The sequence below is a fragment of the Aptenodytes patagonicus genome, chromosome 1 (genome assembly GCF_965638725.1).
Source record: "Aptenodytes patagonicus chromosome 1, bAptPat1.pri.cur, whole genome shotgun sequence".
Classification (NCBI taxonomy): Eukaryota; Metazoa; Chordata; class Aves; order Sphenisciformes; family Spheniscidae; genus Aptenodytes; species Aptenodytes patagonicus.
In genome coordinates, this window is record NC_134949.1 from 76182210 (window position 1) to 76470567 (window position 288358).

At 42.0% G+C, this 288358-nt stretch overlaps 7 protein-coding genes across 16 annotated transcripts; 4 read left to right on the plus strand and 3 right to left on the minus strand.

The window, feature by feature from the left end:
* The first annotated feature begins 40082 nt into the window (after positions 1-40082).
* LDHB (lactate dehydrogenase B) lies at positions 40083-51396 on the plus strand. Its single transcript, XM_076343298.1, has 8 exons — positions 40083-40170; positions 41188-41319; positions 44704-44821; positions 45333-45506; positions 47680-47853; positions 49134-49251; positions 50160-50283; positions 51053-51396. Exons 2-8 carry the CDS (start codon positions 41194-41196, stop codon positions 51218-51220), a joined length of 1002 nt encoding a protein of 333 aa, XP_076199413.1. The 5' UTR covers positions 40083-40170; positions 41188-41193; the 3' UTR covers positions 51221-51396.
* Positions 51397-64727: 13331 nt separating this feature from the next.
* On the plus strand, positions 64728-114718 carry GYS2 (glycogen synthase 2). 3 transcript variants are annotated; one of them, XR_012994474.1, is made up of 17 exons: positions 64728-65226; positions 74676-74857; positions 77692-77883; positions 78703-78888; positions 89160-89304; positions 97166-97283; positions 97691-97811; positions 100275-100381; positions 104214-104273; positions 104925-105003; positions 105647-105760; positions 107916-108042; positions 109670-109765; positions 111291-111454; positions 112627-112707; positions 113803-114077; positions 114573-114718. XR_012994474.1 is itself a non-coding variant. In XM_076328769.1 (17 exons), the coding sequence occupies exons 1-17, from the start codon at positions 65106-65108 to the stop codon at positions 114599-114601; spliced, it is 2007 nt and encodes a 668-aa protein (XP_076184884.1). In that variant the 5' UTR covers positions 64728-65105; the 3' UTR covers positions 114602-114718. The 3 variants fall into 3 exon arrangements, 2 of the variants coding, with proteins under 2 accessions (XP_076184884.1, XP_076184883.1); XM_076328769.1 differs by having other exon boundaries at positions 113803-113887; XM_076328768.1 differs by having other exon boundaries at positions 113803-114718.
* Positions 114719-118404: 3686 nt separating this feature from the next.
* Positions 118405-123701, minus strand: SPX (spexin hormone). Its single transcript, XM_076343301.1, is given in 6 exon segments — positions 118405-118463; positions 120783-120869; positions 121521-121583; positions 123015-123072; positions 123202-123282; positions 123654-123701. Coding segments are annotated over 6 exon segments (396 nt in total).
* An 8516-nt stretch (positions 123702-132217) lies between these two features.
* Positions 132218-175651, plus strand: IRAG2 (inositol 1,4,5-triphosphate receptor associated 2). The gene is made up of 40 exons (XM_076343299.1): positions 132218-132256; positions 134979-135597; positions 136439-136549; positions 137298-137478; positions 137699-137775; positions 137855-137933; positions 138905-139063; positions 140257-140374; positions 141824-141874; positions 143057-143134; positions 143664-143720; positions 145830-145889; positions 145998-146062; positions 146146-146245; positions 147820-147966; positions 148272-148373; positions 151816-151979; positions 153594-153708; positions 154149-154311; positions 157142-157203; positions 158119-158184; positions 159170-159278; positions 160429-160576; positions 161387-161468; positions 164987-165033; positions 165117-165181; positions 165308-165424; positions 167555-167637; positions 167775-167847; positions 168649-168703; positions 168790-168817; positions 169377-169517; positions 169956-170090; positions 170934-171081; positions 171965-172008; positions 172657-172734; positions 172840-172904; positions 173376-173477; positions 173652-173756; positions 174862-175651. Exons 2-40 carry the CDS (start codon positions 135006-135008, stop codon positions 175103-175105), a joined length of 4416 nt encoding a protein of 1471 aa, XP_076199414.1. The 5' UTR covers positions 132218-132256; positions 134979-135005; the 3' UTR covers positions 175106-175651.
* Positions 175268-203268, minus strand: DNAI7 (dynein axonemal intermediate chain 7). The gene is made up of 16 exons (XM_076343300.1): positions 203222-203268; positions 201940-201960; positions 198455-198536; positions 196832-196923; positions 195513-195614; positions 191238-191375; positions 189146-189292; positions 187864-187967; positions 186108-186387; positions 184190-184292; positions 180186-180352; positions 179070-179214; positions 178064-178278; positions 177194-177361; positions 176847-176960; positions 175268-175854 (listed from the first exon to the last, which is right to left on the minus strand). The coding sequence occupies exons 1-16, from the start codon at positions 203222-203224 to the stop codon at positions 175579-175581; spliced, it is 2157 nt and encodes a 718-aa protein (XP_076199415.1). The 5' UTR covers positions 203225-203268; the 3' UTR covers positions 175268-175578.
* A 676-nt stretch (positions 203269-203944) lies between these two features.
* ETFRF1 (electron transfer flavoprotein regulatory factor 1) lies at positions 203945-205187 on the plus strand. Its single transcript, XM_076343337.1, has 2 exons — positions 203945-204404; positions 204506-205187. The coding sequence occupies exons 1-2, from the start codon at positions 204360-204362 to the stop codon at positions 204719-204721; spliced, it is 261 nt and encodes an 86-aa protein (XP_076199452.1). The 5' UTR covers positions 203945-204359; the 3' UTR covers positions 204722-205187.
* Positions 205188-206444: 1257 nt separating this feature from the next.
* KRAS (KRAS proto-oncogene, GTPase) lies at positions 206445-232024 on the minus strand. Of its 8 annotated transcripts, none has more exons than XM_076343325.1 (7): positions 231880-232017; positions 230608-230851; positions 224145-224323; positions 221622-221781; positions 214849-214964; position 214797; positions 206445-210122 (listed from the first exon to the last, which is right to left on the minus strand). In XM_076343325.1, the coding sequence occupies exons 2-7, from the start codon at positions 230716-230718 to the stop codon at positions 210006-210008; spliced, it is 684 nt and encodes a 227-aa protein (XP_076199440.1). In that variant the 5' UTR covers positions 230719-230851; positions 231880-232017; the 3' UTR covers positions 206445-210005. The 8 variants fall into 8 exon arrangements, with proteins under 8 accessions (XP_076199440.1, XP_076199425.1, XP_076199432.1 ...); XM_076343307.1 differs by lacking the exon at position 214797 and having other exon boundaries at positions 210067-210122; positions 214841-214964; positions 230608-230730; positions 230834-230847; positions 231880-232024; XM_076343304.1 differs by lacking the exon at position 214797 and having other exon boundaries at positions 210067-210122; positions 214841-214964; positions 230608-230730; positions 230834-230851; positions 231880-232024.
* Between the last annotated feature and the right edge of the window lie 56334 nt (positions 232025-288358).

A 288358-nucleotide genomic window follows, 5' to 3' on the forward strand; every position in this document is an offset into this window, starting at 1 on the left:
ATCAGGATCTTTGCTGTTAGTAAAATAGACCCATCAAATTGAAAGGCACGGCTTTTTTTCTCCCCCCAAACTATTTGACTCCTGCAGTGCTTTACCTTTATGATTAATGTTGCATTTACCTGATGCAGCTAAATGCAGCAGCAATTAATCCAAACCTTTTGTCCTTAACTCTGTTTGTAAGCTAGCTAACTTTGTAAGCATGCTGATAGTACCATACCAGTGGTATATATACTTCAGCTTTTTTTTTTTTTTTACAACATTTACCCTTTGGTATTTATGCTGTGCAATCAGCCACGTGGGTAATGAATTTTGTTTTCTTTCTGCATGTGGGTGACTGAATTGTTATAAAGCATGTGCATTGCTCAGGCCCAAGCACCTAAATTTGGTGTGAATGCCCCAGTCCATTTGTGATTATGATATTCAAACCAAGCAGAGCCATGCCCCATGTTCACAGGAACCATTACCTGGTCATGTGAAGGACTGAGGGATGGAACAGAGGCCAATCCAAAGCAGTTTAGAAATATTATGTTATCTTCTGTGGTGTTTTGTTGGGTTTTCCCCCCCCAAAAAAATGCAGAATGAGCTGACAGAGAAAAAAATCTGCAGCTTATCTCTTTCTTAGCAGGTAAATATCTTGCCATCTGGGAGATGGAGATTGTGACAGTGAGAAGAACGATGCTTTGCCAAATCCTCATCTGAATATTGTATTGCAAAGCCTTATGCCATCTTCCAAAATTACCACCTTCGAAGTCAGAGTTGGTAGCAGTCAGTTTCAACTGATGGCTGCCTCTGGGCTAGATTTTTCTTGTGTTCGCTACAAAGGAGATAGGGCTGCAAACAGTTGGACTTGCGCTTATCCAATATACCTCTCCACACTCCAGGGTACAGCAGAACATCTCCAGGCACTGCAGTTGTAAGCTGTAAGCCTCTAAGATGCTGTGTGAGGCAAAACTGGTTCAAACGTTTCTGGGGGGAGAGCGTTGCTTAAGACATTTGCTGAACCCTTCTTGCAGTATGTGCATAGCTGCAGGAGGAAGGGGATGACCCACTAGGGTATGGAAAGGAGGATGCTGAAAGGACAGGAGCCTCTGGTATGACCACGGGTGAGGTTGCCCTCCCTGGGGAAGCAATTTGTCCTGCTCCATCCAGGCCCACAAAACCTGCTCTAAACAAGACTCCCAGACACTAACCCCGTCACGAAATGGCATCAAGGTAAAATGACCCTGCTGGAGTCCAGGTAGATGGAAACATCAAATCCTGCTGTAAATATCATGAGATGAAGGTTGTCCAGCTTTGGTTTACATATAATTCTCCATGTAACTATGGAAATAACCTTGTGTTCACTCACTTCATTGTTCATACCAGTTTCCAGACAAGTTTTCAGCCCATTACCTTTCTCATCTGAGCCCTTCCTTATCTATTGCTGTCACCTGAAATCTTAACAAAAAAATTCCTGTAAAAGGATGTAAGTTATATGCATCTTATTCTCTTTTGACAGTCATCCTAAAAGTTTAAGAGAGAGATGGTTTTTTCCTTTTTCTTGTTTGCTGGAAATTGCCCCAGCTTTGTTGCTACAGAAATAGATTGTAACAGATGTCTCAGCACCCACATGGAGCTACAAGTACATCACAACCAGGCACAGTCCAGAAGCTCAGTGGAGGCTGGGAGCTGAGCAAGGGCTTTGGGCTTTTTTTTCAGCGGGTAATTGACTTTAGGTAGAACGAGGCGAGACCCCTAGCTCTTGCAGAAACAGCTGCTTATTTGTGGTGCCTCTGTTTGGGGACACTGTAGATGTGGTGAGCAGCCCCAACCCAAACAAATTCAGCACAGCAGTGAAAACCAGACTTTTCCTACTCTGGTTGGGCAGCTAATAGCACCAGCTAATTTTTTTTCCTGTTTGTGTCATTGCTTATCTGGCAATAGGTAATAAGTGCCTCAGGAGGTACTGTGAGGCACAAGCAATCTCTGTTTGTGAAGCACTCCAAGGCACTTGACTGAAAGCCGGTAGGAAAGTGTCACCCCTGGCTACCAGCAGAGCTAGGATCTACACAACAGCTTGTAATTTCTGTATAATGACATGTCAATAATTGCTTATTATATCTCAGAGCAGCTAGCTTTATAAGGCGCATGCCCTCTTTGGAGTGGCAATCTGACACGTGTTTGTGCACGGAGGCTTTATCAGCCGTAATGGGCCGTACGTAGCAGCAGGTGTCTGAATGAGAGAGTAACCTTCCACTCTGAAAACGTCAGAAGTGGCCACTCTGACTGCTCACCTGGCCCAAAGTGGATCTTAAATATCCCCACTGTTATTTCCATGTATGCCCAGAGCATCTACAAGCCCCCACATGGATCAGGACCCCATTGCATCAGGAACAGTCCGCGGGCAGAACAAAGACGGCAGTGGCCCAGGCAGCTTCTTATCTCAGACAGGAGGCAACAGATGGATGCAGGTCAAACGGAAAATAGAAGGAAACAAGGAGACAGTATCAGACAGTGCAAGTTATGTCACCCTGTGGTCTTAACCATTTTCCAAACTTTTGCTGGCATCCCTGCAAGAAAGTGCTGCCGAGGTCAGATACAACAGGGGAATGGGAAGGGGGGGAATGCTATGTTTCTCTGAATGCTCCTCCGTGAGTTGGGTATCTCGCATTGAAGCTAGGGGGCATAATACATGGCTGTTCAGGGTGAGTGAAACTACAAGCAGCTAGACAGCCTTTGACCAACAGAGGGGAAACAATAGAAAAGCCACAGAAGACAGCAAAAATACAAGGCGGACACCTGCTGGATGACCCTGGGAGACTTTTAAACTAAGGTTCAAAACAATGAGGGGAAAAAATGATACCTTTCTCCCCAGTTTCTCCCATGCCCAGGCAAACAGCCCTTTCCTATATGGTCTCTATAAATTAACTGAACTGTATCAAAGAAATATTTGACTCTGTCATCTGTTTTTCCCTCAAAAGGAGACAGCGTGCAGTTGCTGAATACTGGCTGCCTGCTTGACCTGCAGAACAGTGTATGCTCCGGTAGAGGCAGGGTGCACAGGGGATGCTCATCAACACGAGCTGGGTAGAGCTGATATCATTAACCTTTCCTTAGATGTTTGACACTTTCTGGGAGGATTAAAAAAAAAACCCACAATTTTTCTGCTTTCTCACTCTTGGTCTGAGCTTGGGCATTTTTGGAAGCAGATGCAAAATTAAGTTTGCTTAAGTTTTGAATGAAAACATGTATTTGTGTCCTATTGAGCAGTCCCCTGAGAACAGCAGCATGCTTTTAAAAAGTACCACACATCGCATCAGAATGACTCAACAGAAAGAGCTCTTCAGTTTATCCCAGCATTTAGTGTCTCTTCCCCCCCCCCCCCCCCAAATGAGATCTTAAAGTAGGCACAAAGCCCACCTAAATCCACACCAAGACTCTTCAAGGAAGCAAACTCCCTGCCCTTGGCTTTGTTGTGAGTGCCTGGCCAACTGGCTCCCCCTTGCCCTGTGTCAGACTGATGACAGAAATCAGGGACTTGTCTCAAAGGTCCTGAGTGCAAGGCTGTGCTCAGCGAGCAGTGCCTCGGTCAGGCAGAGCCTCCTTCGCATATCAAAATGTCATTCTAATAACACCAAGAGACTGCAGAAGGTTAACTTGTTATTTAATTTAGCATACCTTTATTGTAAGTAGCTGGCATACAGAAGATCAGAATTAGCCTTTCTTTGTATGATAAAATGATGATAAAATTCACTAGGACTGAAATGAGTTTCTGCAACAGACTAAAACACAACGGATATAAGTAAATGTGCCACGTTTCTGTGCGTACACTATTCTCTGTGCTCTTTAAATTTGTTGTATGTGTAAAAACACTTAATAGTTTAAAAGGAAAATATACATACTCACACACATATATATACTGGTGGATGGGGGAAGTAAACTCTTAACATTTCACAAAATACTCTTTTTGGGTAATTATGCAAAGCCATTCACTGCTTAGTAGGTTGGTTTCGTAACAGACCAGTTCGACTGTAGTGGGTTAGAACATGCCAATTAAGAAGACAAAGAAACATAATTCTGCTTCATAAATTGGCTAATTACCATGAAGACTTTGCAACTTGGAAAGTCTGAACTGTTCTACAACGGACAGTATGTAAGAAAAGCAATGCTCTGATTTAAATTGAAGCCTCCCATGCCCCCAGCAGGAAAGTGTATATTAACTGCAGCTCTGAGTTTGTTACAAATGCCAGCTATATGTTTACCAAATTTTTTAACGTAGTGAGCACGAGTTGTGTTCTGAAAGTTTGAATGAAATTTGAGTTATGCTGTGTCTCCAGTATTTTAGAGAGAGAGAGAAGGGAGGGAGGGAGAAAGACCAGTGGACTGCTGATTAGGGCACTCGCTGGACATAGGAAGGAGGAAGCAAGATTAGAGTGCCTGCACCAAAACACGTGCTAGTATTTTATCTTAAAAGTTCACTGAAAAAATGTTTGGCATCTTCATATTCCACAACTTACAGAGGGATTTGAACTCTTGCATGAAGACCAAAATTTGCATTGAGGCTGAGAGCCCTGCATGAAAGCAGGGGTCCCCTGAGCAAGCCTGAGAAGTCCCAAGGAGCAGGGGGATTTGGCACACCCCAGAGCTACTCCCATGGACTTCCCATCCTGATTGTTGGCACTCAAGGATCCACTTAACTGTTCCTGAAAGTTTTACAGGCAGTCCCAGAGCCGAGCCTAAGGCTGTCGATTCTGTTACCAGACCAGGTCTGAAATCCACAGGCACTGTCACACTGAGCCTGCTAGCAGTCAAATCACATGCTTTTGAAAACGTCACTCTCTTGTTTGTATCCACAGTCCATTCTCTGGCTGTCCTTGCTATCTAACTTGTCACGCTGCCCCTGCAGCCTGCTTCTCGGCTCCTGCATGATTACCCTCCCCTCAGTTCCCACCTTATCCACAAATCCAGGCAGAGCTGAATTCACTCCACAAACTGAAGATACCAAAGCCGCTGGCGGCACTGCTGGAAATCCCCTCCCGTGTACACAAGAGCTCCTTGAGGACCAAGAATATACTTCTGAAGCATTTCCTTTTTCTTAAATCTTGTCTGCACATGAGGAGGATGCAGCTGCCAGCTTGACAAGCAGGAAGGAACCACTGCGAGGTGCAAGGTGCCTCTGCCAGCCTGGGGGTACCTGGAGCAATAGCAAATAGAGATACCAAAAGCAATAGCCCCCTCAGCTATTAGCTGCCTACATGGCAGCTATTTCCACTACTGCATCCCAGGATGAAAGTTTGGGTGGGTTGCTCCATTCTCACTCTGCTGGAAAAAAATCATAGTAAGTCTTTGTCTCTCAATTTTAAACGTTGAACTGCTATTTGCCTTCCAGCTTGGCTTCTTTAAGAGTACAATGGGATCATTTTCTTTCCTCAAACTTTAAGTTAGAAGAGATTATTTTCTCATACAGTCACACAATCCCAAGTGTCATGGACTTTAAGAAAAATTATATATATACATGTTTCTATTTATACCCTGAAACTTGTGGTAAAATCACAAGAGTTGGCATCATTGGCTCTTGGAGTACCTGGACTCTTTTTCATGTGAGGACAAAGCTTTATGCACCTCATCTTTGATTTCACTCCAGATACAATTACTCCTTTGTTGGTCACGGAAGTGAATAATCATAGCTCCATAGAGTTCAGCGTGTCCTTTTTTTTAATTGAATGGAGCTGAGTCAGTTCACAAATGAGACCTTGGCTCTTAGAATCAGTTCACCAAAAGCTTAAATGCAGTCTGTGCCATGGGGAAAATACTGGAAAAGATTGGGGACCTCTGCCCTGGTTATATCTAGATACCTGCTGTCAGATCTTATCATCCTTGGGATAGCAGCATAACAGGAAAGCTAAGCATGTATTTTCCATCACAAATGCTATTAGGAGCATCGGAATAGAGCCTCTGATAACAAACTCAATAGCAATAGCTCACATGAGTCACAAACAGCTAAAAAGAAAAGACTACTAGAGAGAGTTAACCAGAAAAGCACTTACTTAAGAGCTAAAAGTGCCTACTGCTCCCTTAGGAGAATCAAAGAGTACCTTGTTGGGGACAGATTATCAAGGAACATCAAAGATTAGAAGACAGGTAGTTATTGAGGGCAAAAAGACACAGATTTGTGCCCCCACAACTGAGATGCCCAATTAGGAGCACAGGCAATAGAGACAGAGAAGCTCCTCCAAGGAACAAATCATAACTCAGATGGGATGAGCTGGGGCCAACATCCTCGTAAGGGATACATTCCTAGTGTCTGCACCCTCCAGCTCAGTGTGTGAACTTCACATAAGGCCCTAGTTAATCTGTTTTAGTTAGAGATACCACTCAGTTAAAGGCATTGCAGTCACACCTGTAAAGAGGTGCTTGCCGTGGTATGCTTCAGTCTTCTTTGCATCTCACAAACTCAGCTAATACAAGATAGTTTTATACTACAACATCTGCTCTCCCATTTTGAGTAGTACCAATGGAATTATGTGTCTCTGTATGTACATCATGCCACAGAAATGAATGATGTATTAGATGATGATAAAAGGAGACAAAACCAGTGTAAACTGGCTGGTTAAAATAAAAGTGTTCCTCTTTCAATCTTCTAAATTCTTACCACTTGCCCCATTGTACTTTACCGGCATGGGTAACGCTGTGCTGGTATTTTGATAATGACTCTTGGTGCAGATCTTTCATGGACCTAATTTCATAGCTCATGGCTGGAGCTAAAGCAGTTTGTAGAACCAAAAACGCTTTGCTGAGTGCTTGTAAAACTCCTGCAGAACTGAGGATGGTGACATCCAAAACGGTTCTTACTGAGCCAGAAAGGCCAAGCTTGCGCCTGCCCCGCTCCAGCGGCTCACGGGAGGAGATGAAGACATCCCCACAGTAGCCGGCAGCAGCAGCAGGCCCACGGCTGACATGTCTCCTGAATCTGCTTGCAAAGCGCTGATAAGGAAACGCACAGCGCCCTGGCAGAAGGCTCAGGCTGGGTTGGTTTTGACAGGCCACTGGAGTTACTTCCTTGTGATTTATAGACTAACACGTCATGGAGGAGGAAACTCAAAGACAAGCTTCCAAGGACAAGGTCACTGTGCTTGCCAGTAGCAAAGGCGGAAATAGGAACAACACTCCCTTCTGTCCCAACACCGTAATTATTCTGAATAACTTTAACATAAGGACACTGGTGGGCAAAAGTGATGACAATAAAAAAACAAGAAGTACTGGAATATAAAGTGGAGAAGTTGTGGAATAAAGTTTTCAGAAAATGACAAGGAAATGACAAGGTTGTTTAACGGTGGGTGAAAGAGGAGCCTGGGCAGGAACTGATCATACTTCTGAGACCAGCATCAATATGAAAGAAAAATCTGCAAGAAAGGAAATTTTAGATGAATGACTCATTTGGTACTCATTTCAGGCAGGGGAAACGACAGTCTGCACTGAGAACTGGTCGGTCACTTCTCCAGCTCCACAAGCAGCCTGAAATGTGAATGCCACGACTGCAGCTCATCAGGAGAGCCTAGGCCTCCGGAAAGATGTGGTTGTCCTGCAGCTCTGAAGGTGTAACTCCTGCACTTGAAGGACTCTGAATGAAGGATTTCCTGCTGCCATGCACAACAGAGCCCAAAACGCTCAGCATAACCTATGGTGTCTGTCTGAGTATTGTGAAGTGAAAGTCAAAGTCAAGAGTGATTAGTATGCACAGACACGAATGCACAACTGAAATAAGCCAACCAGCGGCAATAAAACTGCATTGAATAAAAGAAACAGAGCCAAGAGACAGGGAAAGGGGTACCCCTCTCCTCCCCTTCCCTCAAGAGGAGGCCAAAGGCTGGTGCAAGTCTTTTTGAGGTTAAGGGGAACAGCTGTGTGTTGTTAGCAAGCCCCTCTGACTCCTTTATTTCTAACTCAGCTCTTAATAACATAGTAGCAGTGCAATTTAAGGGAGAACAGAAGGCATGCAAGGAAACCAAAGGAGGACTTTTCAGGGGCTTTTTTTTTTTTTTTTTTTTTTTGGTCATCCAGGATGCTTCAAAGACTGTTCATGTAAGTGCAGAAGGTAGCAGAAAGGTAACCACTCACAGAGAATGAAAATGGTAGTGGCAGCAGAAAATTGTTTTAATGAATGCAAACTGTCCATTGGACTGGAAAGCCCTTAAGTGTAAAGCGTTAGTAATTACCAGCAAATAAGTAATAAGAGGAAAAATCTCTGTGGTGAATGTTCAGCTCAATCCTCTCATCCATCCTTCATGTATTTAAAACTAAATTGACCAATTGCTATTTTGTCTGTTAGGAAACTGGGAGTAAGGGAAGAGGCAGGGTAGGGCATAACCTTTCAAGTCAGTGGAAAATGAACCTGGTCAGGCGCAAGTGATGGTGGGGTGAAATGGTCACCAGAATTCTCCTTGGCTGCCAGGGGAGAGAGGGAAGGTTCAAGGGGGACAAGAGTTTGGATCAAGGATTGCTGGCCTAGACAGTCACTCTTTCCTATCTGTAGTTTAGATAATATTCAACCCTTGAATAAACAAAGCCATGCGACTGGTACGGTCTTTTATTTGGTGGGGGAATCATTAGCAAGTGTATGTCTTTCCAAGGCCTCTCTTACCTGCAAAGCCACTTTGAGATTGTGAGAAGGATGCATTTGTGTATCTTGGTTAATAAAATGTCTCCCACACCTCTTGGGTAGTCAAGGGTACTAAACAGCCCCCAGGTTAGCGGTGCTTTAATAATCTGCTTCCGAAGGGCAAAACAATCTACCACTAGCAGATACAAGAGGTTTTGATAAACAGCCTATTTCCCTTTCTTTTAACCTTTTCAGGAGGACATACAGAAAGATGTTAGGTTTCTGTTTGGTGCATTGATAGAAAAACACAGTCTGGTTTTGTAAAGGCTTCATTCTCTGATGTGCTCCCTATTGCTTTGCTAATACCCTTTTGCCTTCAAAAAGCAGGAAAGGGAGCTTCACCATCAGTATTTTACAAAAGACCTGGGGTTAACAGGCATTAATACAAGTCATGACCAACTATTGAATTGCTCTGTGTGGTATTAGACAGCTTATATGAGATAAAACTCTCTTTATTTTCTTTAAAATACACATTGTTTCACACGTGCACAAAGTATGATTTAAATTTCAGTTTATAATTAACACACAAAACCCTTCCTAAATTACAAACAAAACATAAAACTAATGGAGGACATTGTACAACCGAGTAAAGGACTCTTGGGGTTCTTCACCCTTGCAGTTCTTATTGATTTCCTTTCTTATTACTTCTTCTTCTTCCAAACTAAGTCAAAATTTTTGTATGTTGTGTGGTCTTATGTCCAATGCCGTTGCCTCTGGCTGCTTCCACTGGGTGTGCAGCTCGCAGCAAAGGAAAGGGTTAAGGACGCTGTCCCAGAAAGCAGCACTGCCACCACTCCCCATTAATTGAGGACAGACAGGAGAGGGGATTTCTGGGGCAAGAGATAAGGCAGATTCCTGCCTGCAGACACCCACCCCCCAGGAGCAGAGGAGAGCGAGGGGCTGGCAGAGGGACTGAAGAGCTGAGAGCACTTCTGGGCAGGGCTATCCCACCCTGCCACTGAACTGATCTTGTATCGTGATGGCCCTAGGCTTGAAAAGCCTCAAAATCAGTCATTATGCCACAGTGTCCACATAAAACCACCCTCCTGCTTATGAAGCGACTTACCCCTTTCTTTTCCCGCTGAAGCCTGGCCTGCCTCCTGGTGCTCTCCAACAGCCTGGTTTCCTACTCCAGAATCTGAAATTTTTTACCAGCCCCTTAACCTGAAATTTCCTTTCTTGCGGTTTTCTTGTCTTTGTGCGTGGAAGCCAACAACCAAACACTCTTTGTCTTAACTAAGGTACAAAAGTTCCCAGTAACAATTAGGATATTTTTCAACTTGCAACGGCCTTCCAGGAATACTAAGTTAAACACAGGGACGTGTTTATCACTCTCCAATAGCATATAAACTATTTAAAGTGACATAATGCTTCACAGAAGTCAGCAACTGTTGCTAATATACTGGGGGGGAGGGGGGGCTTTAAGCAGGAGGCTCCCATGGATTTTCTCCCAACTCGGAGAGTTTCTCTTAGTTCCAACCAATAAATGCCAACTATTAAAACCACCAGAGCAACAGCTTAGTCTACATTTCATTGTCTGTGCTTTGAGCAAAGGTTCTGTGTAGTCTATAATCGAAGTAAGCTTCATCCTCTATCAAATACTTATGGTCACGAGCAGAATTTTCAGGAACGTTTTCTAAGATATATTCTAAGGCAAGTAAAACATATGGCTATTTTATGGGTAAACTATTAATTTATGATGGCACAATTAGAAAGTTGCAGCAATAGGAATCAAAATAACACACTACGAACACAAATTATCTCTGAGAAACTTCAGCGAGGTATCTGTGCTGTAGGCAAGGACTGCCTTTACCGTTTACTTGCCACTCTGGTTCTCAAACTATCACATCACATCTTCCCATTTGGACAATAGGAATAGAATGCTAATCTGTTCCTTTGATAAGAACCTAATTCTGCACTGGCTGCCCAGTAGGCAAATATTCCAGGAACTTAGTCCAAAACCCACTGAAATCAAAATACATGATTTAAGTGGTAATTTATCAAGGTCTTGGTGTAAGCTACAACATGGTATGAATTAGGATAACAGAGTTAAATCTTAAGTGAAGGCTATAGAAATGCAAGACTTCATTAAGGCTAAAGAACAAAAAGATGAGAGAAAATAGGATCTTTGCGTTTGGAAACTGAAAGTTAAAAAATACTCCATAAAGCTTAAAAACATATGGAAAAATATTAGCACTTTACACCGTACTCTAACATGCATTTTTTTCCCTGAAATAACAAAGTAAATTGAGTGTTTTCAGTAAAGAGTAAGAACCATTCACGATCTCCTACAATTCCTTTTTGCACCCTCTGTGCTTCCAGCCTTCATAATGCATGAATAGGAGATCGAAGTGCTCAACTAATTCTTCACCAAGAAAAAAGAAGCATGTTAGCCTAAACAAGGCTCTTTTCCTATTTAACATATACATCCCAATTATCTGTAAAATAGGACTTTCACTCTGTTAATTACACGTGCAGTTACAATTCAGGTTATTGACATGAAAGAGTATATAATAATTGCCCAGCAAACTCAAGTGGGTGCTTTCTAACCTTCTCCCTAAAAAGTTACAGGTTTCTAAACTTCATACATCTCTACTGTGAAAGTTATACACTTCCATTATAAAAATATGCCTGGGTTTTTTTTTCATTTTACTTGCCTGGTGTGTGCATCTTGGTATGGAAATGTTACATTTCTTGTAGGAGTCTGCAAAACACAAGTACTGGTTCTGCTTCTCAGAACAGCCTGCTTTTGTTCCCCGGTAACACTACCGCTCTTTTTTAGCTCAGATACTAGATACCAGAGGGTGAGAAAAGAAATCCTCAGACATCCTACCAAAGACTCTGCTGTACTTTGATTCTGCACAGCATCAGAGCACAAAAACACGTAGTAGAATGAGGATCTACAGCCGCTTCAGTGCCTGGGATGAAACATTTTTTAAATGCCAGGAATATAGCTTCTGCAGCTATTGTCATTTCAGCTTCTGACATACCGTTGCACACCACTACAAAGCCGAATTAAAATTTGAGGTTCGTCTCCCAAGGTTCAGCCTAGCGTTAGCTCTGTGATTTGAAATAGCCACAACTCATACAGCAACAAAGCTGAAGTGGAAGCTGCAGAAGGTAAATCTTTCCTATGGGATTTCTACCACAGCTTTTCTCAGCCCGGAACTGCCCTTTGGCTGAGTGCAAGCAGGACAATGAGACTATTAAGCAGTTCGGCTTTGTTTTGCACGCTATGGAAACCCTAATTCCCTCCTGGGAGAGGATCTCTGTAAGAGGAGAAGCTGCTATTAGCATCTGCAATCAAGCAGTACAACCAGAGAAACAGGCCACCTCTTCAAGGAAGAGCCTTGCATCCTGCGTTTTACACCGCTCAGCCCAGGCAGCTCCTCGTCCTTAAATTAAGTTTGGCTGAGTTAAATGGAGCAAAGCCCACTCTGCATGCACAGAAAATATTCTACCTACTAACAGAACCAGTCGTACTTTCCGTATTCTTTTTATTCTTCCAGCCCTCACTGTGTTAAATCTAACAAAAATTATTGTGAAATACATTTTAAGTGAAAAGCTAATCAAAAAGGCTAGAATATGAAAAACACGCCCTGCTGTGAAATCAGAGGACATTACTCGCAGAGTGTATAACAAATGTTTTGAAAAGCACCGAGTCAGGCTTAGTGGCCAAACGTAAACAAGGTCTGGGCAATACATCCAGCATTGCTCCATCTGGCATTCAAACCCCATGCTGTTCCCAGCCCAGCTCTGACTTCAGGCACGGTACCGATCCACTGCCTGCCAGGGACTAACAAAAAATATTCTTTCCCAAAATGTCTGGCTTCAGTAATATTGGATATTAAGTGGTTTCTTTGGGGTTTTTTTTATGCCATAACATCAAACATTGTCTACTAAGTAATGCTGGACAACAGCCCGGTGGGAATAATGTGATTTAGAGGGTCGAATCCTGCAGTCTCAGAGGAGAAGCATCCCTTTTGCATGAGCATTTGAAAGCCCACAGGGAAACAACAGAGAGGCTGCGAAGGGGGATAGCCCTGCCACATAATACACAGGCAAGCTCAAGCCACAGCAACAGGCTATCAGTAACCACCGCCTGATTATGGAACTTTTCATTCATCACCGCGTCTGATTGCATCTCCGGGGCTTGCCTTGTATCATCTTGTTTACTGCCCCCTTATTTGGACAAAAGCTGGCTCCCAACCCCATACTCTTCCTCCTGTATTAAAGGCGTGTGTCACACGGCTGATGGTGCGACAGTTCATACAGGGAGGTTTTCTGGCCCTGACTCATAAGCCGCTCTGTATGTGGGTCTGATCACAGGCGTAGGCTGTCCCCCGGGGCAGCTCAGATGGTTTGCCGAGCCAAGTGGGTGCAAGGGCTTTGCTGAGTTCATCTTTGTTATCTCCAGGCTCTGTCAGGTACAGAGCCTTATACAGCCCTTACTCTCAAATCTAGCCTGAGTTGTAACTAAAGAGCTACCCACCTTCAGATGCTGTGAAGAGGGAACTGAGGGAGGGTATCAACATGATCCAGACTATAAATTTGTCATCATAGACCAAAGCAAATCTGCCTCACTGGTCAGCTGCACGGGAATCCCAGATCTACACCTCCCGTAGCACTGCCCACATCTGAACTTACAGCTTTGCCGTTCACCTTAGCCCACATCTGCCTCCGAAACAGGTTCTCACTCATTCCTCCTGCCACAGGTGCTGGTACCGGGCTGGTGTCTAAAATCATCTCCCCTAGTGGAAGGCAAGTCTGTTATTCCTAACAATGCTAAGTGGGTTGCTCGGAAGGTATCATCTGTTGCTGCTGTGATGCAAACCAGGTTGCTATGGCGTTGATCCTCCCGATTCTTTTTTTACACTTGTCAGTCTTTAAACCATCTACCTGGAATTGGCACAGTAACGTCAAAATCAAAGGGGGTAAAGATAAAACCATTAAGGAACAAATATAAACTATTAATAAGCTTTTCGCAATGCCAGCATGTGCCAGCCAGACATATTAAATAAAAAGCTCAAGTTGCTTCAGCTTAAAACCAGTGAGGTTTTGGGTTGGATTTTTTTTGCCAGTGTTATTACAAGCATCATAGCATAAACAACAAAGTACTGGAAAATAAGCCCTAAAATGCTAATTGGAGTATACAGCTTTAAATCCCACTGAAATGGCTTATCAGCTTGTTTCCTCAGGGAAGGAAGGCTAAGGAGGACCATGCTGTTTATCCCATCCTGTCTAAATCTTTTCCTTCCTCCTCCTCCCATAAATGTTGAGCCGCTTGACCGTTTTCAACCAACTTGACAGAAGACAGAGAGATGATGTTCCCAGAAGTTTCATGAAATAGGGACTGGGTAGAGGAGAGACACCCTGTAATGCCCTGAGCGACGGAAAGGCTGATTAACTCACCCTGTACTAGACCTCAGAGAATCTACAGATGATAGAGCTGTTAGAAGTGAAACCTATTACTTCTCCCATTTGTGGAACAACTTGGTTTTTCTTGTAGCTGTCCTGGTTTTGTCTGGGATAAAATTTTCTTCCTAGTAGCTGGTACAGTGCTGTGTTTTGGATTTAGCATGAGAATAATGTGATAACACACCGATGTTTTAGTTGTTGCTAAGCAGTGCTTATATGAAGTCAAGGACTTTTCAGCTGCCCATGCTCTACCGACTGAGAAGGCTGGAGGTGCACAAGAAGCTGGGAGGGGGCACAGCCAGGACAGCTGACCCAAACTGGCCAAAGGGATATTCCATACCATGTGACGTCATGCTCAGTATATAAGCTGGGAGGAGTTGGCCAGGGGGCAGTGACCGCTGCTCGGGGACTGGCTGGGTGTCAGTCAGTGGGTGGTAAGGGCTTCCATCACTTGTTTTTCCTGGGTTTTGTTCCTCTCTCCCTCTCGTTGTTTTCCTTTTCATTACAGTTTATTATTTTTATTTTATTTTATTTTATTTCAATTATTAAACTGTTCTTATCTCAACCCCCGAGTTTTCTTACTTTTGCTCTTTGGATCCTCTGCCCCATCCCACCACGGCGGGGGGAGGGTGAGCGAGTAGCTGTGTGGTATTTAGCTGCTGGCTGGGGTTAAACCACGACAGTCCTTTTTGGCGCCCAACGCGGGGCTTGAAGGGTTCGAGATAACGATAGATCTGACCACAGCGCGTTAAAATAAATTTGTTATAAGCATTCACTATGTTAGTTTAATAGTCGCTGGTCACAATGTTGTTTTATTTGTTCACATGGTTGTATTATGTAAATCCTCACTTGCAGTACGTATTCCCTGCGGTGCTGTTTATCACTTCTGGGAGATGGGTCAGGATTATCATTTTGCTGTACTGTGTAACATCAGCTTATGATACGATAATATTACTAGTAAAAAGATTAATTTGGTATTTGTAGTTGGTATTGCTGTCATCTCCGTACCTCGGGCGCCATCTCTCGGAAACTATTAATAATTATACTCTTCACCCTTTCTCCTTGGAGAACAAATCTACAGAGAAGACAGGGGGGCATGACTTCCCCCATTCTTTCACCCTCCCTTTCTCCTTCAGGCTAGTTACACCAGTTCTCGAGAATTTTGAATATCCTTGGGATGTTCAAGCCAGCATGCTCCTATTGCTATGTCTCCTGAATGTGTTTCAGGTCTTGTTTAGGGTTAAACAGCTATTTAAAAAATCACCCAGAGATCTGCCCCAAGGCTGGATGGTCATGGGTGGCATGACACATGGGAGAATACCAGCAGGTACTTAGAGAATGTCCAATGGTCTGGAACTTCACTCCCAGACAACTACAGGATCCTGATGAAGTGATAGAATGCTTGGGGGAAAAAAAAAAAAGCCATGGTTATGCAAAAGAGGCACCACTTACTGCACTGTGCTGGGCCCTGGCTGGTATCTACCAAACACTGCTTGGTATTATGCAGCACCCTCAGGGAGAAGAGAGGGGAAAAAAACCGATAGGCACTGCAGCTACTCCAACCCCCGTGACAGGTACTGCAGCTGAACCAGAGAACCAACCCATGCCAGTATCAGTCGCCCCTATACACAAGAAGAAATGTTGGAAGCGAAAGTCAGCTCATTTAGTAAGGGATGATGAAAAAGCAGGGCCATCACGAGGAGAGGAGGAGGAAGAGGAAGAACTCATAAACGAGGCGGTAACCACCTGATCCCTATCCTGGAGTGAGCTGCGAGATATACAAAAAGCCTTCAGCCGTTGTCCAGGCGAGCACATTGTCACCTGGCTGCTCCAATGCTGGGGGCCAGTAGCCTGGAATTAGAGGGTAGGGAAGCCAAACAGCTGGGATCCCTTTCTAGGGAAGGGGGCATTGACAAAGCAATTGGAAAAGGGACACAAGCCCTCAGCCTCTGGAGGCGACGATTGTCAGGTAGGAACGTAAGGTATCCCTTCAAGGAAGATGTTATATATCGCCCAGGCAAATGGACCACCATGGAGGGAGGTATCCAGTACCTGAGGGAATTAGCTATGCTGGAGGTGATTTATGGTGACCTGAACAATGAGCAGCTATCCAAAGATCTGGATGAAGTCAAGTGCACACGACCCACGTGGCGGAAGTTGATACTGAGCACACCATCATCATATGCCAACTCATTTGCAATACTGACCTGGAAAGATGGAGAAGGACCAACGGTGGATGAATTGACTGGCCAACTCCAGCAGTACGAAGAAAGTCTCTCTTCATCCCTCATCTTGGCTGTGGAGAAACTGTCCTGGGAGGTCCAGCAACTCAAAGAGGATAGGTCCTACTCCCCACCTGTACGGACCAGCATCTCAGCTATTAGGAGTCAGCATCCCTCTGCGCAAGAGAGAGGATATAAAGGGTACACACCACAGGGCACCCTATGGTTTTACCTGCATGACCACAGAGAGGACATGAGGAAGTGGGATGGAAAATCTACCTCGATCCTAGAGGCACGGGTATGCGACTTGCAACGAAAAACAATCACACAGGGGGGTTCTTCCAGGAAAATTGCTGCTCTGGTTTCCAGTGGGCAGTTCCCCAGACAGAGTAGAAGGGCTGATCTTACTCCTGATTTTAATGAAGGAACTCCTGACTCGTATTTACAAGAAGTGAGTAATGAATACTATGACCAGAACTAGAGGGCCCTGCCTCCAGCCAGGTGGAGGAAAGGGACAACCAGGTTTACTGGACTGTGTGGATTTGGTGGCCTGGCATGTCAGACCCACAGGAGTATAAGGCTCTAGCAGACACCAGTGCACAGTGTACCCTAATGCCATCAAGCTATACAGGGGCAGAACCCATCTGTATTTCTGGAGTGACGGGGGATCCCAACAGCTAACTATATTGGAGGACAAAGTGAGCCTAACTGGGAATGAGTGGCAGAAGCACCCCATTGTGACTGGCCCAGAGGCTCCGTGCATCCTTGGCATAGACTATCTCAGGAGAGGGTATTTTAAGGACCCAAAAGGGTACCGCTGGGCTTTTGGTATAGCTGCCTTGGAGACGGAGGAAATTAAACAGCTGTGTACCTTGCTTGGTCTTTCAGAGGACCCTTCTGTTGTGGGGTTGCTGAGGGTCAAAGAACAACAGGTGCCGATTGCTACCACAACAGTATACCCGCTCACCCTTTAACAGTCCCATATGTTCAGTACAAAAGTCTAATGGAGAGCGGAGACTAACACTAGACTATCGTGGCCTGAATGAAGTTACGCCACCGCTGAGTGCTGCTGTGCCGGACATGCTAGAACTTCAATATGAATTGGAGTCAAAGGCAGCCAAGTGGTATGCCACAACTGATACCGCTAATGCGTTCTTCTCAATCCCTTTGGCAGCAGAGTGCAGGCCGCAGTTTGCTTTCACTTGGAGGCGCATCCAGTACACTTGGAATCAAGTGCCCCAGGGGTGAAAACACAGTCCTACCATTTGCCATGGACTCCTCCAGGCTGCACTGGAACACCGTGGAACTCCTGAACATCTGCAATATATTGATGACATCATTGTGTGGGGCAACACAGCAGAAGAAGTTTTTGAGAAAGGGAAGGAAATAGTCCAAATCCTTCTGAAAGCTGGTTTTGCCATAAAACAAAGTAAGGTCAAGGGACCTGCACAGGAGATCCAGTTTTTAGGAATAAAATGGCAAGATGGACGTCGTCAGATCCCAATGGATGTGATCAACAAAAGAACAGCTGTGTCTCCACCAACTAGCAAAAAGGAAACACAAGCTTTGTTAGGCGTTGTGGGTTTTTGGAGAATGCATATTCCAAATTACAGTCTGATCGTAAACCCTCTCTATCAAGTGACCTGGAAGAAGAACGATTCAAATGGGGCCCTGAGCAACGACAAGCCTTTGAACAAATTAAACAGGAGTTTAATGCATAGTTCATGCAGTAGCCCTTGGGCCAGTCTGGGCAGCGCAAGACATAAAAAAATGTGCTCTACACCGCAGCTGGAGAGAATGGCCCTACCTGGAGCCTCTGGCAGGAAGCACCAGGGGAGACTCGAGGTCGACCCCTAGGGTTTTGGAGTCGGGGATACAGAGGATCTGAGGCCCGCTATACTACAACTGAAAAAGAGATATTGGCAGCATATGAAGGGGTTCGAGCTGCTTCAGAAGTGATCAGCGCTGAAGCACAGCTCCTCTTGGCACCCCGACTGCTGGTGCTAGGCTGGATGTTCAAAGGGAGGATCCCCTGTACACATCATGCAACTGATGCTACGTGGAGTAAGTGGGTCGCACTGATCACACAACGGGCTTGAATAGGAAACCCCAGTCGCCCAGGAATCTTGGAATTGATCATGGTCTGGCCAGAAGGCAAAGATTTCGGAATATTGCCAGAGGAGGAGGTGACATGTGCTGAGAAGGCCCCACTGTATAATAAACTATCAGAAAGTGAGAAGCAATATGCTCTGTTCATTGATGGGTCCTGTTGTATTGTAGGAAAGCATCGGAGGTGGAAGGCTGCTGTGTGGAATCCCATGCGACAAGTTGTAGAAACTGCTGAAGGAGAAGGTGAATCGAGTCAGTTTGCAGAGGTGAAAGCCATCCAGCTGGCTTTAGATATTGCTGAACGAGAAAAGTGGCCAGTGCTCTATCTCTATACTGACTCATGGATGGTGGCAAATGCCCTGTGGGGGTGGTTGCAGCAATGGAAGCAGAGCAACTGGCAGCGCAGAGGCAAACCCATCTGGGCTGCTGCATTGTGGCAAGATATTGCTGCCCGGGTGGAGAACTGGTTGTAAAAGTCCGTCACGTAGATGCTCACGTACCCAAGAGTCGGGCTACTGAAGAACATCAAAACAACCGGCAGGTGGATCAGGCTGCTCAGATTGAAGTGGCTTAGGTGGATCTGGACTGGCAACATAAAGGTGAATTACTTATAGCTCGGTGGGCCCACGATACCTCAGGCCATCAAGGAAGAGATGCAACATATAGATGGGCTCGTGATCGAGGGGTGGACTTGACCATGGACACTATAGCACAGGTTATCCATGAATGCGAAACATGCGCTGCAACCAAACAAGCCAAGTGGTTAAAGCCTCTCTGGTATGGAGGACGATGGCTGAAATGCAAATATGGGGAGGCCTGGCAGATCGATTATATCACACTCCCACAAACCCGCCAAGGCAAGCGCCACGTGCTTACAATGGTGAAAGCAACCGCTGGATGGCTGGAAACATATCCCGTGCCCCATGCCACTGCCCGGAACACTATCCCAGGCCTTGAAAAGCAAGTCCTATCGCGACATGGCACCCCAGAAAGAATTGAGTCAGACAATGGGACTCATTTCCGAAACAACCTCACCTGAGCCAAAGAGCACGGCATTGAGTGGGTGTATCACATCCCCTATCATGCACCAGCCTCCGGGAAAATTGAACAATACAATGGACTGTTAGAGACTACGCTGAGATCAATGGGTGGTGGGAGATTTAAACATGGGGATACACATTTAGCAAAAGCCACCTGGCTAGTCAACACTCGGGGATCTGCCAATCGAGCTGGCCCTGCCCAGCCAAAACTTTTACATTCTGTAGAGCGGGATAAAGTCCCTGTAGTGCACATAAAAAATATGCTGGGGAAGACAATCTGGGTTATTCCTGTCTCAGGCAAAAGCAAACCCTTTTGCCGTTTGCTTAAGGACCTGGGTGCATTTGGGGGGTAATATGAAAGGATGGGGAAGTTCGATGTGTACCTCAAGGGGATTTGATTTTGGGTGAGAATAGCCAATGATTTGAACTGTATGTTAATTGCTACGTAATACTGTATGTCATTACTACTATAGTTGTTATATGCCATATCAATGGTATTACAGTAAGAATCACCCAGGTTAACGAAGCATGAACTTTGATGAAACTGAGCAAAGTGCAGCAGTCATAGATCAGCATGCAACAATCCAACACCACACACTATCTCTCCTGCCCTGAAAGACTATTATGACAGATGGAACCCAAAGTCATGGACTAAATGAACCCAACGGACATCTTAGAGGGATGGCCCATAGACCAAGGGAATGTTACTTGTGTGTGTATATTAAGACAGGAAAAGCGGTGGTGATTAATTGTGATGTATTGGAAAGTATGGGACCTGGGCATGACGGAGATGGTATAGAATAAGGGGTGGATACTGTCCTGGTTTTGGCTGGGATAGAGTTAATTTTCTTCCTCGTAGCTGGTACAGTGCTGTGTTTTGGATTTAGCATGAGAATAATGTTGATAACACACCGATGTTTTAGTTGTTGCTGAGCAGTGTTTATACTAAGTCAAGGACTTTTCAGCTTCCCATGCTCTACCGACTGAGAAGGCTGGAGGTGCACAAGAAGCTGGGAGGGGGCACAGCCAGGACAGCTGACCCAAACTGGCCAAAGGGGTATTCCATACCATGTGACGTCATGCTCAGTATATAAACTGGGGGAGCTGGCCAGGGGGCGGTGACCGCTGCTCGGGGACTGGCTGGGTGTCAGTCAGTGGGTGGTGAGGGGCTGTATCACTTGTTTTTCCTGGGTTTTGTTCCTCTCTCTTTCTCTTTTGTTGTTTTCCTTTTCATTACAGTTTATTATTATTATTTATTTTATTTCAATTATTAAACTGTTCTTATCTCAACCCCTGAGTTTTCTTGCTTTTGCTCTTCAGATCCTCTGCCCCATCCCACCAGGGCGGGGGAAGGGTGAGTGAGCGGCTGTGTGGTGCTTGGTTGCCGACTGGGGTTAAACCACGACAGAAGCACAGTCCCCATCACGTGGATCTTGATAAAAGCCTTTATTAACATATTTTAACCGGAGCTGTCAAGCAGCTACAGATTTCTAAGCTGTTCATCCCTGTGCAGTATAGCCATCTCAGCATGCAGTAGTCCACCCTTATGGCTGATCCCAGAAATCACTTAAAAATTATTTTTCTAAGCCTTTACCACTACGTAAGTGAAACACATGTGATGTGATGATACTGAGAGGTGGAATTAATTCTGTTTCTTGCTACTTAGAGTTTATTCTGCTTTCCCATGTTAGCTTCTTTATTATCTCTGCACACTGCACAAATCAGAACAAGCCCCTAACAGCTGAACACTGAACTCTAGTTTGGTAACTTGGGCAGGGACCACCTATTCTTATGGAAAAGAACAGCCATAGATGTGGGATGGTAACTAACTGAATTCGGCCATTTGCAACCAAAGGAGGATTCAAGCTGATTTAAAGATAAAAGACTCTGTATCTCATTTACCAGCCTCTCCAGGCCATCTGGCTTTCTGATCAGGAACCGAGCCACAGAAATAAAGAGCCAAAAATTAAAATACACTCTCACACTATTAGCTTTTTCATTTCATCTGCATTAAGATAAAGAATAATTCATTTTGAAAATCCATAATGCAAAACCTCACGCAGTATTCCCTTGTGAGATGCAGATGTCTGAAAAAAAAGACTTTCTAATTAAAGTGCTCAAATAACAAAGGCCATCTTTCATATTTGGTTTGTACATCCATCATAGATGCACAGTTACTGAACATGAAGTTGATGGGTGAAAAATTATGTCTACCACCAACGACTTGCATTTGCATATTAGCAGTATCAGAAATTTTCCAGCGTCTCCATCATGACACGCTGATTCACTGGAATTCACATACTCCAAGGAAAGACACTGATTTTGTGGAAAGGTGTTACTACACCCAGAGGACCAAGCAGTCTTGGTCTACTACAACCCTACCGCTCCCAGCAAGCACGAGATGCAGTGTGTACAAATTAAGTGTCTATATCCAATACCATTCAACTGTTATTATGCCCCATATCTTGCAAAATCTTTCATCTTCTGTGTAACCTGCATGGACACATCCTGACTGTGGATGTGTTTTGCCACTTCTTCTTGGTCCTTCCTCTGCTCTGCCACTTAGCTATTTCCTCCAGCCATGAGCAGTCAGGGACGTGATTCCACCTCACTAAACCCCAACATGCCCAAGGGCAGAAGCTATTTTTTTCCAATTTACTTCCAGAAGGCAATCCATCTCAGAGCTGAATGAGGGATAGCAAATCTGCTTATCCACTGCACGCAGACGGATGGTATATCAGTGTGAAAACAGGAAGCAAGGATGCTGGTCCAAATTCACCTTGCTAAATATATGTTCATGCTGGAGGCCATCACATTCAGGCTTAGGTGCCTCAGACAGCCCAGTTGTTTTAGGATCTCTACGTCCTAAATGGGATTAGGTCGTCTAAACATTAAAAAGCTCCAAGCGCTGTCTCCTCCATACAGTAAACCGCAGTGCACTGCAAGCACTAATTCTCCATATGAGGTTATCTCACACAGGCTGCTGTCATAGCCTGTACCCCACTATGTGACAACCTGCCTCCATCCATACCTGCACATACACAGCCTGTGTGGAAAAGACTAGCTGCTCTGGCACAAGGAGCCACAGAAAAGCTGACATTGCTGCTGTGGCTGGGGTCGCGCTGCAAGGGACTTGGTCCTGGCTCTGTTAGACAACTCCAGGAGCCAGATGTGCACCCCAGCACGTCCCCCCCCGGCACAGCCCTCTCTCACACGCTGAGAAAGAAGATGCTTGAGAGGGCTCAGTGAAATGCAAATTTAGCTGGTTCAAAAAGAAAATGAAAGTCAGAGGGTTTGCACAGGAAACAGTCTGGGGGCGGGGAAAGGAAACTGAATGCCTTTCATTGAAATGCAAAGTAGAAATTTTCCTTCTCAGGAAAAGCAAAAACCCCCTCAGGGTGATGATTTTTTTTAAGGGAGCAGGAGAGTAATTGGTAGCAAAACCTATGCTAGGCTGGTCCTGAGAAACAGTGTGAGTTAAATCATCCCTTGTGTATTCTTGCAAATGCAGTCCTGCTGCATGATACTTTCTGGTTTTGTCATCACTGCTGGTTTTGAATACATGGGGGAAGAAAAAGCTTATCGAGATTTAACGAGAGTAGAAATGATGCAAACAGGAATCCATCCAAACTGATACCAGCATGTCCGAAGCACATCTAGTAATTACCATCTGCCCATGTTCCCCATTAGCTTTAGTCATTCATCTCTTCAGCTGCCTCCGCCGTGCTGCTTCTCGGTAGCTGAAACTCTTGCATACAAAACTGACAAATGCAGAGGTCCCTACTGCAGAACGCGTGGGTGGCTGCTTCACAGACGACCACTTTGCCATCCTTAGAAGCTTTTTTAGCTTTGTCAGTGTCCTGGTTTCGGCAGGGATAGAGTTAATTTCCTTCCTAGTGGCTGGTTCAGTGCTGTATTTTGGACTTAGGATGAGAACAAAGTTGATAACGCACCGATGTTTTAGTTGTTGCTAGGTAGTGCTTACACTAGCCAAGGACTTTTTAGTTTTCCATGCTCTACCGACTGAGAAGGCTGGAGGTGCACAAGAAGCTGGGAGGGGGCACAGCCAAACTGGCCCAAGGGACATTCCATACCATGTGACGTCATGCTCAGTACATAAACTGGGGAAAGCTGGCCGGGGGGGGGCCGCTGCTCGGGGACCAGCTGGGCATCGGTCGGCGGGTGGTGAGCAATTGCACTGTGCATCACTTGCTTTGTGTATTATTATTATTATCATATTATTATTATTATCATTTTATTTCAATTATTAAACTGTTCTTATCTCAACCCACGAGTTTTTCTCACTTGTGCTCTTCCAATTCTCTCCCCCATCCCACCGGGGTGGGGGAGTGAGCGAGTGGCAGTGTGGTGCTCAGTTGCCGACTGCGGTTAAACCACGACAGTCAGGCTGTTTTGAGTGGATTCACCTTATCCAGCAGATGAGAAAAAAATGGGAGTGGGTTTGACAGGCAGAAAGAAAAGATGATTTGGCTTAGTCTGAAAAAGAGAGACATGCTGGTTCAACCAGCGGAGAGCGTTAGCTGGCAGAGGGGGCAGCTAAGAGGAAGGTGTCTTGGAGGGGGCATTGCATTCAGCAGGAACCGAGCCCAGTGAGCAATGGTCTGTATCGGCACGTGTGCCAGCGATGGAGGGACAACCCCTATTGCTGGCTCTTTCGGCATCATTTCTCATAGAGCACTTGTACTTCTCTTTCAGACTCACGTGGTCTCCAGCCACCGCTGCCAGTGCACTAATTGGTGATACGTCTTCACAAATCAGCCTTACGTCCTGGTTCTTGTCCTCAGGGTTTTGTTTTACCATTGCCCCGACCACCCTTCTGTGCAGCACTGACATTACACAATTGCCTGTCCTGTTTCATCAGAGTCCTGCCCCGGCTAAAGAACAAAGAAAACAAGCTGTGTGGGCAATGCTTTTTTGACTAATTAACAAACTAGTATTTTTTTTTTTCACAGTCTCCTTTGTATTTCCAAGTCACCCAGTTTCTGCTTCCACTGCATGCTTTTGCCTGCGTGTGCGTGCTGGCTCACACCTACTGTTTGTCCCATTCCTGTGATGGCACCGCTGCTGTCCTGAGGTGACATGAGTGACAAAATCTGCTAATTCTTTCATTCCAGCTTGTTCTGTTGGCCGTGCATGTTAAACAATGCTACAAGCTCAGAAGGAATGAAGTCTGTTTTCCAAAATGTCTCTATCATATGGATTCTTTAATGCCTATGAAAAAAGCAAGCTCATTAACTTTCCATTTAGCAAGAAAGCAAGAAAAATTCTCTCCTCTCCTGCTCCTCTTTCACTGAGTGTATAGAAAGTTAGTGGTTTGGAGAACCCAACTCCTCTCTCATGTGTTACTGAAATTGCCCAGGAGTTACTCAGTAGTTCTCAGGAGAGAACACAGCAGCAGTCGCACACAGGCAAGGCCTGTAAAAATGATCAGGTTTGGTGCTGTGTTACCTTTTAGGAGACAGAGCAGGAAAAAAAAAAAAAAAACAAATACCCTAGGAGAGGAGGAAGAAAGTACTGGAGCTTTGTGTCTCCCCAGCTCTAGTCCAGAGGGCTGACGGGAGGAGGTTGGTACCCTGCCCTCTTCGCTGGAGGAGAGAGGGCTTTGGGCAAACAGCTTCAGCACTTGTTTCAGTTGACTCCAGTAAGTATAGCAGTTACAGCCGTCCTCTTAAGCACTGGAGATACAGATTATCTCCAGTATGACTGGAGTCAACAAGCATAAAGAGTGCTGATGTTTCTGGGTAGGAGCCCTCGTTCACAAAGCAGAGAGGAACAGCCAAGCAAACTCACTACAGACTTTGGGGAAACACAAAGGCACTTCAGATTTTATGTGCTGAGTTAAGGCCTCTGGTAAAATTTTAACCTAACCTTTCTCCAACTGTTTGCTTTCATAGAAAGATCTATGTATAACTATGTGAAGAAGAAAACGGAAATTTAAAGAAGAAAATTTAAAATATATATAATTTTTTTTACCCAATTTTCACTTTTTACAGGGGAAGAAACAAATCCGACTCCAGCAGGTCTAACTGGGAGATGGTTTATATGTACTGGGAAACAAACCTGATCAAATTCCATGCTTTATCTTTTTTCCTCTACTACTGTCTTTCATGTATATTTTAGGCTATCATTCTGCCCTGAAAAAGATGCAGTTACAAAAGGCTGAGTCTATGTAAGGTTCCTGTGTGGCTGTGTATGTGGAACAACCTATTAAAAAGAAATTTCAATTGTAAGCACTTAATAATTGGGGTTACATATTTCTGGATTACTAAAACTTTGTGGATACTCTGTTTTACTAACACAATACATGAATAGACAGTGCTCTCTTCTAAACACTGATAATCATTTCTATTCCTTCTTGGGATGCTGCTTTGAAATCCTTTCACTGGATTCTGTGAATCCAGACTCTGAAGAGAAAGCGCACTGCTTTGTGCAGTTGCTTTTTCTTTTGAATTTCCTTGCTTAAATGCCTCGGAGCTTACTTCTGCCTGACTGGCAGAATACCTAAATGAATGGCCCCTGGCAAAATGTAAATACCTGACATTCTGCTCGGAGGGGGGAGGGCACAAGTTATTTTAACAGTGAAAACAAGCAAATACGTGTCTAAACAATACTGTAACTGCTTTAAAGAAGTAAATGTAAGTGTGACTAGATATGAAATGTTTTTTATCTGTTAAAGAAATTTCTTTGTATTCATTCCAAGGAAAAACTATAATAAGCACTGCCAACATTAGTATTTCCTCTCCGCATTGTCAGCTCCCATGGGTGGTCAAAAGACTCTCTTGTTTCAGCCAGCTTACGATGCCGGTATCAGCCCTGACTACTTTGCAAGCAATCCCTTTGAGGTAAATGGAACTAAATATGGAGCAAGACGCTACCCAAGATAAAGACGTTTACAAGCCCTTGAGACAACAAGGTTGCAGAAGGGGGACCTTTGTCTTTGTGAGGGGTCGTGTGAGCCAAGGAAGACGGATTTACCTTCCAGAAGGGCTAGGTTACACAGGCGGTGGTATCACTCGCTTGTGTTAGTAAGCAGTTTAAAATGCCTGAGATGATCACCTTCCTTCAGTCATAGTACCACAGCGGGGCTTTTGGTTTTGCCTAATAGTTACTTCCAAATGTGCATTACTGGAGATGACTTGTTAAGAAAATTTAAAACAAGCATGTTTTATACAACTCTCTTTACCTGTAATGTAAAATTACTACAAAGCAGACATAGCCATGAGCTGAAAAATTTTCTACTGAGGGATAAGCTTGGATTGAATGTCCCAGGCACTTTCCATGCTGGAACTCCAGAACTGAAGTGCTCTGAACGTGGCTGGTTTAGATCTGGGTTTTTGTACCAGAACTCATTCTGAAACAACTGTGGCCAGATGTCCCCAAGGTTTAACCACTGTCCCCTCCTACCGCTGGTGTCACTCCGGGGGCTCCTTGCCAGGGTGTTGTTAGGACTTTACCATTGTGAATTCCAACAAATGACAGATTTAGCAGCAAACTCCATCACTAAACCACTGGTTGCTGGAAGTTAGGAGGACATACCAGAAGTACCTTCTCTCAGTATTTGTCATGCTTCTTGTATTCCTTTTTTGCTACAATGGGGGTCAGGATACTGGACTAAATGACCCATTGGTCTGACCCAATATGGCAGTCCTTAAAAATCCATTCAGTGCAGCAGTCTCCTTGTTTTCTGCAAGTCTCAAAGTGCTTTACAAGGAGCGCAGACGCATAAGGGTGTCTCAGTGAAGTGAAGGGATTTGCCAGCAACCTCTGAGCAGACTGACTCCTAGCACTCAGGAAAAGCGCACAGATCTCCTTAGTCCATTTGTGGCATTTCTCTTTCTCTTCTGTGACTATTCCTAATTTGGCTCTCATAAATCCCCCAGTTTATGATTTTATTGGTGCTGTCTGCAAGCTGCTGTCTCAGTTGTTCTGGTAAGTTCGACACCCATACGATCTCTAGCATGCTCTCTCAGCTTTATCTGTGCTCTGATTCTATGATTACCACCCTTCCCTTCCCTTATTTATTTGTCTGTCTTGCTATAACATGAAATGCAGTGGAAATAATAACAGAGGCTGTCACTCACAGTACTAATTATGCATAAAGTTCTTCAGAGGTCCTAATTTTTTGCTTCATGATAGCAGTCTCACTTTCCTCCTCATTTGGCAGCAAAACCAATTACATATAAAATATAAACCCCTGGGCCTTGACACAACCTTTACAGCCCTTTTTAAATTGTCTCTTGATACTGCTGTCTCCCAGATGGCTAACCCTACCTGGAGCCGTCTATTTGCTGTTGGCTTACATGTTTGCTGTAAAATGCTGTATTCCCTCCGTAAGAGATCTCAAGCTCCAACTGTAAGTTTGTGCTTTTGGACCACAGAGTCTGTAAAACAATTTGTTTCTGGGTTTATGTTCTTCCGCACCTAGTGGATGGACACAATTTAAAAAAAAAAAAAAAAAAGGCATTTTCAGAGAGTACCTGTATATGCTAAGAAAAATATTTGGAGCCAAGAGGAAAATGAAAGATCAGTCAGCGCTTGGATAAGGTGTCCTAAGGTTTCTCAGGCTGAGAAGCGATGACCTTGAAGACAGGACCAAAGGGAGCTTAAGTCTGGATACTACAGGTATCATTAAAGACAATGGAGCTTTCATATAGATTACTGACACCGTGATTGAAAGAAAAATCTGCTCCATGTTCAAAAGAGTAACTGGATAATAAAGACGACCATGAAAAGAAATTATCAGCTGAGATGTGATCATTACAAATATTTTGGAGCTGGGTATACACAGCACACAAATATTACCCTGACATGGAATTCAGGACAGAGTAGATTGGCCACTGAGAATAGGGCTGAAACATAACTTTGGAGGAGGCAAGGGTGCTGAAACAAATGGGCAGCCAAGATAGGCAGGGTACAGATAGATGCAACGTGCTGTGAGACACCATGACAGAATATTGCTTGTGCTATGATTGTGCCTGGAAACCTGAATCAGATTGTGTGATCCCAGAGCATAAAATACCACACCAACTACTCAAACGCATTCGCTCAAAAAACCTTTAACCTCCATAAAAGCAGTAACACTTTTTGTTCCAGTTGGAGTTCCCACTGACTTTTAGGCTGAAGCTCCCATAGAGTATAGAGCAAAAGATACCAATCAGGAGAATAAACATTACCCTGGCACTCCCTGAGCTGGCTAGCTAACAAATTTATCCCTCCAGAGTACAAACCAGAAAGTTGTCATCAAAGATAGATGCCAAGAAAGCCACACAACTGTATGGCTCTGATCTTCATTTTCCCCCTGAAAGAAACCATAGATCAGTACAAGCTGGGCCACCTCCACTGTGTTTTGAAATCTTCAGACCAGTTGGAAAGGGATCAGAGTAATTGGGAGGCTCTGCACACCCAGAGTGGGAGTGGCAGCAATAAAGGGCTTATAAGAAACTCAGTTAGTAGGAAAGCACCCTTTATTTCCTGACCCAGATAATCTGAAATAGGTGAGGGTTATACTAGCGTCAGTGAGGACAGCGTAATGTAAACATCAGAGATACAGACATAATTAGTTACATAATTAGACAGCCTCAGTGGCTCCTGACACATGTACTTCACAACTGCTTATTTAAGAGATGTTGCTATTACCTTGCCGTTTGAGATAGAAATACCCATAACCTTTTGCAATACCAAATGCTACCTTAGAAGATATTTTATCAGTGAAGAAGCACACTGGTCTAAATAGCATAAAACTCCCAGAACCAGTACCTCTGAGGCACTTAGATTTTCTCTTTTTCTGTTTCTGTGATGATAGCACTAGTGTCATTTTGCATCCTGAAGTGCCATCAGTTCCCTAAGGACTGGCCAACCCCAGTTTTACAGAGCACTCTTTGCAGGAGTCCATTGTGTCTCATTCCTACAGTAACCCAATCTGATTTCATATTTTTATATCTGATAACGAGATCATGCCAGAATTCGTTATAGCTGTAAACCAGACTTCCAGCATACGAGCAGCAGAGGGAACCTGAACCTGATGGCATTCCTAGACCTGCTCATTTTCCTTTGTCAGTTTGGGCATTGAACGCTGCTTAATGGCACTGCCCTGCTACTATAAATACACAGGCAGTCACTTGACCTTGGCAGTTGCTAAAATAATTCTCCTTTGAAACTGGCAGGGGCACAATAGGAGCACATACCCACCATCCCCTGCAGCCCAGCGCTCAGCTGGAATGAATGACCTTCGCCTTGCTCTGAAGGTGCAGCTTCATGACTGGCTTATGCTGAGCTAAGAAGGGTCAGTACTGAGAGCAGTGACCCCACCTCCTCCTTTTCCCCTGCACTACATGTCCCTGCCCGCTTTTCTTCTGTCACTGACCACACTGAAAATTAATCTCTTTTTTTCCCCCCAATGATTCAGCTCACTTTTAGAGTGAAGCGAAGCAAAAATGCACTTCTAGGATTCAATGCATTTGTCCCCATAACATCTAGATTAGAACAGATGAATCAAAATAGCTTCTCTTTTTTCCTTTCATTGTAAGGTGACTAGACAGATAGAAGTCTATGCTCTATTTATCTAAAGGTAGATGAGAGAAATCCCATCATTCAAGTGTGTCTTCATCTCTCCCACATTTCCCCATTGAGAAGTTTTCTAAGCCAGCTGACCAGAACCCTTTACAATCCTAGTGAAAGGTACGCACCTCTACAGGCACTTCATCCTCTTAGCCTGTATTTGAGGATTAGTCAAAATGCCCTCAGGATCAAGTGTCAGGTGTTGATATTCTGCCATTAATGTCTGTAAGGATCAGTGTTTTCTCCAGTTAAGTTCCCTAGGTCAACAGTTCACTACTGAGCAAGCCCAGGATGGCCTGTCACATCAGATTTCAGAATCACGGTGTCAGCCTCATGCCAGTCAGATTGTTCAATGAGCTGCTTTCCCTCACCTATCAGCCATCCATGGAAGCAAAGGTTGCCCAAGCCCAATGCCTACAGGCATTTTTCATGGCAAAAACAAGTGGAAGAGGGCTTGGCTCTTTCTGCATATTTTTTCTGCATTCCTTTAATAGCTAACATCTTATAATTGATACTTAGATAATAATATAGTTCACAAATGATACATTAAAAGGCAACTGGGAAGTTGTCCAGAAAGTCACAACTGTATTTTTTTGTCATTGACTACACCAAAAATAAAGCAGAGCCCTGGTCTATTCTTAGAAGTGTTGCTGCTACAGTAACATCAATTTGAAGCTTGTCAGAAGACTACACTGTACCAGTAGAACTTACTATATAGAATAATGCAATTATGCTATAGTATAACTATTCTCTAACCACACATACCCACGCATACGCTGGGTATCAAAGGTGTTTTGGTTGATACAGCTTGTTTTATATGCAGAGGTGACAAAGTGTCCAAGGAACAGGACCTTGCTCCACAAGATGAGCCTCCATCAGAAGAACTGGCTGGCATACTTTCACAGTCTAACTGCACTGCCAAATTCTTTCTAGTACTGATGAAGTCTTAGCATTGGTGGAACTAGAAGAAAAGAGTTAGTGCAAAGAGTAACAGCAATAAGCAATGGATGAAGATAATCATCCATGCTCACGCAGCTTGTTCAGTTGCTATTTAGAACTCACGACAGCAATTACCTTGTACAAACAGGGACAGATGTCGAGTTCCTTTATTACATGAAGCAACAATCAGGGACGTGGGGCTGCAAATGTCCTCATAATATACTTCCTATCATATGGCAAGACAATTTAATTGTTTTGTACAATGATGAAACAACTAAAGAGAAAGTGGAATGTAATCACTTTTGTGTATGTATTTGATTTGAAGGGTGTGCACCACATCCCCAAGTAGATACAAGAGCTGCAATGATATTGAACATCATTTGTATAATGAGACAGGTAAATACAATACAATTTGAAATGCATTAAGCAGCATCATATATTCAATAATTTCAAATGGGAATAAGTTTGCAAAAGTGAGTGACTGCAAGGTGCATCAGCTGTACTGAGGAAAAGTAAACGGGAATTTTAGGGCATCACGTAGTTTTAAGGGTTTTTAATCTACTCACTGATGTAGAAATAAATAAATATGACAATCACTAAAGACAGCAATGAGTAGAGTGCCAATCTGTAACTAAAGGGATGACTTGGAAAAAATGCGAGGGTTGATACCTATCACATAATGGTCATTCATTTTTTGTCTTCAGTTCTATGAACTTTTCAAAATAGCTAGGGTAAGGACCTCCATCGTTCAGGCATAGAACCAGCCCAAGCAGGCAGAGCAGTCACAGTCAAGTTATAAAAGGATAAGACAACTCATGGTCACACAAAATACAGTTTTTACCTGCTTTCAGAATGGCTTTCATGCAAAATGCTTCCCTATTTTTTTAAACTTTCACAATAAACCACTTCTAGTTGCACTTTTGTAAGCCAAAAGCCCCTGCCATCTAACATGCACCCTTTTAAATCTATTCATTTTAATTACTATTCCAAGTCCTGATCAGTAAAACTAAAATCCAGGCAGGGTAGAGTAAAACTCCAGACCCTCTGAAAGTGGTGCTAAAAAGCCAATCAACTCAGGGTTGATTTTCCTAGGGTGCTAAAAAGCAAATCAACAAATTACAGGCAGCTTGTGACTTTCTGAACCTATCAAAGCTCCTGCTGCCCACATGCATATGTCTCAGCATTAGCTAGGAAGTTTACAACGACATGGAGATTTCAGGAGTACAAGCTAAATGCGCACAGTAAATCTCTGGCACGTGCCAAGGAAAAAAATGTAGTGCTTATCTAGCCGGTGTTAGCTGATATCACTGCTGGGGCTGACCACGCTACTCAAGACAACTTACAATAGTTTATGTACATGAGTTATTATTAAGAAGTGTTGGAATTACACCACCAGGTACAGGGAGAGGTATTTACATAGACTAAATTTAGCTGAGTGAAGCTAATCCCCATCCCCAGCTCCTTCTGTAGTGTGGGGAAGTGTAAGCTTCTCTAGAAGGCAGCTCAGAGCACAAGCTTAATTTAGGCTGAAGTTGCAGGAGAGGCAGAAAGCTAATTTAATGTTTCTCAGCCACAACCAAGGGAAGGGACTCTCCTCGTGCCTGCTCATCCTGGCCCTTCTTGAGCTGTCTCTGGCGTTTGCTGGGCACTTCACTAAACCCAGTCAGTTGGCTAATGAAGAGAAAACTACTTCAAGGAAAGAAAAGTGATAGCCTTCAGCTGATTTAATGAGCTGAACTGGCTCAGGAAGAGATTAGAGAAGCGTCAAAGCTGGTGGGTATGAGGGATGAGCAGGTGTGGAGGGCAGCGCTTTGAGACTTGCCCGTTCCCGCAGCGCTGAGCTGATCCTTTGACTTAGCTCTGCTGGGTAACTTCACCCTTGACTGCTCTGTAAGTGGAGAGCTTTAATGGTGGAAGTGGCTTAAAGGAGTCCTTACACCCACACTGTAATTTCTCACTCCCGTTCTCATGTTGCTGTCACTGCCGTGGGGCCGGATAACAAACTGGTAGAAATGATCTCCCGGACAACAGGGATTTGCTTTCGAGGCAGTCCCCAGTGCAATTGCGGCAATACAGATAAGACAGCAGTAAACAGCGATGCAGGACTGGAAACTGCCAACATGGGGCAAAAACATCTGAAGCTGGCTTAGCTTCTGAAGCCAGCATCTCTTACTATGCCTTAAATCACTTCTGGAGGAGCTTCTGCTGACTGTGGTGGGGGGATCAAAATAGCTTCCCAGGCAAGAACTAGCATTTGGAAATACCCCCCCTAGAAGGCTCCATTTATTCACTCACCATAACAGGATGGGTTCAAGTCCCCTCTTCAGCAGGCATCTCATAGAATCATAGAATCATAGAATCATTAAGGTTGGAAAAGACCTCTAAGATCATCAAGTCCAACCGTCAACCCAACACCACCATGCCCACTAAACCATGTCCCTAAGCGCCTCATCTACACGTCTTTTAAATACTTCCAGGGATGGGGACTCCACCACTTCCCTGGGCAGCCTGGTCCAATGTTTAACCACTCTTTCAGTAAACACATTTTTCCTCATGTCCAAAATCTCGCTTAGGTGCAAGTCAGAAGGTCAAAGCTGGGAGTCTGTGTTACATGCAGACAGCAGTGTGTGTCTGTGGTGAGTGAGGGGTGCCTGCAGGAGGTGGCCTGAGCAATGAGGACATGAGCTTTTCCTCCTACATCTTAAATTTGCTTTGGGGCTGACTTGCAGAACTGACAGTTTCTGTGTCTTGGGTTTTTTACTTAGAAGAGAGGGGTACCAATATCCAAAATAATGGTACTTAGATGGAGCCAGACAGTCAGAAAGCAACGTCTTCTGATCTCTGCTGGTTTGACCCAGCTTTGGAGCAATGAGTTTGCATTGAAATCCTCCAGGTCACATTACCAAATTCCAGCCATGAAGCATTTCACTGGCTCTTCTTTCAGTATATTGTAATGGTGTGTGCTAAAGGAAACAACGGTTCCCCACAATAATTCAAAAGAGTCATAGAAATTATAAGTGGGCATCTGTTAATCCAAATCAAAGATATTTGTTACAGTCCTCCTAAAGCTCGTGGCTCACTTTGCTTTGCCTACAGCATTACAAACCAAAGTGGGAGCTTGATTGGTTGTATAACTGGGGTATGTTTTACAGTTTGAAGAAGATTCAAAATGTGTCCATGGATGTCTTTCTTAGCTGATCTTTGTGTGCTACCCTATAGGACCGCTACTGGAAAATGTAACACCAGTCGTTTAGTGTGGGACTTGCATCTGTCCCCACTTTCAGCAAGGATTTTTTTCCCCTGCAAAACCCTCTAACCACAGGAACAGATTAGCAGAGTCAAGGGGCACTCTGGACTTACAGCATAGCCTTTCTTCTGAGCATGCCACCGTGTATGATTTTAAAGGCAATGAGTTTTACTTTCAGATTTTGAAAACTCCTTAGTTTGAAATACAGAGAATGTTTCAATGAGATCAACCTGGCATAGATACTTGCATACCTTCATGACCAAATCCCCCCAGGCTGACAGAGTGCTCAGCTATCATGCCTTCTCCGAGGAGCAGCCCCTGTGTTGCTGCCACTTGCTACCTCTCAGGACACATACTGGTCAGGTGAAATAAGCTGTGACTGAGGAGACTCCCGAACATTCAGATACACACTGACTCACTGCATCTGCCAACAGTCCTCTTCCCCCTCCCCGTGAAGCCAACACCATTAAGGGTAGGATGCTCCCCCACATCGCCTGATTGCCTTCTGCCAACTTCGATCAACAAATCTGTACCACCATGCGTCCGCAGTGGGCTCAGCGCAGTGTGCCCTTCCTAGCCTTCACACGGGACTTGGCTGTAGCGATGGAGCCAAACTCCTCAGTACTGGGAAATGTGTTAAATAATGCTCACTGGAAGCTCAGTGGTGTTCACAGTATTTTCCACAAAGCTTGCTCTGTGAACTGCAGAGCAGTATGGGTCCAGAGTGCAATATGGCAAAGGTTAGTCAAGATATCAGTGGACACTTCCCGAAAAGAAGGGTGGTCGATCAACCTTGACCCTTACATCAACAATCTGCTCCAAAAGCAGTGGCTGGAAGCCTGTGACTGTACTAGAGAGTATGGGTAGAAGTGTGTTTCTGTAAAACAGGCAAAAATGCATTCGGTCTGTCTTCTGAATTATGATAATTTTTAACAAGTTAAATTGTGGGATCATGTAAGTGAATGTCTAGGTGGAAGGGAGTGTGAGAGATGAATCTGTTCTTCAGCAAAATTCAGTGTAAGCAATGTCCAGACATGGGGGATTCAAATACCTTCTCCAAGTAGCACATGCATATGAGGAAACCTGGAATCGACTCCTAAAGAGGTAATAAGTCCTGCGATTGTGGAACTACTTCAGAAGTCATTAAAGAGATTATATGTGTTTCTACATGAAGCACTACTGAAAAACCTACTGTAATATAATACATTATACTATACAGCACTACTATAAAAATCTTTGTACCAAGATAAATTGCAGTGGCACACGTCACTCTTCAGGCAGAAATGCTACAATATGTCATTACAGGGGGTGATTCCACTAATGTAAAAAACTCTTCAACATGAACATGGCCTTGCACTCGTGTCTGGAGAGGTGTTAGGTTGACAAAGCCATATTCACTTATTCAGACGTACAATGAATAAAATCCATACACAAAAATCTCAGGACTACTAAATTTTCTGAACAGTTAACCAGTTCAGAGAAAAGAAAACGTCCTTATTGTATGGAAATTCATCTACTGATAAAAATCACTGTCCGTATGTCATACGAACTTTGAATTCTATATATTTTTGCTTGCATTTGGAAGGCATTGGCTGAATGGTCCTTGTGGAAGACAGATTTCTATTTATCCACTCACAGTGTACAAACTGGATTGTAACAGAATAGGAAATGTTTCAAAATATTTCTTTGATAATTTAAGAATGAAACTAGAAAGGATCTTTGACAAAAATGGTTTAGGATGTTCTTTCCTTTTTTCTTTAAGATTATATTTCACCAAGATGATGACAGAGATCCTACGAGGCCTTCCCAAAAGTTACACTGGCACAGCAGGGAGAAGAGAGAACCATAGTGCAAGGATATGAAGAGGGCACAGGAGGGAGGGAAGGTCCTTCCCAAGCCAGGTCCTTCGCCAGAGCCAGATGTGCGTATCATGTAAGTACTGTATTGCCCCATTTCTGTCTTTTCACTTTATTTAGCAGCTGTTGTTTCTCCTGAACTTTTTAATGAGCCAGAGCTATCAATTCAGTTTAGTTGCTACAAACCGAGTGCTATTACTTACCTAATTGCAAAATTTTATAACCATTTGTTTCCTCTGACATCAAAGAAATTCATTAAATGAGGTCATCACATTTCACCATGGTGCCAAACACTGAAACGCAGACCCAACTCCACCATGATGCAGATTTGCAGGAAGAAGTCTCATTTGTTCACTTGCCACGGCTCCCAGATACGCTTTCTTCCTCAGCTTCTCCATGCCTGTGCAAGCAGCTGGAGATATTGGGGGTACCTACTCACACAAGTGCCCCAAAATAGAGGGTAAATCAAGATTATTTTGAAAATGCGGGCTATTATGATGAGTTAATAGGAAAGTTTCATTTAAAGAGGAACAGGTTTCCATCCCGTTACCTCTTCCACCAGCACTAGGAACTTCACCTGCTGGTGATCACTGTGCAAACTTGTGCACACATGCACGTGATGTATATTTGGGTTTTTTTATTAACTACAGTATAAAGCACTTAGCTATTATGAATGTGTTATCTGTATAACACTGTATAATCTTTAAGCAAAAATTAAACAGAAACTAGGCCCAATGCCAAAAATAAGGAATCATTCCTTCAAATGAAACTGGGGTAAAAGAAGCTTGCAGAACTGTCACTCCAAGATCATTTTTCTTTGTTGCGTTATGTATTTTCCCTTCAAATAGAAATTCCAGATGAATAAGCACAGAATTAAAATATAGGTGGACCAGAATTTTAACTCAGCATCTGCAAGCACTGTGCGTGCATCAGCACTTCGTGATTTCCAGCAGATTAATTAAGCTCTCTGTATTTTGCAAAACTGGGCAACTAATTCTTTTTTCTCCATTACAGCCATGTGAAATAATGAGCATATCCATCCTGCAGTCTGATGACCTGATCCTCCGGGTCTAACAAAGTGACAGAAGATCACCTTTTACCTTACGTTCTCCTGCCACCAGGCCTATATCCCATGTTCTTGCGGTGTAATGGGCTCCTTCCCTTCCTAGGTTATATTCTTCTTGGTGTTTACTACCTTAGGACTACGGCCACCATCAGACCATGGCCATCAGACCATCAACATTTTGCTGTGAGAAGGGGTTCCATTAGTAGAGTTTTGCAAGCGAGAGCTCTGTTTCTAATCAGGTTTAACTGCAGTTTTGAAAAAAAAGAAACAGCAGGGAAATCCTATCTACTTTCACATGTTTTGGGAAGATGATGGGACAGATGCAAGTAGTGGAGTATCTCAGACTTATCTAATTACAGACTTTGTATACAAACCAAAAGTTAAATGTGATTAAAATGTACACACAAAAAAATGTTGTAATTGTATGAAGGTTACCAGGCAAATTTATTTAGACTGTGTCCCTTAACACTAGGGTTTGTTTTTCTGGAAAGCTGCACTTCATCAAAAATGCCAACGTTGCCAAACGAGAGTTGAACTTTGAAACTGTGACCTGTCACCAAGAGACTTCCCGTGTGACCTTGGGGAGATCTTTTCACCTCTCTGTGCCTCAGTCCTCCATCGTCTGGAACAAGAAATAAGTAAATAACTAAGAGCAGGAAAAGGGAATAATCATCTTTCTTCTGCCATCCTGCACCTGCCTTGTCTAGATCAGAAGAGCTTCAGGGAGGGGATTAAATACCCTGTGCTTTTAACACTGTGAGCAAAACAAGGCCTGATCTAAAGGAGGGCCTAGGAGAGCTCTTGTAAGATGTGGTACATGGTCTGCCTTTAACAGCTTAAGATCTTGCAAATAGGAAAGTAGCATTTTCCTCTATATTTAATTACAAATGCTACTATGATAATTGATTGTTGAATGCTCCTAAGGAGAGAGAAGACACAATTCAGTGGCGACCGCTTCTCACAACAGGTGCTGGCGGGACAAGCACAGCCCCTTGGTTCTGGTTCAAGAATGAAAAAACCTTGCTCTGATCCTTCCCTAACCTCTCCTGCGCCTTTTCTTCTCCCTTCTCCCTTATTTTCTTAAAGTTCAGATGTACATGCCCCCATTTTGATTATACAGGATAGACTTTCTTACTCTTACATTTCATTGTGTAATTATTATTTACCTCCAGCTCCCATTTCACCTGTAGTTACCAAAGTCTTGAATTTATTTGCTTATAGCAAGTCCCTACCTGAAGTGCCATGTGGATGGCTTAACTCATTCCTTTCCCTCCAGGGAACCCTTTGCAATGTCAAACAAGGTAAAGAAGCAAAGTAGGTCATGATTAGATAGTCACTTAAAGCCAGCATGAATCTGTACTGCTGCTCAGCAAAGCATGTTTCACCCTCTCCTCACCACTCTTGCTCGCCACCTCTCTCGTGCTGGCACCAGCGCTTGTTTGGCTGCTTGGTGAGCCAGAGGGAATTAATCCAGTTATTACTAACCTGGCAAAATAGCTGGCAAAAAAATCAATAAAACCTTAAACTGCCCACAACAGAAAAAAAGTAACCATAGTCTTAGATGGGAAGGGCTAGGCTCTCTGCCTAGTCACATTTAACCCAGTCTGACTTGGGAGGACTCTGGAATCTACCGTTCTGCTTTCCCTCTTGTGAGAGAGTGTTAATCACGTGTGACGAGGAACCTGAAGCTTTCTTTTTTCCCCCAGTGAAACTGGAAATGTATACAATTCAGTGTTTTGCCTCTACTTTCTCCATTGACAGCTAGAAAGAAGTGATGTTACAGCATTAGGAGAAAATATTCTTGGCTATTCTTTCCTATTTCACATGCATTGGCCCTGCAGGAATTTCAACAAATCACTTCCTCCCTGTTCAGCAACAGTGGCAAATCGTATGCCCCAAATTTCAGCTGATCTATTCCATAGGTCAGAGGAAAGGCTTGTCGTATCATCTGATTTTTACAGTTACTTACAGTGATGGATGTGCTTATTACTTTAACAAGGCACAAAACTCCATTCATGCTCCAGGGGCTCATTCCATAGGCCCCACATACTACGATTTTAAAGTGATGCTCTCCTGGGATATGGCGAAATAGTCGGAGAGAGTGTGATATGGGTAAGGCCGAACCAGACGGAGGGGGAGGAGGAGCGGTTGTGGCACTGCATCAGGTTACATTCCTTGTTCCTGCCAAAGCATTTGTGTGTGACTGCAGGCATGCCATTGTCCCGTCGGGATTTGTTCAACCACAAAAAATTCAACCGAAGTCAGCTGCAGGGCAAAAAGCAGATGCCACAACTTGAGCAGCTCTGCCCCGGAAGAAGATCACGTAAAAATTCTTTTCGCACAACTTCTCGCTTGCAGTGATTCCTCTGCACGTTCCTTCTCGCCAAGCCTATGGCCCTGTGAAACACAGATAACGCTTCCCCACCTCGTTAGCCAATTCTGGAGATAAACTCAGAGGCGCTTGCGAGACCGTGCGTCTCGGTGACAGCCACCACGAGAGCAGCGCCCGGCTCACAACGTGGATGCCTACAGCGCCGATCCACCCCCACTCAACCGGCCCCCGGTCAGGGCTGCACGGCCGCTGCCGGCCTCGCCGGCCTCGCCCGGACCGGCTCCCAGCAGCATGTCTTCACCCGTCTGCGCGCCCTCCCGCCGTCAGCACAAAAGAAGGGACGAGCCAGCGTCTCCCTCCCCCGTCAGGCGGCCGTGCAGCCGCAGCGAAGCGATGCTTAAGGGTCAGCGATGGCGGCCCCGCGACGCCCCGGCCCGCCGGCGGGAGCAGCCGCCCGGCCACGCCGCGGGGGACCGGGGGGGAGCGGGGGAAGGGAGGGACGGGGAGAGGGGAGCCGGGGGCGGGGCGGTGGCACCCTTGAGCCTCCGTCCTTGGCGGGGATTGAGCGCGGCGGCCACCGCCTCCCCAGTGGCGCCGGGAAACGCCCAGGAGGGCGCGGCGGGGGCGGCCCGGCCCTGCCCGCGAGGCCCGCCCCTTCCGCTGCGGAGCCCTCATTGCCCGAACCCCGGACAGCAGCGATCTTCTCCTCGCACTGAGCCTTGCTGGTAGGTGTGTGGAGAGTGGAGCTGGCGGGGTCCCCGATGCGGGATGCTGGAGGGTCGCCCGGCCCGGCCGCCCTTCCTCCTCCTCCTCCTCCTCCTTCTTCTCCTTCTTCTTCCCCCCCCCCTTCTTTCCTTTCCCCGGGCGGTTCGGTCCCGCCGAGGCCGGGCGCCTTCCCCCGGGGCCGAGCATTCCTGCGTGGCGGCTGGATAGTGGTCTGGGGCGGGGGGCGTTGGCGGTCGGTCCCAGCACCGGTGGGATGCGCAGGCCGGCGGCCGGAGCCAAGCTGAGGGTTTGGGTGGGATGGCGGCTCCTGGCTCGGCCCCAGGCCGTGCGCAGAAACCCGCTGGGTGACCTCGTGTGCCGGCCCGAGTACCAGCCCCGGCCCCTTGCGGGTCTGCGGCTGCCGGTGCGGGGGCGGTACCCCCGGCTAGGCGAGGGAGGGATGCGCGGGAAGGGGAAGGTCGGAGGCACCGCGCAGGGCTCCGTGGGTTGAGCGAAGGGAGCCTCGGGGCCGAATGGAAACGAGCTGGGGAAATCCCAGCAGGCTTACTGCTCCCAAACTGGTTCGTGGTTTTGTTACCAGTCCCACAGCCCGGAGCCCTGATGGGCGCTTTGAAGGGAGGTGAACGCCAAAGAGCCATTAACGCAGAAGGTATTTCTGCCTTCTGGGGGGAGGCTCTGGAAACGCTGCGAACAGAAGGATGTTCTGTTATGTGCTGCCAAAATAACCTCTGCCCCCCTTCAGCCCTTTCTGGGCACCAGCGAATGCAGGGAGGGATGGGAGCCAGAGCCCTGCGGCCGGGGGGGGTGGGTGGGCTGGTAACTCAGGTGGAAGGAGCCCTGTGAACAAGGGCAGCGTGCTCGTGTGCAGCCTTACGTAAAACTGCTGTCAGCAGCGACACTTGCAGCACTTACATTGGCGAGTTTCCAGCTGTGGCAGATGACCTCCTCAATTCAGAGCGTGCATTTTGGTTCTCTTTGGCTTGCTTTGAGCAAAATCTCTTCGTCTTTCCTTGCAGAACACCATGGCTACTCTCAAGGAGAAGCTGATGACCCCCATTGCTGCGGCAAGCACGGTCCCGAACAACAAGATAACCGTTGTGGGAGTTGGACAGGTTGGGATGGCCTGTGCTATCAGCATCCTTGGAAAGGTATGGCTCAAGGACGTGGCGTTCAAGTTCCCACTGCTGTAATGTTCTGCACTGCCTGTTTGTCTTAGCAAATGGTGGGAAATTTGGTAGGTTAATACAGGAATGAATCATAAGCAAGCAGTGACCTACACTGTTCGTGCAAGGCTGACCTCCCCATTCAGTTTCTCCTTGTTCTCTCACCTTTCCATCTGTGCTTAGCAATAAATCTCTCATTAGGCAGAGTTGTTTTGCAGGCTGCTGGGAAAATGTAGTGAGCAATAGCTCTGAAGCCCCTGCCAAACTTTTCTTTCTCTTTTTAATTTTCTTATTCTTCCACAACAAAGCTGGAGTTTGCTTGGTGGGAGAGCTCCTCTGGGCAAAGAATGCAGACAGAGCAGAAATCCATGTGAAATAGGGGATAGGAGTCAGAACGATGCATGTTTTGCTTTTTATTCTTTTAATGCATATGTGCTGCAATAACTGAAAACACTGCTGTCCCCTTCAGTAAGATTCTTTATTTCTCTTAAGACCTTAGTTATGACTTCATTGTTTCCAGAGAGGTTTTAGCTAGTTTTCCAAAAACTAAAAACAGAGGGCTTGACTTAGAGGTTATTCTGTCTTTTCCTGTTTCCGGGCTTTTCTAGGCAAATCTCATGTTGCGGTCTTTGAGCAAAGCAAAGGCTTATTATGCAATAAGGATCTCTTGTACTTTGCCCTTTATTTTTAGAGAGTATTGTGAATGTGTTAAATTTGATACCTCTTATGCTGTTTTTTTAAAAGACAAATGGGAGCTGCAGATCTCTTTTTAAAAGAAGGCATAAGCAGATATGCCCTACCCACTTGCAGGCGCAGATCTTAAATCAAGTAGCTCACAGATCAAAAATCTTGCATGTACTACCAAACTAGCTGTATCTTATTTGGAGATGTTCCTTCCTCTACCTGTTACCTTGAGGATGCATGTTTTAAAGTACTGTGGTTTTAATCATCAAAAAAATTTTTAAGACTTGCTGATATTCATGAGCCTTGTGAGCAAGAAAAACTGATGGTAAGAAAAGGCCACAGTGAAACTAAAGTACTGATGTGAAAGTAACAAATAGTTTTAAACTATTTAACTAACGGAAAAATTTAATGGAAAAAACAATGACAGTTCATTTTGGGTTTTTATATTTATATTTTTTTAAGCAAATGTTTGCCTCTTGTGATCTGAACTCACTTGTTTTTGAAGGAGTACTGTAACCTGTAAGGTTGGCAGTGAGGGAGTTGGGTGAAGTTACTGTGAACTTCACTACAATCCAGCATTCATCTGTGTTTAATATGCTGCTCTAAGCAGGATCAAATTGTGCTTTCAGAAATCTAGGCACAAAGTTTTACTGTTAATGAGTTGTATGCACCAAACCCAGAGTAAAAACTGGTTTTAAATTTTTCAAGCTTGGATTATGGCATGAAGCTTATTGCAGCCAGGTTTCTGCTCTCTCTTACTATCTCATAAGTATAAGCTGCAGTATAAAACACTTTTATAACAAAACTATCTGATTCTTGTCACTGAATTAGATGTGGCTTTGACTTGTACAAGATGGTTGGCTCCCCAGGGTGTCTCTTTCTTAAATCATGGCATAAAATTTTGTACTTAGTTTTCTATACTTTAATAGATTACTTTGAATTTTATAAAATTAAACAGTGTGATAATACTAATTTCAGTTTACTGGTGTTATATTTAATATAAATTTGAATGACACTAAAATGTCCATGTTGGTTATTTTTAGCTCCCTCTCAATTAGAAACAAGTCACTGATGTTGCCATACTGTTTTAGAAGTGGAAATGTCTCCACAATCACAAGTCAGCTGTTTCCAATGAGAATATTTTAAGCTGCATTTGGTGATTGTGTAGACCTCATTCCTGTGAGTGCTAATAAGGAGCTGAATTCTTCTCTAGGCAACACTAATGCAAATTAATGAAATTAGTCATTGGAGTTATTCCAGGTGCTGCTCTTCTGTTTCAGTGAGAACTGGCTCCTTGAAGCTGCTGAGTCTGGTGAATATTGGTTGCAAGGTCTAGACTGAAAGTCCCATATTGTGATTATGGATAGATTTATACACAGTCTAACATGTGCACACATTCTTCTTTCAAACACTGATTACACGAACTTCTTGGTTTAACACCAGTGACTTCAGTTAGGGATACTTTTTCATAATGTTTAAATAACTGAGACTTTAATTTTACCCTGCAGACTATTTTGAGAACAGAGCAAGTGCAGATATAGATTCTTATGGTTTTCCTTCAGCAGTTGATCAAATTAGTTGTGAAAGGAAACAATGCAGAAAAGCAGTAAACTCTAACATGATTTTAAAGTATGAAATAAAAAACTTAAATATGCCTGCTGTTAAATAGATTTTTTCCACAGGAAAAATAGTGCATATTGTTGCTGCATGTTTAAAGTAGTTTAGTTGATGCTAATAATATTTGCATGTGAAGTAATGAGTTATCTTTTTATATAAAAAGTAAACAAAGAAGCTTACTTGCAGTAATATTTTTCAATAGCATAAAAATGGCTTAACTGCTTTCAAGTAGGGTGTAGATACCTAGGAAAATAGAGAGTAGTAATTTGAATTGCAGTGTAACTTACTGAATGATAAGCCTACTATACTTAAAGTATAGTAGAATTTACAAGGGTAGTAAACACTTCTGTCAAAAGGCAGTAAGACTTTGCATTATAGTAGAATGCCTTTTTCTTCCACCCCCATATTTCACTGTTCTCCTGTTCTGAGACTATATGACATTATCTCCCAACTTAACCTGTCTGGACAACAAGCATATGTGGCTAAATCTGTTCTGCAAAGTAAATATAATGTAGTAGCTCTAGTAGAGAAAAATCAGGTAAAGAATCTGTTTCTTCTTGATACATTTTTAGTATTGAGGGAAATAAGTCTGTTCCCATTCTGGTTTTTGTGAAATGAATTGGGTGAAGGAATCTTATAAGAGAATACTTACCTGATAATTATGTGGTGTGTTGTATTAGGTATTTAAATATTTAAAATAGGCCTATTTGCTGGATAGATTTAGAGGGTTTGTTATGACTCTGAAAAATGCAACTTTTTTCCTAAGATAAATAAATCATGAAGTGCCTTACTAGCAAAGGGTTAGCTGCGCACTCAAACTTCCCACAAATAATACCTTTTCTGAAAAGTCTGAATGAGTTTTATGAACCTGTGCTGTAATAGCCTCTGACTTTGTTACTGAGATACATCAGAACACCAAGATAGTGCTGTCCTACTGGTTTACCTTTGGAGAAGAGATGCTTTCAGATAAGTAACATGTTACTTTAAAATGTAATATAACTCAACTCGGGTAACTGTAAAATGCAAGTTAACTGCTTCATTGACTCCTTCAAATTTTGTTGTTTTCAGGGTCTTTGTGATGAGCTTGCTCTGGTTGATGTTTTGGAAGACAAACTAAAAGGAGAAATGATGGATCTGCAGCATGGGAGCTTGTTCCTTCACACTCACAAGATTGTGGCAGACAAAGGTGAACATTGGCTTTTATTTAATACTGATATTCTGTGAATCTGCTTAATAGTGGAGCATTAGTTGTGTAATCGTAAAGATCTCTAAGGATTTGACATTGAAAAGTTAAAGTATATGAATTGGCGTGAGAGTTCAAGACGAACACCATAACAATGGGAGTTGCTTTTAATCTGGGCTTTCTCTTTCATCTCTAATGGCCCCTCTACAGTTTTGGGCTTGTTGAGTAGAACAGATTTTAATGAAACTCTAGTACCTCTTTGATGTAGAAGATATAGTATTGTTATTTGGATAGTGGAAATGAGATTCAGAGGGGTTGAATGTACTTTCAAGACCCATGTGTTGATATATCAGGACAATGTAAGAGATGGTGCTGGCTTTAATATTGATGTCTTGTGTTTTTTGTGTTTGAATGTATGCACAGTGGAGAAACTACCTGTATGAACACAATGCTATTGAAACTAGTGATAAGTCTATTTAACATTCTATATCTTCTTCCCCATGCTCTGTTGTAGACTATGCTGTCACAGCCAACTCCAAGATTGTGGTAGTAACTGCAGGAGTTCGTCAGCAAGAGGGGGAGAGTCGTCTCAACCTGGTTCAGAGGAATGTGAACGTCTTCAAATTCATCATTCCTCAGATCATCAAATACAGCCCCAACTGTACCATCCTGGTGGTTTCCAACCCAGGTAAGGCAATCTTTTCCTGAACACTTACAAATTCCATTTGTCAGTGAACTAGTGTTTTATTTTATCAATCTCTTCAACTACAAATTGAATGTTGAAAATTAATAGCTTTGTGTGGACATCTGCCATGTAGTTGGTAACAGCAGAATACAAACAAATACTCTGTACTTTCTGATGCTTTCTTTATTCAGAACTTCTCATGGTGTCCGCATTTTAAAAGCATGCCTCATGGTAAATACTTCAGTTCTTTACATACTTTGGCTTAAGTAGTAGGTAGTTTTAAATTTTAATCTCTAAAGGAGACATCTATTTTGCTTTTAAATTGTTTGTAAATCATAACTTTCTCCTGTGTCGGGATATGATATGGCTATTTTTCAGGATGAAGAACTTAGGCTATAGTCTTGGCTATACTTTCAGGAAAAAGAATTTGCATGCTGAAGCCTATGGTGTGGGAAAGGCTAACTACTACATAGTTCAGTTAGATTAGAAAAGACTTAGGTTACAACTGATTACACTTGTGTGCTCACTTGCAAGCATCTCATTGCACTGGGACAGCTTGGATATTTGAATGTCTAAAGCTAACTGTAAACATTCTGATATGTTTTGTAGGGTGTCTCTGCCTTTGCTTGATTCAACATCTGAGTGAAGCCATTACTACAGAGCCCTGGCAATGAAGTGACACTGTTTTGACTCTGCCAAGTTATCTTTAAAAGCAGTGCATGTAAAGCTAGCAACTCAGCTGGTGGCTGAGGAACTAGCTGGTGTACAATTAGTATTACTGAATACTAGTGTACTGAGCAAGTGGCTACTGTGCAAGTACAATAACTTACGGCAATTTTAAACACTTATCTAAAAATCTAACTGAGTCAAAGTTCAAATTGTTCTTGTTCTAGCAAGGCTGAATTCAAACTATAGGCTTCTCTCCAGCAGAGCAGCTGCAGGAGGAGAACTTCATGTTGCTTTTTCAGAATTATTTTTATAATGCTCTGTTTTCTCAATGTGTGGAATTTTGTCCACTAGTCTTAATAATGGAAGCTGTTGTGAGCCCATTAGAAGGGACTTCAGGGTTGCTGGAGCTTCAGGGGTGTCTGCTGCATATGTGTTGGCGTGTGACCTTGATGTCCTTCCCTGTTTAACTTACCCAGATCTGTCTGGGCTCTAACTCGGATAGCACTGTCCACAGCCTGTCCTGGGTGGATGTACTGTAGGCAAATGATGAGATTACAAAGCAGCACTCAAAGTCTGGGTGCATGTCTCAGCACCTGACTTGAAAGGCACTGTCCAGAGCAAATGTAGCTGTTTGATAGGGAGGTGCGCTCTAGTCTGTACAGATTACTGTGATCCTGGCAGAAACTGCCTCAACTGAAGCTGTAGGGAAACTATGCCTGATGAGCATGTCACTTGTAACAGCAAGGTGTGAACTGTGCTGAGATGACATGCTTTTGGTGCCTGAGCAGAGCAAATGATGTATTTCAGATCTATAGACACAAATACATTCCCTCCTGAGAACTGGCTGGCTTTTGGGAGTTTTGGAGCCATAATTATCGCAGCATGTTTATTATTGTTCTGTTGGATTAGAGTTTTTCTCTCTACTCAACATACTTCTCTCTGCCCCAACTTAGGTTTGTTTTTTTTCTAAAACTGTATTTTTATAGCCATGTGCAGCCAAAGCATAGAGCTCATCTGGCTTTTCATGCTGCAGAGGTAATAGTGCAGAAACTGCTTAATGCACAAATCTCCTTGAGAAAGGAACCTGAAGTAGTTACAACCTAGAAACAGTATGTAAGTCTCAAACGTGTTTAATTTTCAATTGCTTTACCTCTTACTGTGATGAAGTGGAAGGTAATGTTACTTCAGGAAACTGCTTGAATGTTTTAGCCATATGAAGAGTTCAGTCCCAATTCTGGATGCTCTAGGGGTTTAGCTGTGACAAAAGTGCCTCCAACTTTAGCTGGTAGGGTACTAATCTCCAAAGACCTTCCTCAATTTTTTTGAACAGTAGCTAGATGGGTCCTAAATGTCAAGCAGTCAGACCCCAGATAGACCTAAAATACTGTGACCAATGAGCCCAACTGTGTTTTGAGTCCTCCTGGTTGCCTACAGCAAAGTAATTGTTGGAGCATTCTTCTTGGTGTATGTGAATGGTTTCATTTACTATGCATGTTCTTCTTTTCAGTGGATATATTAACCTATGTCACGTGGAAGCTGAGTGGCCTGCCAAGACACCGTGTGATTGGAAGTGGCTGCAATCTAGACACAGCTAGATTCCGCTATCTGATGGCTGAGAGACTTGGTATCCACCCAGCCAGCTGCCATGGCTGGATCTTGGGAGAACATGGTGATTCTAGTGGTAAGGAGCAGTTCTGACCTCCTTGGGAATAAGCAATACAGTGTTAGAGGTTGAGGCCTAAGAGGTGTTACAAAAATCTGAAAGAACAGATGCAGCTGAGCTGGAGTAACTAGCAGTTTGCTGTATTTCTATGAAGATTAGAGTTGAGACAAGTCCAGGAAATCTAGCTATACATTTTTAATAAAAGTGACTGGCTGTATGATTAAACCCTGAACTGAAAAGGCCAATTTTGTTAGCTAAAGTTGTGTCCTAAAGGCTACAGCTTACTACTTCTGTTTATCCTCAGTTTTTGGAGTATCATAACATAGTCTGTAGCATGGTTCTATGAAAGCAATATTGGCTCTTGTTAGGTCAATGGCAGAGCTTGTTGCAAGTGCTAGAAAAAGCTAGCAATCCAGATTCAGGCTAACAAAATTATCCCTTACCTTATTTTGTGACTTTTCTCCATGCTATTTGAAAGAGAAGATGGCTTTAAAAACATGTAAAATCAAAGAAGCTTATTTGTCTTAATTCAGTTCATGTATTTCAAATCTGAAATGATGCAGCAGAACATAAAACATTATATTTTAGTGCTGTGTATTTCTAAGGGAGCCACCTCTTCAGACACTGAACTTTGATCAAATGCAATGGGACATTGATCAACAACAGTATTTACTGAAGCCAGCCCTACACTGTAATGAAAGCAGGGCTTGGCTGAGCATACACAGAGCTCATTTTGCTTCAGTGTTACAGCTGCTTTTGCTTTGAAGTAACTAAAATTTCCTAGTTACTTCACAGGAACAGAGAATGAATCTACCTGTAAGCTTCCAGTACGAAGGGAGATGCGCAAACTGCTCTTGATATTCTAAGTTTGCATATTGCTACCCTGTTATTCAGGGAAATAGAGTTCTTGAAGGCTAACCCTAATACTGACTAGTGGGACAGCAAATACATATTTGCTGCAATTTTTGAGTAAAATTAGTTTTAAAAGGCTGAACAGCTAAGATGTACCTTTTTGCTAGAATTTGAGGTTTCTGACTTCAAAAGTAGCTGTCTACACCTTTCAAGGACTGAAAGTTCTGTTGTTCATGTGTTGTGATTGACTTATTAAAGTGTCAGTACTAAAATAGTCTCATATTTGACCCCAGAGTTCTCAGAATTAACTTTAGTTAAATGAAAACTTACCTGCCTCAAACATTATTGTGGTTCTGGCTACTACTACTTTGTTTCCAGTTATCTTAGGAAAAGTGGAGGGGGAGTTGCTAAGTGCTATTGAAACTTATGTCCTTTCTCTGTTATAGTGGCTGTTTGGAGCGGGGTTAATGTGGCAGGCGTTTCTCTCCAGGAGCTGAATCCTGCCATGGGAACTGACAAAGATGGAGAGAACTGGAAGGATCTCCACAAACAAGTGGTTGAAAGGTACAGTGACTTGAGGAATAAGGTGGATATATGTGATGCTGAAAATAGCTAGTCTGCACACTGCCTCCTTGTCACCGCCTCTCCATTCTGCTGCAGCTTTCATGCCCTTTTATTTAGAGGGTTGTGTGAGTAAGTGGAACTACTGGTTTAAACACAGATGCAGGATTTCAGCTGGTAAGCTTTATTATCCTGCAGCGAGACAAGCTATTGCATAACATACCCACTTTAGTACTGCAGTGCTTAGGGCTGTGTGCACTTGTTTTCTCACAAGTAGCTTCTTAAATGGTTAACTTTGTTCAAAGGGCACAAGACTCTAGGAAAAGGTATGTTTCTGAGCAGAGCGTTGGAGTTGATTTGGGGAAAATTTTGTTCATTGACTTAGGGAAACTTGTCTAGAGGTAACTAGACATGTTGCTAAATCACTTGTCCCACTTGTGAAATAAGACTATACTGGTATAAAGTGTATGCAGGTGTTGGTTTAAAAAAAAACCTAGGATGTGTGTAGGTAGTGCATAGCTTTGACTCTAAATGTTTACCTATTCCAAATGCACTCGGAATGATTGTGCCACTGACTTGAATAGAAAACTTGTTCAGTTGTAGGTGTCTTATTTTTCTACTTAACACTAAGAACTGTTCATAGATGGAATTTTTCTTTTCAGCTAATCCTGTGAGAACAATAGGGCTTCTTTATTATACGTATGGGATAATGTAGACTTTTATACTTTATCCTCTAATGCTGAAGTACATAATTCTTACTTTGACATTTTAATTCCAAAACTTACAATATGTCACAGGAGTTCCAGATTTTTTTAAATGGAGAACATTCATTCATCTTAAGACTTAGCATTCAGCATTCAGACAGTGTCTTGAAGACATTTTAATGCAACTGTATTTCAATATTTCCTTAGTGCCTATGAGGTAATCAGACTTAAGGGATACACAAACTGGGCCATTGGCCTTAGTGTTGCTGAACTCTGTGAGACCATGCTGAAGAACTTGTGCCGGGTTCATTCAGTCTCAACGCTGGTAAAGGTAAGAAGTGGTGGCTAATTGGATGCTCTAGTTCATCTTGTTGTTATGGAAAAGCTAAATAGTCTCAATTAGCAAGGTGCTGAACAAAGGAAACTGTAAAATACTAGATGGAATTTAAAATGGGAGCTTACTATTGCAATTTTTTCTAGTCTGACCTCTTAGCCTACCCTTGTCACAAGTATGGAGCTGAAACTAAGTTCTCTGTACTCTACCCAATGTTGTACTACCCTTGTGTAAAGTTTGCCATGTGTGGCATGCAGATTCATTAAAAGGAAGTTTCAGTGCAAAACCAGAAAACTTCATGGAGGCCCAGCTGCAATTCCATGAACTACTACCTAGCAAAGGTGCTAGGGAAGAGAGCTACATACTTTTATAGCTGGTATAACTGGCTGCATCTTGTCTGCACCAGCTGTATAACCTCTGGTGCAGCAAGGACTCTGAGCAGGCTGAACTTACTGCTCCCTCTATAGTAGGAAAAAAGACCTGCACTAATCCTGTGTCTCTGAATTTTGTCAGCTACTTGCTGTATATAAATGACGGTTTTGGAGGTGGGGTTTCTGAAATCAACCATCTCAGTATTGCCAATCACTTGGTCTAAAACAGCTCTGCACTTATTTTTCTCAAATACATTGTGACTGAAAACTGAATCTTCTGCAGGCTTCAGAATGATAAGTCTTAAGCTCTGCTCTCAGAAGGCTTCCTGCTATATAAACTAAAAGCAGATCTGAGGTGTGATGGTTTCATGTCTGAGTGATCTCTTTTGTGGCAGGGCATGTATGGCATTGAGAACGATGTCTTCTTGAGCCTTCCCTCTGTCCTAAGTGCCTCAGGATTGACAAGTGTCATCAACCAAAAGCTGAAGGATGATGAGGTGGCTCAGCTGAAGAAGAGTGCAGATACATTGTGGAACATCCAGAAAGATCTCAAAGATATGTAACTCATGATTCCAGCAACAGAAGAACAGCATGTTGTATGCAAATATGGGCTCTACCCACTATACATCTCCATAGTTAACATTTAATGCTCTTCCAGACTGAGCTTTGTCCACAATAGCTAAACTTATGCTTGCTGTAACGCACAGACCTTATGAACAAATAAAGCAACTTTCATGCATATTGTTGTCCTAGTGATTTATTTTCAGTACTTAAATTATCTAGCTTACTCTGGCATTCTCCTTTAATGTTTGTTACAGACTACATAGAAGTGTAGACATCCATGTCCTTTCAAAAGGTTAGAAACAATGTAGTAATCACCAGTGGTGGGATTTCACTAATACAACCTTACTGGAAGCCTTTTCTGTATGATTTAGTTTCAATCCAGAGGCTGACTAAGTGCAGTTCATTCCTAGACTTGTTTCTGATACAGTACTTCTTATTTTTTTTTTACTGATGGGTAGAGGAAATGGAATAGGGATTTGCCCCTGGGCCATCTGCCAAAAATACGCCAACATGAAGATTCTGTATGCCACTGGCCTAGAAAAAGGGTCATGTAGATCCTTTTCTCTTCTGGAGTCAATTCTTGCCTGTTATTGGTATCTAGTTTTCATAATGTTTAGAACAAACAAGATTCTCTTCTATTTGATTACCAAAATCCAAGGGTTTTTTTTTAGAGTTAGACTGGAGTCCCATAGTAATCTTGTTTACAGAACAAGTCAAATTGGGCCTTAATCTCTAAATTTCAGCATGATTGTTTCATAAGTGCTTATACTTGGGGGGGGGAACAGATTTTTAAAAAAAAAAATCCCAAAGTTTTATTTCTTAATCACTTACAATTATGGAGTAGATATTAACCATAAAATAGCCAGTACTTGCTTGACATGCCTAGAACTGCTCAACCTAAATGTCCAGGGGACAAACAGTATCAAATCCATCTATCTTGTATCATAATTCAGGGGCCTGCAAGTCTTGTTTCATAACAAATGGTCTGAGACTACGTTGGAGCAATTAAGAGGCCTTTTCTAGCTCTGTTAAAATGCTTTGAGTAGTGGACTAAAACACTTTCACAAACAAGTAGCTTAATTCTTGTAGCTCTCTTTAAAAGAAAAGATCATGCAAATCCTGTCATATTGGAAGATAACTGCTATCCTGTGATTTAGTAAGTATCAGTAGTTACCAAAATATGTATGGGATGCTGGTGACAGCATTATTTGCAAAGGGTATGCCAGCGAGACCTTAGGAGATGTCTTATTCTCTGTCGCAGTCTAAATGCCAAGACTTCTTTACTGATAGGAGAGGAAAAATGATAGTCTCTGCTTTCGTAAGTCAGTGTGGAGATCTTATTGGAAGGCTTTCCACACCTGGATAGATTAGCCTAAGTTCCTATTAAGAACTATTCATCATCAACTGTCATGAGGTAAATGGCATAAGCTGCTGCTGTTTGCAGGATGTACCCATTAGCAGTTTTCACCTGAGCACACTTAGCTGGCTACCTTGCACAGTTCCTTGCTTTGTTCTTACTATGTTCTCAGTTAATGAAATAATTCAAAGCTATGTTGTGGGACATTATCTTGCAGGATTCTTGAGACTGATGTGCATGAAGAGGCATCAGTTGTCTTAGAGGGCAGGGAGTGGGCCCTTTTCCCTTCTGAGAGTGAATCTTGATTTTTAAAGATCACTCAGCTACAATAAAACTGGGGTTTGTGCCCGATTGCATCCGTGTGCATTTCTCACCCATTAAAGTGTAGGGTCATACCTTGTTCTGTGGTCAACAAACTGAGACCCGAAGTAGGCTGGGATGTCTTGAAAGGATCATGGTAATCGGTGCCAGAGCTGGGAAGCTACTATCACCTTGTGTCTGTCAACTACTCCTTCAATCCCCTCTGAGTCCACAGAGGTTTTTTTTGTTAGTGATCATAGACTCAACAGCAGCACAAGATCTTTTTGCCTAGACATTAAGCAACCAGAAACAATCACTACTACAAAAAAGTGTGGTCTGTTACAGAAAAAGAGTGGATACAGCTGAAGCAGGGAACTGAAGGACTGAGGAAAGCACATTGGTTTGCATGATGAGCGCTTTTCTTAGCGCATCAGCAGCCTCGCTGTACCAACTACTTTTGGGGAGATGATGTCATAAAGGAAAATTCTAAGAAATTTGAACAACAATGAAGTGGCCTTGTGGGTGTTATGGGGGATTGGTTCAAAATTGTTAAATAGGAATGAGTATCTCAGGCTAGGGGATTTCAAGATTTTATAAATAGGCTCTTCAGATTGTATTTTGCATTCACTGATGTTTGTAAGCCCTGTACAAGTACATCAATTATATTGGGAGTCTTATGCAATCTTTTATCTTCATTGCAGTCGCGTGGCTGTAGAACAGCTTCCCTATGTATGCTTATACAACATCAGCCTATCACTTTCTGTTGCTTGGAGTCTATCCATAATATAGTCTTATATCAACCATATAAATTCCTTAATAACTGTATTGCCATAGTACTTTATCTCTAAAAGATATCCGTGGGTGTTTTTCTGAACATAATAGACTCATGTTTATCTTGCATATGCTTTGTTTGTACAGCCCATTGATATATGAACTTTGTTCTTGCTTAGCCCATGAAAGGCAATACAGGTTTTTAATCACATTCCTACATGTCAAGAGATGCCTTTGTCACTCCTTAGTCTAACAGAAAACATTGTGGTGCTGTTGGACAGAGTAGTACAGCCAGTAAGAAGCAGCACAGCAGAACACTTCAGAAAGCACTGAGGACAACTTGCTCGACTCACATGAGGTAAGACCAGTAATGTTATTTTAATTGCTGTAAGGACCTAGACCCCCTTGCATTTGCAAGTACGTAGATACAGGCTACAGAATAGAAAGTCGGTCTGACTACCCTGCAAATGTCAGACAAGCGACAAGCAGATACTGACAGACAACAGAGAGAGGAGGGATACTACTGGCATAGTTGTGCCAGAGGACCGGAACTCAGTCCTCTGAGTTACACTCAGCCTTGGATATATGGTATTACCACTGTATTTGTATTACAGCTTTCCGAAGGAATGTATGTGAAGGAGAGAGAGCTTGAGTTTTCCACTTGCACTTCCAGAACATTGAGATAAATGAGTAGCATCCTTTGCTTTTTTGTCAGTCTGCATAGGAACTGTGTGCAAGCTTAGTAGAACAACAGTGCTGTTAGTGGTAATCATCCATCATCCAAGCAAGAGATAGGCTTGTTCTGAGCTCAGATGTAGTGTTAAATCAGCTGCTCTTTTAGTAGTCAAAGGACAAAAATGGGGCAGGGAATTGAAGGCAGGTTTAAACAGTGAAATAGTGCTAAAAAGAACATGTAGGTGTAGAGCGATGGAAATGTTTTATATATGCATTTTGCTAGACTAGTAGTGCTTGTATGACTTTCATACCAGCTAACTTAGAACTGTGTTTTGTAATAAATAGGTGACTTGTGTCTTACGATCCTCACAGAGTTCCTGTTACCATTGTGTTTACGCACTTCATGTCAGTCTTGTGCTGCAAAGAAATGCTGTTTTCCCCAATTTACAGATATTATCCTGATTTATTAAGCCACAAATTCTCAGTGGAATGTAGATGCTGAATTCTCACTGATGTCAGTGTGACCAGGAGCCCAAAAACATTTAAGAGTCAGATCCTTATATTGTGCTCCAGACTGACACAATGCCACAGTGTAATGGCCTCTCAGGGCAATGTCTAATTTGGGGCATTTCTTCTATGAACAGTTCTCCTCTAATGCATGTCTGTGAATCCAGCCTTATGTAAGGCAAAACTTTCAAAGCTTTTCAGAGAGTACAGTAGCCAGGGTCTTCCTAAAATCCACACCAATCACTGTGATGTACTACGTTTTTATAAACGGTTCCTGAGATACCATTGCTGTGTGAGTCATTATTCTGTGCAAGCAAAGGAGTCGTGCAAATAATTAACTTAGATTGGTCTATTGGAGAGGTCAGACTCAGGAGGGCTGGATTTGCTCAGTGTCTGAAATGAATAATTTACCTGCAAACATAAGCAACAAAGCAGTCTGGCCCAGGCAGTGGCTATGCAAAGTAAGATTTTGGAGTAAATATTTTCTCCCTTATGCTCTCCTCTTTAATAGCTCTTCAACATTATTTAGACATGTTTACACATTCAATATCTGAGGTAAAAAGTCCAGAAAATTTGTCAAAATAGCATGAAGGTGGATTCCTACCAGCATTGATTTCTGGAAGGGAATATTCATAATTCTTGCTCTGTGAGATGTGCTAAATGAAAATACAAAGGAAAGAAAAAAGATATTTTGCTTGAGATACAGTTTTCTCTGTGCTGCTAATTCTGTATTTCAGACAATAAGACAGAAATGCAATGATTTCCAAAGTCTCTGTTCATTCAGCAGTCTCCACCAGTAGTAGATACTGGAATACTCTCCCAGTATCACTGGGAATCAGGCATGATTACCATGTCTAAGAATCACATCAAACTCATTTTCCTACCCACATATGACAACAGAGTAGTCCCTGATACTTTAAGACTGAAGATCAGTCTGGAAGAGTATTTGTTGACCTTCTGTTCGTTTTACTGAGTTTGTTTTTGCCGTAGCAAATTGTTGTGCAGTAGAAGGAAATAAATATTTTTTAAATGACTTCTGTACTAGGGTGATTCTGAATACTGCAGTTTTTGGGGTTTTTTTTGAAAGATAAAAGTCAGAAGAAGAATAAACAGAAACATCTCTTTCGACATACTTCAGGGGCATTCAAAGTCAGTAGAGCCGTTCTCAAACAGACAGAAAAGAAGTTAAGACCACAGTCACCTTAGATCAAGTGCCTATATTCCACTGAGTAGGATATATGCTTAAGTGGTTTGTTGATCATGGGATAACCTGTTTTTTAAGTCCTTACTATACTGAAAGATCCTTACTATACTTACATAGCAGAATGAATGGAAATGCCTCTTTCAGCACTACACCTGTGAGTTTGCAGCATAGTCTTTCAAAGCATAGAAACCTTTGTTTGCAGCCAGAGAGGTAAAATGATGCAGTCCTGGCTACTTGAGGAGATGCAGATAAGCTCTGGGAAGCTGAGCTGCCAGCCCTGATAACAATTCCTCCAAGGTCACACAAGATAAGAGAGATGTACTAAGAATTCATACCTAGCCTGAGCTTTTTAACATTTCTAACAAAAAAATCCCAAACCTAAAAGAGTCCCCTTTGATGAGGCAGAAAGGAAGAACAATTATTATGAGAAAAGGAATCACGAGAAAAAGGGAAACTCCCAGAGTATTAGGCAAGTGAGGCTTCAGGTCTCTCTGTAATTACCACTTGCAGTTAAGGAGAAAATACCACAAGTTACACCAACACACTGACAAATCCCCATGCTAAATACGACACAAACACTGTGCTGACCATAGAAAACAAATAAATATCAAAGCAAATATGTGTGTGTATATCTATGAAAGTGTTTGTGAGTGTCTTTGTACATGCGTCTGAATTATAGGTGGGGGTATGGCACTGTACAGTAGAAAAGATAGGCAAAACAGTGTATTAGTCTTGCATTTTACGTTTACAAGTTACAGCCACATCAGACATCACACAGAAAATCTTGGTGTTTCTCAGAAATTGTGTTTGCATGTGCCTGTGCATTTATTTCCCAAAAGAATTAGTGGGGTTTTTTCAGTCTCTAATGCCTAGTGCCTGGCTGAAGATACAGAAGGGGAGACTGCTCTCTCAGAGAATGTGGGCTGTATGTCCGCCCTTTGTGAAGAGATCACTTCAGGTGCCTGGGGTGAGGTGACTTAAAAATGGGAACGTTCCCAAATCTCTACTCACATGGGAAAATGGCATAAATAATTTGTAGTGGAGCTTTTATGCATTTAACAGTCCTGTTCCTCAGAGGGATACTTGGTCATCACAGCATTTATTTTAAACTTTAAATAGGATGGTAACATTCTGATGCTTATCCAAGTTGCAGGATCCAGCTTAGTGGCCAAGCTACCCTGGCATCCTTTTCCAAAACCAGGTCCAAAAGGATTAACATTAAACTTGGCCCTGGCAAATTGGTATCTGCAGGATGGCTAACTCTCATTCTCACTCTCCTGGATGAAGCAGCAGAGGCCACAATGCTCTGCAGAGCTGGGAACGTCAGCCTCTCAGACCACCTGATATGAATGTCTTTTGGTTGGTGTGTCATGGAGTCCACGCACTCCATGCCTATTTGGGACAAAACATATACCAGATGTCACTGAGAAAAGTCCATTGTGTCACATCACTCCCCAAAACTTAAAATATTTCATAGCCTCTTCTCCCTACTGGCCATTTCACAGGGTCACTGTACAGCCGTCTTGTAACTGGAAGGAACAATTCTCCACTCGTGTGAGATTTGGAGCATTTTTTGGACTTGCACAGAGTAGGGGTGAAGGCCGTCGCTTCACAGCTGGAATGATCTGAACTTGCTGAGTTCAGGCAGGCAATTAGGGCTGGCCCTAAAGCATTTCTGAAAAACTCCCCAATCTTCCCTAAACTCTGCAATGACCCTAAATGACCAATGTGCTGGAAAATGAGCTACTCTCTCTGCAAACAGCTTTGTCCTCCAGCAGCTTTCTGGTATGCTGCTAACAATGCCAGGGAACCCTCAGCTGACCGCTCAGGCAGCCTCACTTCTCATGACATTTGCACAGCAAAGCTAGCAGCTCAGAAGAGTCCACGCAGTAAACAGGTAAATGGCAGCAAAAAGGAACAGCCTAGCTGATGGGGTCTGATTCCCCGACAGCTAAGGCCCTTATGATTAGTCCTAAAGATGGCAGCCACTGCAAAAAGAGCGGTCAGCAACACTCCTAGGAGTTCGTATGCTGTTCTGAAGCATGAATTCCTTTTACTTTCATAGCTGTTCTGCTGTGGTAGGAAAATAAAATTGTTTAGCTATCTGTCATGCCACGCAACTGCTATTATCCTCTCATCAGTAATTACAGTTTTGAACAGGCAGTTTTCTCTGTAAAACTAAATTACTCCTTTCATGGCAGCCTAAATGCCATGAAGACCTGGATATTGTTGATTACTATTTTAACAGATATATACAAAATAGTTTGTAGTGCTGATATAAACTGATGTCTATCAGTCTGTGGCTTTAAGGGGCTTATAAGCATATACAATTATCCTTAATATGTTTGGGATTCAGAGTAGAGAATTACAATTCTCTACCAGTTTGGGAGTATCCTCAGCCAGGAATTTCTCAACAACCATTTACCCCAGAATGCAGGGGTCTGAGGCAGAGTTTGAGGCTCAAGTCTTTTACCAAGGTTAGAGTACTTAATAATACATGATCTTCTAGCCTACAGTATTAGGAAAGCGAGATCAGGCTGATAAACACTTATGATCCCTCAAAATATCTGAAAAATCAACTAATTGGTAGGGGGGTATACCTCCCCACCAACAGATTTTTCTGGAGTTCCCTTGGGTAAGCAATTTGCCATGCATATTGAATGGAGCAAAATCAGAGCTATGTCTCAGCTAGAGAAAGAGAGAAGGGTAGCTGAGCTAACGGACGTGTGTCCCCCACCTCCTCAGAACAGGTCCTGATTTTATCAGCTACTAGGACTTGGATGTAAAGCTCCCAGAATTTTTTCTCAGACACTGTTCCAATAAATTTGACTAGAATTTGACCATACGCTGAGTGCCAAATGCTTTAAGGGTAACTGAAGAACCTCAACATCTTAGTCTTACCCGTCCATCCATCATAAGCCAGCTCTCCCATTGGGTTTCAGACCACATGACAGCTTGGCAGCTGGCCAGCAGAGCTAAGATGCCTGATCATAAAGCCTCTTTAAAAAAGGAGGAAGATGCTGGTGAACAATTTAGACACATCACTTAGGCAGGTTTGCTTTATTATTCTAATTTTCTCTACCATTTTGGGATTTATAATGAGGTTACTAGATTCTGAAGCAAAATATAGTAAGACTTTACCCTTTTCTCTTTAGAAGGGTTAAAAACAAGTGCAGCTGACATCTTACTGTGGTTGTATAACACAAAACTAAATCACAGAAAATAGACATTTCTACCTTAAAATTCTGGAATTTTTTTTTTTTAAATTAAGTAAAAATCTGAGGTTTTTTTCTAAACTATTTCTAGGGACGTTCATCAGTCCACCTAAATTGCAAAGGTAATAAACAGTGAGGCCTTCCAGTGGGGTCAAAAAGACACCTACATCACATGGAGATCAAAGGAACACCTTTAAAAGCTAGGTAACTGAAGACAGCAAATACCACAATGAAGTTCAAAAGGAAAAAAGAAAGAAGGGAACAAAAGCCTGGGGTGAAGAGAAAAAAAAAAAGAAATGTAATGCTATCATACTGCTTTTTTTAAGTCAACAGCATCCTCAGTAAACAAATGTCTGTAACATGTCCCTTTAGAAGAGTGGATATTACTTGTAGGGGTACAAAATAAAGCTCAGCCTCTATCTCTAAGTTCCTTCATAAGGGTTTGTCCTGGTTTCAGCAGGGATAGAGTTAATTTTCTTCCTCATAGCTGGTACAGTGCTGTGTTATGGATTTAGGGTGAAAACAAAGTTGATAACACACCGATGTTTTAGTTGTTGCTAGGTAATGCTTACACTAGCCAAGGACTTTTTAGTTTTCCATGCTCTACCGACTGAGAAGGCTGGAGGTGCACAAGAAGCTGGGAGGGGGCACAGCCAGGACAGCTGACCCAAACTGCCCAAAGGGATATTCCATACCATGTGACGTCATGCTCAGTATATAAAGCTGGGGGAAGAAGAAGGAAGAGGGGGACGTTCGGAGCAATGGCGTTTGTCTTCCCAAGTAACCGTTATGCGTGATGGAGCCCTGCTTTCCTGGAGGTGGCTGAACACCTGCCTGCCCATGGGAAGTAGTGAAGGAATTCCTTGTTTTGCTTTGCTTGCGTGCGCAGCTTTTGCTTTACCTATTAAACTGTCTTTATCTCAACCCATGAGTTTTCTCACTTTTACCCTTCCGATTCTCTCCCCCATCCCACTGGGGGGGAGTGAGCGAGCGGCTGGGTGGTGCTTAGTTGCCAGCTGAGGTTAAACCACGACAGGGTTGCTCTAGCCTTGGCAGCCCACACTGCTGAGTACTAAGAGCTCATTTTATTAAGGATACTGTCTTTGCTCTTCTCCTCTCTTCCCGGTGTCTCTCAGCCTGAGGCAAGGGCTTTTCTTCCAGATGGAGATCCCCCGTTTTGCTGATTGTGTTGTGATTCTGTTTCCACGGGCTTCATAAAACTAAGGTTTGTCATAAACTAGGATTTAGTGAGAGGGATAAAACAGCCTTTTGGTTAAAGAAAACAATACAGACACTGGAGAACTCATGTTAATACCATCAGTGCCACCTACTGCTCTATTTCTAAAGTACAATGTGTATATATCAGTAATTGCTACAAACCATTGTAGCTTCCTCCTGTAAAATTTGACTCAAGGTGTATGAGCATTTTTAACATCTATGTCTTAATTTTTTTCCCTACAGTTAATGTAGGGAAACCTTGAAACCGCAGTTACGTTTACAACAAGCCAGACCTAGACAGTTATCTCATTATAAACTCCCACACACTGAAAGTGTTTCTTCCCCTAACATGCACTTTCTCACTTGCAGCCAGGGAGGCTGAAGTTGATTTTCCAACAAAAAAGATTGTCTTAAGTGCTTCTTCTGGAGGGACTGTGGTGTGAAGACAACATCCATGACTCACTTCCTGGTGTGACATACTGAGTTAGTTTTTGCAGAAAACTTCGCTCTACCCAAATAGAAGGAGTTGGATGAAAGCATGCAGAGAAGACAACATCCTGGGAGATACCAGTTTCAAAAAGAGTTTTAGGTAGGGCAGAATGCACAGCATTGTCCCTGCATTGCTCTCTCCAGACAACTGTAGGAAATTTGGGAAAAACAATACACACTTTCTATGGTTTCTCTTCAAAGACCTTGCAGACTCAGCCTTCTTATTGTTCAGTATCCTTGCAAGCGACGTATTATTTCACTTCTGTGGGCTGAAAAAGAATTTGGTGGGATGGCAAATGATGTCTGGCAGAATTGAGTCACATTGAATAATGCATTACGAGAGGGCATTTGTATACTTTGGTGGTAAGACCAATATGGGAACCTAAATAGACCAGACTCAAAACCAGTTTCACCAGTGTCCAGATTTCTGTAAAATACTTTAAGCAACGTTGTATTTTAAAAACTAGTATTCTGGGTAGTTTTCCATCTTCCCACTTCAGCAGTTGTCCTCTCTGTTTTGCTAAAAAGGAACAAACTGTACAATCATAGTCACAACCTTACCCTGTCTCTGTGACAAAAACAACACATTGTTCTGGTGTTAGCAGAGTGTCCCTTTCACCACATCACTGCACTTCGCATGAAGGGTAGCTAGTGACTACCCTTCTGTTCTTTCTGCTCTTGGTGACTGCCCCTCCACTGTGTGTGCTAAGTTTGCCCATTCTTAATGTCAGAATGTAGTTTTTCTCCTGGAGAGCTCATTTTGCTATAGGTGCACAGCTACAGGCATTATCTTCTTTATGGCAGCAAACACAGATAAATCCCGGTGCATCACACAGATCCCACACTTGATCCAGGCAGGCCATAAATGTAATAAATAAGGGCCCTTTGCCCTCTTGCAATTAAGAGCATTTGCAGGGATGAAATTTTTTGAACTGTCTGTTTGATCTAACCTTTCCTAGGCACTTCACATGGTTTTCACTCACTAGTAACAAAAAAATCGGGAATCTGGGATGGCACTGTGTGAAAAAAAGCTTCTTTAAGACATACAGATTGGATGAAGTGAAATGTACTCAGAATATGAAATAATACTAATGTTCATAGTGCTATTGAGCACTTTTTATCACATCAGAAAGACTTAGAAAACCCCATGAGTATTATCTCCAACCTGCAAAAGATAAAAACAAAGTACAGAATAGTTACATGAGTTGCCCAGGTTCACACAATGATAGTGTTGCCAGTGCTTGTGAAATTATCTGGTGGTATCTGATGATTCTTTCAAACCCATTCTCCGAGGTTTAAGGAGTTATACTGTCTTTTGCCAAATCCAAAAAGTAAAAGAAGCAACCCCTAACTACAAAAAAAAGCTGGGAAAATGTGAAGCCTAAGAACCTGAAAACCACAGGTTTATATAACCTCTACACAAAGAGCTTAAAAATTTTATTATTACGACTTCATCCCACTGTTACAAAATTATTTGCATGGGTTTTAGGCTTCTGAATGTTTGGGGACGGTGATACGTCAGTAAGCCAGTGCCACCATTTATCTGGCATCTCTACTAGCGGTTTGCTTGTCATTCTAGAGAGGTAACTGATACAAGCGGGATGGCTTACATGTCCTGAATGAGGTCCAAAGAACTGTAGAGGACAGCAGTACCCAGCCAGCAGTGACGATGGGGCCCGCACACCACCTGCAAACCTGCCTGGTTTTCCTCTGGGAAGCTGCAGCTTGCGGTAGTTACTCATAATGAGAGCAAGCAGGTGTGAGTTCCTTGGGTGGAAATCTCATTTTTGCTAAATAAAAGTTCGTATGTACCGCCTAACACTACAAACAACGCCACCGACAGCTCCGCTGGTGAGATACCCCCGTGCCATCTCTGCCCGCCATCACGCCAGCAGCTGCAACGGGCCCAAGGGCCGGGGTGGCCTGACATGGCGGCCGTTAGGCGGCGCCCGGCGGACAGGATGGCAGCAGAAGGGCCCGGCGCGAGAGTCGGCGGGGCGGGAAGCAGCCCCCAGCCGCTGCACTGGTGGGACTCGGTGGGGCAGATTGTGGGCTAACCGCCCCTGCTCTCTCATTTAAAATGTCTGGTTTTGCAGTCTGTTTGTTGACACAGGGCTGACGAAAGCCTCTGGGATTAGGACGGGCTTGTGGGTTGCTTTGTTCTTACCTTCTCCACTCATCACCTTCTCAAGATGGCCTTTGTGAGACCGGCAGCTTTTAGTGTCGCCCTCAGGGCTTCCAGTGAAAAGTGTGAAAGCGTGACTTGGGCACATTTGATGGCTCAGAAATGAGGAGACTCTTAAAATAGTACTGTTTTTTTTCTTTTAAATAACATGATTTTTAACCTATTGGGTGATCTGGTTTCCTACCTACTTCAGGTAGTAAGAGCCACAGCTGCTCCAAAAACAATGATTCTCGGTCAGGCTGAGTAAATAAGGCAACTCAAACCATTGAAACAAAAAGACACCCAGCCAATAAAATCCTGAATCCTTGCCTGGGCAGGCTGTAGTGCCTTCCAGTTAACCTAGGAGGGAAACCTCCTTCCCCAGTGCCCAGCTCAGCCTGCGGGTGAAGTGGTACCGGCTGTGCTGCTCCATCCCCTCTTGCCAGGCTCTTTGCTGAGACAGCTCTAGTTCCTAACTTGGCAAAAAAGTTTTCTGCGTCCGTAGGTTAGTTCGGTGAGCTGTACCCATCAGCTCAGGGATGGGTCTGACTGCCGTAAGTGCAGAGAGGGCATGGGAAGTGTAAGGGGAAGAGCGAGTCTTTTGGAGGATAGTTAGCTGTTAAGGTAGGCTCAGCTGTATTATGTTAAGTCTAAGAGACTTTTGTGCAGATGGGCTGCTTGTCTTCTAAACCAATTGCCTTGGACTTGTTTTGTCTTAAGTGAGATCAGAGCTTTTCCCTCTATGGTACTACGTAATCCATGCCTGCTGGTGCAATGTTATTCTCCACAGTGCCAGAAATGCCCTGGATCTCAGCTGGAGAGTTGCTCACTGCTGAACTGCGGATTTTGGGCAGGTTGTGCTCTAAGCTCAGAATCGGATTCAACTTACGCAGCTGTCCCAGAAGCACGGGCTTCTCAACCAGGTGTGTAAGCACATAAGCATCTTCTAAGCAGGCAGCTGCTCTGTGGAGCTTTGAGGATCTCAGGTTGCGAGTTAGGGAATGACATCTCTGCAGATGTGTGCGCACCACTTGCAGCATCCCAGCTCTGTGCTGGAGCAAGACAGGGGCATACTGTTCCCTGACTTAGTACTCACTAGTTTCCCTGGGCAGAGGACATGGGCCCAGAGGCCAGAAAAGAGCTGTGGCATAGAAAAAGAGAAAACAGGCGGAAAATCAGGGACCAGGACTGCAAGGAGGGCCAAAGTGCATGCCAAAGTAGGGATAGAGCCTTTGTAGCTCTGTTTGTAAAAGCTCTCAGGGCTGCTCGAGAGCAGAATGAAACCAACAGCTTGCGCAGAGCCCTGGGAACACAGATGGAGTTAATTGTGGAGGAAAAGGATATGAGATAAACTAGTGCTTACAGACTAATGAACTGAACAAGAATAGGTAACAGTGTTTAACCTGGCAAGTAACCTAAGAGACATCATGTAGAACGAGTCTACTAACCTGGTTGGTAAGTTGCCAGCAGATAGAGAAGGTCCATGGGTGTTAGTGGGAGTGCGTATCTCCAGGGGAGGACTCAGGGGCCGGACTCAAATCAGGTGATGAACTCAAAGTGTCCTCCCTGCTGGAGTTTGCTCAGGGCAGTGCTGAATTTACAACCGTTGAGTTTCAGTTGTCCCTGAGGTGGTAGATACTGAATGCTGGGGCTGAGGAGCTCAAAACCATTTTTTTACCTCCCCCTAAGAGAAGAAAAAGATAGAGCCCTGGCCCCAAAACAGTCAAGACCTTTCTCAGGTCAGTCTTAAATTCTTACCTCTGCCAGCAGCTGCTTCTCAAGCCCTGAGGATTTAACTGAGCCAATTTAATGCTGGTGGTCAGACAGTTTAAACCCATTAGCTCCCAGCTATCTGAATAATTTTCTCCTCGGAGCACAGCACACCGGCAGACTGCTCTAACCAGAACTGTGGAGAACTGCCACATTAACTGGACATTTCCTAACTGTTGTGGCCTGCGTGGTGAGCATTCAAGGGCTGAAGAAAATGCCGCTGGCTAGATCACTGTCCATGACTTCTCTTAATGGGCTTCCTCAGTGGGAGGATGAAGACCTACCAGTGGAGGATTTGTTGCTCTTTGAAGTTTCTTGGGAAGTTACCAACAAAGGTTTGTACAACACTCTTAGGAGTTAGTATCACTGTTTTCACAGGAGTGGAGGGACGTGTGAAGGGCTTGGAGAAGAAAGGCATTAAGAGGAGATTGGGGACAAGTAAGCTGCAGAGCTGTTGTATTGGAAGGAGTGCATGTGGCATCCGTGTGTAATCGTGCATGCTGCGTGTGGGCTGCATCTGCCTGTGCTTGTGTGGGATGAGCGTATAGTCAGGACGTCTGTGTGTCTTTACATGTTTCACCACCAGGGATAGGACATCTAAACAAACACCTAAGTGTTATTCCTGGGTGTGCAGATGTATGGATATATAGATGTTGCTTTGTACATATTTATATTTTACCTTCCATGCAAATTCACTTGGGAATGTAATGCATGAAAATGAGCTGTAAAACAGACATCAGATTCAGAGTAGTTTAGCAGTCTCCCTCAGCCTTCTAGAGCAGCGTGGAGAAGAGGCCAAATTTGAAACAGGTATAAATAAACATAGCTGCATTGAAGCCACTGAACAAAAAACAGATGTCAATGACCAGCAGTCTTTATGCCAGCTGAAGCCCTTTTGGACTGGTCTTTGCAAACACAGGTGGTGCCAGACAGGGATTTCATGCTTTGTGCATGTGTACAGATTGAAAATCTGTTCACTGCACGCAGCTTGTCATGCAACGTGCACACTGCTTGTTGTGCAAAGATCTTTCTGTCTCCATTTCTAATTCACTTATCAAATCATCCCCTTCCAGCTAGGTGTAGTTCACCAAGGGGGAACGGGCTCCATTTTTGCCACAAAAGTGAGTTAGTATGAGTAAATGATTGACCTCATGTGTCTTATTGTCCTGGCAGATAAATAGATTAGTCAGGAGAGGGGGTCTGTAATCTGTTAAGATTTTAACTCTAAAGAGGAAATGTTTGTGAGAGGAACAGACAATGCTAGGGTTTATCTCTATGGTGAAACTGGAATTACTATTCTGTGATAGCTTCTGGTATTTAATCTGCACTGCAGTGCAATTTTACATTGCTCTCTTTAGAGTGGGGAGGAGTATTAATACACAGAGGTAGTACAGAGTAGCTTTTGCATTTCGAATCCCTGTGGGCTTATTTTTCAGTAGCTTCAGTCAAGCTTTTTGAGTGAATTTACTATTGTCAGAACTTGGAGCATGCAGCATTTAGTTTTGCAGTGTGCATGATAAGTAAGGCACTGGCAAGCAGATGGCAGCAGAAATCTAGCAATTTCAGGTGTTCTCGCTAACATTTCTGAACTCTATAGTATATATATTTTCTGAGTCATCTGGACCCATTGGTTATAGATATCACACAATATGTTTAAGAAACAGTAAAACGCAATTAGGTTTATCTGTCTTTCTGTGTATGTACAAAATGCAGTGAATCATTTAATCATCTATATAGCTCTTGTTGACTTCACTGAAGCCAAATCAACTGACACAGCTAAAATTTATTATTCTCACATTTTATGAGAGAATTAATATTTATGAGAGTGAATATTTATTCAGTTAGTTTAAAAATAAGGTGCTGTTAATTACACCACTTACCAAACCCATATATTCAAATGGAGCTGACTGAACTAGTCATGGCAAACAGTTTCTTCGTTAGAACCAGATCTCTGTGCAAAGTTTCCATTAACCAACCTTGACTGGAAACATTTGTGCAAATCCTCTTTAATAAGCCTATTTCAGCTTATTTTTTCTGATAAATTCTTGATACTGAAGGTTTTCTCCTGTATCTTCCAGGCAATTGAATGTCTAAGTCACGTGGTGAGATACTGTCCCCTGGTGACCAAACTTTTATAAACAGTTCTTGGAAAATGTTAGGGCACTGTTTCTTAGGAGAGAGAGTAGCCAACAAAATACAGGGAGAGTCATCACAGAAGATATATAGGCTTAGGAAATAACTTACACTGTATCTTTCCTGCCTCCTTTAGCAGAAGGAAGAACTGTTTATTTGACTAAGTAGGCTGACCCCACATAGATTTAGTACTGCTACATGTTTTAGTGTTTTAGTTTTAATGTTGCTATATATATATTCCTAATATAGAAGGAAAGATAAGCATTAGCTGGGTTTATTGTCCGACAAAATAATTTTGAGAATTTAACGTGAAGGTTTCTTTCTTTCTGGCAATGCAAAGTTGTGTCAGGGTAGTTCAGCATGAAGCTTCCTTGCACTGCCAAAGTGGGGCAAAGCAGCTGTTGCCTAGTTCAAGTCTTTGCATTAACTTTGTGTGCATCACTAGGTGCTCGGCTATGGGTTCATTTCCTCCTTGACCTGTGCCACTTCTTAGTGGTTCCTCCATTTCTCCGTGACAGTGACAATAAGGCTGAATGTCTTCTTCCCTGTGAGGAACATACTACCAGAGCTCACAGATGGCTATCTATTCCCACACCTGTAAACAGTGCACTTTACAGGTGCTGAGCTGTTTTCTGAACCTCTCAAATATATTCTCCTTCAGAGGCTGAGGATGATGAAGGGGTCCTGCAAATTGGAGCACATCTGATTATGTATTATGAGAGGATCTTCATGTGCCAGGCTGCCCATGGGGAGCGAGCATTTACTGGGATTTCCCTGAGCAGAAGATGGTGCTGGTTGGTACTGAGGCATGAGATGCAGCTGTAGGGAAGGACAAGTCAGTTGTATGAATTCAGTGCTCAGAGATCTACAAGTATCCATTATTTCCAGAGTCTCATCACTTCTTTCTCAGCAGCTGGCACCATGGAGGTGTCTGTCTTTTTTTTTTTTTTTTTTTTTTTTTTTTTAATCTAGATCATTTTAACACATGCTGTAACTAGGCAGAGCTTTCTACTTCTCTACTTCTTTTTATATACTCTGTCCTGGCCACTGCCTGTGCTAAGTGGCAATCTCCGACATATATGTTGGAAAGCACCAGCAACTCTTCTTTCTTCTTTTCTCTGTCTGGAGCAAGGAAAGACAAGGTAGCTGAAGGAGAGAATGAGAAATAAAAAAGGCTCATTTGCCAGTGTCACTCTCCCTGCAAAAAGGAACTTGCCACCTAAACCAAGTACAACATTGAAATCATCTTGCATTGAAAGTACCCTGCCAAAGAAATGAGAAAAGTGTAGTTAGTTTTGCAAGATTTTCCTCACTTTATTTGACTCTTCACTGATGGGCAAGACCCATACTGTGAAGTGGATCTACTGTGTTTCTGTGGCAGAAGGGGAAAAAAGCCAGCAGGCAAGGGCCCCAGTGCACTGCAGTGCCACATGATCTGGTGGTAATCTTGGGGAAGCTCGGCATTTTTCACCCTTCCCCTTCTCTCCTGGCCACCGTGCTCCAGTAAAGCCAGGTCTGGTCATATCTCTGTGCACATTGGAAAGGAAGACTAGTTTTCTTTGCCCTATAACATGAAGACCAATAAAAACTTTAAGGACAGGAGCACAAACCAAGTGGCTACAAGCTATGTAGATCTTGTGTCCAAAGCCTCGCAGATGGAAATTGTCAACAGGGAGCAGCCAAAGGACATTGCAGGAGTAATGGCAGCAGTCCTGGACATTTTTCCCACTGAAAACTTAAGTATTTAATCTGGGTATGGGGGAGAAGTCTAATTCTGTAAGTTACAATAACAGTTAGCTGTAGTTTAGTGGGTTTTCTGATACATTAATGAGAAGGGCTGAGAATGTTCAAGATCTGGTCTGTGCTTTATAAAGATGTCTTTAAAATCATTCCAGTAATATTTAGATTAGTATCTCCTGCTGTAATACTAACAGCTTTTAGATAGAAAATAGAAGAATTCTTAAAAATGCTGGGCAAACAGCCAGTTTGTATCATCATTCAGCTGTGAACAGATTAGCTCAAGAGTCACTGGTAGATGAATCCTAAATATTTTTTCCCATCCCTATTGGAATGAAGACTCTGCTAAAAACAAACCTTGTTTCAGTTCTCCCTGGAGCAGAGCTCCATGTACAGTTTCTCTGGTGAAAATCTGGACTCTTGGAAATTAAATCCTGAATCCACCGAAGTCAGTAGGACCAGCATTTCACACCCTCTGCATTAAACGTCCTTCCATGATGAAAGTTCCTTGGGAGAAGGTGACTGATGTAATCTGTGACACACCTGAACTAACACACTTTGGGGAGTGGAGATGTGCCAGCATAAATTTAGCATAAGCACAGCATCAAAGCCCTGTGCATTTCTAGAGTAGGGTGGTATGTCAGCGTCAAATCAATCTCAAATGAAACCTTGTGCATTGGGGGTGATGCACACAGAAATAGCTTCTGTATTGTGGACATCTGTCATAAATTTCAGTGTTTCAGTATTATTTCAGAATATGTTTGGAACACCAGAATTTCACAGAATTTAGAGAACTTCTACCTTCTGATGAGTCCTGGCCACAAATGTAGCCAAAAATACATGAAAAACATCTGCTATCTGAAGATGCTGGGTTTTTTCACCTGACACATTTTACAACCTTACTTCAAAAATGGTCCCCAGATATCTCAAGAGGCAACCAATAAATAAGTAAATAAAATTACAACCAAACATTAGGAAAAAATAAGTTCAAGCCCAATTTTATCACATGTCTATAGATCACAGATACATTCTGAGGGAAGGGGTGAAAGGATAGTTGATGTAACTAGTAATTGCGGCAGTGAAGTCAATTTGAATCCTGAACCTGGGGTCCCACTGCTCTCTTGGATTCCATGGCAGCCACGGTCCTCAGGAAAGCTTTAGTGCTTTCAGAGTGGCCTGGTCAGGCTGTAGCGAAGAAGCTGAAGAGGCCCGGGAGCACCCTGATCCTCTGTCTCTGTGTAGCAAAGGTGTGTGGGGAAGGGCTCCTGCACCGATCAGTGACAGTCTCCACTTACCTATGTCTTGCTTGCACAGCTTCACTTCCTATTGCTCTCCTTCCTTTTTGATTTCTGCTGCTCCTTCCCTCTGTCCTTCTGCAATGTGGGCTGGGTGGGAGAGCAAGTAAAATGAACAGTGGGTATCTGGCAGTTTTGAGAAGTTTTGGCAATTCCATGCTCAAAGGGTCGCATCTCCAGAAGACATTTTTTGTCAGCACAATTCCTGGGTAATCCTGGAAGTTGTGGACCCTTCTTCATCAGGTGACAAAAAGCATTGGCAATGCATCTTTCCATATAACAGCTTGCGGCAGAAAGAGCACATCTACGTATTAGGTCTTGCACAAAGATCTCCAGTTGCATAGTCAGATCTCCACTTCTGCCTTATGTTGTCCTCAGTAGTGATATGATATCGGGAGACTGTTCTTGACTCACAGACTTTTTATTTATTTAGATAGTTCTGATGTCTATCCTGGAGGGCTCTAATTGCTGCTTGGATTTTAAATATACAAAAGAAATAATGCACCAGGACTTGAAATGAGGAAAGAAGATGATGGCTGGAGTGATGCGGATATATCCTTTAGACAAATTCATAGTGGTGGTAATATATATGAAAACATTCAAACTTTTAAAAATAATTCTATTAAATACTTTCTGAGAAAGGATTTTGTTTTCATCTTCTATTTTTTAAAGATGTCACTAAAAAAAAGTCAAACCTCTTAAATGAACAAAATCCTTCTTTCCCAAACATTTTAGTTCCCCTTTCCATGCCAGCTTATTTTTCCCTGGAAAAAGAGGAAGAAAGGAAAGGAAATAAATGGGGAAAAAGACTTGTTGTTGATTTCCTTTTTAACTTGATTTCCTTTATTCTGGTGGAAAAGTTAAAAACACATTTTAAAAAGAAATAATAGAAATATTTTTCTCTCAAGGACATTTTAAAATTATTAAAACTTAAAATATTTGAATAAAGCATTTTGGTGGAGATCAGAACATTAAACTAGCCCTGTATCTACATTTTACTGCTAATTCCCCATGTTTGTGACAATCCAAACCAATTCTCTGGATCTGATCTCTCCTGATTCTGCATCTATTTCTCATTTTGTCTTTTATTGTTTGTTTTAAAATCTATTTCAAAGTACAAAACTTCAGAGGCTGCATACAGAAGCTTGCAACATCATGGGATTTTGGTACATCCCTGTTGTTTGGAAAGGTTTTCTGTTTATAATATGACCTTAAAACATCATGTTAGAGAAGAATAAGGAGGTTTACCAAGTTGTTGGAAGTAATTTGAGAATTCTGTCAGGCTCCAAGTGAATATGTAAACCCTTACTCTGTTCCTCAGTAGGATATGTAATGCATTGCTTACTGGCACAGGTATTTCCAGGGAGTTGAAAGTAACTGAGCAGATATAAGCTCTCTCGTAATGCTATATAATGTGTTCCTTGAATTTGCTATGGAAAAGTGTAATTTCAAAAGTTAATACATTATTCTAGACATCACTCTGTTCTTTTCAAGATGTCTTCTTTAAGTTATGCCCAACACTTTCCACATACATAGTTTCACTTGCACACTTTCACTCCCCTGTCAATTAAAGCTTATGCAAAGACATGCTTTGTGAGTCATATTTCCACAGTAACGGAGAAGACAAAAGCAAGTTTTGGGACCAGGTAACCCAGAGCTTTTATTGCAGCTATCTTCTGAAGAGTTTTCACAGTCCGTAAAACGTACTCTTTTGGTTTTTATCCTAAGTACTTTTCATTGCATTTCCGGCAAATCAGTGCCCTGAAATGTTTTTTACCTTGCTGTGCAACAGATTACGATGGCAGAGCACAGCATACTCTCCACTCTTTCACTCAGAACAGGCCTTCCATACGTCTTTGGCAGGGCACGCTTTAGGACACAGAGTGATCCTAAGCGGAACCTTGTGAAAAGAAACACTCGGCCGTTGGCTATACAAGACAAAGTTCCAGGCTCTATTCAGCTCCTGAGCTGCAGCTTTCTTATTAATCTTAAAATTAATAGCTGTGGAAACTCAGCTAGCTTGCTGGTCCCAATGTTGAACACCTTGCAGTGTGAAAGAGGCTGGTCTCCACTCTTGTGACAGTGGGGAAAGAGCTTTGCACCACTCTAGTCATATACAGCTTTATCATGTTATTTAGTATCTTTCATCTTGCAAGTAAATATTTTCTCTTTTCCTGAGGTCACCAGGCTGCTTTGCACAAAAATCTTTCCTTATTGTAAGCTCAGTATTTCTGCCAGTTAAAACCAACCAGTTTCACGACTAAGATTTCTACCAAGCCCCTATTGATCCATCTTGGATTGCAGTGCCTTATGCTCATATGACGTACTTACCACCCCATAAAAACAGACGTGTCATCGTTACTGCATCACTTCATGGGTTGAACATTCTAACTTGTCCCATATAATTAAAATTATATGTTTATCTGAATGCAAGCTATTCAAGTAGTCTCTCAGCTTGTGAGCAGAGGAACTTTGAGGAATTATGTAGTGTCACTCACCTAAGATTTCTCTAAATCCCTGTCCAGAGCAGCCATGGTAGAATATGGTGACTATAAGTTAGTTTCTTAGCTTTCTGGTCCTAATGAAGTGGAGAAGAACAGTCTTATGCATAGATTTCCTTCTGCAGTTCCATGTCTATGTGATGTGAAACTCTTGAACTGTGACCTTGATTTAGGAACATATACCTGTAAGATTCTTGTCGTCTTAGGTCTTGAATTACTATGTAGGGTAATAATTTATTGTAATAATTCCACTTAGCAAGCTGGGAGATTGGAACTGCATTTGTTTTTCTTTGTAAAATACCTAGAATCCTGAGACATCTTGACATAAAAATAATGGGGCTAGGGAGCCTTCAAGCATTCAAAACAAATGGGATATTTCTAAAGAAAAGTTTTAAGTGCACAATTTCTTTTCTAGGAGCACAATTAAAAACATAGCTCTGTTGTTCAGTTCCTCAGGGCTGCAAGGTACCAGGCTTGGCAGAAGGCTTTCTGCAGTTGTCAGGTGATACAGTTTAATCAATCTGGGAACTAATCTCCCAAAGTGCTGAGCAATTTCAGCTGCTCTACTGTAAATGGTGGTCATTTGCTGCAGATTTTTAAGGCGAATCAGGTAACCTCTGAAAATTCTTGCCATATGCAGTTGGATGCAGTGCATTGGCACCTCTGGATGCCCCGGTACCTTTTAAAAAGTAAGTCTGGAGTACCTGCTATCACTCACTGGCAACTTGCAGTGCTGACTTCTTATGTAATTTTGATGTCACTGCTGAAAGGCGTAGCACAACCCTCTTGCCTGGAGTATTACCAAATGTTTTCGAATTCAGTGGAGGATGAAATTTTTTTAAGTAGGAATGCTAATTCCCTTTCTGTTGCTTCATTTGTTGTTTGCTTGTACCTGTTGAGCTTCATGTGTCTTACGATGCTTTAAAATCACTGGAGCTATGCTAAACTTGTCTCCGATGTACAGCAGCTACCTAGCCTCTGATTTTCTTTTCCCTTGCCTTCCCTTTCACTCGCTGGATTCAAGCATCCGCTGTTGTTCTTCCGAATTTGTAGTGGTGGAATGCCCACTGCCTGGCACCATGGGCCCTGTAGCAAAGGGGGCTTTGCAAGGCTGCCCTGCCAATGCATGAATTATGGGGCTGGCTATGGAAAACTGTGAGGAAGAGCAGCTAAGCGAATCTTGCATATTGTGTGCAAGACTAGATAGATCTGTACTGACTCATCAGGGGATGTTGTTGCATTCTCTTATACGTTTTATATCGTGTTTATTTTTAAAATGGACAATATTTTGGTGGAAGGTGCTGCAGACATTTATATTGGCAGTGTAGGCTACGTTCCTTCCGACTTTAAAAACTCTTTAGAATGGTGATGGAATATGACACCTTTTGCTTTGAGGATATTGGTTTAAATCCATTTTTATAATCAGTAGTCAATGAAATCCATCAGTCCCTCAACTTCTCTCAGTGATTTGTATAAAACAAGCTGGAAGTGCCAGCTCAGTTCTCACCGCATGTATTTCCACATCACAAAAGATGTTTGAAAATTATAACGGCTGCAATAAAAAAGCAGAATGCTGTACTTGGGATGCAGTAGAATCAAGATTAGGCATGGAGAATGCGAGCATGAGCCCCAGGATTTGAATCCCACAATCTGAATGTAAAGATTTCAAGATCCAAAAAGGGGGGAATAACATAAGAATAAAATAATATATTGGTTGAACATTTGTGGTGTGACTTCAAACACCTAAAAGAAATTTTAAAAAAATCACAGACTAGATAAAAGTAAAAGTTAAGGATAGAAAGCATCCATTTGAGATTAGAGGAGAAATTCAGGGAAGCCATATGCAGTCACCCAGGAGTAAGTAAAGCGTAAAACTGTCATTTAAGAATTGCACACAGTCTGCTATCAGTGCATCCTCCTAAATTGAACTGTGACGCTCTGATTCCATTTAAGAGACTGAACTTCTATATATTTGGTAGGGTCTGGGTTTCACGTAAAATCTGAATATGTGAAGTGATTTAACTAGAGGAGTATCTGATCCACTGGTTGGAGCTTATTCCAGAGCTTTGTGGCCTGTGCCCCTTTCTACTTTTTGTTTTTTGTGATCTTCTTTTGCAGTGGGAGGCATTTACACTGTGATCCAGTCAAAAGCCAAAATTACAGCAGATGAATGGGGTGAAAACTATTTTCTGGTTGGTCCCTATTTTGAGCACAATGTGAAGACTCAGGTGGAAGCATGTGAGCCTCCAAACCCCGCAGTTAAGAAGGCAATGGACACCATGAAAAGCCAAGGGTGTCAGGTAAATCAGATGTGCTACTGCTTCCCAGGGCAACAAAGCTGACTCTGAGGAGATTACAGTTTTGGTTAATGCTCTTGCCGTTCCACTTGACACAGCAGTCCTGGTCAATGTCACAATGGGAGAGGCTCAGAATCCACTGTTAGAACAGCAGAGACAATTCATTAAAGGTTATTTTTGAGGAAGAACCAGTTTATCCAATTACAGGTTTTAACAGTCATTTATCTGCAAGTCTACTTAATTGGATTAATGACTTATTTATCCAGTCTCTAAATACAGTGAGATTTTAGTATATATAATATGACCTTACTTTGACTGAACTCTTACGTTACGTTTGGCGTTGTTGTGCTGGAGAGAGGAAAGCATTCCACTAGCTCACAATTTTTCTTATGTAGCATTATGTTGAATTGAAAGCCAGAAAGGGACAAACCACAGGTGGACTTAAGAAAAGCACCCGACTGACAAAGAATCTGCTTCCTCAGATCAGTGCAACTAACTGTCTGTTCCCTAGGAAGAGAGGTTAAACCACAAGAAGTGAGTTCATCTGTGTTTCCTACACAATTTTTAACCAGTGTTTTCTGTGTGATCTCAGTCAAACCTCATAGCCTCTCCGTGACTCGGTTTCTCCAACAGTGAATTAGGAATAAACTTCTTCCTATAAAGGTGATCTGCTGAAAGGAATAGAATCTACCGTGCTGATGGGCAAGCTACTAAGCTGCAAGCAGCTGCAGCCTTGAGGACAACTGATTACCTGAAAATGGGTGGAAGATAACACATGCTAAATCTGACCTCCTTTCTTGAAAGTCCTCATCAGAGATCTAGAACTTGCCTTCACTCTGTTTCAGCATTGAGTCCGTCAGAGATGCTAGTTGGCAGGAGGAAAAATTATCTGCTTATAATGTGTGCCAAACAGATGTCATAAGCATTGAGAGGCAGCAGCAAGGAAGCATTCTTACAAGGTTCTGTTGCTGAGGGGCATGACGCACTTTAATGTAGAAATTCATAAACTTCTTGGACTGCCACCAGCTGTGGCACTGGTGATGTGTTACCTCCCTTTGTAACAGCAGTTCTGCTGTTCTTAGGATCTAATGCCCTATTACATATTATGTAGAAGCGTATTGTTGGACGTATATGTGCTATAGCTTTGGAAAGTGTCTGTTGGGGACACTAACACTGTGTGATGCTTGCATTGTTCAGGCTGAGGTTCAAACTAAAAGGTCTAATCTAACTGGCATTTCTTATTACTAATGAAATTTTCATAAATGATTGATCAAGTTTTCCATGTTGCCTCTGTTGCTTACAAAGAGATGTCTGTGCAAGCTGTGTAACACTCCTTTGTTTGGAAAACAGCTAAAGACTCATGAGGCAGATTAATTGCAATGCTATATATACGTTTCATGCTGTTCAGCAATACATTCAGTTTAATCAGCCAACTCTGCCAACCTAACATGTGCATTGTGGTGCTGGAGTATTCATATATAGCAGCAAATCTGTCCCAGGTACGTCAAGTATAGCTTTGATCTCTAATAATGACGTTCTAGTTTCCAGGAGCTGCACTTATCCTATTAACATTTATGTCTGGATTTTGCTTATGCATCACAATGGATCCCTTTAAACCAGGGGACCTAGGAACGCTTCCAGACTTCTCGGGTCAAGTGTGTTCCATGCCATATTTAGATGAATAAGTCTGGGTTCACACAAACTCCCTGCTCTTTAACCTCATTTTCCTGAATAAGAAACCTGATGGCCTGAAATAAGTACATAAGGAGCTGACCCTCCTTCACACACCTGTCTCTGTTACAATCTGTATTTTTTGTGCAAACAGGTCTAAGAGCTTTCATCTCATTGTTTTCAAGACTTGACCTCTATTCAGCCCGTTCTAGCATCAGGGCTGGGTTCAACCCCTGAGGTCCCAGGGGTTGGTGAATGAAAGGAGGTTGAACAGTGGCATAAAAGATTCTTCCGCATGGGGTATAAACTGCACTAGCCTCCCTAGAACTAACCTCGTTCTTCCTGGTTAATATATCTCTGTTGCTATAGCCATTTTGATGGTAGAATTAATGTGAAATAATTTGACTGTGCAGACTGGTACGATCTGTAGTGTGGGCCCAGCTGTGTTGTGTTGCCTTATGACAGTTCAGCCTACTCTTCTGGTTGGGCAGGTAGGTTGTATCAGTGGAGTTCTAAATACTCTTAGAGGTATTTAACTATACTGATGCAGATAAAGCAGGAAAGCTGTATTTTTAGGCTGATGTGGTTTTAGGTATTATTACACCTTCTGATTGATCCTTCCACTCTGCCAAAGGGCATTAACTGCGCTGCTTGGGCAGAATGAGGAAATGTCATGGTAGATACAGGTCCCAAGCACCTGTCCTACAAAATCTATCACCAGTAATCTAGTATAAATGGCAAAAGATTGGTGACAAATCTGACTGAAAGCAAATAATAATTTTGAAAGAACAAAAACGGCATAGATACTTCAATAAGAATGTAAGACGTCATTATTCAATCAAGTATAGTCTTCCTAAGCTTTTTTTCATGAAAAAAAAGTTAACATTGCAATGAAAATCTAAATTGAAAGTCTTAAAATGTCCCTAAAGACGGTAGTTTGCTCCTGCTCCTCTTTGCTCCTAAAGATTGTAGATTTACTCCTGCCTGTGGTCCAGTATTAGTCTATGTATTTTGCAAGGAAAACCACAAATCCTGGGTATGTAGGACTATGATCATGTATTCCTTATGTAAAATATTTAAGATTTGATAGATGAAAATAGTTATGCTAACTGGACTTTACATTCACTTTAACATTTTCTGCTTATATCCTTGCCTCTTTCCCATAGGTCTTTTTTGGAAGATGGCTGATAGAGGGCAGCCCATATGTCTTACTGTTCGATATAGGATCAGCAGCCTGGAATCTGGACAGATGGAAAGGCGAATTTTGGGACGCCAGCAACATAGGGATCCCTTTTCATGACCGAGAAGCCAACGATGCTGTGATTTTTGGATCATTAACAGCCTGTTTTTTAAAAGAGGTACAATTTTTAAATCTAGAGATTTTCAAACCTCAGCCTTGTCAGCAGGGCAAAAAGCTTTGGGTTGTGGTTCCTATTCTCCAGTTTGAAAATTATGATTTTAAGGAAGTTGATACCTGATGTAGATCAAATTTGTATTTAAAACTTAAATCTTAAATGGTCATTTAACTATTTTTCCGCCCTGTGTGAAATCTGCTGTGTCTTTACTGTGACATTCCTCTCTGTTTCTTCTCAACTCCCTTATTGGTCACTGGATGCTCTTACAGGTAGGATCTCAAACTCCCTTTTCCTTTCCTATGGTAGTCAAATTGTCACACTCACAAACTGTCCTTAAAGCCAGTCAAGCCATATCTCAGCTATTAGATACTACCTTGCACAGGGAATAGAGGCAAACAGAAAGAATTAATGACAGCACTATGACTTCACATGTCACTCTACCACAGCCTACCTGAAGAGAGGAAACTTTGTTAATCTGCAGAATCATCTGTCTGTCAGAGGTGCTCATGATTTTCATATCCAACCAAGAGTTTCAACAGCAGAAGAGCAAGTTAAAAGAAAGAAGAGTGACTGTGCTTGCCAGAGCTCCCCAACACTCTAGGAAGGATACTGTTCTGAGGCACTAGTGAGGCACATGTGCTTCTTGGGCTGAGGATTAGGGCTGATGGGAATCAAGACATGTGACCACTTATAATGCTGAACTGCTTTGTCATATGAAAGAAAGCAAGCACACAGAAGGCGGCATGAAAAAAAGAGGCTTCTGAGGTTGGGATGATGAGCAGGATGATATGTTTCATGTATGTTCTTTGTAATTATTTTCAGCTTTCCTGTCAGTTTGATGACAAGCCCAACATAATTGCCCACTTCCATGAATGGCAGGCAGGAGTGGGTTTAATACTGTCTCGATCCCAGAAACTTCCTGTTGCCACAATTTTTACTACCCATGCAACTCTGCTTGGGAGATACCTGTGTGCAGCCAGTATAGATTTTTACAACAATCTTGACCAGGTAAGAGACATTTTTCTCATTCCTTCTTTTTTCAGCTAATCAGCTCCTGGTTCCTTTTCTGTTTACTGTGCTACACCATGTATTGTATTTTCTGTCTTGTGTGATCACTTATGATTGACCCAGAGCTGAGTGATAGGTTGTCAGTTGCAGAGCACAAGAAATGGTATTTGTAAGACCATGGAGTGTCTAGACATGAGTGCCTTTGTGTCATCTGACAGGTCCTAAAGCTCAGTAGAGTCTAGAATACTTGCAGTACCTTCACTGAACTTTGATTTACCTGACTTGCACTGCAGAGTACTGAAACTCATTCAGCCTCCAGTCAAGTCAGTGCCTTAGTCCTGTCCACTGATACATGGAGTAATATTGCAGCAGTACAGGATTGCCAACAGAGATTCTTAACCTTCTTTTAAATGGCTTGGGACATTTTCAAAAGCAAGGGGAGAGTTACAGGCCCAGTCATCACTGCAAGTCAAGTGTCCTTGAGAATCTTCCCCTTTGTGTTCAGGAAAGGCAATCAACTCAAGCAATGGATGCTATGGTTTAGGAGTTACTGTTAGCAGTGTGAGTAACCAGTGAATGTAAAACCTGTTCAGCTGTAGTCATCATCTGACACTTCAGGTGCAGCTTCACAGCACTCTTTCTTAATGAAAGGCAGTAGAAAAAATAGCCAGCAGCCCTCCTCTTGCTGAAATTCCCTGGAATGGCATTACTTCCCCCCTCCACCCCCCAGTCAACTTCTTAATTCTTGCAAGCCATGATAAGTCCTTCTGCTTTCAAGCTTTGCAGGTTAGGCTTAATGTGTAACTGGCAAACATAGGAAGTATTTTTGGAGTTCAAAATACCCACATCTGTTTCTTGGAATTTTTGTAAACTGTCTAGTGGTTTTGGTTTTCACTGTTCTCTTTCCACTCAAAGCATAACACAAATCAACATTTCAAGGACCCAGATGTCTTTAGCACTGCCTTCAGCAGAGGTACACTACATGATCTGGGATTTCTAATATGGTTACAGACAAACTGAGTTCAAGAGATTTTTGCATTCCAGGTTTTATTGAGGGTAGAGGTAGTTAAAAGGCTAAAACAACTGCCTTATCCACTGTCCATGCATTTCCTTGGCTAAAATCAGTGAAGATAATTATTCAGTTGGCAATTTTCAGTTGGATGTTTGTTCCACAGTGTGTCAAGCTTCAGTGTCTTCCAAAGACAAGGCCCAAGCAGTAGTGTGCTACTGGCCTTACTCAGAAGCACAGAACAGATTGCTGTTCCCTTGTACCCAAGGAAACAGTCATTCACCTTACTCCTCTCTTTTTTCTTTTCTTTTTTTCTTTCCCACCAAAGACAACTACTGAATCTACTGAACACACTAAGAGTAAAAGACTGTCTCCACTCATTTACTCATATGCATAAAGGTTGCAGCATGGTAGTGTGTAAGGGGGAATTCCCTCTGCCCAATATGAGGTAACTAACATAGGTGGTTACTCCTCTTAGGCTCCGTGCATCATCAGTGGAGTTACATTGGCCTCTTCACAGTCAGTGTAAGGCAAACATCCTCAAATTACCATCTGAAAGATCTGTCTCCATCTATCACCTAGGAAAACTAGTCTCCTAAATTAGATACATTTGTTAGGTACATTAATGAGGCAGCATGAATAACCCAGTCATGCTGTCAGACCCAAGTTTCAGGAGTCTAAGACATCCCTACTCCCTCATATTCTCCTTATGTGTATATACGCAAAATCTAGCTTTAAAGTCACATTAAATTATCTTTCTCTGGACAGAGCTAGATTGAAAGAACTAAAACCATGCAGTTTCAGGTTTAACACTTGAGAAAGTGGGGACTTTTCAGCAGTAACTTTATTCATTCACCCTTGCCTTCGTACACAATTTGTTAGTAAGGAAGCCATAGTAAAAAAATAAAAAGGGGGGCAGGGAGGGAGAGGCATTTAAAATGAGAAATTAGAGTTTAAAAAAAAAAGAGAATGCTGATTGTTTTATAAACTGATGCTAAAAATACTATGTCAGAGCATTGCCTTCCTGGTTAATTTGGTGAGCTACAAGTAGTCTGGCAAAATAGTCTGCTTTTCTCAAAAGCAATTTTTTTTTTTTCCCTTCATGATAACTTTGGGGGCCTCACCCTTGTCTGTGTACTCAAAAGAAAAAGTAATGATCTTACATCTGAGCAGACTTACAGATTTTAATATATTTATAATCTAGTCACAGTATTAATATCATTTTTACTGTTCACACATGACATGGCCAACTTTATGTGGTAAGGTACTCTCCATCCTTCTGCAAAGCTTCACAAATTCCATTGGTAATCATCAGCTACATGATAAATACAGAAATTTCTATTCAGACTTTATTCTAAGAATATATGGAATGAAACATATGTATCACTTTAAAGTATTGTTATAAACAGCTGTAAATAATATTTAAGGGAGGAAACTTGTGGATTTCTAGACCTTAATGCTTTATGCCCGCTGTGGAGAGATTGACATTTAAAGGTACTAATAGAGGAAATTATGCCAAGCTGTTAGACTACTGTTTAACATGCTTATAGTGTGCTAAAGCTCTTCCTGAGCAAGTTAACTTTTAGTAAGAGATCAGATATCTTAATGAGGGCTCCTTTGGCTGTAAAAAAGGTCAACCTGGCCCAAAAGTCAGTTGAGAAACATGAGAGGCTGATCTAGAGTACAGTAATTAAATGATACAGATAGCTAAGTCTTCAGAGGCTATTCTTGTTGCTGTCTTCTAGTAGTAACTATTAAAGTCAAACAAGCAATTTGTCCAGTGAAGAAGATTCTCCAGGGCTTCCTAATGTATAATCTTTGGATGAGACAATATATTTTTAGGGTGTGTCATCCCCTTCCACCCCAAAGCAGAATAGCTGGTTTTCCTGTTTCAGTGCTATTGTATAACTTTCTTCCTTTAAAGCATAATAGTAATTGACTTTAAGTTCTCACTTTTGATCAGCATTTCATGGTTAGAACACAATTCCCACCAACGTTAAGCACAGCAGCTGAGATGGGTGGAAAAGATGCAACTGTAATATGTGCTGCGCCAGAAAAAATGGTTGCCGTGCAAAAGCAATGGGTATGGCCAGACTGTGCCTAGAGACAATCAGGCATGCACAGCTCCTATAGAGAAAAGAGGAAATCTCATGTTCCCTTTTCTAGTCCTCAACACAGTCCACAAAAAGCTGGCTTAGAACGCCTGCTAGAGAGAGCTCTACTCTGCCCTCTGAGGCCAAGTGCTTTTCTTCAATGTGGAAGGATTTAACAGTGGGATCCACGGGCAAAACCATGACATGATTGTTGGATGACTGATAAAAGATATTTACCTGGCATCTTCACATTCCTTTCTCTCTCTCCTTTCACAGTGCCCTGGGTGTGTGTGACCAGTGTGTTGTTCCTCACCGTAATATTTCCTGTTAGCCCTGACACTGTAACACACTGTTTGTCCTCCACTGTCCATCAGCCCTGCCTACTCTGCGCGCACAGACATGCACGAGTGTGTGCATGCCCACACAGTGCAGCACTCTTCTACTTCAGTGTTAAACCACCCCTGTAGATAAGCAGGACCAGAAGAAACGAGATGGAGTTGAAAGATCTCTTTTAAAAATATAAAGGATTACTGAGATTTTCTTTCTTTCTCTGGATTCCACCGTGGAAAGTACCACTTTAATTCACCTTCCTAGCAAAGCTCAGCGTGTTCCAATTGGCACAAGTATAGAAGGTACAAATGTATTCTCTGAAGTAAGCCAGTGAGGTCAGTAGCTTTAGACCAGAGAAGACTTTGGCCCAAGTCCCAACCTGTTTGGAGGGAACATCAATATCGATGATCAGGCAAAGCGCTGTGCAGTGCAGGGTGGCTGACATTTTCTCTAGTGCTTCTATGAATGAAGAGCTCAAGTCACCAGCCCCTGTCAGGTGATAAAACTGGAAGGGAAGGCTCCATGTGGTCTTCTGATAGCCCTCACAAATGCTGGACCTGTGAAAACCTGACCTTCAGCCTTACTAGTGTGTCAGGGGAAAGTTAAGAATGACTTAGTGAAGGGTTGCCACGCTGTGATGCATGATTCTTTATGGACTCCCTAAATCACACAGAGGCCTGAACTGTAGGCTACCAAAACTCTTTGTTTTGTGATCTGAGGGCACATGTCAGCCTGTGAGCTGTAAGAGGACATTTTCTAGGGGACTGAAAACCTAGTCAACCTGGTAATTAGAGCTGTAGATTGCTGGAAGATAGGAGGGTGCACTATGGATGCAAGACTAATGTTGTCTGACTCCTGACCTCTTCCCAAGCCATCTGGTCTTTGCCTCAGTGAGAGATAGGATCCTGGTTCTTATACAGCATTACTGTATGAGATTATACAATTCTTATATTCTTACAGTCTTAGCTCAGTTCATCTGGACTGGGAGAAATTTAGCTGCCTCTGCTCCGGTGGAAACCTGGCTGTTAAACCCTTAACAGTATGCATAGGAGCATAGTGAACACTAGAAATAACACTGTTGTGTCCTCAGCAGCATGTAACAAACAACAGATGGGCTATGTCTGAGCTAAGGAACCCTGAGGCAATAACCATATAAAAGCTATTCAGTGTACATTTTAGTTCCTAGATTCACATTTAAATCACGCTGATTCTGGAGGAAGGAAGGGAGGAAAGACCAAAAGAACAAAACAGAAGGTGACTTGCATGGTAACTGGCAGTGTATGATATTTTTGTTTTCTTTTAAGCATCTGAAGAACCCTGGGTAAACGGCTGGGTCAGGGTCTGCTAACCCTACCTACAGGTTACTGGTTTGAACTCTTCCAAAGTCAACACTTTCTAATTTCAATAACAAGCAGGGTATGTTATGAGCTTAATTCCCAACAGAGATATTATCTTAAAATATGCTTAAGAAGTTTTGCAGATCTAAATAGTGCAACCAGCAATGCATTTTTTCCCATTGTCCCCATGTCCAGTGTCGCTTTTACACTGGTGAAAGTAAGGTTATGTTTGTTGCTAAGATAAACTGAACCAAAATAGCTAAGCCAGAAGGTAGGAAGTTCTGTGAAAAAAGTTTTGAGCCTGTGGAACCTTTTTCTCTTCAGGAGGAACTGACTTCTCAGCTGAAGATCAAGAATGTTAATCTTTCATTGCTTTCCCCGTTGTTTAAGGGGAGTGGCTTATTTAGGAGTTTTTTTGGTTGGTTACTTGAAGGTTTTTTTGGTCTCATTTCACTCCCTCTAGGGTTTTAAATGGACTAACACCTTTCATAAATTGACTGAGAGACACTGATGATCCAGGCTAGTTCATAGGTGAATAGACAGCTGTATCGGGAACAGTCTTTTTGGCAAATGATCTAACCTGGAATTTCATCTGAGAGGTGACCATCTGAAATGGTTTTGTGGACCACTGGCCTGGCGTAATGGAGAAGTCTGTAGCCTTCAGCCTCTGATGCTTCTTACTAAAAAATCACCTTGAGTTATAATGGAAAAAGTGCTCTAAGGAGAAGAAAAAAAAAGATTTAGTCTCATTCTTCATTGCCTTTTTCCTTATATAAGGTTGCCCTGCCAATGTGTAACTCTTTTATTTAGACCTAGCAACATTTTACATTCGGCTCATACAAGTGCAGCTGAATCTAGTTTGCAAAGTGGTGGAGAATTCTATCCCAAGAGGTCTAAAAGGAAAAGTACTAAAAATCTGAATGAAAATGAATGGTCAAGAGCTTTTATGCTGACAATGTAGGAGCACAAGCTCTCATTCCACTTCATGGCTGACGCTGAGCTCACTGTTATGCAAAGCTGATCGGCTTTGTTAGTAGAGCAGCTAATGGAAATCTGCCTTAAGCCAGGAAGTGTAAATTTCATTCTTTTTTGGCATGGCAGAGCTATACCAGAATGAAAGTTCTATTTGCACAAGATAACAATCAATGGGAGTTAAATCTGACATAAGCTGGATTTTAAAAAGAGTAATACTTACATAATTCAGACAATGGCAGCCAGTGATATTATGCTAGAAGTGAAGATCTTTCCATTCTACCTTTTGGTAGATAAGGAATTTGAACTTCAGGCCTATCTCTGACTGTTCCTGGTTCCACTGCAGTATCACCTTGTGAACTTGAGTGTGCCACCAATTTTAAAGACCAGAAGAGAGAATTTCATTCTCTGCCTAAAATCCTCAGCTAAAAATTCATGCATTAAACCTATACCTTTTATTTGAGATGCAAACTACTTACAAAAGCGTTATCCACTCTTGAGGTGAGGTTCAAGTGGTTAGGGGCATCTATATTATTTATGCAAAGGTGTCACAAAGTTATTCATTATCAAAACTACGTACTTTAATTCCAGTTTGAATTTGTCTTGGTTTAACTTCCATTGGCTTTCATCATACTTTTTTTTTTCCTTTATGAAAGCATAGTCTAATATCAGTATCTAGAGATTATATGCAGTCTGTGACAAATAATTTATCTGTCTTTCAGAAAAGTATTTACATAGCTAGTATAGTCTTTCCTCCTTTTCCATTCTCAAATCATTCTTCTTGTGCTTTTGTAAATCCTTTGCAATTTGTCTTTATCATTTTGAAGTAGGAATGTCTGATTTGGATTTTTTGCTTCAGTGACTGTTCACTGTTTCCAAGAGAAACATAACGCCAGTATCCCATAACTGCTTGATATTCTCTCCTTTTTGCATTCAAAGATCATCTTAGCTGTCTTAACCAGAATGTCATGCTGGGAGGTTCAGTGATTACCTACTGTGCCCCCTAACATGCTAAATCTTAAGACATGAATGAAATGTTATGCTCATCACGTGGGTCCATAGAAAGGACAGAAACGAGCTGAAATTTTTCCTCAGAATTGCATTGCAGCAAATGCAAGTTTTACTTCAAAGCATTACGGCTGTGGAACGTCTTCCTGTTTTGCTTTGAAATTAGGGTGGCCTTATAAAGAAGGCATTTTACCCTCTTATCCTTGCCATCATGTAAATTATAATAATCTGCTTGGTTTTTAACAGTCAGAGTGGGAGGGGATCCTCATTGGAACCAGTGGAATATTTACAGGGAAGTGGATATTGAAGTCATTAGTCTTTAAAAGTCGCTGAGGGAAGAAATGGTTGGACTCAACAATCTTAAGGGTCTTTTCCAACCTAAATGATTCTACAAACAGTTAATCTGACTTAGATCTGGTTTTCTCTTGATGCAGCTTTTGTTTGTGGCTTTGCTAGTGTTCCCATTTGCTGATAACAGCAAACAAACAAAAGTAAGCATGACGCACTTCACCGATATTTTGCTTTGCCCTCGCTGAATGTGAACGCTATGGAACATAGTTCACAGGTGCCTGAGCTAGGGCGGACAAGCATTCAGGCAGCAGAGCCGATTGCTGAGCAGAAACATTGGTTTGGGGGTGAAAAGCAAACTAGCTGCACTGGTGTTCTGCTTCATTTTGGCATATTGGCTCAATACAGTGCCATGCCCCATGTTGCCTCTAATTCTGGAGCTAACACTGTCACAGCAAGCTCAGCTGTCTTTGTACAGTACTGTGTGGACTAAATGTGTCTCCTGCACTGTCTCATCAATTAAGTTCCATTTAACCTGCCCTTCAACTTGTCTAAGGCTTATTTTCTGAAGTTGCTCATCTAGCCTGCTCAGAGGAGCACAATCAGGTTTCTTGCTCCGCTCTATAAGTGAGGTCAAAGGTCAAGATCTTGCTTTACCGATTGGTGGAAGAAACTGCTGAAGAGTGAGAGCAAATGAAATGTGAGCGCTCTGTGACCTCAGTTTATAATTGCTAATAGACATGGAATTGTGTACCTTTGAAACAGCGTGCCAAAAGTCATGCAAGCATGTGCAAAGTAAAATCTTTCCCATTTCCAGAAGATGAAAAAATGAATACCAATGAAGAAATAAACACCAATATGTGTATGTGTTAAATGCGTTAAATGCTTTCATGCAATCAAAGAAATAAAAGCTAGCAAGAAATAAGCCATAGAGCTTTGAACAATCCTTTTAGGAACCTTTCTCCCAGTAGTGCAGGAGGGAGTGTTTATCTACAGTTAGTGAACATGTCCCAGATTTAGTTTTTAATTACATTTTGTAAAGAATCCATTCTTGGTGAGAAAGGGAAAAGAGAACAAAAACCTTTTAAAGTTTCACCAGCTATTTGTTTGCTAGCAATTTTAAAAATACAAAGTCAAATGTATTTGAAAAAACTTGCATAGTTTTGACTGTGCAGTGGTACCCCATCCCATTTGTGTGTTTGCCCAGCATGCTAAAGAACTGTCCCATTTTGCATCTTTGGTACACAGAATGGTTGAACAATCATAATGACTTTTGGTTTTGTTATTGTTCAATATGCAGCTTCCTACCTTATTTATGACGTGTAATTAAGATTTCTGCTCTGAAGAACATACCTGTGAATTTCTTAAGAGCTGTTTTGCAGCATTCATCAGTGATATTTGAATGCTCCAGAAACATTAATTAGTTTACCGCACTCATATGAGGGGAGCTAGCTACATCATCCACGTTTTTTTAGGGAAGCTTTTATTGGAGTTAGCAGTACCAAGTACTTTATAACCTCAGAACATAAGTCCAGTGGATTTCAGATGTAGATGTGAATGCTCAACACTTCGACAGATCAGACTCAAAGATATCAAGGTAGTCTCCCAGAAAAGGAGGAACACACAGTTAAGAACTGCATGTGAGAGATTTGGTTTAGGGTAAGCAAAGCATCATGCTAGAGATCCGTGGCACTCTTCAGGAGTCAAATTAATTCACCTTTATTTTTCTCTTCCTCTACCCTCCTGCCCTGTGCTTTTTCTGCCATTCAACTTCTGTGACAAATGAGATTTACGTTCTAGAGAAAAGATCTTCTTTTGTGACATGGTTGTATTTCACGCACAAAAATTCTCATGGGGAATGTGGAAAATATGATATATGATGATACAACTAAAAAATGGTATCATAATGTATAGCATATTATGTGGTAAAGCATGTTTCCTAGCTTTTCTAAAAACCTCTTTGGCAAGCTTAGAAACTCTTGACTTACAGGATCATCAATACCAAAAGAAAGCATCTAGTTTCTCTAGAACTTTTCAGCTGAGATTTTTCAAGATTCCTTTTTTGGTCACATTAAGGTGCCATTTTCAACAGTGGAAGCCACTTTCCCACCAGCAGTGTAACACCACTGCAAAATTAGAGTGCTCAGTGGATAAAAGCAGTTAAGTTTCTAAGCAAAACAGTTGTAAGATATCTGTATCTATATCTATACCTATCTAAGTAAAAATAAAAAAAAAATTTGCTTAAATCTTGTTCCCTGAAATGGTTCACATTTGCTGAAATTTCTTAAAATATGTTCTATACCAACCTTAAGCATGTACTCAGCATGAAAAGTCGCTGTCTAAATAGCTTTACTTCTAGCTAAGTTCTAAAGTACTAAAAGCAGCTAGCCGTGGCAAAGGTCAGATAGTCCTAACTATAGAAAGTGCTGTCTGCCCAGCCTATAATAATGGTTAAATCTATTATGGTCAATGAAGTTACAGAGTCAAATGCAATCAAAATCAGACTGTGCACCTAGCATTAGACAGTGATCATGACAGAGCTCATTGAGAGTCGTTGTCACTCTCCATGTAACTCACACAGTCTATTTGGTGCCCATGCTGTTGACCTTAGGAGGTCAATACCTCTGTTCCCAGAAGTGAAACATCATGTAAGACTAGGAGGATTGTCATTTAATTGTAATCATTGACACCCCATTAACATTATTCTTTTTTAGACTACATTGTAGAGATTTTGCAGTGGATATCATTAGTGAACATTCGAACTTTTAAGCATGGGCTCAATAGGTATTGTGCATTTTCTTCCCATCAGGATAACATAAGCTCAGTAAAGAAAGGGCTAGCTGCAAGGTTTAAAGATGATTTAGAAATACTTTGGTATTTGGGATGGTCTTATCTAGCAGTTTAACTTACATCTGCCTCTAGAAATTAGTGGAGTTCAAATTGAAGTAAAAGGAGCAGCAAATAGTAGTGGTGGAGTTGGAGGAAGAACATCTCTGAGTATCAGAAAATACCTCACTTTCTATTTTCTTTGTTCCCTTGGGATTTGTGACTGAGTCCTACCTCTCCACCACAACTCCATTTCTCTCTTGCCTATCCATGATTCATGCGATGCATAATCGCATGATTCTTATTCCCTGGGGAAACCAAACTTAACACAAGAGACCTTCTTGGTGGTAGTAAGTCTGATGAGCGTATCACACAGGTGTCTTTTTTGTTTGTTTTATTATTTAACAGTTTGACATTGACAAGGAAGCAGGAGAGAGACAGATTTACCATCGGTACTGTATGGAACGGGCATCTGTACATTGTGCCCACGTGTTCACCACAGTCTCACAGATAACAGCTATAGAAGCAGAACATATGCTTAAAAGAAATCCTGGTAAGACCTGAATTGTGTTCTCATATTTCCTCTGAGTACCTACATTTCCTCAGACTGAATGAAAATAATAGAGACAGGTATACAAACATGAAGAGCAAGAACACATGCATAGGTATGTCTGGCTACACTACAGAGAATAACCAATTTTCAAAAGAAAAGTGCAGATAATATCATTTGAAACACATTCTAGTAGCATACGTAATCCAGAGAAATCAAGTTCAGCACCATTTAATAACAGCTTTCAGTACCATTTCAGGAGAGCATTAGTTTAACTCCATGGATGTTAGGCTTTCTTTGCAAGGACATTTGCCCCTGTACTCGGCACTGGTGAGGCCGCACCTCGAATACTGTGTTCAGTTTTGGGCCCCTCACTACAAGAAGGACATTGAGGTGCTGGAGCGTGTCCAGAGAAGGGCAGCGAGGCTGGTGAGGGGTCTGGAGAACAAGTCTTCTGAGGAGCGGCTGAGGGAACTGGGACTGTTCAGCCTGGAGAAAAGGAGGCTGAGGGGAGACCTCATCGCTCTCTACAACTACCTGAAAGGAGGTTGTAGTGAGGTGGGTGTTGGTCTTTTCTCCGAAGTAACAAGCGATAGGACGAGAGGAAATGGCCTCAAGTTGCGGCAGGGGAGGTTTAGATTGGATGTAAGGAAAAATTTCTTTACTGAAAGAGTGGTGAAACATTGGAACAGGCTGCCCAGGGAAGTGGTGGAGTCCCCATCCCTGGAGGTTTTTAAAAGACGTGTAGATGAGGCGCTTAGGGACATGGTTTAGTGGGCATGGTGGTGTTGGGTTGACGGTTGGACTCGATGATCTTAGAGGTCTTTTCCAACCTCAATGATTCTATGATTCTATGATTCTATGACATCTCAGCTTCAGGAGTTTTGTCTCTAGCAGGGTTTCCAATGATGGTTAATATATTCAGATCAACTGATGAAAGCAGAAGCTGGAACCTTTGTAATACATTTCACCAGCTTTTACAGAGTGAGGTTTGTTGCTTTGCTAGTGATGAGTAATATATTCTTTTAGAAATATAGCAAAAAGTTTCATGTGCAAAACAGAATGTTAGATGAGTTTTGCTTTCCAGTGCTAATGCTGTTTTTCTTTACTTAATATTGAAAGAGATGAGAAGGCAAAAATCAAACCATAAATCAATACAGTTCATTTCCCTGTATCTCTCACAGCTAGGAGTAGCAGTGTGGTTGTGGCCATCATGATCTTAGGACCTAACCATGATAAGTTTCATAGACAGATACAATATTTTCTATTAGACCAACCAGTACAATTTGAAAAAATAGTTATGTGCCAGTTTGTCTGATTTTCCCCTTTGTATTAGTCTGATAAAATATGGAACTTACCAACAAACCTTGTCGTGTTCCATGCATGGAGCTTGAATAAGGTCATGATCCCAGTTTGATGTGTCATTAAAGTTCTTTTTAAATCAGCACAGTGCTTTGTAAGGACAAGCCACAATACTCCATCTGCAGGTAAGCATCATGGGGCAAAAACTGCAAAACAATTTTGAGACTATTTAGCAGGTGTGTTCACATCTTAGTTGGTTATTTTAAGTATAGCAATGCTCAAATGACTTTGGGGTTTTTTTGGTTTGCTTATTCTTTGTAGATTTTTTTTTTAGGTGAATTGCAGTGCTAATTACAGCTTGGGACCATTATCCCTGTTAACTTCAATGCTTTAAGCCACATTGTGGTTCATGCATCAGCATAAAAGAGAAGTTGTCCATTGGATCCTTTGCCTCATTCCTGACTAACTATCAATAGGATGATGAACTTAGAAGATTTTTTCCTTTTTATTTTAAACATGACAGCCATGTCTTAAAAGTGATTCAAGTGTTCAGTCACCTAATCTCGGATATCTCTGAAAGGTCTTGTTTTTTACCACTTGACCACTTGCCACAGAGGCACTTGACATCTGAAAATCAGACTTTTCAAGCTGTTTTATGTTGGCATTAGGCTTCTCACCACAACAGCTACTCTTGAAAATCACAGTTTATATTTTGGGATTTTAGGAGACTGAAATGAGTCTGAGTCCAGTTTAATTTGGGAGTGAAAATCTGCAGACTGCTCACAGATAGAATGTCAGTTGAAGCTGAAGAGAATTCCGTGCAGAGATTCACAGGCCTGAGCTTTTTTTGATTATTCTTGCGACTTTGAAGAAATGAAGTGAATAATGTTTGGGTTAAAAAATTGTTGACACATACCATGCTTCATGTTGACAGAGCCAGAAAGAAATTCAATAGGAATTGGTACCCCAAATCCTAGGAGACAATTATAAGTGGAAACTATGTTCTGATGGGAATAAGTACTTTAATAGTTTATTTGAATCTTAGACCACAAATAAACTGCGTAGGAGTCTATTCTCATACTATTTGTTCTCTCAGAAGTTGTGAAATCAACATAGACATTGGCTGTTCAGAAAGGTCAGCTATCCTTCAGTAGATCATTAAGCTTGAATTCTGCAAAGAAATGTGAGTACTGAAAGAATTTGTACACTTCTCAATCCACTTCAAAAATAAACTTTTAAAAGGGGGATGTAGAATTCACACAATTAACTTTTATTTGCATTTGAATTTATTGAGAGGTAAACTTCATAACAAAGTTGCTAAGTAAAAGTAACTGAGGAAATGTGATAAGTAGAGCAGTCTTTGCTACTTCTCATTAACGTTAAACTTAGATTATAAATTAAATTATAAATCTCATCACTTGGAAAAGCCCCTTTAAAATTCAGTAGACATGATTGCATAGAGAGCTTTTGCACCAGGATGAAGGCCGTTTTGCTTGTCTAAACCTGGCAGAATGACTGCTTGCATTACGCTGATCTTGCTGCTGTTGTTATTTCATCAATAATCTATCAAACCATATTTGTCAAAAGCTTGAGTATCTAATGTTGAACCTGTTCTCTTTGATGTACCGTGCAAGATTCTGTCCATGATCACAAGTTATCTTCCCATGATTTGAAAACTGATATGGGATTTCTAATATTTTCGTTCAGATATGAAACATATTTCTCATTAGCAGTAGAGAAGACTTTGAATCAAAATTCCAAGAGACTTAGGTATCAGTTAAGATCATAGATCATAGAATAGTTTGGGTTGGAAGGGACCTCTAAAGGTCATCTAGTCCAACCCCCCTGCCGTGGGCAGGGACATCTTCAGCTAGACCAGGTTGCTCAGAGCCCTGTCCAACCTGACCTTGAATGTTTCCAGGGATGGGGCATCCACCACCTCTCTGGGCAACCTGTCCCACTGTTTCACCACCCTCAGTGTAAAAAATTTCTTCCTTCTATCCAGTCTAAACCTACCCCCCTTTAGTTTAAAGCCATTCCCCCTTGTCCTGTCGCAACAGGCCCTGCTAAAAAGTTTGCCGCCAACTTTTTTGTAAGCCTCCTTTAAGTACTGAAAGGCTGCAATAAGGGCTCCCTGAAGCTTTCTCTTCTCTAGGCTGAACAACCCCAACTCTCTCAGCCTTTCTTCATGGGAGAGGTGTTCCATCCCCCTGAGCATTTTCGTAGCCCTCTTCTGGACCCGCTCCAACAGGTCCGTGTCTTTCCTCTGCTGAGGGCTCCAGAGCTGGACGCAGTACTCCAGGTGGGGTCTCACCAGAGCAGAGTAGAGGGGCAGAATCACCTCCCTCGACCGGCTGGCCATGCTGCTTTTGATGCAGCCCAGGATACGAGTGGCCTTCTGGGCTGCGAGCGCACATTGCCGGCTCATGTCCAGCTTTTCATCCACCAGGACCCCCAAGTCCTTCTCGGCAGGGCTGCTCTCAATCCCTTCATCCCCAGCCTGTATTGATACTGGGGGCTGCCCCAACCCACGTGCAGGACCTCGCACTTGGCCTTCTTAAACCTCAGGAGGTTCACACAGGCCCACTTCTCCAGCTTGTCCAGCTCCCTCTGGATGGCATCCCGTCCCTCTGGCGTGTCGACCGCACCACTCAGCTTGGTGTCATCTGCAAACTTGCTGAGGGTGCACTCCATCCCACTGTCTATGTCATTGATGAAGACATTCAACAGTACCGGTCCCAATATGGACCCCTGTGGGACGCCACTCGTCACCAATCTCCATCTGGACATTGAGCCGTTGACCACTACCCTCTCGATGTGACCATCCAACCAATTCCTCACCCACCGGACAGTCCACCCATCAAATCCATACCTCTCCAGCTTAGAGAGAAGGATGTTGTGGGGGACCGTGTCAAAGGCCTTACAGAGGTCCAGAGAGACGACACCTGTAGCCCTTCCCATGTCCACTGATGTAGTCACTCCATCACAGAAGGCCACTAGGTTGGTCAGGCAGGACTTGCTCTTGGTGAAGCCATGCTGGCTGTCTCGAATCCCCTCCCTGTCCTCCATGGGCCTTAGCATAGCTTCCAGGAGGATCTGTTCCATGATCTTCCCAGGCACAGGGGTGAGACTGACTGGCCTGTAGTTCCCCGGGTCTTCCTTTTTTCCCTTTTTAAAAATGGGGGTTATGCTTCCCCTTTTCCAGTCAGTGCGAACTTCACCGGACTGTCATGACTTCTCAAATACGATGGATACTGGCTTAGCAACCTCATCCACCAGTTCCTTCAGGACCCGCGGATGGATCTCATCGGGTCCCATGGACTTGTGCACCTTCAGGTGCCTTAGATGGTCTCGAACCTGATGTTCTTCCACAGTGGGCGGCTCTTCATTCTCCTAGTCCCCACCTTTGCCTTCTGTGGCTTGGGCGGTGAGGCTCGAGCACTTGCCGGTGAAGACCGAGGCAAAAAAGTCATCGAGTACCTCTGCCTTCTCCGTATCTCGGGTAACCAGGCCTCCCATTTCATTCTGGAGAGGGCCCACATTTTCCCTCGTCTTCGTTTTATCCCCGATGTACCTATAGAACCTTTTCTTGTTGCCCTTGACGTCCCTGGCCAGATTTAATTCTATCAGGGCTTTAGCTTTCCTAACCTGATCCCTGCCTGCTCGGACAATTCCTCTGTATTCCTCCCAGGCTACCTGTCCTTGCTTCCACCCTCTGTAGGCTTCCTTTTTGTGCTTGAGTTTGTCCAGGAGCTCCTTGTTCATCCATGCAGGCCTCCTGGCGTTTTTGCCTGACTTCCTCTTTGTTGGGATGCATCGCTCCTGAGCTTGAAGGAGGTGATCCTTGAATATTAGCCAGCTTTCTTCCCTCCAGGGCTTTGTCCCATGGCACTCTACCAAGCAAGATCTAGATCTAGACTTTGTATCTGTATATATTTGATCAAAATCATAGAAGTAAACTCTGAAAAAGTGTGAGTCAACCTTGAATCTTAGTGACTTATCAACAGAAAACATCATAGTGTGCTATTATTACTTAAATCAATGCCAGTTTCTTTCCTATAAATACAGAAGTCAAATCATTCTGATTTGACCTAATTTTAAAACAAAAATGTCATTAATTCATTAAACAACAAAAAACCCAAACCACTTAAAATGGGAACAAAGCTGTCTTTCATCACTTCTTCCCTAGGGCAAGGGTACATTGCCTCACACATATTCAAAATATTATTGTATGTTGAGCAGAAATAGTGAACTGGATGCTTTGGGCCACCACGTCTGTCCTGTATCTCAAAAGCTTAAATAAGAGATGGATTGAGCCCCGATCCTGATGAAAGGGTAAATGAAGCTGCAGTTGAATCAAAGAACATGGGCGTAGGTTATATACAGGCTGCTGATAATGAGTGAGTGTGTCCAAAACTCCCTGATAAATAAATGTGAGAGAGTGGATGGAAATTTGCCAGAAATACCCAGTCAAGGATTCTTAATTTATTGGGAAGAGCTTGAAAAGGTTGCAGTCTCAAAGCTGTGTCCTGCATGAGCCAGTTCTTCCATGCTCTTCTTAGCAGGTCAGAGGAATGAGAAGATATGTTGTTGGTAAAGACAAAGAGAAATGGAGGGTGTTTCTGCTCTGTTGACCCCCCGCTCATATGAGGCCACATAGGTCTTTGTTCAGAGCAGCTCCTAGTGCTGGACAGCAGAAGATAAGAACACAAGTTTTCTTGTCAGGCCCGCCAAGACTCTCCTTTCTTGTCATTGAGAACTAAATCCCAAGTACCTAACAAGTAAAGATTTCCTGGTAGAGGCTGGTCTTCAGTTTGAAATGTGGTATTTCAAGACAGATCCACTGAGATTTTGCATGGTTACTATTAAAGGTTACATTTTTACCTACTGCTGTTTAACCTAAAGAGTCTCAAAACAATTTACAAGATGAAGAGTAATCAGAGATCACTTGCCTGGCAGGTAAATACATATACTGCTAAAGCAGACTGTAAATTTCAAGGAAGTCATTAAAAATGGCCGTGGCATTTGCACGAAAAATGTCAAGCAAGTATACTGGACAGCATAAAGAGAACTGATTGTACTTTATTTTAAGATCGTCTTGATATGTAATCAACCAAAGGAGCCATGGATGTTTTAAAAACATCTCCTTAAGTCTCTCCAGAAATAAGAGACAATTTTGTATTAGGTCAGATGCTTAATGCTAGACATGCAAACCTCTGCTTTTAGGGGAAGGGATGGGAAACCCTGAATGTCAGGCATCCTTGACTGAAAGACCACAATAGAAGTAATGTTCAAGTCCTGTATCGGTGGCAAGCAAGAGACTGTACTCCCATCAGTAACCCTGATGTATGGGGGGGAGTTAACCATGTGCACTGTGATCAAAGGAGATGCTGTTTTGTTTGCATGAACCATGTGTGGTAGGGAATGATATCTTACTGAAGGTCCTTTGGATGATGCATAGAACTTTTAAAATTGCTACAGTTAATGGTTGTGGTTACTAGACACCTGATGACACTTGCCAGGAGAGCAAGTATGAAATCTGCAGCAGTGCATCCTCTAATAATTAGCACTTTTTGCTTCTTTGAAGATTCTTTGTATTTGAAGAATCTCTGGTATCATAAGTTAGTATAGGTCTACTGAAGTCAGTTGTGTTACTATGAAATACATCTGCTGAGGAACTGGCCTCCCCTTTCATTTCCATACATGGCTTTCATAAGCCAACTCAAAGAAAAGAAAATGGTATTCTTTCCATTTACTTCAACTAGATTTAGGGCAAGCCTTTAAATAGCTGCTGTGCTCTACCAGAAAGGTGAAGAGTGACTGAATTTCAATGTTGTTTGGAACAAGCGATGTCTAACCTTATAACTCTATGTATATCCTATAACTGTCTTAGAAGATACTGGAAATGAACAAATTTTAATTGTAAGATGCTGTGGTATCTTTGAGGAGAGCAGCCATAAAAGAGTAAAGCATACTATTCTGTGGCTATTTTTAGGAGAAATCCAACAGATTACTGAAAGGTGGTCTTTTTAAAAAGGTTTCTTATATTCTCTCTTTTCTGGTAAATCCTCAGAAGTCTTGGCAGAACAGACCTCTCTTGTGTCATGCAGTAAACAAGTGCATAGTACAGCACAGTTTCTGTTTTCAAGAGCTTTCAATCTATAGTGATAAAGCAGGCAACGGTGATATCAAGAATAAAGAGGTAAAGGGCACATTGCACAAAAAACATATGGCTAAATGCAGATATTACTTAAGTCTTGACAGGACAAAAGGGCATGGGGAGGGAGACCTTACTGTTCAGCAGGGTCAGTGCTAATGTTGAGTACAGGTCAAAATGGTACACAGCCACTTCAATGCTATAGACAGTGGAGTGCCACATGCAATAGCTTTGTGGAGTAAGCTGGTGGAGACCATTGTGTTAGACAGTGCTGTTCCCTATCCATGAGTAATAAGAGTACGTAACATGTTCACATACTGACAACTGAAAGATACGTTGGTTCTTTCCTTAAAGATTTCTCTGACTCTGAAGATGTCTACCTCTGCCTTTTCTCTGCTTTTCCAGATGTTGTCACCTCAAATGGCTTGAACATTAAGAAATTTTCAGCAACGCATGAGTTTCAGAATTTGCATTCCATGTACAAGGCTAGGATCCAAGAGTTCATTCGAGGTCATTTCTATGGGTATGCTTTTATTTTTCAAAAATTAGCAATGGTTGTCTAACACTATTTAGAGCAAGAACCAAAGCAGGAAGACTAACAAGTACTTCATAGAGGAGGTGAAACGTTACCAAGTTATTCAAATACCTATCTAGGATTTCTCAGTCAGAAGCTAAAGGAATTTTAGACACCAGTTCTAGCTCTGCTTAACAGATTGTGGGATCAGGCAGAAGGTCTTGATTTTTTCATTATTTACCCAAGATGCAGTTTATCAGATTAAGAGGGTCACGTTAATTTAAAGAACAGCAGAAAAGCCTCACTTTCATTATTTTCTCGGGATAATAAATTCCTCCAGAATAGAAAGCTGTTGTGTGTTTTGTTTGATTATATCTTGAGAAATACTTTGTGCTTGTCTGTTTGCTTGGTTTCAGCCACCTTGACTTCAGTCTTGAGAAGACCTTATTTTTTTTCATTGCTGGGAGATACGAGTATTCCAACAAAGGAGCTGATATGTTTCTAGAAGCCTTATCAAGATTAAACCTTTTGCTGAGGGTAAGAAAGCTTCTGCAAATGTAGATAACATAGAGCTTGTGCTCAAACTTACCATACTATAGAAGTCACCTGCAAGAATTTCCATGCCATACTCTGGTTTATAGGAAAATAATTATGGGATATTCGGAGTTTTCATAAAGCTCTCTCCCTGAATCATCAGAGTATATAACAATCTCAGGCTGCTTAAAAATAATTGATTACATAGTTCAAGAAGTTAATCCATGGTTACCTCCCTTGTTTTTAGAGAAAAATACTGAAAATATGATTCAAGAATTTACCCTGAAGGTTTACATATTAGAAGGCAAATAAAAATAATCCTTTAATGATGCAATTTAAAAATATCTTTTTAAGCAAATTGCTTAATTCATTAGGACCTGACCATGATCTTTTAAATCTTTGAGTCCTATTATCACATTGGATGGGAATTTTGCCTCAAAATTCACAGTATGGCAGTGGCCTGATGAATAAGCATGGGGAAGCCGCTCACTCCTTCATGCTTCTGTTTCCTCAGGTAAAAAATGAGTGCAATGTTTCTAAATGCCTTTATGGACTACTTTAATGAAGATAAGACCTAGACCTTGTTACGATCAAAGAGCAGAGCACTTACCACCTACAAATGAGGTCATTGAAAATGTCTCCAGATGTGTCCCAAAGACTGATACATTTAAAATAAAAAAATAATGCTAATCAGTTTTCAGTCATCTAGCAAGGATTAATTGACTGTTGTCCCAGACTCTCCCTTTTGTACTCTATCATTTAAATGATATGGAAAATCTGGATAAAAATCTTGATACTATATTGTCAGCAGGGCTGAAAAATTATTAATGTTCAAAGCCCTAAGTACATTTGTTCTATTGCCACCTTCTATTAATACACCATTAGAGCTTGTGGACTTTCTGGAAATACTTAATCCATTCACTCACAACTTAAGTATTTCTTCCACAACTTTGCCAAACAACTGACTTCTGTTGTTTGGCAATGCTGTGCAACACCAGCTACCTGTTAATGGCATTTACATAGCTATTAACTATAAGTGCTGATAATGTGGAAGGTCTTATGCTTGAGCAATGATTGCAGCAATCTCTTATTGTATCTAATGATTTATATGACATCAATGACAAGCTAGGCTGATGAAAAATCAAAGGAAACTGGCTAGTTTTCCAAAACTCTCTAGAACAATGTAGTGGGACTTGCATCTCCCATAAGCTGAGGCTGGCTTTATTGCATTACTGTTCCAACGTGCATGCCAGCGCTTGATTAGCTGTTCAAAGAACACTTGCTCCATAATTATTTCAAGAGGTAATTCCATTGGGAACATGGAATACCTGTCCTACTTGTGAATCTGGGAAAGATGGTGCTTCTTAAACAAGTCCCAGTGGTGTGCCTGAACCTAACAAATACATAGCATAGGATGGAATTATTTTATTTTATAGAGTCCTTTTCCTCTGCTACTTGAAAACATTACTAACATTTTGGAAATAAAATATGAATGTTGGGACAGATTGTTAATACACACTGAGATCATAGCATAATGGACTTTGAACCTGCCTTGAAGAGAGGGAGGGGAAGAACCTTAAAATGATAGATGACTCCCATAGGTTATTTTATACTATACATTTCCCTATACCTCAATCTGAAAGAAGGCATGCTAATAGCATGTTTGTGTGCCTAAAGTTTAGAAAGGAGACAATTCAAAATAATTTAATTTTTGCAGCTCTGAGCAGAGTTCACCCTTAGCTTTTCTTTAAATAGTTACTGACAGGACTACAACCTCATTCTGCTCCACGTGAGGAATCCCTCAGGGACCTGGTATTCTGAATCTTGTTAGTGCACAGGAGAAACCAGCAAGTGAAACCATCTATAAGTGTCAAATTTTACAGCAAATGCTTCTTGCCTTTGCAGTAGCTGGATGTGAGAGACGAGCAAGAAGTTACTTGCAGCTCTTTGTATGTCTGGCAGGTTCTTTGCCAGCAGTTCAGGTAGACAGTGGTTGCTATCATGCCTCTTTCTGCCCATACCTCTGGGGCACTATTGCTATAGAAGGTAGTTTTGCTTGCTGCTGTAGGGAATCCTTCACCCCATGCCTGGGCATACCCCAGCTAGTAAACTAATTGCTCGCTCCTTTGAGCCAACAAAGTTTGTGTCAGGTGAGAAAACGTGTATAAGATTTTTATTTTTGGCAGTTTATGTTCACATCCTAAGCCATGGCCTCTAAACCATGAGAAGTCAGGAAGATCTCTTGCCCAAATTGGAATCGGTGACATCTGTTTACCTGTATCTATCCTCAGCTATATCTCCGACTTGACAAAAACTTCATGGCTAAAGGGAGAGGTACAAGATCAAAGCCTTCCTGGACAACCAAAGTGCATTGGCTTTTCCTGTGACTAATTCTTACTGTTAAAGTTGGCTGTGATACCTTGCAGTGAGATTTTTTTTTTTTCTCTCCATCTTGTGTCCATGTAGGTTCATAAGACTGATGTTACAGTTGTTGTGTTCTTCATTATGCCAGCAAAGACAAACAATTTCAATGTAGAAACCCTGAAAGGACAAGCAGTCCGGAAGCAGCTCTGGTAATTGCCATTCTCACTAAGGGCCTTGTACAGTGAATTGAGGAGACATGCAAAAGTTTCTGATGAAGAATAATGCTCTTCCTTTTTGGTCTGCTAAAATCGAGGATTGTGGGTAACTAGAATGTATTTGTGGGGGTGAAAGAGATGGGAATGATAAATAAGGGCATATATTTCTCTTTTTTTCTGTCCTAGGTTATTTTTAGTAAACTTGCCTTGCCATTCTTTGTAACAAGTTAGCAAATAGTACTTGTTTTGCAGCGACAAAGTCAAAGGTTCTAGAAAATCCGGTGGTCTGGGTGTCTTCTGACTGTTTCTAATACTCCCTTTGGACATGCCATTTTCCACAAAATAAGGACCACCTGCTAATTTATCAGAGTGAGCTTCTCTGCCACTGGTGGGAAAAAGAAATTAATTACACGTCCTCTTTTATTCACAAATATGGAAATTGTACTGTCTAATCCAGCAGAATAACAGCTGATAACAACTGCGTGTAATTTTCTATATAGCCTACAATAAGCAATGGCCATACCCAAGCAGTGAAACTTACAGTTATAAAGGGAAAATTGTCACAGCCCTTCTCAGTTTAACAGTTTTCATTTTACAACTTCCCGAACAAAAAAGCAAAGCAGGAGCAGACTTAACCTTCGCCTCACTTTAATTGCTATGTGATTCCACATAGGAAAAAACACATGTTGTGAGGTACTTCTAAACTGAGAGACATGACAAAACTGAAGGTTCAAATTCATAAAGAAAATCAGTGGTGGCTTATCAAGGATGAATTTTGTTTAAGTGAAAAATGCCATTTCACTCAACGTATTTACAGATTAATTATCTAAGCAGGGAAATGGAAATGTGCACCTTATCAGCGGGCTAGAGCGGTTAAACTGTTGCAGAAGTAAGGAAGCTGGTCTTAAAGCTAAGGGACTAAAACCCACAAGACCTAGCTTCTGCTTTTATGCCTGCGTCTCACTGTGCTTAACCTCTTTCTGATGCCAGTTCTATATTTATAAAATGATAGAAATCTAAATGACTTTGAGATCTGTAGATGAAAGGCACTGTGTACGAGAAGGATACTATTTTTCTTGTTAACTCATTAACTGCTTCCAGCAGATGATCTCTGGCTCAGTTTCTGGATGTCAGTGATCAAGCTGAAGTCTTTGATCAACAGATACTAAACTTGCACAAAAACAGTGACAGAAATAGTTTAACAAGGATCATTGAAATCATTTAGTTTTTGCCATATCTGGAAAAGAAGGCAGATATGAGAAATCTATCTACTCGCTAGAATATCTCTGGAGTCATCATACAGCAGCTTCTTGGGACTTACAGGAAACATTCTACCTGGTTACCACTCTGGAAACAGGTACCAAAAATGTAGAGGTTGGAATTAATTGTTCAACTCTGGCTTCCTAAAAGTAATGCATCTGAGCTGCCTTCGCTGCCAGTGGAGAATGATGGTTCGCTCCAAATGATGTTTCATCCTATACCACTTCAGGAAGTGTCTAAGATGAGTGAAGGGAATCATCCTCTGAAATAAGCTGTCACCCTCTGTGGGTGTGTGGAGGATCTGCGCAACTAGCTTAAACTGTAGATGGCTGAAGCGGGTTAACGTAGCCGGAGTTTTTAATGAGAACTCTGTACACGAGAACTCAGTACGCAAGAACTATAGGAAAATGTGAGTGCAGTGAGAAACAGCCATGCTTGCAACAAGTGCTTTTGGCCTCTGCTTTGTCTTTGATATAAAGTATGTAATGTTTGAATATAATACAACAGGTACATATTAAATAAATAATATGGATATTAGGAAAGTTTAAATTAAATGAAATATGTAAAGGTTTTTCCCTGTTGTATCTCTACTACATGGTTATTTCTCTGGTACTCAGTAATGCAGGCACAATAGTAACAGTAAATGTAAACCTAAAGATGTGAAATCATGCAAAAAATGCTGCTTCCAGCTATTCTTCCCACTGTGTTCTGTGAAAAGCAAAAGACCGTCTGCATCATCATGTGCAGCATTATCATGGTCATAATCTGGAGCTCTTGGATAAAACCACCTGATATCAGTATTACAAAATGATATTAGAGAATTTTAAGGTTGTCACAGAAATTAAATACAAGAAGAGGCTGGCACTTATAAGGAATAGACGATGGTTGATCTGGGATATAAAATCCCTTGTTTCCTCTGCTTCTGAAAAAGCGGTCTATCCCATATGTGTTAAGTTTTGGATATTTTTCATGGCATGAGTCTATGAAAATATAGTCATGAGGGGACTAGCTTGCTGGGATTTGGATCAATTTCGTTTGACATTTAGCTGCTTTACAACTCATCCAAAATTAACTCATCCACTATTGTGTCTATGTGAGTTGGGAGAGAGCAACTGAAAACAGGTGTGTGGATTCTCAGCTTGGTAAAGTTTAGGATTTCACTTAACAAGTTTTGTCTTAGCCCAAAGTATAATTCTTAGAAATCAGAAAGGCAGGAAAAGTTCCATGAAGCGGGTGTTTTACTCAAATTGAGAGTGCATTTGTTATTTTGACAACAGCACTTCCAGCTGTACTTTCAAGTTATTTCAACTAGGGGCAGGATAATATAAATGGCTCTTTGCATTTAGAATAGTTGTTCGCTGGAGTTCTTTCTTAGCTAAAATATAACATTTGTCTGGCACAGGCTTTATTATTAGCTTAAAACATGGCCTGAGCTTTTGTGAAGTTTTTTGGTTTGCAAAGTAATTTATGGCAAACTACCTTTTAGTCTAACACTTGTTTTCAAAAGTCTTTGAATTAGGAAATAGGGCAGAAAGTGAAGGGAGAAGCTTGCTTTAAAATCTTTATTTGTTTAACTCTTATATCTTACATCTTTATACTAGATCAAGTTAAAGTGGAGACCTCTCAGTCTTGATTAGTGTCCAATGTTAATGATCATGTTTCTCTATGTAGAATCATATATATGCTCTCTTTTTCATAGCTGAGATGGAAGTGTGGTCTACTGATCAGAGCAAATTATTAGAAGTAGTCACTAGTGAGGTCTGCTCCTGGCTTTCACAGTGCATTCATCTTTGGATGCAGGTCAAATCCTCAGTTGTGTTGAAACCCATCAGTATGGCTGCTGGCTGGATAAAAGAGCTTTGAGAACCAGACCTGTGTCTGCTTCTGCATTCTTGGTTCCATCAGTATACATGAAAGCACAATTTAATTTCCAACAGCAGTGTCCTGGTTTCGGCAGGGATAGAGTTAATTTTCTTCCTCGTAGCTGGTACAGTGCTGTGTTATGGATTTAGGGTGAGAATAATGTTGATAACACACCGATGTTTTAGTTGTTGCTAGGTAGTGCTTACACTAGTCAAGGACTTTTCAGCTTCCCATGCTCTACCGACTGAGAAGGCTGGAGGTGTACAAGAAGCTGGGAGGGGGCACAGCCAAACTGGCCAAAGGGACATGCCATACCATGTGACGTCATGCTCAGTACATAAACTGGGGAAAGCTGGCCGGGGGGGCCACTGCTCGGGGACTGGCTGGGCATCGGTTGGCGGGTGGTGAGCAATTGCACTGTGCATCACTTGCTTTGTATATTCTATTATTATTGTTATTTTTATTTTATTTTATTTCAATTATTGTCAAGAACATTAAACTGTTCTTATCTCAACCCACGAGTTTTCTCACTTTTACTCTTCCGATTCTCTCCCCCATCCCACCGGGGTGGGGGGAGAGTGAGCGGCGGCTGTGTGGTGCTCAGTTGCCGGCTGAGGTTAAACCACAACAAGCAGGAATGTCTTTTATTCTGTCTTTGTCCTAGATTCTCCTGTTTTATACATATATTTATTTATTTTCCTAGGGACACTGCACAATCTGTGAAAGAAAAGTTTGGAAAGAAACTCTACAATGCCCTGTTAAAGTGAGTGTATAAGTTACTTTGCTCTGCCTCGCAGAGCCACATACTCAGCTGGCTTACCTGTGGTGTTTCTGTGCTTCTACTCTTCATGTTAGAAATTTTGACATCCATAGGAGGGACATAGGAGAAGGATATGGGGCCCTCTGTTCCATATACGGGTTACTTGTTCAATGGGCAAATCACAGAGAAAAAACTTAAAGGTACTAGCACCCCATTGTGGAAAGAATCTTAAGAGACATGGGGGATGTCTAAGTAACACAAAGGCTTACTCACTGTCAAAAATGAGCTACCTCAGCTTAAAAAAGCACCAGAGACAAAGTAGTATGTATTAGTGGCTTAGTCATATCCTTTCAAAAGACAGTTGGAAGTGAATGACCCAAAGCACAGATGAGATGACTGGAACTTCAGCAAAAACAAGGTGTGTCTGAAAAACAGAAAAAAAGAGTTCTTTAGCATTTTTGGAAGCTAACTGGAAGGTCAGCAAGCATATGGGAGAACAAAATGTAGGAAATATAGAAGGGCCATGAAAACAAAGGGAAGATTCATGTTGACATCAGCAGACTTCAGATCAGACCTTGTTTGCTGTTTCTTCATTTTCTTTATACAACTGATAATAAGTCATTTGGTAAAATAGGCTCTGTGTTGCCTCTGCAGAGGAGAAATTCCAGACTTGAACAAGATTCTTGACCGAGATGATATAACCATTATGAAAAGAGCCATCTTTTCAACTCAGGTCAGAAAATGTATTACTTACACAAACATCTAGTATAAATGATAAACATGACTATGTACAAGGATTGTGTATGACATATAGTGAGAGGCATGCATTGATAAAAAAAGTTTTCAGCAAATATACTTCTCATCGGTAACATTTAAAGATCAGCTGTGAGCGTTTTTAATGAGAGTATGACCCAAACTAATTCTTCTGGGGAATCCATGGATATTCCCCCAGTCACATGCAGGACACCAAAATTCCTAATTCTTTTCTTCTGCACTAAGTGTGAACTTTGCATTGTTCCTGAAGCCTGGATTCTTCCATTTTTATTAAATATGTAAAATCAATCTCTGAAGGAGACATAACGTATTGACTAAGAACCTTTAATGGTAGGCCTTTCTAAAAGTTGGTACAAATACATTTATTTTGAGGTAAATTAAACACGTCCTGTGACAGATTTTATGGTCTCATTTGTGGCCTTAGTTATATAGAAGACATTATATGACCATAACTTTCCTTTCTTACCTTGAAATGAAAGGGTAAGAACCTATCCACGTCAATGACAAAATCTCCCACTGTCTTCCACTAACCTTAGAAAATGGTAACAGGACTCTTTGCCGACAGTTTTGTCTGGCTTATGCATTGCCTTTTCTCTCTTTAGCGACACTGTCTGCCTCCAGTGACCACTCACAACATGATTGACGATGGCAATGATCCAATCCTCAATACCATCCGACGCATTGGCCTTTTCAATAACCGGACAGACAGAGTAAAGGTACATTCTGCCATTTTCATTTTAGATATAAAATGGAATTTCTTTAAACAGTCTGGATCATTAGCATGGGGCGTGCAGTCAAATTCTTGATAGGCAGTATTGTACTAATAGAGTACTTCTTCATTCTTCCTCCCTTTCCAGGAATAACAACTAGTCACTTCACAGATACCCTCAGTTGCTGTTTAACCAAGTTAATTTCAAGTTAGAAATCTGATGTTAGGGAATTGTTTTCATTGCTGCCTCCTGTACTGAATGAGGAGCTACTAATCCTGAAATCCAGAAAGTGCCACAGGTCATTTGCACCCAGATGTAAAACTCTGTAATAGATTCATTTGCTTAAAACTGGAGGTCCAGAGTTAGAGCACAGACATTTCTGGAGTTCATCGCTTAAGAACAGCACCCTGACACTCAGCTTTTGCTGTAGAAGGTAACCAAGGCTTTGATCCTGAGCAGAAATACTTCCTGTTCATGCTGTGCTTATGTTTACATCAATCATTGAAGCTAAATGTATGTAAATAAAGCCTTTCCTTACTTCCACGTGTATCTTGCCAGACCACAGAAATGATCAGCTCCCACTTTCACAAGTCTGCCAAAGCTTTTTTTGGTCTGGCAATCTCTGACATTCTCTCTGTTAACTATGACTCTCTCACCATCTAGCTATTCAAAGTAGAACCTAAAATTGCAAATTCTTCCTCTTCCAAACTTTTTCTTTAAAGTCAGATCCCTAGTATATCTGACAATGACATATTGCTTGTTCTCAGTGTTTTGGCTTTTGAACCCATGATGATAACTGAGTAAACATTTTTCCTCAATTGCCTAGTTGCTTCTTCCTGGCTTAACATGCTCTCTGCTAAGTGTGTGTCTCCAGTGAGCTCTGAGAGCATAATATGGTAATAATATACTCGATGTAACAAAAGTAGAGTGGAACGATGCACTGTATATAAATGTAATAAAAAATTCCTCAGAATTAACTGCTTGAAGTCATTACAAAGCAGATAGCATATAGCACTGCAGACACCTCTTCCTGCTTCTCAGCAGACTTGATTGGCTAGGTATATGTCAAGTTTGTACAAAACTGTCATTACCACTGGAAAATTACCTGCTGCATGAACAGGCTTAATACTTAATAAGGTGAATGTCATGGACAAAAATTCTGTAAACTTCAAATGGAAAGTCATTTTGAGAGATGTATGACACATCCATGCAGACAGAGTTGGCATGTGAAAAATAGCCTCAGCAATGCCAATGGAAAACCTTATTTAATTCACCGGGATCAAATAAGCTTGCATAATGAGTTTACAGCCCATTTACTGGTTGAATATATTAATGTGTTGATTTACTCAAGTGAGTAGCATGACTATATTATTAAGAAAGGATAAAAGCATATCCTTGACAGGGAATAATGGCTGCAGTATTTTTATGTGGGGGAAAAACGCCCAGAGAAGGTTAAACCCTTCCCTCACACTTCTTCCTCCCAAAGCTGACCAGACAGCATACACAAGGCACTTCTCTACTTAGCAGTGGAATATGGGGCAGCGACCCCAAGCCCTGCAGGGTCATGCAGATGAATTAGCTTGGGTCCTGAAAGTGGGACATTAGCCTAAGTTAATAAGCTTTGTCTTTGAGCAAGATTAGTTAGCTTAGGCACAGGATTGTGATGATGGGGCTGTAATATGTCTGGTTTCAAAATTCTCTCAGTTCTTGAGAGATCCATTGAGTACCATAAGCATTCCTATTTTTCAGTTGGGTGCTGTGAAGCTCAGAAGTGCTGTATCCTCCTGAGGCCTCCTCTGGAACGAGACATCCCAATACTCTGTATCTTGGTACAACAGACCAAGAGAACCAATTTAATGTTGCTAAATGCCACAGCCTCAGGCATAATTCTCAATGCACATGGTCTTCTTTGATCAACAAGGATAAAGCTGAAGACCTGTCCAGAAAAAGGGTTCATTATCGTACTATTTCCAGGACAAGACTGCACACAGGCAGGATACGTTTTAGTGTGGGAAGTGAATTAGATAACAGGTGGGCAAAGGAGGTGTTACCCATATACTTAGGAAAAGACCAGAGTGAAGAAATTGCTTAAGCTGATTGATAATTAAAATGTATTGATGATGGTTTTCTTTCACCTCTAATGTAAGTTTTGAATATCCAGGTGATCCTACATCCAGAGTTTCTTTCTTCGACAAGCCCATTGCTGCCCTTGGACTATGAGGAGTTTGTTAGAGGCTGCCACCTTGGTGTATTTCCATCATACTATGAACCCTGGGGTTACACTCCAGGTAGGCAATCTGTACGCTTAACCAGTATCGAAAGATGAATACCCATTCTGTTGATGCAGAATAGCTTTGCAGCCAATTTCTTCTGGAGTGCTGAAAAAACTCTTTTGGCTCTGTTTCCTCTACAGTGCAAAGGTCTTACTGCTGGCAAAATTTGGGGGCCAGGTGGTATAAAATGGCATCTACTGACTGACAACTACTCACATTTGTCCCTGCGCTGGACCCTTTCCCATACTAACATGTAATCTTTTGATTTTCTGTGGCTTTAGAACAAAAAATCATTTTTTAAGCTTAATTCTTAAGTTGGTTCAAGGATTTTAAAAGAAGATTTAAAGGAATATACGTATTGAAAAAAGTAGGGCGAGAAATGTGATGCTACCAGCCGACATACTTCAGTGGATTTAGTTCAAGATAACAATAAAGTTTGATAGAATTATGTAACACCATATCTAAGATATTTACCACAAATACATGCAGTGGTAGAGAATCTCACAGAATTAAATGGAAATTTCTAAGGATACAGAGAACATGTACTTTCTGACTTAAAAAAATTGGACCAGATTCACAAAAGGCACATAACACCTGATGAAATCAGTGCAAACTATGAATTTGAATACCTATGAAGATCAAAGCCTAGGTGCCTGGGGTTTTTATGTCCTCCAAAATACCTTCTGTAGTCTTGAAACACATCTGAAAGTTGGGGGGCCCCTCCGAAGAGCATTTGTTGTAAGCCAATGAATCAGAATAGAAATTTTGCAAATTTAGTCATTCTCCAGAGCTATTTCTCTCCAAGTAAGAGAGCTATTCAGTTCCAAGTAAGACAACTGTCTTGCATTCCAGCAATTTCTCTTCCTGTTCTAATCTCAGCTAAGGTCTAAAGTGTGACAGCCAGGGATGATTTTGAAGTGCACATTAAAGTAAACCTGGTCAGAAAAGTTGGACTGGTACTTAGAAGTTTTGAGGAAAGCTGTGATTTACACTAGTTAAAAGGGTAGTTTCTCTCCTTTACTAATGCAAAAGTGATTCTTTGTTGATACCCATTTAATTCTCCCAGAAATAAAAAGTGATTTTTTTTAAGGTAGATTTATAGCTCTATTTTATAGACACCAGTTTTATTGTCATATGAATGAAGGCCATGTAGATGGCTTTCAGCATTTCAAAGACTAGAGTATTTACTTTATCTGCATGCTGTCTTAATATCAAAATACAAAGTTTAACATGCTCCGGCACTTAAGAGATTCAGTTTTGTAAATAGTTGTGAACAACTAATGAACATATGTGTACAACAGGCTTCAATTTAAAATTAAAAACAACCAGTCCAGACCGTATAGCGGGGTTCTCTGTTTCAACACTGGACTCCCAGAAAGTTTTCAGTTTAGCTGCTGGGAAACACAAAGATATGTTCACAAAAACAGTGCGAAATTTTCTCTTTAAAATTTCTTTTTCTTTCTTTCTTTTTTCTTTTTCTCCAAATCCACAACAAAGCATAATAGTTTTCACTTGACATTTTCAGAGCAGCTCTAGTGTTATGGGACCTTCTGTCTGCCTGTTTCTTTTTCTTTTTTCTCTCAAGGTGAAACCATTCAAAGCATATTGCCCTGAAACGCTTCTTGTCTGTTTCTTTTGGCAGCTGAATGTACTGTGATGGGCATTCCCAGTGTAACCACAAACCTTTCTGGATTCGGCTGTTTCATGCAGGAACATGTTGCTGACCCAGCGGCTTATGGTAAATTTTTTAACACCATATCAAAATACCGCCTCTGAGTTATGAAAGCAAAAAGCACAGCAACAGTGCTGTTACTCCTCAATTTCGTGCTTTCACTAGTGCAATGGAGTTCATTGCGGGAATATATTCAGATCTCTGAATATCTCGTTATGTTGAACAAGCCATTTAAACTTTCATGTTTACCCAAAGCCTCTCCAGGTTCTCTCTCTTTTGTCTCCCATTAACCTTTTGTCTGCTTTATACTTCCAAACTCAGCACTCCTCATACTACTCTGGAGTCTCCCAGCACTTCCCTTTAATGCCTCTGGTTACAGTGTAACACTTTGAGCCCTTCAAAAGAAGCAGTGAAAATCTGCTTCTCTTTGAATAGTCCAAGAAGGATGTACTGGGACTTTGAGGCCTGTGAAACTTGCCCCCACCAAACAAAGAGTAAATTATCAAGTACACTAAAAAATAAACCTGTGAAAATAAAAGGAACCTGCTTAGAAATACGAATCTGCTCATAAAGGTTTAGAAATGGTTCATGACTGGAATGTGGTGAGGAGGAGGGTAGCCAGCTCCTGATGTGTGAAGACAATATTGAAAATGTGCCCAACGTAGGGCCTCTTTCTAAGTACCTTGGCTTGTCTGCACAATCAGGCAATGACAGCTCCACACTAGTACTAGCTATGCCCTGACCTAGGGGCAGGGGTAGAGCCAGTTGCAAAATATAGCTACACCTGCCTGGGTTGACATGTCTTTGACCTTCAGAAAGGTCACAGACCGAGAACACAGGTCACTTGCTCTTCTCTGCCAAAACATAGATGTGAGCATTGACATAACTTACTGTACATTCCTAGGGGACACTGGGCACTTCAGTTAAGGTAGTTGTGTGGCTGTCTTGTCCATTAAGATAGCTGAGGTCTAGTACCCTCTTCTTCCCAACACCCTGGTGTAGGGAAGGTGGCAAGAATAAAGTATTGATCTCAACAAACTACACAGAGACAAACTTTACCTCGGCCCTCTCTCTGCCAGAATTGTATATCGACTAATGTATGTGAGTTAGCTATCTCTATGGAAACACTTGTATTTCTACAGAAAACACAGCCTCTCGCCTACAGGCTGATTCTGACCATCCACACTTCTAATTTCTACTGAAAATTGGAAAGCACTAGATTTTTTTTTTTTAAGCAGTCAGTATTTTAAAAATTATGGGAGATAAAACCTATATGTCTTTATCCAGAAACTCCTAAATCCTTTTGGACATACTTACACAACAACAACAAAACCTCTGAGTTTTGAATAATTTGCTGAATTTCAGCCTGAAAGGTAAAGAAAATTAAAATAAAAAATGCATATTTCTCTGCAGCTTTCCATTCCATCAGAATAGTAACAAATGTTCCAGTTATAGCTGCCTTCTGATATTAAAAAGAACATATAATACATGTAATGTTTGTAAGACTATGTGACAGAAGGTAGAATAGAAATATAAGAGGTCAGATCCCATTTTCAGTTCCACTCATCTTCACCTTTTTTCTGTCCTTCAGGCATCTACATAGTTGACAGGAGGTTCCGCTCACCTGATGACTCATGCAACCAGCTGACTCAGTTCCTGTACGGATTTTGTCAGCAGTCCCGTCGCCAGAGGATCATCCAAAGAAACCGAACCGAGAGGCTCTCAGATCTGTTGGACTGGCGATACCTAGGCAGGGTGTGTGAAACTATGTGATAGAGGTATTAAAAATTCCAGACACGCAGGTCTAACTAGCAGTCTTCAGCATCATGCTACAATGCAAGGAGGCATCCCTGTTCTGAAAAGCACCCCTCAAAGGTGCTAAAGGCAAAGCCTGCCTTTACATTTCAGTGTAATGCTTCCATTCTCCAGTGGTAAGGAGAGACATGACTTAACTGAATAGGTTAAAGCAGAAGCCAGTCACACTGAGGTCTTTGTACTCCTGGTACTAAAGACAATGTAAAAAGCTTGTGTCTTTGACAACGCTGGAAACCCTACACTAAGTAGGATTTGTGCTCCAAAGTCATCTGGATTTTTTCAAAAATCCTACCTGTTATTCCTAAAATGCTGCTGCGCCTTGTGGCTCCTCAACACTCCTAAACTACCTCTGTGCCTTAAAGGCAAAATAGTGTTTTTAATTTGACATAGAAAACACTGCGGTACCACCTACTAAAAAGACAGTAGCAAAGCAGTATTCTCAAGTCCACAGGATCAAAGAAGTGGATGTACATATATCAGTTTTGTAACTGTTTTGGACCTTGTCCTGCTCTGATGTCTGTGTGAGAACCTTTCTGTTTATATGGTTCCCAACACAGCATATGACCCTGACACAACAAGCTATTTTTTCCGTGCATGTGATGGAGACTTGTGATTATAATGGATCCACAAATATTTTTGCCAAATTCTTAACTACCAGGCCTCAGTAAACTCATAAATGTTACTTCTCTGTAACTATTACACATGCTTCCTGCGCAAGGGTGAGTCCAAAGTTTATGCGTATACACATGTACACTTAAAGATGTAAATTCTCCTGGTTAAAAAAGAGCCAGTTCTATCTTGAGGGATAAAGAATACTTACCACTCAATAAGAACTACACTGACTGAGACAAGTGCTGGTTTCCATCTTGATACATCTTAGTCTTACAGAAAATTTATTCAGCTTCTGTTCCAGACTCTACTTCAGTGTGAATCTAATACGAATGGCTCACTACTTCATAACAGCCTTATCAGTTGGATCCTCCTTAGCTGAAAACTAAGATGCCTTTGTTCAGCATCATCATTTAGAAGATATTAATTTTATGTTCCTTTTTTCCTGCTTAAATCTACCCAAGACTTCCTTGACTTGTAAAGGTTTTTCTTTTGTGTTGCAGTATTACATACATGCCAGACACCTGGCCCTCAGCAGAACATTCCCAGATAAATTTGAGATGGAACCAAGTGCTCCACCAAAGGTAAAGCCTGCTTTTGGAGACGAGTTCATCTGCATTTTAGCTACTTTACAAAGAGAGAGAGAAAGTGTGTGAGTGTGTGTGTGTGTGACAGAAAGAGAAAGAAGAGAGTCAGCAAGTTTTGTTTTAACTGAAGGGAAGTAGGAACTCATAGTTAAAAGCTCAACAAGTTATAGACCCAAGCTCCAGTCAGGAGTTGTAATAGTATCAGATGCAAACACTAGGGGTACCAGGTGCAATACAGGAACAGTTCTTCAGGTAATTTAGAGTGACCTGGGTGGAACTATGCCACTTTAAACCAGCTGAGGAACTGGCCCTTGAAATTCCTATTAGAAGAGTGGCAGCTTCTAATTTTGCTTCTGACAAATGCCATGGAGATGCTCTGTACAAACAAATAGAAGGGAAGCTAGGAAAGGGTGTTCTAGGGAAAGCACGGCAAGGTATTGCCTTCATCTAAACATGGTATGTGAGGAGGCGGCTGTGGCTGGAACTGCAAGGGGTCAGTTTAAAGGCACACCTTCAAACAGTTCTTGCATAGTGCACGTTAGCACCAATTTGAGAAGGGAGGCTGCTCAGATCCAATGTAAGAACCATGTTATTTGAAACCAAACCTTCAGACACGTCCAGAGAGCAACTCATTTTTTAAATAAGAAGGAGAAAGGAGGCTCAGGCCAAAACCCCTTGCTTGGTTCTGGTTTTGCAGATATTGACACTATAACTAGAAAACTGTTTTAAAACTTCAGACTGAATTCTGAATTTCAATTAGCATATTCTGACTACAGAGTACAGAAGGATTTTGTTATGTTGATGGTTTTAAGGCTCAATAAAGATAGTCATATTTTGCAAAAAGCAGTGCTGGAAGGGCAGCGTATTGTTTATGGCACAGGCTAAAGATCACTGCCATACAAGCATGTACTTACTGGCAGAGAAGGACTGAGGAGATCTGGGCTCAAGGGAGTTTAATTTTAGAGTGCAGAGCAGGTCTAGCTTACATCCCACCATTGGTTTCCTTTGAAGTGTCGATAGCCTTAAATTGCTGTATGCAACCAATTGAGGAACACTGTGATAATATATACAACTTACTTCTCTCTCTGCCAGACGGAAGGTTTCAGGTACCCCAGGCCTTCATCAGTGCCACCATCACCTTCTGTCTCTCAGCATTCCAGCCCTCACCATAGCGAAGGTGAAGATGAAGATGAGGATGAAAGATATGATGAGGATGAGGAAGCCGAAAGGGATAGACAAAACATCAAGTCTCCCTTTTCCCTTGGAGTATTGCCACAAGGAAAAAAGAAGCAGTATGGAGAATACAGGAACTGAATTCATTGCTCTCACCCTGGCAGGGTCTCTCCATCCATTCAACAGTTTCTCCTGTAGGCTTGGCAAGCTTTTTGTTAAGGGCAGTGTGATATAATTAGGGGAATCTTAAATGTTACTTGAGCTACACTGTTGGAAAGCCTAATATTATTTCACCTTGAAAGTAGTTTAAATGACAATTCTTCTGTGCCCCTTTGAGGTAGAAGAGATTTCTCAAGCTTAATAAACCTAGAGAATGTGACAATCCCCTCAGGAGCTTATACAAACTGCAGATAATACCTTTGTCTACATAATCACCTATATTAATCATAGTCTATGCTGATAGCTCCATTATGGGTGTCCCAAATGAATTCCTGCTTCATTTATGTTCCCCCTTTTCCCCTCCTAAACTAATATGAACTTTAAGCCAGAGCTCAAAAAATTTAGAGAAAAAAGTGTTACACTGGGAAACCTTGGCAGGGTTAAAAAAGATACACTGAAAAGAAAATGTTCTTTCTTTTTCCTTATGCTGTTTATTGTAAGCTTACATCATTTAAAACATTTTTTTACAGCACGCAGAAGTGTCTTGATCCAGTGGTAAAACATACTTCCTGTGGAACAATATAAAGTCTTATGCAGTGGGCATTTGAATTTTAGAGACAAGTGAAGTCATCTTTCTGAAGTCATTTAGACCCACAATAAACAGCAGACCGTTTATTTCTGATTCCTCTGGTATGTCTCTTTTATTGTTTTCATCTTCTCTTAGATTCTAAGTTTGTTAACAAACTAGTTTGGGAGGAAATTAATGTGACTTGGCTAAAGAGAATGACAAAATTTCCTTAAGTAACACCTTCCCCTGCAGACAAACCTATATGCCATAGAGCAATGTGACAACATTCAAAGATGAGTAACTCTAGTTCTTCCAATTGCCCCACTAGTCCGTGGTCTATTTCACTTCTAGAAGAGACCTAATCGTAACAAATAATGCTAAAAGAATTCCAAGAACACATCTGCCCCACAGACATAATTTCGAAAAGCACCTGAAACTTCAATGTGCTTGGGGAGTAATTGAACCTCACGACAAGAACTGGACACTTCATTTGCCTTACAGAAAGCTTTCAAAAGTATTTCAATTCCTAGAGATGCAGTGAGTGCCTGAACATGCTCTTCAGAAGTAGATCTTGACATGAAGACATTAGGAAGGAGATTCATCTCTTATTTTAGAAGTTTGTGCATCAAGAATTTCTCATGCTGTTCAAGAAAAGACATTTCCAGAAATTGATTCAGCCTGTTCTTCAGCAGGTAGGACGATGTAGCCTTTGGAGGTATTTACCTTCACTGTCAATCCCAGGGGGAGCCTAGATGTCCAACTTTGATTAGACACCTACCTTTCAAACACTTAATCAACGTTTCATGACATGGTTCTTACTAGAGGCCATATAGAATAAAAGTGATTAGGTGCCTATTTGTATTTTTGGCCACCTAAAATCAGTTTTAAAATTGGACTTTCATTCTTAAGCTGATTTGGATACCTGAAAGAATAACTATTCTCAGAAGACAGGTTCAGGGTTTTATGGCAGAAACTTAACTGGATTTAAAAGGAGTCACTATTTTTAAGCCATTTTAAAAGTAATTAAAACAATGAGTAGTTATTTTTCATATGAAAGTGGTGAAAGCAAAGATACTGCAAATATTTTCCTTCGTACAGTTTACTAAGTGGAGAACAACTGCATTTTGTGCGTTCAGAAATGTATATTCTTCCCCAAAGTGCTTTTAATCAAAGTTCCCTTGCAGAGTCAAAGAATGAAATGGCTGAGAGCCCCAACAAAAGAACATTTAAAGGGCATATTGATTGAAAGTTAATGTTCTCTTAAAAAAAAAAAAAAATCAAGAAATCTGACATTATTGCTTGTATTTCAATGCACTGTTGTACGGAAGAAAAGCATTTCGCCCCAAATTCCCTGTCATCAAAATTGCATTAGCGTCATCTGAGAGTGATCCAGCACTTCCTTTGTTGCCTAAAAATGTTCTAGTAGCCACAGGCTGGTGAACATCTGTTTATCATCATTCCAGACCCAGCTTCATTGCAGTGCTGAAAGATGTGATCACTACACATGTATTGTAAATATTGCTAAATGATAGAGGCACAGCACAGATAATATTGAAAGTGGAAAGGTTTTGCTAGGGTTGCGTTAAGACAGCTACACTTGTTCTTTCTGGACAAGTCCCAGAGGAGAAAAATAAGCAACATGTATGATCCAGGTTGCAAGTTGTCTTAGATGTGTTTATGGTGTTTGAGTTCCTTGGGAAGAGCAGAGAGCTGGCATGACACCTCGCACAAATCCAGCTGTGTTTGTTTCAGCACGCTCACATGCTTTGAGCACCTGCCTGGTGACAGAAAGTGCACAACTTTTGAGATATGACTAATGTGAACACTGTGCCCATTCTTCTCAGAAATGGTCCCACAGCGGCCAGTGACCTCTGGCTCATGCCTCTAGGCTTATTTTGGTTCTGCCTTGAACGTTAGGACTCGCTGTCAGTAGCAAGGCGATCTAACTACAGCAAAACATTTCTGCCTTTTGAATTTGCAGTGTTAGAGGGAATGGCTTTTCATTCAGTCAAGGTGACAGATTGCCTAACTTAAATGTCACACATTTCTAACAGTTACTGATATCTGACAAGCTTGGTAGCAGCTATCTGTAACATAAGCGATTATCTGCCACATTGAAAATATTAGGGTTTCACAAACAGCTCACCAACAAGGCAGAACGTTTATTCTGTTTCATGATATTTGTAAAGAATTGTTTAAGCTAGTGAGTTTAGATCAGGAATATATACAAAAATCAGTCAACTGGGAATGTGATTAGTACAGGTTTTGTACCTCTGGGGCATTTAGAGGCGTATGAATTTCATGATACTAATAAAACAAAGGGTGTATAAGCCTTCTACTTTTTGTCTGAGCACTGACTAATCATACTGTAAAATATGCTGAAAAATAACTTAGATGCTCCTGAGATATTCAGAGTATGCTTGAAACAAAGAGCAATTAAATTAATGAAAAGATTCTGGTGGATGCCATTGGTCTTTAGATAAAGTTAATCATGAATGCATTCTGTCATACAACATATACCGCTATTGAAAGATACATTAGTGCTTAAAAATGAACAAACAAGGACATTTTGATTTCTCCAGTTATGTTCCTCCATGAAATTATATAGATGATAAACAATTACTAAAAGTGCCTATAGCCCCATGGTAGGAATTAATTCCTCTGTTCCTTCAGCTGTGTTTCTTTGTGTCAAGGAGAAGCAACATTATAGTTAGCGTGAGTTAACAAAATTAATTAGCAGCGTCATGAGAAAGATCAGAGGAAAGTAGCATTAAAAGATGAAGAGCACAACTAGGGTTAAAGGTTAACAAAATAAAACATAGTTGCTTGGACACAAGAATCATATGACTACTTTTTAATTACATGAGAACTACAGAGGGCTTTCCAGTAGGACCACAAAACTACATAAATAATGTTAAATATATCCTTATCAGCATGGAATGATAATTAACTGATTTATGTATAATTCCAGTTTTGCAACTCAAAAAACAGGCCAACAAAAAAGTACAATAATGATGCAATTAATATTCTGTGTGCCTGTTGTCATGCGTGACACTAGCTTTGTACCTAGTACGCCACCACTAGCTCCAGCAGTACTACACCTCCTGACAACAGTAGTGGCTGTATGCCATGGTCATTAATGAGGCCCTGATCCTTTAAGACCTATCCCCATACTATCTTTATGTGATGAGACTTGCTTAGTAGGATTGTTCAGAGTATATATTTCCGCATGCGTGTAGCTGGGGCAGCACTGAGGTCTAAGTAAGTGCTGTTGCCTATTCTCTGTGGTGACAGATACCTGCAAAAAAAAAAAATCACCTGCTTTGCAGTCAAAGACAGCTGGATTGTTTTAATATCTCACTGACTTTATTGACCATCAGCAACTTACAGGGCCAGCAGTGAAGTGGTGAAGGAATCTACCTTTATCAGAAATAAAGAGGTTTCAATATGCATCTGAGTGGAAGGTGGTAAAAGGTTTCCCAAAGACTATTGAAAAATTGTTTTTAATGGAGTAGTTGTCCAAAAAGACAGTTTTAATCATCTTTTCAGGTAAGGTGGAACAGTGTATTTTAATTTTTGGGTGGGACATACAAAATGGTCTAAACAAGGCAGGAACTTTACTAATAATTTCCTTATCTAAACTAGTAACTTTTAATCAATTTGCATTCAAAATGTTGCAATGAGTATATACGTCACCCTTTGGGAACTTAAGTGAGGATGGATGAAATACTCTGTTTACACAAATCATGATTTCAGGGTATATGCATACAGATGTTAAAGAAATTTGAAATATTTCACCAATTTGATAGATTATCTGTCAAGTAGCCAGGGTGATCACTGTTTTCTTCTTCAACTGTAAGACAAGACACAATGGGGAAAAATAAGCTGTAGATAAAGGAAAGTTCAGTCAGCCAAAGTTTTCACGAGAGAGATGTGCCTCAGGCACAGGCCTAGTGTAATGTGACTGCTTAGCTAAGAGATGCAGGCATCTGTAGAAATAATCATATCTTCTCTCATTTTAAATGTAGGAATTTTTCTGTTTGCTGAAGGGCAAAGATACAAACCATGTCCTGAGGGATATCTTAGTACAAGCCACAAATTTTTCATGCAGAAGAAAATAATGTATTTGGTTTTTATTTGCACATTTCTCTCAGTCAAGAGGATTCTAAAATCACCTGAAAGTGATCTTCTGAAAGTGCAGGGCTTACCCAGGTTTGACTGTGTTGTTATTCCCTACTACAATGATGGCAATGTTATTCCACATAGTATTTTTCAAACAAGCTGCCAGTTCTGCTTAGCTCTCTCAGATATGTCACCTTTTTTCTTAGGGGGCTGTTGCTGTCCACTGTCTCCTCTGGAACAGCAACAGCAGGCAGGAAAATACCACTAAAATTTATGAATCATGGACTTCAGAGGATTTCTCTTTTTGTTAGCACATAAATGATGCTTTCACTGATTTATGTTTAGAACTTCTCATATATTTTGTCCAAAGAACTATGCTCGTTTTTAATTCTGCCTTTCTCTCTCAGTCAAAATGCCACTGAATTTTTTTGGTTAGCAGAGTTCTGCCAGGGCAGGGAAGAGAGAGCTGAGCACAGAGCCCCAGCGCTACATGACGTACAGTGGGAGATTTTAGGAAGTGGAGAAGACAGGAGTGATTCCAGCATACCTACACATACGCCAGGTAAATTCTGACAGGTGTCTCTCACACCTTCTTTTCATTTCAGGAAAGCTGCATACTTTAGATAACTAAGGAGAGGTGATATTGCAGCGATGGCAAGGAAGTTATTTGTTACACACTGTTGATGATGTCAAAGGTGATTAGGCAGTAACAGGCCTGTCTTACCACTCATCTATGTGGAAGGTACAAAACTACCTCATATTTTACTAGGGTTTTACTTCACATTTCCGAATTCAACTAAAGCACTTTTTCTTCCTGTCATGATGACAGAAATTGAGTCTGAATAAGGAACTCACAATCAGGACAATAAGAAACAAAGGTAGCTTCTAGCCACCTTCTGTTCCTCCCTGTCCTGAACCAAAGAGGGGAAGAGCGTAACTTAGACAAACTCCTGGGCTTGTATATGCTACAACAGCCTCCCCAGAACCCAGGGGCCAGAGCACAGCACAGACTCTCCACAGCACTGTAGGGTGTATCCTCTTTTTACAACCTCCCTGTCCCCAGCTCCATTTCTAAAAAATAGTTTATGTACCTGAAGAGGTGAAAGGTAGAAAGACAGAGGACATGGATAGCACAGATTCAGGGTCTCAGCCTGGTGAGCTGTATGTATGCATCAGATGATGAGGGGTTCAGGATAATGGCTTTGCAGGAAAGCTGGTCTAGGGAGGAAAGGTGAACTATAGCAGGGTGAGGGAGCTGGGGAACATAGGATAGGTGTCCTCATCTAAGGGGGTGCAATACGCGTGAAGGAGATGAGGAAACAGAAGTTATTTAAGCCTGACTCAGTAGCTGGGTTTTACTGAGGGGTGTTGTGGAAGGGAGACGTGGGTTCTGAGGTTCTGAAGTGAGAAGTGGAAGCATGTAGCAGGTGGTGAGGAAGCACGTGGTGAGGAGACAGAGATGGGAGGGTTAGACAATATCTCTGGGAGGCTGGGAACACATGAATGAACTACAGGATTCTTCAGGATATTTCAGGGCTCTGCCTCTAAACGTCATTGGGACACCTTGTCAGCTCTGCCAGCAACAGAGCTCTCAGGAGCCAGATGTGAATCCCTTTTTAGGGATTTTAGGCTTTTCAGGATTCTTTTAAGCCTTTCCACCAGGACATAAGAGCCAATGGAGGAATGAAAATTTCATAAGCAAACAATATTCTGCAGAAAAAGGAGTCCCAGTAGAGTTTTGTTTTGGAAAATTCAATTAAAAATAGCCATTCCCTTGAATATAAACCAATAAAAATCTGAAAAGCAAATTAAAAGCAGAATATACAAAAATTTACCTACTATTATTTATCTGATTCATGTTCTAATCTGTCTAAATGTGCACCCTAATGCAATACGCTCTGTGTAAATGTACAGTCTAATACAGTGCACTCTGTGGAATAATATCTCATTTCAAACCAGGCCTTTTAGATCAATTTACTAAATTGTTAGTAAATGAAATACTGATAAACTGCTTTTAAAAAAGTCAGGGTAAGACAAAATATGCATTTACCTTCTTCTTGTGCTTTCCGTAAGGAACTATGGAACAGTGCTGCAGCTTCAGAAAGAGATAAAGGATTTGTGTTTTGGCTGCGTGTTTCTAGAATTATAAAATCAGAGATGCATGATTTGTTAGTGTTTACTGGCATTTATTTATTTTGTTATTTGCTCTTTTACCTCTATAACTACAGACCCAAAGAAAAAAAAAATACTGTTGTCTCCTTTGCTCTGTAACACTCTGCTAAAAACCAGCCTGATAAATATCTAACACAGAAGAGACTAGCAATCTTTTTAAAAAGGAAGCTGTTTTAAAGTCCCTTAGAAGGTAAAAAGAACAGTTTCTTTTTTCATAGGTTCCTTACTTTGCTACAACATTGTTTCCTCCAGAAACATTGTCTAGCATGGATTAATGTTGTCTACTTTTGTCATTTGTCAGTTCAGCACAATTAATAACTTGATTTGGTTTTTTCCAGTGGAAAAAGAAAGTCAAAGGTACTGATGATAATCCCACTTAACAGCCAGGTCAGTCTGGAACATCATTTATGTAAATGAAGTCACACAGGTACACAAGAGAGGAAAGTCAGACAGTCTTTATCATGTGCTTTTTGCAATGAAGGAACTCACAAAAGGGAGTTTAATTGCTTCCTTGAATATAATTCCAGGAAAGCAAATCCCCTCCAGTTTCCACAGATTTCTCCCATAATTTGAGGAAAGACTGTTGTGTTACATACACCTGTGCACATGTACTTACCAAGCTGCATTCTGTCATACAGATCCTTTCGCTGGCTCTCATCTGAGATGAATCGACGTCCCTCTACAAAAGCAGTGGGAAAAGGGTGAAAACAACCTCCCAAATCTGTTGTAATTCCTACTTTACAAGCACTAAAGTAGTCTTTTGAAAATACAAAATTACAGCAATACTTCTACAAACATAAAATGGGAGGCATAAGTCCATCCCAGGGTCTTTCCAAATCAGCCATAGCCCATCCTGAACCAGAACACTCAAGGTACACTTTATTCCATAGAAGTGGTGTTTCAGCACTTTTCATTCTTGTATTAACCTGCTGTAGGAACTGGACATAGGGAGGAATTTACTGTCTTTTCTTCACTCTTTCCTCAACTGCTGTACAGTCAAGAGCCTTAAATCTCTTTGCTGGACTATAAAATATTGCCTTTTAAAGGGATATTTCTATTTTAAAAAAGAAAAACACCCTAAAAAAAAAATCACATTACTTCCTATGCATCAATAAGAATGATACACTGGTCAGTATAGAAGTAACACAGTGCATTATTCAGTTGGAAGATTTAAACAAAAGAAAAAAGGGCCAAATTATTTGCTTTTATGAATAGAAATAATTTTATTAATGTCACTAGAACTTCTTTCAGTTACACTTACAGTTGTTTGGAGCCTATATTTATTCTGTGTTGTTATTATTCGTATGATCTCACTTTTGCATTTTTCTCAGGATTGTGAGCTTCAATTTTTTTTTCATTTCAAGGAAGCTATCTTTCTTGCTGTCTTAATACCTACCCTACCTGATAGCTTTTAATTTTGAAACAACAATTCAGAATAGATTTTTTTTAAAAAAGAATAGTTCCATTAAATTTCGTGGGTTTGCATCAAAGGACAAAATCTCTCCTTGGCTCTAAATTTTATCATTATATTTAATGCTTCTTTAACTCTGAACTAACAATAGAAACTCAAAGGTCATTTGCACAACCTTAACACCACAATATTGATAACACTGACATCCAAGTTCTCCTTAGAAGAGGTTGCTTGTGGTCTTCATACCAGCTTTAATGCAAGATGCCTGTAAGAGGAATGTGTGTTCTCCTATTGCTTGAGAAGATGTTTTAATAAAGCCTGAGTGAGAATAAGGAATGATAACTATATCCAGTGTGTCTTAAACCCCCTTTAAGATTATTTCAGATAAGGAAACTGCTTTTCCAATAGGTTTTGCAATCAAGCTTCAAACTCTCTACATTTTCAGTACTTTGGTTTGCTTTTCTTCTTCCAACACTTGCTTTCTTCAATTTGATTTCTTTAAAAAATAATAATAATACTGGCAATGCCACTGTTCCAGAGGCAAGAAGAAATAACTATTAGCACATCCCTGCAGGCCTCAGAACTTCTACCTCCACAGGATCCTCAGGGATTTACTGCTTGTGTGGAGCCAAGCAGATTAGGAATAATCCAGTGGTAGAGAAAGTTATCTCCACAAAACAGAAAGAGCTTGGGACTTACGTGCACCCTTCAAATAGAGCATAGCCTGAGGAGTCCAGTTTCTCCTTTGGAAATGAGCCTTTATGCCAAAAAAGAGAAAAGAGACATGTCAATGTTGCATGCCATTACTAACTAGTACAAATACTTACATGGCACCAACCTGTGAGATACATGGATACTGCACGTTCAGCCTGAGCGAGCTGTTTACCTGAGGTGTGCTCCAGGAGAAAGATATGAAGGACGCTGCCAAGAACAGTGCCATTGCAGATGCTGTCAGTTTACGCAGTCCCTGTGCACAATAAAGAACCACGAGGTACAGGAAAAGCCTTTCAGATCTGTAGATCTTCTCAACTTCAAATCTAAATGTGAGGGTATTTCCAGTCCCTCCTTCCTCCCTGTCTTGCTGCCAAACCTTCTCTTGCTCAGTGGCTATTTCAGCTTCAATACACAATGATCTGATGGGAGGATGAATGTTAAATCAAACGTACTTTCTTCTCTTTACTCATATTCATTATAAAGGTTCCATACCAGTGAGAACTGCCATCGAGGCAAGCACCTTTTGTGCTCCTATTTACAAGGACATTAGATCTTCCAGAAATGAGAATAATGTACAAACTAAGGGGGAAAGATGATATAAAGTATATCTTGATTTTACTAAACCTTGAATGATAGAGTTTAGACAACAAGCAAATGTAGGGGACTTGCCATTCCAAACAAACCAACCAACCAGGAGAGCGGGTCACTACTTCCTCAGAAAAAGAAAGTTTTTAAACTTAGCATCCTATTTGCATCAACCATAATTACACACATGTCACGAGAGAGGCTTGTTTGATTCTTGGAGTTTGTTCGCTGATGCAGCACATGCAAATGAAAGCATTGAGCATGAATCCTCTGTGAACAAGTTGCATCTCTACTTGTTCGCACAGACCGTGTTGTTATTCATGCACTGATAACAGTGATGGACAACAGAGAGCATTTAACATTATGATTCACAGTAGTTTATTTCATCCTGTTTTTGAGAGCACATTATGCTATTAATGTTTTTTTAATGCAGTTGTTTCAAGCACACTGAATATAACTATGTGTATATTCCTCTCAGGTTATTTTTAAGTTAAAATTATTAAACACCCCTGCAGTTCCTAAATATTATACTCACATGAAAAAGCATAAATTGCAAACTAAATTTTTCCCACATACCAAAAAAGTCTCACTCACCTTCATACTTAGTTCAATGGCAAATCTTCAGTCTTCTTTCCTTGGGATAATGTGTCACAAGATCTCCTACAGGTTTGGGGATCCCTTTTTAAATCTTCAGAGTGAAGGTACCCTCCCCTTCTGTGGCAGGGCGGAGGAGTCTAAAGGGATGTCTTGTCAGCCCTGTAGATGGAGAAGTAGAAGGTCTGATGACTCCTGAGGGAAACCTGTAGTCTTGCAGGAAGTCAGAGAAATGATTGAAAGATGGATACACTTGGAGATGCGCCCCATTAGCCTGGTGAATACCTTCTGAATACATCAGCATCAGCCCTCTGCGTTTGCAATACGTCACCTTCTTGCTAGATGATTGATAACCACAGCCAAAAGCAGGTATTAATATGGATGATGAGTGTTTACCTAGGATAATCTAACTTATATCAGATTGCTATCCATTGTGGGAGCTGGAAAAGTTAGTAAATTACTCTCCAGTCATAACATGCCAACATCAAGAAAAAGGTGACTTATCCAGTGTCGCTAGCTTGAGGTTATTCCTAGCGTACATTTAGAGGATGCAGTTTCTTGTTTGATTCGCTAAGGATCTCTTGCATCTAGTTTTCTTACACACAAGTAAAAATACAAAGCTGAATAAAAAAACCACCAAACCCCCCCCAACCCCTAATAGTCAGAAACACTATCCTGTCTCATGTGTTGGTTGGAGTAAAAGCCCAAATCATGGGCTTGAATAGGTCAAGCAGTGGAGCAGTAAACAGAAAAAAGGCAGGAAGCAGGAATCAGAGAAGCCATTTCCATAAGCTGCTTCTAAGTGATTGTTGGACTCATCACAGTCATGGATAGTGGGTTCGGTCCTCAGGCAAAGAGCTAATCATACTTGATGCCTAGCCTTGCTGGTTCTGTACCTAGGGTTTTTATCTCTCCTCCTTCATTTTTTCCTTTGTGAAATGGGAGAGAGAAGCAGAAGGGGAAGCAAAGCAAACAGGGAGCTAGAAATTTGCTGATTAGAAGATTGGCCAATAGAAAGTTTACTGTGGCAGCCTCACAAACAGGACCAGCCTGTGGTGCAACAAAAATACAGGTCAGCTCGTATGCTTGACAAACACATGTGCATGTATGTGGAATCTGAGTGAGGAGTGTACGGATAGGCGCTGCTAAGGCTTGTTATGAGCTTTTCCCTGACATGATGTGTCTGTGGAGACTGCTCTGAAGCACACTGTTAGTGAAGGTGCAATTGCTCTCCTGCTTTTGGGGGGATATTGCTCTGTTCTCTGCTCATGCCAGGCAGAATTGTTCATTGAATATTCAGAACTGGCATTAGCTGCAGCTCACTCTGGTATAGATGCAAGGAATGAGAGGGAAGTTCAGGTTTCGGCCTCATGCAGCTCTTGTGATGGCTGGGAGCTGCTATTATGCCTCTATCCTTTTTAAAAGGCCATGCCATGATGCATCCTAGCCAGCAGAAGGGATTCTACTTGCATCTACTTCAATGTGAAGTTTACATTTTCCCTGCTCTTTTCCTCTTGCTCTGACAGATCAGAGACATTTTTTGACAATGTTTAACCCTTAGCCTTAGAAGGGGGCTATGCATTGCATCCAGGAAACATTTAACAAGCAGAGACATGGAAAAGATAAAACTACTCACCTATTCCCTTCTGGAGTAACTTCAGAGCCTCTCTTTATGCACAGACCACAGGGCCAGAATCAAAACGTACAACTGAGTCTGTGAAAATTAACCCCCTACCTTTGGTATTGGCCAATGTAAAGTATATTCTCTTCACAATGGTTCTCCTTGTGGTAGAAAAACCAGAATGTGTTTGGCACTGAAAATGAGCCCTGGTTCTCCTGCCACTGGAATGAGACAAGTTAACACAAAATAAACTGTGAAGACAACCAGCTCAGCCCCTTCTGTTGGAACTGGGGAGAAGGGGAAGAGAATGGGAGGCATGGAGAAAGATTTATGTTGTTACCACACTGTAGAAAGACAACTTTAGCTTTTCTTATCTTTTGACCACTTTGCAAAGTCCGAACTGCTCTGAGTTGGTGTTGCTGGAGTATCACTCTCTCTTCCAAACCTGGCTGTATTGCCAGAGTCCCACTCGCCTCCTTGTAGAGACTGGGGCTTGTTTCAGGCCGCCTGGAGGGCAGCAGGGAGCTGAACTGGACAGGTCAAAGCCTGAACTGGCTTATTGCAGGGTCAGGTGACCATCAGCTCAAGAGCAAGTGCAGGGCCTTGACAGCATCCTCTTAAATTAAATGGTTTTAATGTTGTACCATCAGATGTCTCAATGGCACTAAGGAGTCTAAAAGTTAAGTGTTTAGTTTCAGCCAGTAGCAAGAGACAGGCTACCTTGCCCAAATACCATCCAGGGCACCTGAGACATGCACATGGGACTGCCAGCTGTGACACAGGGCCTGTAAGAGACCCAAGACTTGTGGAGAAGCAGCTGAAGGGCAGGCAGGATCCCTAGGGCACCTAAAAAGTCACTAATTGCTTTTGACTAGGGACTGAATCACTCCTACAGAGTGGAGGGAAACAGGACTTCAAAGAGCACCCTCTGGCCACAGAGGGTAGAGCATTAAGAGAGAAGGATTGAATCCCCCTCTGGAGATGTCTGTGTCTCTTCATTGGCTTCAGACAGCATTTTATGCAGACATCAGGTGAAATTAATCCAATCCCAAACTGAATTTCCGTAATGTTTTTTTTTTCAAAAGGTTTTTATTTTTCCCTTAAATTCTCTATGCCTTTGTGACTTAGGGTCCTAAATCCATTTATTTTTACCATGACCAGTGAGTCTAAGTTGCTTTGGTGTTTTAAAAAAAATATATTTCAAAACCACCTCCCTGGAAATCTGTAAGAAGTCTGCATGCAGAACAAAGAACTCCAGGTTTGTCAATTCTACTTTAGTGATTAAAATTTAAAAGACTCTTCTTCTCCCTTCATAGCTCTTTCTTGTCATGATCCTATGAGAAGTTGGTCATCTCACTCTTCCTAGAAATCTAACCACTTCTAAGACGGCATATGGGACATGATTTATTTGCAAACAGCAACAGGAGGCAATACTTTGGGAAGGAAATGCATGTGCTGAGAGTGTTTGCATTCACAAAAAAACATGTGGATGTGTATGGGCATATGTAAGCTTGTACTCTTGAAAAATGAAGTAGCCTGTAGTTGGGTTATGGATCATAACACACTAAAAAATACAGCAGTTCAGGATGATGAGCTGTACATGAAACACTCATTGTCAATCCTGCCATTTCTCAGCTGATTCACATAAATGAGGAAGTGGCTTTGGCATGTAATCAATACCCTAAGTAAGGGAAGTAGAGTGAAGCTTGCTGTAGCAGCAGGACCCCTTATTAGAAAGAACATAACCTATTCTTGTTCTTAAAGATGATCTAAAGGGCATAGACTGCTTATCCTGACACTGTAAATGATAAAAAGCCAATTTCTGCGATTGAAGTTCAGTGCTGAGGTGGGTGAAAATGTTCTCGTGTGGTGGAGTTTTACCTAGTGGGGTCAGACATACATCACTGACTTGCGTCACGACCATGTACTTTCCTATATCTTTCCCTAAAAATATAGGCTACAGTCATTGTGCCTGTCTATTTTTAAACTGCTGGTAAGGACACCAGTGATCCATTGCTTGCTCTTGAGTAAAAGGTGTAGCTGTGGTGTGTAGGTGGCCAGTAGGTACGTCAGCAACTATGGTATTCTGACGGTGTCGGGGTATAAATCATCTGAGATTTGAGACCTTTGTCTCTTGTGCTTATTCTCATTTCCTTTGTGCTTTCCTGTTAATTTGTTAACTCTTTGGGAAATACATCTCACTTCTGTCTGGCATCTGAACAGCATCTAGCACAGTGTAGTTCTGGCTCATACATGCTAACCATAGCATCTTAAAAGGCTGTGAACTATCATGGCAGAGTCTGCAAAGTAGGAAATTGCAAACAAAGAATTTTGTGTTTAATTTGCAGTAAGGGGATTTAAGTTAGATAGTAAGGCAAGCTTTCTAACAGTAGTACAGTGAAATATAAACAGATTGCCTTGGAAGGCTGTGGATCTATTATCACTGAGAAACTCAGAGAATAGATTAGCCATCCCCTTTTTAGGACTCACTGGTAAACTGAACCTGCCCAGAAACATGGTGATGAACCGTATGACCTCTTAACATCTTCTTTTGGGCTTGTTTTTGTGTTTCTGTGATCGTTCAAAGCTGACTCTCAACTTCAACCCCATACATCCCACTCAGACTAGGGGGAACTTTGTGTCCAAGTTCTGTATTCACCTTGTAAAACCTGTTAACTGAGCAAACCTTATCTGCAATCCATCAATACATTTTACGTCAGCCATTTACGTCACACGAACATGTTTTTCAGTACTATTTTTCAGAATAGGCCCTAACTTCTCTGGGAAGCTGTATTTTCGTGGCGCAGCTCTGAATGGAAGAGATACTCTCTGATGTAAACCAGGTGCATGATTACAGAGGCCATTAGCTGCTGGCCCAAAATTTATCTAACTACTCTGTTGCACATTCAGCACGATAATGTCTGCGGGCCTGATTCCAGCGCTACTGCATAGTTACTAGAGTTGCTTTTCTTCTTTTCTCTAGACTGTATGAGAAGACCTGTACTAAAAACTACTTGAGGTACAGAACAAGCTGTAGAAAAGCCAGTCTGCTAGGGATCATGTAAATGCCTCACACAATAGAGGTAATAGAGCCTTTGTTGAGGACTGCAGTGTGATCAATGCTACATTCAGGTCCAGGCACTACTGTTATCACAAGCGTATTGATGAAAGAGAAGAACCTTCAAGGGATAATTATAAGTAAAAGTAAAAGTTAAATATGTTATCTGGGGCGAGGGATGTTTAAAAGTATCAGGAAAGAGTAGAAATCCACAAATATTTGAAAGGTGTAAACGTCACAAAAAGGGGTATTGCTTCTGAAGTTCAGTGAACCATAGGATGTTACAACATTTTTTTCAGTAACGGACAAGTCTGAGACAAACACCAGGAAAAAAAGACCAGCTGAAAAACAGTTTTCTCCAGTTTGCAAGCTGGAAAAGAAATCTGACCATCTAAGTACAGGCATTTACAAAGTACGTTAGCAGAAGCTGTACAGCTCTTCAGACAGGCAGATACTACTGACCGTATGTCGCAGAACATACCTTTCTATAATGACAGAAGCACCAAAGGCCAAGGAGTCATCTGACCTTTTCTTCCACCCCCATGAACTTGGCAAAGAGAATTTTTGTCTTTGTCAAGAAGCTACCTAGCGGGCTACAAACCATGCTGAGCATTACGCATGCAGTCATCTCCTCTTGGCTGACCAGTATGTTTGCCACACAGTCTCACCCATGGAGCTGGGCAAGAAATACATGCTGCTGCTGAGCAGCTGGATGCCGACATGTCATTGTAAACAATGGACAGAATTGGGAGAGAGGAAGAAAGGCAAGTTACACTGAGAGACTGCATGATAACCAGACAGTCAGATGTCAGAGGCTGAAACAGCCTGCTCCATGTACTTGACAAAGTGTCCAGCCTCTGCGAGCATGGTCCATGAAACGTGCAGCCTCTTGGGCTGGTTTTCCTTACCCATGCATACCACGAGGGATGGGGAGTAGTTGATACATTTATATAGAAATACACATATTTATATGCAAAATACAACTTATGTAGAGGAAAACGTTGTTAGAGGCCGAACAGGAAACCCTGGGGAGTATTTTCAAGACAAACCAAGTAACTTAGGAACTCTGCTGCATTAACATTTGTTAAACTTTGAAAACATTTGTCCTCAATATTTGCCTATGCATACTGAACATGAGGTACACTTTACCCTTGAATAGCATGTATTTTAATCCCACCATGCAGAGAGCAGGAATCCTACTAAAATAAGAGTATTTTTTGTGTTACACTCTTGTAACAACAAACATCATTGTGGTTTGAAACAAAGCTTGGTTTTAGACTTAGAAGTCCAATTTAGGGGAAAATAAATAGCTCTACCTGATGCACCAGGTCATCAGAACTGACAGACATTTCAGATGTTCCCAAAGTGGGTGGGAAACCACTTCAAACAGGTCTGTCAGTGCTTACCTGTCTCAGCCCATGGTGAAGCTCTAAGCAATACACAGTGTAGTGTAGCGCAGCAAAGATGGGCCGTGAGCTACATGTACCTGAACTGCATACCAGGCAAATGGGGGATGGTGGGAATTTTCTGCTGCTGGATCCTCCACATCACTGAATCATGATTTCACAGCAAGTTGCAAGTATTTCTTTTTGAAGAGCTGAATAAAATAGCACAAAACCCACAAGCTGATTCAGTTGTTACATGAGTTTGTGATTCTACCTGTCCTGAAGGAATACAAAGGAAAGGACCTGCTATTTTTTAAAATTAGAAACTTTATTGTGAATTTTGTATTACCAGAGTTTGTACTCAAGCCGAGTAATTAACAGCTTAGCTGTTACGCAGTTACCCCTAACTCTTTACAAAGTCCCGTGGCATTTGTCATCTGAAGCAATGTGAGGAGGAGGCAGACTATATCACTGAGACTTTTAGGAGTGTATCAGGCATCTAGCTTATATCTCAGACCCCATGAATGAAGCACTGCTTCCTGTGCCCCTACTTTTCTCTCTATCTCTCTCCGTTTAGATTGCAAGGTCTATAGGCAAAGGTCATTTGCTCCTGCACCTGCTCAGTGCCTACTCTGCTAGCTGTACAGCAGCACAAATAACATTGTCACCTGGAGGAGCCTCCCTGAGTAGAGGTCACTTGTTCCTGTCAAGGTATGAAAAAATAGGGGTGCTGTTTTAATGTGGGAGGTTTTATCTTCAAACCAGTAAGTTAAAAATCTTCCCATACACATAAATCTCTCAAAGAAAAGAGAAAAGAGAAGAGATCCTCACCTGGATTGGTTTTATCTCAGAAATGTTACCTCTATATTATTATCAGCTTTAGTCCTGGAAGAAAGAATGTCTAGTCAAAAACACCCATCTGCTAATCAAACCAGAACCGATTGCGTCAGCTCCATGGTCTTTGGTAATGCTGCTGGATGACAGTGCCAAGTTTTCCCACAAAACAGGGAACAGCAATATCAGTTCACTCCAACGTTTTGGGTTTTAATCACAAAACACCTGTGAGAGGACGTCTTACTTTTTTTGCAGGAGTGCTGCAATAGCCTGTGGTAGATTGGGAGGTGTCTTTTCTCCAAGTGTTTGGAGAAGTCTGATGGGCTGTGCAGTTAGTAGGTACTGGGCAGGCAGTAGTATTCCCTCAACAACATTATTCTATTTCCAGTTATTTGTACAGCATATACCTAAAGATCCACAGTGTTAAAATGCAAATCTTGTTTGAGAATTTAATACTAAAAGGAGGGCTTGGTTAACAGTCCTAATGACAAAACTCTTTTTGCTCACAGAACCACATGCAGAGCAGACAGTAACACAGAAACTCTTTAATACAGCATCAGCCCAAGATATTTCAGCTTTTGCCTTCCTTTGAAAAGTGGTAGGAGCTATGAAATTTATACAGTTTCTGTATTCTCTGCTCAAACGGTCACAGGAGAAACTAGAAGAGATCTGCTCCTGCCTGGAAGTTTGCAGTAGGTGGGAAAAGCAAGAAAGAACTGCTAATAGGAGTGAGAAACATCCCAGGTAGCTGAGTTCAGACGCAGCAGTGAGCTATATCATTATTTTCCTCACTGTTTTAAACATAAGGGTAGGGTAGCAGGGAGACTTCAGGATGCCTTGAAATTCCAGGCAATTCGTTTAACAGCTGCAGGAGAGATGTGACAAAACAAGTAGAAGGGCTGGAAAGCTGGAGACTGATGGTTGATTTGCACCTCATTGCAGCTTATTGCCCCTCTCAGCCTGAGAGCTGAGTGGCAGGCAGCAACAGCTGTACCTTGTAAAGCTGATTTTCCAGCAAATGAGCCCCCTGCTAATTTGAGTACCAAAGTTCATTCAGCTAGTCCTCCTCGGAGGAACAGCTAAAATAGCTTTTGTCATCCAGTGCTATCTCTATCAGAGAGGAATAGAAGGTATTTTTCCAGATGCTGTTGTAAGTATAAGGTCTTGGACTGGGTTTTTTCCAATGGGGGGTTACAAGCAATATTTAAAAACACGTTGTAGTTAAAAAGGCTAATATCCTTTAATGGAGGGTTACTTATATTTGCTTGAAGGCTCTTGTGTACTTAGAGAATGTACTTAAATCTAACTGTAATGTTTTTAAGTTTTTGTTTTAAAAGACATTTTGTATCTCTAATATAGGAGACTGCTTCAACTTCCTGGCATTTATTTTTAAGGAGTAAATCTTTTAAATTAGCCATAATAATAAAAGCAGTCTTTTCTCTAAAATTATTCTGAGATTCTTGCTATTGTTTGGTTTTTTGGTTTGGGTTTGGTTTTTTTTTTTAAAGTATTCCTGTGGCTAAGGGCATGTTTATTAAGGTAAATGTTACTACTTACGGAAACAATGGTAGAAAAACAAACTTGGAAATCTTGACTCTGCATATATAAAACCAAGTTGCTGGCATGCAGGAAGCTTGTAATAAACCAATTTAAGTAAAACATTGAGTAGTTATGTCTATTGCAATCTCGATTAATAAATACGTGTGATTTTCCTCTTTGCTTCACAAGATTATACAAGTGGCAACTCTTGTGTTAAATGCTAGTGAAGCATGTTGCTGTTTTTGAGAAAAGAACTATTTTTTCCTACCTAACAGAAAAGCAGGGAGCTAGCCTCTTGAGGACGTTGCTTCGTTTTGTTTCTTGATGCGCAGTTTGAGTAAAAAGACACAGTTCAGTGAAGTCTATATCCTTCTGGGGGCAAGTTGGTATTTGTACTATGCAGGGGGAAATCCCTTCAGGGTCGAGTCTGGTGTTCTGCCCCTGTGGGCAACCATGTCACTCCCTCTCACGTGCACATACCACCTCGTGAGCTCTAGTTCTAAAGCTGTTATTTAATTTTCCTCTCCTTTTACCCCTAACAGAAGTCTGGTCTGTAATGGTACTATTCTGATAGGCTTGGCTACGAGTAAAACCCAGTCTTGGAGGATCTGAGAACTGTTGCTGCTGTAGGTCATGTAGGTTACGCGGTTAACATACACTGGACTCTTGACTACTTCCCTGCTTCTTACTTCAAAGCAAGTGTTGGTTTTGTGTGTGTGTTGGTTTTTGTTTTTTAACATTGTATATAATCTTCTGGAGAGAAGCAATACGGTGTATTTTCAGAGCTGAGGAGTTGAAAGTGATAGAGTGGTGGGAGGTAGGTATATAGCTGCAATATTGGGTGCAAAATATCACTTAAAGCTACCTGAAGCTCCCAAGAATCAGATTTTATCTGGTGCATTATTTTTTTTTATAAATAATATATCCTATAATGATCTAAATGTCATAGCTAACTTCCAATAGTATTGCTTGTTTCCCTCTTGCTTCTTTCCAATTAAAAAGATTCAGTCAAGCTGCTGATGGCTGCCACAGAGCTCTGTTCAAGTCTGATCACATTCGTTGAGTTACGCTGGCTGGTGGATGGCGTTTCTCAGTGCTGATGTTTCAGCAGATGCTCTTTTTTGGGGTGAGGAACTATGAGCGAAGCCCACAGTGGGGTGGTGTCAGATGAAAGCTCCCAATGACTCAGTTCAGAGGAGAAGGCTGCAAATTGCAAGGTAGAGACAGGTATCTCACTTGAAATGTGGCTTTATGCCTGCAAAATGCACATTCCATGCCTTGGTCACACACACATGCTTATCCTATTGGAAATATCTTTTAAATTTTGTCTGGGACAATAGATAATAAAAATACAAATAGAACTGAAGTGCTTCTGTAAGGTATGTTTCTTGGGCAATTCCCTGTGTGGTAGCGTGACAGCTGTAGTTGTGGCTAATTTTTATAAGAAACAACTGGTTTGGGGGGTTTTGTTCTTGTAGGCTCACTGAAATGCTGAAACTCTTGTTGCACTCGCTTTTCCCACCTCCCAACATCCCCCAAGTCGGTACCCACAAAGAGCAAACCCAGAAAGACAGCCCAATGTTTTCCTGAGAGTAAACTTCATTTAACTCTTGGCTTCTGCAACCTGTCACGAGACGGTATTGAGAAAGCTACAGGCTCAGAATACTTCAACTGACTTGTGTAGCTGTGGCTACAGGGTTTGACTGGGAGGCCACTGAAAGAGATCAGAAACTGATAATGTCTATAGCTGTAGGAGATACCTTCAGTAAATAGCTGGACAGTTGTTGCTGTTAGACCTGAGCAAAAAGCCTTGGAACCAGGGAAGGAAGTACATGCTACAAATGTGATCAGAAGTAATAGTTACAGAAGCTGTGTGAGGCTTTTGTTTCTTTTTAATGAACACTTTTTATATAAAAAAGAAATACCCGGTTTGGGATAAATTTGTCTGAGTAATGTTGCTTAGTGCTTCCTTTAATCTAAAAAGATAGTCAACTGCTAGGTTGCAGGGAGTTCTTCAGTTCTTATTTTTATTGTGTGTCCTGTCCCCGTTCCCCCCCATCTCACCCCATTATTGTAATTAAGAATAAACAGTGAGATTTCTCAAAGTATTTCTTTCTTTCTTCCCCACCTTCTCCAAATCCACAGCAGTTCTAGTTCCCTGGAGAACTAAACATCATGTCTGAAGGTTTCTGTCACAGCTGGTATGTGGACCAAGGATTTTCAAATCACTTGATACCAAAGCTTCAAGTTGTCTGCTGAAAGGCAAAATTGGCGCAAAGAATATGTGTATGTTGATCATCCTGACTCTTATATCTTGTCCCTATTCTTTCCAGATACTTTGCAAAAGAGGTGAATTGATAATGTCTTCAGAACACGGAACTAACAAACGGCATCATAACCCAGTGGACAGTATATGCAGAAAGATCAAATCTATCCAAATGATGGACCAAGTCTCTAACCCTGCTTTGCAGATACCAAAATTTCAGTCCCGGAACTTCGACAGTCCACAGTGCAATATCAAAAAAAATCTAGAAGAAATACTGAAGAAAAGAACTTTTAGGAGTCATGATACTGGTCCACACTTAATTAGTCCCAGCAGTGACAGTGTTTTCTCTGCGGACTTGGAATTGCTGTCGCCTTGTCTCAGGCATATCTCTGACTCCTGTTCTGCAACTGCTACGTATTCAATCATTAAAAGTGAAGAGAGATCCAGCAACTCATGGATGCCAGTATGCCCCATGGAGAACTGTTCTCCATCCTACTTCGGATCCAGAGAGGCTAATACCCAGAACAAACTGTGTGCTTTACCAAATAGCGAATCTAGAGATATGCCTTGTGAACAGAAGTATCTTACGTCAAGTCCAAACTTATATTTCTTCACATCTGATAAAAAGTCAGAAAGTGCTGTGATCCAATCTCCTGTGCCAAAGAGATTATCTTTGAGTGAAAGAGGTAAAAATCCTGGAGAGAAGAAAAAAAAAAACAAACCAAAAACAACAAACCCTCCCAATCCAAAATCTTAGACATCCAAACGTTAAGCCTACATAGGTGATATTTATTTACTACTTAAGCTAGTAACGATATGTTTTGGAATCACTCAAATCCAATAAGACTGCAAAAAGAGCTGAGTAAAATCTTAATTTTTTTTTTTTTAAATATTAATGTGAATGTAAAAAGTGAGGAAGTAATAAGTCATGTCAAAAACTCTTTCAAACTTGCCAATTCCTTTTTGTGGATAAGAGATTTGGCTTTTAATTTAGTCTGCCTTTAATATAAAAAGATATATGAGTTTGGGTGTGGATTTTTGTTTGGGTTTTTTGGTTTGGTGTTGGGGTTTTTTTTTAGGATTGCTTTCTTAATAACTTAATCTGACCGTGATGATTTCTCTACGATATATCTGGAGGGGGAGGGAAGAAATAGCTGGCCTCTTAAAATGTTCTGTTTTACATGTTTACTTCGTGCAAAAGAATAGCCAGAGTTGCCAAAAATGCATGTGTAGAAGTAGATGCATAAACCAGTTCCCAACTCAGAGGCTCCAGCTACAAACAGTTCCTGGTGTTATTTGGCAGCAAAAGCTCTGTTTTTATTGGTGGGGGGGAGGGAGCTGGTTGGTTGGTTTGGGGTTTTTTAATTATCTTAAAATAAATAAATAAAAAGCCAAGAGTCATTCAAGCTATGGTATGGTATGTGTGCTTGTGCTATTACAAACATAATATTGTTGTTAGAAGCTGTGGTGCCTGAAAGTTACTACCAGCAAATAAAGATGGACAATAACAAACTCTATTCTTCATAGGATGGAAGCAGTCACTGGGGTACAAAGCTGACAGCCTGTATGATGTGAGCTTGATCTGTGAAGAAGACCTACTGACCACCATCTTCTGTGCATGTGACATCGAGCGTACAGGTTTGCCAGTGGCTTTTCATTGCTCCATTTTATTCTCCTCTCAACAAATTTTCAGGGCTGAGATTGTGGTACGATTCCTGAGACAGGCCAATCTCTGTAACGCTTAGGCTGACTAGCTCTCTTAGCTAGGTGGCTGTATGCGTGGCAGATGCAGAATAAATCTCTGTGCCTCTTTTGCATGGTGCCTGTCTTCCCTCCTCCTTCCCCTTCCCTCCCCCCAGATGATCTTTGCTGTATTTTAGTGCAGGGGAAGTAGAGGAGCAACGTGCTTCTAGCAATCAACCTTATTGGAAATGACTGTTTACCTCTTTTAGGCTTTTTCCTGTTAGAAAAGAGAACTCTTGGAAATGTCAGAGCAAGAGATAATTCCTCTGCGTTCCACCTTAAACATGACTAAAAGTGGTAGAGAAAGGAGTCGTCTAGCAGAGTAAGATAATGTTAGTCACAGGGTTTGCCCAATTTGATGCGAGACCTGAAAGTAGTAGCATAGCGAATGTGTTGAGTTTGTTCTTCTTAAACTGAAGTCCACAAAACTGGTAAACTGGATTGTCACAGTTCTGTATTACAAAAGCTCTAAACTGTTCTTTTCTGGGTCACACTAGAACTGCAGGGATCAGTTGCTTGTCTACAGCTCTCAAGGGCAATTGAATACACGTTAGTGCAGATCAGTAGCATGCCCTTTTACAGCTTTTTATAATGGCCTACTAGACTTCAGTGTCTGGCACGTGGACACCTGTATCTATTTTAGGAAAAGTAGCGGTTTCCAAGATAGTTGATTATTTGAGACATACAACGAGTCGGGGATTGGAAGATAGTGGTCTTGAAGAGCTATGCAACATGCTTGACCCAGATCAGAAAGATATCTCCATGGACCTGGAAACATATCATGCCATCATGAAAGAGTGGATTGAAGACTGTAAGAGAAAATGGTAATAGCTTTTTTTCAATCTATCTCTTAAAAGCTTCTGTGAAAACAGGAGAGTAGAAAGTTCTCCTGTGGCTTGTGCCTTCCGTACTGTGGAACAAAGATGGTATCAGGACACTGTGACCACAGTGTAGGTTTTGGCTGAAAGCTTTTAAATGTTACGAAGTTGGTAAGCAATCCAGTGTTGTACTGACTTTGTCACTCTTGAATCTTCCTTGTTTCAGGGAAGATGGTGCCACTGAAGAACCAACAGCAAGCATGGAAGACCTGGAATTTAAAGTGCATAAAAACACCTCTGAAGGTGCAGACCATTTTATTCTGTTTTTATTCAGGAAAACTCCACTTTCTTACTCTCTAACAAAAACCCCCATCTCTTTCAGCAAAAAAGACGCATGTCCGGATGAATGTTACATCAGGAAGCTTGGAGGCCTTTGGGGGTGATGTGTCTAAAGGAGACATGTAAGTCCATTTAAGCAATTCTTTCTCAGAATTTAGTACTCCTAGCTTTGAATTACTTGAGAGCAATTCCTAGAACCACTGTTTCAGAAGACTATCTTGGCAGAGTTTCTAATACTGACCTCAGTCTGCACTAGCTCTTGATGCTATTGCGTTCTTCCTCACAGCTTCTGCTTAGACTTAAAAACACACTAGTAATTTTTCCTACCAATATTTTGGTTCTTCTGTGTCCATTTCCCTCTTTAATTCTCTGTGGTCAGAGTTTTGCCATGTGTTTCTTTTCCTTTTTAAACTGGTTCCTTCCCTTCCCCAAGTTCTTAGGTTATTACAATAGAAGATATTCTCTCCTGAAAATCTGGTCCCTGGTTTTGTTTGGGTTTTTTATCTTTTATAGTCATGACTCTGCCTTGGATTCTGTTAATAGCAAAGCACTTATCTTTGAAACTTCTGGTGTTTGTTAACTTTTGCATTTTATGCATAGTCAAAAATCTTAAGATCTGCTTTCTGATGCTTCCCTATCATTTCTCAGGATCTCAAAAGGGCAATTCTTGTTCAAGTTTCAGTTGAAAGCATAAGTGGGGGATGGTTTAGGGGAAAAGAAAGGATCCAGAAATTGTGGAGTTAATACAAAAAGTATTAGTGGTGGCATAAAAGGTGATTAGCAAAGGCTTAAGATACTGTCATGCAGACATCCAGATGTGGCACTTGTCTGGTGGCATACTTCAATTGCAGGGAGCATAAAAAAAAAAAGTGCTTAAAAACAAAACAGTTCCTGGTGTCCATATAATTAGAGAACTGATCTGAAGATGATCTCTCTGTGCAGAGCAAATGACTGTACACTGCAGCATTACAAGTCCTCTGTGGGCTCTCCTCTCACCTCTCTAATCAGTGCAGCAGAGCATCAGGATTTTTACAAAGTCTAAATTAGATCAAATCACCTTTCTCAATCTTTCCTGGTTTCGTTACTGGAACAGGGAGACTTCTGACTTGATAACCTGTGTTGCGGACCTGCAGTACAACAACCAGAAGCTTCGGGAAGAGAACAACAAGCTGAAGCTTATACTGGAAGCTGTGGATGAGACCAACAATAAGCTATTGGCAGACTGTGAAGATCTACGTCAACAAATAAAAAGGTGGGAGACCCTGATGGCGCCAGGTCTACAGTGTAATGGCCATGGGCAGACCTATCTTCTTCCAAGTGGTCCAGCCTTGCTTTATGCTTTTAGCCTCACCGGTGCTTCATGACAGCAACTTTCTTGACTTAATGTAGTATCTGTAAGGTTTAACCCTCATGCCTGATTGTTCTGCTCTGTACCTCCTGGTTCTTATAAAATCAGTCATTCATCTTATAGCCTGGCTGTTGCAGCATGAGGTGCTGTAGGTGCACACAGGCAAAATCTTAGGGTAAAGAAAAATCAAACAAACAAAACAAATTACAAAAAAAAATAAAAAAAAAAGGCTTAATATTACCAAGAGAACAGCCAAGCACTGGAAGGCTTCCAATCCTAGACCACACACTTGCTGCCAAGCAGAGGGGAAGTGAGCATGTAAGAGCTATTTTGCTAGTCCCTTGAGGAACTAAAGTGAGTTGTCTCACTAGTTTAGTATTGCTGCAGCCTGGGGACCCATCAATGCCACGAGTACGAGCCTATTTTTACAGTGAGTTCATAATGCTCATCTGACCTGATTAATTAAAATGTGATATAGTTATGTCGACTGCGAAACCGTTCCCAGTATTTTCTGAGGAGATTAAGGCAAGAGTCCTACAGCGTAGCTGGCATGGGACGTGTGCCCTCATGTTGGACCATGTGCTCTGAGGTGCTCTGCAGCTTAGAGTTAGCCAGGAAAAGGGCGTTGCCCCATTGGTTAAATATACATTTTTGGGGGGTATCAGATCAGGATAAGAAAATGATGCAGAGCTTATCCTTGAAAACTGAACTGAAATGGTTTCCGTAACTGCTAACGATGAAGTATTGTGAAGATGAGTTTATGTGCTCAGGTAACCTGATATATTTGACTGTAACAAGCTAGATTGTTAGGTGGATGCAAACAAAAGCATGCTATCTTGGATGCTATGTTTGCCTGGGGTTTCATCCCTTACTGTGAGAGCGGAAGGGCATGATAAATAGAGGGTGAGTCTATGAGCCTTTACTTACTGGACAAAAATGATGGCCTTAAACTTGATTGTTGCTCTTCTGTTAAGTTATCTGTGCCAAAGAATAAGTCCCTGGTGGCTTCTAAAAATACTGTTCTTGGTATTTCAAGCCTATCTAATGACCAACAGTAACTCACTGAAGTCTTTCTGGGTTTAATTCCCCCCACGCAGCATCCAGCATTCTGTGCTGAAAGCCAAATCACTGGAAGAAGAACTAGAAGAAGCAAAAAACAGCCTGAACCTGTCAGAAGAGGAGAGACAGCAGATTCTCTGCCAGAATAAGCAGCTAGTAGGTGCTCTTATTTCTTAGCTTACACTGTATAGTATCTCATACCTTGCTTCAACAATGGCATGACTGCTCAGACTGTAAAAATCAGCAGTATGATCTTCTCTGTACCAGTAGGTACTGAGGCTTTTTGAGGAGGTTTGAAATGTGATTTATTAGTATTACGAAAACACTGTGAAGTTTCTTTAAACTATTGTCAGTTACAATGAAGAAAACAATTAAAGGGCCAGCCTTGCATATGATTATGCTTAAAGACAAGAAATTATGCTTAAAGACAACAGCTCTCATGCTGCCATCATTGAGCCCTGTCTGTTTTGAAGTTGGTGATGTTCTGCCAGAAATTCACATGACTTTTTTTTTTTTTCTAGAACGAGCAGGGACAGGAGACTCGGTTCAGAGGTCCACACAAGAGTCACTTTCCAAAGCACCCCTAGGTTATTGTCAATGTCCATATGGGCTGGCAGATATGACAAGGGCCTATCAGAATCCTTTCTATTCTGGACTGACAGCTGGATAGACAGCACACCTTGGCTTGTCTCAAAGGGCACAAGCTGCCTATGTGAGAGCATCTGAATTGCACCCCAGGTGTCTGAGTAGCAAAGCCTGTGTGACTGTAAGAGGTGTAAAGCAGCCCGGTAACAAGGCTGATGTGGCTGCAGCTTTCGCAGGTGTTGCCAGACACCAGAGCGTAGGCTCTCCGGAGAACATATGTTTGCGTTGCTGCCATGCGTGTTGTTCACACTACAGTGGCATCTCTGCGTCTTGCTCTGTGGGAGTAGCTGTAAATTGGTGTTCCGTAGCTCTGTGCACTGCTGGTAGTGGGTATTTAGAAATCAAAAAAAGTCTTCCATGCCGAGCAAGAACACAAGATTTTTTGATGCTATCCTGCTGCAGTGTGTGTATATTTTTGTTTTGCTTTAATTTGAGATTACATGCATAATTCACCTTGTGAGAAGGAGGTGGGGTGGAAGAGAGAAATATTATTAGAAGTTTTGTACTTGTGCTTATAAGTCCCTTAGTTACTGTTCCCTATGCAGTGGAGGCACCGAGTAGGCTACTACTAGCTTTCTTCATGTCTGATATGAAAAAAGTGTAGCATGGCACATAGGCTTTCCAGATTTGTCTTAAGTCAAGCATAAGCACAACCAGACTTGCTCACTCTGGCCTTGAATACCTCCTTCCTGTCATCTAGTGGTCTGAGTTTTACTCTGATTTGAAATGCCTGTGTCAAACCCTTCGGTGAGGGTTCATGGGCTGGACGAGCCTCAGCACTCCCCTTTTTTTGCTGTGCTCTCCAAAGCAAAGTTGTGCAACACCACAGCTTCATATTGGGCTCTGGATGTGTTTGTGGTCTGTTGCTTTTTGGCTTAGTTGAGCTTTGAATGTTGAACTTGACATGCTAAAAGCAACTTTTTTTTTCTTTTTTTTGTTTTTTTAAATAAACCTGATCAGGAAAAAGAAAATCAGGCTCTCATCATCAAAATTACTTCTCTCCAGGAAGAGGTAAAATAAATCATGACTTTGCAAGTACATATTCTTGTACAGCTAAAAGCTCACCATTAAGAAATGAAATGTTTGTCAGACTTTGAAGCCTGACATGCTAATTAGGTTATCAAAATATCTTACATTTTACAAGGATGACTTATCATAAAGCTTTATATCTGGAAGCTGCACTGTGCTTCAGACTTTCCTTTTGCTGGATAAGTAAGGATACGAGGTTGGGGAGGTATGGGGGACAGGGACAAGCAGTTTTTTTTCCTCTCTTTGTCAAAGCTTTATAGACAAATTCCAAATATTTCTAGTTAACACAGCTATAAATATACTAACTCTATATTAAAACAATCTCCATCTAACACTTTTTCATATTCACTTCTGTTTCCCTCCTTTAAGATCTAAAGGAGGAGGAGCCCTGTATAGAGCTGTAACTCCAAAAAAATGATGGCTGGGGGCTCCACTCACAGTTGGGTCCATTGACACTGGCCAAGGACCTACAGAAGGCTTGGAGGGAATATACTGCTCATGAAGCTATATCTGTAGGCTCTCTTTTTTCTTTTCTTTTTCTTTTTCTTCTTTTTTTTTTTTTTTTTTTGTTCAGAGGAGAGCTATTCATTCTTACTTTCTTTTATTTCATTAAAGTAAATATTTTATAAACCAGTTTTTATCAGGTGATAAAATGTTTTAATACTTGCTTAGAGCCTGTGTTTTAGACTATTTAGGATGAAATAGAGAAACAGGTTAAACCATACATAGCAATGAAAAGAAGCACCTTGTGGATTCAGGAATCTACAATAACAACATGGTAGTCATTGTTCTTTGCATGTTTACCATGCTCAAGATCAGTCTTTCCGACAAGCTCGTAAGTCCAAATAGCTATTAAACTGCATCTTTCAAAAAATAATTCTCATGCTTGCAGACCTGAAAGCTTTTCTTTAGCTTTCTAGGGTCTGGTAGTGCTTATAAATCCCATTTTGAGGTTTTCTTTTTTAACAGTGCTCTGGAGAAATGGGGGGAAAAGTAGCAGAAACAGTTTCAGTGGGGCGAGCACATACAACATATGTGCATAAATGCTGGTAGTGCTTTAGAGTAGGCAGTAGCTTGGGGGTGGAGATGTCATTTTGTCTAGTTTCTTCAAGGAGAAGCTGTCAATCCATTCAGCTGTGCCTAAATACTCTGTATCTTGTTCAGAATATTAGGAATAGCATGGACACCGATGGACTTCAAAAGAAGATTTTGGAGCTGTCTAAAAATGCTGCAGATCTTCAAGTAAGCATTTCAACTCTAGGAGGAAGAAAAAGACAGCCTATAGTTTACTCAGATCTAGTCAGGGTAGACGGCCCTGGACCTGTCTGTATTAAAGAACTGCAGTGCAATCATAGCTTCGACAGTGCAACAGCTTTGACTAAGAAAGTTGCTGTCTGGAGGCTAAAAACTGGGCTAATATAAACAATCCACGGTTTTGTTCTTTCCTCTAAGTTAAATTTTTAGGAAACCTTTTCCCCACTATTTGAGAAAATATATTAGAAAGTCATGCTTTGGCTGATGTTGCTGAAACTATTAGCCTGGACAGACAAGAGGAAACAAGGGTGACTGAAAGCTTAGAACGCTTTCACTTTTAACTGGGTGCACGATTTGAACTTTGAAACACACCATGCAAGGTATTCAAAGAAGAATTTGATTTTTCTAAGCAAGGAATGTTGATACCTTTTTTCCCTTCCAAGTAGGAGATAGGAACGGACTTGTATTATAGTGCATACTGATGACTGGAATTATTTTTGACCTTTTCATTCTTTAGATCCAAGCACATATCTATGAGAGCACTATGGTGAATAAAGAGGCAAGCTTGATCCAGGTTAGTTGCTTCCACTTCGTTACTGTCTTGACTGAAAATACTGACTATGGGATGGTTTGTAAAAAGGCAAGGCAATAGTCTTCACTGTGGCACTTTTATTTCTACTGTTCTCACACTACAGAACCTGATCCTATAAATGGCTTCAAAGTAGGCGAGATCTGCTTTAGGACCTGGTTATGAGTCAGCATAATTAAATGTTTCAGAATTTTGCTTTTATTTTAAAAAAAGAAAAAAATCACAACTTATTAAAACAAACTTGCAAACTTCAGAAGAATGTACAGAAACTTCTAAAGGCTACTTCCTTCAACAGTTGGTAAAAGAATTTACCTGCAGAAGATCCTTCCCTTCACGTCTTTTACTTAAATTACTTAATTTTTGTGTCAAACTAGAAATGGTGATTTGGAGCCCAATGGAAAAGCAAATTTGTCCTTTCTCATTACTGAGGTGTAATTATCTAGTCTTTGCTGAGGAGCGAACATTTCTGATGTTGTTTTTAAACATGTATTTTGTATTAGAAAACAAAGAAATAAGACTACATAAGGGTGTTGGCATTCTCTGGATTCATGAATTATGCGAATAGCTTTCTAGGCTAATGAAGCTTCTATTTAGTAGAACGTGTTCTAAATCAGCTGATGAAATATTTGACTATTAGGCTGTCTGCAAAAATGAGTGCAGCTGAAGTCAAATAGTGACAAGACAGAACCTAACTTCAGTGTGATCCAGATGATAAATTTGTAGCTGAGTGGTTTTTAATAGGTGGGTTGTTTGTGTTTTTTTTTCCCAGAAGCAGCTTAAGGGCACAAATGAACTAACTTTTTTAAAAATAGCTTTCACTTTCTCCTCCTTGAATGATTCAAAGCTTTTGTGGCCTCTGTAGTATCCTTTTATTTTAAAAAGGCTTTTTTAGTCTATTGACTAAATGGGTATTTTGAAAGCAGACTGCTAGATTGCATGTTCTTGTAGATAAAGGTGACTGGTTTGTATAATCTTGAAGAAACTGGTGTGGAAAACTGACTTTGCTTGTTGGTATTAGGATCTGTGGGATAAGGGTTTACCTGTAAGCTAACAAACCCCTCTCATAGCTCTTTATCCAAAGGTAGATTGGATAGGACTGATGGTGACTGAAAATTATTATGGCAGCCTTTCTTTTCCAGGCCTACAGAAGGTATGTGAAGATAGAAAACACTAATTTTTTTCCTTTAAACCTTCAGCACCATACATCAGTTGTCTCTGCCAAGGCTAGAAACCTGGTTCTATAACCTTGCTTTTCCTGCTTAGCTTTCTGTGTATTTCGTCTCTCTCGAAAACCTTAACTATTTTTAAAGAGGAAGAGTAGGAAGAAGTCATAAAAGGGGTGAGAGGACCAGAGCTCCTACTTGAAGTTCCTGTTTTCTCTAAGAAATGCTCTGCTTGTCTGTGCAGTGTCTTCTACTGTAATGGCATAATATGACTGAAGCCCATTGCTAGTTTGTGATGTTAAGAAAGCTACTACTTTTACTAACTCCTCAGTCTTACCATGAGGGTTGATACATTCTCTATCAGCCCTTCCATTAGGTGGTGTTTAATGTGCAGAGCGCTACACTCCGTGCCTTTAATGATGAAAACTAATGACAGTAAACTCGGAATATTGCAACTTGTTTTAAGGGTCAGTTGGGATTAAAACTTGTGCCAGGCATAATATAGTCCAGGTTTTCAGCTAAAACTAGAGTGCTTCTGTCTAGTTTAATCTGCTACTGCTGGTACAGAAGCCAGGTAAGTAATAAATTAAAACACAGCGGCTGGAAAGAGGTTTTCTGTCTCCTTAATTTCAGGAGTTACACAGAAAAGGTCTTCTGAGTGCTTTCTGTGTTAGCCAATATGCAATGTAATTGATTGTATTCTTTTAAATTTGCAGCTATTTTTATGTTATGTAATTAGGTTGCTGCTCAAACCTGAATCGTACAGCTTGCTGCTGTAATGCCTACATCATTGTAGGTATAGTGTATATAGATTGAGTATAGTGTTATTTTGGTTACAAAGCATCATAGCTGTAAGTATTACAAATGCACTTCAACGTGCTAGTTGTTGGGTTGTGTACTTCAAAGGTTCTTTTCTCCACAATCTCTGCAGAAGGAGCAGGACATCAAAGAACTGAAGTTAACCATTGTGGAGTGTTCCTCAGTAATAGAGGTATGGGACCGAGCTGAGTTTTTGACTATGTGAGGGGAAAGCATGTATATCCTATGCTTATTCTGCATGACAAACTAACACTCTAACCAGGTCTGATGTATGTTTTAGACTTTGCGGGCAGAAAAAAATAAGCTACTGGAGAACATGCAACACATGCAGCAAGAGCTGATCTCGTGAGTATTGTGAACAAGTCCCAGGAAATGCAGTTCATCAAAAGTCAAAAAGGGCTGATACTTTTTTTTTCTGCTTCTTTTAGAAATGGGTTGAGTTTCCCATTGTTGTGTAAATTAAACAGTAATCTTCCTGAAGAGACAAATTCACTGCACTGTGAACTGGAACTTGCTCAGTCTTCTGAGGTATGAATCAAATCTTTATTGACTCTCATCCCAGTTGTCTTGCATCTGTAAAGGAAGAACAAAGCTCATTCCCTGTAGATCATTAGATAACCCTGGAATTCAAAGCCGTTAATCCTAGCACGCAAGCGTAAATGTGAAGGTTACAACATTATTCCAAGTACATTGGAGAAAGTCCAAAACAAAACACTCAGATCTAAAAAATGAGACCTACAAAGTAAATCTGGAAGAGCTAGGGTCATGCATTTAGCTGGCAGAAGAGCAAACTGATGGGAGAAGATATGAGTTTTCAAATATATAAAGGCTATTATGCTGAAGAAAGTCTGTTTCTTCTTGTACTGCCTACACCAGACATGAACAATGATTTTTCAATTGCAGGAGGGGAGACTTCTTTTTCCTTGAACTCTAATGTAGTGAAAAAGAAAATTAAGCATTAGAGTAAGCATTTTGACAAGGTTGTAGAATCTTCATCTAATTTATTCTTTAAAACTCTGATAAGCATCTGTCTGTAGGTACCATTCCCTTGCCCCTCAGCAGGTGCAATGGAGACTGATCTGTCCAGCTCTTTTTTTTCTGAGGTCTTTGGATAGTGACTCAGAGGAGGACAGGAGAAGCACCCTTCTGATGAATCTGGCACAGGCTGACAAAATCTTAGCACTGCAGCTGAGCCTGTTGTTTTGGAGTTGTAGTGTCCCCCGTATCCTCTGCAGAACACCCGGCAGGTGGTTTGGTGACTTCTGGGAACTATGCTTTTGATCAGACATGCGTCACATAACACTGGAAGTTTGGTCTCTACTTTACTGTTCTCATAGCTTTACAGGACTCCAATGGAGAACTACTGGAAAAAAACAATTTACGTGTACATTATGGTTTTGGTTCAGATTTTTATCTGAGCTATTCTGTGCCCATTTCCCTAAAGACATTCCATGGAGTCCCATCCTTCCTTACAGTGCTGTCTTCCCTCTAGATGCAAGCTCTGCAGCAGAGCTGACGAAAAACCACTGCAGTAACATATATTTGTTTTGTAAGACCTCACTGTGCTGCTACTTGCTTTTGTAAGTGGTGCACTTGCAACAGGAAAAAAAAAAAAATCTACTAATGGACTAAAACTACAGGCCCAGAAACGAGAGGTATACTTAGCTAGGCAGCTTTTTCAAAAGTAATGTATTGTCCCCTACTGCAGCTCCCCACAGCCACAGTGAGTCACTGTGTTTACCTCTCAAATGCTGTAATGAGACACGATTCTACCAAATCACCTGTAAAGCAAATAAGGGCTCTGCTTATTCATCACTTGGTAAAGCCCCTTCTGAATAAAGATAACTAATTATTGACTTCCTCTTGCCTACTTGTGACATGAAAATTTAGATTGGATCACTCAGCAGCTTGGCTGGTTTGCTTTTTTAAATCCCCATGATGTGATGGTTTTGAAAAGCTTTTACAAGCTTCAAGTTTCAGTAGCTCTGACCTTCTGGTAAATACAATGCAGGGATACTTCAGAAAAGTCTAAATGTCACTGATGCTGGCTTGTAATAAGGAGATGTCAAAATAAGCTAGATGGCTCTTCCATCTTTTCAAAGATTACCAAGACTGAATGGACATCCCTGGATGAAACACTGGACCGTGAAGTGCTGTTTTTGCTTCAGGGACCTGAATATGTGGGAGAAAAGTTTAAGGCTATCATGCAAAACCTGGTCAGTGGCAGAGCTTATATGAACAAGGATCGGGTCTTCTATCAGGCTTTTAATTAGGATTTCTCCAAGCATTGATAATCAGATCATGTTTCCTCCTATTGAAAAAACAAGAATAGCTTCTTTTGGGGGGGGGGGGGGGGGAGGCGCGGGAGGGGCAGGCATACTTTAGCAATATCACTTGGCACCTACTCTAACACTAACTTATAACCTGGGTAATTCTGGGCAGCATTGTGTCAGACTAGTATTAGAAATGCCAGGGTCTGGAGGGGGGGTTGATGTTTGGTTTTGGAGGGGTTTTTGTTTGTTGTTTTGTGGGGTTTTTTTGTTTTGTTTTTCAGCAAGAGGAAGCTTCTGAAGCAGAGGAGCTTGTCACGGCTTCTTTACAGTGGGTAAAAGATCCTGATGTGAACATGCAACAGGGCTGGGAAAGAAAACTTGGGGTAAGTAGCTGTTTCTCTGAAGCTATTTTATGAAATAGTGCGGCTGTGCAAAAACTTAAGGTGGGTATCTTACTGCTGCATGCTATTAATTACTTGAGATCATAGCAGTCCATTTGGGGGTCAGAGATGGCTGTATGGAGAGAAATATCTTTTGTAGCCTTTTTTTTTTTGAGGAGGAGGAAGGGGATGACTGTTTTTCGCTTAAATGCTGTGCTTTTCCTGACTTGTCTTGTGCAAGAGCTCACTGTTAAAACTATGCTTGAAGGAAAGGGTAGACGAAGCAAGGTGATTTGAAGAGGAAAATGAGGTCTGATGGCCATGTTATATTGTATGAGCTATGAAGCTTTTCTGCCCACTGCATGTTTCTGGGTGCCTCGAGCACCCATTTTCCCCTGTGCTCTGAATCTGACTATGGTAGTGGATGGCTTCACCATCAAGAGGAGGAGGGAGGTGGCTTTATATAACCAGATTTCCAAATCAAAACCTTTATAGGGTTTGCTTTCTTTTGAAAGGCAGTGTGTTCTGTTTTTGCTGGACATACTTGACAGGAGAAGTTTCTACAAAAACATCTTTTACAACTTAATCTTGCATAACGTATTTTTACTACTCCTCATACCTCTTGTGAGGCTTGAAAGTAAAGACTTTTGCTCAAGGTAACTGGCAAAAATAACTTCCCCATGTGGTAGCTGCAGTCTGTGGACACAACTCAACTCTCTTGCTCCCTCCTCCCCTCCCATTTAACAGCACGGTTTCTAAATTTTCATCGTACTGAATGTAGCTTTTTCTCTAACCTGGTCCTTGTTACTAATCTGTTGTTGGGAACACTGCTACAGAAAACTCCACCAAACTGTATATTAATGCTGTCTTTCAGCTCCTTAATAGATGCAAAAACCCTCAGTTCATCCCACTTGGGTAATAGCAGGTGGCACCACAGTACCTGCTGCTTTAAGCTGTTAGCTTTTAAGCAGAAAGCTACTTTTCTTTTCCTCTAGTGCTGCAAAATGTTGTAGCTGGCCCTCTTCATCTTTCCTGAGCAGGCAGGAGCAATCATTGGAGCCATCTAGTCCTGCAGCCAGCTTTTCTTCTTTTTTTTTTTTTTTTTTTTTTTTTTTTATGTAAACCCTGAAAGCTTCCCCTCAGAGAAGGTGTAAGCGTCTCAGTCTCTTCACCCTGGTGTGACTTTGGGTAGACTGTAGGAAATTGCTGGCTTGTGCAGTGCTGTAAGTTTTTGATCTTGACTAAAAACTTCTCCCTTCAAAGCTGTCACAGCTGAAAAACGCTTGTTAACTTACCATTCACGTTAGGATCGTATTCCTGTTAAACATGTGAAGCTAAAAACTTTTGGTGTGGGTGTTGGAGTTGATCGTGGCAAATGAATCCTATTCTGGCTTCTAGAGAGCAATGCATTTGGAAACTAAGCTAACCGAGAATCAAGGAAGAACAAGATTCTTTAAACATAAAAAGTCCCACCCTTCTGGGACCTGTGGGGATGGGAAGTGACTTCATGTCAAATGTATTGTCTTCATCTAGCTAGAACAAGCCAGATATGTGGGAAATAAGGTATATGGAGCTGAACAACAATAGATCCAAAAAAAAGAAAGATTCAAAGTAGCTTCTTCCAGCCTCAGAGAAAGCTTTTGTAGAAAAATGAATTAAATCTTGGACCATGCACTATCACTTGAAGCCTAAACACTTCCCCACCATTTCCTGTGAAATATATTATGGACATGTTTTGCTGGGGTTTAGTATTTAAATATGTTTTAAAGTATATTACACAAAGTAAACTTTAAGTGTGCCTGTGGTTTTTTTGTGTATGTACATATATTTAAACATATATAGATGGTGACACTAAAAACTCTTTCACCCTTCTCCTGCTGGAAGATAAGACTGGCACATGTGTCCTGATAAGCCTATACCACCTACATGTCAAACCCGTGTTATTTCTAAAAGCAAGTGCTGCCTGCCTTGGCTGAGAAACTGATCTTCAGGATGTGGGCATTTGCACATGGTCACATCTCACGTCATCCCAGTAAACCTATCAAGCAAAACTGCTCAGGCTCTCTTTTTAATAGCATGATACTTGATGTGCTACTCTTTTTTGTTTGAAGCTCGTGAACAACATTAGACTCTAACTTGCAAGCAGGTAACATGGCCTATATTTGTAGGATTGATGTTTTCCCCTTTGAACTAATGTAAAATCCCAGAAATATGAACCTCATTCTTACGTGACCTCTGTTTGGCTCTCATTAAGCATTCTTTAAAAGCTGACTCTATTTTGTATGTTCAGCTGAACAAGGTCAGAGAAAGAGGACTGGATTCTTCTTTCTCAGTACTTTATACTGCAAGTCACTGTTCGGAGAAATACAGAGGATGCAATGTTACTTAACACTTCATTTTTACCATCTTCCCCTTTTGCTTCCTACAAATCCGAGGTAAAACTGAAAGCCTTTGTCACAGGGGTCATCCCTTGGAGAGATTTAATCTGCTAGCCATGTATGACAAACTGAAATATGGATTTATTGGGTTTTGGATTTTTTTATTTTATTTTGCTGTAATACAAACTCAAATTGGTGCCAATGGGCCTAGTTGTACTTTGAGGAAAGGGCCACAGAAGTCTAAATTATCAAGTTTAGGGCTTCCTGCAAGATGGTCTATTAAAACTTCCCCTTATAAAATATGGGGTTTTTCTTGCTGTATCTGAGCATCTTGTGATGGAGGTTTTCTGGGGTAAGTTGTAAAGACTCCCTCATGCACCATATAATCTTCTGCCACACCTGCCATAAATACTTGCTAACAGTATAGTTGTTTTACAAGGGATAAAAAGGAAGAGGACTATCGGTAACCTAGATCTGCACAGAAAGAAAAGCTGAGTGGCTTTTGCTTAGAAGTAACCTTCTGAAGTGGGAGCCATTTGTCAAGTTGAACTAGCATATAGAAGGCTTACGTTTTCTTGTGCACACTGTTATGTGTTGCTCAATTTTTTTTAAAAAAAAAAAAAAAAGTCTTAAAGTACTACCCCTTGGAAGGAGTCTAGCCTGTCTGTCCCCACATCCCGTCAGTTTCAGGAGTAAGAAGGCACAGGTTTGAAGTTTAGATAGCTTTGTTAACCTATTAGACTGCATGAAACATTGTTTTGTACAAAACACACTCCCGTTTCTCCTTTATAAACTCTTCCTTATTAAACTGCATTTTTCCTCATTTTTGTTTTCTCTTTTTCTCTCTTCCCCCCCCTTTCCCAACCAGATGCTGTGTGAGTAAATTACAAAATATTGTCAATCATCCACCTTCTTTATTGCTGATAGTGTTGGATGTAGGTGATGATACTAAATGGTGGAGCAGGGAAATCAATTCAAATTGTAAATTGGGGCTTTGGCTTACTTTCTGGCTCTCCGGCTCTGCTCCTTATCTAACCACATGGCAACTCAGTTTCAAAATTCTACAGGTTCTCAAGCAAGAACTAGGAGAAAAAAGACACCTTTGGATCCAGAAACTTAATCTCTTGGAAAAATACAAAGAATCCCTAGATAAGGAATTTATTCGAATGGCAGGCAACCTGAGGAGAACCAAGACAGAGCAACTTCACCTAAGGAAAGAGCTCTCTGCTAGGTACCCCTTCAAAGCACGTGTGTCGTCTTTGTTTGTTTGGGGGTTTTTGTTGGTTGCTTAGCTGTTTGGTGGGATGTTTTGTTGGGGTTTTTGTCCTGTGGAGCAAAGTTTTTACTGAATTCTGAAGACTTTTTTTCACAGAGGAAATGATCTGCTGTTTTGGAGAGTGGATCTGGGTTTAGCATAACGTTTACACTATGTGGGAGTTAAGGTTTGCGTATGAAGTAAAATACGATCTTGGAGATGTCTTTGAAAACACCAGGGAGACCACAGACTGAGCAGTTAAAACAAGAGGGCACTGCCTATCTAGCAGGTGCAACCATTAAATAAACTGCTGGTTTTGTGTGAAGCAGAAGACCCGTAAAATATGTCTGCAAGTATTATTGCTTTGGGAGACAATTGCCAGCCCCAGATGATTTAATGTCTCAGTTTCTCAAGGGTATAGCTTCAATGAGTTATCTCATTAAATATGAAAATGTAACTTTAAATTTTAGTTTATTGGCACCATGGTTCCTTGCTACGAGTTTTGATGTTACAAATATGGCAGCAAAAGACAGCAGGTGTAAACCTCTGCCTGCCCGCCCGCCCTCCCTCCTCCCCTCAGACGTTCAGGAAAGTAGCTAGTCAAGGGGTTTTTTGCCAGAACAACTAATCTGAATTTGTTGTCTCTAATGGAACCCAGGCTTACTCATAGTGTCAGCCTTCTGCTATCCTATGCTAAATGTAAATTTTTGCACGCATGCCTTTACCTGGGTTTGGGGTGTAAGCAGCTTCCCAGGGCTTTGCATCCCTGAGAGCTAATGTGGAGCAGTCATACTGCACTTCTGCTTGACTTATCTTCCACTTAACTTTGTTAATGTAGACCTCCCACATGCTCTCCCTTCACTCTGAAGAGAGCTGATAAAAATACTGATGGCTTGGTTTCTTAAAGCTGCCTCTCTGTAACAAAATTGTTTGTGGTGGTAGCAACAAGAAAAAAAAATTAAGGTGAGTTAGAGAAGAAACAGGCAAAGTGTTTCTGCAGTGGAAAAGAAGGGGTTCCTTGAAAGCCATCATCTTTAGCACTGGTTCTGATGGCATCTGCTTGCTGTCAAGTGAAATACCCTCTGAAACACTGGGAAACTAATCCAATGAAGCTGTGTATCTGCAGTAATAGCTCCAGGATATCTTTTCTAGAATGATTGACTCTATATCCAATTACTATTTCTCCCAAACCATGAGACATTGCATTCTTTTGATCAAATTGCAAAAGTTTGCCGCACTAAGCTCTTGCTCTTTGAGAGTTCTCTGGATATTCCACAAGCTTCCACTATGGTACCCAGCTGGCTGAGGCTGGCACAGCCATTGCACTGTTCAGCTGGGGAGAAACCAGGGAAAACCTCCATCCCCTTTCTAATTCTGGAGCTGCTATAGAAAAGCCTTGTCTTGCTTACTGGGTTGAATTGTGCTTAGCAAGAACAAAGTCCCTGGTGCTGGGTCCAGGGGAGCTGCAATATGTAACAGCTGAATGTGGTTCTTGATGCATGTGTCGACAACTAGCATGTGTCATCTCCTGGGCATGCCTGCTCTAAAACGTCAGTAACAGATTATGGTTTCTGCTCTCTCACCCCATAGGCAACGTGAGATAGAAACTGTCAAACAGTTACAAGAAGAAATCGCTGGCCAGGCTGAAACCCTTGGTTTAGAGCTGCAAAAAGCTACAAAGCAGCTTGAGGATGCCAGCAAACAGGTAAGGGACAGTCTAGTTCCTTCTATGCAGGAAACAAGCAAGCAGATGCAAAAGGCTACGTACAATGCATCGCAGCTCTTGGGAAAGGAAATCGCGTGTTCAGAATGGAGTGCCTCATTGCAAAAGTGGAACCATCAGAGGAAGTAAAATTTGAGGGGGTGGTGACAACAGTTTGCTGATGAAAGAGGCAGCATTGCATATTTGTGGTGGCTTAAAAAAAAAAAAAGAAAAGAGAAAAAAACCCACCAAAAATAGCTTCCATACACAGTCCACCCCAACATAAAAATGCAGAAGTTCAGAGGGAGCTTTATCGCTTCCTGAGAAAGAACAGATGCAGTTTGGTTTCATTTACATGAACTGTAGAGGCTCCTTGTGTTAGCCAGGCTGCTTTATGGTTTTTTTTCATTCCCTTTTTTTCTTAAATATTGTTTTGTGCTTAGGCGGAGGATCAAGTTGAAGCCTTTCACTCTACTTGTGAGGAAGCTGCATCCTTGAAATGCAAGTTAGAGGAAGCCATTTCTGAGCAGCAAAAACTCAAGGATGTGAATGCAGCTTTAACAAGCACTTGCCAGTTGCTCCAAGAAAAGGTGGAAGACCAGAAAAGTGAGTAACTACTGGCAGTGTGCCAGCATTCACTCTTGCACGGGCAAATCCTTTATGGTTTAGTTACGGCAAAGGGGAGTAGGACTGATCTGCAGGTCATCCGGTAAAATGCTCTGTGGAAGTTTGGGGTTTTGGGGGGTTTCTTGGTTTTCTGTCTGTCTATTTTTCCTTCTCCTTTAAGAGATCTGCAGCCATGGCATCTGGGCTGAGAATCAGGTGGGATCCCAATGAGTGAGTGTTGGGCTGGACCAAAGCTGCAGAACCTGCTAACAAAATCTCCAGTCCTAGGAGGAAGGGTTAGTAGGGTTAGCCACTTCATGGGTGACACTGGCACTGAAGGTGCTGTTCCCACACCTGAATAGCCCACTTTATTCCTAACAAAGTCATCCCTCTTTCTTAAGCTTCCTGCGCCAAATAGACCGGATTTTTATGTTCTGCATTCTGCTTGCTGCTTGTATTTGCTTTGTGTTTTTGAATAACTGCATGGTATTAGGCTGTTCTCTTTAGTAGAAAGCAGTCGTGTCGTTGCATCGTACACATGCAACTTTTTGCTACAGAACCATGGAAACTTCATACTACCTCTTGCTCACTTGCTAACGCCAACACCTCCAAAGCTTGGGCAATTAAAGAATGCAGTGGTTTGATTCCAGCACACGTGGCTTTTTCTTTCCAAATTCTGGAGTGCGTATCACTTCCTTATAGGAAAAAAAATTGACTGAAGCCCACTGAATGTTTGGCCTCAGGCATGCATTTTCCAGGGCAATGTGACTGATGCTCAACATATATGTGCATTGTAAACAACTTTATGTGAAACTACGATTTGTCTTGTAGGAAAAATTACATGGGACCCTTAGCCTTGGCTCTAAGGCACAACTGTTATGCACTGATGTGGCAGAAACAGCTTCAAGGCTGTGCTTGCTGACTTCTGACCAGTATTTTGGCATTGTTCACATGTGTGTGCACTCATGTTGCTTTCATGCTTACTGCTTCCTTCAAACTGTGGCGTTGGTTTTTTAGCAAGAGGCATAACAATGGAAATAGTGTGTCATTTTCCAGCTCTGAAGAGAGAAAGCTCTTCTGCAAAGTGAGCTAGAGTAAATGAAAAGAGAGAGAACCCTAGACGTGGAAGAGACTGATGCCACTGTGACTCAAAAAAGAAAAAAAAAAAAAATTAAACCCAAAGAGACCCCCCCCAAAAAACCATCATCACCCTGAAAATGGCTGAGACTTTGGCTTTAAATGACTCCAGGTAGTTTGCAGAAATCTTTCTGTAGATAAATAGAAATAAACTGGTAGATGTGTAGAGAAGTTGCAAAGTGTTATGAAGAACAGGGCTGACAAACAAGGATGGGAGTGGGGGAGGACAATGCTTTATATTGGTTCCTGCAGAAAGCCAGACAGGTCTAGCGCCCCTTCTGACTGAAGGGCTGGGCTGTGGTCTCTTCCCCATGCACCTACCTACTCCATTCCCCTACTTCATCCCACCTGCGTGGTAAGAGATGAGAAGTTAGGGAACCTGTTGGCCAGGGAAGCTACTACTCAACCTAAGTCAGCCTGGCACAGCTCCTTTTATGTTTCAGATGTCTAATCGTGCCTTGCCACTAATAGCTACAGCCCTCATCCAGTGAAAAAGCTGAACAAGCTACTGAGAGCTGCCTTCAATTTTTGCTTGGGCACTGAAGCGACAGTGCTAATGAAATCTCCTTTCACCACCAACCCCACCCATTATTAGCTGTGGTATAAAAGCTATGATAGACTTATATCAAGGTAGAAGTCATCAGAGGCAGGCCCTGGCATTACCAAGAAAGAATGTTTCTAAGTATAACATAAAGCCCATCGACTTTAAAACTTCTGTGCAGGATATCAGATTGGAAGGACAGAAGGTTCTCTTCCAGTAAGTCGTAATGGAGTCATCCATTTCCACAGGAAACTGTGGCACCTTAATGCTGATGATGTGGGGAAGCATTGCCCCCCCTTCATAGCATGGGGCAAGGTAACCACAGGGAAGAAAAAAAAGTGCCCAGTGTTTTCTGTAGGGTGGAACTCTCAAAACAAAATGCACTTTTAAAGTTTTCTTTCCTATGAAAAACTGTTGTAGGTATAACTAGACTAAAGGAAAGTACAATGGGTTTGTGATCATAGAATCATTAAGGTTGGAAAACCTTAATGATCATCGAGTCCAACCGTCAACCCAACACCACCATGCCCACTAAACCATGTCCCTAAGCGCCTCAGCTACACGTCTTTTAAATACCTCCAGGGATGGGGACTCAACCACTTCCCTGGGCAGCCTGTTCCAATGTTTCACCACTCTTTCAGTAAAGACATCTTTCCTCACGTCCAATCTAAATCTCTCCTGGCACAACTTGAGGCCATTTCCTCTCGTCCTATCGCTTGTTACTTGGGAAAAGAGACTGACACCCACCTCGCTACAACCTCCTTTCAGGTAGTTGTAGAGCGCGATAAGGTCTCCCCTGAGCCTCCTCTTCTCCACGCTAAACAGTCCCAGTTCCCTCAGCCGCTCCTCATAAGACTCGTGCTCCAGACCCTTCACCAGCTTCGTTGCCCTTCTCTGGACACGCTCCAGCACCTCAACGTCCTTCTTGTAGTGAGGGGCCCAAAACTGAACACAGTATTCGAGGTGCGGCCTCACCAGCACCGAGTAGAGGGGCACGATCACTTCCCTGCTCCTGCTGGCCACACTATTTCTGATACAGTGCCCTTCAGGACTGTCTCCCTGTGATAGGCAGGTTTAAAGACACTATAACATCTGACTACTTGTTATCAAATTATAAGGAACCCTGTAAGACTTGTAAATGTGTCTTCATAGCAACTGCTAATGCACTGAGATGGGAACTGCTTCAAAGGCGACTCTGTGAATTGCTGTGTCAGGTATGACACTTGTTTGGTGGGAGAAGAAAAGGTAGGCTTGCACAGGAGGTGCTCTGGTGGAAGGACATCTACAGCTCAGATGAACTGCAAGTAATTTGGCAGCATCTGGTTTCTTTCTTTCTAACGTACGTAACTGTGGAGGCAGTAAACTGTATGTACTGATCTGCACGTTATTATTTTCCTTCTTCAGCCTTTGGGAAAAAATGGGCCAGAACTTACAGGTGTGGTGTTGGTCTTGGCTGTAAACCATTGTCGGTGATCATATCAAATGGGGCTGAGGGAAGCTTTCCCTGATGCATTGGTGTGATCAGCCCTCTCTTCTGCAGACAGTCTTGAAAATAAATGTTTAAAATCTTGTTATAAAATATTTTTCGGTATCCAGACATTAGAATAGGCAGTGAAACAGTTATTACCTTTGTGCCCCTCTGTGGAAATATGTTGGAAATTACATAACTCTGGAGTGCTTTGCTTTGAATAAAAATACTTCCCTCAAGTTTGGAAGGGGGTGGAGGGGGCGATATTGTGGGAAGGCTTTTTTTTTTCCCAACTGGCTCTAGTAAAGAACGCTATAGCTCAGGGTCTGAACGGTCTGGTTTTAACATAGAATAACAAGAAACAGAAGATCCTAAAATGTATCCTAGGCTGTAACAGGGGCATCAGAGGAGCAGAATCAAAACTGTGGACCAGCTGCATGAGAATAAAACTTGTATTTGTGCATAAAGGTCTGCAGAATTAAAGGTTGAAAGTAGCAAGGGGAAACAACTGCATAGTCTTCCTGATAGCTGAAAATAGTTCAATTAGAAAGATAAAATTCCATTTTGTTCATAATCAGTAGTAGTGTTCCTTCTCTTTTTTACCTTTTTTTTTTCTTTCTTCTACGTCTGCCTGCCTTAAACTATTTCTCTATTGCAACAGTGCTGTGCAGAGTTAGAATCTGACTACAGTCTGCTGCCCACAACAGCTGAGACGGTAAAAGGGAAGGTGAGTGTGCTTGCTGTGACCATTGCTGAGCCTGTTAAAATGTGACACTAGTTTTGTTTGTTCTTATTTTTTTTTTTCATGACCTGAAGGAAATAAACAACTTTTCCTTGTGATAAACTTTGGCAAGTTAAACATTCAATAAAAATAATTTGAGATACATATTTACGTATCTATGCATGCACATGTATACATATACAAAAGTATATTCAAAACCTTATTGCAAAACCAGTTTCCTATTGCTTCTGAACAGTCACTGTGACAAAATACAGGTGTTTGATAAATTGCATTTTGAGAAGGATCAGAGGCTGAAGATGGGGCTACATCTTCCAATTTATTTTTCATCACTTTAGAAACATTAGGTCAAAAGCAGCTGTGTACGTGTTGCTTCAGAAGTTTCCTCTAGCCATCTTCAGATTGACCCCTCTTCAGCTGTAACCAGCAAGCAACTGGTGTGCATGCAGGGGATGGTGGGGGCAGTGCTTTGTCTCCATGCAGCCGAGCTGGAGCTGCCCTCCTGCTCCTGCTGAGGGAAATCTGACCTGTTTAGCAGGTGCTGGACACTGGGTGAACGTTCCCCTTCTCAGTCTGTCCAGTTAGCTTGGCTTGGCTGAAAGGGGATTTTTTTTTTTTTTCAATTTATTTTTTGTTTGTTTTGTCTTTCATGTGTTTTGTTGTTTTGGTGGTGGTTTTTTTTTTTAGTTCTCCTGTCCTGCTTATCTTGCCCGGTTTTGTAGTATCTAGTTCCAGACCTAGCTTGAACCAACACGTCTGTTGCAAATGTAAAGTTGAATTACTCTACCTCTTCCTGTATCTGTTCCGCCCATTAAGGATATGAGCTTTTCTAGACTAAAAAGCAACAGATGATGTATTTGTATAATTGTTAGTATTACATTATGCAGATGCAACTGCGTGTGTGTGGGGAGTTGGTGGCATTAATGTATTCAGTGTGATTGAACAACAGCAGCACTTTCTATTTTTCAATTAGTATCTCCGTTGCTCTAAACGACTGTGGAGTGAAGGATCCACCTTGTGCACTGAACTTCCTAGGACACTGCCTTCAGATATTTCATACTGGCGTAGTACACCTCTGCTAGGTAAGACCTGGTGATGGCCATTTTTCTGTGTCTCTCCTGAAATATAGGAAGAGTTGATAGAACAGCATCAATGGTGCTAAATGTGCTGGTAAAGTGTGGAAAATCTATTGTTGGCTTTAGCATGTAATCCATGAGGCTGAACCATGGTTATAATGCTTGCGATGAAAGGCTGGAAAAGGTGGCTGTCTGTCAGCCTAGCAGGAGTCCCCGAAAGCTTAAGGAACCATTGGTATAAATCATACATCCAAGTATATTCCTGGCAAGATACTTGCCAGTCTGGATCAAGAGGGCTTGAGTTATGTTCTTCCCATTCACTCTGACTGGCACACACTGAGATAGCAAGCCATGTCCTGCTGCTTTGCTACTGAGCTGAGGTCAGTCCCGGTTTAAAAACATGAACGGGTAACATAGCTACTGAGGATCAAATAATTGTATTTGTTGATTTCTCCTGCATTAATAAGGTGTTCATACTTTTCTGCAACTCTCAAGCCTTATGAGTATTAAAAGCAACCACGGACAGATACGCATCGGAGGGCCGCAGAACTGTAGAGCGCATTTGGGCTTTTATAGACAAAGCATTTCTTCCAGCAGTAAGCTGGTACAACACAGAGTCTCTTCTCACACACACTATAAAATGCTCAAATGTAATTCTACGCCATACTGGGGGAAATGGAAGAAGATCTTGCTTGACTGCACATGTTCCTTATAAGAGCGCTCTGCTGCTCTGAAAGGGCTGTTTCAGTGGGTCAGCTCGGAGTGTTCTTGCAGCTTGCTGTAATATCACTATCCAGCCACAAATAAGGCAGGTATTCTCGGCTTGCACTGATCAAGTATTGATACAACAAAGAAGATCTATTTCCCAGCATTCTCTGCCACACAAAACAATTCACTACAAACAAAGCTGTCCTACGTGGAAGTTTCTATAACCTGACTGATGGAAAATCCCCATCCCCAGGTGCTGCACACTCTCCATCTACAAAATATGTTAAGGCCGCAAACTAACCCTTTCATACACGATGGAAGCTGCCTTATTATACATCCGTATTTGGTTGGTCTGCTTCTTGATTATTTTAGTTAGTCAAAAATTGACATGTGACTAAATCCAACTTTGCCAATGACCGCCACTCTTCACACTTGTCTCTCTTAACAGATGCTCTGACCTTGGAAACCTCATGCCCAAATAACTTTCCTGTGCACGGCTGGGATTGGCCTTGTAGACAGAGCTCTGGCAGCTGCACGTTTGAAAGCTGCGATCTGGGACACGTGTCTGCTTCAGATGTGACGTCAGTGGGGTGCAAGTAAGATGGCAGAATAACCTCTTTGCGGTGAAGGGCAGAAGAGTCCACGGGACCTAGCAGGTTCCAAGGGAAAGCTGTATCCCCAGCACGTGCTGAGTTCAACAGCAGAGCATCTCTTACAGGAAACACTGGAGACTCGGTGGTCAGCTAATGGTGTTATGGGGTAACACTTCTATTCACAAACATAGTATTAAAACTTTTTACTGAAACTGTTGGTATGACCACCAGCCAAATACAGTGACGGTGTTTCCCTTTCATGCTGGAGAACTGAGGCATGATGTAGGCATTCTTGTGTCTATTTCCAGTATTTAACTCACAACTGACACTCCCATTTAGTGGCCAAAATCCTATTGGCTTTGAGGAGTCACATTTTTCTTGCAGAGTGTAGAGCAGGAGTTCTGAGGTCTTTGCTTATCAAGCTGCCTCCTTAGTTCAATCTCTATTTTAAAGAACTGCTTAAGATTATGAAAGCTAGCTAACCGTTGTCAGTGAATATTTTAAAAGATAAGGGTGTTCCTGAAGATGCAGAGGCAGGCAGTCTGCAGCAAAAGACTCAGCAGCTCTTGAAGCTTTTGCCACTGGTTTTCTGCAGAGCTGTGCAGTGTGGAGGAGGTTGGGAGAAGGACTGGTGGTGGTTGTTGCTGTTCGGGGGAGGAGGGATTGATGGTAGTGATGAATTTGTCTTTCTCCGAGAGACCAGCTGTCTGACTATACAGATAGCGGTGACTTCAGTTGTTATGTGGTTAAGGAAAATGGGCAATATATCTCACTGTTGTTTGGGCAATATGCAAATAAAATGTGTATTGCCAGGTGGAAAATATGCTCTGCTGGTAACTATACTGATGCAGACCTTCCTGTTTCCATTACAATGATGGACTCTTCACTTACGGAGGTGAGTGCTGTCTCTGATGCCCGAGATCTGGTTTTGAATGGGTTCAAGCATTTACTGCCTTACTCGGATCCAGATTGAGCAGCCATAAATCAGCACTGCTCCAAGGTGAATGAAGCTGGCATCAGTCAGCAGGGTGCTGTGACATCTTGTTCTGTGTGGGGTAGTCCCTTCTATTTGGGCACGTTTCTGGAATACTGTAGTTATAGACCTAAATGTCTTGATGTTCAAGTGCATCTGGGTCATGCTTTTAGCTGTATTTTAAACACGGTTTCAAGGCTTGAAAGAGTGCTGTTTCTGCAGGAATACTCAATTCTGCCAGGGAAGTCTGAGTGATTTCATTCTCTTTATCCACCTGCAAGAAGCCACAGGATGTTTTAGTTGTGAATGCTGTCTTTCTCTGCACTTTCTCCCGCGGCTACCACGTAACAGCTGAAAAATGACTTCTTTGCTGTATGAAAACTTTCCTTCAGCTGATGTGCTCAGATATGCTTTCACTGCTGTATTGAATCCTGCATCTACAGTTTTGAGCTGTCAGTCGGCTTTCTCGTGGCAACAGCAAGATGAGCTGCAGCTCAGCACACCTAGTTGTGCTCTGTGCTCAGTGCCACAATACTCACTATTGAAATCTAGACCTCAGCCCTGCCACACGGGGTTTCTAATTAGCTTTACAGACTCCAGTATTGGCATTGGTGGTGGTGATGATGGAATAATATCGGTCAGTGGTTTCTGTGAACCTGGAAATAACCTTTGCAAGACTAATGAGCAGGCAACCTCAGACCTACACTAGCTGGTGTGTGGTACCTTCAAGTGCAGCAGTTGTCCGGTTGTAGTGGCAGATCAAAGCAGAAAGTGCAGTGAGGGTAAAAAGTAAGAGTGATGGAGACTGCCTGTGGTTTCGGCACACTGCTCGGTTGGGGTAGAGCAGGTGTGGAACTCCTAGCTTGGGCTGCTACTACTTAAGCTACCTTAAAGAGGATAATCTTAAGGGCTCTTGCTTTACCCAGTCCTTCTGGAAAGTCACAGCCTTGCAAAGTTGTCCTTCATTGCTTTCAAACTTTCTGTAATTCCAGCTGGGCTCAGAAATGTCATTTTCCATTTTTGCCTTTTTTTATATAAACTTTCCATGTGAATATTCTAGAGGGGGAAAATTAAAATATTAAAGCTTGCCCCTGTGAAAAGGCAAACAGGCTGTGTCCAGTATCTATTCTAAAAACTATGACGTGCAGCAATATTTGAATAACCTTGTTTAATAGGAAAAGTCTCCCTAGTGGTGTGGGGTTTTTTTTTTTAATACACTGTGGTTGCAGATGCGTTTGAGCAAATCGAGCCCTTCAGCATGTAAGTAACTCAAATTATTTTGTCAAAGCGTTGTCACCATAGGAGTTTAGGGGCTATTTAATAAAGGAGCTCTTGTGAGAGCCAGATGAAGCTTAGGCTTTTTATACTTGTTTTGTATGTTTTTCTACAAATATATTTTTATATTTTATGAATATAAAAGTTGTATCACAGTCTAAAAGCCAGATGATAGGCCTTTCAAATGTTAATGCTTGTTTGGGAGGAGTTACGCACGACTGTGGCCAGAACTTGTCTGCTGTGATAGATTGGATTACTATGGATTATCCTTGGATTATTATGCTAATCGAAGGGATGGAAGGGGAAAAAGTAATTAGGATCGTACTGCAGGATCTTCTTTGACACAATCCTTTTATTAGGAAGAAGAACCATTCTCTAATGCCCTGTGGAAACAGATTTTTATTAGGAAATCTAGAATGTGGGGTTTTGTTGTTGTTGCTTTCTCTTGAAGTGTACCCTACGCAATCCATGGCAGCTCACAATCCTAATAGCCAGCATGGGGTTTTAAAAACTGAATTGAGGATTTTCCTTCATTGCAAGCAGAAACCACTGACTGTGTGATTACCTGGGGAGGGAGAGGGCATGCAGAATAATGTATTGCTTTAGTCAGTTCCAGGTGATGCAAGGTTTTTTGTTTGGTTGGAGGGGGTGTGTGTGGGGGGGGGTGTTTGTTTTAAAAGCGCTTTAGATTTCTTTTGTTTTCATTCCAACATGCTATTTATTCTCACCTTCTCCTTCTCCAATACTCCTGTAGACCTAATGGCTTGAACAAGGCAAATACAATGCTGTACTTCCTTAAGCTTAATAGAGAATTCAAATAAGAATAAAAATAGCCTGGATTTGCATTAGAGGAAACATCCAGCTGGCTGGGGCAAGGCTCTGTGAGTGCAGTCAAGCTCTGATGGGTGGAGGAGTGGAGAGGAGAAAGAAGGCACTTGCTGATGCTGGGAGCAGCCAGCTGCTCTCAGGAGTGACCGGGGGGCCTTGGTCACCTCCTTTTCAACTTTGCTGAGTTTCCTGGGTCCTTTGAGGATGTTTGAGGGGGAAGGGAAGACACCAGAACATAGATGATCGCTTGCTGATATGGTTTTTCTGTTGTGTCCCCCCTGACTTCAGTAGTGTTCTTGGACACTTGATACGTAGGGAGCTACCCAAAGGTGGCTAGTCTCATACCTTCTCTGCTTAGAGATAGGTTGGGGGTGTGTGTGTGTATTCAGCGCTCCTCTTCAGCAGTGGGTGGAGTTCATCACAAGTCATTGCTGACTTAACCCTTTAAACCTCTGTTTCACCCTGTATTTTCACCCATAAAGAGAGACCAGTCTATCAATTGAATAAGCAAGCTGGAGTTATCCAGGGTGAAATGAGGAAGAGGGATATTTCCCGTTCAGTATATCTCCCTTGTCATATTAAAAGACTTAAGAGGATGTTGGTTTCTCTCTGTGATAAGACTCGGGTCCGGAACCGCTCTGTAGCGACTAAAGGAACATGAGCAAAACTACGTACCAGCCTTTAACTGCTGAATTCCTCTCTGCTCTTTGCATACAAAGGAGGAGGCCTGAAGCCTTCTGAACTGGCTAGGTGTAATTGTTAATTATAATATCGAAAACTAGCGTCATTCAAAGACACATGCTAAAATGTACAACGCAACATGCAAGTTTTCTGTGTTCCGAATCATCTGCTCGGTCGAGCTGTTAATAGTAACGCTTTTTTTACCTAAACAAGTCTGTCATCTATAGCTGAGTGAAGCTCTGTGCACCTCACTTGTGGGGTCTGAGGTCAAGACCTTGAAAATGGATATATCTTGATGCACAGCATTAAGATGGAACAGTGGTGTGGTAACACGTGGGTCGGTCATTTGAAAATGTGCGTTAGAAGCAAAACATGAAGTCAGGAACCAAAATACATCCCTAAGTATGATATTCCTGAGATGAGATTTCTGCAGAAACATAGTTATTACTCCTAATGATGATAAGATGCTAAGTTATGTACTATATGTATGGGTGGCTTTAGACTAGCAGATGAATCTGCGTGCACTTACCATCTAGTTCTTCACTGCTGAAATAACTCGGGCACAGCTGGGGGAATTATTAAAACTTTGATATACAAGTTTTCTACTCGCATGGCAACCCTTTCCCTGATACTAATCCTTCTCTCTTTCCATTCAGATTGACTGTGCAGAGCCAACACTACCAGCCAGTCTGATCCCATCCAGGTCAGGGTTTGTGCAAGCTTTTAAAAGCCTTTATCAAGATTGTATAATATGGATGAGTATCTGAAAGAATTTTATTTTGGCAGTGATCGCTTAACTTCACCCCAAGAAGTTCTCGCATCCTCTTTGGAAAGCACTGCACCAGTAACGGGTAAGCCCTTAATTTGGGGCACAGATGTGTGAACTTTTTGCACTGAAAGTCTTGAAAACAGTTATGCTCAAGTCTGCGCACTTACTGAACAGTAAGAGCTCTGTCTTCTGTTGCCTGAATTTACAGGCTGCCTTGTTATGGAGGACAAATCACCCAAGTGCTCATGTGAAAAAGAGGAAGATGTGCCAACTTCCGTAGCAACGGACAAAAACAACGATAAGGATCCGTCTGGTCCTGTATCAGGTACAGTAACTGCTGCAGCGCGCTGGCATTCATGCAGCAAGGAAACAGCTTGCTTCCAGCACATCTTTGAAGTGAGGAAGCTGAGTAAGAAAAATAACTTAATGACAACTTGTGATTTTTCTGTTGTTCAACATACTTTTGCCTGTGAGTGCTCTCAACCCTCCCTGAAACTCTGAGTAGGAATAAGGCTTCACCTACTTGCAGGAGGCCGGTAGCCTACAGCACTGCAGGAGGTAAACATGAAATAATTTAGTGAAATCTTGATGCTTGCTCAGCTGGCAAAACATTGTGTGGGTGCTAAACCCCAGGCAATTTTGGGAGGAGAGAGAGAGAATGTTTTCACGGCTTTAAAAAGTTTAGTGACACAGTTAGACTAAATAACGCTTTCCTCTCTTTCAAAACTGATGCTCATTGTACAAGCTGGGATGGGTCAAGAAGAGCAACGAGGATAGAGGCCTTTGTGTATGGTTCTGTCTCTTGCTATAGCCATAAACACCCAGGAGAATTATTCTTACCAGATCTGCTGGTGCTTCCTCCATGTTAAAAACTAAAAGCAAAACAAAACTGGAGTATGCGTACACAGTGTGTTTAAGCTATTTTTAAAAAAAGCTGATTTGAATAAGCAGCACAGAATACGTGCGCATGCTTGCTTGTAACCATTTTTTAACCTTTACCTAAATATAAGACTTCTTGTCATCATTTCTTGTTTGGTTTTCTTTCTTTAGAACTATCTTCCTGAAATCTAATTCAGTCCCCTCACTTAAACGTATCTTCTTTCTACTAATTTGCCTCCACTGTTAATTTTCATATGTGGTCTAGGTGCCTTTGGCAGGGAGGAAACAGATACACAAAACAGATCAGAAAGAGTCCAAGTAGCTTTAAAGTCTGAGAATCCTGCTGCCTGTTGTACATCTCTGAATAGAAAGTGTTTCTAGTATTAGAACGGAGACACTGATGAATCTCCACTTGTGGTTTTTGCGAGTACCACACAATGTCTTCTAAAGGTGCTTGGCAGCCAGGTCGGATCCCTGCAAAAATCAGCAGGGACAAAAGGCAGTGCTAAGTAGAGGTGGTTGTTCATGTGAAGGATGAAAAGAGAAAGCACTTCAAACCTGAAGGTATGTGGGTTTGGTTTTTTTTTTCCTGTGCCATTTCTTTGGCTTGCATCTGCGTGGGTGACTGTGTATGACTACATAAACAGAAAAGAAAAAAAAACCTTCTACATGTTCTAAAAGGTATAAATAGCTACCAGAGTTACTGCTACACAAGAAACTAGTGTGACTTTCAGACTTTCTTCAGTTTCTTAAATATTTTCCTTTTTAAATCCTTTTTAATAGCTGTCTTCCTGGAGGTTATTTTTGCCTGCTTTAAAGCTTTTCTAAATTGCGGCACTTGAAAGTTTGTGTTGCATTTGAACTGGCATAATCAGTTCCTGAGCTTATCAGTTCATCACCACTCATCTTCTGGGAAAGAGTTATTTTGTTGGCTCTATCAGCACCCTGCTAGTCCAGTTTTTAGGTACAAAGGACAGTCTACGTGTCAGACTATGTCTGAAGCTTATGGACACCTGAAATACCACAACCGTATGCAACTCATGACCTGGTTGTGCTCAAGCTCCTCTGTTACGGCAGCTGAAGCAACATCTATTTCTTGACTTCATCTGATATCCCATAACATGAAAGAAGAGAATTGCAAATACTCATCGCTTCTCCTGTTAGTTTGTGCATGGGATTCTTTTTACATACTCCTGTGCTCATAGAATTCCAAATAAAAATTAATTCTAAACTGTCTCTTTAAACAGCAAACAAACAAAAAAACCCCATGCTGGTAGAAAAATAATGAAATTCATTTATCCAATAAGTCTTGCAACTACAACCAGGAGTCATATTCTCACATGTAGACATGTAACACTTCTTACTGGGATTTTTTCCAAGCCAAACATAATTATCATCACACTTCTTCCTTTATGTCTTTATAGTGTTCTCTGCTGCTGCCTCTCCTTCTTAATGCCCTCTCTTGACACTTGCTGCAGTTTCTCTTAACCATGTTGGTCCACGGCTAGTACACTGGGTGTTGGAGGCTTGTTTTGTCTTTATTGTTACACTTGGTTTTGGGAATGTTTCTCCACAGGAGCGGGTCTGACCGAGAAGGAATTCTGCCCCATGATGAAAGAACACAAAACCGCATTTCAAAACATTTTAAAGCAAGACCTGGTAAGAGTCCTAGTGACAGTGAAACAGAACTGCTTTGGCTGAGCAGTGACAAAGAAAAACACTGCAGGAGGGGACAGGCCCCTCCAGTGGTGGTGTGGCTGTTCCCGTGCTATAACTACTCTCTGATATGCCTTTAGGAGGTGGACCAGGAAAAGAAAAATAATAAAGAGCAGAGTGAGGAAGCACCAGCTGTGGTTCCCAGTAGGAAAGGTAAGAGGCTTTTGCTAAACGCATTCGTCTAACTCACTGGAGTGCATGCTTTGGTCACTTGTGTCAAGACCTGTGTAAAGAGGTGCAGAGAGCTGCCTGCCCTACAGCAATTATTATGAGAGGGTTTTGTTTTAAGGAATAGTAGCTGCAGTTAGAGATCAAAATGGATTAGCAGTGGAGAGAAGGAAAATGTTATAATGCAAAACCCGCTTCCCTGATTTCTACAGATACTGATCTAACCAGCTCCATCTTCCTCTAGACAGGAGGGAAAATTTCTTAGGAGTTGCAAAGGACTTGGGATATTTGAAACAGTTTTGGCACGCCTGCTCTCCCCAAAGATTTGTAAAGCAGCATCCTCTATGCTAGCTAGAGCTTGGGGCAATAAGATATAGATAAGCAGGATGATGTTTCTACTGAACTGTGCTTAGACATCTCTACTCTTCTCATCACCTCACCTTTTGCCTTTGGACTTCACTAAAAGTTAGTGATGTAACATCCTGAACCTACGGGCTGGGGACTTAAACCAAAACCTATAATTAACCATTCCTGTACTAATTAAATGCCAGTTGAAGCCAGCTAACTAACTAACTCTTGGGGCTTTGTACAAGTGACAGTGCTGTGCTGTCTTACTGACACTAACCCTAATGTACTCTGAGGTACACAGATTGTTTTCACTGGCAAGAGCTTAACACTGGAAATCTTTAACAGTGGCTTCTGTTGGAGCTTAAAAGACTTTCACAAGCTGTTTTGGGGAGGCTGTTCTTTCACTTTTGTCTGAGAACTTTTCTCCTCTCTTCTCAGGGAGTTCACCCACTGCAGGTGGCATTAAAGCAGATAAAACAAAGCAAAATGAGCCGTAAGTGTTTTGACTTTCAATGATCACCTGCAGGTATGAACTTAAAGCTGCAGCCTGTTACATGATAGCTTCTTCTTATCCTACAGTGACTCTCCTAATGAGAAAGAAGTGGAGGTAAGTCTCGACTGCTTGTATCCTTAAGTATCTCAGACAACAGAAAGATCTTGTCGATAAGCCCTGATTAATATCTCGTCCTATATAAAAGAATGATGTTGAGTAGCTTAAGCTGGATGTATAGGTAGGCTTCTGAAATCTGTCTTTCCAAGCCCAATGGAAATTTTGGAAGGGATGGGATGGGAAAAGGTGGCCATCTGTAAAACCGAACAAAAGATTTGTTACTATTAAAACATTTGTTTGCAAGCTTGAAGGAGCATAGCTGTGACCTCCTCCCAGGCAGAATGTGCTGATTTAAGAGAGTTTTGTCAAAAGACGCAGATGGCACACTGCGTGCTGCCAGGATATCACCTGTTCCGGTGGCAGATAATTTCCCCCATCGCTACACATGAGGAAGACTGGCTTTGTGGCAGTGGGCCGTGTTTGCTTTCTCTTCTGTATCTCTCCTGTAACTTTGTTCGTGGGGTATAGTCCCAAATGTCATGTCAGTATCCAAATCTACTTTAAAAGCTTCTGCATCACTTGGATTATTCTGAAATCTTTCCCTCTCCCACAACAGGCTGAATTTCTGAGGTTGTCTTTAGGTTTTAAATGTGACTTGTTTACCTTGGACAAGAGAGTGAGGCTTGAAGAAAGGTCCCGAGACTTGGCTGAAGAAAACTTGAAAAAGGAGATCACAAATGCTCTAAAGATGTTAGAGGTTAGTATTGGCCAAGGCTGGTAGGTTGGATGGGATGAACGGTTGTGAAAGTTTCTCTCTCAATACGTCTGCTCTTAGGATGCGCGTGTGCGTGTAATACGTTATAAGCAAATCTGAACAAAGTTCTTAAGTGGTGCAGTTGAAATATGAGACTTGGCATTTGAGGGGTAACCTTCATCTGAGTGTATTGTGCACTCAGGCAGTGGGGAATTTTTCTGTTGCCTGGCAAGAACCCTTGTCTTCAGCTGATTTTTATGCTAGGTAAACACAAGTCTCTGCCCGCTGGAGGTCTGCATCAAGTTACACTGATTGAGGATGTTGGATGTTGATCTTTTGACTGTGTGGGCATGAACACAACCCCTCACTGTCATCAGCTGGGTTCAGCCTTCTTTTACTACTAACAGCTCACACTGCTTTTCCTACCAATATGCCTCTTAGGCTTTAGCTCCTTTGTGTGAAGAAGATAACCAAGCGCAAGAGATTATTAAGAAGTTGCAGAAAAGCTTGCAGTTCCTTAGCCAGTATGCAGCCCGAGTTGCCAGTAGAGCAGAGATGTTGGGAGCTATTAATCAGGTAACTGTTTCCATGTAAATGTATTTTGTAGAAAGTTAAAAGCTTCTAGATGTAAAGGGATTGCAGTATCTGTTTGCTAGGCTTCTGATTCTGGAATTAGATTTAGGAATCTCGTGTATGTAATGCAGACTGACCAGTACAGCTTAATCCTGGCTTTCTCTTCTCGGATCACGGTTTGTGGTGTTACAAGGAATCCCAGGCACTGTGAGAGCAGCTACATTGCACTAGCATTGTACAAAAACACACGACAGAAATATGGTCCTGATTTAAAACAAACAAACAAAAAAAACCTGAACAAACAAAAATCCAGAAAAAACTTTGCATCAGAAGAATGTAGAGAGCACAAGAATGCAATGTGGTAACAAAATAGTCTTGATGCTCTAACAGTAATTCTGTGCCTTATGGAAAGGGCAGCTAATAAGTTGAATCTATGGAAATTTACAAAGACCTGCTCAAATGTTATGTGTAATTGTGTATAATGCCAAAGAACAGCATGGAAATGTGACTTGGCAATACTAGAAAATGCGTGGTGGCAGCTGAGACTGTAGATCAGAGAAAGAGATGAGGAGGAGCTGTAAGGGCTCAGAAAATGAAGACTAATTTATTTTAGGATAAGAGTAATCACTGGAGAAATAAGACCTGTGTTAACTTGGGCATGTGTCAAGAGATGGGTTGTAGTGAAACTTTGAAAAGGTGGACAAAAATGAGAGGATGTTGCATCATGGTGATACAAGGTGAGAGTAGACCGTTAAGGGGGGGGGGGGAAGTCTTAAACTGTAAACATGATGCAGTTCCTCAAAGAGCTGCTTCTTTTTCCTATTGCTGTTGCACTCCCTCCGTTAGGAGAGCCGTGTCAGCAAGGCTGTGGAAGTAATGATTCAACACGTGGAAAACCTGAAGCGCATGTACACAAAAGAACATGCAGAACTTGAGGAGCTGAAACAGGTCCTGCTCCAGAATGAGAGATCCTTTAGTTCTCTTGGAGATCGAGGTAAAGCTGCTTCGTCTTTCCTCTTTCTAGCACCTGCCAGATAGACCCTTATCTAATTGAAGCTTAACATAGTAGGTGGAGGGGGGTTATATGGACCGTTGTATCTCCTCTCCTAAAAATAGAGGAAAAAATAGCCATTTACTAACAGTATTAGAAACAACTCTCTGAAATTAGACTTGTATGTAAATTGTCATGAATCTTGGGGGGGGGGGGGACATTGCAAGTATGCAGTAATGTTCTGGCTTTTAGAAAAGTGCATTGCACATGGTGGTGATAATCTTATTCCTTGTGAGCAGTAGATTTGGGTGCTCACTCACACTGGAGCATTCCCAGTAGCTATTTCTAGGTAGCTGAGCTTTGACTGCTCTCTACAGATGCTTCCTGCTCTTTTCTAAATACAAATTGCAGACTCCTTAAGTGCAGGTGCTCTGAATTTTCCCCCTGTAAGCAGATGGTACAGTGGTCAGGTTTTCAGATGGCACTGTGCACTTGTGACTTTGCCAGAGAAGGATTAAATTCTTCTGAAAAACAGAACATGTATTTTTAAAAACAGAAAGAGCAGTCTCACACACCGGTAAAATCCTCGCAGGAGCCGTCTGAATCACGGGCCGTTCCTTCCTGACAGTAAAAGATTGTCCTGTAACAGGACACTGCCTCGATAATAGAAGAATACATTTAATGATAGCAACAGAAACCGATGCTTGTAGAGGATGTATAATGTGTGAATATTACAAACTTATCTAATGAAATAGAAAGCTTTTTCCTGAAATCTCATTTCTGCTTTCTGAGAGTACTCTGATAGACTGCAAAAAGTCAGACCATTAGTTGCAAATAAAGCTCACTGCATTCCTGTAAGCCTTTCTGATGTTTGATCTCTTCACAGATGAATCTACAAATAAAAAGCTACCAAATTCTTTTAACTTTAAGGTAACGGCTGTTACAGCTTAACATGACATTTCAAGTGCCTTTTTGAGTGTGTGTGTATGTGTGTTTTCTTTGCCTTCTCACGCGCTGGTGCTCTGCTACATGCTTGACTTGGTAGCTTTCTGTCTCAAATGTGGGCCGATGTCATCAAACACGAGGATCTATTTTCTCAATCACCCCCACCAACCTGAGGGAACTGCATGTGGTCCCACTTAGAAGATGAAGTGTTCACGGAAGCCAAAATGGCTGTGCTCTTATGCAACGGTTAAGAAATATTGTTCGTGTGTGGTTCTCTCATTGGGGCTACAGAAGAAGGGTTTAGCACACAGATACGAAAAAAATAGATGGGGGCAATTCAAATTTACTGTAGGAATTCCTGTGAGCACCATTAGGAGAATTTAGATGCCTTCAATGTTGGTATTTTGCTGGAATCTGTGTAGCCAGCCTCACTTCAGATGCTTAGAGGGGGAAAAGCAGTTAATGTGGAAAGATGCTGCTTTAAAGAATATGGTTTGGGCTGCACTTATGATTTGATTCTTCTTTGTGTGTCACTTTTTATACAGTTTGTATAAAAACAGATGATATTTTATGTGATCGGTGACTAGTCTTGTCATTCCCTGATAGAGTCAGTAATGCCTCTTATTTTTATAGCCATCATCATCCCTTCGAAGAGTTAGCATTGCAACGTTGCCCAGGAGTGCTGCAAATGCAGGCATTGGGTTGCCACTGGTAAGTAAGGGTTCCCGGATGGTGAGGTGCTTTACCGTCTCAAAACTGGCTGGGCTGAAGCGCGAAAATGCCAATGCAGTTAAGTGTGTCAAACTTCTTCTCTAGGCCCAATTCCATGAACCTGACGGAGATGAACGGAGTGATAAATTCGGCAGGAGATCAAGCAGTTGGTAAAGTTACTTGGGCTTGTCTTTGAACAGGGTTAAATATTTTTCAACTCTCAGTGTGCCTGTATTAAGCAGCTTATGGAGCATCTTGTGGTATAATAATGTTTAGGCTACACCTTTCACATTAGTTTAACATGCTTCGATAGGTAAGTGAGCCTTCGTGACTAAATGTTACAGCTCTTCCTTTTTTATTTATTTTTTTATTAAGGGTTGAGAGTTTTAAAAACAAATTACCTCAACTTTCTTGCTTTAGAACTAAAATATGAAATCTAGGCAGCTAGCATCAATGGATATGGGTTTTTTTGGTCGTGTTTTTTTTTAAAAAAAAAAAAAAAATAATCCTAATTTCAGGCAACTAACTTTGGAACTTATTTGTCTAAGGCCTACCCAAATGAGTAGGCTGCTGCTGAATTTCTAATTTCCTGCTATATATCTGATGGGGAAATTAAGGCAAATGTCTTTAAAATATGACAGGGGACGACTGGGAGCAAAGCAAAATGAGAAGCGTCCTTCACTACAGCGGTTCATTAGCACATATTCCTGGGCAGAGGACGAAGACAAATGTGCTGAAACAAAGTAAGTTCAACAGCACTCTCCTCTGAGGTGTATGTGCAGGGTTGGTTGGTTTGTTTATTAAAAAACTTTTAACTGTCCACTACCTGATCAGAGCTATAAAGTCAAGCTATTGTGAGCTCTGTGAAATTGAATGCTTGATGGAAAAGCTTTGGAACTGTTGATGCTTGCTTACAGAAATGAGCAGTTGGAATCACCTGCTGAAGTACAAGAAGAACCATCAAACAAGGAAAGTATCTCTGAAAAAGGAAAATGTTCATCAAAATGGAGCCTAGAGTCAGCGTAAGTTTTCTCACATCATTGTGAGGTAAAGCAACATTTGGGTGGTGGACATGGGAAGAGGAAGCAAAGCTGTAGCTTTGGCTTGGTTGTTAATGCCGATTTCTTAAACAAACCAACTGGGAATGAGTAATCTTAGGTGCCAGAGACTCACCCCACCCAGGGATTCGTTACTAACCCTAAATGGTGAGGTAAAGAGGAACTTCATGCTATGATCCCACCTCTTCTAGTTACTCTGTTATACTCTGACGGCTGTTATAGCTAGGCTACTAGGTCATGCTAACATGTGCTCTTGTAAAAATGATCAAGGGTTTGAGGCCTGTGCAAAATTTAACAGCAGCTTTGGCACACATTGAGAGACAAGCAGGTTATCAAGACTAATTCCAGACTATTCCAGCTAATTTCTCTGGATATCTCAAGTCAAGGAAGAGAGTACTGTCCTAAACAAGTATGCCTCGGAAGCCCCTGCCTTACAGGAAAGGCGGTCTGTTGTCTCTGCAGAGAAACTGTTTATTCCATACGAATATCCCATGCTAAGCCTCCACTCTGAGCATTCCTGATCAAGGGGGAGCATGTAAAACTGAGAAGGCAGCAAGAACAAATATTTCTTTCTATTGTTTGATAAAGGATGGGGATACCCAATGTCATGAGAGGTCTAGGGTTTGGATAGTCAGTGAGGGTAAGACCTCAGGGAAGGCACCAAAGCCCTAGAAAACAATAAAACACAAGGCCAGCACTTTTCAGTGCTTTCTACAAGCAAGATTTCTTCATGAGCTGCAAGGCAGCTTTTGTGAATCCGCTTCAGAAACACAGTGGGGTACAGGGAGCATGGGTGCCTGAACTGGGCTCACGGGTCAGGTCAGTCACCTAAATAGCTTACTGAGAACTTGCTTACCAAAGTCTGCATTTTAAACCCAGAACATAAGCTACCATTGCACATAGCTCCCAATACAGGAACCACCATGTCACTCTTGATGGTTAAGGATCTGTAGGTTTGTGGGGTCTGGTTTGCTTTAGGGATTTTTGGGGTGGGGGAGTGGGGTTGGGAAGAGGGCTTCCAAGTTTTGAAGAAAAACTGAACCACCCTATGACTTACTCTTCTGTGCAGGTGCAATTTAATGTCATCGTTGGCATCCCATTTCAAGACTTCCTTTTCCAACGCTAACAAAACTCTCTGGGTTTCTGTTTCCATCCTGGTACTGCTTGCTGCTCTTACAAGCTTCCTCACTGGGCTGTCTCTTCAAAGACCAGCAGACGCAGCACCTGTAGGAACTGGGGACTCCTGGACCTCACTACAGCAACTGTTGTGGCCATATACAGGACTTCAACACAATGGACCACCCCCAGTATAACAAAGGTTCTGACTTTTGTAGTTATACTTCCAAGTTCTGGATGACAGTATGAGAAGCTGAGATAGTATATTTAAGGTTACATGTTTGGGGTTGTTTTGTTGAGTTGTGGGTGGTTTTGGGGGAGATGGTTTTTTGTTTGTTTGTTTTTTTTTAAATCATGACTTGAAATGGAAAAATTTTTATTCCCCCCCCATTCTGACAAAAGTCATCTTTACAAGTACCTAAAAGGGTCTGAGTTCCATTCAGGTTTACAATAAAACAGTTAGTCATTTTGAACATAGCTAACAATAAATATGGCTAAGTGGTCTAGCCACAAGAGAATAAAGAACTTATTTTGCTTTAACAAAAATAAAATGTTTGCATTTTAGTCACTGAAGCTGTTCCAATGATTTGAATAAAAAGGATTCAAGACTTGAAATGTAACTTTACTGAAAGCTTTTGATAATAAAGTTTTAAAGGAAAGCATGCAGTATTTAAGAGTACGTTAAAACTCTTGTAGCAAGTAGTAGCTGATACACAACATCAATAAATAAGAAGCTAGCTGTTTCCACTTTATCAATTGCTTCTTTGCTGGCAAAGTCCTTAAGCATATGGTAGAGTGTGGAGTGAAATTCAGAACCTTCCTCTAGCTCTTCTGAAAAAGCTTCACTGGTTTCGGTGATCTTGAGCTTTTGTGCTTTCTGACCATTAAACATGTAAAGAGACCAGTCTTTGCCTCTGACAGAATCTGCTTTAAGATGCTCGCTTACCTATTGCAGAATAAAATGCACTGTAAGATGAAGCCCATGACTCTGACAGAGTTTAGAATTTCATACTAGAATATAAATTCTAGTATACTCACAAGTGTAATACAGAAACAAAACCAAGATGCTGCTTTGAACCCCTAAAACAATACTAGCTCTCTGTCCCTAAGAGACTGTGTACCAGGTACTGTAGCAACGCCAAAATCTTCCATCTAGTTTGCCTTTGTAAAATGCAAGGTTTGGCCACTCCGGTGGCTGCTCCTGACTCCTGTAGAGAGAGCAGCTAGGTCCAACAGGCATCGCTTGTTTTAGTTCTTGCTCCTGGGATTAAGTATTAGGCTAAATATTTGTATGTCCCATGCATTTAACTCGAGAGTGGGAGAGCTTCTCAAGATTTCGACAGTACGGTACGTTCTGTATCTGCAACTGCGAGTATTTTTCTGTCTGTCTGGGCGAAGTTTTAACCACATATGGTTTAGTTCACAGAGGGGAAACAAATCAACGCTTAAGTTGCTTATTCCCTCCTTTACAGTAAGGAACAAATGAAACCCCATATGGACAAGAAGAAAGTTCCGAATATTAATTATAAAAACTTACACATCAGACTGCTATTCAGAGGACACCTACAGTAGGATACTTCATGAAAATCAGCATCCAGCTACATCATCCCAGCTTTGGCTAAAGCTGACCTGTCAGCTATACATCCTAGCACATTAGCAAGTGTCTTTGTTACTGAGATGTGTGTCCCATTAGAGAGCTCGCAAATGCATGAGCTGTGAGGCAGTGGAGAAGCAGGCTTTGAAGTTTTACTGACACACACTGAAAGCTGCTAAATAGTCAACTCCAAGTCTTAAAACTGCCGCACTAGGAGCGTAGGCAGGGGTTGAAGACAATGTTTGAGATGAGCGTAACTTAGAGAAGTTAATTGTTTCTGTCTCTTTAACTGTGATAGAATTCTACACTGGTTTTCTCTAGAAGTTTAGTCTAAATCCACAAACCTTGAACACTACTTGCTCTTGACCTGCTTCTAGATTCCACTTGCTCCAAGCAAAAGCAAAAGCAGATGCAACCAGTGCCATCTGTTGATAGGCCCTAACTTCTGCTAGGGGAGCCTGTAATGCAAAAGTACAAGTTAGAAAATATACATGTATCATTCAGTCTAATTCCCTGTGTTATACAAGCGTAAGAAAAAGCTTGCTTTAACCAGAAGCCACTGGCTAAGTTGGCAGAACTCTTGTATGCTTGCCACCTGATTCTGCACAAGAGGTCTTCGTATAAGAAAATGTTACCTAAGTGAAAAATAGGTGGAAAAAAACACAGGAAAACCATTCACGCTGGCACTCACCTTCTTGTTCACAGAGACGTACTTGTGAGAATACTCTCCTGGGAAAATATTCACACCAGCTTTTTTCAAAACTGCTCTTAGGTCAACTGGACTTATCCATTTTCCTGTGATGTGGGAAAGCACATCCTTCTCTTCCACCGCTACTGAAGACAACATACACTGATTCCCCTGTTGTACAAACCAGTGAAAGCAACTTACTGGTCATGAAAGCTGTTTTCTGCTTCAGGCATCAAATATTAATATCGTTGCTATTCTGGATAATGCATACGTTATCTACCACTCTGGGCTGTAAACCTTCATTCGCGTATCCTGAAGAAAGCCACTTTTCTGCAGGATTTCAGAAACAACACTGGTCTACTGGCCCATGCCTTCCACTCATACCAACTCTTTTAAAATCACGTCTGTTACTGAACTGATTTATATGGCAATGAGCCATATGGATAATCATGTGTAACTTGAACCTTTAGGAGGAACAAGTAGCATTAGTTGTAGGTTACCTGAAATGCTTTCGTTTCTCTTGGTATAGGTGGGAGGAGCGAGGAACAATTTTTAAGTAAGTTTCTAGCTGGTGAAACAGTCTTGAATTCAGCAAGGTAGTTATCGATATCAAAGCACTTACTGGAACTTTGCAGAACGATCGTACAGGTGCTTTCTTCTGACCAGTTCACAGAAAATAACTGAAATTAAATCACCCGTACTGTTCCTTACAGTGCTTGGAAAGGAAGAGATCCTCATTTTCACCGGCGCAGAGTGAGATCCAAATTGCTCTTGTGGAAGCACCCCAAGTTCTTAATAAAGGACACTGTAATAATGCTGTATTTTTTTAACAAAAATCTGCAAATGTGTTATAAAAAAAATTATTTACAGTACCTTAATTTGTATCTGAATCGTTGCAAAGACTGCAGTAACCGTAAGTAGTGCTTCATCCATACCAGTAGGTCGCAGTTCCCATGCCTGATACGGCATGTTGAGATGAGCATCCTGGAGAAGTGCTATTGTATAAAAGGCACCCATCTCAAAGGTGATACTCTCTTCTTGTGTTTCGTACGTTATGTTGCTGATGCCATCAGTTCTCCACTGTTGGCCTTTACAAAAGGGATGCAAAAAATACAACGATGCATATGTAAAGCTTCTGCTTGTGGTATGTGCTGGGGAAGAATTAGTTAGTAAAGACATCCTAGGTTAACAAATATTCACAAGTAAGAAAATACTGGGCACAAAATAAAAAGAATTAATTTAAGGCAAAAAATCCCCTCATTTTAATTGTCTTCAGGTATAAGATTGGGCTAATTTTGACAGGAAAGCTTCTCCTTAATCTCAAAAGAAATACAGATACTAACGTAACTGTTATTTCTTACTTGCTATGTAGCAGTCCACAAGCTCATTTTCAAGAGTACCTTCAAACTGTTTTCATAGGTTCTACTCTACATTCATGAAAGAGAGTCAGAGGTATGTTGTATTTATCTAATAACTAGAATATGGCATTTGGTTTTTAACACTTAATTTTCATATTTTAACTTAACACTAATGCACGTAGTTAGGAACTGATTTGGCTCAAAGTGGACCTTACATGGCTTCACCCTAGCAAAACTTGATTTGTGGTATAGAGTTGTACTACCGCCCATTAAATGGTGTGTATTTTTTTCCATTCATATTAAAAAGCTACAGTAAAAAGCCTCAACAAGCAGCCCATTATTAGCTCTGATGCAGAAGAAAATAGAACCAAACAAAACCAACCCCAAATCCATTAACACTGAAGTCCCCAAATTACTTCTGGGCTCTGAATTGGCTCTTATCTTCACAGCTGGATTCTAGAAAACTCAGGTATAAATTCCATTATTCAATTTTAAAATAAATTTATGTCCTAAGTTCCTACCTGCAGGATCCCATCGGGCTATCACAGGATCCTCAAAATACATCACATTGTCAGAAAGCCTAAGGGTTATCCGTACTGGTGGACGTGTGGCATCTTCAGCCTCTTCCGGGGGATATGGGTATGTCTCCAAGCCAACATCGAGTACCTTTGGCAAGATGGGAAAAGGACAGATAACATTTTTATTAGAAAATGCAGTAGCCTACTTTTTTTTTTCTTTAAGTCCCACCTAATCACCTGCGGAGCTTCCTACCGCACCACTTAAAAATTTATTAGTATTAATGGTTTGCTAATATTGTGCATTTCCAACTACAATGTTGAAGACAGGAGAAGGGTGACTACCAACAGGCCTTTGAACCCTTCAAGTGCTGTCGATGGCACCCTTAAGGCAGTGCCACACAGCAGGCATAGTCATTTTTTAATAGATCCACAGCCTCCAAAAAAAACAAGAGCACCTGAGAGGCAAAAGCAGATATAATTCCACTTTGTCCACACAGTGTCAAAGGGAATGAAAGAGGTCACATGCGACTGGTAGTGCAGGTCTGTGTGCTCGGCTGGGAACGAAGATCCCATGCCTCTTGATCTGCCCACAGTCCCGCTTTCTTAAGCTTGTACGGGAATTTCACTTACTAAAGGTTTTCAGCTTCACAGTAAAAACTGTGACGTAGGTTAGCGCTGCATCAGGCTCCACAAGCGGGAAAACTAGAGCACATTGGCTGTAGTCCTCAAATACCGTGCAGAGCCTGGAACTGAACTGGCAGTAATTTTGTTACCATCCTTCTTTAAGTGTACCTTTCACGTATGAAAAACTAAGAACTTCTCTCTTTGCTGTTATGCTTTGGCCAAGAGCATTTTCCAGCACAACAATCTGTGCTCGCCATGCTAACGAGCACTGACTGAGCACACACCTCGCTAAGCACAGGCTGATCTGTTTCTCCCCAGCTGCTCCAAAAATTGGCCAAGTGTAATTGAACAATGATTTGAAAACTTAGTCCTTTACTTGGCCGCTCAAGAAATCACGTACGCTGCATATGTACAGTGGTGACACACCTCAGGAACAGCTCTTCAAGGATGACAGGGAAGAGGACGGCGTGGGGTGTAATCTCTTTCCTCACCTACCTCCACCATGCTCCAGTCCTTGATTTGTTTGACCTGAGGTGGAAGCTGCAGTACATTGATGTGGTACACACCACCCACAGGTACAAACTGTTGCAAATCAACGATGTTTTCATCATTTATCGCCTCTTCTTTTTCATTCGTCTCTTCCTGTGTCAGTGGATCCTGAACTAAAAAATAACCAAACAACATGGCTTAACTTAGTGCTTAAACCAAGATACGGACATTTCCCGCTTCTATTATTTTCCACTTTTGCACAAAAAGCCCATGCGCTTGAAGAGCTTTACACGCTGCAGCATTTCAGCACCATCTACTGGTGTTCCCCAAATCTTTTAACAATTAATTGAAAAGAGGGGAAAAGAAAGACAGCTGGACAATGAAAAGCACTTGTTTTGGTACTGAGCTTTTTAACAGATTAATCTCTGCTCTAACTTTGTAGTCAATTCAAAATGCTTTATACAGGAATAATGTTTTACTGACAAAATGAGTCACATCCGTCATTAATCACAGAAGAATTTCACAAGTATACAATACAGTAGATTCCAGACAGGTTTAGTAAGACTGTATTGGTATGAAAAGAAATGAGGCCAATAAAAAGATAAAAGACACCTGCAGGTCATGTGCTGAAGGTGAAAGACAGATGATGGTGTTTATGAAGAGCAAGAGGGATTTAACATGAAACAAAATTTTCAGATAACAAAGATAATTCATATTTTTTCTACGCATAATTATGTATATATTATATATATGAATTTAAGTTTTAATTAATTGGAAAATGTTATTAGAAGGCATCAATGCCATGGACAAAAATGCCTACAAATATTTTCTTTAACAAAAAAAAACCCAAAACCAAGCCCACATAAAACATTGCACTGGATGTTATAGAAGGAGGACGGAAGTTACCGTTGACAGGGATCAAGAAAAAGTGTTCGATACTGTAAAAAAACCAGCTACTCTGTGTGTGTGTGTGAGTGAGTTGTGAAATTTGCTTTTAGAGAGTGAGATGATCTCAAAAAAAATGACAAATATCTATATAAACTGTCTTTAAGCTTTTAAAAAACAAGTGAAAATTGTGTTAATTTTATAACGACAGATTTAGTTGCATCATGCAGAGGTTTTATTCTACTGCATTCACACAACAGTAATGTCCTTTTGCAGTTATTCCAAGCAAAAAAATTTACAGGAAGTAAAAAACATTTTACTACCAGCCACAGTGGTAGCTTGCACTTTAACTTGCTTTTCAAAATAACAACACAAAAATATTTAGGTGTCTTCTAAACAAAACTAGTCATTCTCCCCAGCGAAACTAACTTCTTAACACTGGTACAAAGAAGTTAAATCCAGAGAACTGCAGTAGTTCTTGCTCTTTTCCCTGTTGTTGCATTCCTGTCTTTTTCCTCTCGTCTACCTGGCTGCCTGTTTTCACGGAATTTGTGGTAACTGAGCATCCTTTCAAACTCTAGTCTGAAAAGTGGTTGAATGGGTTGTGCGGGCCAGCACAAGCATAGTTTCCTAGGCTTTCTCTCCTTATTAAAGCAGATAGACAAGCTTGAAGGCATTCAGGTATAATTAGTACACTTCTGTGCACGTACATTTCACCTAATACTATGGTAGGGATTTTCAAAGCCTTACCGAAATAAAATAGCTAATTCCTCCAACTGAAGCCCACGTTCTTTATATTCTCTTGAAAACCGCCTTGTTTGGGTGGTCTTTAGGGTCTAGTCTGACAACTGGTTGCTTGGACTGTGCTCAGCAGAAAGTGTTGTGGGGTGGAGTTTGGTTTTGTTGGTTTTTTTTTTCCACAACAAGGAAAAGGCTGTACAGTTCAGCTAAACTATGCTGAATAGAATCATAGGATCATAGAATCATTAAGGTTGGAAAAGACCTCTAAGATCATCGAGTCCAACCATCGACCCAGCACCACCATGCCCACTAAACCATGTCCCTAAGCAAGCACCTCATCTACACGTCTTTTAAATACCTCCAGGAATGGGGACTCAACCACTTCCCTGGGCAGCCTGTTCCAATGTTTAACTACTCTTTCAAGTAAATAAATTTTTCCTCATGTCCAATCTAAACCTCCCCTGGCGCAACTTGAGGCCATTTCCTCTTGTCCTATCGCTTGTTACTTGGGAGAAGAGACCGACACCCACCTCGCTACAACCTCCTTTCAGGTAGTTGTAGAGAGCGATGAGGTCTCCCCTCAGCCTCCTTTTCTCCAGGCTAAACAACCCCAGTTCCCTCAGCCGCTCCTCATAAGACTTGTTCTCCAGACCCCTCACCAGCCTCGTTGCCCTTCTCTGGACACGCTCCAGCACCTCAACGTCCTTCTTGTAGTGAGGGGCCCAAAACTGAACACAGTATTCAAGGTGCAGCCTCACCAGTGCCAAGTACAGGGGCACGATCACTTCCCTACTCCTGCTGGCCACGCTATTTCTGATACAGGCCAGGATGCCATTGGCCTTCTTGGCCGCCTGGGCACACTGCCGGCTCATATTCAGCCGGCTGTCAACCAACACCCCCAGGTCCTTTTCCACCAGGCAGCTTTCCAGCCACTCTTCCCCAAGCCTGTAGCGCTGCATGGGGTTGTTGTGGCCAAAGTGCAGGACCCGGCACTTGGCCTTGTTGAACCTCATACAGTTGGCCTGGGCCCATCGATCCAGCCTGTCCAGGTCCCTCTGCAGAGCCTTCCTACCCTCGAGCAGTTCAACACTCCCGCCCAACTTGGTGTCGTCTGCAAACTTACTGAGGGAGCACTCAATCCCCTCATCCAGATCATCAATAAAGATATTGAACAAGACTGGCCCCAAAACTGAGCCCTGGGGAACACCGCTCGTGACCGGCCGCCAGCTGGATTTAACTCCATTCACCACAACTCTCTGGGCCCGGCCGTCCAGCCAGTTTTTGACCCAGCGCAGAGTACACCTGTCTAAGCCGTGAGCCGCCAGCTTCTCTAGGAGAATGCTGTGGGAGACGGTGTCAAAGGCCTTACCGAAGTCCAGGTAGACCACATCCACAGCCTTTCCCTCATCCACTAGGTGGGTCACCTGGTCATAGAAGGAGATCAGGTTGGTCAAGCAGGACCTGCTTCTCATGAACCCGTGCTGGCTGGGCCTGATCCCCTGGTTGTCCCGCTCATGCCTTGTGAGCGCCCTCAAGATGAACCGCTCCATAATCTTCCCCGGCACCGAGGTCAGGCTGACAGGCCTGTAGTTCCCCGGATCCTCCTTCTGGCCCTTCTTGTAGATGGGCGTCACATTGGCAAGCCTCCAGTAGTCCGGGACCTCCCCCATTAACCAGGACTGCTGATAAATGATGGAGAGCGGCTTGGCGAGCTCCTCCGCCAGCTCCCTCAGCACTCTCGAATAGTTTGCAGTTGTTTTATTTAAAAGACAAGCACTACAAGAAAACTCAGTCCTTTATTAAACCAAAGGACACCCCAACACAAGAAATTTGTAACCTAACTTACGTGGGACAGATATAAACAGTTTTCTTTCCTAGAATTAGGCCCTCTTTTAGTGAAGTATATCAGCACGTATCTCGCTTTAAGCACACATTTAAGTAAAGCTCAGTAATACTTACGCTACCTGCGTGCCTACCATTATATGCGTTTGAATAATTTTTTTTTGAGGAATTCAATCTCACCAGACAGCCTGGCAGATTCATAAAGATTGTGTACTTCACCCGTAAACATACATAAACGTATGCATAATAATACACAAATGTACATAAACATAATAAATGTGTACATGAATATAAACGTAAATAATAAATACATTAAAATAAGTGTGGGGACAAAATCCATTTTCCTATCTATCTGTCCTATTTTGTCCCTGCATTTAACAATCATTAATAGAAATGTCAATAAAACTCAAGTGTTATCAAAACATCAATATATTTATAAACTTTGTTCCATTCACATAGAGATCTATATCACAATGTTTCCATATCTAAAATATTTAGAATAAGTACTTTCGTAATGCTGCACATAAAAACTAACCAAATACCTTGCGACGGTATGTCCAAGATTTCCGATTTCTTCTCAGTTTCCTCCCCTGTCTCATTTATGTCAGCTATGCTATTGCTGTTTTCTTTGACTGAGATAGCACTCTATATAAAGAGCAAAAGACGTTTTATTCATCAGTCAGAGGCAGACACAATAAAGAAGAGGGTATCACCTCCTTCAGGGAGGCCCAAGGGGCAAGAGTACAGTCCCACTCCTCCAGCAACGTTTGCACCAATCTTGCTACAGGTCAAGGTTTTAGGAGAAATCATTTCCACCTAGCTAGCAAAAATAGTTTTGATTAAAGGTACTCTCCAACTTTGGAACCAGATATATAAATAGAGATAAACATAAAAGAATTACTTCATTTCCACAGCGAATTCCATCTCGAGCTCCCCAAGTACCATACAAGCACTTAACCTTTTTAGCAGTGTGTGCACTCAAAAATTATGTTTATGCTGACTTTACAGCTAGAAGAGTGACACAAGGAAAACTTAAGCCAATGTTGAATCCAAAGCCGTACTGAAACTCTGCCAGAACCCCCACTTGCAGTCTTAGCCGTGCCTTGCCCATGACATTTATTCCCTTTCTCACACTGTTTTCTATTTTCAAAACATTACCCTAGATTTCCAGCCAAATTTCCAACCCAGATATGAATTCATCCCTGTCCTAGCAGACTCCTCTGGAAGCACAGCAGCAGACAACCGGCAGTTCAGTGTGCGAGCCATCCGCCCGGAGGCACAGGCGCCTCCTGTGCCCTATGCTGTGCCTGCCAGTGCGTGGGAGGAACACACACCTCCTGAAACAGGACAGAAGGTGAGAGGAAAGAAGTGTTTCCGCACGTAAATGTGGGGGAACTCAAGGCAGAGCCAGACAGGGGGAGAGACTGCAGTAGCTGAGAGAAGTGGCATCTTCAGAGGGAAGAGGAGAATTCACAAAACTGGATTGAGAGAAAGACAGACAGACCTGGGAAAGAAAAAGAGAAGGAATGAAATGAGGAGCTTGAAGAAAGTCTGAAAAATGCAGGTGAGAACTGCCAAAAGACAAGATTTGTCATACAAAAAAGAAAAAAGAAACCAAGAAAGATGGGATTTCAGGCACTGATTCACTACAAAGGTGTTGGGGTCTGAAAAGGAAAAAGGCAAAGATTGTTGCTCCAAACATATTAAGAAGGCATAAAACGTGAGGTTTTACAGGTTATCTGTGCAGAAATTTTAGATAGAGAACCCAAGTCATTTAGCTGCAGGTCACAGACGAGACCGAAAGTGAAAAACCCAAACCCAGTAAGAAGAATACAAAACCAAGCAACCTCCACAGCACCTAAAGCTAACGTACTCCGTTGACGAGTGCTGATGAAGAGAATCCAGCAGCTAGAAGCAGTGCTGGGAAAGCCCTCCACTGGCAAAGTTTCAGCATACAGACACGGAGCAACCGAGTAACTGCACAACCACGACCTGCTGAACTCTGAATCCCATTCTCCACACTGCGAATCTTCCTAATGTTGGATTCCTGCAGTGATTTTATGGGGCCGTCAGTTTCTCAGAAGCAGAATCCATTCACCTGGACGTACGTCACAGATTTACGGAAATATCTTACAACGGCACCTGACGTTCCTCATGGCTTGGTCCCACTCTTGAAACTGCCAACCAAATGCCAGCTCACGCATGCCAGCTGCATGGCAACCACCACACCCTGTCCAAACTTCCCCTTCTACCTTCTGTAGGACAAGCGTTGGTCATTCATCCTTCCACTCCCTCGAGAAGATCTACGGCACAGTATTAACACAAGTTGCCTTTTTCCATAAAACGTTTAAGAGCCTGGCGCTCTCGGGCACAGGACACATTAAGAAGCTGTTACACTGCGAGTGGGCCTCAAGTAACAGCAGCATCGCAGAACATCCTTTTGCGAGATTTTTTACCTACCTTTCTCCCATCAGAGCACGTTTCTTCTTCAGCAGGCATGTTGGGCTCTTCTCTGGCTTTCTTTTCCTCTTCTTCTGGTTCTTCTACACTGCCTTTTGAATGCTGAGTTAACTCTTTGCTGTCTAAGACTTCCAATTTTGGCACACTCTGACAGTGCAGCCAAAGTGGAGATACGTGGTCATAATGAGTATGCAATATGCGAACAGCAACACTGCTCACAGCCAGTGACTTTGGAAGATCAAATCCATGCTGTGTATCACAAAACATGTGATTTTTGAACCTGTAAACAACAGTAAAAAAAATAACATTCCCTAGTAAGACTGGCAGCACTTATTTCTGTATTTCTGCATAACCATTCAAATCGATGTTCTACACTAGAAGTCACCTAAATTCTCTTTTGTCGCGTGGCACAGTCTAAGAAACAGAGTGGGATGTGACGATATACTTCCTGTCTTGTACTGACAGCTGTCTGTAAGCCCCTCCAGAAAAGCTGTTGCTGCATTAAGGGCATCAGGAGCTGCAAAAATAACGGTCCTGATAGGATGACAATGAGGCAGAATCAGACGACGGCTCTTCTACGCAGTACATTGCAGTAAAACAGACTAATTTAATGGGCAAATTCCTACATAGGTGAAGTCACCAGCTCTCTGTGTTACATCAGTCTCAGCATCGTCCACATAAAACCCCAAGAGCTACACAGATGTAAAGGTAATTTTGGTAATCAACAGTATTACACAGCCACCGATCCTTGTGACAGCGTAGGGAACAGGCTAAGAGCAGCACAGGAGGCCAACCTGCATCAAATCAAGTATCTAACTGGTGAACTTGGGTTCTTTCACCAGATATGGAAGGTTCTTGCTCATTGCGATTCCTGCCCAACCAAAACCAGAACAACTCAAATAACACTTATTTTCTGGTAAGATCAGCTAGTCACACATTCTAAAAATCTTCTAGTAAAGCATCATTTATTTTTTAATTCTTGGTTGAAAATTGTAAGTGCCTCTCTAAACTGACCAAAAGGCTTTAACACTAACCCAGATGAGCTCTTCCTGCAGGTCAGTCTGACATTGCTCAGGGCCCAGCCTTCTAATCATCTTAGCAAAGCTTCCAGCAATGGGTCCTTAGTCAAGGCAAAGTCCTTTTACCAATTTATTCCTCATATTTGCGAGTGGGAGTAGGAAGTCCGCTCAAAAATCTTGTTTTGAAAAATGTAGCATCAGTTAAATGGTAATCTAATTAACAAAAAAAATCTTAGATTCAAAACCCACTATGGAGGATATTTGCATTCCAGGCTCTAGAATCTTTTATCTAACAGAGAATTGAGCACAAAGCATCATTCACTGCTTTGAAAGAAACTGTAACAGCTTAGAAACTATTTTAATTCATGAGCAAGAAACATTACCTCCAGAGGAATATCAATTCTCTGCATGAGTTTTACTCTTTTCCTTTAAAAATTGTTCTGGCAGTAACAGGGTTCTACTGTAGCATTTTAAGAAACAAAGTTTTTTTATATATATATATATACACACACACACATATCTACATATATAAAACATTCCTGTTTCTTTAATAAAACTCTGATGCAACCAGTACCTTCCTTAGCAACAGGCTGGTGTGAAATCCTTCAGTTGGGAGTCTGTAGAATAAAAGCTATTCAACATGAAAAAGACTATGAGAAACTGGTTCTTGGTGTTTACTTGACTTGGGTAGACAAGGCCAGGCCTCATTTCAAATTAAGAATTTCAGTATGCTGTACCTTACTTTCTTCTTCAGATTGGCCCAAATACAAAAAGTAACATTTTTATCCTTTATGACTGCCTGCATATTTCCAGTGTCAGAATCTTCATACATATTAGCTGCCTACAAAGAAAAAGCAGATTAAATCGTGTTTTCTTCTTATTTATAACACTTTGATTTACTTACATTTATACTTGGATAAATATGAAAAGACATGTAGGAATAAAAATACACCAGACCAAGCTCAGGTATGTTGTATTTATGTACTAAAACATAACAGTTATAAACTCAAATCTCTGTTAAAATTTGAACTATGTCCTTTTTCTTCCTCTGACTTCATCAATTCTGTCAGTCAAAATTCTGCCAAATATGGGATCTTACATTATCCCCTTCAATGGTACTGCTTATCTCCCTTAATCCTGTGCCCTCAAAAACACTTCTCAGGACAAGTTAAAAAAAAAAAAAAGGACTTACTGAGCAATAAAGCACAACCCACAGCCTAGCCCACAGCCACCGCACAGATTATTTTACATGTCTGTCCATATACAACTTATGAAGTGATAACTACATTAGGAGTTTAATCCTAAACTCCGTAAAGACGATCAAGAATTTACTATTTCTTAATTTGCACAGGGTTTTGACTGTGAACAAACATACAACTGGTTCACTATTTCCTTTACTTCCTTTTTTTGTTTCCTCTAGCAATATCCTTTTGCTAAACATACTTACATATATGATTAATATACTTCAAATAGCAAGCAAGATCACTACCTATACATGCAACCCAGAAAACTGATTCCCAAAGTACATTTTCATTTTCTTGTTTAAATACTCTTTAGTCTTCCCAAGATCTGTTTAAAAAATATTTTAGTGATATTAACTTGTATTTAAAAAAGTGTACAAGCTAACCTTATGATCTGCTTTTCACATTTGCAATTTCTTTACAGTCAACTAACTTTAATTTAAATCATTGAGACAAAATAGGAAACAAATTTCATACAGCGCCCCCTTGTTTTCAACGTCTCCAAATCTCACAAAATGTCACAATAATTTAATATTAAATGTCTTAATGATGAGAATTTCCACTCTAAGGCTAAGATTTGCAGAGGTTTTGAAGAAATACAAGTCTGGTATCTGCTATACACATGATTTGGAAACTCAAATACTACATTTGGAAACTGAAATACTAATCTCTGTGACAATTTAAGAACAAACAAAAGCAACCATCACAAGAAGACACTTGTAGCTAAGCTTATATGCATTGGGCATATTACAACTTCGAAGGAGTAAAACTTACTTACTTTAAGCATGTGTTCTGTTGCTCCATTGTACTTCTGATGAAGCAGCTTCTGCAATTCCAGAATAGATTCCTGGTACTGGACTGTTTCTTTTTCTGTTATCTCATTTGGTGGTGTGTCCAATAACAGAAACTGCAACTTCTGAATTAACTAGAAGACATTATATGTGGGAAAAGTATCTCTGTTTTGACACCACCCTTAATATACTGTGTTCTGTCATAAAAAACGAGGCAAACTTGCTTCCTTTGTACCTAAACATATCTTGGTCGCAGAAATAATCTTTTTCTATTATACCTCTAGAAATTGTGCTAAGCCAGCATTATCAGATAGACAGTCAACCAGGCAAAGCGCTAGAAATTCCAGGGTCAAGTCTGCCTTCCTTCATTCCTCTAGTCCAATTCCTTCATTCCTTAACCAGTGGGCTGTGAAATCTTAGCTTATGAAATAGATCATTTATTGAACCGGTTGGTCATATGAAGAAACTTTTGGTCAAAAATTAGTTTTAATGAAAAGCTTACAGCTTTATTTTGGAAGTGTATTTTCTGTAGTAATAATCTGAACTACGAAATCTTTAAAAAAAAAAAAAATAATAATAGGAAGACATACAGCAATTGCATTTTAATTCTCAGAACAATCCTTATCGTGCAGTTTGGAACTCTGTCATTTCATTGTTGCCTTCCACTGCGTGCTAATATCTTAACACCTAAATGCTTGTATAGAACTAAAAAATTCCTAGCTGGCCAAAGTGACCTGCAGCACTGAGACGAAGGGAGGATCAGATTACATTTTATGCCTCCCTTCAGACTTGCCAGACTCTTCTTCCTCGTACCCTCTGGAATCGCAGTGCCACTGCGCATTAAAAGCAGCAGCAGAACTGTAACTACTACTGTCTTTTTTCTATTGCACCTTTAACATGGTCTACCTCGATAGTGAGGTGGTCCCTCTCAACTCTGAACTGCTGATCTACATGATCTCACAGTTCGGAGTGTTTAACAGTTTCCTCTAAAAACATGCAGAACAGGAAGGAAATGCTCAGGTGTTTTAGACCAAGAGAAGACAGACAATCTTTTTGACACCACCTTGCATTTCCAGCAGGGGCGAAACAAAAATGCCTATCTTCTAGTATCACGTAATACTCTACTGAGCATACAGTGCAAGGTAGTATGCGTTTACAGGGCCTGTACAGTAGCTGTAACTGCTTCAGTGTTGGATGGGAAACATCCAGCAGCAGGAGGAGGTGTGTTTGTGGGAGAGACGTGACAGCAGGGAGAAGAGTGGCGAGAAGGAACGGAAGCGGGCAACTGCCAGGCTTTTTGCTTGGGTTGCAGTGTAGAAGAGAAAGCGAGGAGTTATCTGTTGAAATTCTTGGAAGGGACCGGCACATTCCCTGCTGGCTCAGAAAAAGGCAGTATGTGGAAGCTGAAAATTGCAGCACCCAGCAAGCATTGCAAGACAGGAAATCTAACGCTCGGAACCAAACCAGCCCAATGAAAGTTGTATCACGCATGCGACTTTCACCCCTAATTTCTGGAAGACCCCATTTAACTTTCTGAAAAACACTATAAAGTTAGCATAAATGAAAATAAAATCCTACATTTACAGAGCAGCCACAAGTTGCTTAAAATTGCCTCACAAACCATCAATGGTTGGTGGCTTGCATTTTGGGAACCCCAGCTCTTACACGACACTTGACTGGCTGTAAGTGTCAAGTAAGCACAATAAGGCTGCTGTCCACTGAAGCACCTATATATGACATGAGCTTGTATGTTCTGGCTCAAGACTGTTTAAAGTGTACATAGCAGGGAAGATGGATGTTGGAATACTAGAGCTCAGCATAGAAACATTACACACAAATCCCTTAAATGCACTGCATATTTAAAGTCAATAGTCATCTTCTTTAGAAGATGACTGAAGATGATTAAATCTGTAAGTAAAAAAATGTAAAAACTGAAGAAAAAATTCTGGGTTTTGAAGGTTATAGCCCATTTCAGTCATTTGGCCGCAAAAAAAAAAAAAAAAAAAAAAAGGAAGAAGGGGGCCTGTTGAGGATATGTTCTGGTAAGCTTAAACTGAAAAATACCATTTTAACACTTACATTTAGCACCTGTTCTCCCTTCTCCATCACAAGCTGAATGTCCTCATTTTGATCTTCACGCCATAAGCTCATGAAAGTATTTATTTCCTGCAGTACAGTTGGGTCAGGACTTCCATCACAACTGAGGTAATGCTCCCACTACAGGAAATGTTCAAAGAAAAGTAGATATGGGCATGCGGTGCACATGACTATCATTATGACAAGAAAAAGGAGGATTCTAAAAGACAGATATATTGTAGTCATACATTCACACCTGCATCTAAACAGGACTGTAACACCACCTGGCTTACCGCTATGCCAGAAAAAAATGGTTTACTTTGATATTAACGTGTTAAGGTACTTCTGCCCACCTATCATTTGCTGTTTATACTTACTCATTTATCAGTGGTTTCTGTTCTGCTAAGTGGAGCTTGCGTGTCTACAAAAGCAAGGAATTCAGTACCTGCCACAAATGAGGGGCTGAAAGAATAAATGACTGAGAACATAAATGAGGAACTGGTGCAGGTGGAAGAGGCAGATGGTTCTCAAACCAGATACTGCCAACAAAACTGAAAATCCTTACACTGGCAATAAAGCTGCTTAAGAGCATTCTACTCCAACATGTTTATTCCTCCTTTCTCTGCCTCTGAAGGAGATTTTCTCCTCCTCACCAGCACCAATTCAGCTGTTACAGAAACCTCTGGTGGGAATGTGAAAAAAGGCTTGAATGATCTTTTTTTTCTTTAATAATTTTATTTTCAAATCAATTATTGGTCATTCTTGGGGGGAGGGGGGATAATAATCAACAACAACAGGCTAAACCCACTTAACTCCACACATGAGCCTGACATTGGCTCATGGGATCAATTTACAACATACAATATAATTTTTTTCATCCATATAGTAAGTTATTAAGGAACCTTGCCTCTCTGCATACTGTGAAGATTAATAATGCAGTGTTACTGAAGATGGCATTACAATGTAAAATGGATCTTTTAAAGCAAAAGGGCTTGTATAATTGCATTCCCAACCACTTCCATAACCATTTCCACTGACTTCAAAAAAAGCAGTAATAGGTGAGCCCTCAGTGCACTGGAAACTCCTGTATAAAAGACTGATCAGTCTTCAGTAATTAAAACATCTGATTTCTTTTTTTTACATCTTCGCACTTGAAAGAGATCTTCAGTTTCACCATCGGGAAAGCACATCCTTAAGGATGACAGCACTTGGTCTTTGAGAAAAAAGGATAAGTTTCATGAAAATTTGTAAGCGTATCTGTTAATCTGGATTGAAATTGTTCAGAAACGGATGTGGAAACTCAGCATTTGGTATTATATATATTATAATATATATATTATCTGTTGGATTCTGCAGTGTTTTTGTCAAGGAGACGCTTGGTAGTGCTAGAGGTCAGGCGGCTTTGTTTGCTTCTTTTTGGAAACGTGTTGATGGCTTGCAGAGCTGTTCTGCAATTCTCTGAGCTGTCCTCTGCTTCTACAGATTCTTTTGATCCACCTGTCTGTGTTGGTCTCTTTTTTGGCTTTTGATAAGCTGCAGAGAGATGATTGTGTTGCCCGTGAATCTGAGTGGGGCTACTACTCTCACATGTGGCAAAAGAAACAAACTGTGTAGCTCTGAATCCTTTTTCTGAGGCAAGAACAGGGCTGCATGTTTCTATTTATGCTTTTTGTTGTGAAGTCTGCAACTTTCAAAACTCCCATTTGTTTGAGCCTAGAGAGCGGGACAAAGCTGCAAGTCAGTGTCTGCTGTCTTGTATTGCTAAGAGTGGGAATGACACCTTGAAATTGTTGAAATTGTATTTTAAGACATACATGCAACTTTGTAGCTGGAAAGCTGCCTGGGGGAAAAGACCTGGGGGTGTTGGTTGACAGGCGGCTGAACATGAGCCGGCAGTGTGCCCAGGCGGCCAAGAAGGCCAATGGCATCCTGGCCTGTATCAGAAATAGTGTGGCCAGCAGGAGTAGGGAAGCGATCATGCCCCTGTACGTGGGGCACTGGTGAGGCCGCACCTCGAATACTGTGTTCAGTTTTGGGCCCCTCACTACAAGAAGGATGTTGAGGTGCTGGAGCGTGTCCAGAGAAGGGCAACGAAGCTGGTGAAGGGTCTAGAGAACAAGTCTTACGAGAAGCGGCTGAGGGAACTGGGACTGTTTAGCCTGGAGAAAAGGAGGCTGAGGGGAGACCTCATCGCTCTCTACAACTACCTGAAAGGAGGTTGTAGCGAGGTGGGTGTCGGTCTCTTCTCCCAAGTAACAAGCGATAGGACGAGAGGAAATGGCCTCAAGTTGCGCCAGGGGAGGTTTAGACTGGACGTGAGGAAAAATGTCTTTACTGAAAGAGTGGTGAAACATTGGAACAGGCTGCCCAGGGAAGTGGTTGAGTCCCCATCCCTGGAGGTATTTAAAAGACATGTAGATGTGGCGCTTAGGGACATGGTTTAGTGGTGGACTTGGCAGTGTTAGGTTTACGGTTGGACTCGAAGATCTTAAAGGTCTTTTCCAACCTAGACGATTCTATGATTCTATGATTTCTTTTGCCCTAAATATTCTTAACAACAGACTAATACAAACTCTAATATTTCCCATACTCTAGCAGTATTTTATCTGAAGATTTATTTTTAAAGTAATAGTTTTATTTTGCCATTACTTTTAAAGAAAAAAAAAAATCTTATGTTTCTCCTTCCAAGAAATACTCTTCAGAAACATCCATAAACAACTGTCCCCTTTCAAAATGACTGACAGATTCTCTTGTTCACAAGGGTAATAAAGCCAGAGCTTGTCATCAACTGAAAAAGGTAATAAACATCATCCAAAGGTGTCATCGTAACTGTGAAGTTATCATGCTGCACCCTTGTGGCAACGAGTGCTAAGGCCACACTGGAATCCAGGGTGTAACCAGTGTGCCTAGGGACCGACTGTTCCCTCTGCAGGGCTCCTGAGGCCACATCTGGAGTGCTGGATCCAGTTTTGGGTCCCTCAATACAAGAGAAAGAGTGGTGAATTGGAGAGTCCAGAGGAGGGACGTTAAGATGGTTAGGGTACTGGGGAAAATGACACAGGAGGAAAGGCTGAGCTTTGTCAGTCTGGAGAGGACTAACAAAGCTAAGGGAGGAGCTAATTGCAATCTACCAGTACCTAGAGAGGGGTTATAGAGAAGACAGAGGCAAACTTTCCTCAGAGGTGCACAGGGATGGTGCGTCATGACAATTAGGCAATGATCACAAGCTGTAACAAGGGAAATGCCAACTGGATTTAAAGAAAAATTGTTACAATGAGAGTGGTAGAGCTGTCAAAAAGGTTGCTCAGAGATACTGTGGTATCCCCATCCTTAGAAATTTTTAAAACCCAACTGAGCACCTTGATCTAACTTCGGAGTTTGCCCTGCTTTGTGCAGGAGGTTGAACTGTATGAATTTCAGAAGTCACTTCTAACGTGATCTATCCTATGATTCTAAATTTGTTCCACAGAGGCTTTGTAAAGGATTAAGCGATATACAAGACAGAGAGAAAATCCTTGTGTCCACAAGTCTATTTGTCCTTACCTGGAACCAAACTGACCAAATCTTCTAACAGACTGTTACTGACTGATGTTTCTGCAAGATGGATTCACAAGAGTGAAATGTTCTACGAGTGTATTTCCATACCTTACTATTTAAAATTTAATTTTACAGGCATACAGTACTATTGGGTGATGATTCAACCACCACGTACATCACCCTAAACTGCAGACATTAACTCTTAGCTGCATTCTCACATATTTCCAGCCCTGATATCTGACCCAGGTTTGTGCCATGTCCTTCAAAGTTTCAGCCAACCTCTCTCTGAATGATGACCTGTGGTATCCAGGAACAACTGGAACAAATGTTGTCAATTGTCTCAAATTCTACAAAAATATTTTTAAGCCCTGGTAGAGATTTTTTCATGGAATGTTTAAATGTAGAATGAATTAAACAAATAGAAAAGGAAGGACAAATACCAGAACATCTGGAAGTATTCTTCTTGACCGCTGGGGTAAGCTGTGGGGCCCTAATTCTTTGATCAGCCAGACAGGCGTCTCTTTGCCCATGTTTTTTTTCTGTGTACACCAAAGTATAGAAGATAGAGGAGAGTGAGGATGGCCAGTTACTACCTTGAGATGGAACCTGAAATGCAGCCATAGCCCACACCTAAGTTCAAGAAATGGAAGCATTCCTGGACCCTGGAATGGAGACATAACCTAAAGTCTCTTCACTGTCGAACCTCTACAACACTGGGCGGATTTTGGAATGAAAACTTACCTTTGCATGGGCTCTATAATCTGTTTTCCACTGCTGTGCAGCCAGAAACTTCTGTTCCAGTGAATGAAGTTCTGCTAGTTCAGATTCCCTTCGTTCTTGATCCTGTTTTTATATATATATATGTCAAACAGAGGAGTTAAATATTTGGTTTACTACTTACAACTATTTTATATCAAAGAAAAAAAATTAGGATATTTGAATGAGTTATCATTTAAACAAATCCAAACACTGATAGCTTGCTTTTTTATGAAACATTTAATCGAGAAGACTGCAGCAGTTCGCAATATGTTATTGTCATCACATTAGTTGCTGAGACATACGACAAACATAACGCGTCATATGACTGTTAACCTCTCACTTGAACAGTTTCCATATCATCATCCTGGAACTACCTCTAATGAGAGCTGATAAAAAATGTAAGCATATGTTGGAAAAATGTGTGCAAGATGATTTTTTTTTCCTTATAATTTCTATTATTTAAAATTTATTTTCTCTCTAGGGAGGAAAAATACTTTGTGAAGGACAAGAGGCACAGGCAAGAGTGACTTTTTTCTGGGGGAAAAAATAAATTGTGGTAAATCTCCTGGTTTTTTTTTTTTTTCTTTTAAACACAAAAATATTTAGATATTACCAATCAGGTTTTGTTCTGAATGCCAGTCTTCTTAGAAAAATAAACATACATATTCAAACACACACACACATATCTCTATACATGCATGCACACAAATCAATGCATCTGTCCTAATATGTAACCACTTCTAGAATTTATACCAAAATTTTCTTGCCACAACTGTACCAAATGTAATTATGGGGAACACAAAAATATATCCAATTGAAAGTATAGTGGAAATGGAAAAAAAAAAAAGTATTTATTCAAACTGAGTAATACATATCCCAAAAGTTAATGTATTTAGCCACAGCATCTTTATATATCAAAACCAAGCAAGACTATCTTGCCTCAGAGGATTTTCCTGAATCAAAGCAACACTAAGCCAATACTATAGAACAAAATTCAGCACCATTTCTCTTGACTTTTAAATTTTTTATTTAATTACTAATCTCACTACCTTCTCAACTTGTGGGATCTTATGCAAGAGTACCTTTTAGTGATTTGGCTAGATTTTTCGTTATTAATTTTAATCTAGTGATGCTAGAAAATTTCCTCTACATTTCCTCTACATCCTCTGTTCCTTCCCAACGCTAGGGACATAAGGAAATTCCTTTCCATGCTCACACTAAATTAATAATGTTTTACAGACCTTGTCACAAGTTTAGAAATAGGATTAGAATTTTTCAGTAACTATTGGGTATGAACTAACTTTTGCCTCAAGCTTTTCCATCTGCTCTTGTTCAATTCTCTCCTTTTCCAGTCTTGCTGCTTCTTCTTGTTGAGCTTGCAATCGGGCTTCCTCTGAAGATTGGGAAATATATCAAGAGCATAATTATATTTTGCTTAATAAAACCAGACAAATTTTTTATTAGCTGTAATAACAAAATAACCATAATAATGAGCAACACAAAGATGTATCTTACATTGCACAGAAATCTTCCAAATGAGCCAAACTACTTTGAATCATAGTACTAAAACACATTAACTATGGTGCTACCCCTATCAGCCTGTGACAATACAAGTGGAGACAAGGATCAGCAAGCCCTCTTTTCCTCCCCAGAAACAGCAGCAGGAGTGCCCTCTCCCTTTATCTACAGCTTGAACAGGCCCAGGTTCTCAGTCCAATGTCTGTGGTGAAACCGCCTGAGTGGTTCAGTCCCAAGTTAGACTTCTCCTTTCCTACAGCCTTTGGTGGGTACCTCCATCTTATAGTAACTTCTTCACTGAAATCCTCTTCAGGATCAGTTACTCCTGATCACAGTTGTTTGGTTTTTTTTTTTCTTTGCTGCCACAGGGACTAGAAAATCAGAGAGGATGTGAAAATTAAAATTGATTTCAACCTCTAAGCCTTCAGCTTAAGGTAGCACAGCCTATGCATCAATCCAGATGTTCCCAAACAGTGGCTTGAATGTCACTGCCTACATGCAAATCACTTCAGATATATCTGTGTTGCACAGAGGCGAGAGCAATGGCAGTTCCCAAATCTGCCTGTACTCACCTGAGCCATTACCCCCATCCACAGAGGTTACTAGTGATTAGTAGTCACTTACTATTACTAGCAGTCATAGCATGCCCAAATCCCCACCAGGATGGATTAATGGCGGAAAGGGAAGCAGAAGAGATGGATCTGATGTTCAGACAGGGGTATCGAGTTGTGATACTGAACTGCAGAAGCAGACACATTCAGATGGTGAGGACAGGCAAGTCATGCAACTGGGATTTCATATTAAGGGATACAGTGATATACAATAGAAAGATCTTGAAGAAGTGGGTGGAGAATCACTCAGTAGAGACAGAAGAAGTAAACCCAAGCAAACTACACTTTAATCTATCCTAGTTTGTAGTCACTTTATCTGCTACCCCTTCAGAACACCAGCTAGCCCCCTGCCAACAGAAGTATTTTGTTGGCCTTTTTGGACAAGGAAGTCCTTTTCAGAGAATTTCTCTTGTCTACTGATAACTAGGCTTGAAAGGGGGAGGGGGGGAAGAAACCCACAAAACACTGCATTTCTAACTTGCTGAGAATATTTCAAAAGGTAATGGTAAGAGAGAAAAAAAAAATTAATTCTTCCAGCCACCCTCCTTCCCAAGTTCCTAATCACAGTAGAAGTAACTAGAGAAAAGAGTACAGCTCTGATAGAAAAGTGAGATGTGGGAGGTGGTAACAAGTAACACAGAATTTGGCCCACACAAGAAAAGAGGGATGAATCACCTGTATTTGTGAAATAGAGATAGATATCGGTGCACATATAGTTTGGGAGATTACTTTCTTCCATTTGTTTAAATAAGTGATTTGTGCCATCACATTCCCTGTAAATGAAGTGCACAGTACCTTCCTCTTTCAGCCTCCTTTCTTCTTCTTCTTTCTGTAATCTCAGACGTTCAGCTTTGCTAACTTTCTTTTTGCCACCGGACTTAATGTTTGCAATAAATTAAAAGAAAACAAATGTCAGTATCACTTTAATATGCTTTGGGAGGTATTCACCCTCTATAACTTTGCCCTTCTAATCTGATCCCTGTATTAAGAATTTGGACTCCCTACACAGTCAGTGAAGCCTCCAGAACGGCAATCCACATCCTGGACTCAATTTTCTTCTCATTTTCATGACGTAATATATGCTTTTTCAATTAATATATTATTCTATGCTAGACACTCCTGAACACGGCCACATTAGGAGAATATTAAAATCTCTTGTTTTAGTGTAGAAATTGAGTAACAGGTAGATCTGCTAAAAAGTAGATGTTACAACTTCAAACATTTTAGGAAATACTGGGAAATGTATTTTGGGACATAGGCAAGTCTGGCGTTTAGAAGTATCTAATTCACCAGACAACTAACAGAGAGTTCTCTTTTCTGTTGTAAAATCCTAACTGCAACTCAAGACAGTTAACTGTTCAACCTCTAGAATATGTTATCCTAGAATAACTATGTTTTAAATTTGGGTTTCTCAGAAATTATCTTCCTTATCAGTTCTTTGCAGTCTGGGTATTCATTTTTAAAAAATAAAAGACAAGGTAAGTACCATGCAAAATCTACTGTCATGTAACAGATTAACCAAAACAGAACACTTATTTTTGTCCTGTAATTCATAGATCCCTCACTGATGATACATACAAAAATTTGACAATTGGAGCTGTGCACATGAGGCCACCACGTTGCCTTCAAGAGACTTGAACAGCTAGGATGTGGAAAGCATAATTCTCTTTGGATTTGAAGATGTTTGCTAATGGCCCCTCACTTTTTACCTCACCAGCGAAAAGAAAGATTCTTGGATGGGCTTTTATTTTTTATTATAATTTTGTTTGGGTTTTGTGTTGACACAGTCTTGGGATGTTTAATCAAACGTGTAGGATCAGCACTGTCACTAGAAGACAGCACTTAAAGACACACAAGAGGAAAACACTCATTTCCTGTTAATGCAGTAGCAAAAGCAGCCTAAGGTTGCAATCCTCACCAAGCACATAGTTACTAAGGACTAAATTATCTTTATTCAGTTTTACTCAGCGTTTACACAGGTAACCCTGCCATTGTATTGCACGCATAATAAGCTCGCAGTCAACGTGCTTTGACTCCATCTGGGGTTGATGGAATGATACCAGAGAGGAGTGCTCTTCCTGAAGGCAGGTGCTGTGAAGACAAGGCCTGAATACAACAGATTAAAAAAAAAAAAAAAGAGGGGGCGGGGGGAGGTGAGGGGGGCAGGGGGGAGAAAGATGGGCCAGGAAGTAAATCAAAACAAGTTTGTGGAGCTTGTAAAGACAAGGAGGCTGATTTTGTACTGAACTGCAAAATTAATTCACAGCCAACACTATTGTTTATAAGTGGGACAGATAAGGCTATTTTTTTTGCACATGTGAGAAAATAAACCATGGTATTCTGCACAGGCTCCAGCATACGGAAAAAACAAAGAGTGACAGCAGCCTAAACTAAGGTTGAAAGCAAAGGTATGGATGACAAAAGACAAGATGTCAAGGAAAACGAATGACTTGCATTTGGTGGTGTATCTACGTACTGGCTGAACAACGGTATTCTGCCACTGACACACACAGAGACTTAAATTAAACCAAACGTTTACTTTTTCAAAACAGAGAAAATACGGAATGTAAATTGGTTCAGAGTGCGAGGCAATGTGAAAAGAGGAGGAGACACACCCTCTACCTAGGCATCTAACCTGGATGTCGCACATCAGAGCGCTGAATCCCAAGTCCCCATGCCATCACTGGTGAGAGACAAGGGCTTACAAGGATTCACTCAGGTAAGGTAAAACGACTAAACCAGTATGAGTTTCATCCACAGTGTCAGCAAGAGAATATAATTGGACGGTGTCACGATGTAAATAAACACTAAGGATCAAAGGCATGTGTTAGGAATCCAATCCTTCTCTTCCGCAGAGAAATAGGTACAGAATGGTACCAAACCAGCACAGTAGCATAGTGCCCATCCTGCAGAGGTGTAAATAAGGCAATAAAGAATGAGGTCCAACAAAGCTGACGGGGAGAGGCAACAAAAGAGGACTTAAGTCCAGACAGTTGCAAATGAACACGATGGTATAATGAAGTCTTCCTACCCACTCCACCCGAGTATTCCTAATAATTTGGTAAATATTGTTACAAGTAATCCAATTGATAGGGAACTTAGAAATAATCAAGGAGAACCTTCGTGAAACATCACACAGTGTGTTACAAATACTGTTATTTCACATTTTGCTTCTGACTAGTCTATTTTCAGATACAAATAACCACTTGGAAAGCTATTCATTTTACACTACTTTGCATGGCAATAAATATATACATAAATGTAACTTTGAATACAAAGGTTATCACGAAGCTTGAACAAAAACAATGGTGAAAATTTAGTGCCAACAACAAACGTACACCCGCCAGAGCTAGCGTGCATCTTATCACATTTGTTACCAAAGCATTTATTTGCAAATTTCTCCTAGAACAGAGTCAGTAAAAACCACAATTCTACCCATTAAGATTTCAGGGAAGAATCGATTCCTTCCAGTTCAGGGGAAAAAAAAAAAAAAAATCTTTGATTACTTTTCTTCCAGTGAAAATGGAAAACCTGCTTGTTTCAATTACTTACAATCACTTTTTAGTCAACTTCTTTTCACATTCTTACAACTTAGCATAGCACTGAGAAATTGGAGATGCACAGTTATCCAAGGAATACATTTGAACGTGTTCTTTTTTGAGGGTGGGGTGGATAATTTCATTATCACTGAATTAAGAAAAATCCACGGGCATGAATTTATGCAATCCAGTTTCCCGTGGACTTCTGTCTGTTGTCTCCCCTACCCATCACGTTCTGTGTCCAGCTTGCGGCTCCAAGCCAGGACACTGGCTCTCCAGCCGGACATTCGCCGCCAAGCAAAACACACAGCGGCTGCGCTCGCCATCTTCTCTCTAGCAGTTCTGCAGGAACACGACTCAGCCTCCTCGCAAAAGGCACATAAGCTTAGTGTCCTGGAGACGCCTGTTCCTCTTTCAAATTTGATTGAGCCTGACCAACTGGCTCAGAAGAAATACAGATTAAAAAACAAAAAACCCCCACCTTTTTCTTTTTAAAAAGCACATCTGCATACAATTATGGTGTCACAGCACCTTTATTATGGCAGAACCTCTTAAAAATAATGTTTTGTAGACATCAAGTCCAGAAGTAACTGATGCTTACTTTAATTTCAGTATGAAGTGCTTTGTAATTTTACTCATATAATTTCCAAAATAACAGAACTGTCCTTGCACACTATCTAAATTAACACTGCAAGGGTCAAAATGCTGTATGTGAACTAGAGCATGTTTCTGCCTACCTACCTTTTTCTTCTTTTTTGGACCCTAGAAGATCATGGGGGAAAAAAAAAAAAAGGAAAGTGAGCATCAGAGAACAGGGTATCAAGTGTAAAGTAATAACTAGAAAATACAACCATTCTGTAAAATTAGATGAGATTAACTGACAATAATTTCGATATTGCAGAAAATTAGCCACCAGCACATGACTCCGGACCACCATAATTTATCAGGCTAGATTACACTTATGGTTATAGAAGTATATCTATTTATTCCCACTGTTAAAAAATTAATGTACATCAAATAGGTGATTTAGTCCAAGACATAATTTAGTCAAAAAATGTTTTCAGTGTTTTCTGAACTCATCAACTGCATGCTATTCCTAATAACACTAAATTACATCATGCGATGACCTAAAAGAACACAGAAACACCATCGAGTCTTTTGTCGTTCATGGGGAAACTGCACATGAAGTGAAGAAATGTAATTAGGGGACTTCTCCAAACGACTACAGGAAATAAGAACAGGTTCTAGAAAGCCAAACGCCTAACGGCAAATCCCTTATTCGATTTACCAAGCAATTACCTTTTTTGTGCAACGACTAAGTATTGCCACGTGAATTTTTGTAACTTCAGGGTGACCGATTACCCACTCGAGCACATTCCCTACGGGGTGGAGAAAGGGGAAGAAGGCGAAGAGGAGAGGCTGTGCACGGGAACGCAGGGAAGTTTGGTACGGCAGAGCGATTCTGGCAACAAAGCGTTAGTTACCTCCAAGCCGGGTTTCACGCTAAGCAGCCATAGGAAGAAACCGCAGCACGAGGAGTTAGATCGGGGGACTGCAGAAAAGCTAACATGCCCTTCAGGCGGTTTTTTCAGTCTTAAATCCGTTTTTCCATATACCGGTACCTCAGCAGCCCGTGCGGACTACTCGAGCCCAACCCTTACCCACTTCCCCACCTAATCAGCGCCTCGAGGCGCCCGTTACCGTTGCTCCTGCCTCCCCTCTTCAGCTGCAGGAGCTCAAAGCCCTGCGGCTACACCGGCACTAGCAAACCGCCCGGGCCCACCGCCCGGCCACGGGCCGCTGCCGCCCGCCCGCGGCAGCAGCCGAGGGCGCAGGGGCAGCTCCGCGGCCGTCCCCAGCAGGCCGCGCTCTCACCGCCGGCGCCGGCAGCTGGGTCACCCGAAGCGGGCGGCGGCAGCCCCGGCCCGCCGCGGTGCGGGCCCCCGGAACAAACCGCCCTCACGGGGAGACGCCCCGGGCCGCCCGCCGCCGCCCGCCGCCGCCGCCCCCGGCCCGCTCTCACCATGGCGCCGCCGCGTTGCCTCGGCGACCAGCCCCTCCTCCCGCGTGCTCGCCGCCGCCAATCGCGTCCTCCCTCCCACTGCCCCGCCCCGCCCCTAGGCGCAGCCGTGCTGCCGCCCGCCCCCGGCCGGCCGGCCGGGAGAAGGGCGGTGCCTCCCGTTACGGCTTTGCCGTAAAGCGGCGCGGCGCGGCGCGGCGCGGAGCTGGTGAGACGCTGACCTTGTCCTTCTCCCCCCGCCCCGCGGGCGCCGGCCGGGGAGGGTCGGGGGTCGTGCGTGTGAGGGCGCCGGGGGTACAGGGCAGGGCGACGGGCACCGGCCCCCCGCGGGCAAAGCGGGGGGGAGGCGGCAGCCCGAGGGGACGGCCCCCGGCCCCGCCGGGCCTCCGGGAGGCCAGCCGGTTCCCCCTGCGGCAGGAGCGCCGTCCGCAGAAGCCAGGTCTGATTCCGGTTGCTTTTGTTTACAAAAACAGAAATAGGTTTCCTTTGTTACTACCGCATTTTTTTATGGTTTTACGTTACGTTTTGCCGGTATGCGCTAGCCTCAATTCGTAATGCACTTCAGCGGTTTAAAAAAAGCAAAATTCATGAACGCGGAAGTTGCAGGAATTCCTACAGTTGTCTCTTTTTTTTATTTTTTTTATATAGCTATATATTTACCACCGTATGTCTATATACGCACGTGTATATAGATACAAATGCTTCCGTAGCAGACCAGGGACAAAGAAGCTGCCGGGCTAGGAGCCAGGTAGAAAACCGTAAGCACGTGAGAAAGCAGCCGATGAACAGCACGAAGATAAAGAAGTGTTAGGGCAGCTGAAAGGCTCTGGAGGTTTCTTGTTTTATGTTTGAGACGAGGACAGATGGAAGGGGAGAAGAGAAAGAGAAGCTAAATGGAAACAAAAATTAAAAGAAGCCAAAAGCAGAAGAGAGAGAGAGAGAGAGAGAGTAGAGCCAGAAAATAACAGAGCGGACAGGGCTCAGTAAGAGAAAGGAGTCTGGTTAGAAGCTGTGCGGTTCCTGTGGAGGATGAGGCTGGGATTTACTGACTCCCACGGGAGGCTAATGTCAAACTGATTGTTCTTCAGGTTAAAAAAAAAAAAAAATCAGACGAGACTAAAGAGTTCACTGAAATGTGAGAATGGCCAGTTCTTTAAGAGGGGAAGTGTTGAATCTATACAAAAATGTAAGTGTCTTAAATGCCACGAGCACTTTTCTTAACTAGACAAAACCCTTACACTGTGCACCTGATCTATTAAAAAAAAAAAATCTTTTTTTTTTTTCAAGCTGCTGTACCTTGGAAGGGAGTATCCCAAAGGAGCAGACTACTTTAGAAGCCGTTTGAAAGCAGCTTTTCTAAAAAATAAAGATGTGAAAGATCCTGAAAAAATAAAGCAACTAATTGCACGAGGAGAATTTGTTATAAAAGAGTTGGAGGCTTTGTACTTTCTCAGAAAATACAGAGCTCTGAAACAGCGCTACTACAGTGATGACAATCAGTAACTGGTGCTAATGACTTGTCATGTAATGATACAAATCCATAAAAATAAACAATAAAAGAGCTGTAACCTCAGAAGAAATGAAACGTAAATCCTTCCAACCCATCGAAAGTACAAATTGGGACTTTGCTTCCCCTTAAGTAGTCGCTTGAAGGATTTGGGTTTTGTATTGTATGGATAGTAGGTTTTTCTCAACTACTTTTGACCTCCTTGAACTAAAACTTCATGTATGAAACCAATTTTGCAGGAAGTAGTGGTAATATGATTCTGTTCTGTTTCACTCCAATGTGCATGTTCAGTAGATAGCTGCTCTTACCTTTACCCCATCCACAGCTGTGTGTTTGAATTCCGATTCGAGGCGCTACACTTCTCTTGTTAATCTGGTTTTGAAAGTCTACCATGTTTAATGATTCATTTCCACTGTAAATGAGCAACTTCTCAAAAATAAAGTAAATTCTTAAAGACTTTAACTACATCTGCTTAACGTGGAAGCGTCACACTGGCAGGCTGGCGGAGGCACCCTCTTACTGTGTTAGAAGACTATGGGGTCAGGAGAGGGGTGAATTTGAACAATAGCGGTTGAAGTACGTAAACCCTGAAGACAATTCCTGCTACTACCCATTTCTGATTTTGTGTAACTGCTGTAGCAGGAATACAGAAATCGATCCTCTCCCCTGGAAGAGAAGTTTGACTATGGATGTTTGCTCTATGGCTAACTCTGTAGGCCTTGGCTCGACTAGCACAAACTTGTGCCAGAACTGATCCTCTGCACATACCAGGGTTGGCTGGTGTTTCTGCCCCTCCTCCCTCCCTTCCCCCCCCCGAACTAAATGACACTGGAGATGGGACATAAATAATCTTTGAAATATAGATAAGTAATCACTGCAGTAGAGCTGTTGGCAACAGCAAGTCTTCACAGGCGTTGATTCCAGAACAGAATTAAAAAAAAAATAAAAATGATGGCAAATAGACAGTACACTACCTTGTGATGAAATGTATGTGCTTCAGTTTCTAGCACCACATTGATGTGAAAAACAGTCCTTCCACATCAACTTAACTCCTCTACAATATGTTGCAGTTAAACCTATTCTGAATGAATACCTCTATATACAAAATTTAACGTACCCTTCTCAGTAACTGGTAAAAGATTATCCAGACATGGTAACAAAGGGCCAAAGTGTAAGTTTAGAGAACAGTAGCAGGTTCACGCTTTTTTCCCCCCCATTGGACGCAGTCAGTACTGAAGAATGTCGTGTTTTCTGTAAGTTTATGGAAGGCATTTGATAGAAGAAAACAAATGTGCACCTGGGAACAAACACAGAGTAGCTATTCGGAGCATTTTACAGTTTCAGACTGCTGTTAGACTAATGCAGACAAGGTGTCTGGGGCATGACTGAAGACGGTACAGGCCAAGCAGCATGCCCCAGTGACTGAGAAGCGCAACCTCACCTGGCGAGGCTCTGCTCATCGCAGAGCGCAGAACGCAAAAGCAGCAGGGACCAGAGGAGATGGATCAGTGCGATAAAGCGTTCTGTCAAAGTGTGGCGGCACCCCCTCTTGGAGGAAGGGAACACCAGTGGGCAAAGACAACAGCTTTGTGACAGGCAATGAGAAGTACAAGAAATAAACTGGGAACAACTGCCGAACACATGCAATTCATGGGATGCTCCGTTACAGAGATGAGGCGCTGAAATTCTTGGAGAGAAAAAGCAAACTGGGACAGAAACTCACAATAACTATTTTTTATTACATTACAATAAATAGGAGCAGTACAGTTTTGACAAAAAAATGACAAATTCCAGATCACCTCACAGCACATACTCCTAAAAACATTAAAAATTTTAAAACAAACAGTGGTCTCTTTTTTTTTTTCTTTTTTTAACTTAATGTCTGGTATGACCAACATTCCTAGGTCACGCAACCAAATGATGGAAAAACTGGATCACACTGCATATGTTCCACATCAAATAAAGCACAATGTACAAAATGTGCATGTTTCAGTTTACACTATACAAAAATAGTTAAAATACATTCCAGGTAAACATATTACATTAAGAAGTCATTCTAGTAAGAAGTTGGCACTCAAGAGGAAAAAGCAGAAGTATTTTCAACGTGAAAACACAAGACAGTGGAATAAAGAAATGTTAGGAAAGATTTACCATCTATGTAGCTTTATGTAAACTTGAGACAAAATGATTTCTTTACAGTTTGATGGTCTTCAAAGGTAATAATTGTATTGCTTCATAGTATAGACAAGAGCAGAAGATTGTGTGTCAGTATTTACCCATTACAGAGATCCCGTTACTGTAACAAGATCTATACAGTGAAAATTCAAGTTAGCAAAGATTTTAGGGCAATGGGACTGGTCAAAAGAATTAAATTTCAGTTTTGAGAAAACCAATGATGAAGTTGTTTACCAGAGTTACATAAAGCTACTGTAAGAAGGTGTTACTCCCTGACACATGGCAATTTAATGTATTAACGCGGTAAGTGATTCACATGTTCATTTAGTAGTTGCTATCAGAACAGACAGCATCCAGGTATGTTCTTTGAAAGCATTTCAAATAGGGAAAGACAATTATAAAAATCAACTTGTGCAAGCTGCAATCCAACATGCTTCACCAAATCTCAACAAATATTAAGACAAAACTGCACAACAGTGGCAAGGATGTGTATTTTTTTAAACAAAAAGTAAATGAGGGCTCATCTAAATAGATTTTGTACTGATTTAATTAGATTGGTAGCTACAGATCACATTTACTGAAAAAAACCCACTATTTTATATATAGCTTTATATTGGAGCTATATAAAGCCACATTGATGATTAAGACATTTCAGCTAAAATTTCTCATAACAGTTTTTAGTTCAATTAACATAAGAATTTTAGACCTGCCCTAATTTTACATGCAGTGTGACTCAGTTACCAAAAATCTTCCAGTAATCTTGAGATTACTTCCATTTGCTCAAGGTATACTATCCACTTTTGCTACATTCTTCATATATAATCAAGAGTGTCTAAAGTGTGCAAATAACCAACTTGTCTCCAAAAACTCCAAAAGGTTTTAACCTTGGAAGCTATAAAATGTTTTGCAACATTAAGCATCTGTTCTTACTCCTTATTGGTCCTTATGATATAATGTTAGATTCTCCTATTACTGTTCTTCAGAATATTTCATAATCTAAGGTCTATTTCACATCGAAGCTGAAACGAGGGGAGGGTGTCTGGGTTTTGGTGGAGGGTGGGGAGAGAGAGGGGCAGGCAGGCAGGGAAAGGCATTATTTCTGTCAGCCACACTAAAATTTAAAAAAAAAAAAAAAACCAAAAAACACCAAACCAAACTCACAGCAATCCAGATAGTATACATCCCCTGCCAGCTTTGCAACTCTCCACCTACAAGAATCACTGTGGTTTGGGTTTTGTTTTTTTTTTTTTTTGAAGAAGCAGCAAAAGAATACTCTTCTCATGCAGTTGCACCTTTGACATCATATAAATGGTCCAAGTTACACAGGTATATAAAAATTGTACTGTGTAAAGTTTCCACATCATTGTTTAGGTATATCTTAGGTTAGGGCAATGCTGCTATTCCCTGTTCCAAACTTTCCCGTGTCCTGAGCTATCCTACTTCAATGTCTTGTGTTTTATTTTTTTCAGGTACACCAGAGTCACATTTTCAAATTTTACTCTGCAGCTGAGTTAGGTACTATGAAGAAGCATACCTTCAGGAACCCGGGCCCTAATGAAACAATCAGACAATGCAACGTTTACAGTAAGACAACAGGAACTGGCAACACCGGAATTACTGGCTCTTACTTTAGTGCAGAATAACTAGACTACTGCAGGACCAAAAATGAAAGCTTCTGCAAAATTTCTGCATTAATTCCAATCAGAAAAAAAAAGGGGCGGGGAGGGGTCACAAGAGAACTTAATCACAGAGAAAGACAACATTAAAATCTTGGTCTAGCTTCATGACAGTCTAGACACTGGAATGCCACTCACCAACCATTTAATCTGTGCAACAAAACTAGTACTTCACGAACATCACAAACAACATTGACTCTGGAAACCATGTTCTATGCTGACGGTTTGTGCAAATTCCACACCATTTTTTATGGCATAGTGGATTTCCAAATTATTTGCATGAAGCAGCTAAACTCAACTCATTCATTCACTCATTTGATATTACTAGAATTTAAAATTCCTCCCCTATTTTGCACAAAATGGGCATCTGGAAATATTTCATGCCACTCTTGGGGAAATGGGTTTACTTCGCTATATAATTTAGGATTCATTCTGATTTAATTCTTATGGCAAATTCTGGATCCATGTATGAATTAACCTAAGAATTTGAATCAACTTATCTGTTAAGGCTTTCTAGTATTTCCTAGAGACACTAAGGGTGAAATCCTGTACCTACTGAACAAAGCTAAAGATTTGCCACTGAGGGTCAGGAGAGCTAGGATTTCACCTTGGTCTTCAGACACAAAAAGTTAGTGGAAGTCTTAAAGCAATGCATTAACAATAGCAAATCAACCTAATCAGAACTTTTACTTTTTCCATTGCCAGATGTGCATTGTTGTCTTTTTTTAATTTTTCTTTTTTTTATAGAAAAAATAGAGTATTTAAGGAGTGACCGTGACAAATTGCGGTGAAAAATTTTTTTTGTGAAAGTTTTATCTTTACATTCATTAAAGTTGATCTGAAATGCTACAAGACTAGATGCCTAGAAGCAAAATCTACAGGAAGACTATAAAGGCTTCTGGTCTCTCTATATTGCAGTCAGTCTACAATAAAAGAAAGGCTGAAATGAAAGTCTCTTTTGCTAACTAGTCCTTTTTCCCAACCAGATTTAAAAACCAAAAAATTAAAGGGGATGTTAGAATGTGTAGAGCATCATTTCATTGTTTGGTTTGCACACAGAACAGAAGTTCACAATCAGTAAGAAAAATAGGAAGTTAGCAACTGTGCATGCACCAAAGAGTCCTAAGACAGTTCTCAGGTTGTGTGTGTGTGGTTTTTTGTTTGGGTTTTTTTTGCTATTATTGATGGGGTTTGTTTTTTGTTGTTTTTTTTTTTTTTTCACAGGCATTGCTAGTTCAAGAACCAACAGTCAAAGAATACTGGCACTTTAAGAGGAATGAAGTTTCCACTGTCATTTAAAACAAGCATTCAGGTAAAGCTAACAGGATCATGAAGCAGAAAGTAAAGTAATGCTAAAACAAATGCTAATAATTTAGTGTAATGTACAAAAATTACTTAAGTACTTCTTAAGAATAAGGATAAGTTGTATTTACATAATTATACACTTTGTCTTTGTCTTCTTTTTCTTCTTTTTACCATCTTTGCTCATCTTCTCTTTGTGTTTTCTGATTTCTCGAACTAATGTATAGAAGGCATCATCAACACCCTGAAAAGATACATACATGCACACATTAAGATCACATTAACAGATTTACACACCTGCTTAGGTGCAGCCTGTTTTCGTCTGACCTGATCAGGTGAAGTGTGTTCAATCAGCAGTCTGTTTTGCTGCCTGCCAGGAGAGGTTACACTGTCTTCTCCTTGCTGAGGCTTTTACGATGTCCCTTTGAGTAGACTGTGGGTTGGAGGAATTGCTGGGGCAACAGTCCTCTCAAGCATTCCTGTTTCTTGGGAAGGGGCATGCTGGGAAAAACACATTCAGCTGGAAGGGGAACTACAGTTGTCTCCTGTCATTTAAGAGGAACATGTCTGACTGCATTACTGTGCATGGGCAGAAGGGCCTGCAGGAGAGCAGCTTTGGGGAGTGGGCTGCCATCATTTAAACAATTAACCCTGGCTACAGGCTGTTCCTCTCCTGATTTCTGAGGAGCACTGAGACAACCACCTGAATGAACTGTTTTGACACCAGCAACAGCTAGCACCTGCCTGCCCTCTTTCTCAGCTGTTCCCCAAACGGGGCTTACAGCAGCCTGCAGGTGACACAGTGCTCAGGGGTTGACCACAGATACCCCACAGGTCCAATTCCATTACTAATGTGGTAAGGAAGGTAATTTAGTGTGCTGCCCTCTTCTCCATCTCGAAGAGGGCACATGTTGTCCCACCTCAAACTAGCAAAGTATAGGTACCACACGTTTAGATTGTAAGTATCTATATTATTAGTACAGAATAAAGTTCTGAAGCTTCTGAAGCATTAGCTAGCTTTGTTTATGCCTTAATAATCTATATGCAGCTTTAAAAAGTAAATACAAATATTTGTAGCAAGAATTCAATACCAAAGAGATAGTTATGATTATTCTACATATTCAGGTCATTTCAGGCACACTGATAGAGTAATCACACCACAGTTTAATGAGTCTTTACATATGCAAATCAATCAAATCAATCCCATGTTCCAATGATAATTTATTATTTGATAAATCATGTTATTCGAATTATATAGACACATGGAACACGTTATCTATGGTGCTGTATCATGTACAGTCACTTAAAGTCTCCACGCTCCAATAGTTAAGCTACAGACACAAAAGCTAATGTTTCTTCACATTGAGTAGTTTTTCATTTTTTGGGGCGTATAGCTGACAAAAATTAACTCTGGTCAAAAGAGACCAGCGAACCTAAAAGCCTGATATGAACCATTATCAAGTACAATGTTATACGGTATACTTTGTAATAACCTATTTATGTGAAACAGTTTATTGCCTAGCTTTCAGGTTGCTCCAAATTCCAATCAAGTACCCATGTTCTCAGCCAGCCTTTACATTTAATAGTTTGAGTACTGACAGTTATAAAATCATTAAGATAAGAAAATGATCTTGATTCTTCACTGCCTTACTCCTTTTATTATCTTATTAGACAGATCAGAAATATTTGTATAATGTTAATGTATCACAGCAGCCAACTGCCCCACTACAGAACTGGGTCTAGAAATTTAGCCCTACAACTGACAGGCAGCTTCCTACCTCTTGTCAGCTACTGAGTTTGCCTTCAAGCTGCCAATAAAAATTAACAGTCTCTGCTTACTCCTGTATGCCTACCTTCAGTAAAAGAACTGAAAGTGAACTCTGAAAAAAGCACAACAACAAGCAGCCAAAAATCACCTAATTCATTACTGTTTCAGTCAAACCAAATGGTGATGAAACTTGATATGGAAAGTCCAAACAACAGTGAGGTGTTAAATAGCTTCACTTACAAAGCAATACTCCTGGTATAACCTAAATTTATTTAAAACCTTCACATTCAAGTTCATAAAAAATTTACAAATAACCGAAGTTCAATCAAAGTCCTTGGCAGCCTATGTCCCAATACCAATAGCACACTTTTGCAAGGTCTTGTAATACACAAAATACACTTGCAAGTAACTTATTCTGCATTTTAAAATATTACTGATCAATATAAAATCGATGTAGCATGCCTAATGGAAGAGTAGCCTTGGTTCTAGAAAAGGTCATGTCCCCCATGAATCTTTTGAGAATTAAAAATGTTTGGTATTATTTTACAGCAAGCTAGTGTATTTTCCTTATGACTTCAGCATTAACGCACAAAGTGAACATTTAGCAATGTTCATGTAGGGAAATGATCTAGAAGTAGTGACGCTTCAAAGTGTATCTACTGCAGTTCTCATCTCAGACAGCTAGGAGGAAAGCATTAAGAATCAATCACAACAGACCAAAGAATAGTTTCATTCTTCGAACACAAGAATGGTATAAGAAAAACCTCTGCACAATATTCTTCTACAAGACTGTTCACATTTCCTTTCAGTATTTCACACTCATCATTAATGTGTTAGAAAAATAATCATTATGAGGACAGTCGCTGGCTTTCAGCAGTGTCTTCAGATGAGACACACTAAACAGAAATAGCAATTTACGTCTTCAAACGAGCAGCCCTCCCTCATTAAACTGGTTTTAAAATAAATACAGAGAAAATAACTTGTACAAAGTAATAGCCAGAGACTATTATGGGCCTTTAAACACATGACTTCACAATTAAGGCTGAAATCTTTATTCTACCTAGTGAAGTGATGATCTTTTAAATACAGCGCATGTTGCAAAATACTAGGGCATTGACTTAGCTTTCATCCTTGCATTTACACCTTCGTAAATGAAGCCTTTAAAATTATTAATTATGTATTGAGTAGTTTGGTCCTGCCACAATTCCTCTTAAATTCAGGTAATGAATATAACATGACATAGAAAACTACATCTAGAATGTCTGTGAATTAGAACTGGAGGACTCAAGATGTAACTGAGGTCTTTCATTTTTCAGTCTGTGGATTAAATTTTAAACGTAAGTAATGGATACTCTGTTTGATACTCCGTTTACAGAAGGTCCCTAAAGGCATCAATACTGTAAGATCAAAGGTGATCAACCTTTCTAGTTCCTTCTTTCAGTAAGAAAGGACTGCATGCAGCTGACCTTCCTCCCTCTAACAATGGAGTTGTGTGCAAGCTTTTTGGAAAGCGAAAGGTGTACTGAATGAGTGCTTTAAATCCAGGCTCAGGATTAAAACCTCAAAATTCACTGTGCATGCTCAGAACTATGCCACGCTGCCTCAATAAAGGTGCATTGACGGAGCTTGCTCCTGGCACTTGTTTGTCCAAAGGGCAACTACCAAAGGCAAAGGGAACAGAAAAATCAGAACTGTTCCCACAGAGACAGCCTGCTCCTGGCTACAACTCTTCTTTGGAGCACCTCATGGTCCCATGACCATATAGAAGCCTGGATATGTGGTTGCATGGTTACAAGCACACATGCATGAGACTTGGCAACTAACCTGGCTATCAGTAAGAAACCCTAAATTCCTTATGAATTGGGAATTCCTTAATACCCCAGCCCCAAAAACAGACCCTCAAACAAGTTTTAAATTGTAGAACAAAGTCTTTTTTATATTTTTAAATATATAATACATATATACATACATACATGTATCAGTCACGAGGAAGAGAAATTATTTGTACACTTCTGTAGTACTATGGAAAAATCATTACATTACAGTTTTAACCAAGAATCTAGAAATCTTTTAATTCAAATCTGGAACTTTTGTAATTCAAACTTTTTACTATCAACCCTGCTCAATCTGAATTACATTATCTAGCTGTCTAATTTATGCCCTAGAGAAACTTTTTGTATGCTTTGTATGTAAAAACTTTAATGCTTTCAAGAAAGACATCTTTTGAGGATTTTACACTGAGTTTTAGAAATTTCTTCTTGCTAGTTGGAAATTACAAATGGAGCAAAAGCTCTTATGTACTTTCTGCCTTACTGTGTAACAGCCAAAAGAATTAACTTCTTGGAAAGCATCAGCAGTTAATGGTAATCTGGGTAGTCCAAGTTTTCAGTTACTTTGTATAAGATTAATATAACTAAGAAGGCATCCCATAAGCAGCAAGAAGATAAACTGAATATTCCGAGAGGTAGGAAAACACTCTGAACTATCAAATTTGATTATCCACAGACAAAAAAGGAAAATAAACACTGTCTATCATTGCAAACTGTTACAATGAATATTTTTGAAGTCTCGTATCCCAACTGGAAGACTCGCATCATTAGGTGCTGCTCTCCTTAGCTACCTACTATGCATCACACTGAAATACCTGGAGAACTCAAGATAAACTGAGGTCTTTCACCTTTCAGTCTGTGGATTAAATTTTAAATGAAAGTAGTGGATACTCTGTTTACAGAGGGTCCCTAAAGGCATCAATACTGTAAGATCTGAGAATATTAACACTATAAATACTAAGATCTTCTCCCCTCAGTTCATCAACCTGAAGATCCAATCAATATTCCCTTCAACAGTATCTGCAATATATTTGTAATAGAACTTTTTCCTCAACTTCTTCACACACAAAACCAGGTCTCTGTTTCACAGATGGAGAACTTGATATGCAGTAAAGACTTCTTGTTAATCTATTTATCAGAACCCCATGAAACAAAGCAAATCCATAGTACTTGGGTGTTTGCTGATAATATTATTCAGGACTACTATACTGAAATCTGATTGGTTTTATATCTTGAATTATGTCATCAATTAACCATAAAATGTCTGATTTGCAAGATACTGTCAATCATTTTCATTTGGCAAGTGATTTGTAAAACTTACCCTGTTACATTACAAAACTTACCCTGTTACATTACAAAACTTACCCTGTTACATTACAAGGCATTTTTTAATTTTCACGCACCCTGGAGTCTTTTCTTCTTTGCTGATTTTTTTCACTCTGTACTGTCGAATCTCTCGCACCAATGTATAAAAAGCATCCTCCACTCTCTGCATTGTAAAACACAACTCCTTAAAAACTGCTTCATTAACAATTGTGACATATTGGGACACCCATGGCAGGGGAAAAAACCACAGCAAAACCATTGAAATTATGAGCTTTACTTGAGAGAAGTATATGGATCTCCATTTATATATTTAAAATGCTGGGCTTGCACATTTGCTGCTTGATAAATACTTTTTAATGCAAGCAAAAGAGACACAATCAATTATTGTGAATATCTACGCTTCAAGCCCCTTTTTTTCTGTGCAAGGTAACACTTGGACAGAAAAGAATAAGAATTATTTTCTTCCATTGCATACTGCTTGTGTTACTGAATCTTTTCACACATTTTTATGGGCATGGATGTATTTAGCAGGCACAAAACCTTATTAGATTGGTAACCAGGGGGTACTTATAAACACACACAATTAACCACTTATTTTCACTTCTTAACCAAAGTGAGAACCTGTTACTGTTTTGGCAGGCAACAAAAAGTAAGCTTTCTTTGCAAAAATCCATGGAACAAACTAACAAAGTATAGAAAAAGTCTAAACAGGTAATTTCCTAAGAGGTTACAAAGAAATAAAATCTTCTAAGAACACTAAATTTTAGGCAATATTGTTTTTAAAGCTACTTACTTTACAGAGCAAGCGCTATGCCATTAGATTTAGGAAAAGGGATATTTGAGTCCTGGCAAAGCGCTTTTAAGAAACACCTTAAGTATATTATATTTCAGAGTAACTTTCAAAAGTAATTACTTATTGTAATTATATTCTGTTATATAATAAGTTTTATATATATATAAAAAGTTATTCTTCCATGCAGAAAAAAGCAACAAGTTCATTATTATCATGTTTAAGAGCTTGGTTCACACCAATGTACAAGGCACACCTAATCTGTTCTCTCTCGGCCAGACTCAGGCAACAGCTAGGGTTCCATAATAACAACTAAGCGCAAGCAGCCTGTGAAGTTCTACTGCTCAGATTTTTCTCTTGTTAAGAGAGCTCTTCAAGTACTCCAGGGATGACACAGAGCTACGTGTTTTACTTCTCTGGTCACACACCCTACCTTTCTGCAGCTTTGTGTTTAGGCCACTTGGAGATGAGGATACCATAAGCATTTTAAAAAAAAAAAAAAGTATGAGGACTGAAGATATCTTTAAGCAAATACAAGATAAAGAAGTACAGCACCAGCTTTAAGTTATAATATCTGTTCTTTTAAACTGATTATATTGTGCATAAACTTAAAAATTTAGATAAATCTGTGAGGATTTATATAACAAGATGCAAAACGTTTAGCTGCAGGTTTTAAAGGGAGAGCAAATCTCTCCTCTGCCTTACTGTCAATCTCGTTACTTGACTCCTCAAGTCAGATCAACTTGTTAATTTAATACAAACTCATTTAATTGAAAATAAAAACAGAACAGACTGATGATTGTGGAAAACAGTAGAACAATTTAAGCTCCAAGACACTATTACGACCCAAACACACAATCTGAGCTTTTATTTGGCAGATTTTCCATAACTTATCTCTCCAACCCATCTTCGTATTATGCACCTAATAACAAAAATAGCTAACATTTACTGCCATAGTTACTGGGTCATTTGGCATGAACTGTGCCATAGGTTATCGCATTTAAGACTAATTCTTAACACACCGCTGCTTATCTGAGGGTTCTTCTCAACTACAGCCACTTGAATTTAAAGATCATATGAATTAGATTTCTTGGATTGTATTTCTCTGGTATATAAAATGTGCCCTGTTAGGATGTAGTGAAGTATTGATGAGGTGACAAGTCTTCTTACATTCCAGGTCTGAGAGTTTGCAAAAATGTAAAGGAAGCCATTAAAAACCAGCAAAAACCAAGTAAAGCTCATACTTTCATGTTTTCCTGGAAGGAATGGAAGTTTATTCCTGAAGACAAAACAGTAAACATTGATCAGCTGCTACGTGCCAAAGCACAGGCTGTACAAGAATCAACATTTTTGCAAATCTACTGTTTTGCAGTAGAAATACATAATTTGATTATGGAGCTTTCACATGAATAATTAGATAACAATTCCTCAGTCAATGTTCATTGCCAACTTTCCCATCACCAATAGGAGCTGTAATTTGCTTTAGCAATGCAGAGAGAGGGAGAGACACAGACAGAGTGAGAAAGAAATTGCTACTACTGCCATCACCAAGAACAGTCTTACGAATCCTGTTGAAAGAAATTATTCTGGAAGAAAATCTGTACAGAGACACATTTGCTAATTTCATTAGCACAAGGTGACATTTTAAAGAGCCAGGTGCCAGGCTTATAAGCTTAAGAAGTCATTCTAATACCCATTTCTTTTAAGATTCTTCAGTATTTTTTCCTTAAATTAGCACGGACCATATATCTAAAATATGATTAACCAGTTTTTAGCTGTCAGAACTGGAAGCAAAAATATCCTTTGGCAGATATTAAAAACTTCAAAATCTAAACTGCTATTTACTTTAACAGCTCAAAGAACCCATGACCTCGAGGCAATGTTTTCAAGATTCTTTTGACTCCTAGGAGACAGCCAAACATTCAACTTAAAATATGACTATGTGCAAAGAAAGACTATTTCAAATACAGACCAAAGTACAAACGGGAATTTTCCACATGTTCTGCTTCTGTAAATAGCGCTTAAAGGAAACTAATGAAAATTAGCCTTGACATCTCAAAAGTGTTCTGTGTCCACCTTTATACACTTTATCAGAGTTGGTCTCCTAAAACCACTATTAGACAAATAAAATCAAAGTTGTTCATGAGGACACGAGCAAAAAGAATGCTACTCACTTGCATAAAAGCACTCCCAACATAAAACTTTATAGTGGTAAGGTCAGCTTAGCCAACACAGGAGAATACACAAACCTGCAAAGATCTACTAGCTCGCGTAACATTTAGCTTATAGGTTAAGGATACAGACATAATACTTCAAAAGACTATTTGGAAAGAGTTACCACAACTCAGCCCCACACAGAACCTCCATTACTTTGGGGACGGAGGGGGTGTAGAGCTGATCATGTCATCTTATGATGGTTAAATACCAGACATACATCAGTAAATTCATATTACTATATGAATAGTATTGTATTATATACAATAACTTTAATGCTTTTTTTTAACAGCATCCTTGTGATTTAGGTTAACGTCTTCATGAAACATTTCAAAAGTGTGTTTAAGTATATATTCTTAACGAGACCTAATGCTTTGGTGAATCCTTTACTATTCTTACAATAATGCCCATATATTTGCTTCTCCTTTGAATCCAATACTAGGAGGACAGTTGAAATGTTCCAAGGAAAACAAAATGCTACAGTCAAATCACATTTGGGGTACAGCCCTACCGCTTTTCCTTGTGTAACTCACAGGCAAATGGAAGTAAATCCAGTAAAGAATACAGGATGCAGCCTTGGTGGGGATAAATCAAGTTTGCCTCTCACCGATACTATTGGGAGCTATACACTCATATGGACAGGGAAGAATTTGAATTTAAAGCTTATGTCAAACAAAGAAAAGCAAAACCAGCACCAAAATAAACCTAAGAAATTCACACCCTTCTGCATAAGGATTGTGAAAGGATGAGTACAAGTGACGCAACATGCCTTACAAAACCACCAGTATTGACGCATTTACATTTAGAAATAGGATTATTTTCATAAATTACAGTATATTCATTTCAGTCAGTGGTCTAATTAAAAAAATTAATAATCTATAGCCTTATACCCAAGTTGTAGTGTCCACTAAGCTAATGTTTCACTGATGAACTCAATGATTTGTATGAAAATTCACACAGGGATTTGGCTTAAAACACCACCTTTGTGCAGTAAGTTAAAGTTTACATCTTTATTGCCAGTCAGAACCAAATAAAAACAAATACACTAACTTTTAGAACAACTTACTTCTGCACTTCATTTCAGTGTTTTTCCATCTTTCCTATTTTTGACCTTGTCTATGAATTTTTGAAAATCTTAAAAACTGAATTATTTGGAACTAAGATATCATTGTGCATGAGCATACAACGCCATCATTTAAAAAGAGTGTCTTGGCAATCAAAACAGACTACATGGCCAACGCCTTTCCATTTCCATCTCCCCTGTTTCCTTCCCCAGAAACTTTTCTGATTCTGAGCTCCAGCAGAAGTGGGCACAGGGAAGGAAGCAAGAAAATAGTGAGGGCTCCTTCAACAGGGCATTAGTGCTGACGTTTCAGTGTGGTGGTAGGTGCGTAGAGGAAAGGAAAAGAAGGTTCCTACTTTTAAGTATTCAAGTCAGACTTTCTACAGACTCCAGAAGTTGCCAGATTACCAGCTACATTTGTTCATACTTGGAAGTTCTACATGTAACCAGAGAGGACCAGATTTTTATTTATTTATTTTTAGCCAAGGACTGAATTCTGCCCAACAAAAATATAGTCCATGGACCACATGCAGCTCACAAAATGGCCTGAATCCCCTAATTTAAAAAGTTACTTTGGAAGATGGTGTGTATATATATGCATAAATTTTTATATATGCCAGTGTGACTGAAAAATCATAATATGTAAATGCCTATGTATACACACACATATATATACACAAACACATACACAAATATTTAGATGATCTTGCTGTAATTAAAGATCAGGTTCTTCCTCCAATTCGCTTTTGCCTTCTCAAAAATATTTTATTAACACAGCATTTTATGAAGCAGTTTCATAACACAACATGTTACGAACAGCACTGCAAAAGAATCAGCAACCATACCTAGTCGTTCCAACTTTTAGAAGCCAACATTCTCAAAAGAGTCTATTGGATATGTTTATTTTAAAATCCACTAATCACCTTTAGGGACTCCTTATCTGTAGAGGGTGTAAAGCTCAACTTTGAAAAACAAAAGCCAACAGTCCCTTCTATAACATTTCAGTTGGCACCTCCAGAAATATAAGTCACAGATAAAAGAATTCAAATTATAGAATAACAGTTCCTATATGACTGATCTATCTTCCTCTGGAAGAAGTACAAACCTCCAGCAGACCTCTTAAAATTCTGAAAGATAAAAAAGCAGATACTACTCTGTGTAAACAAAGATTATAAAACTGAACGGGAGTCATGATTTTTGAGCATGCAATTTTGTATTGGCTAGGCATGGTGGGGCTGCTTGCAGGAGTAAACTGCAGGTGGGGTGGAGAGAAATCTTTGAAATAACGCCATTGTATCAACATACCTTCATTAAAAGTGACTATGCAAAAGGAGTATTTCCCAAACAAAGCCTGATGCTCTACACAACAGGCTGAACAAAGTAAAATCTAGATGTTAGTACAGAACTTCTACTATTTCAAACCTCAAACGTAATTTCAGAGTTCTTCCTTTTTTATCCTAACATCTCAATGACACTAACACCGGACCTTCCAAACAAGAACACCGTAATTATTCAGTCCACTTCTATGCCACATTCTTCAGAACACTCTTGTGGCCTAATTTATTCTCAGCCATTAAAGTTAGGTAGGATTAAAAAAAGCAGAACTACACAACAGAGACTTTCTCTATTGCTGAAAGTTAGCATTCCTTTGATTCCTCTGTAAAGTTTTACTAATTAGTCCAGGTTTCAACTTGTCAGAAACTTGGGTGGGTGTAGCAAGTTTGCACTAATAAAATTTTCATTTCTTATATCCAAAAATAACTTACATACTGTCTATGAGGAAATTCTGCCAAGTGATGCAGCTGAATCTATTTAGCAGTTACATTGAGCAGTTACTCAAATTGCAGTATTCTGCTCTTATTTGCCTCCTTCTGCTACACCTAATTCCCGATTCATAACTCGCACATAACACTTCTGATTATGCAGAGAGTATGAGTTATTCGGCCACTCAGGCCTGATCTAATTTGTACTGATAGTAAGTCTTTACTCTTAAGAGGAAAAACCACAAATCAGCATTTTTCAAAAAGAATGCTTTCCTCCAGAAATACAGAACTAGCTTCATCTCTAGCTGTATAGCTTATCTTCTCCTGAATACACGGATGTACCACTATGTGCACCTTTATCCCAGCAAACCCTGCGAGAAGCACTGAAAGGACCCTAATGGCTGCCTCTTTCACCTATACCAGTGGGGTACAATAAACCAACAGTGAACTCTAAAGTCTTAGAAGAGTATCAGTTTACACAAGCAGTTAATCCAGTAATTTCAAGAGACTTACGGTCAATTGCTTAGCTATAAAAAGGTATATCAAGCATGTTCCACTAATGCCGAATCAATGCCTTAAAGAAAAATTCCTTTTGTTATTAATGAAAAAACTTAAAACAGAATAAAGTAATTAGCTGTTTGTCTGCTTAATCCTCTTGCTGAGGAAAAAAGTATCTCACCTCTAAGTAGAAGTGCTTTTTACTCTATTAAAACCTATCACAATATTAAGAATGCTGCAACCGTCTGACAGTGGAGAGTAATAGCAGCCCAGGTCTCATTCTTTGAGTTTGCGCAACTGAAGCGAATCACTCCATTAATAAACAATTACCAGCTGTCAGTGAGCTGACAGAAAGAGCCACCACATGAATTTCTACTCTGGAGAAATGTATCTATTGATATGACCAAGCAATTGTCAATGCTTCAAATAATTAACATTATGATAATTCAGATGAGAGTTCTACATTTGTATCTGCTAAGTTTTGAGCTTTACCTGTCTTGTCTTTGCTGATGTTTCAATGAAAGGAATTCCGTAACTTCTTGCTAAATCCTGAGCTTGTTTTGTATCTACTGTTCTGGAAGGCAAATCACATTTATTTCCTACTAGCACCATTGGGACATCTTCAGAGTCTTTAACTCTCTTTATTTGTTCCCTAAAAAGAAAAAAATTTGTAAGCTATTAATATTAATAGCTTATATGGTAGATTTTAAAACAATGAAACAAAATTAAATTAACAGATTCCAACATCATTCTTTTTCATTTACTGCACATACACTATTAGAAGCCACCAAAAAATAAATTGACCAATCCTGTCACCATCAAGTTTATCATCTTGTTTAAAAAAAAAAAAAAAGATGTTGACATTTTGCAAACTACTATAGATGTTGATGTCATTACTTTTTTTTTTTTAGTTAGTTTATAACAGCTAATGCCAGAACAAGCCTAAGCAGCTCTGGTATAAGTCTTACTACTTATCTCCCATACTCAGCACTCAAAATACTCAATTCATTTGCCAAGATAAAACACTGTCAAAAGCCCTATGCCTGTTGTCTCAATTTTGGGTTGGGGGGTGGGGGGAAGGGGTGTTTTTTAATTAAAGACAGCATTACAAACTCTGCATTTAGACATGGGTTTTTAAACTTTGAAGACCACTGCTCTGGTTCTCTACAAAGAGAAATTTTTTTAACACTAGTTAGAAAGCATCTTGAAATACTAGTTAATGTACTTGTTAAGAATCTCAAATAACGATCATTAATTTCATTACTTGTGCCTTCCCAAATAATCTAGCAGCATGCTCCTTCATTAATATAGTCACTGTTTTCAGTTATTTATTTATAAGCCTTCAGCTTCAGTCAGCAAGGTCATCCACAGGTGTGTGAATGCACAGTAGAAACTCCAGCATTCAACTTGCAACACTCTTTGCAATAAACTGGGAAGGCTGCCTTATGCAACTCTCTTTAAAAAACAAAAATTCCACATAAAAGCCTCTATGCTCCTCCTTCTCCTTACATCAACATCTATCTTACCCTTGTCCCTCCTTCCTCTACAACCAGAGGAAACCCATTTGTAATAATCTGATTAGATAATGATCTCTTCATTATCTACATTTTTAGTTTAGTTTACGTTTTTTCTGAGAGCAATACATATGTTTTTTAATTTGTCATCCCTGCTGTGCTCTTAACTGTTTGTTGTTTGTTTTTTTTTTAAAGTCACCAGTACCAATATATTCAATTAGAACATTATATATATAATGAAATTTATACAAAGGCTGGCTAGCTCAATTTAAACATAAAAAATAAACAGTCCTGAAAGAAAGTGCCCACATTCTCAATGTTGATCTCTCCCTGGGTTAGTATGCAGCAATTTTGCCCCTCATTTGCAACAGTACTCCCCTGATCCCACAGCTGCTCCAGGGAGATAAGCCAGCAGTAAGCTATTTCTGTAGGTAGACATCCACCTGTTTAGCTACTCACATCAGCACACTATACAATCAAGTGAGCTGGTTTGCTGGCATACAGGAGAAAACGAAACTACGTGATCAGGGCAGTTGCACCTCCTGACTTCAATTACCTTGAACTGTCATGGTATCCCACCTTAAATGAAGAACTGTAACTTCTACTCATAACAAAAATGTGCAGCTTCAGCTTATGAGTAGATGTTGGGTTTGTAGGTAATACTGATAGCAAAACACCCCTCCACCACACAGCAACATAAATCTGACAACATTATAAATACCCAACTATGAATAGCTTAACATTATGTGTTTGGGACTAATCTTAAACTGATGCTGCTAAACTGTGATCTTTAGTGGAATTTGCATTGCCTTCTAACAGAATACCCAAGGAGAATTCAGTATAATTTATAACTTGGTAGCTCACTATTAGCAGCAGTCTCTGGTGATTACCATACCAGATATTTCTGTATTAGTGTAGCTGATAAAGAAAGCATGAGCTGAAATTTTTAACTAATTATTAAAACAAAGAATATGAAGAGACTAGTAACAGGTTGGTTTTTAGCAGTCATCCTGGAGCTTTGATTTTGTGTGTCTGCCCTTCTTAGGCAACAGGGCTCACCCATGTTACTCTTCTAGTAATATTCCACAGGTATTTCCCCTCCACGCCCAGAACAAAAGCTAACAATGGACATTATTGTCTCTACAATTTCAATTGCAAGTTTCGAGTTTTTCCATCTTAGCACACAATTTTGTCTATGGAATGGGCAGAGTTTACCTTTAGATAACTCTCCGCTATGAATAGGCAGAAATACTAAGTCACATTAGTTTATACCAGAAGAGCTTTCAGATATTTTGTCTGCCTAACTTGCGAACGAGGCAGCAGATTTTCAGATTACCCAAAATTCCAGACCTACAAATGCACAAATAAGTTGCAATATTGCTAATTTGCAAATTTCCCCTTAGATGCTATTTCATAAGAGATCATTCTATTATCTAGTGGAAGAGCAAGCAACCTATCCACCTAATACAAGAGTTAGTCGATTATCTTTCAATATACACACCTATAATGGTGAATATCTTCAAAAGACTTTGTATTGTTTATAGCAAATACACACAGGAAGCCTTCCCCTGTTCTCATATATTGATCCCTCATTGCACTGTATTCTTCTTGACCTGCTGTATCAAGAATATCCAAGAGACAGGTTTCTCCATCAATTACTACTTGCTTCCTGTAGGAATCCTAAGAAAAGAAAAACACAAACCTTGGTTAAACACAAACAAGTAAGATTTCAAACACCTATAACTCAGGAGACACTAAAGTTCATTACTAGTAATCAAGCATGACTGAAAACACTTAGAGTTAAAATCCAACTTTGCATATGGGCAAATGACACTAGGAAAACGGTGTCCCGTATTTACACGTATACAGTAATCCAGAAGTGGAAAGAACACTGAAAAGACATGTTATTATCTGTATTCTGAGTCTTCAGTGAGTAACAGTATATGTGCGCGCACACACACACACACAGAAAAAGGACAGTGTTCATATTTTGCACAAAAGGACACAAAGTACAAATTGGATCCAGATCAAAAGCATCTCCCCTTTGTCTCTGTTAATAGGAGAACTGAAGAAACTTGTAATCCTGGTTTTAAAAGGTTTGACTTTGTTTAAGCTTACTCAATTTACCAATTTTTTTTTTTTTAAAGTTAAATTTGACCTTCATTCTATGGATGTTTATGAAAGTGTTGTGCCACAACTATGTACTAAATAATAACATAGAAAGAGTTCACAAGTAAGATAACTCCAAAAATCTATGCCACTGAAAAGGAAATGAAGTATAAAAAGCCTTCAGTGTTTGGGACAGGAAATCTGTTTTGTATGCCTGAGCAGGTGCATATAATGGTATTTGTTATTAAGTTATCAAAGTTGAGTTGATATATTTGAAGCTCAAGCTTTTTAGCCAAGACAGACCAACACCAGAGTAATATAAAAGCCCTGATGAGTTGGTTCAGAGAAATGTTGGAACAAATGATTTCAGTGCTATCAATTCAAAGTTTTCAGGTCACTGATTCAACGGGCTAAAATCTGTATAAGTCCCAAGCAGCTAGATACTAATGTCTATTTACAGCACTTTCCGGTGATAGGCTTCTATGAGTACATAGTTTTAGTGACAAGAACATAAGCATTACTTTTCCCCGTAACTCCATTTTCTATAAGCGTCTATATATTCAAAATAAAACCGTGTCAATAAGCTTTAAAAATAGGTCATTGAGCAGTGCCATGAATTATTCTCCGTAAACAGTACTTGCAACAAATAAAAGGTATAAACACAAAATCTCAGTATTACCTTTCAGATCCTTTAGCTAGAGATTAACACAATATTGCTAGTGTTCTTTTTAACACTATACAGAAGTGAACCTAAGCTACTGGGAAGGGAATTAAAGAATTAAAAGTTGCAATTCTAGCCAACTTCAGAATGAATTCAGAATGACCCTCCTTCCTTTGTCCCCATTGTAAGGCACAGTACACCTACTCCTGTGCACTTTCTATCTATTTGTATTTTTACAAAAGGCTTTCTTTCCCATTGCTCATGCTAAAAAACAAGCAGGAGGTAACTGAATAGAATCAGTATCTTAAACTAAACAAACCCTGTAATCCCACATTTATCTTGAGCCTGGATGACACTTAACAGTATCAGGTAAAACAATATTGACTGTTTACCTTAAAGATAAACGTTTACTTCCAGCATGATTTTGGAAATATTTATTTCACAGAAGTGCAAATCCAGTGTTCAAGTAAGAAGTAACTTACTTTAGAAACTTATAAGCCACATTTAAATACTGATACAGCTGAGACAAATACACAAGCTCCAACATGTTTTAAAATAAGGTTAATATTCTATCTCATTGCTTAAAGGAAAAAAAAAAACCCAAACAACCCCACACCAAAAAAAAGACCCCCCCAAAGGATGCATCTTTATTCCAAGTCACTTAAATTCAATAGCAGATCCCCCATATCCTACGATACCTTTATCAGAGTTCACAGTGAAGTACTAGTAGAACTTCTACCATTATACTAGGCATATTTATAAAGCCTTCATTTTCTCTTCCTGCAATTTGACTGCTAGCTTAAAAATATGAAAAACAGTTCTTGAAAAGCCTGTATTATTCCTTTACATCTTAGCACTTCAAAGGAAAAGAAATTCCTCTCAACTGAGCTCTAAACAAAAGCTTTAAGTAATTTTCAAAGAAAATAATTTTTAAGAGAAAAGAAAATCACTTTTAAGAACTGCTGGCTTTAGCATGCCTACCATGTTAGCAGTAGTAGCAAAGATGCACCAGCATAAAGCACAGCACAGGTGCAAGAAGAAACGCTTTGAGATATTTGTTTTGCCCACTTCTGGAGAGAAAATTCTGTCACTAACTAGAAAGGGGATTTGAGGAGGAAGGAGAAGAAAGACATGGGAGAGAAAATTCAAGCTTATGATTTCCTTGCAAGCTACTGAAATAATAAACACTTTGCTTTTTTGCCCCCTTTTTTTTTTTTGCCCCTGCAAAACATCAAATCTGAAATCACATTTGTCACTGTAGGAAACAAAACTGAAGCATCACATTAAAAGCTCAGGCTACTGGGACCCCCACCCCCGTCATGGTGAATACCAATATAAACATACCCAATATAAAATTTGTTTATTTAAGTGTTACCATACAGTAAAAATTACCAAGTCCTGCAAAACAGAATGTAGGATGTACCAAAAAGAAAAGTTATGCCACTACAGTACTTGTGGCGCTTCTGCTTCAAAATGCAATTGCAGAACCCAAATCGCCAGACTCCCCTTCAACAATGAAAAAAAACCAACCTTCTGATCTATAAATTTCATAATTTATAAAAATCCAGTAGCTTTACTGCATATTGGAAGTAATCTGCAGTAATGAATGCCTTGAAGAAACAATGAAGAAACATCCAGTATAAGGTTATTAAGTAGAAACAAAATGCAAACTAGAAGTTAATTTCAAAGTAGTACCCAACTCCAAATGCGAATTTGCAATTTTTCCCCAGTATACAGATTCAGCATATCTATGTCAAAAAGTTTTCATTTCATTAATCACTTAACCTGCTTTTATTGGCCTTTCACAAGCCATAAAAATCAGCACAAATTATGCTAAAGGAGTAATAATTCCATCTGTTCACAAGCACTGATAAGAAAATGTGACAGGAAATCTCAGCTGTATGCTACACATGGAATTTATCTAAAAAAACCCCACTGCTTAATAAATCTCATCTAAGCTAGTAACTATTATTTTGTAAAAATCCATTATACCAGTGATTTAATATTAAAATATCACAGCTACTAAGACTAAGCTATTACTAAATATTGGTGGAAGTTTCACAAGGTGCATAGGTCATTTAAGAACACAGATTGAAATATCAATATTCCTAAGTCAGCCGAGGGATTTTGCTAATCCAATTGAAAAACCTCTGACAGGCAACTATGAAAGCTGTTCTTTCTCTAGGACATTTAAAAGATGACATATATTTAGCACTAAAACATGCTGAAGCTATGAAAAAAAAAAATTTTTTTTAATTATATTATCACACAAGATACTGCAAAAATAAAGATTTAACAAACCTCGACCAGTAGAGGGCACTAGTCCAACTGTTCTGTGCATTAGGCCAGATTTGCAAGGTTTAGTGTACATACAGTTTAAAAAAAAAACAAAAACCACTTAAAGTTGCTTGGCTACAAATCTGTGCTTGGACATCTACTTCAAATAAGATATGAAATTATGAAACATATATAAAGGATGTATATTTGAATAACAGTAGCCACCCAAACATGCACTCATTTTAATTCCTCCCCCTGCCCCCCCCCCATCATCTGCTATGCTCAGGTATAAGTAAATAAAATACTCAAGCAGGTCATGAAACTTGACGTTTTCCAAACAAGTTATTTGTTGAATCATTAAGTCTATTCCACTGAAAACAGCAACAACATTAACATTGTAAATGCATCTGTAATTAAGTAACTAGTATATTTTTTCCTCTCTCCAACTGCACAATGTCTTCACAAGGTGAGAATTTTAGAAGTGTTGAGTTTCATTTTGTTAATCACAGGAAAGGTTTAAAATTATTCAATAACTGTAGTTATGGAATCCGCTATAGATAACAAACACTGAACTCTTTTCCCTGGCTACCCCAAAATATTTAGCTTATTTATCTGTGAGGGAAAATGAGTATTCTGGCAACAGCTGTACGGCAATGACAGAAACAGTAGTAAGTGAGAAACAATAGTAGTGACACTACTGAACCATCTTAACTGTTATTATTTACCAGTCAAAGCAACTTTAGCCTTATTTCCTCATACTGCATAAAAAACACTCTACAGCTATTGTTCTTTGATCAGCCCACCACAACTGCATCTATACAGGAAGCACAATCAAGCAACCCTTCTCAGCTGAATGGGATTCTGCCCAGGCAAGGACTGAAGCATTTAAACCCAATTACAAGCCCATTCTCTGCAACCTGTTTGCCACTCCAAATCACACACATATAATAATCTCTTATTATAACTGAATTATTTCTTCCCTACAAGCTTACCTACATGATTATAGCACTGTGAGCGCACACAAGGTGATTTACCACATGAGTAGGAAGATACAGTCTCCATCCTCAAGGTCTCGGAATTTACAAGACAAAAACGGTAACTAGTACTCAGACAAGAACTTGTAGGAGTTGCAGAAGATTAATACTGTTGCATGCGACAAGTCGTGGATGCTGGTAAAACCCATTAGGTTAAAGGTTTCTTTCTTTCAGAAGAACATACTGATTCTGGACCACACCACAGTGTTACAGTCATCCTGCACACTACCAAATAAAAGCCACAGTTCTGGGATTTTAGGTTCTTTCTATAAGGAACTGTATTTTCATTTTAGTATTTTACATTAAAATGTATTTGGTATTCCTCAAAATACTCAGCTTGTTAATTAACAAAATCCCTCAAGTGATTTAGGAATACTGGCATTTAAGTTTTTGTGTTCCTAAATTGTTTACGCAGTTCTGGCTTTATATGACAACTTGTAACACAGAACCTCCACAGTACTTTTTGTAATGCGTAAACACACCTCTAGCCTAAGAGAAACCCAGATGATTATGAACAAGTATTACAAACACCAACATCCTCCAAAGTTCCTTTTGCAGGAAGAAGTAGGATCCCATTTTGTTTGTTCCTCTCAATGAGTTTTGCGTGTTTTCTGTTTTTTAAGCGTGTTTTGGGTTGTTGTTCTAAGATTTCACATCTCAGTAACTGAAAGAGCTGCTCTCATAGCGCAAGTCACACGCTCTTCCTCCCTCCATAGGTCTATTCACAAAATCTTCTACAAGCATACATGAGGTTACTTGGCCATGCAACAGAGAGACAAGACGACACACAGGCACGTTAAGGTAAACTCAAACTCAAGCCAACACATCTCTATTTAGGGCACATTAGCTCAGGCCTGTACTTCGCTAAAGTAAGACAGCTTCCTACCATCTCAAAGGAAGAAGCCTACTGGCTCCTTTTGCTTATGTCTACCTGAAAATGACTACATAGTCATTTTCGAATTCACCATTTTAAGCCGAGATTTAAACCCTTGTGATTCCTTCATGTGAGCTTGGAAGTGCCTCACTGTATAAACATATAAATGAAGTCGTAAGCTACAGAGCTTCAGTGCTGGGAACATAAAAATCTTGGGTAAATTATAGTGTCATTTCTCCTTTTATATGGTCTGAGGATATTAAATCCAACGATCCACAGGAGACTTCAGACAACACTAGTATTTTTCTTATATTTAAAAGGCAGAGCTTGCCTGCTCATTAAAAACCTTTAAAATATCGCAACTTTTAAAGCTTAAATATAATTTCAGATTTTGAGGAACTGTGCCATGTATTTCGAAGAATCCGCTATAGCGGCTATCTTGCAACATTTTTTCCTAGACACAGAAACGCACACTGGTGTGTTTAAAAAAAAATAAAATCAGGCTCCAAATTTTTGCTTCATTCACCATAACATTCCAGGACACATTTCTCACTGTGTAAAACAGATCCTAATGATAGGAGCTGAGAAGGCTTGACGCAGACATTTCAGAACTACAAATTTTCCTTCTTGATATTAAAAAGGAAAGTCACATTTAAGAGGTTGCATGCAAAGCCATGAAGAGTTTTGCCAAACATTTTCAAGTGAATTTGGCAAATACTTTGTCACCAAGATCCTAAAAACATGCATCCAAACTGTCCAACAAAACATGGCAATTAACACCATACTTTAATTGACCGAAATTGTTAATTTTTTACTGCAGCTGTTCTTCCACAGCCAGATCAAGCAGCGCAGTGATTTCTTCTCCAATGCTGGTGCGATGGTGACCATTACCTTTGAGCTCTTTTTATTATAAAGCCTTGTTCTATGTTTTTGTGGTAACTGTCCAAAAGTAAGCAACTACCCTTATTACTGAATCTCTCTTCACAAAAAGTATGATAAAATTGTTTACCTCTATTGTAGGGTCATACTCATCCACAAAGTGATTCTGAATTAGCTGTATTGTCAAGGCGCTCTTGCCTACACCACCAGCTCCAACGACAACAAGTTTATATTCTGTCATTTTTTAGCAGACCTGATGACAAAGAAACCAACATTAAGCAGAAAGAGTCAGGCTCCGACTAAATGAGGATGCTGTTGGTGCGTTTTCTTTCAGTATCACGTTCCTTTACTATTACCGGAAAGCAACTCCCTCCCTGAAAGACAAGACAAAAAGCTGTGAGGGAATGCTCTTTCTCAAACAAAATTATACATAGGAAACGTAGCATGGGCACTAAGCTGAAAGGCACCGATTACAAAGAGATAAAAAAGCAAAGCTTACACTAAATTCTGAAAAAGGTCAAGGAGTATTTCTTGCGGGGCAAAGATTTTGTTCTCCACTGCTTTCTCCCAAAGCCCCGGTGACTCTGGAAGACCTCCCGGATTTTTACGAAAGCCGGGCCAAACCGAGCGCCCCTCAGGTTGAGCCACAAACCCGGCAGCCCGCCTCCTGCAAACGGCTGGGACGGGACAGGCTCGGCTGCGAGCACAGCTTCACCTCCCCACTTGTTTTTTTTCCCCCGGGCGAGCCCAGCGCGACCGCCCCCCGAGCTCCGCCACGGGGCCAGCGGCGGGAGCCCCCCACCTCCCCCGGGGCTCGGGGTGCCGCTGCCCGCCCCGCCCCGGCTCCCCTCGGCCAGGAGTCAGCGACGCGGCCGGGCCGCTGAAACTTTCCGGCCCGGCGCCCCAGCCCCGCGCACGGGGGCTTTAAGGATTGGGGGGGGTGGGGGGGTGGGCGGAATAAATAAAGATATGAGGGAAAGGGGAGGGGTAGCGGGTTGACTCGGCATAAGCCGCCGGGTGCCGGACTCCCGGAGGGCGTTGGCCACCTGTCCCGCCGCCCCCTCCCGCGGCCGCCGAGCCACCGCCCGCGCCGCGGGGAAGGACGGCGGAGGGGCAGGCGAAGGCTGCTCCGGGGGATGCCGGCAGAGGGGGAGCGGGGCAGGGCGCAGCCCCGCGGGCGGCAGCGGGACGGGCGCCGGGAGGCGGCCCCCGCCCGGCTTGCCGGCGTTTCTGCCCCTCCGCGGGGCGATGCCGGAGGGAGGAAGGGGGACGGGGGAGGGGGGTGCCCGGCTCCGGGAAGCCGCACCGCTTCCCCCTGCCCCACCTCGAAAGGAAAGGGGGGGAAGAAAGCAAGCGCGGCGGACTGCGTCCCGGTTCAGCGACGTAGAGGATAGGCGGGTACCTGCCTGGCGCTGCAGCGGGCCGCGGGAGCACGCCGGCGCCTCCCTTGCCCGCCCCGTCGCGGCGGCCGCTCCGCGTCCCTTTCCGTCCCGGTCTGAAATGGCGGGGGACGGGGAGGGCTGGGGCTGGAGCTGCCGAGGGAGCCGAGCGCCGAGAGGGTGGATGGATGGATGGATGGATGGACGGGCGCGATCGATGCGCTCCGCGCTCCCCCGCCCCTTGCGGCAGCCCCGGCCCGCCCCCTCCCTCCCTCCTCCTCCTCCCCCTCCTCCCGCCGCGCCGCCTCAACCGCCCGCGGCCGCGGGCGGTTGAGGCGGCGCGGCGGGAGGAGGGGGAGAGAAGAGGGAGGGAGGGAGGGGTCGGGACCGCCCGTTGCGGGCAGCGGGGGCTCGGAGGCGGCGTTTCGTGTCGCAGCGTGAGGGAAAGCCTGGCCGGGAAGCGTGCGCTCGAGGGTGGTGAAGGGAAATAAGTACAATTCCAGCGTTTCCTCGCCATTTCCCCCTCCCTCATCGCCGACGGGGACCCGGCGCGCCCCGCCGCAGCTCCTCAGAGCGAGGGGCTGAGGAAAAGAGGCTCAAGTGCCGCCGTAAGGCTTTCTGCCGGTTCATCCTGAGGGGAGCGCGTTGGCTGCCCGGCCGAGGCAGGCGTAAGACAGCGTCTGGCTAAACATAAAAAGCATTTTTATCCGTAGCCGGTCACGAAAATGTCAGCAGAGGCCTTGCGGAACTGCTGCGAAACTTAGGCGCCCGTTAAAGTTGGTCGGCTTTCACTCTTTACAAAATAAAACGCCAGGCTTTATTACAGCTAGCGGGATGCTCTGTATAAAAGTTGATAAACGCAGGGGTTTTTTGGAAGCAAGTTAGCAATTGCATAGCGAAGCCTGCTTTCTTATTAAAAGGCCAAAACCATAATTCCCTGTAATGGAAAGGCTCTAATGTGTAGATGAATATAATGTCATTTATATGCCTGTGTTACATCCCAAGCAGTAAGATTTTTTTGAAACCCGTCGCCACGTCTCGGACAAAGGCAATGAACGTTATTCCTAACGAAGCTTATCCTGAGGGTAACTCTAGCGATGTCGACTGGCTCACACAAGGGATTAATTTGGCCAGTTTTGCTTTCCCTCTTTAAATTGGAAGGTCAAAAATAAATACGTTGTGTCTACACATCTGGTGTGCAAGAGTTTTAATTTAGGAGGCTGGAGCTTTGTTCTCTGCAACTGCGTGTGACAACTTCCAGCTTCTTTCATTCTCAGCGTGCATCTCAGGGGCTCTGCTTTTGGGCCGTACCCAGCTGAGCATCGAAGGCATTAACCCTCTGGGACTATGCCATCTAATTTAGAAAGTGTGTTCCTGTGATTAATTCACGTAAATAAGCTAAAGCCCCTGTTGGTGTTGTTCGGCACTACTCCCTGATGCTAAGGCTCGGGTGGAAAACAAACACAACTTTGAGCTGCTGTGTGAAACATGGTGTGTCTTCAGGCAGAGACCGCAAAAGATCAGACGAGCTTTTCTTGTATTCTTGAAACGAGTCTTTTTCTGTCACTGAAATCAGTAACAAAAGTCCTGTGGACTCCTATGGGAGCTTCTGTAAGGGTATTCATATGCAGTGGGAGGGTATATATTGCCATGAACTGTGGAGAAAATGAAATTGGGAAACTATGATCCCCATTTCTCCTCTCCCAGTGATTTAAGCGTTAGTAACCTGGTCATTTTTGTGTTAAATGTTCTTACTAGACAGTTTCCCAACAACCTCAATAAAAGAGACTCGCAAAAATACATATGACAGTGTAACATGAAACCATCTCGCAAATTAGAGTTAAAACTGAGTGATTCAGTTTGCTTATTAAGTCGGCTACCTCACATGAGCAGATGTAAAAACCAAAAGAAAGACCTGCTTTCAAAGAACAAGTAGCCTGGTGGTAAAACCACAAGCTTGGGATGTGGGAAACCCACATTCCCATCTGTGGTGTGAAAGAGGCAAAGAAAGGATTTGAATGCAGATGTTCGGTAACTGAGGTAAACGCCCTGATCAGCAATTTTAGGATAGCCGGATCTCACTTTCGTATTTTGCCCCCCCTAGGAAAACTGTTTGAGTGTTGTGGTTCTTCCTGATGCAGTGGGAAAATGCCTGCGTAACAGGAAAGCTTGTCCAGTTCTGCACATAATGCTGGTGTTCCACAAACAGCTTTGATGGTTTGTTCTCATCTACAGGGCTTTATGTAAGGAGAAGCTGTTCATCTTTAAACCCACACAGTCACAGCTGGGATCAGAAGAATATCCGGAGAGCAGCTGCCTTTGGTAGAACCTTCTCTGTGAAAACTTCAGGTCCCGATGACAGCCTGAATCATTGTATCTCCATACGATCTCAATGAAATGTGCAAACAATCATTTTGCATATCGTTGGGATGGAAAATGAATTGTTAGGATTCTGGAAAAAGCAGAATGCAAAGCTTTATTTTTTTTTTTTGTGCAGAATTTGTTTATAAATGTCTATTATAAAATTGCTGTTTGCTCTAATTAAATTTTGTTTAGAAATATCTTCTCAGGCTTATGCGTGAAGTGGTTTGAAAACAAGCCGAAATAAATGAGCTGATCAAAAATACTAAGTGCCAACCCCATACACTGCATTGATAAGAAAGCTGGTGAAAAGTCAGCACAAGTGATGCAAAACCTCCTAGATTTTGCAGAAGTGCTGGTCTATAAGTTACCTACTTCATTTTAGTGATTGTTTCTTCAGTGCAATTTGCACGGAGAATTCTGAATGCAGGCAAAGAAGGTGCACATCCTCAAATCCCAAAACACTTCAGTGTGCTGGAGCTAAATACTTTTGTTAAGTTAAAGCGTATTCATCAATTCAAAGGCTTCTTCACATTTGCATTAAAATATTCCAGTCCCAGTCTTCTGGATCCTCTGTGGATATGGATCTTTGAGGGCAAATCACCAGTCACAGCTCCTTACTCTGACAAGATGCTTCCCTTATGGTATCAAGCACTAGGGGCCAAGTATAATCCCATCAGCCACATATTTACGCTACTCAGATTTGCCCAATCCTAAACATTATGCAATAAATTCAGTGACATTTTAACTTTGAGAATATATGAGCGTTCACCACCCGTCAGAAGTTGCAAGGTGGGGGGAGGAAAAGTAAAATACAGCTCCAGCCTCAAGATAAATGGTAAGCTTTCCCTGTTAACAGAGAGTGTCAGACAAGCTGAGACAAGAGTTAATTTTCCTGTGGCTTTTCCTGGCATTGAACTCTATGCAAAGCAGATGCAAAGCCAATGTAGAGTTACTTCAGGAAGGTAAGTGGGCTTGTGCAACTTCAAGTTTGCCTGCCGTGAATTAGGAATATTAGCAAAGAGAATTTTTCTGTCACACATAGATAGGCCAAGGGTCCCTGGCCCATACGGCCAGTACTGATGTATAGGTTGTCAGATAACCACCAATATAGATTCAGTCCTGGCCATGCATAAGCACACGGTTATGCTTCAGTTGGTTTAGCCAGAGGCCACAACACTGGCATTAATGGCGATTTCATGCTTTTAGGCCACCATTATGGCACTTTGCGCAAAGACGGACACTACCTGATCAGCCTGCGCATGTGAAGTGTTTACATGACAAAGTTTTTGAAGACATTTGACCTGGCTGCGTGAGTTTATATGGGCTGTGTGTTTTGTTTTATGCAGGCACGTTATTTTGCTCTGGTGTAAGACTCCATGTATCACCCAGGAGCAGCATTTGAGACATTCCTGTCATTTGGGATGTACCAGCCTTTGTTTTTACCTTTTCCTCTTTTCCTTCCAGGAAAATTAAGACTTTAAGGAAGTCCTGCCAACGTCGTTATGCTGCCCTATTGCTGTTAAGACCACCTACAGAAGATTTTTCTTTTTAAGTCCTATCTAGAGCAGTACAAATGCCCTTACAAATTTTTGTCTGCTGACACAGCAGGATACAATTACATTCCCCAATATAACACTTTTAGCTCACTAACTCTACTCAAGACAGGATCTACAAGACATATATAGGACAGCAAACAGTGAACTTAAATATATAAATATTTACATCCATAGATAAATATCTCTATAGATGCAATATTAAATATGTGAGCTTATATTAAAATAAAGGCTATAGTTCTCATGGGGTGTTAATTTTTGTGCCCTATCAAATTTCCTGTAGCGGTATGGACCTCCTAGTAATTTTACACGTATAGATTGAAGTTTAACATAGATGAACTCACACAGTATATAAACACAGCATATATGGACTCACACTGAATGTGAACATGTTTTGCCTTGTCACTGCAAATCCTTTTCAAATTATCTGATGGACCCCCAGAAATCCACAAACCCTAAACCAAAATTACCTTTCAAATGCTCAGCTATATAAAGCACAAGTCTAGGTCCAGCTCCTTTGGCTTCAGTGGCAGCTAGGTTGTCCGCTACCCACTTTAAACACAAGAATAGCGCAAGGTCCTGCAAACCTTCCTACTTTTTTATATGTAGGCGCTAAGGAAACATGGTTAATGTATTTTTCTGCAATAACACTAGATTTGGCTTGAAAGTAACGTGCTAAGATACACCACATTACTGGTATTTGCAAATGGTTTGACTTTTGGTTTAATTCAGCTGTCTCTGACTTTTTGAATATAGTTCTCTGCTAAAAATGGGGTGGGGAGAGAGGAACAGTTCAACTGTGAACTATTCTTTAGAAAACTGGATGCTTTTGCCATCCCACTAATGTCATCTGGCATTAATTAACATAGCATCTCTCTAATTATATTGTCAGCATACAGCCACTAAATTAAAATACAAAGAGAATTGTTAAAATTTCCCAGTTTAACTTTGGTATTCCTTTTAAAGCATGATTTTTCAAGTTTTGTGTATATAGGAAATCATCCAAAGCCCACTGAAGTTAATGGGCTTCATTCCAATTAGGCCCAGAAATGTTTGGAAAAAGCAGTGGGGTGTCCAAATTGCTGCTCCAAACCAAGTGATTAGATGCCTCATTTCTATTATTGGCACCCGCAGCTGAGCACCCAAAACTAACTGAGTATGCAAGACTGCAGATCTAATGGGTCTCTCAAGGGATTGAAGACTACCTCGTGGGGAGAAAAGGAGAGCATTAGACACAGTGGAAGTTCACCATCCCGCTGCACCCATGCCTTTAGGGTGCCAAAAAGAAACACTAGGAAGAAGGACTTAGGTAAATGGATCTCTCCTACCCGAGAGCGTGGAAGAGCAGTGGGAGGGGCTCCACACCACACACTTGCAGTGTGACTGGGTCGGCTGCAGCAAAACGTAGTCCTGAGACACGCCAGACATCTGCTCCTCAAGTGGAACCTGCAGGAGGTGAACAGAGAATGCCAGCCCCGCACGACCCACTCCTCGCAAGCAGCTCCCACTGCTCTCCTGTGTGTCTTCCTCTACCCATCCTCGTGAGTCAGTGTGTCAGGCACAGCACAGTGACGGGCTGTCTGAATTTCCCCTCAGCTCTAGCTGGTGGGAGAAATCAGGGAGCTGAGGAAATACGGCAGTGCTGCATGGCGGCATACCTTGCTACAGCCCGTGCTTTTTGTGTCGTGCCAGGGTCAGCTGCTCCCTGGCACTCTCCTAATGAATTTTGCGTCTCTTTCTTTGACTGGGGAGAACTGTGGAGAGTAACTAGTGCCTTAGCAGAGCCTGTGCTCTCAGTGCAGAGCTGAGAGGCCTTGAGCAAAACCTTTGGTTCCAGCTAAGTCCATCCTGCTTAAAAGCACCCTGTCCGTGGGCGAGAGGAATCTGCGTGTGCGGCTGAGCCAGGCTGGGAGCGACACCGAAGTAAAACACTGGGTTAGCTTTGCCTTTTGGCATGACCTAGAGTTCAATCCTGCTCTCAGTCAATGGCAGTTCTGCCACTTCCTTATGCCTGGGTTTACACGTTAGCGTTGCCTACCCTTCAGCATCACTAGCTTCCACTCATAGCCCTTGGTGTTATTAAAATCTTTGAGATCTAGCTGATTTCTAGCTCACCAAGAGTTTTATTTCTCTGGAGCTTGGTAAAACTATACCTCTCCCTGAGATGATCAGAAACACGTGGAAAAATATTAAAATGGTGCATAAAGAGAAAAAGAATGAAATATTTTTTTTCCAAGAGAGCTACTCTTTTGCTGCAGACTTTTTACTTCAGGAAAAAAAATCAAAATGTTGTCAGCACTTTGGAAACTACGTCCCTTTTTCTACCCCAACAGTCTTTTGCCTATTTTGCCTAGACCTGTAAGCTGAGCACATTGCTACAGCTCAGGAAAACGCATGAAGACCTAACGTTTTTCAAAGAAGTAAAAAGCATTCCAGCAGCAGTAGCAGTTCACATTTTTCTTGGACAGGATGTATTTCCCCAGCTCCCCTGGGAAACTGGAAGCAGAATCCCAGGGCAGCCCTCCTCACAAACCACCGTGCTCGGGAGTCAGCTATTTCAGGGATATAAACCAGCCTGGGAGATTCAGCCACTGGAGACACTGGGCAACTTGCAGATTTAGGGAAGGCTGGAAGCCCCTGATCTCAGTGGTCCACAGACCTCTCAGAAAGCAGAAGAGCTGGGAGCCTGAAAAGCTGAGGCACCCGGGCTTGCAGTCCAGGGAACTGCCTGGAGGGTTTGGAGCCTAAGACCCTGGCAAGGCAAAGGACAGGCAAGCAAGAAGTTTAAATTGAAATCACCAATTTACACAGAAAGTTCTGGTCGGCAAATCCCTGTTTCTCGACTGGGGCCATGGTCTGGATGCAGCTGTTTGCCAGCTGAAGCTTGGTCAGCACAGGGCTGCGTTAACTCCTGCTGGGACACCCTGAGCGCAGATGGCAAGGAGCATGCTGGCCTCATCTTACATAGCCTCTCCCACGAAAGATGTGGCGCTGCACCTTCTATGAAGAAGCATGCATATCTTGCTGCGGTACCTTCATGACCCGTCAATGATTTTTATTCACTGCTGTCCCAAAGGCTAAAATAGGGCTTATTGAATGGTATTTTTGGCCCATTCAAATGATGCAGGACTGGACTCCCCGTGCCCTGTGACTTCTGCATTCATGCACACCAGTGCCAAAGTCTCTGTGGGCAGGGTGCATTTACAAGGCCACTAAATCGAAGTAGTGGGATTTTACACAGGGAGAGGGGCAAGCATGCACCCACATTCCCAGTCATGGGGCACTTAAAATACATCTTGTCTCTGAGCAGATTATTCTGTAAACCGAAAACCAAGCTTGAATATACCAAATTTTGTGCTCACACCTCTTGGTTGCATAATGCATTAAGTTAGACGGTAAACTGTCTGGGACAACCCCTGTGGCCAGACCCTCCACCAGCATAAAGGAATGTGGTGTGTGTGGAGTGACACCAGTATACCCCGTTAAAGCCAGTTCTGGACTTCGCGAGGCTATAGGTGAAACTGAGTTTTGCAACTCAAATGATACAGTGGCCAGAGGCAGAGAGGGCCTTGCCACTTCTGTGGCGGGAGACAAGGATGTGTAACTGGGACAAAACCTCTGGCGAGCTGAACTGTCCATTCCCGTTGCTGCCAAGGCACGGGGAGGGATGGGGCAGTGGTTGCTACTGCTGGGTACGGCCAGCCCCAACCATATTAGTCATCTTTATCCCATGTTACCAAGCTCTTCCTCGGCACAGCAGCTTCCACACGCTGTCACAGGCGTGGGCAAAAAAGACAGAGGGGCCGCACTGTTCCTGCCTCTTCCCTTACCATCCCGGTCTGCTGTCCTTGCTCTACATCTAGAGCCAGCCCAAATAAATTATGTATGTTAATATATGTATTTTATAGCAACCTACAAAACAATTGTTTGATCTCAGTTTAGGCCTTTGGTTGTTACTACGATACAAGCGATAATAAATAAATAAACACAGGAAGAAGTAATACGTATCTGCAGCAGCAGCAGTTTGGTTACCTGCTTCTTCACACATACACACACTCCAGTGCTAGAATTTCATTTTAAGGAAGGTCGCCGTACTCGAGATCACAGGTCCTACTTTGCAGCACGGTAATTCAGTTTTCTTCCCATTTAATTTCAAGAGATTCCACTGTACATTTATCAGCTTACACACTCACAATTATTCGGGAATGGCTGCATTTACTCCAGACTTGAATTAGAACAAGTTATAGCAAAATTTGTCTAATGGTGGTTAGTAAGTCCAATAGCAGTGTACAGCCCTAGGAAATGCACTTAGAAGCACTGCAAGAATGTGAATACGGTGGGAAGTATTGCTGAGGTGTAACACGTACACTCAGAGATGGTTCTAAAAATAAAAGAAACTTCTGTTTAATCACAACGGTGGGATTTTTAGGATCGCTTACTCTTGCAGAGGCAGTTAAATAGATCCTGACATAGAGTACCAAGGAAGGAAACGTACGTGTTTATTTTGGAGTGTTTGGGTCATTGGATAGAAAGCTTATAGGAAAATGGAAAACACGCAGCAGTAATTTATTTCTAAAGGGAAGGGGGAGAAAAGTCAAGGAAATTCCCTCACAGTCTGCTTGTAGCCAGGTTTTCAGCTGGTATAAATCCACAGGCTAGGTTAAAATTATTGGAACCAGCTCATGTCCTGTATCAATAGAAAGCAATACAGCAATGTTGATTTACATTAGCTGGTGATTTGAGGCCCTAAGGAGAGTCAGCATTACCAGACTCCTGCATCAGGGTAAGACCAGGGCTTTGTCCTAGGATCAGATCCAGCTTTCACCTGCAGCGGGCCCGTGTGGCCAGGTAGTGGCCCCCATCCCTTGTTATGTGTCAATGAACGTCAGCCTCTTCCTCTCTTTCCACCACCCTGGTAAGTCCCTCCCTGACCACATTAAAACAAAATTTGAGCTTTGCAACAACGATTCCCGTTTGCTTGTCCTTAGATTCCAACTCTCAACAGCTTTGCAGACCGAAAGTATATACTTCGCAACCTCCTCAATATGTTTGCATTATCAGCCATTACATTTTTTACTACACTTCATTGAATTTGACACATCAAGACTTTTACGCAGCTTGCCCCTGCTCTCTAGGAATTTCACAAATAAATCAGTGACATGCACTGCAAACTGTCAAAGAGTCGCTGACATACTCTACAGTAGAAAGGCACTGGATAACCTTTTGCACTAGAATGCTATTTTTAAGTGCTTTAATAAAGAGCACTATTGTTTTTGAAAATACATGTTTATGGTGAAAGGAGTTAATGGTTTGCACATGATGGATCACACCCATGATAAAATTCTTCACCGAAAAGTTAAAAATCCCAAGCAGTAACCACGCACACAAAATTGTTAAGGATACTCCGTGGGCTGAAGCTCTCGTCTTTGTCTAAGCATTTAGACTTTTCTGAGCGTCCTTTGTGTAACAGAGCACAGATATAAAAGCCAGGCTTAATGATCCAGCCACTTTTCCACACCATGGGGTCAGAACCTTGGGCAAAGCTTTCCCCCATTGAAAGGCAGGGAGGGAAGAGAGAAAGGGGTGCTGGATGTGTCTAAACAGCTGCCTCTCAGTTTTGTGAGCCCCCTGAAAAGAAAGGATGCCAAAACACCAGACGAGGCCGTGGTGTTTCTGCAAGGGGGAATTGACTGTGTGCTGTTTATAACCACCCTTGTGGTAATCAGCAAGTGTCTGTATGTTCTTTAAATAGACACATTACCCTAAGGAAATACCCAAGTCAGCACCTCTGTATCCTGCTCTTAGAGAGGAAACCTGACCTACAAGACATCAAAATTTGCTGCCGCTTGACGAAGGGGCAGAAGTATTTTAGCTAAGGCCTGACTGCTGCTTGCTTTTCTTGGAGAGGTAGCTCCATCACGCTTGGTTCAGCTCTCATGTATGTCAGTTTTACTCTGGGGTGACTCCAGTTACTTAGAAGAGTTGCTCCATAATTACACAAGTGGCAATGAGAAAAGAACCAAGCCTCAAGGAACTGCTTCCAAAGAAAAGCAAGAAGGATATGATCAAGTAATTGATTAATTTATAGATTCCTTGTTTATTCTCACTAATTGCTGTTAAAAATGGAAATATATACTTCCAAATATTTGTCCCAGGAAATTACTGCTCTTTTATCTGATACTCAAGTATTACTGTATGAGTCATTTAAAACTAGACAAGACAAACCACCAGAGAGTGTGTTAAGCAAAATGAGGATAGAGTTGCAGTTGATCAGAAGAACAGACAAGATAGTCTTCCTCCTTTCTCAATGCCTACAGAAGAAAGCTCTGTACTATAGTTTTTTAAACTGATGGTGCTTGGGACAGTAATTCTAAAAAGAGCTTCACTGAAATACTTATCTCTAAAGAGGTCTTCATAACCAGGTGACGTCTGGAAAAATGTGACTTCCAAAATATTACATAAGTACACATTTAGAGAAGAGAAGAGAAGAGAAGAGAAGAGAAGAGAAGAGAAGAGAAGAGAAGAGAAGAGAAAAAAAAGCCACTGAAAAGGCGTTGCGAACTGTAGCATTGCACACATCCATTAAACTGCATTTTGCTATCTCAGTGCAGTTGGGAACTTCACGATTATAAACAAGAAACAGAAGACAGAGATTAGCATGCTAGGCTTTTTACACAGTATTTTAGATCAGGGTCTGGTTGTATAAGCTAAAGTGAGGATACTGAAGTCAATGAAGCCACTTGGGAATAACCCTACCATAAGTGAGATCAGAACTAACTAATAATATATTGTTAAAACTTCATTAACACCAGAATGAGTGGGGGAAATGAAATTTTTCTAATATGTTTCCTCTATTACTTGTCAGATTTTGATCAGCCTTTCCTGAAAAACCTGCCATTTATAGAAATACGTATTTTGGAGGAAATTCAATAAATAAGCCAATTTAGTTTTGCAGGAGATGTACCGAGGATGCAAATACACTTAAAGTTTTCATAAGACTTAGTCTAGGGGAATCAGCTTTACAAACATACACTTCAGCCTGTCAACCGTTAACAATTCCTTACATTGTCCTCCTGCCATAAGGCCCATCTCTATCCCAAATTTGCCCTTTGAATTGTTGATTCACATTCTCACTTTTCAAAGACATCTAAATAACTTCTTGTGAACAGCTGACACCTCACTTAATGCGTGTCAGAGAGGACTTCTGTATCTAGAACAGCTCCTTGTCAGTGGACCTTCCCTGAAGGATGAAAAGTATTGTGGTTAAGGAAGAAACATAAGTCACTGGGTTTGTCGCCCTGTCAACTCTTAAATTGCTGCGTTCATACTCACATTCGGCTTGAGATTGAGCATGACCGAGCTGTGGCCAAGCCATACTTCTGGCCATGTCTGAAGTCTGTCCAGATGGCAGGCATCCCTGCTCCTCACAGAGGCAAGATCTTAACTTCAGTGACAGGCCAGGGGTTCTGACTCACGCAGCTCCTGCTGAGCACAGCAGCCACGAGGAGGTATAGCCACGCAGCCACGGCGAGGTATAGCCAATCGTGGAGACAACAGCATGTGCCAGGGACAGTAGCAGTGGCATCCAGGGGACAATACCTGATAAAGTAAGCTACTTCGGTCTGTACCCTGCCTCTGCAGGAAGGCTGAACTGAGACCTTACAGGGAGTGGGGAGCAGCAGGGCACTTCCTTGGTGGGCACTGCGGTCCTGCAGGAACTTAGCACCACCAGTGGTGCTGATGGGTGATTTGAGTCCTGGCTGTGACCACAGGGGAGGATACAGGCCTGCTGTGACTCAGATGTGGGGAGATAAGACTGGCTCAGGCTTGCTTAGGGAATGCCACTTACATGCAGCTTGGAGCTGTTTTCCATTCGGATGCAAACAGTGTTAAAACAATCTGGAGAACTGAGAGTCAGGCTAAACTGTCTGTGTAGACACAGCATATGTGCTTCTGATGTGGACTTCACTGTGTGAGCTTCTTTTTTGCTCAGCCCAATTGGAAGATGTAGTCTCTGGTTACTAATGCTAACTGGCATTTAAGGAGCAGAGACTACAGTTTTACAGAGGACATAGCCAAAGAGTTAACGAAGGCCTCATGTTTTCTTTTGCCATCTGGAACCACCTCACTCTTGACTGGATGAGCTATGTGTTGTAGGCACTGTGTAAGTGTTTGGAAGCCTTGTTCACGACAGCTGAGAAGGCACATAAAGATGAGTGCTCCTGAGCACACTGGCAGCACAGGACTCTGAGGCTCTATACAACCTCCTTTAAGTTTCCACATCTATTTAACAGGGCAAGACCATTTCTGTGGCACTCTACACATGTGAGTCTTTGTGGACAGGGAGCAGCTACACACATTCACAGATCAGCCTGAAAGGGACAATCATGATTCATTTACGCTCTGTGTTCCCAGTAGGTCCTGTGTGTGGGTTAACGGCCCTCTGTAATCAGTAATCCTGTAAGCCGTTGATAGGCATGAGCAATATGACGGTCGTGGTTTGAACTCTGTGTATTTGCAGACGGTGGCCAGTCTGACCCCTTGCACAGCACAGAGCAAAGCTCACCCAGGCATTTCTGCAGCAAGCTCTGAGCTTGTCTGTGAGGTTTTACACACCCATAAAGGAGCCATCTACTAGCGCTACTAAATCTTTCTTCATGCCGTGGACTGATTTAAGCTTTGCGGTATGAAGGGATAAAGCTGCTGAGGCAAATACATTTCTGTAGGAGACATACTTCTTACGTTCTTTCCCCCAGCATGCTTGCCAGGGAGGGTTCACCTGCCACCACTGCTGCCAATGCAAGGAACAACTCAGAGAGGAGAGCAATCTGCTTCACCAGGGAGCATGGATGGGGCAAGGGGAAGAGTGAAAGCCTGTTGATGTGAAAGGCAAGGATAGCAATAGATCAATGGAAGCGTATGAGCTGACAGGAATATTTTCTATCAAGAAGACAAAGAAACACAGAAGCATAGCTCTGCTTTTTTTGAAGAACAATGCTTCATATACAAGGAACGTCACTTACTGACTTTTGAAGAATTCCTCTAAAATTCCTATTGAGCATCACTGCTGGTAAAGCTTACAAATCTGCTTGAGACCCAGGAAAGGAAGATGATATAGGACTGCAAGATGCCATTGTACAAATGGTGTAGTTCACCAAAAATAAGACCCTGAAGACTCACCCCTGTCCTCTCCCTACAATTATGGGGAGGGAGTGACCGTGGAACACAGCATTTAGGACACCATGGAATATATTTAGCCTCCAGGCAGTTCTCAGAGCACCTTGACATACAACATAATTAGTGAGGATGCTGGTGTTTATTTAGGACTTGTGGTTGTGAAAAATAGAACAAAGAGATTTTTGGGGGGTGGGCAATAATCAAGGCAGTAAAATAATTTCTCTCCTCTTTGCTTTTTCTCTCAGATTTTCTATCACAGAAACAAATTGAACCCCACCCCTATCCAGTTGGTTCACTTAACTCACGCTTTCTTGACAGCTAACACATGCTATGCAAGATTACTTTCCTACATTGCCTTTTGCCTTCTACCCTTCCATTTCATTCTTGCTGTATCATCTTAAAGCTAGAAGATCTTACAATTTCAAACAGTTTTTGAGAGCCTATAGTCAGACTGACAGAAGGCAGCAGGGAATGAGCTTAGCTTGCTATTTTTCTCAATAGCTCTCTTTGAGATGAAAATTCCTCCTTGCCACATACAGTCCTAAATGAAAGAGTAATTTCTGACTTGCTTTCACAAGCCTTTTGATTTTCTTCTTCTTTAGTCTGCACATGTCTCATAGATATTTCTCTAGCCCCTGCTCCTTATGGACCAGTATCATCTTACATCACTCTTACATTTTTATCAAAGCTTTCCTTTTAACAGAGAGATGTTCCTTAGAAAAAGTTCAAATCTAAGTTTCCATGAGCTTTGTGAGAGGAATCAGCCTGGAATTTCATTTTTCTATGATGCTCAAGTCAATGTTTTTCTGGGGGTTTTTTTTGTTTTGTTTTTTTTTAAATTTGGAAGAAAACTTTATTGGGTTAAAATGAATGTTATTTCTTGAAAATATAAACTCGTATTAGCACCTGAACTTTGTAGCTTATGCCCATCCATTCCTTTAAATGTTCATTAGTAAAATAGTCACTCAATGAAGGCAGAGAAAGAATTAGTATCATCTGACATTACAGTCAGAAATAAAGGCTGTGTATATATATGTGATCAAACAGTACAGTTAGAGTGCATTACAGCACTCTAATTCAGCTGACTTTATTTAAGCCTATTTTGCTCTGCAGTTCCTTTGTTTCAAGGAGAAACAAGATAAAAGCTGGCTAGGTGAGTAATAAACTTACATCACATACATTAATATACAGTAATCAGATAATAAAATCTTATTCAAAAGGCCTATTGTGCAAGACACTGTACAAACAAAGGCAAACATAATTCCTGCCTGGCAACTTAGTAAAGGCAAAAGGGAGAATGAATCAATTTTAATAGAAGTAGATCTTAACATGAAGCATAGTAAAGTCAGTGCTGGTCTTTCCATTGACTTCCCTTGATTTCAGATCCCATGTGTCCCTACGCACACATGTGTGCACACATATGCACAGAAATTTGTTCCACCTATGTTTATAGACATTTTACTTAGATGCAAATCTTGGAGTGACACTATATATGCACAGCAGTGTATGTGATCATACCGAAAAAAGAATCCAGGCTTCACTTGGCAATGAAATCAATACCTACTTTGTTTAATTGCTGCCACTCTCCTGAAATGCATTTGTGTCTTAACAGTTGTACTATGACAGAAGCAGGTAGTGAGGGAAGATCTGTCTTGAACAGAAGTAGAGGATTAGATTTTAGAAATAAGATATTTTTGTGGAGAATAACAAGCATGTATTTTCATTCAAACAAGCTGTTCTATGAAAAGGAGAAGGAATTTTACTATTTGAAATCTCTGGTTTTTAGTGTAAGCTGAGGTACTCAAATCCCACACTGAATGCATGAGCTACAAAGGTTAAACCTAGCAAAGCAGAGTTTTAGCAATGTGGGGGCAGGGTAAGAATGTATCTTTTCTTTAGCAGCATTTCACGAACTAGTTCTCACAAATTTTTGAAATATTTTGTGTGGCATTTAATGAAGTCACATCAAGACTCCCTCCTCAGCCCTTAAGAGATGCTATTGTCTTTTTCAAACATGGTTTTTCGAAGCATACTCCTTCACTGGTAAACTTGTTGTGATAAATGCAAGCAAGAAAGACAGAGAAAACTTTGGATAAATTAAACATTCCCTTTTTGTGGCAAACAAGTAGCTCAGAAACTTGAGGAAAGAAGCCAGTGTTACAAAGTCTAATGCATGGACAACAATTTTCAAACTTCTGCTCAACGAAGTTGGGTGCCCTACCCCATACACAAAGATTGACCAAAACCAGAGTGAAGTGCTTGTGTCAATGCGAACTTCCAGACACAGAATTTTATGCTTAGGTTTAGCTTTTATTTGTGAACGCTTACTCCCTATTTGCCCTTTAGCCCATTATGTAGGAGGCGGGCTCCTACGTAAAAATCACTGTACCATTTACCTAAATCCTACTTCCTAGCCTATTCCTAGCCTTTCCTAGCCTAGCAGGAGTAATGTTAGTCTCAAAATCCTGTCCAAACTTCAGCAAATAAATGCATTCTGCCTACCTAGCTTTCCTACTTAGTTTCAGTTAGAAAAAAACTATGCTGCAGGTCCTATATTGCTGTGTTTTACAAAGTTTGCACAACGTAAATGCACTGAGTCTTTGTCAAGATGTGCTCTACTTCAGACACAGCCACAAAAGTGGGTGAAAAATGGCTCAGTGCATAGTGTACATTGATGGCTCTGAAATCTCTTTGCGTGAAGGAATTTCTATAAATGATGCATAAATCTATTTTTGTTCATTTAAAGGCATTTCTTTTTGTGGTTTATTGTCTCAGGCTAATGTAAGCGGTTATGCCACTATTTACAAATTGGGGTATGAATAAATAACAATTAAACTGTTTATACTTGCATTTTCAAATTTTATATTCTACTAGCACTGAGAATGTATAACTTGACAGTTGAATCCACAACTGAGGAGTCACTATAAAGGAAGGATGCACATGGCTAAGTACTGGTTTTATAACATCTTGCTTGCAGATACTTCCTTTTGCAAACTCTAATGGGAGATGGGGGGAGATCCATGTTTCAGTTTATCTGAACCACCAAAGTTTACAGAGAAGGAAAAGAGTGGGTTGGAGAAGAGGGAGAGGGAGAGGAGGCTGGGGAAAAAAAAACATTTCATCTGTTGTCTATCTATGTTCTAAATACAGGATCCTCTGATCTACTGATATGTAATTCATACCAGCAATTTGATACCTTGAAAATATTTTGCACGGACCTGATGATGTTATGGATATTTTTCCTCCACCTCCTTTAATAAACAGTGCCATCGGATGACTTTCCTCTCTTAGCCTGAGTCATTTCCTCTTCCGTCGCTTCAAGCTCTTTTAGCCTACAACTGACACTAACCACCTCTCCATCGCGGGAGTCCTTCAAGTCTCTGTCCTCAGCTGCAGTTAGCTTGCAAGAATTAGGCGTTACTGTTTGGGGAAGCTATTGTGACACTTGCCAGGGTGTGAATTTAGTTATTGTGGTTTAAGTGCCCACGTGGACACTCTTATTCTGTACTAAAAGTGCCTTTTTTGTGGTTTAATTTGATCCATTTCCAAAGTAGCCTATGCTAAAGCCACATGGACACATCTACATGGAAAAATAGCTTGTATTCCTCACTACCTCCTATGTGGAGATGGTTATTCCCACCCTAATTACACTCTGGAATTGCTTACTTAAATCTTGGGTAGTTTTACATAAAAAATCTATTTTGTCTCTATTATCTCTTCTATGCTACCAACTGCCAGCAGCTTTATCCAGCTGTATAAAATGTGATCTCCCCTGATTTCCCTTTTTCACAAGCATTTCGAAATGCCTTCAATGAGTGATATTTTATAGACTTTACTGTAATACCACAGATAAACCACAGCTTTTTAGCAAAATTCATGCTGATGAGATGTTGCTATAAACAGCTTTAATCTGCAGCCATTGTGATGGGGAAAAAAATGACAAATACTTACAGCTTTTACAACTCCGAAAAGCTGCTCCAAACCAAGAAACAAGGCTCTTGAAGAGAGCTACCACAGACCCAGTTTTCCCTCTGTTGTGCCCTTTTCTTCTCTCAGCGTCCCATCTGGGCACACTTGTAGGAAGTGCAAGCTGCGCCAAGTCTTCTGCAGTTCCCACAAGAGCAGGTCCGTGGTTTTGGCATTTATGGCTGAGCCTGGCAGGCAGTAGCATGACAGCAGCAGGTAGCAGGCAAGGAGAGCCAACGTGAGGCAACAGCGTTTCAGCAGGCAGAGCTGGAGGAGCCAAGAAGACGGAGGCAGTGCATTATTAGTGAGAGGTTGGAGCTTCTGGGTCATATTTAGAGGAAGGGGTTTGGGCTTAGGAAGGAGTGGAGTGTACTGGTGGGGAAAGGGCTTTGGAGGAAGGACAATCCTGGCAGGAGGGAGGGGGAACTGTGGAACTGAAAGGGCTGGAGGGCTCTGCAGCGATAAAGGAGGGGCAGACCTCTGTAGCAACCGGTGTTAGGCAACCAAAACAGAAGTACTGGTGGATGGGAGCTCTGGCTGGGAAGTGCAGGAGGGCTCTGAGACAAGATGGATGGATAGCTGGGATGCCCAGGGCTCAGTTGGATTTGCCTGGGACATACTCCTTCCCAGGCATTCCCACTTACACCTGGGGTCTAATGGGGGGTGACTAGGGTTACTTAATGCTACTACCCTATCAATTACCTTTACCTTCCTCATCCTCATTTTTACTGTTAGAAATACGGTAGCTCAGTTCAAAACTCCATGCTTACTGCTGGTGGAGACTCTTTGAACTTTGGGGACCTCAGCAACAGATTTGAAAGGACTTGCTGCAGCAGGCTCTGGGGAGCAGTTCCAGGGGTGCTGGGCCTCCCCCAAGAGCTGTGTGAGCCACGTATCCGTGCACAAAGCTACTTGTTAATGACTTTGTTTGCTTTTGAATTCAGAGTTGAACATCAGCTAGACTGGGACACGGAGCATGAGAGGTACCATAAAGATAGCTTTATGTGCTGGAAAATCACCATAATCCAAGGGGTTTCAGACTGTGGTACACAGCCAGGACCTCCCCCCCCCCCCCCCAAGGAGAACATCAAAAGAGTGATGTAGATGTTCTCACCAGGAGTCCCACAGACCTACAGAGTGAAATCTTTGTCCCACGGGGCTGGAATTTTATTTGCAGAAATGCAAATAAATGGACTCCTGAGCAACAAGTTAAATGCTGCTGCTGCTGCTGCTGTGATTATTGCTCAGGAGTCCACTTACTCACCACCATATTTGGCAACATCTAACTAACAAAAGTTAGTTTTCATTATTTTGTTTAGAGCATGGAAGACCCTGAGGTAAGAACTGAATGATAAGTTGCTTTGAGTTGTTTTTATGTTAGAGAGCTTTATCTTTTAACAACCTGAGTTATGACATATTTTTAAAAAGCATTTGTCTCTATACCTAGCTTTTATAGACAGCCTTTACAAGAGTTGGGAGGGAAAAGGGAGAACAACAGACATTTCATCCTGAAGCATAAAGGGATCATGTGGATCTTGGCTTAGGGATGTTCAAGTTAATTTCTACTTAGGTGATAAATCTATTTTTCATGGATTTGTAACTTGGCTATAAAAGCATACTTGAAGACTTGAATCTTGGCAGTCAAAAGCTTTCAGGTCAGGAGAATATTTTTAGGAATATTTTATTAAAAAAAAAACATAGAAGGTTGTTTTTAAGTTTAGAAAGTTAAAGAGAGAGTTTTAAAAAGCATGGGTTGGGTCACATGTTGACACCCATGTTTGTTTTTTTTCCCTTAAAGAAGAGCAACAAAAGCCCCATCCAACCTGCTTCCAGCTTGACAGATAATAAAAGATATTTCAGATTTATCCTTTTAAAATTGCCCACAGGCCTGTTTCATATTCAAGAGTAAATAATGCATCTCAGCTAATAATCCTTAAAAACTGAAATCAAGGCACTGTTGTGAATTGTAATGGTTATGTTTAATGAGCAGGTCTTCAGCTCATACAAGTCATACACTCCAGGAATGGCAATAGAACTACATCAACTAGCACTCACTGAAGATGTGGATAGTAAACATATACTACACTACCTCCCTCAAAACATGTGACTAATTCATTAATACTGAGTAAAGTAATTAAAGTAATTAATACATTAGAAGAAATGAGGAACCAATGAGAGGACACCAATCAGCTCAGCATGCCACGTACAAAAAGCATTAGGACAATTTTGGTCAAGCATACTAGGGCAAACACTTCACCACAAAATCTTTGGTTTTTACAGTTTCGTTCAGCCTCAAAATTACAGAGGGGCTGAGTCAATCGTGCCAGGATTTGAATTAGTGGTTCCAGGGAGACTAGGAGCTAAGCCACTGGTATAGCTAAGCAGGGGAGCAGAAAAGGTGTGGAGCAGGCAGAGCAAACAGGAAGGTCCATTTCTGGTCTTTAACTTAGACCCTCCTGTTTGCTTCTGCTGCACAATCTCCCTTCTGTGATTTAGACTCCCTTTAACATCATGGGCCAAATTCAGCTCTGGCTGCTAGTGCTAACCTCTTTGTGTTGTACCAGCAAGGCAAAGGGCTGTCCTAAAAGAGTAGCTGGTGTTTTCTTGACACTAAGACACTAAGAGAAATTCAGTTTTGGAATAAAGATGGTTCATGCCACCTGCTCCCAACCCAGATCAGTAAACTCTTTAGGACACTGACTGGGCCAGACCTAAGGCACCCCCTGTAATGGAACTACCCATATGAGACCATTTTAAAGAAACTATGGGATTAAATACCCTGGAGCCAAATTGATCCCAGCCCTGCAAAGTTTTAAGGGAACAGAAAGATGACTTTGACAGATTTAACTCTCACCACAGGTTCTGCATTCAGTTCAGCTCATTTGGGCCTGAAGATCTAGCTCTTCTAAGGTGATCAACTCAGCATTTAAGAGCAATTCTCACCCCCTTAGGCACCCCAAAGGAGGCCTTTGAGTTTCTCTTCAGGTGTTTTACATCCAGCAGTGACTTTTGTAGGTCCAATTACTGTCCTAGTCTCTGTCCCTCCACCCCTGCTCCTTCCACCCTCATCCTCCCTGGCTCCTTCCTCCTGCGGCTGGGTTCCCCCCCTCTGTGCTGTACACGCCCTACCAATGATTTCTGCACATCAGCCCTTCCAAGCACACATGCTTCATACAGCGTGTCACATAACGCACCTCCCATTCAGAACAACAGGCCTTTTCTTCCAGCTTCTGTCCAACAGAACAGCTCGGTCCGTACACCTAGCCACAGCCCAAAATAGAATAGAGCAAGGAGGGGGACGACTGGGTAAGGTGTGGGCTACGTTTTAATGGGCTGGGTTTCATGCACAACAAAGCTGTGGGACAGCAGTTAGGATATTTGCAGTCTGTTTGCAATGAGCTATGCTCAAGGAGGTTGATATGTGCATTCACTTAAAGCAGAAGGTATGGTTCTGCTAACATCATTTAGATGGAGAATCTCACCACTCAGCTATTCCAGTGAGCCTTTGAGCAGCTGTTGGAGTTCTTTCAGATTGAGTCTAGGTATTATATAGTCCCCTTAGCTGTAGTATTGGAGCACCTCCCAAGTATTTAAAAATAGAAGTCACAGTAACAATCTCCCTTTCTTACTTGGCAGCTAGAAGGAGAAATACTTGGCGTAACTTATACATTTGTTTGCATATTCGTGGGTGGGATCAAGTTGTTTGTTGATATGTATATGGGAAGAATTAAATTTCTCTCAGTAAGTTGAAAAGATTTTAGCACAAAAAATGATGACTTCAGTGGCAGTTTTCCACGTATGCATACTGCAGCTCAATGAGCTGCCTTGCGTCCCCTTGAATTCCCTAGGTTTTGCCCAGAGGGTGAAGGTGTGGCAAGGCCAAGATCTGGAGCACGTCATTCTTGTTGATTAGCTACTGGGGTCTCCACAACGTGAAGAACTTTCTGTCCTCTCATTTCTGCTTCTGGGGAAAGCACACCACTGCTTCTGAAACACTTCTATGCTCTTGGAAAGCCTTTTAAAACACTCAAGCAGCCCACCCATGTGGCACAAATGCCAACTGTTTATTTGTAGAGGTCTCTCTCTAATACAATGTTCTTCACCGCAGACCCTTTGTCAACTAGAGTGGCTGACTGCCATGGGATGTAGTTTCTATCAAGAGCTTGGTGCATGGATCCCAGACGTGAGTGTGCATGAACTATGGTCATCAGTTCACACATCTATACATTTAGGGAGGACACACCTCAGACTGAGGTCAGCGCATTGCTGAGAAAGGCAGAGAGCAGTTTAAATCTTCATGGGTTATCAGGGATCAAGCCCAGAAGGTGACTGAGCCTGGCTAATCAATGGGAAATGATGAAATTGCTCTCTGATCAATATTTGGAGGGAGGGAAAGGGTAGAAATGGAAGAATTCAATCCAGTTGCCTGCCTTAAATATAAACTGGAGGTAAATATAGGGTACATAAAAAAATGTGGGGAGAAATACGAAAACTAAAATATCTTCCCAGACTGAGATTTTCCTATCTGAACACAGTCTAAAGACAGGATGTACCCTAGGACTGAATGTCCGAATGTATTTATTAGGAAGTTTCTACTGCTTGTCAGCTAGATGTAGGGAAGGGAGAAAGAGCAAGGGGCTTTTGCTCTCTGGATGTGCTCTTGAAGAGAGTAGATAACCTTAGATTTCTTTCCTTTCTGTCCCCTGTTTAGGCAAAACGCATTGTTTCTTACTGCTCACTTGTTATTAACTAATTTCTTAGCATAGATACGAAATTTAACATATACTCCCATGATACTTGCATCCTTTTGCTTCTTGAAGCTTCAGATTTTCTGGTGAAGTGTCCCTGGAACAATGCAAAACTTTGGCAAAAGGAGCTTCTGTAAGTAATACTCGTTATGGACTTAGAGGCCTGAAAACAGCCAAACCTGCTCCTTCTCACTGTGAGAGTTAATGCAGGTAACATGGACCCATCACCCAGCCTTTTGAAAGATGTGAGATATCACCCCGACAAGAGTCTTCCTTGTAACGCAGTCCCCTACAGACAGATGATGCAACAGGTGAGCTGCTCCTGAGATGCTGGATGCTAATTTGCCTCTGTTGCAACGTGTCCTACTCTGCCTGTCTGGCTCCTTGTCCCTGTTCCCGCAGTTCCACTCACCTCCCCAAACCTCGCTTCTGAGGCTTCCTGGTGGGCGTCTGCTCTTCCCACACCTGACTTAGAACAGCTTAAGCCTCCCATGTTGCCTGCTTTGATTTCAGTTCCTTTTGCCACACAACCAGACAGGTAAGCTAAAGATGCTTTTGTCTATCCCAAATCGTGGCTGACCGACCAGGGATAAACCTGACCCAACAGCCTCTGTATGGTCGCATGCAATTAGCAACACTCTGAGTTCATTATGGCTTTTCCTCGCACCATCAGTGCCTCTCTGTCTGAAGAGCTTTCTAAATTTTTCAGAGTCTCGTTTATTGACTCCACACATATTCCAACACAGTACATCATGATTTGTCTAGCTGGTCTTACAGGAAGCTAATCACTTCTCCAGGCACCCCTGGAGATCATCTAGTCCAACCCTCTGCTCAAAGCAGGGTCACCTAGAGCAAGTTGCTCAGGACCATGCCCAGTTGGGTTTTGAGTATCTCCAAGGAGAGAGACTCCACAACCTCTCTAGGCAGCCTGTTCCAGTGTTTGATCACCCTTACAGTAAAAAAGCTTTTTCTTATGTTTAAGGTGGATTTTCCTGTATTTCAGTTTCTGCCCATTGCCTCTTGTCCTGTCACTGGCCACCACTGGGAAAAGCCTGGCTCCATTTTCTTTATATCCTCTTGTCGGTTATCTATACACATTGATAAAATCCACCAAGCCTCCTCAGCCCAACACTCTCAGCCTCTCATATGACAGGTACTCCAATCCCTTAATCATCTTAGCAGCCCTTTGCTGGACTCGCTCTAGTATTTCCATGTCTCGCTTATGCTGGGGATCCCAGAACTGGACCCAGCACTCCAGATGTGTCTCACCAGTGCTGAACAGAGAGGAAGGATCACCTCCTTCAACCTCCTGGTAACGCTCTTCCTAATGCATTCAGGGAGGCTCTTGCCTTCTTTGTCCCTAGGACATATTGCTGCCTAATAGTCAACTTGTCCACCAACCCCAAGTCCTTTTTTGCAAAGCTAGCTTCCAGCTGGTCGGCCCCCAACCCATACTGGTGCATTGGGTTATTCCTCCCCAGTTACAATACTCTTTGTGACACATGGGAGGTGCAAGATGCTATCTATCTTCCGTTCCCTGAGAAACCAAAACAAGCACCTCTTAGGATAAGCAGAAGCATACCTTTCTCTCCCAAAGGTTTCCTCTGTGACTGTGCCCCACCTCCCTGGAAGAATGCTTCTTCCTGCAACTGTATTTTCTGCTAGCAAAGGTGTACACCCAAAACAAACAGGAAAAACAAAACTACTGTAATTTTCCCTTTCTGTCACTGAAACACTACAGCTATCACTGGACTTATCAGGAGTAGAATGTGATTCATGGTAACTGGCAAACAAACATAGGTCCTACGCAATTCCACCACAATCATAAAATCCCTTCCATAGCTCTGGGCTTCTGGCATTTTTCTGACTACCATGATTAATGCCAGCCACCAGAAATAACTTGTACATGGACTCCTGAATTATGAGACATAAACAGGCCCATGTGCATCACTGGAGATATACTGGAGAGCTTTTAGAAGAAAGGTTTTGAGCTGTCAGGCACAGTGACAGTATTCTAGTATCCTGATTTTAAGACTGCCACTCATGCAGGTAGGGTATATCTTGATGGTAGACCTTTACCTTGCAATTGCCTTTAACATAAGCCACAGTAAGGTAACAGCAAATGAGAGCATTTATGTACAAAATCCAAAATCTGTAACATGTTGTAAATATTTATAAAGGCAGAGGTGACAAGACAGAAAGAAACCCATTTATCACATGATCAAATCCTTAAATCATCCTCCTCTCCCCCTTCCCCCACAAGCTGATAAGCTCTAGATCCACTCTTAACCCGCATAGTCAGGATTCACCCTTGTGCACACTCCTGCCCTCAGGCAGCATTTGCAGGTGGTAGAACCACACCAGCTCTGTAGTTTTACCTTTGTTTGGGGTTTGTCTGGGGACTTGCTCGGATTCACATCTCGCATCTCTCCCATCTTGGCCCTGCTTCCAATCATTATAGATCTCTTCTCAAAGAACTGGTTTCAAACTTCTCCTCCTGAAACTATACCTTTTTCGGAAGTACTAATCCCTTTGCCAGACCTGCTGTGTCATAACGATCCCTGAGGAGGTGTAAAATGCCTTTTCTCACCTGGTGGGACCAAGTGCAATACTCAGTGAGGAGCATTTCCCTACACTTGAAGTTATTTTTCACATGAACATGCACATCAGCAACCACACTTCAGACAGATACCTATGCCTATTTCGTGCAGTGCTGGCTCCTGACCGAGACTTCACACAACAGTAATTAATTACTTGAGGCAATAATATACATGGGAAAGCTGAGCAACCAATTCTGGGTTTGGGGGTGTTATTTGCAGGTGTACATTGTAAATTTGCCAGTGTAAATTAAAACCAGCATTAGGTACCTAAATCTAACACTTGGTACCTCCTTGTTTACAACCATAAAGTGGTGCCTTGATTTTCCTCCCCTTCACGTGTCTGCAGTTGCATGACTGGGCAAGATGCAGAACAGTTTCCTCTCTTGAGTAATTTTTTTCCCTTGATAATAATAATATTGAATACTTAAATAGCACTTTTCATCCACAAGGTGCCTCACTAGTGTTAATACAATTAGCTAACTTAATTCTCCCCCCTCCTTCCCCCTGAATGTGCATAGAACAGGCAAAATGAGACACCAAAGGAAGTGTTAGAGTCACTGGCTTCCAGTCCTAAGGCCACTCCCTCTGTGAAGCCAGTGATATAAGACATCCACTACAAAGGCCCTATATTACAGCTGCAAATTTGTAAGCACCTTTTTTATAGCAGCTTTTCTTCTTGATCATCCAACGCATTGAGCAAATAGCTTCTGGGAAGGAACAGACTCATGTTTACCTTTGCTCTATGTGCCACCATCAGTGCTATCCGAAACCCAGACAGGCATGAAACAGGTGCTGGAGTTGCATATTTGAGTCACCATCAGTAAAGGCTGACTCATAATTACAGTCAACATATAGTCTGTTTTCAGATCTTTGGGTAGAGATATAAAAACTGAATGTCACATTAAAGAGAGGCTGTCAGCCCTCTAGGTCTCTAAGGAAACAAGGTTTGACAGTAAAAATGGGTAATGATATTATTTCTGGAACATTTTTTAGAATTCATGACTCCTAGACTTTACACAAATCAATTAATCTTCTCTCTGCACCCCCTACAGAAATATATCTGAAAAAAATACAGCTTTATGGAAGAAGTCTCTCAGTTGTCCCCAGGAAAAAAGCTCCTATTTAGGTGAATGGAAGTTAAACTGGGACAAAGACCACCCATTTTAGCTCAGACTGAAGTCAGAGCTGATCCAAGGCTATGTCAGGCATAGGTGAGTCTTCAATATGGGAAAGTTAGTTCATATTCAAGCACTTCTTCTGCATAGTTTGTGCTCTGTTTGCTCTCATTACAGAGGATGGTCTCTTATCTTTTCCAGGATACCATCGAGTTTAGAAAGGGCTCTTCCTTCCCTAGGGAGCAAGGCAGAAAATGAAGTACAATGAGCTTCTCAGGAGGCAAATGAGTATAGAGACCTTTAATTTCTGCAACAGGGAGCCTTTCCTGCCTTTGGACTAGCAGCACTTCTCTCCACCTCCTTCCCTTCTTTGCAGCTGGCACCTGGGACCAGCAGCTGGAGTCCAGCTGCAAAGGTGATCACTACGTTAACCCCTGCTGGACTGATCTCCTACCCTTAAGACCAAGAGGAACCTGGACTGGGGAGGTCTGACTGTACCTTGGTGAAGGAGTACCAGATGACTTGGCCCATCCAAAATACATTGAAGAGCCTATGTCCTATCACAAGGGAGCTATACAGGTTAATGTGCATGCACAGCACTTTTAACTGCAATAGCACATTGTCCAATGATTACAGATCACTATTTTTAAATAGAGGAAATACTATTATCCCCATTGTATAAAAATATAAGGCACAGGAAGTTGTATGTAAACTTCTTAAATGGACATAAAAATCAGTATCTGAGGGGCAAACAGAACCCAGGTCACCTGCTCTAACCTCCCACTGCCTCCTGTACTCCCTGGGTGTATTACTTCAGATATTTCAGAGGCAAACCATTTCAGAGGTTAGATTTTCTAGAAGTTGCAGGAGAACACCATGGTTACTCAAAAGACAAGAGCAAAAACAGACTCATATTTCATCTTCATTTCTTCATTCCCTCATCAAAAATGTACTTGAGTATAATATCTACTCAACACCTGGTTACACACCAGCTAACTTCCATTAGCGTAACCCTTGAACACTGATCAAAGAGTCCCACCAATGACCAGATCTCCAGCAGAACAAGCCTGTTTCAGTGAAGCAAGAGCCACTTCCATTCACTATGATTATTACACCAAATCAGTTCCCTGGGAGACAATCTAATCAAGTGATCAGTTTGATCAAAGAGGTTTCTATTAAAGTTTTATATGCTCCTGTCCAGCAAGAATAGTATATTGCCAGCCAAGTTCTGGCATGTTTGAAAGATTGAGAAATAACAGATTCCAGGAGTAGCAATTCAGAAGAATTTTTGCCAGCTAAGGCCCAGATCCTGCAATCAAAAGTAGCGAGCAACCTCCTACACCTACAAGCTATCGGTGACTTCAGTCAAATTTTGTACTGACTAGAGTTCTTGCCCATGTTTTCCCAGTTATTATGCTGGAGCCAAAGACTGCACCTCCTAGCCAGGGGCAGATTCACTAGGAAACAGAAAGGCTACAGGGGCAGCATTCACACCATGCACATGTATTCCAGCTGCCGTGCAGCCCCACCTAAATTGTGTTTGCTCTTGGGAGAACAGAAGGTAGCTTGCTTGTATCTCCTAATGAGGTCTTCCTCAAGAATGACTCTTCCCTTTTCCTTTGCTTTACTTTCCAAGGTTTTGTACGCTTATCTAACTGTCTTAAAGAAACCCCTCATTGCTAGCTTTCATACAGTCCCCTCCTGCATCTACTTCTGTTTCCACAGTACTGCTAAATATTTGGAGACTATCTGAAGACCACATCAGTCTCCTGCCCTACAGCATCACCCTCACCTTCATTAGTACCATCTTTCATACCAAACAACAGTATTTCTCCCATCACGGAATATCACACAGACAAAGAATCGAGTATTTCATCTCCTATGTTTAAACATATTGTCCCATTTTGTTCTCTACTCTTCCTCCCATTGTGGTGATGGGCTGAACAATGCCTCAATCTGAACTAAAAAAAAATGGGGAAGTTGAAATCTAGAACTGCAGCTGAGATCACCTCTATAAAGCAACAATAACAACAGCAGCAAGAACTAAAAAACAATTAGACTTAACAGACATATCCAACGTTGCTGACATCCAAAGAACTGACATGAGTTTGCCTCAAAGTCAAGGTTATGGAGCTCACCTAGTTCACCATCAGTGTGATGGCATAACCTCCGCAGTTTTAGCAATTCCTTTCTAGGACAGGAGAGTCAACACAGACCAGAGCATCCCTGAGCTTTATAACCATCCACTCCAACTGCATCAGGCTATCTGGGAAACATTAGCAGCTTTGGTGCCAACCTCTGAGGGCTCAGGCACACCCTGTTGAAGTCCCAGTGAGGAAGCTCAGACTCTTATTCCAAAGGAAGAGGGGGAAGAAAATTTACCTTATGGAATGGGTTTTAAGAAGCATATGCTCATTTACTTTCTCAGCCTGTACATGCAATTACACAGGCAATTACACAGGTAAATTAGGCATAAAATAGAACTTTGCGTGAGTAAAGGTTAGTCCTTACATCATGTCTATTTACAACTGCTAATTGTGAAAGTGCTAAGTCTTTGTCCTGGTCTGCAATTAAAAATGAAGCCAGTATAGTTACAGGAGAGCAAGAGTTTCTGTGTGGATATATGGGAACAAACCACTTATTTCCAGTGCAGTTCCCCCTGGAAAAAACACTTTCTGCTACATCACCAAAGGAAAGCCCATCAGCTGGTGTATCTCAGTGCTTCCAGGTTACATAATATAAGCTGTCAAAAATATGTGTGTGACTACAAACTGGTTCTGCATTAACTGGGAAATTTAGCTCTATAATGCATCTATCCGGACAATTCTCTTTGAACAGGCAAAGTCTCTTTATGTCCTGTGTGGCTCTGAAAACACGTGCACTTAGCACACAGTTCTAATGGTCCTACGATGATTTCAACGGGGTAATGCAGTGTGATTCAAGGTCAATGCTCCCTGAATCAATTTTCCATGGTCTATAATCTTTGCTGTAAACAGCCTGCTCTGCAACTAAGAAAGCAGAAAGGGTTTTAATGCCATCAGTTTCACCCTTAATACCTTCACGTTAAGCTCAAAGAGCTGAAAGGATTTCATATGATTTGTTCCAGGCTTGTATCAGACTCTACATCAAGGCACCTCCCTTATTCTAGACCACCACGGTGGCCTCTAATGTTTGGCTCGTTGCAGAACCAGCCCTGTGTTCAGCATAAATTAAAACAGCTGGAGGATTATATCTAAAGGAGTAGGCAAACACTCTCAGTGTAACCTCTGCCCCGTTCACCCTCTCCGTGCTTGGCATGTACCCATGTTGGGAGCAAGACAGAAGGACCACAGGCAGCCGATGACTGCTTTACTTTCTCTTACAGCATGGAACTCCAAAGAAAGCCAGTTCTACCGTGTGATGTCCCCTTTGAACAGCTTCATGGGAATTAAAGGGTCACAGTGCTGGGGAGGGGTGAACTGGTCTCTTTGTTTCTCATTTCTACCCTGGAGTCAAACATCCATTCTCTTTTTAGCAATCAAAACTGTAACAAAGTCTCCAAAGGCATTTTCCCAATATTCACCCCCCAAATAAACCACGCGAGAGAATGCCACAGGGTGCTAGAAAGACTTTGAAGTCCCCGTGAGAGAACTTTTCTGTGATGTTCTCTCCCTTATCATGCCTAAATTATGCTTTTAAAAAGACAACAACAAAAGAAAGATAGGCCATACCCTCCATTTGCTACTGTCTCCATTTAAAACTGAAACACATGAAAAGCTATAGATAAGGTCTGGCATAAATAAAAGTAGAAACTAGGCTATCTATAAAATCACAAGATAATATGATAAGTAAAAGAGCATTTAATAAAAGAGAAATCATCCCTGCAATTCTCCAAACAGTAATACAGCAGGTTTTCCACAACTTAAAGTAGTGGGGCGTTTTCAGTATTATAGAAGAATACTTTGAAATAATAACTGCATAAATAATAGCAATTAATCAAAGCTCCTTCCATTGATATTTCCCAAAGCCAGGGTGGTAATACGTCCTGGTGGAGGCCACGTCAAAGCCTACCATATTGCCCTCGGATACACCCACTCCAAGCAGACTGACAACCTGTGATGCAGCAGAAGACAGTATTGCTGAGTGGAGCAGCACTGTCACCATGTGATAGAGATTCAGGGAAAATTTTCCACTGACAGAACAGCTCCCCCCCCCCCCCCTTTTTTTTTTTTTAACTTCTGTAGCATCTCTTTGGAAGGAAGAGACTGCCCGAGTGGTCACTACAGCTACTGAAAAAGAATTAGACAAAAAAGGACAAAAGGTTGAAGAACAGAGAGCCAAATGTTAAAAAACAATCTCAATTTTTGACATTTCACATGGTTCTGCCTTATTTTTTAGAAGTCTGCAGTACCAATGTCTGGATTTCAGAAGTCCTCAAAAATGTTCAGTGTTTGGACCTCAGGTTCTGGTTTGAATTAGCTCTTATTTTCAGATGCTGTTTTCCCTTACCATCGGCATAAGTACATTTTTACTTCATAATGCCTCACAATTATTAGCATGACTTTTTGATTTTTTCATTTGCCTTCTGTATGGATATGGAAAAAAACCCCAACACTTTCAATTTAGATCAAAGAAACCTTTTTAAAAAAAAAAAATCTCAAAAAGGACAGGTTTTTGCTTCCAGAGTCCTAAATCTTGCTATTATTTTGGTAATTCCCCCCCAAACCCCCAGTATTTCAAAATTAACTGAAACATTTAACTTTTCCAACACTTTTTACATGTGTTGAATGAAAGTATCCAGTGAACTCAGAAACAGGCCCCTGCCCCCACCAAAACTACATTCATTGGGTGGACAGATGGAAGGAAGGGAGGAAGGGAGGGAGGGAGGGAGGGAGGGAGGGAGGGAGGGAGGAAGGAAGGAAGGAAGGAAGGAAGGAAGGAAGGAAGGAAGGAAGGAAGGAAGGAAGGAAGGAAGGAAGGAAGGAAGGAAGGAAGGAAGGAAGGAAAGAAAAGTCAGCTCCACTTATCCTGTGATACAAAAGTGAACCAAGTAGAAGACACAGTACACTGTGTCTTATACTACAGATGTGAGAGTCTTTGTGCTAATGAACTAGCTGTTAATGGACATGGCTGTACAGCAAGTGTGGCAGCAGTCATGTTTTCGGCAACACCTCACATACCACACTGTACATTTTACAGAGACAACAGGTATTGGCCAGGACCTTGGGCTCATGTCTAGACTCAAAGAAATAAGGCTGATTTTTCATTACAATCTTTTTAGAAACAATCTGCGGAATAACATTTTGCAATCTTACAGGTGGGCTGTTTCAACAAAGACTCTCAAGTTGCTTTTGCAAGCTGCTTCCCAAGGCCAAATCACTCCTGTGGAGTAGGCGTTGCCTCCATTTTGCAGCAGGGGAAACCGAGGCACCACAGGCTCAAATCACTTGCCCAAGATGACACAGTAAACCTGCAACAGCCCAGCAACGAAGCCCAAGAGTTATGAGATAATGATAGGAACTGTCAGCGTATCATTTTCTCATTACTTCACAGTTTGATGAGGGATAACACATTACAGAACAGCAGCTGTCCATGTGAAATTGTTAGCCTTAACTTTTTGTATGTGTGAACTGTTTACTGAAGCAGTCAGTAACTGCTGTGTTTTTGTTTCTGCATTCCTTGCCTGTGCATTTTTCATGCAAATGCCAGCTACAAGGTATTGCTATAGTGGGGGTTGAGGGGAAAATACAAATATTGTAATATATTGAGTTTGTTCAGTTAATCTTTTTGTCAGCCTTCACAGCTTTTCTTGTGGTAGGTTTCTGCAAGCACTTGAGGTGCCTGGGCAAAAACGTTCAGTCAGTGCACTTCCTCAGTTGTACATGTAACCATTTGCAGAAAATTAATTTCAGATTTGACTGTGCAAAAATTCATGCTCCAAGTGTGTGCACACAACCCAGCCAGGAAAGAGAAGAGTGCTCAAGGTATTCAATCAGTCTCAGAAATCAGCCACTGTTTTAGACATAACACTTCCCTACTCTCTAAAACGTGCTCTCCTTTCTCGGTGTGCCACTCCATGCAGGTAGCTTAATGCAGCTTTTGTCTGCTTTGCAGAAGTACCTTTCCCCTGACTACTAACAACAGCTCGCCAGACTAAACTGGGGTTTGTACTGGTGGTGTTTTGCTGTCAGTTGTGAGGTTTAGTAAGAACGCTTGGCCAAATTAATTCCTGGCAAAATTCTCACTTGCTTTACAATGAAGTAATCATCTCCCTCCAAAACCTATTACTAGTAGCAGTTGTGACACCTGTTTAAAAATCCCCGTTTTGATCACTTACAGCCAAAATCAATCCTGTGGTTCCCTTCTGGGACTCTCCAGGAACGACAGGCAGCTAGTATATTCAGGGCTATACCAAGGGTGGGACAGAAAGCAAGCCAGCTCTGGAAGTTCCCCCAACAGAGGCACAAAATGGGGAAAAGAACAAAACACAGCAGCTCCTCATGAATTTGGAGATCAGTGGGAGACCCTGCAGGGGAGCCTCCATGGAGCAGGGGGGTAAGTAGGGGAGTGCTGAATTTGTATCCCGCCCCAGACAGGAGCATGCCTTGCTGGAGTCCTGAATATCCTGTACCCTGAACACAGCAGACTGAAAGTTCTTGTTTAGCTGATCAATAGGAAAATAAGTTTAGCCTTATCTGATGAACCAGGAACCTGACTGCATAACCCCACAAGCAAACTATCGGGTTCAGGCTTCAGAGCAGCAGGTTTCCACTGAGCAACAGTGATTCAGCTTCAAGGCATCAAATGAAAATGCACAGAGCTGGGTCCAATGAAAGTTTCTTCAGGGGCCTGTTCCCTGGAATGGGATAAGAAATGTCAAGCCCGACAGCTAAGCTGCCTACCTATCTGCAAAAGGAACATTAGGAAACTTGGAATAAAAAAAATCAAACTCGCGGGGCCTTCAGAAGAGGAGGAAAAGAAGGCCCTTATTCAGAATATCTGATATTACAGTGGTAAGAGCACATTCCTGGGAAGGGGAGATACAGTTTTGAACCTCCTTTGGCTGAGAGGGCATAACACCTCCTTATATCTCCTCTCTGCACAGGTGCTCTAACCACTGGGTATTACATCCCCTCTGCAGGGTTGATGGAGGTGACTAAAACACCCTGACCCTCTCTCAACAAATGCTGAGCGTGAGTTGAGGCTGCCTCCGGAGCAGCCCCAGAGCGAGCCAGGCGAAGGGCTGCCTCGTGTGGACCCCCTGCCCAGCTGTGCCCTGCCGGGGGCCGGTGCAGGATGGCTCAGACAGGGACAGCTGTGCAAGGGCCCGAGGCAGAACCCCAGATGCCGGAAACCGCACAGTCGAACAGGGCAGTGCGAGGTGAGTGCGGACACCTCTGGAGTTCAGTGGCAGCTGAACAAGGGACTTTTAGGTGACAGTCTTAGATCGGTGCCCCCTCAGTTCCCCGTAAATGCTAATTTGGCCCCTAAACCATTTTATCAGGTATAATGTTCAGTGTCACCCAGTGAATGAACTCACTGGTTCTTGCTTTCTGCACTTTGCACGGCTCCAAGTCGCCAACACAAAAGGCCCACCAGGGTAACGCAGCACCGCTCCGTTCATGCAGTAGGTACAACCAGGGTGCCACTTGACACTGCAGAAAATACGCTTGACCCAGAAATCTGAAAACACATTTGTGTGCTAACCAAGGAGGTTCCTCGTCCTGGAGAAATTAAAAACTTCTGCTCTCTTGCAGATAACATGCGTGAAGGTAAATGCTGAGGCCACTGGCAAAGGAGTGTAAATTACTGTAGTTTGAAGTGTGGCAACCTACACCCTAACCTACCCAACAGGTTTTATTTAACTGTAAAATAAATGAGCCCTAGCTTTAAAAATGCACTAACCAAAAACACTGCTGCTTGTTTACTTGAGAGCGCTTTGTGTACTGATATATGGAAAACTTATTACAACTGCCTATTCTTAGCTGAGTGAACGTCACAACATCATCACAGCAAAAAGCGATCTCTAAATGCCATCACTAATGCTTGCTGCCCAAGATTCAGATCCTGCTGCGGTAGTGCATGCCGAGAGATCCTTTAGCCCTTGAACACAATCGGTGAGCTTTTCAAAGGGTCAGGTTAACAACAACTGATCCCAAATAAGCTACCTAGTCTCAGAAGAAACAAGAAAGAAGGGCAATACAAAGCTGTTTGTAAACAGCACGTCAATGGGCCTGAACATATTTGCAAATTTCACACTAGATTTCATGCAAATTTCGTACCAAAAAGTATTATCAACTTTGTCAGTGTGGGATCTCTCACTAAGGGCCCATAAATTGGCCTGTAGTACTAATGCAGGAGAGGACACAGAATGAACTACATACTTGGCCTTTGAACTATACACTCAGGTCTGCCGCCGGTTAATCGGGTAACTTTGGGACAGCTTTCAAAAGCGATCTGTAACTCCGAGGGTTGCAATTTTGGGGAAACCCATGTGTTAAAACAGCTGCTTTCCTTGTTAAGTACTGAAAAATGTGAACCACTAGCTTGAGGCCACTTCCAGCCAAACCTCTCCTGTTTTCCCATCTATAAAACAGGCACAGAATTACCCTGCATTGGGTTTTATCCGACAGTCCCTTATTTAGGGGGAAAACAATGAAATTATGCCAGGAGGACTATTTTGAGTCTATTCATAAGGGGAACGGTTTGCAGAACAGAGCTTAGAGATTACTGCATGGCACATCCTATAGACAGAGTCGTAATGTTGGAGAAAACTAAATAGGAGATCTTTAATCCCAAGACGTGTTTACACAAATGTGTTCTATTTCAAAACTGCCTCTAAATTATTTCAAGCAAGCAGAGAACATTCACTCCCCAAAGTGTTAAATTATGCACAGAAATTGCAATTCAGTTCCAGTAAAATACTCATTCTGATTCTAGATTTATTTTCCCCTCCTGACTAATCGCATGGGCTGAAAAGACCTCAAAGTCCACAACAACCTGAGGCCATTTTACTGAACGCTGCAGAGGTCATTTAAGAAAGCAGCATAATGGATAATCAAGGCAGTTCTTGTAACACGCCACAAGGCCTGGATGACACACCTTCTGTACACTCCGCCACCTGGGTTTCTTTCCAGAGTGCAGTATTTTATGAGAGAGCAATTTTAGTCCACAGACTAATAATGCAAGACTAGTTGCCCAGGTTGGAAACATGGGAGGAGTCACTCAGAAGAATGTAGCTCTCAACACACTGGATTAATAATTAACAAGACAGACAGAAGGACAGAAAAAAGAAGAGAGCGGTATTGAGAGCCACATTTAGGGCTACCTCCAGAAGGCCAAAATCCATTCTCGCAATGTTCCTTTGGAGTATATGTCTTTCCACTAAAAAAACCCAAACCTGTTCAGGTTTCTAGCATAAGAGAAAAATGCAACCACCTTCCTCAACAACTCTGCTGGGTTTATGTTCCCTGTGGGATCCTACTCAGCACGCCCTTACCCTGCATTTCCTTGACGCTGTCAGGCAGATGGCAAGCCAAACTCCACAACTCAAAGTCCAGTTTTTGCACTCTGACTCCTTTCACATGCTCAAATGCCCTCAGACCCACTACTGATAGACATGACTCAAGTTGGTATAAGGATCCGAAGCCTAGTGCAACTTACAGACAGAGAAATTCAACAAAAAGTACATTAAAGTAGTCTGAGTGCTACTCTAAAAAATACTTGAATGCTGCTTTTTGTAAGGGTATGATGTATTTTGGATCCAGAGGTAATTTTTTTTTTTTGTCTGTGAACTTACATCATCTTCTGAATCTGTCTGTGCCGGTAAAATCTGTTACCACCCCGAGCCCCTCTGCTGAATGTTGGCCTCATCCAACTGCCTGTGGAGCAGTTCCAGCCAGCACTCCTCCTTTCACTTCAGATGAGCTCAGACTACTCTATTGCAACTCTTCAAACCAGCCTGCCTGATTTTTGCCTGAAAAGAATTAGGATGTGCTCCCACAGACCGGCAGCTCGATGGGAACAGCAGTCTTCAGCCAGGAGACAATTACAAACAGCCAAAAAGCTGTATGTGAAAAATGACATCTTCCTACAGCCTCACTGCAAAAGTGAGAAACTGGGAAAGCAAATGTGGCAATTCTGGTACAAAAATGTCTTAGCTGTGCTGCTCAGCCTCATCCTGCATCTACCTAGTGGCTTGTGGCCTCCAAAACGGGTGGTGCATCCCCTTTTCCCTCTCCAGGCTGCCCTGTCTGGCCCCTTGCACTGCCTCTATTGCTCATCAAAACACGTGGGAAATAATTCAGCTCATTAATCTAGCAAAGAACTAGTGACTTTTGTCTGTGATTAGCCTTAGTACTAGTAGTCTTCTGCTCTGTGAGTGAATTCAGCCAGCTTTACCTGGGGGCAGACAAGCAACAGAGACAGTGAATATGGGACAGACCAATATCACCCACCCTGGAGCTTCATAGGGAAGGGTGGGAGCGGGTCACCTCCTTTCTGGTCCCAACAAGCCATTAGATCTGCACAGTCCCCGCCACATAGCTACAAACTCCAAAGAGTCGCATTTATTTTGTTTTGATCTAAGAGAATAAATATTAATAGGAAACACCGGTGTAACAGTATCCCTGTCGCAGGCCCCATAGAGCTTTAATTCTACCAATGCAGTTCAAACCAGACAACTTCGACGTTTAGAGAATCCCAAACGTGCACCTTTGTGAAACATTTGCAAAGAAGCAAAACCAGATTTTTCCCTTTATATATATATATACCTATGTATTTATATACACACACACACCTCTCTATACATACACCTATATATAGGTATAACTACATTGATTAGTATTCAGTATCTTTTACTAAAGACCTTTATTGGCACAAGTCCCAGTGTGGACACAATTACGGTAAGCAAGTGTATGCTGTTCCCAAAGCTATCAAGGACTTTATACCAGCGGAGCTGCATGCCTGCTAACAAGACACTGACAGCCTGAGGCATCCCCTACGCTTTTCACTTTTCAGGGGTAGTGATTAAAAAAAACCCAACGCAACTGTATCAGAGCTTATAAGTAGAATGAGTCTTTGGCAGAACAACAGGTAGCCACGCACGCACACACGCACGTACCTGGGAGAGGGACAGAGGGATTTCAGCATCACTCCCCGATTCAGGCGGCTCACCAAGTACTGGTCCCTGCCAGAACATACCAGGGGCTGTTAATTTCAGCACAAGCCTTTCAGAAAGCCAGTTACCCTCACAGGCTGCACTGTTGTCACAGATGGAGCTTGCTTTCCTCTCCTCTGCCAGCACAGGCCCTGCCTCTCCACCTGATCTTGCCCTGCAGAACAAAAGCCGCCTGCTCAGCAGCCATGGGGGACTAGTATGCATATCTGTTCCTTGCTGCCCAGCTCCATATCCCACTGGGATATGCAAAAGCCTCCATCCTTCCTTCCTTCCCCTGATATCTGGTCATTTCAAATTTGAAAGCAGTTAATTTCTTCAAACATACCGAGTAGAGGGGTGGGGAATTGGGAATCCTTTATATTACTGACCAGTATGACTACACGCAGATGGTATTTGCCGGTGACACTTCACAGCCAGTTTAACTCCACTCTTTTTAGATCTGGTTGTTTTGTGCTTTCATTTATTATGAAATACAATTCAGAGCATTGCATGAAGAAGGTGCAGAATTACCAGCCTAGACAACTTCATACACTAAAGCAGTCAAGCAGTCCGCTATGTAAATTCCTCTATATTCACTCGATTAAACTGCAGAAGGTATTAAAACCTACAGCTTTAAAACTGAATGTAAACATTGCAGTAATTTTTTAAGTAGATGCCAACAAAAGTGCAGTTAGAAAAAACAGAGAAAAACCCAACCAAACAAAAACAGCTCACTTGAAGCACATTCCGTCTATGAAATACATTTCTTCCTCTCTCCCACTCTGGCAGTGATGAGATCCTTAACAAGAAAGAAAATTGGGCAGCTTAAGCATTTCAAAAAGCCCTTGTAAAATGCACTTACCCATCACAGTATTTTAGCACACAGGTTCTTCACGGGTCTGACCCAAATCCTACTAAAATCAGTGTCTGCACTGATTGAATGGGCATTGGTTACAGTTTTAAATGCACAAGAAGAATGAGTAATCTGTTGTCCTTTTTACTGATTTACTCACAATGCCTCTCCCTTTCCCAGATCCATTTAAGTTTTATCCTGGAAACTAGTGCCATGTTCTAATAAAATGGGGGCCAAGTCAATTTGTGCACTTACAGTACCATCTAAGTAAACTGCTTGCTAGAAACTAGCGGCACGTATTTGAGGCTATTCAAAGCCCTGTAGTCAGTCAACTCTCAACACAGGGGTAGGCTTTGGAGTTGTTGAGGGTTTTTTTTAAGCTTTTGGGCTTTTTTCTTCTTTTCCTGGTTTGAGACAAATCCTAAGAAAAGCAAAGCTAGAGGGAAACCTATCAGTCTGCCTCTGGTGGGCCAAACAGTAAGAGCTGGAGCAGTTCCTGTCCCCATCCTTCTCTCGGTTATGCATTAGCAGGGTGACCAAGCTGTCTTGCCAACAGCACGTTGGGGAGGTTTTCTTTAAAACAGGACTAAAAATATTTGCAATTCTTATTACAGAGCCAGTGCTCAACAGTACTGTGGGAAGGAGAGAGGAGCGCAGATATCAACTGGATGAGAAGATTTGTATGAATACACACACACCCCCCTAGAAATAGAAGGCTTAGTCTCCCAGTGAAGGGAAAAATGCTATTGATTTCAGTAGGACTGCAAGCTATGTATCAAATGCTGCATAAGGGGGGGGGGGAAAGCATTACTTATGGAGATGCAAGTCACAGAGCTGCTGTTCTTCTCATGTCTGAGTTCTGACAGAAAATTCCTTGGGTCCTAATTCCTCAGAGATGACTTGTGTAAGAGCGAGCTTGCAAGATCGGGTTCAAATCACCATTGCCGCTCGCTTACCTTAGTCATTTATTTTAGTGCAGAATGATTACAAAATCCTGCCGCTCCGTTAACACCTTACAGCCCGGAACAGACACCGATGCCGGGAAACCTCAGACAGCCCTGAAGCGTTATGTCTCCCTTCCAACCCTCACTGCACAAAAAGCTCCAATAAGGAGACTTTTTTTTTTTTTAATTAAGGGGGTAGGGAGGGGAGCAGCGAAAAGGACTTTCACCATCTCCAAATTCTTGTCCGAAGAGGATGATCTGAAAGCAAAACCACCACCGCTTGGAAAATCGGTAGCTTTTGACTGAAACTACTTTTGACCAGCCCTGAGTTTTAACTCTCGGTCCGTACGCACTGCGAGGACACGTCCCAAAATTCACCACACGCTCAGGCCGGGCTGAAAACGAGGGACCTTCCCCGCCGCACAGCGGCGGAGGGGGCTGCGGAAGGGGCTGCGGCGGAGAGCCGCGCCTCGGTTCCCCCCCCCGGCGGCGGCGAGCGGACCCTCCCGCAGGGGGACCCGGCCTCTCCCGCAGGGCCGGCCCCCAGGCTGAGGCGGCGGTTGGGCTCGCGCGCCCACGGCCGGCCGGCGGGCCCGGGCGCGCGCCCCCTCCCCCGCGCCCCTCCGGGCGCACGTGCCCTCGCCACAGCGCGCGCGCGCACACACCCCGCGGCCGCCGCCGCCGCCGCCCAGCACCGCGCGGAGACTCCCAGGGGCTCTTTAAATAGGGTCTATAAATACAACGGCGGAGGGCGCCTCCTCATTGGCCGCCGCCGCCCGGCTGATTTGCATGCCGGGGCGGGGCCCTCGGGTCACGTGGGGGCGGGGCGGGGCGGGTTGTGCAAGCGCGCGGTGACCCATTTCCCGGCGGGGCGGCAGCGCCCGGCAGCGGGCAGCGGCGGGGGCGCAACCCCCGCCCTGGGCCCCTTCCTCCCGCCCTGAGGAGGGTGCATCCAGGCGGGTTTGCCCTGCCGTGCGTTACCCTGCCCTGCATTGCTTCACCCTGCGCTGCTGAGATCTGCTCTGCCTTGCGCTGCATTGCGCTGCGCTGCTGTGCATTGCATTGCTCTGCTCTGCTCTGCTCTGCACTGCACTGCACCGCATCGCACCGCTCTGCGTTGTAGCGCACTGCTCTGCGTTGCATTGCTTTGCTTTGCTCTGCGTTGCATTGCTTTGCTTTGCTCTGCGTTGCAGCGCTGTGCTCCGTGTTGCATTGCTTTGCTCTGCATTGCAGCGCTCTGCCCTGTGCTGCATTGCTTTGCGCTGCTCTGCTCTGCGTTGCATTGCTTTTTCACGCTGCCAGCAGACCCTCGGGTGGTGTCCGCCTGCCTGAGGCCACTGGAGGCACTGGCTCAGTAAGGGACCTGCGGTTGGCTGCGAGAGGAGGCCAGAAGCCGTGCCCCTGCCTTGTAGAGGGTTCAGATCCGGGCCGAAAGCAGCACGTTTCACACTCCCACTGCTGTATTTCTGGAATTAGGTGGGGTGGGAAAGACAAATAAGGCCCTTGAAACTGTGGACGTCAGTAGTGTGTCATACCAGGGTCAATAGATGACAATGCAAACCACAGCCGGGCGCTAAGCAGCGGAGGGGGGAGGGCAAAGGGAGCTGGAAGTCGCTGCCTGCGTGAGGCTGGACCAGCAGCTGGGTGGGAGAGGGAAGCCCAGAATATAAATGCAGGATGCCTTGAGCACCCGCTTCCTGCAGCGCTGCTCTTTGCAGAGCCAAGTGTTACGTATTTACTGGAATTGTCCAAAAATTTCTGAGAACGCTGTTCCCCTTTGAAATAGCTGCCAGGCAAAAAAACCAAGGTGCTTTGCGGGAGCAAAATTTTGCTTTTTGGTACCCCAAGAGTCTATTCAAATAGCTCCTTTAGGAATGTTACAATTTCTGTAAGTTAAGTGTTTTATTTCAAGCGAGGCCAAATTAAGAATGAGGACTGCTCTTGACTTTTTGCTGATTCACTCTGAAGTAATATTAGAAAATGTTGAGATTTCTTGGCACGAAAATCTGGAATTTCGACAACTCCTGGAATTTACACTGTTGCCCTGATTCCTTAGCAAAGCACAAACCTTCTCTCCTTCGCAAGCAGAAGGAGGGATCTCTTGGGCCCGCAGGAGAGAGGTCTCCCGTGCCCTGCAGCAGCCACGGGGCCTTACCTCAAGCGCAGCTGATCCCAAAGCCCATCCACGCAAAATACTTGACCTTCCCCAGCCTTTTGATCTGTGGCACCTCCAAATTCCCGCCGTGCCGCCAGACTTGTGCAACGCCTGCCACAGTTGGCCCTGACCTCACCAAAACAAGGCGATCCACATAAACAGTGATTCAGGGGTAAGCAGCTTGGTTTCCTTAGGCAGAGTCTAGACCTGCAGAGTGGCGCTTGGAAGACAGGAGGCATAATCAAAAGCCTGAGTATTTCTGGGGAAACAAAATACTTTTTTTTTTTTTTTTTTTTACTTTTTAGTATGTAACAGCTTAGCAACGCAACTTGGAGTTGCCAATATATGGGGGTTTGTCTCAAGGCTGAGATATCGGGTGTTTTTCTTAGACCTATGGCACTCTGAATCATATGATTATAACAGAACCTCAGCTTTAATTAAAGAAAAGGAAAATGTTTCTGGATCTTGTGACTATGCAGGAAGATGAATTGTGGTAGCTATAAAGGAGACAGAAGTAGGGAGAGAGAAAGAAACCAAACCAAAATGCAAAACAAGCCAGAAGTTGTTGTGTGAACGATAAATCAAGATTCCTGAATTCTTGGCATCGGCTGTGCCGCATCGTGATAGCGAAGGCCGGCGTTGGGGGTGTGGGTATTGCAACGCTTGTAAGAGTTAACCCGCTCGCATTGAACAGGCAAAACTGAATACTTTCCCACACGCTGCATTTCCCGGTAATTTTACTTGAGCTGTGCTGACCTAGATCTGCCTGAGGATCTAATATATTTTTGAGTGCAAATATAAATACATTCTGTTTCTGCATTTAATTTTTGAACAGCTCTAATTAAACCTAGCTTTATTTAAACACATCCAGAGCTCCCTTGCTACTTGGTCTTCAGTGTGAAGACTCTTTGCCATTCACAAGAAGAGCTGTGCTATAACTGAACCGAGGAAGAGCGGCTGCTGCTCCTCCATCGCTCTCTCTTTTGCTGGTCTTCACTCTTTTGGGGGGAGTGGCTCTTGGAAAACAAGTTTCAAGCTGGAAGAAGATCTAATTGCACATCCAGCATCTCTGAGGGCAGAGGAGTCCTACTTCCATGAGAAATGTCGGTTTGATCTGCACAGGGGGTGCTGCATCAGGACCTACTTTTATTATTGTTAACAGCAACAGTAACAGCAATAAATTTCATTTTTTAGGTCACAAAAAGTGCCAAGAGCTTAAAAACGGCCCGTGTTCAGTATTTTGTCTGTTTAGCCTGAAAATACGCCTACCAGCTTTCCTGTGACCCTTCTCCAGGGCCACGTTCAGAGACGAGGCGTCGCTGGGCTCCGGCAGGTCGACCAAAAGCAACCGTGCGAGCCACCTCCCAACGGGACAGGACGGTGCCTCGACCCACAGCAAGCAAAGGTGCTGCGGTGCAGATCCCGTGCGGGCTCCGTTGGGCTAAAGTGGGCACGTGTGGTACAGAGGGGTCCGGGGGGGGGGTGGGCATGGACAAGCAGGGTTTCAGCACGTCGCTTGCCATGATATTGTATAACAGCTAAATGGTTGCCACTGTTGTAACCTGGAAGTACTGCTTTCACTGCAGCCCCAGTGACTTGTCTGAGCGTGACAGGCTGTCAGAGGGCTTGTATGATGAGGGTGAGAGAAGGAAATGCAGAGTAAAAAGAAAAAGGAAACAAAAAAGCTGAGAACACAGGCCGCAGGTTTCAGTTGTCAGATGTTTCACGGCTCCGTTGCATTTGCATGCCAGAAAAAAGCAGAAAACGTGTTCACCACCCAGTGTCCAACTGGGTTCTTGTATTAGAAGATAACAGTTCAAATCTGCAGTTTATGCTTCTTCCCCTCTCCTGGTTTCACCATTTCAGCTGGCAGCGAGAAGAGTCCAGACCTTTAATACTCGACTTTTTTTTTTTTCCTGCAAGAACAAGCCCTTTGTGTCTTTGCATCCCCAAGAAATGGTATCCATTCCTAAGAAGCTCAGACAGACGTACCTGTAGAGTGGGCTTTGTAAAGGGCCGCAGGTCAGACCTTGCCCTGTTTTGGCAATATTAAATAACCTCTGTAAGGCTCAGCCTCGTACCCGGTGGGGTGGCGTCGGGCGCGGCGGGGCTGCGCTGGCCCAGCCGGGGAAGGCTGGGGATGGCGGTGGCAGAGCATCCTCTGCTCGCCAGCGGCTTTCCTGCCATGGGGCACATCAGCCTCTGCCGTGCTCCCTGCTGTAAGCCCCCCATAATCCTGCCCACCTGGCTGCTTCCGAAACACCAGCACTGGCGGGAGGTTGTTACGGAGCTACAGATCTGGTAGGTACCCACAAAAGCTGCCGGAGGCACAGCTCTGAGTCGCAGGCAGGTGGCAAAGCCCTCTCTGTGCGTGGACCTTCCCATCCCGCTGCCCAGCAAGGGCCCACCGCAGGCTTTCTGGCTGCCTCAGCTGGCCCTCAAGTCTTCCTGACTTCTGAGATGTCCAACATGCTTAACGGTGGCAGTGCTGTGGCTGGAGGTAGATTTGAATCCCTGCACCCGAGTGCTTAAACTCACTGTACGTAACCATGAGGTGCCAATGCATTTTCGTGTGTTGAACATGGACCCTCTATCCCAGCAGTAAAAGTCAGTCTGGCTTAACAGAGTGGGCTAAAAAGGGGGAGCTGCTCTTGCATACCTGCCCTTTTTTCCCTTTGCTTCCTACTGATGTCAAAGTTTGGAAAGCCGAAGCCTTTTGGAGCAGCTCTGCAAGAGAGTGAGCGCCGTGGTACCCATGGAGCTGCGCTGTCTCACCAGCTCAAACCTACTTAGACTGTGGGTCTGTTTGCTCCGTCTACCACAACAACAGTTGGTTTGTGTAACGAAATACTTTTTGCACAAGGGGTGCGTTGTAATCAGAACTTACTTATGTGATGCAATTGGCAAGGCAAGTTTATCGCTTTACCTGTGTGTACAGGCATATCCAGAGATTGCCAGTTTTCCTCCAAAAGGCAAATATAACTGGAACCTGATTGTGAGAAAACACAAACATTAAGGTAGGAGGATCTTGTTTCATTAGTAGTTTTAAAGTACCAAATGATAGCATGCTTTACAGTCGTTTATTTCAGTGCAAAGTTGCTATGAGTACTTCTAAGGCTGACTGCCAACACTTATTCCCATTTTATGCTATAATAAATGACCACACAAGATGCAGCGCCATGAAGATTCAGGTCTGTGATCTGTAAGTAGTCACACCGTGCAGGCAGCCAAGTCCTATCAAATCCTATATTGCTTTTGGCATTTCTATACTGTTCAATGCTCTTGTGCGTGCCAGGTTATTCCGAACTTTATTATATATGGCTTTGAACATTTCATCAAGTCCTGCTCTTGCTGAAACAATAAATAACCAGTCCTAACCAGGTGCAACTCTGGCAAATTACAATTGCACTGACATGGAAAATTAGCCCCTGCTAGTAAGACTTTAGCAGCTGGACCAGTGGGACTGTGCAGACGAGCCGGGGAAACGCTGAAGCTGGTGGTGGGAAGGATTTAGCTGCCAAAGCAGAGGTGTCTGGTGCTATTTTAGGCATATGTGTGTATCCCGCTCAGCCCTTCCCTGCCAGTCCAGAAGGGCGTGGGACTCTCATGGGTTGCGTGTCAGACATGCCAGGCCTGTACGGGTGTTTTGGGTATTGTAGGATGTATAAAACAGCCAGTTAGAGGCTGGGCAGGATAAACGAATGTGCTTAAAATAGCACTACGTGACTATATTTAGGCAAATGAATGTGGCCTTGGCATGTCTGAAACCCTGCCCTGTTATGTCATTTCAATACCTGGCGCACGGCAGGAGGGAGACTTGGTCTGCTGGACTACACAGATGCAGTGCTTAGAAAAAACTAAGGTCAAGAGCGAATGTTACTGCCTCTAGAGTTAGGTGGAAACTGAAAGGGTGTGGTTTTTTGGAGGGGTCACAACTTTGGACTTGAGAATTTTGGTTCTCTCTCAGTCATGCTGTAGGTAGCTACACACACGATACGATCTTGCCCGCAGCCCAACTCCTGCAGCCATTGCTCTGCCTCGGGCACGTACTGCAAATTGGAAAGTGCAAACGAGCGTGCGTGGCTCACTGCTTACTCCATGGATTGCAAATCATCCAACTGGATCCTGTAAAGAAAAAGAGAAGCAAGGCCTCGTCAGAGCTGGGGGGACACGTGAGTTCAGAGCAAAGAGGCTTCTCCCCGATAGAAGTGTCTGCAGTAGCCAAGGAGGGAAAAAAATCGTCTTTGTATACAGTCTTTATAAATAAGTGGGTTACACCAAGCTTGTAACTGACTCATGCCTTTGTCATCTAAGGGAAGCAGCTTGGCCAGGCTCTGAACTCTGGCTGCCCGTGCAGCCGGCAGGATTACAGAGATGCAGCTCAACTGGAGGGATTGAATTCAGCCACACCGTGCAACACAAACTCTGGTGCAGCGGGGAGGCCATGGCAAGCTCATCCGTAAATACCGCAGAATTGTAAAATTGCCATCTTTTCCGGGCTTTGAGAGATGAGCCTTGCTGTGCCCGACACCCTTGCCATGTTTCCCATCTATTTGGTGAGTGGGCAGGGAGGAGAGGCAGAGAGGGGCCGGGACAGAGGAGAGACCACGCAGCCATGCAGCGGAGGAAAGCTCTCCCTAGGCAGCCTGCGTAGGCAGGCAGTTTGCTGGAGGAAGGGACAATAGTTTAAGCTTTTGCCTCATTTACAAATGAGCAGAGCATCGCTTCTGTCAGCTCCTCTTACATCTTATATGACGATATCTATACCAGTAAACCGAAGAGGGTCAGGGCACGGCCTCAGGCAGCAACATGCAGCCCTCCATGCTTTTTAACTGTTAGCACATTCCCTGACGCACTTTTGGCCCATGACACCCTGGGCTCTCCCAGTTGGCAGCCCCGGGGCTGGTCCTGACCGCAGAACGGGTGAGCTCACCCTGTCCTGGGGAGAAAACGAGGTCAGCCCCGAGGACATGAGCTGGGCTCTGCATATGCTTGCTTGACCTCAGGGCCAGAAAACAGGCCCTGGCCGATGCGCTCGTGAGTACAGATGCTGCCAACATGAATGATTTCTTGGACTATTTTGCTAGGGAAGGCATAACTGTACCACATGCTGTAAGAGTTAATTGTCTGATGCCATCGTTTCGACTGCTGAGGTGATCTCAGGGGCTGTCACTCAATTTGCAGGCTTTCTGCAGAAAGCAGAACAACCCTGCTGACCTCTGCTTTGGCAAATGCTTGGTGCAGATGCTTCCACAGAACGTAACTGCATCTGTCGAAAGTCCTTGTTGCACAGAGCTGGTGTGCGAAGTCGCTTCTGAAGGCGAGTTACAGAGCTGCAGATAGGCAGATGAGAGAGACAGAGCTTGTGCTGGGCCTGAGGAGCTGCAGCAGGTAAATCTCTCCTGCAGCCTTTCCCTACTGAAGTGCTAATGCAGATCAGAAAAGGGCTTTCAAGCAGTGCCCTCGGCTGCTCAGCACTGTCAGCTCTCCTGCATCCCGATGGCATTTTCCCAAAACTGCTGAGGAAGCACACGTCTGTCCCAGAAAAAGTCCTCGGAAACTTTTCTGAAGTTTAGCTTGATGCTTTACATCGCAAATTCCAGCTGGCCGACACCCGCTGCCGGTGGAGGGACGCCTCTGCCCCTGTGGTCCCAGTCCAAACAGCGGTCAAGTAACACACCTCACCCCGCCGTGGGCTCTTCGTTCAGCCCAGGTTCGAGGCCATATATCGAGGGACTGAGGTCTCAGGCTAGCTAGCAGGTAGCCATTCCTTGGCACCATATGTAGGCTAAGCAGGTCCAATCCTTTCTTGTATCTCACAAGAAGTCTAGGCTCCACTCTTGTTCTACGTAAGTCTAGTTTGAGGCCTAGAGAATTACACAGACCTTGGTAGGACCCAGACATGAGTTTCTGTGGGCTGAAAATGTTGCTCCCCCAGACAACCACTTTTAGAGGTAGGACCTGTGGCTCTGGCTGCATCCGAGAGGTGTGTACTGCCCCCAACTGCTCATCGCCAGAGAGCACCCGACAGCAACCCGGGCATATGATTTTGCATCCGATTGCAACCCCAGTGAGATTTTTTTTTTGCATCCCATTGCAAGTGTGCTTTTTCCCCAGCCACCACAGACCTTTGCTTCAGGCCATTTTAAGGCTTTTGGAAGACAGCGTGTCTGAGATGCAGACACACAACTACCACAGCTTTGAACTAAGCGAAAGATCACAGGATGTGTTTGCAAGGACTTAAATTTGCAGCCGTAAAAAGCAAAAGCAGCAGTGTTATTTAGGGCTCAAGAAGCAACCTGACATTTGAAGTCTGTCATGTATTTTCAGAAGTCTGCCTCTATCAACGTCGCCACCACCCGTGGGGTCGCTGCATGTCAATGCTTATGTTCTATGTTGTCATTTTTTCCCCAGCACAACCACTGCGTATCAGTGGAGATGTCACGAAATGCCTTCTTAAGGCTGGCAAGAAAGTAAAAAGGGGTGGGGAGCCAGGGAAAGCCGGGTACGGTGCTCCCATGGCATTTGAACAGCAAACCTTTGGACAACCACCCAAAGCCAGGTCATTGTCCCCCCAGTATCTCGCTGGTTCTCCAAGCATCTAGTTAAAAATGAGCCCAGCTACACCCCTAAGGAACTGCTATTAGGTGTGTAGCAAACGGACAGAGGATGTCTAGAGATTTCCAGGACACTACAAAAGTCTCACCTATTTTCACTGAATTCTGATTATTCGTAACGTGCTAGCGATCATTTTGCGTCTCACCTAAGAGGTGGTCTATTAAGCGTTCTTGGCTGCAGTTGCAGGAATAATACTTCTAGGCTTTACAAGCAGCATGCATCATGGCTGGCAAGGTAATTTATATGTGTCTTAAATACTTATAATCAGAGTGCCTCATAGCTAGTACAGTGAGGAAGAAAACAGATTTCAGTAACACGCAGATGAATAATTCAAAGTGTATTCCTTAAAAAGAGCATTTGTTTTTCTCTCTGTTCCCACTGTCACTTTGAGTTCCTTGATCTAAAAGCTGGGACCGGTCTCCCCGGGGTTTGCAGGTCACATAGCTGCTACCTCCCCCGGGAAGTTAGGAAGTTCAGAGAAAACCGAAGCATTTAACAGGGAAAAAAGTTCTGTAGTGTCAGCTTCTCTATTCTGGATAGCAGGCTCCCAGCTGCTGCCTCTCCAATAGGTACTCCACCCAGCCCTCAGATAATAATCACAAGCTATTTCACCAGCTCTGTTTCCTTCTACATTTTTGCTGTTAACTCCATCAGCTGAATTGATAGCATTTAGTTTGAGAGCACGGTGGCTTACAGAGCGAAAACCTGTTATTTGGGCTCCGGGCTATGAAGATTTTGACCCTTGTCCTGCAAAATACACAAGCACACACTAAGCTTCGTTTCAAGGAGGCTGCTTGTAAGTGTAAAGTTGAGCAGGAGACTTGAAGAAACAGGGCCAAAAAAATGCACGGGCTGCATCATCAGGGTGAGCCGATTTGCTAAATAGATGTGGACATTCACAGTGTCACATTCTTAGGAAAAATCGCTGCCATACCCTACCGTTCAGGCTCTCTCTGGGGGAGGAACAACTCTGCTGTCAAAGGGCCCAATGCTCCTGTTTCCACTCAGACAAAAATTCCACTGAGAGTAAGAGTTGATACAGCCGAATGGAAACTGCAAAGCTGGATTCAGATTGGCACATGGTCGAAAGTCAGAAATCCTCAGTGATAAAACATTTTGTTTTTTTCAAAGCATGCATCAGTTTCCGAAGCAGATTTTATTTTTCAGAAGTGTTATTTCCTCCCTCAGTTGCTCATAGTTTCCCTCTTACACAGAATTATTTTAGCAGCCCAAAATACGTATCTGCATGTGCAAACTTCAGCAGCACGTTAAAGAGACACTGCCCAAAACACTTTAGCCCTCATGAAGTGAAATGCATAGTGTCTGACATGGAAAGTTTGTATTAGCTTAAGCTTGAATAATACAATCCATCTGTCACGGAGACCTAGTAGAGTTCCTTTTGCTGGACTGGTTTTCTCTAAGGCTTCCCTTCATCTGAGCAGGTCTCCAGGGTGGCTTTTCCTGGCTTCCCCTGCCACATTTGCTGCACACAAACAGCATCCACAGGCAGAACCTGGCATTTCCCAGCAAAACTGCCCTCACGAACCCCAGGAGGGTTTTCCTCCCCCACCTACTCACACGATGTGGTTTCAGATCATCATCTCTGAGGGCATGCCGGTATACAACCCACCTCTGCAGGGACTCGTGAAGCTGAAGTGAAGAGATGCATACATTTTTCCAAGGCATCAAAAAGTTCTTCAGCCAGCGCACGAAGAAAACAGAGAATAATAGTGCATATATAATAGCACAGGCATTTCCCCACCACTTTGAGCGCTTCCCTCAAAGTCCACTAAAGAACTTAGCGTACTCTGTCACTCACAAGGTTTTCCTTGGGGTTGCAGTTGCCCAGGTAGGGCAGAAGCCCTCAGTGCCCTGGGACAAGTACTCTGCCCAGCTGGCCAAGCTTGCCCTGCAGTAGAGACTCTTCCTTTCAAAAGCACCAGTGCCCTCCACCGACTGATCTACAGTCCCCATTCAGTGATCGCTTCACCCCTTCCCTGGCATTCAGTGCTGAGAAAACAGATTCAGCCTGGGCAGCGGCCATCTCCCTCTCCAAGGGCTCTCCAGCTGCCTGGAGAGTCATCCACACTCAGAAGCTTTCCATCCATGCTACCATGCCAAGTGAAGGTATTTTCACCCCTCATCTCTGGAGAGCTCCAGCTCGATGTGGCAGGGAAAGAGGGATGAGAAGGTGAACCAGGCCTCCAAACAGGGCTGTCCTTCTGCCACAACTGTGCTGAGAGAGGCCCCGGTATCAAGCAGACTTCACAAGGGCACACTTACCTACGTAGCCGAAATCCTCCCATCAATACCCAGCAAATTAAAGCTTGCTATGGGTCTGTTTCACCTCTTCAAAAGCACGAGCTTAATTTGGCATAATTAGAAGCAGCATTTCAATATAGCCTTTATATACAGCATTTAAACCTACAAATGGTATTTTAGAGGCATAAATGGGTTCCAGGTGTGATGGTAGTTGGCAAGTAGGGAGAGGAAAACTCTCAGCTGGGTGCAGTCATTGCAGACAATCTGTGGCCGTAATTTTCAGCAATGCAAACATAGGGAAGCTGTCGTAGGCTTCGACCCAGGGCAACAACACTCCGGGCTATGTTCTGCCACCTTAATTTATGCTGATTTCAATGAGATGAGTCATGGGCTGAAACTTGCTGCAGGTCGATGACAGAGGCTGGCACGCAGGGGCGACCAGGATTAGTCAGTGACTTATGCTTTTTCCTAGCTGAGCTGATAGAAGTAGCTCAGATGTCTCTGTTCAGCTCCCATTTATGGGGTTACTTGGGTGGGTAGCAGAACATCTTCTGCTTAATCGCATTGCTCAGTTGGTCCTCGTTTCCTGTAGCACTGCTTTCTAGCAGCTACCTCGAAGACTAGAGTTTCCCAGTGGGAAAATCTTGATTACAATAAAATCAGCAGCATTTTGCCATTAATTTCATGGCAGTAGGATTTGACCAGAGTAAAATCCATAGAAGTTAGTGAGTCTTTTGATTCTGTGAAGAGCATGCAACCGGAGAACAGACTTTACTCAAGAAAAATGTACATAAACAAAGGGAAGCTCAGCTTGAACTGAGAAGTGTGAGTCTGAACAAACTCAGAACAACTAATATCTGCCAGTCTGATTTGTAGGCATGAAGCTCCAAGATGATTGTTGTTTGGACAAGAACCAGAAGTTTGGTCTTCATTTATGAGCTAGATAATCAATATGGGCTGAGGCCAAAACCCACAGTTTTTATAAGGCTGGGCTATTTCTTGCTTCATATTATTAGGCACAAGAGACAGAGCTGACTTAGATTTACAAAATCTTGGCTCAGACGCAAAAAGCATCAGCATGACTACTGAGGATGAGCGTATTCTCAGTTAAGGCCCCTCCAGGAATCGGGACGTTTTACTGAACTTTAAAAGCCCAGTTCCAGTGGAGATGCGGTATTCATTTCTACGATAGCGTCACTTGTGTATTACGTGGAGCAGTATAAGATTACATGCAGGGCATTTTTGGTTTTTAGCCTTTTCCCTTTATTCAGCCCTAAAGCGCGTTGCAGCGCGGACAAATCCTGGAAGCGCTGCCCCCTTTGCATCTGTGCTGCTTCTGCACGCAGTCAGACTTGCAGTCATCGGGAGGTGCAGACACAAGCCGCAGCGGCTTTCACCAGGCACCCGAGTTCCTTCGAAAAAAATCTCATTCATGAGTGTTTTTCTCTGCGCTATACCACTGAAATGCAGCTGACTGAAGCGAGACAGCACTGCTGGATGCCGTGCAGACACACCACAGAGCGATTCCGAATTTGAAGGGAAGAATTACTTCTCCCGATAAAACCTTCAAGGGGAACTGAGGCAGCGATCTTGGCGGGAGCAAGGGAAAAAAAGCGCCCTTTTCGCTGGGAGGGTCGCCTGGAGAGTGTTTCGGTGGCACCAGGAAGTTAGTACCGTTCTCCCCCTTAGCCAAAAGATGGCACTGTTAACATTGCAGCCGCGCTCAGCTCCCGCTGCGGCACCGGCGCGGGAAGGGGCACCGGCGCGGCCCGGCCGCCCCTGCCGGCAGCGGCTGCGCTTTCCCGGGGCTCTTGCCCTTGAGCACCCGCCAAACGCAGCCCTGCTTGGTCCCCGAGGGCTGATTCCGCAGCCCACCGTGCTGTGGCGGCAGGCCTTTTTGCAGCATCATCCGTACCTGGTCGTCGTCGCCCGAGGCGAAAGAGTAGCTCAGAAACTGACTCGGGTCAGGCAGTATTTGGTTCCTCTAAAATCCAATTCCTAATATTTTGGAACGCCTCTGTGTTTTAAAGTGAGATGGGAGACAGGGAGAAACAGGAGAGGGGTGAGGGGAAGAGGGGATGAGAAGTTGTGAGAAGAAAAGGAGTGGGTGAGAGCGCTGGGGTAGGACACGTGTCCGCAGTGGGAGAGGAGAGGGAAGCGAAGAAAGGAAGGTGAGAGAGGGGTCAGTGTGCGGGCAAAGAGCAAAGAGATTCACGGCCCCAGGAAGAAGGAACAGGGCGAAGAAGCAGAGGTGGGAGATGCTAAACTGGCCTTGCTCAAATTTCTCCCCCCGCCCTACTCTTGTGCTGAACACACAATTAATTTGTAGTGCTGAAGAAATGAGAGAAATTTCTATCCATAGTCCATAAATGAGAGTTAATGGCCCAGGTACAGATACTCATGGAAAATAAAAGAATTGCCTCCTCCCAGGCCCTGCAATCCCTCTACACAAAGCCCAGTGGTGCATTACTAACTAGAGCCCTTTGCACAGGAGCATCGCGCAGACGACGCAGGTTTTGCATTGCTGTGGTGTGGCAGTCGCTAGCACAGGCTGGGTGAGCTGGTCCGCCAGGACCTGGGTGTAGCCCCATGCAAGAAGCAGGGACAGGGCATGGAGGAGGTGCCTGGCCACCGATCTGCTCCGTGGGTCATTCACATGGAGCAGAGAGGTTTACCTGCAACGTCCAGCCCTGCAAACGGCCATGTCAACGGGTGAACCTGACCTTTGGACACAGCTCAGCCTGAGCCGGAGTGGCACAATCTGGGCTAGGGGGTCCCTCCTGTCTCCCTCCTTCGCTCACCGCAAGAATTACCCGGCTTAACACCTAGAAAGGACATCTGTGTCTGCCGCCTGCCCAGAGCAGGATGGGGGCTTTCACTTGGTCAGTCCAGCCTTGCGCTCACTGCATTGCGGCCCAACTAGAGACGACCTTTGTAGAGAGACATGGAAAATAATGTATCAGCTTTTTAGGGGAGCACAGGAACATTACACAGGAGTGTTGGATAGGAAGTGAGAAATTTTGTATTAGCTTGAAACTACTGGAGAATTTTAATTATACTTACATCCCTTTCAATCCAATTTATAACTCTAAAGATGATCCAGGAGGTTGTCAGTTTGAGTTTAATTGACCTATTTGCAATTGAGCCAGTTCATTCCTACAGCTGGGGACTCTTTTTCATAGATTTCAACTCACTGATTCAAGATTTTAAGGCCAAAAGGGACCATTAGATCATGTAGTCTGGCCTCTTGTGTATGGACTTTTCATCCGGACATTTTTCTTCTCAGCTGCACAAGATGTGCCTGGCAAAAGCCTGCATCCCAGAAAAGCGCTCAGTCCGGACTGGCGGTTCCCAGGGATGGGCAATGCACCGGTTCCCTTGATCGCTTGTTCCCGTGGGTAATCAGTCATTTTGAGATTCAAATGTAAGGATTTCAAATCAGGATCTTGGTGATCCAAGATATTGCCTGATCCAAAAATGTTTAATGAACAGTGCCTGACAGACATGCTATTAATTCTTTAAAGAAAAATTCTTAAAATATAAATTGGATTATGAAGTACTTAGGAGATGTTAATTTTGCCGAGTGGGATGATTAGCTCCAGATACAGACAGAGCAGACCAAACAGTGGAAGTCATCACTTGTTCTCTCGACTTTAACTTACATTCTTGTTAAAACTCAAGCCCTTTTGGGCAGTGGCATATGTGTTACAGAACTCAGTTTCTAGTTACCCTTTGGAAGCTGTGACCGGGAAATGCCCCTGTAAGACACCACAGATGGTTCTTTCCACGCACCGCTTGGCAGATGCACAGGAAAATTACGCTGGAAAGTTGGCTCTCGGCTGGGCTTTGTAGCAAGGCGCTAATGCATGTGCTGTAACACTTTGTAATGACATGCTTTGGGTTGGTTTTTTTTTTTTTTTTAGTTTCTTTGCCAAATTATAAACCCAGTTGCAAGTTGCAAGCGCGAAATCTCCCATCTTTACGAGAAGGCAAGCAGTGAACTGAACAGATGTCGCCCAACCTGGAACGCGGCGCTGTGTACTGGGGTGCGGCTCTCCCTGTGGGCACGGGCACAGGCATAGCCACCGGGGCCACGCACAGGTGCTAGAGCCTCCCTGGTCTCCCAACACCTCCCCAGCCTCTTCAAGCTCCCTTTAGCTCCCATTTCTCTTGGTTGCTTTAACCCCTGGTCTCCTTCCCCCACTCCCTGTCTCCGGACACCATTGCCTCTTCTCTATTGCTTTTTTCTGCAGCTCGCTGGGACAGCCCCTTCCCTCACGGCTGTGGGCTGAAGGAGACAAGGATTTTCTTCCTCACTGATGCCAGCCCCAGTACCCAACTACCTGGGGACCTGATGACATGAAATAACTTTTAATAAGGCAAAACACCCACCTGTCAATCTGAGACACAGCAAAATGCACCAGGGCTTGCCAGGGTCTGCACGGTCAGACATTGGGCTTCTCTTCACGGCTGTGGTCAAACTCCCTATAAATGTAAGCATTGCAACAGCCCTGCAACATGTCCTGAGGGTGCAAAGTCTGTCTAGGGAGCTGGGAGAATCCCCCCTTCCCAAAACAGAAGCCTCTGGCACACACACAGGGCATGCAGGGCTGGGGCATGCTGGTGAGAAGCAAGCTTTGTCTTTGCAGCCGTTTGTCTGAGCCTCAAAGCCACCACCAATGCTTTTCCATAGGCAAGGGGGTCCGCTTCCATCCTGCTTCGACTCCCCTCCTGGCACTGAGGCATGCTGCTTTCCAAGGATTCGGGCAATGTGGTGAGTGTTGGCTAACATTTAATGCTATTTATTCTTATTACAGTTATTTAAGAAACAGGAATGAGAAACTGGGATCAGCAAAAAATCCGAGGGCAAGGCGTATCGTGCCCGCTGGCCAAAGGACACCGAAGCCCTGCAAACCCTGATGTGGTGGTGTCGGGGAGATGTAAGGTCTAAACTCTTTGGAGCAGAAATGAGGAACACCGTCACTAAAAGAAACTGCAAAGGGAATTTTAGATTAAATAGGGATTTTAAATTTTAACAGCATTTAAATTTTAAATAGTCCAGCTCTTAGTAAAATGAAAGCAATATTTCTGTTCCAACATGAAATGGGCCAGATCCTCTGCAGCTGTAGGTTGGTGGCCCTCTGCGCTGGAATCAAGGGAACTTAATTGATTTGTAGCAGCTGACGATCTGCCAGTTCAGGGTCTCTCCTGGAAATATACTACTGCAATCTGCCTGGTAGTGCAGCCTTGATGTTTCATTAATTTGCAAGAAAGCTGCTGCCAGGATAGACACACGCTCTGGCAATGCAGCTGAAAAAAAAAAAAAAAGAAAATTACTCTAAAACTTGTTATCATCTATCATGTTATTGAAGCTAAGTTAAAAAGCATTTCCCAGGCTCCCAATCTCAAAGGATCACTTAAGGATGTTGTTTTTCTTTTTGTGTGTGTGTTAGGAAACCACTGCTCGCATTGTGTTTTTCAGGCTCTCTTTCTTTCAGAAGGGTGAGGGCACGGAGTCAGCAAGGAGGAATGGGAAAGACCCTTCATGCCCTGCCAACGCATGACTATTCCCCACACTCAGAGCTTTGTCCTTCACAGTTTGAAATGACTCATTGATAAAGGTTCCCATTACTTCCCTTGGGAGATCATTAAACAGCCTTTTCGGGCTTCAACGTTAGGATGTTTTGCTTGATAGTCAGCCTAGACATTTCTCTGCTCTGTTTCCTCCCATTGCCCCTAGTTACGCTTTGTCCCACCCTAAACAGTTCCTTTTCCCTCCTTGCGTTGATACCGTCCCTGTGCATATCAGAAAAGGAGGGGGTGACCGACACAGAAATAACACATAAGCATCTTTTTAGTCTAGTCTGCAGAATAATTTGCACTAGTGATCCTGGCATGATGCTGCAGCTGGGAGAGTGAGAAGAAAGAGGGGGGGCATTTGCTCCTATGTTGGCTGTGCGTAACCCAGTGCGATGCCTGCTCAAATTAATGGGTTTAAGGGACCTCGGGAGCTTCACAGGTCTGAGCGAAGCTCTCTGTTAGACAGCTGGACCTTACAAAGAGGTGCAGCTCCCTTTCACCAAAGGCTGCCCTCAGCGAAGGTGCCGCAGTGCAAAGCTCGCGGTTGCCGCTCTGCACGCAGGAAGGCAGCCAGCAGCGAGGCTGCCGGGGGTCGATGCAGCCAGCATTAGAGGTAAGGGAACTCAGCAGCTGTAAAAGACAGGTTACTACGTTATCCATCATCCTTTGGATAAAGAATGAGCACAGGGGTGTAAAATGGCATCAGGGGCTGTCTTGAAGGAGTTAACTCGATCATCTTCCACCACCGGCTGTCAGTTTCCTTCAGGTTTTGAATACTCATGGTACCACCACCGCTAACTGGAGCCTCATGATCCTTGCTCTTTTTAGTGAGCACGTGGCTTACTGTACAAGTTGTGAGTTTAACAGAAGCTAAAAGACCCCTCTGGATGAGCCAGCATATATGGCAACATTATATCATAATCACAAACCGAAAAGTACTTGAAACTTGTGTTTATTGACTCCTATGCAGCGGTGACAGCCTGGCAAAACAAAAGGGAAGAAAAGCTGACAAATGCAAGGCTACAAATGTGGTGCAAAGCAAAGCACACAGCAAACAGGCATGGCTTTAGTGATGAGAGATGCGCTTGCGCTTTTCCTCCCTGGCTTATAGGTAATTGTACAGCTCCCTCTGTGCTATTGAAGTGTCGCAGGGATTTTTTGGCTTATCAGTTAAAGCTGCTTCCAAAACTGCGCTTTAAATATCTCCATAGGTTTTGGGCTAAACCTCACTGTTCCCAGGTCTTTTTCCTTTCTCAGCTGCCCACATGTGTTAGACCCAGGATTTAAAGGCACTTCTCAAAATCCAGACAAAAAAGTTTACTTTGTTTTTGCTTTGGTTTTTTTTGCAGAAAAACAGCAATGAGAAGTTGAGCTCTTTGGCTCAAAACTGCTGCACTGTTGTATTAGCTGTAAGAAGCATCGCTTCTGCA

Bases quoted from the DNA above. Each gene is read 5' to 3' on its own strand.
- LDHB (XM_076343298.1), top strand. From the start codon at position 41,194: ATGGCTACTCTCAAGGAGAAGCTGATGACCCCCATTGCTGCGGCAAGC. The intron at 44,822-45,332 runs GTGAACATTGGC...GCTCTGTTGTAG, and splicing joins CAAGATTGTGGCAGACAAAG to ACTATGCTGTCACAGCCAAC. The intron at 49,252-50,159 runs GTACAGTGACTT...ATATTTCCTTAG, and splicing joins CACAAACAAGTGGTTGAAAG to TGCCTATGAGGTAATCAGAC.
- GYS2 (XM_076328768.1), top strand. From the start codon at position 65,106: ATGCCGCTGGCTAGATCACTGTCCATGACTTCTCTTAATGGGCTTCCT. The intron at 97,812-100,274 runs GTAAGAAAGCTT...GTGTCCATGTAG, and splicing joins GATTAAACCTTTTGCTGAGG to GTTCATAAGACTGATGTTAC. The intron at 105,761-107,915 runs GTACATTCTGCC...TTGAATATCCAG, and splicing joins ACCGGACAGACAGAGTAAAG to GTGATCCTACATCCAGAGTT.
- IRAG2 (XM_076343299.1), top strand. From the start codon at position 135,006: ATGTCTTCAGAACACGGAACTAACAAACGGCATCATAACCCAGTGGAC. The intron at 171,082-171,964 runs GTAAAGCTGCTT...ATCTCTTCACAG, and splicing joins TAGTTCTCTTGGAGATCGAG to ATGAATCTACAAATAAAAAG. The intron at 172,905-173,375 runs GTAAAGTTACTT...AAAATATGACAG, and splicing joins GGCAGGAGATCAAGCAGTTG to GGGACGACTGGGAGCAAAGC.
- DNAI7 (XM_076343300.1), bottom strand. The intron at 198,537-201,939 runs GTAGGTAGGCAG...GCAAACATTAAG, and splicing joins GTCCAAAAAAGAAGAAAAAG to TCCGGTGGCAAAAAGAAAGT. The intron at 176,961-177,193 runs GTGAGTGCCAGC...TTTGCATTACAG, and splicing joins ACGTCTCTGTGAACAAGAAG to GCTCCCCTAGCAGAAGTTAG.
- ETFRF1 (XM_076343337.1), top strand. From the start codon at position 204,360: ATGGCCAGTTCTTTAAGAGGGGAAGTGTTGAATCTATACAAAAAT. The intron at 204,405-204,505 runs GTAAGTGTCTTA...TTTTTTTTCAAG, and splicing joins TGTTGAATCTATACAAAAAT to CTGCTGTACCTTGGAAGGGA.
- KRAS (XM_076343325.1), bottom strand. From the start codon at position 230,718: ATGACAGAATATAAACTTGTTGTCGTTGGAGCTGGTGGTGTAGGCAAG. The intron at 221,782-224,144 runs GTGTGTATATTG...TTTTCTTTTTAG, and splicing joins GAAGATATTCACCATTATAG to GGAACAAATAAAGAGAGTTA. The intron at 214,965-221,621 runs GTAAAGCTCAAA...TTTACAATGCAG, and splicing joins CATCAGCAAAGACAAGACAG to AGAGTGGAGGATGCTTTTTA.